The 288358-nt window shown below is 41.3% G+C and overlaps 1 protein-coding gene across 3 annotated transcripts; it reads left to right on the top strand.

The window, feature by feature from the left end:
* Window positions 1-87070: 87070 nt before the first annotated feature.
* AMPH (amphiphysin) lies at window positions 87071-277549 on the top strand (the record flags this gene model as incomplete). Of its 3 annotated transcripts, none has more annotated exons than XM_082662330.1 (21): window positions 87071-87139; window positions 174194-174278; window positions 194475-194525; window positions 196998-197092; window positions 200185-200280; window positions 208594-208701; window positions 210631-210716; window positions 217094-217169; window positions 217807-217889; window positions 220616-220754; window positions 221862-221990; window positions 234814-234930; window positions 238817-238840; window positions 240815-240838; window positions 243634-243666; window positions 247692-247748; window positions 252488-252613; window positions 268793-269002; window positions 270760-270993; window positions 273320-273421; window positions 277102-277549. In XM_082662330.1, the coding sequence occupies 21 exons, from the start codon at window positions 87071-87073 to the stop codon at window positions 277207-277209; spliced, it is 2052 nt and encodes a 683-aa protein (XP_082518456.1). In that variant the 3' UTR covers window positions 277210-277549. The 3 variants fall into 3 exon arrangements, with proteins under 3 accessions (XP_082518456.1, XP_082518455.1, XP_082518457.1); XM_082662329.1 differs by having other exon boundaries at window positions 270754-270993; XM_082662331.1 differs by lacking the exon at window positions 252488-252613 and having other exon boundaries at window positions 270754-270993.
* Window positions 277550-288358: the final 10809 nt, after the last annotated feature.

Below are 288358 nucleotides of genomic sequence, written 5' to 3'. Positions count from 1 at the left end.
AAGGGCAGGGAGATCAGCCTGGACAGAGGGGGAACTTCAGAGCCTCAAAGGAGAGTGCAGTAACCAGTCTTCAGAAGGCAAAATGGAGAGTGACCTGCACAGATTGTTGGTACCACCACCCTCTGCTTCCCAGCCTGAGGTGCTCATACACCAGTGCTGGTGGAGGCTTGGTGCCAAAGCTCAGGCTTTGGCAGTCACGGCCAGGGAGAGGACCAGGGTTGTCTGCATGGAGACAGCCTGAAGAGACTGGACTGTGGCAACTGAGGGTGCACTGGGAAAAAGTCTGGGCCTGTCAGAGAGACAAGGCACCATGGTTGGGGGCGGGGGCATAAGGAGAGGGGTGAGACCACCATAGGAGCTTCTTTCCCTGTGCACACTCTCAGGCAGCAGGACACTACCTACATGAGCTCCAGGGGCAGGTGCAAGCCACCGCCTCCATCGTGGGCTCCAGAGGCGGACATGGGCTGCTGCCAATGCTAAGAGACCCATGAGTGGGCTCTGCTCACTGCCCCCTTTGTTCTGGGAGTGTGGGGGCTGCTGCTGCCGCTGGGAAACATGGCAGCGGGCGCCAATCACTGCCCCTGCTAGCGTAGAAGTGCATGTGCAGTCGCCACTGCTGGGAGACACAGGAGCAGACACCAACCGCTGCCCCTGCTGCCCAGGGGTGTGCGGGTCACTGCTGCTGCTACGGGACCCATGCGTGGGCACCGAGTGCTGTCCCAGGAGTGCGTGGGCTGCTACTACTGCTGGGAGACCCGTGGGCAGTTGCCAGTTGCTGCCCCTGCCATACGAGGAGGGAGCACAGAGCGCTGCACCCACATATCCCATATAACGGGAGTAACAGCCAGCACACACTGAGGAAAGAGGCACCAAGCGTCTAAACTAAAAGCAGCCTCTCAATTCAGGACAAGATGGTGGAGTAGAAGGAGCTGAGCTCACCTCCTGTCACCAAAACACCAAAATCACAACTAACTGCTGAAGAACCATTGACAAAAAAGATCGGAACCTACCAAAAAGATATTTTAAATCCAAAGACAAGGAAGAAGCCACAACAAGACAGTAAGAGGGGTGCTTTCACGATACAATCAAATCTTATACCCACTGGATGGGTGACCCACAAACTGGAAAATAATTACATTGCAGAGGTTCTCCCACAGGAGTGAGAGTTCTGAGCCCCATGTCAGCCTCCCAAGTCTGAAGGTCTGGCATCAGGAAGAGGAGCCCCCAGAGCATTTGGTTTTGAAGGCGAGTGGGGCTTGAATGCAGGAGCTCTACGGGACTGAGGGAAACAGAGACTCCACTCTTTCAGGGCGCACAGAAGATTTCACATGCACTGGGACCCAACACAAAGCAGTGATTCCATAGGAGTCTGCGCTAGACTTGCCTGTGGGTTCTGGAGGGTCTCCTGGGGAGGTGGGGGTTGGCTGTGGCTCACTGTGGGGACAAGTACACAGGTGGCAAAGGCACTAGGGAATATTGACCAGTGTGAGTTCTCTTGGAGGTCGCCATTTTGGCACTGAGACCCGGCCCCAACCAAAGGCCTGCAGGCTCCAATGCTGGGACGCCTCAGGCCAAACAATGAGCAGATGGGGAGTACAGCCCTACCCATCAATGGACAGACTGCCTAATGTTGTACTGAGCTCACAACCACCTCTAAACACACCTCTTGACACAGCCCTGCCCACCAGAGGAAAAAGATGCAGCTCCACCCACCAGTGAGCAGGCACCAGTCCATTCCACCAGGAAGCCTGCACAAGCCCCTGGACCAACCTCACCCACCATGGGGCAGGCACCAGAAACAAGAGGACCTATAATCCTGCAGCCTGCAGAAAGGAGACCACAAACACAGCAAGTCAGAAAAAAATGAGATGGCAGAGAAATATGTTCCAAAGGAGCACGATAAAACCCCAAAAGAACCACTAAGTGAAGTGGAGATAAGCAATCTACCTGAAAAAGACATCAGGGGACTTCCCTGGTGGTCCAGTGGTAAAGGATCTGCCTTCCAAAGCAGGGTAGGTGGGTTCGATCCCTGATCGGGAACTAAGATCCCACATGCCGCAGAGCAACTAAGCCTGTGTGGCACACTACTGAACCTGCTCCCCTCAACTAGAGAGCCCGTGTGCCACAAACTACAGAGTCCATGCAGTCTGGAGCCCACACACTACAACTACAGAGCCCACCCACTCTGGAGCCAGTGCACCACAACTAGAGAGAGAAAACCCACATGCCACAACTAGAGAGAAGCCGATGTGCCACAACTAGAGAGAAGCCCACAAGCCACAACTAGATAGAAGCCCATGTGCCACAACAAAGAGCCTGCACACCACAACGAAGATCCTGCATACTGCAATGAAAATCCCATGTGCTGCAATGAAGACCCAATGCACCCAAAAATCATAACAAAAAAAAGAGATCAGAGTAATGGTACTAAAGATGATCCAAGATCTCAGAAAAAGAAAGGAGGCACAGACCGAGAAGATACAAGAAATGTTTAACAAAAAGATTTAAAGAACAAACAGGCAAACAATACAATAACTGAAATGAAAAATACACTAGAAGGAATCAATAGCAGAATAAATGTGACAGAAGAACAACTAAGTGAGCTGGAAGATAGAGTGGTGGAAATCACTGCCACCACTGTCCCCATTGTGGGACAGAATGAAAAACGAATGAAAAGAAATGAGGACAGTCTCAGAGACCTCTGGGACAATATTAAATGCACCAAAAGTCATATTAGAGATTCAAGAAGGAGAAGAAAAAGAGAAAGGGCTGAGAAAATATTTGAGAAGACAATAGCTGAAAATTTCCCTAACATGGGAAAGGAAACACTCAAATCTAGGAAGTGCAGAAAGTCCAATACAGGATAAATCAAGGAGGAACACACTGACACACATATTAATCAAACTGACAAAAATTAAAGACAAAGAGAAAATATTAAAAGCAAAAAGGGAAAAGCTAAAAATTAACATGCGAGGGAATATCCATGAGGTTATCAACTGATTTTTCAGCAGAAAATCTGCAGGACAGAAGGGAGTGGCACAATATATTTAAAGTGATAAAAGGGAAAAACCCATGACCAAGGATACTCTACCCAGCAAGGCTCTTGTTCAGATACAAGGGAGAAATCAAAAGCTTTACAGACAAGCAAAAGCTAAGAGAATTCAGCAACACCAAACCAGTTTTACAACAAATGCTAAAAGAACTTCTCCAGGCAGAAAAGGCCACAACTAGAAACAAGAAAATTAGGAATGGGAAAGCTCACTGGTAAAGGCAAACATACAGTAAAGGAAGGACATCATCCACACAAACATGATATCAAAACCATCAATCGTGAAAAGAGGAGAGTACAAATGAGGGATATTGGAAATGCATTTGAAATTAAGAGGCCAGCAACTTAAAACAATCTTGTATGTATATAGACTGCTATACCAAAACCTCATAGGAACGTCAAATCAAAAATCTACAGTAGATACACACACAAAAGAAAAAGCAATCCAAACACAACACTAAAGATAGTCATTAGGGACTTCCCTGGTGGTCCAGTGGTTAAGACTCTGTGCTCCCAGTGTGGGGGGCCCAAGTTTGATCCCTGGTCAGGGAACTAGATCCTGCATGCTGAAACTAAGAGCCTGCATGCCACAACTAAACATCCTGCATGCTACAACTTAAATATCCAGCACGTGGCAATGAAGACCCCACATGCTGCAAGTAAGATCCGGCACAGCCAAATAAATTAATGAAAAAATAAAAATAAAGATAGTCATCAAATTACAAGAAGAGAGAAAAAAGAGGAAGAAAAAACACCTACCAAAACAATGAACAAAATGGCAATAAGGACATATATACCAATAATTACCTTAAATTATTAAATGTAAATGGATTAAATGCTCCAACCAAAAGGCACAGACTGGCTGAATGGATACAAGAACAAGACCCGTATATATGCTGTCTACAGGAGACCCACTTCAGATCTAGGGACACATACAGACTGAAAGTGAGGGTATGAAAAAGGTATCCCATGAAAATAGAAATCAAAAGAAAGCTGGAGTAACAATACTCGGATCAGAAAAATAGACTTCAAAATAAAGACTGTTACAGCGACAAAGAAGGACACTACATAATGATCATGGGATCAATCCAAGAATAAGATGTAACAATTGTAAATATTTATGCACCCAACATAGGAGCACCTCAATATATAAGGCAAATGCTAACAGCCATAAAAAGACAAATTGACAGTAACACAATAATAGTGGGGGACTAACCACCTAGAGAGAAAATCAATAAGGAAACACAGACCTTAAATGACACATTAGACCAGATGGACTTACTGAAAATTTATAGAGCATAATCTGAAAGCAGCAGAATACACATTAGTTTCAAATGCACACAGAACATTCTCCATGATACATCACATGCTGGGCCATAAAGCAAGCCTAAATAAATTTAAGAAAATTGAAATCATATCAAGCATCTTTTCCAACCACAGTACTATGAGATTAGAAAGCAACTACAAGAAAAAAAAACTGTAAAAAAACACAAACACGTGGAGGCCAAACAATAAGCTACTAAACCGATGGATCACTGAAGAGATCAAAGAATAAATCAAAAAATACCTAGAGACAAATGAAAATGATAACATGATAACCCAAATCCAGTGGGATGCAGCAAAAGCAGTGCTAAGAGGAAAGTCTATAGCAATACTATCTTGCCTCAGGAAACAAGAAAAACCCCAAATAAACAACTAACCTTACACCTAAAGCAACTAGAGAAAAGAACAACAAAACCCAGAATTCGAAGAAAGAAATCATAAAGATCAGAGCAGAAACCAGTAAAATAGAGAGGAAGAAAATAATAGAAAAGATCAATGAAACTAATATCTGGTTCTTTGAAAAGATAAACAATATTGATAAACCTTCAGCCAGACTCATCAAAAAAAAAGGGAGTGGGCTCAAATCAATAAAATTAGAAGTGAAAAAGGGGAAATTACAACAAACACCACAGAAATACAAAGGATCATAAGAGACTACTACAAGCAACTGTATGCCAATAAAATGGACAACCTAGAAGAAATGGACAAATCCTCAGAAAGGTACAACATTCCAAAACTGAATCAGGAAGAAACAGAAAATAGGAACCGACCAATCACAAGTACTGAAATTGAAACTGTGATTTAAAAACTTCCAAACAAACAAAAAGTCCAGGACCAGACGGTTTCACAGGCAAATTCTATCAAACATTTAGAGAAGAGCTAACACCTATCCTCCTAAAGCTCTTCTAAAATACTGTAGAGGAAGAACACTCCCAAACTCATTCTACGAGGCCACCATCACCCTGATACAGAATCAAAGACACCACAAAAAAAGAAAATTACAGGCCAATGTCACTGATGAACATAGACACAAAAATCCTCAACAAAATACTAGCAAACCAAATCCAACAATACATTAAAAGGATCATACACCACGATGAAGTGGGATTTATACCAGGGATGCAGAGAATTTTCAATATCCGCAAATCAGTGTGATATGCCACATTAACAAATTAAAGAATAAAAACCATATGATCATCTCAATAGATGCAGAAAAACCTTTTGACAAAATCCAACACCTATTTATGATAAAAACTCTCCAGAATGTGGGCATAGAGGGAACCTACCTCAACATAATAAAGGCCATATATGTTATGACAAACTCACAGCCAACATCATACTCAACGGTGAAAAGCTGAAAGCATTTCCTCTAAGATCAGGAAAAAGACAAAAATGTCCACTCTTGCCACTTTTATTCAATATAGTTTTGGAAGTCCTAGCTATGGCAATCTAAGAAGAAAAAAGAAATAAAAGGAATACAAATTGGAAAAGAAGTAAAACTGGCACAGTTTGCAGATGACATGATACTAAACATAGAAAATCCTAAAGATGCTACCAGAAAACTACTAGAGCTCATCAATGAATTCAGTGAAGTTGCAGCATACAAAATTGATACACAGAAATCTCTTGCATTCCTATACACTGACAACAAAAGATCAGAAAGAGAAATCAAAGAAACAATCCCATTTACCATGGCATCAAAAAGAACAAAATACCTAGGAATAAGCCTACCTAAGGAGGCAAAAGACCTGTTCTCTGAAAACTACTGGGTTGCCCAAAAAGTTCATTCAGGTTTTTCCATATGATGTTACAAAATAACCCAAATGAATATTCTGGCCAACCCAATATAAGGTACTGATGAAAGAAATCAAAGATAACACAAACAGATGAAAAGATGTATCATGTTCTTGGACTGGGAATCAATATTGTCAAAATGACTATACTACCTAAGGCAATCTATAGACTCAATGTAATCCCTATCAAAATGCCAATGGCATTTTACACAGAACTAGAACAAGTTTTAATTTGTATGGAAACAAGGAAAACCCTGAATAACCAAAGCAATCCTAAGAAAGAAGACTGGAGCTGGAGGAATCAGACTCCCTGACTTCAGACTATACTACAAAGCTACAGTAGATCAAGACAGTATGGTACTGGCACAAAAACAGAAAGATAGATCAATGGAACAGGATAGAAAGCCCAGATATAAACCCATGCACCTATGGTCAATTAATCTATGAAAAGGGGGGCAAGGATATACAATGGAGAAAAGACAATCTCTTCAATAAGTGGTGCTGGGAAAACTGGACAGCTACATGTAAAAGAATACAATTAGGACATTCTCTAACACCATATACAGAAATGAACTTTCAGAAATTGTGTCAGGTGAAACATGTTATGAACTGGAACTTCTCTCCAATATGGTAATCTTCACAGTGAAACTTACCATACTTATTTTTTCTGATCACTATAAAAATCAAAACCTAATAGGAAGAGAAATGCAAATCAAAACTACAATAAGGACTGGGGTTGGCGGCGTCAACACAGCCTGCAGGGGTTAGTGCACCACAGCTGGCCGGGAGGGAGTCCGGGGAAAAGTCTGGACCTGCCGAAGAGGCAAGGGACTTTTTCTTCCCTCTTTGTTTCCTGGTGTTCGCAAGGAGAGGGGATTAAGAACACTGCTTAAAGGAGCTCCAGAGACGGACGCGAGCCGCGGCTAAGAGCGCGGACCCCAGAGACAGGCATGAGATGCTAAGGCTGCTGCTGCCGCCACCAAGAAACCTGTGTGCGTGCACAGGTCACTATCCACAACCCCCTTCCGGGGAGCCTGTGCAGCCCGCCATTGCCAGGTTCCCGGGATCCAGCAACAACTCCCCCTGGAGAACACACGGCGCGCCTCAGGCTGGTGAAACGTCACGCCGCCCTCTGCCGCTGCAGGCTAGCCCCGCACTCCGTGCCCCTCCCTCCCCCAGGCCTGAGTGAGCCAGAGGCCCAGAATCAGCGGCTCCTTTAACCCTGTCCTGTCTGAGCAAAGAACAGATGCCCTCCGGGGACCTACACGCAGAGGCGGGGCCAAATCCAAAGCTGAGACGCTGGGAGATGTGAGAACAAAGAAGAAAAAGGGAAATCTCTCCCAGCAGCCTCAGAAGCAGCGGATTAAAGCTCCACAATCAACTTGATGTACCTGCATCTGTGGAATACATGAATAGACAACCAATCATCCCAAATTAAGGAGGTGGACTTTGAGAGCAAGATTTATGATTTTTTCCCCTTTTCCTCTTTTTGTGAGTGTGTATGTGTATGCTTCTGTGTGAGATTTTCTCTGTATAGCTTTGCTTCCACCATTTGTCCTAGGGTTCTATCCATCCGTTTTTTCTCTTAATAATTATTCTTTTATTTTAATAACTTTATTATATTTTATCTTACTTTATTTTACTTTATTTTTTTTTTCCTTCCTTCCTCCCTCCCTCCCTTCTTTCTTTCTTTCTACTTCTAATTCTTTTTTTCTACTTTTTCTCCCTTTTATTCTGAGCCATGTGGATGAAAGGCTCTTGGTGATGCAGCCAGGAGTCAGTGCTGTGCCTCTGAGGTGGGAGAGCCAACTTCAGGACACTGGTCCACATCCACATAATATCAAACGGCAAAAATCTCCCAGAGATCTCCACCTCAACACCAGCACCCAGCTTCACTCAACGACCAGCAAGCTACAGTGCTGGACATCCTATGCCAAACAACTAGCAAGACAGGAACACAACCCCACCCATTAGCAGAGAGGCTGCCTAAAATCATAATAAGACCACAGACACCACAAAACACACCACCAGACGTGGACCTGCCCACCAGAAATACAAGATCCAGCCTCATCCACCAGAACACAGGCACTAGTCCCCTCCACCAGGAAGCCTACACAACACACTGAACCAACCTTAGCCACTGGGGACAGACACCAAAAACAACGGGAACTACAAACCTGCAGCCTCAAAAAGGAGACCCCAAACACAGTAAGATAAGCAAAATGAGAAGACAGAAAAACAACAGCAGATGAAGGAGCAAGATAAAAACCCACCAGACCTAACAAATGAAGAGGAAATAGGCAGTCTACCTGAAAAAGAATTCAGAATAATGATAGTAAAGATGATCCAAAATCTTGGAAATACAATAGACAAAATACAAGAAACATTTAACAAGGACCTAGAAGAACTAAAGATGAAACAAACAATGATGAACAACACAATAAATGAAATGAAAAATACTCTAGATGGGATCAATAGCAGAATAACTGAGGCAGAGAAATGGATAAGTGACCTGGAAGATAAAATAGTGGAAATAACTACTGCAGAGCAGAATAAAGAAAAAAGAATGAAAAGAACTGAGGACAGTCTCAGAGACCTCTGGGACAACATTAAACACACCAACATTCGAATTATAGGGGTTCCAGAAGAAGAAGAGAAAAAGAAAAGGACTGAGAAAATATTTGAAGAGATTATAGTTGAAAACTTCCCTAACATGGGAAACAAAATAGTTAATCAAGTCCAGGATAAAGTCCAGGATAAATCCAAGGAGAAATACGCCAAGACACATATTAATCAAACTGTCAAAAATTAAATACAAAGAAAACATATTAAAAGCAGCAAGGGAAAAACAACAAATAACACACAAGGGAATCCCCATAAGGTTAACAGCTGATCTTTCAGTAGAAACTCTGCAAGCCAGAAGGGACTGGCAGGACATATTTAAAGTGATGAAGGAGAAAAACCTGCAACCAAGATTACTCTACCCAGCAAGGATCTCATTCAGATTTGATGGAGAAATTCAAACCTTTACAGACAAGCAAAAGCTGAGAGAGTTCAGCACCACCAAACCAGCTCTACAACAACTGCTAAAGGAACTTCTCTAGGCAAGAAACACAAGAGAAGGAAAAGACCTACAATAACAAACCCAAAACAATTAAGAAAATGGGAATAGGAACATACATATCAATAATTACCTTACATGTAAATGGACTAAATGTTCCCACCAAAAGACACAGATTGGCTGAACAGATACAAAAACAAGACCCATATATCTGCTGTCTACAAGAGACCCACTTCAGACCTAGAGACACATACAGACTGAAAGTAAGGGGATGGAAAAAGATATTCCATGCAAATGGAAACCAAAAGAAAGCTGGAGTAGCAATTCTCATATCAGACAAAATAGACTATAAAATAAAGACTATTAGAAGAGACAAAGAAGGACACTACATAATGATCAAGGGATTGATCCAAGAAGATGTAACAATTGTAAATATTTATGCACCCAACATAGGAGCACCTCAATACATAAGGCAAATACTAACAGCCATAAAAGGGGAAATCGACAGTAACACATTCATAGTAGGGGACTTTAACACCCCACTTTCACCAATGGACAGATCATCCAAAATGAAAATAAATAAGGAAACACAAACTTTAAATGATACATTAAACAAGATGGACTTAATTGATATTTATAGGACATTCCATCCAAAAACAACAGAATACACATTTTTCTCAAGTGCTCATGGAATATTCTCCAGGATAGATCATATCTTGGGTCACAAATCAAGCCTTGGTAAATTTAAGAAAACTGAAATTGTATCAAGTATCTATTCCGACCACAACGCTATGAGACTAGATATCTGTTACAGAAAAAGATCTGTAAAAAATACAAACACATGGAGGCTAAACAATACACTACTTAATAACGAAGTGATCACTGAAGAAATCAAAGAGGAAATAAAAAAATACCTAGAAACAAATGACAATGGAGCCACGACGACCCAAAATCTATGGGATGCAGCAAAAGCAGTTCTAAGAGGGAAGTTTATAGCAATACTATCCTACCTTAAGAACAGGAAACATCTTGAATAAACAACCTAACCTTGCAGCTAAAGCAATTAGAGAAAGAAGAACAAAACAACCCCAAAGTTAGCAGAAGGAAAGAAATCATAAAAATCAGATCAGAAATAAATGAAAAAGAAATGAAGGAAACGATAGCAAACATCAATAAAACTAAAAGCTGGTTCTTTGAGAGATAAACAAAATTGATAAACCATTAGCCAGACTCATCAAGAAAAAAAGGGAGAAGACTCAAATCAATAGAATTAGAAATGGAAAAGGAGAAATAACTAACACTGCAGAAATACAAAAGATCATGAGAGATTACTACAAGCAACTCTATGCCAATAAAATGGACAACATGGAAGAAATGGACAAATTCTTAGAAATGCACAAACTGCTAAGACTGAATCAGGAAGAAATAGAAAATATGAACAGACCAATCACAGCACTGAAATTGAAACTGTGATTTAAAATCTTCCAACAAAGAAAAGCCCAGGACCAGATGGCTTCACAGGTGAATTCTATCAAACATTTAGAGAAGAGCTAACACCTATCCTTCTCAGACTCTTCCAAAACATAGCAGAGGGAGGAACACTCCCAAACTCATTCTACGAGGCCACCGTCATCACCCTGATACCAAAACCAGACAAGGATGTCACAAAGAAAGAAAACTACAGGCCAATATCACTGATGAACATAGATGCAAAAATCCTCAACAAAATACTAGCGAACAGAATCCAACAGCACATTAAACGGATCATACACCATGATCAAGTGGGGTTTATTCCAGGAATGCAAGGATTCTTCAATATATGCAAATCAATCAACGTGATACACCATATTAACAAATTGAAGGAGAAAAACCATATGATCATCTCAATAGATGCAGAGAAAGCTTTCAACAAAATTCAACACCCGTTTATGATAAAAACCCTCCAGAGAGTAGGCATAGAGGGAACTTTCCTCAACATAATAAAGGCCATATATGACAAACCCACAGCCAACATCGTCCTCAAGGGTGAAAAACTGAAAGCATTTCCACTAAGATTAGGAACAAGACAAGGTTGCCCACTCTCACCACTCTTATTCAACATAGTTTTGGAAGTTTTAGCCATAGCAATCAGAGAAGAAAAGGAAATAAAAGGAATCCAAAAAGGAAAAGAAGTAAAGCTGTCACTGTTTGCAGATGACATGATACTATACATAGAGAATCCTAAAGATGCTACCATAAAACTACTAGAGCTAATCAATGAATTTGGTAAAGTAGCAGGATACAAAATTAATGCACAGAAATCTCTGGCATTCCTATACACTAATGATGAAAAATCTGAAAGTGAAATCAAGAAAACACTCCCATTTACCATTGCAACAAACAGAGTAAAACATCTAGGAATAAACCTACCTAAGGAGACAAAAGACCTGTATGCAGAAAATTATAAGACACTGATGAAAGAAATTAAAGATGATACAGATAGATGGAGAGATATACCATGTTCTTGGATTGGAAGAATCAACATTGTGAAAATGACTCTATTATCCAAAACAATCTACAGATTCAGTGCAATCCCTATCAAACTACCACTGGCATTTTTCACAGAACTAGAACAAAAAATTTCACGATTTGTATGGAAACACAAAAGACCCCGAATAGCCAATGCAATCTTGAGAACGAAAAATGGAGCTGGAGGAATCAGGCTCCCTGACTTCAGAGTATACTACACAAAGCTACGTAATCAAGACAGTATGGTACTGGTACAAAAACAGAAATATAGATCAATGGAACAGGATAGAAAGCCCAGAGATAAACTCATGCACATATGGTCACATTATCTTTGATAAAGGAGGCAGGAATGTACACTGGAGAAAGGACAGCCTCTTCAATAAGTGGCACTGGGAAAACTGGACAGGTACATGTAAAAGTATGAGATTAGATCACTCCCTAACACCATACACAAAAATAAGCTGAAAATGGATTAAAGACCTAAATGTAAGGCCAGAAACTATAAAACTCTTAGAGGAAAACATAGGCAGGACACTCTATGACATAAATCACAGCAAGATCCTCTTTGACCCACCTCCTAGAGAAATGGAAATAAAAACAAAAATAAACAAATGGGACCTAATGAAACTTCAAAGCTTTTGCACAGCAAAGGAAACCATAAACAAGACCAAAAGACAACCCTCAGAATGGGAGAAAATATTTGCAAATGAAGCAACCGACAAAGGATTAATCTCCAAAATTTATAAGCAGCACATGCAGCTTAATAACAAAAAACAAACAACCCAATCCAAAAATGGGCAGGAGACCTAAACAGACATTTCTCCAAAGAAGATATACAGACTGCCAACAAACACATGAAAGAATGCTCAACATCACTAATCATTAGAGAAATGCAAATTAAAACTACAATGAGATATCATCTCACAACAGTCAGAATGGCCATCATCAAAAAATCTAGAAATAGTAAATGCTGGAGAGGGTGTGGAGAAAAGGGAACACTCTTGCACTGCTGGTGGGAATGTAAATTGATACAGCCACTGTGGAGAACAGTATGCAGGTTCCTTAAAAAACCACAAATAGAACTACCATATGACCCAGCAATCCCACTACTGGGCATATACCCTGAGAAAACCAAAATTCAAAAAGTGTCATGTACCAAAATGTTCATTGCAGCTCTATTTACAATAGCCCAGAGATGGAAACAACCTAAGTGTCCATCATCGGATGAATGGATAAAGAAGATGTGGCACATATATACAATGGAATATTACTCAGCCATAAAAAGGAACGAAATTGAGCTATGTGTAATGAGGTGGATAGACCTAGAGTCTGTCATACAGAGTGAAGTCAGTCAGAAAGAGAGAGATAAATACCGTATGCTAACACATATATATGGAATTTAAGAAAAAAAAGGTCATGAAGAACCTAGGGTTAAGACAGGAATAAAGACACAGACCTAGTAGAGAATGGACTTGAGGATATGGGGAGGGGGAAGGGTAAGCTGGGACAAAGCGAGAGAGAGGCATGGACGTATATATACTACCAAACGTAAGGTAGATAGCTAGTGGGAAGCAGCCGCATAGCACAGGGAGATCAGCTCGGTGCTTTGTGACCACCTGGAGGGGTGGGATAGGGAGGGTGGGAGGGAGGGAGACGCAAGAGGGAAGAGATATGGGAACATATGTATATATATATAACTGATTCATTTTGTTGTAAAGCAGAAACTAACACACGATTGTAAAGCAATTATACTCCAATAAAGATGTTAAAAAAAAAGATAAGAAGTTATCTGTTCCTGGAAAATTTAGTAAATATCAATTATAAAATCAAAAATAAATTAATTAAAAACAAACAAACAAACAAAACACTACAATGAGATATCACCTCACACCAGTCAGAGTGGCCATCATCAAAAAATCTACGAACAATAAATGCTGGAGAGGTTGTGGAGAAAAGGGAACCCTCTTGCACTGCTGGTGGCAGTGTAAATTGCTACTTTGGAGAACAGTATGTAGGTTCGTTAAAAAACTAAAAATAGAGCTACCATATGATCCAAAAATCCCACCCCTGACAGATATCTGGAGAAAACCATAATTCGAAAAGGTACATGCACTGCAATGTTCATTGCAGCACTATTTACAATAGCTAAGACATGGAAGCTACATAAATGTCCATTGACAGGAATGGATAAAGAAGATGTGGCACATATATACAATAGAATATAAATCAGCTATAAAAATAATGAAGTAATGCCATTTGTAGCAACATGGATGGACTCAGAGATTATTATACTAAGTGAAGGAAGTCAGACAGAGAAAGAGAAATACCATATGACATCACTTATATGTGGAATCTAAAAAGAAATGATACAAATGAACTTATTTACAGAACAGAAACAGACTCACAGACTTAGAAAACAAATGTATGATTACCAAAGGTGAAAGGTGGCGGGGAGGGGAGGGATAAATTAGGAGTTTGGGATTAACATATACACACTATTGTATGTAAAACAGATAATCAACAAGGATCTAGTGTATAGCACAGGAACTCTACTCAATGTTCTATAATAACCTGTATGGGAAAAGAATCTGAAAAAGAATGGATATATGTATATTTATAACTGAATTACTTTGCTGTACTCCTGAAACTATTACAACATCATAAATCAACTATACTCCAATATAAAATAAAAATTAAATTTAAAGAAAGATACCAATTCTTCCCACAATAATCTGTATATTTAGCACAACTTCCACTGAAATCCCAAAAGATTACTTATAAAACTTGATAAAAGTTAATTCTAAAATTAATATAGAAGAATGAGAGAATATTTAGAAAATATTTGAAAAATAAAGTAATGAAGGAAAAATGTCCCTAGCAGATATTAAAATGCACAATAAAGCTATAATAACAGTAATAGTTATATCACTGGAACAGACTAGATCCAAAAAGGACTAAGGATATAAGTGTACACAAGTCATAAAACACAAACCATAAAAGTAATGTGACATAATGTAGATCAATATGTATATATATTATGATTTCATTTTTTATAACACAAATTTTGAACCATTTTGAATATTTGTTTGCTTTAAGGACTGAGGTAGGAGTTAAGCTTTATTTTTCCCAAGTAGTTAGCCATTGACTGAATATCCACACTGATTACTAATGATCCTTATCACATACCAATTTCCTGCGATTCATTCGTTGTCTGGTCCTTTACCTGTACTATTTTAATTGCTACAGCTGCACGCATTTTCATGTGCAAGGGTCAAACTGACCTCATTTTTTTTTTTAGAATTTCTCCCAGCTATTCTACATATTCTTTTATATGACCTTTTAAATTATTTGATTTCACAAAGTTTTTTATTTGCAACTGCATTTAATTCACTGATAAATTTGGGAAGATGTGATATCTCTATCATGTTGATCTTTGGATCCAATCAGAAGGTATGTTTATAGTTTTCTTAAAGGAGATATATTTTCAAAATAAGGGAGAGAATAGATATATATTAATTATTCAGCTATAGTATAATTTTTGTCTATATAATCTATCTGACTAAAAGAGACTTGTCTCTTTCTATGATTATGTTTCTGTCACATTTTCTTTACATTTTCAGCAGTTTTGGTCTTAAAGGTAATTTTTGACTTTTTACCTTTGATTTTCATAAAAGTTGAACTGGTATACATTTGTAAATGCTACTGATTCCTCTCCATCAGCTCTGAGGTACTGAATTCAGAGTTGCCTACTTGAGTTGACCCCAAAGCTCTCTGAGTTATTTTTTCACAGTACTGGGGCCTGTCGGCCAGCCAGCAGTCCACTTTTGCTACTGTTACTATTTTGCCGAATATAAATTGTAATTTTCCCTTATTAATTTTATAAGATAATTGAAACATGGAAACATAAATGGGTTGGTGCTAGTGATAAGAATCAATTCTACTGCAAAAAGATGAAATTCATCAGATAAACCTAGTAGCAAATCCTCAGCTTCAACTAGGCATTTATCATGAAAATAAAGCAAAATTAAAGAAATTTTAGAAAACAAACTTATGGTTACCAAAGGGGATAGTGGGGGGTGGGGGAGATAAATTAGGAGTTTGGGATTAACATATACACATTAGTATATATAAAATAGATAACCAACAAGGATCTACTGTATAGCACAGGGAACTATATTCAATATCTTATAATAACCCAAAATGGAAAGGAATCTGAAAAATATATACATATGTATAACTGAATGACTTTGCTGTACACCTGAAATTAATGCAACATTGTAAGTTAACTATATTTCAATAAAAATGATTTTAAAAGAAATCAGATGAAATATATCAAAACTGTAGTAATAAAGATGGTTATATTGAAGGGCAGTATCCAATGGAATATAACACAAGCCACATGGGCAACTTAAAATTTTCCAGTAGCTACACTGAAAGGGCAAAAACCCCACAAATTAATTTACTTAACCCAACATATCCAAAAGGTTATGATTTCAACATACAGCATAAAAATTATTAACATGGTGATTTATATATTTTTTCATGCTAAGACTTAGAAAGCTGGTATTTATTTTATACTTGCAGTGTTGCACTCAGACCAGTGGCTATGGTAATAGATGATGCGGACCTAAAAGGTAAGGTATAACTAGGAATCTTACCACATTTTAGCTCTCTTGGAATGGAATTCCCTTTGTAACTTAATGGATTGTCTAGCTTCAACAAGTTACATTTTCATAAACTTTTCCATGAAAATATATTTTTTTAAGTTTTATTTTTTATTTATTTATTTTATTTGTTTATCTTTGGCTGTGTTGGGTCTTTGTTGCTGCACACAGTCTTTCTCTAGTTGCGGCGAGCGGGGGCTACTCTTTGTTGTGGCGAGCGGTCTTCTCATTGTGGTGGCTTCTCTTGCTATGGAGTACGGGCTCTAGGCGCACGGGCTTCAGTAGTTGTGGTGCATGGGCTCAGTAGTTGTGGCACACGGGCTAAGTTGCTCCACTGCATATGGGATCCTCCCGGACCAGGGCGCGAACCTGTGTACCCTGCATTGGCAGGCGGATTCTTAACCACTGCACCACCAGGGAAGCCCATCCATGAAAATATATATACATATTTTAACATTTTTATTGGAGTATAATTGCTTTACAATGGTGTGTTAGTTTCTGCTGTATAACGAAGTGAATCAGCTATACATAAACATATACCCCCATATCTCTTCCCTCTTGCGTCTCCCTCCCTCCCACCCTCCCTATCCCACCCCTCTAGGTGGTCACAAAGCACCGAGCTGATCTCCCTGTGCTATGCAGCTGCTTCCCACTAGCTATCTATTTTACGTTTGGTAGTATATATATGGCCATGCCACTCTCTCACTTTGTCCCAGCTTACCCTTCCCCCTCCCCATATCCTCAAGTCCATTCTCTAGTAGGTCTGTGTCTTTATTCCTGTAAAAGAGAATTGTTTGCATGATATTTTGATGCTGTGGGTTCAACAGCACTTATGAACTTCTTACGAATTTCTTTACCCATCATTTATATAAAGTGACACTCTTAGGCATGTCTTAATGCTCTTTGCTTGACTAACTTGACAGTAATGTCGTGACCCATATTTTATTTTGTTTGTTTTTGCCCACCATATTTCTCCCATCTCTTTATTTAAAATTTTGATTCCTCTTAAGAGTATCTTTTGTAGACATTAGTAACCGTAGACCTCCTGTTTTAATTATGTCACTTACAGACATTAATTCATTGGTTTAAATTTGTGATGCAATACTTGAGTAAATAGTATTCACATGTATTATAGACAGTTTCACTGTCACTTTTGTGTGACTGCGCTTTCCTATTTCCTATCTTTGCTATGTGGCCCCTATTTTCTTTGAGCTCATCTCACTCTCCCTTTGGTAACTTGAAAGTTATTAAGAATGACCTTATTTTAATGTTAAGTAACATATGGGAATGTGGATATTTCACGTCAACTTCATCCAACTTCATAAGCAAAACAAAATCCATTTACTTCCTCCTATGGAAGAAAAGGGAATTCACCCACTTAAAACTTCCTTCTGATATCAGCTCCAAGTTTTTGTTGGGATATACTAGGATTTTTGTCCATCACTTATTATTTTTAACATCATGGAGGCTTTTCTGTAAATAGGTATAGCATCTACACACTGTATTATGAATACAATGATTCTATATTTAAATAATTTAATGTTTACTGTCTAAAGGCCAGCTCCATAATTTGTAGGGCTGAGTGCAAAATGAAAATGGGCATCTCTTTGTTCAAAATTATCAAGAATTTTAAGATGGCAACGGCAGAATGCAAACCACGTGTTGCTCTTTGAAGCACGAGGCTCAGTGAGACCGCATAGGTCCTAAAGTCCGCTGCCCTCTTGTCATACCACTTTCCAGTCTGTTAGTTCTTTGGTTTATTTATCTCGGGTGGCCTTGGCCTGCAGTGGCTCAAAGCAGGATTTTGGTTCCCAGCCAGAGGTTGAAGTCGGGCCACGGCAGTGAGAGCACTGAATCCTTGCCACTAGAGAACCAGGGACCCGTGGCCAGTGACAAGGCCCTGGCCTGCCGGCTTTGTAGAAATGAATTCCCACAAAGAAACAGAAAGTAGTGAAACAAATGTCTATTAGGAGGAAAAAGAGTACATGTGAACAGGCACACACAGGCCGGCTCAGAGAAAAGGTCGCACCCTCATGGTAGTTTTAATCACTTACATGGGGCATTTCTTCTGGGTTTCCTTTGGCCAATCATCTTGCTTTTCCAGGCTCTGAGCCTGTTATTTGGTTTATCTCAGGGTCCTCCCTTGTGTGCGTGCATATCTCTTAGCCAAGATGGATTCTAACAAAGAGGCCTAGGGGTAGGCTGACATCACTACCTTTTTGACCTTCAAGGGGCATTTCTGTACATGTACAGTCGGGAAGGTCTCCTTGACTTCGAGAATGAGGAATATGCGGTCTCTTATCTGGGCAGGGCCCAGCCTCTCCTGTTATCCTCCTGCTACTGTCTTCATCCTGGAGCATCTGTCCACAGGGGACCAACTGCAGCTGCTCAGCCAGGGGCCCATCTATCTCCTGCCTCATTATCATTTAGTGGATTGAAGTAAGACCTTGCAACAGTCCTGGGCAAAGTCCTGCTGGCCCTCGGATTCCTTCCTCACTCTTCTACTTGTTCTGAGCCATAGAGGGACTTTCCTGTGAAAGACGTTTTCCCAGGTCCTTGAGTCAGCTGGTTTTCAGCAAGGTTTGGCCAATGGGAGATGAAGGAAGAAACTGGAAGGATGGAGGAAGGGAGAAGGAGAGTATTTCCCCCTTTCCCTGTGCATCTCATTCAGCATCCCAGACACCAACTCCCCATGAGTCTCAAGGAATACAGCAGTGCCCCCTTATCTACACTGGGTATGTTCCAAGACCTCCAGTGGGTGCCTGAAATTGGGCTAGTACAAAACCCTATATATACTATGTTTTTTCCTATACATACGTACCTGTGATAAAGTTTAATTTGTAAATTAGGCCCAGTAAGAGACTAACAACAACTAATAATAAAATAAAACAATTATAATAATATACTATAATAAAAGATACAAATGTGGTTTCTCTCTCTCAAAATATCTTACTGTACAAATTTAACACCTTTTCCGTTTTAACTAAGTACTTATCATTCACTGTGGCCATAACTTTTGCAGTTTGAGGTGGGACAGTAAAAGGAGCATGAATTTCTTTTTCCTTCTTCACAATTTCATGACTAGGACGTACATTCCTAACATAGATCTTAGCAGCCTCAGCATACAATTTCTTTTCTTTCCTTAAGTCCATACCTTTCAACTTTTCACTTAAAGGAAGCACTTACCGGCTTCTCTGTGGCATTTCCCAATTGTCAGCATCACTACTCTTATGCTTTGGGACCCTTATGAAGTAAAATAAGGGTCACTTGAACACAAGCACTACCATACTGTGGTAGTCGACTGATAACCCAGACGGCTGCAGAGTGACTGTCGGGAGGGATATCCTGCACAAAGGGATGTTTCAGGTCCTGGGTGGGACTGTGCTAAATGGCCTGAGATTTCATCATGCTACTCAGAATGGCAAGCAATTTAAAACTTATTAACTGTTAATATACAAACAGCTCATACAGTTCAGTACCAAAAAACCAATCCATTGAAAAAGTGGGTGGAAACAGATATTTCTCCAAAGAAGACATATAGATGGCCAACAGGCACATGAAAAGATGTTCAACATCACTAATTATTAGAGAAATGCAAATCAAAACTACAATGAGGTATCACCTCACACTGGTCAGAATGGCCATCATCAAAAAGTCTAAGAGGGACTTCCCTGGTGGCACAGTGGTTAAGGATCTGCCTGCCAATGCAGGGGACACAGGTTCGAGCCCTAGTCTGGGAAGATCCCACATGCCGCAGAGCAACGAAACCCATGTGCCACAAGTACTGAGCCTGAGTTCTAGAGCCTGTGAGCCACAAATACTGAGCCCACGTGCCACAACTACTGAAGCCCGCACACCTAGAGCCCGTGTTCCGCAACAAGAGAAACCACCACAATGAGAAGCTCACACACCGCAAGGAAGAGTAGCCCCCTCTCACCACAACTAGAGAAAGCTCACTTGCAACAAAGACCCAACGCAGCCAAAAATAAAATTTAAAAAAAGTCTACAAATAATAAATTCTGGAGAGGGTGTGGAAAAAAGGGAACCCTCCTACACTGTTGATGCGAATGTAAATTGGTACAACCCCTATGGAGAACAGTACGGAGGTTACTTAAAAAACTAAAAATAGAGTTACAATATGATTCAGCAATCACTTGTGGGCATATATCCAGAAAAGATGAAAACTGCCATTCAAAAAGATACATGCACTCCAATGTTCATAGCAGCACTTTTTACAATAGCCAAGACATAGAAGCAACCGAAATGTCCATCAACAGATAAACGGATAAAGAAGATGTGGTATATATACATACAATGGAATATCACTCAGCCATAAAAAAGAATGAAATAATGTCATTTGCAGCAACATGGATGGACCTAGAGATTATTATACTAAGTGAAGTCAAACAGAGAAAGACAAATATCACATGATATCACTTCTATGTGGAATCTAAAAAAATTATACAAATGAACTTACAAAACAGAAACAGATTCACAGACATGGAAAACAAACTGGTTACCAAAGAGGAAAGGCGGGATAAATTAAAAGCTTGGGGAAAAAAAAAAAAAAAGAGCTTGGGATTAACAGATATATCGTACTATATAAAAAATAAACAAGGACCTACTGTATAGCACAAGGAACTATATGCAATATCTTGTAATAGCCTATAATGGAAAAGAATCTGAAAAAGAATTCATATATATATAAAATATATGAATATATATTTGAATATATATATAAAATATATATAATATAAAATATATAATACATATTTATATATTTTATATTTATATATAAATATAAACATTTATACTTATATATTTATATATATTAAAAATATATATATATAAAATCTGAATCACTTTGCTGTACACCTGAAGCTAACACAATATTGTTAATCAACTCTACTTCAATTAAATAAAAATAAAACAATTCACAAATTGAAACTTCTCATTCATTATTTTCAGACTGCAGTTGACTGCAGGTAAATGAAACTGTGGAAAGTGAAACTGAGGATTTTGGGTGGTGATGGGGCTACTGTATCTCCCTTCCTGCTAGACAGGTCAGCCAGGATTAATTTCCTTCCGGTAACTCTGGCCTCTGGTCTCCTTTGTTCTGCCAGCAGAGAGCCTTGCTGTTGTTTCTTGCTATTGCTCATCTTGAAATGTCTCATTTCCCCTTAAAAGCTCTCACATCAACTGTGAAAGTGATTTTCTTCATTCACTTCTCCCTCTTTCAAATAATCATGACAAAATTATTTTCTGGGTCTATACGTACAAGAGATGGTTGTCTGTTACCTTTGCATGCAAATGACAACTTAGCATGGCACAGAATTCATGAGTTGCCCTGTGTTCATTATTTTTAAACTCTGGAGCAGTGCTTCTCAGACTTCAGCATGCCTCAGAATCACCTAGAGGACTTACTGCTGCACAGATTTCTGGGCCCCACCTGCAGAGAATCAGTGGCTATGGTAGGGCTCCCGAATTTGATATTCTAACAAGATTCAGGGAGCACTGAAGCTGCCAGTCTGCAGACCACACTTGAGCAGCAGTGTTCTGAGAGTTCAAAATTTCCTTCAAAAATTCCTGTGCTTCTTTTCCTTTCACTGCCTGCCACATGCTCTTAAATAGTGGCAATGTGTTCTGACTCCGCCTTCAACTTGCTCAAAAATAAATGACCTCTTAGCTATTTTTTTTTAAAATCTGTGACGGGTTGCTAGGGAAAATATTTGGTTTCTGAACAAAGTTTTTTAAACGATTAGTTAAAATTCTTGTTCATTTAGATGGGTTATAAGGAAGGTTTTACTTTTTAAAATGTTTTCAGGAACTTTTATTTCCTAGTTTAAAAATAACTCATGCATACTGGAGAAAATTAGGAGAGCAGAGAAAACAGAAAAACAGGAAATAGAAACTGCCCATTACTTTTGCACAGCAAAGGAAACCGTAAACAAAATGAAAAGACAACAGAACAGAGAAAGACTGGGAGAAGATATTTGCAAATGATGCAACCAGGGCTTAATTTCCAAAATATACAAACAGCTCATACAACTCAATATAAAAAAAAAAATAGACAATCCAATCAAAAAATTGGCAGAAGACCTAAATAGACATTTCTGCAAAGAAGACATACAGATGGCCAATAGGCACATGAAAAGATGCTCTTTATTGCTAATTATCAAAGAAATTCAAATCAAAACTACAGTGAGTACCACCTCACACCAGTCAGAATGGCCATCATTAAAAAGTCTACAAACTCAAAACTACAATGGGAAATCACCTCACACCAGTCAAAAGAATTCTCTCAAAAAATCCACAAACAGGGCTTCCCTGGTGGCACAGTGGTTGAGAGTCCGCCTGCTGATGCAGGGGACATGGGTTCATGTCCCGGTTCGGGAGGATCGCACGTGCCGCGGAGCAGCTGGGCCCGTGAGCCATGGCCGCTGAGCCTGCGCGTCTGGAGCCTGTGCTCCACAACGGGAGAGACCACAACAGTGAGAGGCCCACGTACCGCAAAAAAAAAAAAAAAAAAATCCACAAACAATAAATGCTGGGGAGGGTGTGGAGAGAAGGGAACCCTCCTAATACTGTTGGTGGGAATGTAAATTGGTACAGCCACTATGGAGAACAGTATGGAGATTCCTTAGAAAACTAAAAATAGAACTACCATATGATCTTGCAATCCCACTTCTGGGCATATATCCAGAGAAAAACATGGTCCGAAGGGATACATGCACCCCAACGTTCACTGCAGCACTGTTTACAACAGCCAAGACGTGGAAGCACCCACTGACAGAAGAGTGGATAAAGAAGATGTGGTACATATATACAATGGAATATGACTCAGCCATTTAAAATAATGAAATAACACTATTTGCAGCAACAAGGATTGCTAGAGATTGTCATACTGAGTGAAGTAAGTCAGAGAAAGAGAAATACCGTGTAACATTTGAGGCATCTAGAAAGAAATGATACAAATGAACTTATTTACAAAACAGAACTAGACTCACAGACTTAGAGAATGAACTTATGGTTACCAGAGCAGAAAGGTGGAGGGAAGGGATAGTTAGGGAGTTTGGGATTGACACGTCGTACACACTGCTATACTTAAAATAGATAACCAACAAGGACCTACTGTATAGCACAGGGAACTCTGCTCAATATTATGTAACAACCTAAATGGGAAAACAATTTTAAAAAGAATAGATATGTGTATATGAATAACTGAATCACTTTGCTGTACACCTGAAACCATCACAACACTGTTAATCAACTATACTCCAATATACAATAAAAAGTTTTTTAAAAGTCTACAAAAAATAAATATTGGAGAGGGTATGGAGAAAAGGGAACCCTCTTATACTGTTTATGGGAATATAAATTGGTACAGCCATTACAGAAAACAGTATGGAAGGTCTTCAATAAAACTGAAAATAGAGTTACCATATGATACAGCAATCCCACTCCTGGGCATATACTCAGAATTCATGCACCCCTATGTTCACAGCAGCACAATTTACAATAGTCAAGACATGGAAACAACCTAAATGTCCAACGACAGATGAATGGATAAAGAAGATGTGGTATAAATATATATATATGTATAAATAAAATGAAATATCACTCAGCCATAAAAAAGAATGAAATAATGCCATTTGCAGCAACATAGTGGACCTAGAGATTATCATACTAATCAAAGTTAAGTCAGAAAGAGAAAGACAAATACCATATGATATCACTTATATGTGGAATATAAAATACGACACAAATGAACATATCTGTGAAACAGAAACAGACTCACAGACATAAAGAACAGACTTGTGGTTGCCAAGGAGGAGAGGGCGTGGGGGAGGGAAGGGCTGGGAGGAGTTTGGGATTAGCAGATGCAAAGTAGTATTAATAGGATGGATATACAACAAAGTCCTACTGTATAGCACAGGGAATTATATTCAATGTCCTGTGATAAACCATAATGGAAAAGAATATATATTCTTTTATGTATATATATATATATACACACACATGCATATATTAACTGAGTCACTTTGCTGTACAGCAGAAATTAACACAACATTGTAAATCAACTATACTTCAGTTAAATTTTTTTTAAAAAGAAAAATAAATTGCCCATTGCTCACTATCTGGAAGTAAATAATCCTAACATTTTTGTCCACTTCCTTTCAATATTTTTCTTAACTTATTGAGAGAAAATTATACAATTCAATTTTGATATTACATTTTTCACAGAAAATTTTATTTTCCAAGTCAAGTGGAGAGATCTGGCAGGAATATAACTCTATTTACATGGCATGGCCAGAAGTTTATTTGATTATACCTATTGTTCAGTGTAATTACTAATAGCGTTTTTTTTTTTTTTTTTTTACACCCAAACATTTTTTACTGGGAGTACAGGGAAATAAAGTTGGAGGAAAGAGGAGTAGAGGTTAACTGGGGGTGGGGGGGGGGTTAAAGGAAGTCAAAAGAAATTTGATTAAACCAATAAAAGTAAAGCTTTCTGTATATTATTTAATGTTTGAAGATACCAAAAGAAAAGTGAAATGTAACTTAACTAGAAAATTTTGGAAGGAGTAAAGGGAGAGAAGAGAGAAGCGGTGAAGTGAGTTAAATCCTTATCTTGGATGTTACCCCACAGGAAACAATGGCACCAGATGAGTAATGCAAGCTATTCTATAAAACTGTTCTTGCAAAAACTCTATTGTCACCACACCCTCTCACTGGCACTTTGGGATCATTGTCTAATCTGCATCTAGACCGCAGAACCTCTGCCACAGTTACTGCAGAATAATCGGCATCTCCACCCACAGATGAGACAGAAATTATCACCTCGAATTGTGAATTTCTTCTATGTTTTATACAAGCAATATGCCGGCTTGGTGAAAACTAGGTCACATATGGGTCCCCTGCTGCAAGAGAGTCTGGAAAACGTAGGTTTGCTTTTCTTTTATAGACTTGTGGCTTCTATCATACAGGAAGGCAACAGAGGGTGGTGGCGCTCATGTTGAGTGAACTGATTTGCAGAGTTTGCCATAATCTGTCTGCTTAAATAACACCTGTAGACAGTACTTTTAAAAGTTTTCTGTACCCTGACATTGCACCACAGAGCCTTATAATAAACTCCCATCATCAAAACAAACAAAAAAAACCCAAAAGTACAAACAATGAATATATACAAATAGAAAATTCATAGTATAGAAAGGTAAAAACTGCTTATTATAACTCCTTTCCACCCCTCCCCCACTTCCTGGATGAGTTATCTACTGCCGAGTAACAAATTACCCCCAAAATATAGCAACTTAACAAAACATTTATTATCTCAGTTTCTGTAGGTCAGAAACCTAGGCGCTGCTTAGCTGGCTGTCTCTGGCTCTAAGTCTCTTGGGTTGTAGTCAAGCTGTTGACAGGACTTCATCTCATCTAGACACTCAGCTGGGGGAAGATCTTCCAACTCACTCACGTGATTGTTGGCAGCATTTAGCCCCTCATAGGCAATGGACTGAGGATCTCAGTTCCTCATGGCTGTTGGCTTCAGGCCGCCCTCAGTTCCTTGCCACCAGTTCCCATGCTTAGAGCAGCCCACATCATAGCCACCAGCTTCCCTCCTGGTGAGCAAACAAGAGAGAAAGCAAGAGAAAACAGCCAAGACGGAAGCCACCATCTTTCTATAACTTCATGCAAGTGACATCCGCCACTTCTGCTGAATCGTGGTTAAGTCACCACGTTCAGTCTACACTAGAAGTAAGTCAACACGTTCAGTCTACACTCAAGAGGAGGGGATAACACAAGGGTGTGAATCCCAGGAGGTACCTCACCTTAGAGGACACCTATCACAACTCATTTGCGCCCTGCCCACAACTCTCTCCCCCCAAAGTAACCACTGTTAACAGTTTCTTATGATTCCTTTCAGGGGAAAAAAGTAACAATTGGATTTCAATCAATTTTCCAAAATTAATCTGGAAGTGTTCTAACAGTTACTGCTAAGATTTAAATGTCAACCATTCCTCAGTGGCATAAAAGTCATCCTCTTAGCCAAAGAGACCAGATGAGCATTGAAACTCACAGCCTGTGTTCAGCAAAAAAGTAAACAGTACGGCGATGGTAACGTGGTGAAAGTGCCTGAACGTGTGTTTACATTTTCACAAATGAAGAAAAAAATCAACCACAGAACATATGGGCAATGCCTCAGAAGAAGTTTTTGAAAAGTAAATTTGTTCAGAAAATGCCTCCAGCTCTGTCTCCACAGAGCTGACAGAGAAGCAGGGTGATGCTCCCATGATACAGGTTAACCTAACATACAAATAACAATGACCGTGTGTGCTCCTCCCTGGTACCACCTCTGGCCTCACTCAGAACTCACGGCCAGCCCAGCAAAAGTGCTATTACTAACCCCCCCTTCATCTTCTTCACAGAGATGAAGAAACTGTGGCTCTGAAATGTAAGTGACTTGCCCAAGTTCCAACCCAAGGGTCTTTGGTTTCAATGCCTTTGCTCTTCCCACTTCGTTCAATGCCTGAAGTCTGTTTTAACCTCTCCCCAACTTTACTGATGCCCACACTATTCCACAGCTTAACTAAGCAGACCCAGCTACAAGCTTCCTTGTGGGTAGTTTCCCTCTATCAGAAGGACATCTTTCAGCTGTCACCTGCCATCCCCTCTCCTATGTGAATAAAGGACTCCGAAAATAGGAACATACGATTCTCATCTGGTTCCACTCTATCTAGATCAGTGATGCCTCACAAGGTCTTTTTTTCTTACAGAAGCCAGCCAATATTTAGAGATCATTCTCAAGCTGTGTACACTGCAGCAGGACACTGGATGCTGGCTTTTGTCCTATTTGAATTTAAATTAAGAAAACAACTAAAAATAGATATAAGTCTTAGCTATTTGGGGAAGAAAATTATACAACAAATAACACTTGTAGACAATGTCCAATATGATGAATAAAACATGTAATTATGTTAGAGAGACTGCTGAGAATTAGAAAGTACTAGATGCTATCTGATTTAGAAATTTGAGCTACAGCTATAGTCAAATCTGAAGTGTTAAATATCCCTTCGGGATTAAGCACTCGTCAAACAAATACTTATTGACCTTAGTACTAGGGACAAAAAAATGCAAAGATAAACAAAAGCATTTTGGGGATTCTTGAAGAGGCAGAATGAGAAATGATCATATAAAAATAATTACAGTACTATTAAGGGGGCATTTATTCCCCAGTTCATACATTTTCATGTGGAACTCCCATTAGACAACACTAGGCTTTTCTCCACCTCTCTCCTTCCCCCTTCACTGGTACCCAGGCTAAGGGCGAATTATCTGATGGAGAGTTTAGAAGAGGAAAATGGACTTGCCTCTCTGCTTCTCTCTCTCTCTCCCCTCACCCCACGGCTACTCTTAAGCTCTCTGACACTCTACTTAAAGGAAACATGGTAGGGTTTTTGCCCATATGGAAGTAGTTTCAGTCAGACAGGGAAGTGTACTCATAAGCCAATATGAGCACGCAACTTAAGTTTCACCTTCCAAGATACAGTTTTCTATCAGCAAATGGGGCTGAGATTATATATATATATCTTATATGTATATATTTACATATAAATTACATATATTTTTACAGTTTCATGAAATTTTATTTTTCTATACAATCAGGTAACGAGTCGTGTTAACATCACATTTCCAACATGAAGCTGCTATTTTGATCTTCATCTCACATCTCCTATGTGTCTCTCTTAGAACTAGGCAACAGAGAGAGAGGGTGCTTACTGTAACACTTCAAACTCCAAGAGAAACAGGATATGTGTATAGCATATTGTAAGTACAACAAGCGCTGTAGGACATGAGGAGATACCATCTCTTCCCATTGGATATCTAAGGACCTCACAGTGCAGTCACTGGGGCAAAATGTTGAAGTATCTCGACTTATTAAGGCAAAGAAGGCAGGAAAGAACATGCTAGAAAAGATAATTCAGAAAATTACTCTGCATGAAAATGTGTGTCACAGTAGGAAAATGGAAAAGAGTCTCTGTGGCCTCAGGGTATGAAGAGTTGTGGAGAGAGGGAAAGTGGAGCGGAGGTCACGCTATGTGGATGGAGAGCTCTCTACAGACTTCTGCACCCCAATCCCAGGATTCAGTGCCTCTGGGATGGAGACCACTATTCGCTGTTTTAAAAACTACTCCAGATACTTTAGATGCACAATCAGCTTCAGGAAGCACTGTCTTCCAGGCTAAAAAGTATGAACTTCATCCTATTAGTAATAAGAAGCCATTAGAGGATGCTGGCTTCAAACATCTGTAGCAAGATAACTCTGGTGGGCAGTGTGAAGGCAAAAATCAATGAGAGAAGCTACAACCACAGTGGTTGGAAAGAGAAAAGATAGGGTTGATTCTAGGTATATTTTGGAGGAAGGGGAGACAGGGCTGAGTGACCAGATAAGAGGGGAAAGGACGCACTTGCTGGAGAAGGGGGAAGAGGTAGAAATGACTGGAGGATTCTAATTTGTCTCAGCAGAAGTGGAGAGGTGCCTGCAGGGATTATTTGTCCCATACTTCTTATGTCTCTCTCCATCCTTCTACTCACCCATCCACATGAAAGGAAGAGTGGCTGATCGTATCGGTCAGAGTCTGATGCACTGGGTTAGGTCACTGCACTGAACAGCGCTGCGTGTTGCCCCTGTGCTCTCTGTTCCACTGTGCCTTGGTGAGTAAAGCAGACACACCCATTTCTCCAGGGGCTGTTTGGAGAATAGAGCCTTTTAGAGTCCGGAGAGAAAAACAGGTGGAAGAGGTCCTGCCTGATTTTCCCAATCTAAGCCATAGTCTCCAATTCAGTTTTAAGGATCTGAAGTGGGGAATCAGGGTAACTGCCCCCAGTTCATTTTGGAAAGACCTAAGTCATGTTGTATCCTGTCTAGTTTAGCCTTTGTCCTAAATATTTCTGTTTTGAAGTAGTAGTATGAGTAGTTACATTAAAGTAAGCTGGGGTGAATCTGGTAGACTCACACTTTGTACTTCTATCTGCTGCCATGGTTTCATCTAGGAATGAGTGATCTGTGGGAACAAGGAGCACAGTTTTCATATTAATGTAACAGGGGAAAACAAATCTGACTCCATATTGGATCTGTTTCTTTTACTTTAACCTTTGTATACTACTGCTTTGTCTACAAGTTAATCACTAAAGGGATGTTGCCTAGAGCTTAAAGTATGCATAATGGCCCTCTGGGAACCCTGCCTCCCATGACTGAGCTTAAGCTAAAATATCTTTGTTTAGCTCACAGGAAACATCCTGACCAGGCCCACCTGTAAATGACTTCAGGAAAGAAGAAATTAACACATCCTCTCTGGAGTCTGGCTGGAACCAGGAAATACTTGCAACCACTTACTGCCCTTTATACTTTACCCCCTCACCTTCCCCTCTTTGTCTTCCCCTCAGTGTCTGCTTCTGGGTGAATCCAACTAGGAAAGAAAATTTTTTCTGGACTAATGTAGATACGACACTTAATGCAACAGAGTCATGGTAAAAAATAACGTTCTTACTAAATTAAGAAACCTGTGCAGCATATAGTTCACAACTGCATTCAAACACCTTGCAATCAAAATCACAGCTGTACTCGTCAAATTTTTAAAATACTTTTATATTTATCACTACAACTGAACTGCATTTTTTTCTTTTTTTGGTGGACACTGAGCCTGGAAACTAAAAACACTGATGAAAGGCAATACAAGTTTTTGTCTACTGCCTATCATCACCTGAGTTTAGAGATGTTTGAGGCTTTGAAAAATTACTTTGTGAGTCAAATTCAGAGTCCTGCAAATGGTATTAAACTTTTGCGTAACTGAGTAATCTAAAGCTTGTTTGCATTGTATTCAAAATGTTAAACAATTGTAGTCCTCCAAACCTCAACATTCAACCTTTTTTTTTTCCTAATTGCAGTTTGAAAGCAACACTTGCATACAGGAAGCTGTTGACATGTATCCCTACTAAATAAAGCTACAGAGGAACTGAACAAATTAACAACGATAGAGCAAAGGAAATGTAAGATTTAATTTTCAGGTTCTGTAAATATACTTTGGAATATCTTATTTTGTAGGTAGAATCTATTAATTCTGCAGCATCTAAATTTGATTATCGGGAGACGCAAGAGGGAAGAGATATGGGAACATATGTATATGTATAACTGATTCACTTTGTTATAAATATAAAGCAGAAACTAGTACACCATTGTAAAGCAATTATACACCAATAAAGATGTTAAAAAACACCCCACACCAATTAAAGTAAATAAATAAATTTGATTATCATTTGAAAGAATCATAGATACAAATTACTGAGTTTTTCTGATGAAAATTAATTTTGATAGGTAGCAAAAGAAAAAACATTAATTGAACTACATCAAAATTTAAAACTTCAATGCATTGAAGGATACAAAGTAAAAAGGCCACTCAAGGAATGGGGGGAAATATTTGCAAATCATAGATCTGATAAGAGGTTAATATCCAGACTATATAAAACACTCCTACAACTCAACAACAAAAACAACCCAATATTAAAATGGGCAAAGCACTCAAATAGACATTTCTTAATATATACAAATGGCCAAAAAGCACATGAAAAGATGCTCAACATAATTTATCAATAGGGAAATGCAAACTCAAACCACAATAAGATACCACCTCATACCTATTAGGACAGCTACTTTCAAAAACAAAGTAACAAGTGTTGGTGAGGATATAGTCAGATTGGAACACTTATGTACTGTTTGTGGGAGTATAAAATGGTACAGCCTCTATGGAAAACAAAGTGGCGGTTCCTCAAAAAATTAAAAATGGAACTACTCTACGCAACTCCAATTCTGGGTATATACTTAAAAGAATTTAAATTAGGAACTTCAAGACATATTTGCACTCCTATGTTCATAACAGCATTAGTCCCAATAGTCAAAAGGTGGAAGCAAACCAAGTATCCATTAGTGGATGAATGGATAAACAAAATGTGGTATATACATAAAATGGAATATTATTCAGCCTTAAAAAACTAGGAAATTCTGACACATGCCACAACATGGATGAACGTTGAGGGCACTGTGCTAAGTGAAATAAGACCATCATAAAAGGATAAATATGATCCCACTTGTATGACTTATTTGTAGTCAAATTTATAGAGCCAGGAAGTAGGATGGGGTTACCAAAGTCTGGAGGGATGGGAGAGTGGGGAGCTATCATTTCATGGTACAGAATTTCAGTTTTGCAAGAGGAAATGAGCTCTACAGGTGGATGGTGGTAATGGTTACCTAACAACGTGAATGTACTTAATGCTACTGAACTTCACACTTAAAATGGTTAAGATGGTAAATTTTATGTATGTTTTACCACAATTTAAAAATGCCCAGGGGACTTCCCTGGTGGCGCAGTGGTTAAGAATCCACCTGCCAATGCAGGGAACATGGGTTCGAGCCCTGGTCTGGGAGGATCCCACATGCCATGGAGCAACTAAGTCCATGTACCACAACTACTGAGCCCGTGCTCTATAGCCTGTGAGCCACAACTACTGAACCCACGTACTGCAATCACTGAAGCCCGTGTGCCTAGAGCCCGTGCTCTGCAACAAGAGAAACCACCGCAATGAGAAGCCCACGCACCACAATGAAAGGTAGCCCCTACTCGCCACAGCTACAGAAAGCCCATGTGCAGCAACAAAGACCCAACACAGCCAAAAATAAAGACATTAAAGAAAAAAAATTTTAAATGCCCCCAAAATTCTGAAGGAAGCCTTGAATGGAAGCAAAAGATAAGACCTGCAAAAATATTTGGGCTGAAATATTTACAAATTTCAATATAAGGGAAATTAGAATTTAACATATTCTCCTTTTAGCAGAATTTGTTCTACAATTACTTGCACATTAGTACCTGTAAAGATAGCATTTTCTTAATTATAGATTATAACATGTAGAGAAGAGCCAAGTGAAGGTGTGAGCAATTTTAAATTTACTAACCATAAAATGCACATTTGAAGCTGATTACCGGCAATTTTTTGAAAAAAAATTTAAATCATTTAAAAAAGGTTTTCTCAGTCTCTTCTGGAAGTGGTGTTGGGTAAATTGGACAGCTGCAAGTAAATCAATGAAGTTAGAACACATCCTAACTCCATACACAAAAATAAACTCAAAATGGCTTACACACTTAAATGTAAGACATGACACCGTAAAACTCCCAGACGCGAACAGATGCATAACATCCTGACATAAATCATACCAATGTTTTCTTAGGTTAGTCTCCCAAGGCAACAAGAGATAAAAGCAAAAATAAACAAATGGGACCTAATCAAACTTAAAAGCTTTTGTACAGCAAAGGAAACCCCAAACAAAATGAAAAGTCAACCTATGGTCTGGGAGAAAATATTTGCAAATGATGTGACTGACAAGGGCTTGATTTCCAAAACTTATAAACAGCTCATACAACTCAATAACAAAACAAACAACCCACTCGAAAAATGGGCAGAAGACCTAAATAGACATTTCTCCAGAGAAAACATACAGATAGCCAACAGGCACATGAAAAGATGATCAACATCGCTAATTATTAGAGAAATACAATCAAAACTAAAAAGAGGGGACTTCCCTGGTGGCAGAGTGGTTAAGAATCCACCTGCCAATGCAGGGGACAAGGGTTCGAGCCCTGGTCCGGGAAGATCCCACATGCTGCAAAGCAACTAAGCTCTAGAGCCCGTGAGCCAGAACTACTGAGCCCACGTGCCACATCTACTGAAGCCCGTGTGCCTAGAACCTGTGCTTCGCAACAAGAGAAGCCCCTGCTCGCTGCAATTAGAGAAAGCCTTCGCAGAGCAATGAAGACCCAATGCAGCCAAAAATAATAAATAAAAATTAAAAAAAAACTACGAGATATCACCTCACACCAGTCAGAATGGCCATCATCAAGTCTACAAACAATAAATGCTGGAGAGGGTGTGGAAGAAAGGGAACCCTCCCCTACACTGTTTGTGGGAATGTAAATTGGTACAACTATGAAAAACAGTATGGAGGTTCCTCAGAAAACTAGAGTTGCCATATGATGCAGCAATCCCACCCCGGGCATATATCCAGAGAAAACCATAATTCAAAAAGATACATGCACTCAAGTATTCACAGCAGCACTATTCACAATAGTCAAGACATGGAAACAACCTAGATGTCCATCGACAGACGAATGGATAAAGAAGATGTGGTACATATATACAGTGCAATATTACTCAGCCATAAAAAAGAATGAAATAATGCCATTTGCAGCAACATGGATGGACCTGGAGATTATCATACTAAGTGAAGTCAGTCAGAAAGACAAATATCATATGGCATCACTTATATGTGGGTGTTAAAAAAGAGATACAAATGAACTTATTTCCAAAACAGAAATAGACACACAGATAAAGAAAACAAATTTATGATTACCAAGGGTGAAATTGGGGGGGTGGGAGGGTTAAATTAGAAATTTAAGATTAACAGATACACACTACTATACATAAAATAGATAGGGACTTCCCTGGTGGCACAGTGGTTAAGGATCTGCCTGCCAATGCAGGGGACACGGGTTCAAGCCCTGGTCCAGGAAAATCCCACATGCCACGGAGCAACTAAGCCTGTGCGCCACAGCTACTGAGCCTGCACTCTAGAGCCCGCAAGCCACAACTACTGAGCCCGTATGCCACAACTACTGAAGCCCGCACACCTAGAGCTCATGCCCTGCAACAAGAGAAGCCACCACAATGAGATGGCCACGCACCACAACAAAGAGTAGCCCCTGGTCGCCGCAACTAGGGAAACCCCGCATGCAGCAATGAAGATCCAATGCAGCCAAAAATAAATTAATTAAAAAGTAAATAAAATAAACAACAGGGACCTACTGTATAGCACAGGGAACTATATTCAATATCTTGTAATAACCTATAATGGAAAAGAATCTGAAAAAGAATATATATATGTATAACTGAATCACTTTGCTGTACACCTGAAACATTGTAAATCAACTATACTTCAATAAAAAATAAAAATAAAATTTTCAGAAAAGTATCAGTGACAGAGAAAGAGATATGGCTGAGAAGCAGATCAAAGTAAGTGAACAGGTACCAAGAATAACTTTTTTGTTTACCTTATTTCAAATGCTTAATATAAACAAGCTTTCATAAAATTTGCTTTAATGTACATGGAAACATTACTTTTATTTTGTAAAAAGCATTTTGTTTTTAAAAATAGTTTTTAAAAGGACTATATTATAAGCCTATCAACATCATAAGATCAGTTGAGGGCCAATTAATAAATATTTCAAATCATATGATTCATTCTTAGCAGTTTCTCGGTCTCAAAAATATTTAGGTTTAGATGATAAACGGTATACTCAGTTGTTTATAAAGTTGGTATGTTCCCCACCTGGTTGTCGATCCTCAGTCCCTCCACAGAGGGCACTGGAGGAAGGAAGGAGAAGCAGTGGGTCATGAACCGTGATTCACGGGTGCCCAGCCATGTGAGGACACCCTCAAAAGCAGCATTCGAAGACCAGCGTACTCCAGGGAAAGCCCAGGTCTCATTGTGCCGCTGTGCAAGCCGATGGCGTGGCTCAGGCTGGTATGAGATTATTGGAAAATGGGATTCTTCTAGTTCCATTTAAGGCTGACTTCAGAACAGCCAGTGCTTCCAACAGGCTTTTAGGCAGCTGTGGGGAGAATGCTGTTTTGCTCTCACAGCTTGTTTTCTCCTTTAATCTGTTTCTCAGCAAGGACAGCATAGAGGGACAGTATGTCTCTGAAGAAAGCACCTACACTCCACATATGCCTCTGGTTCACAACCTCTGAGCATAGGCAGGTGGCTCTGGATCCAGATTCCCAGACTATGTATCCAGAGCTAAGAAGGGAGCCATGGCGTGACTAACATCTTGGATTCATACAGTCTGTGAAGTTCCTTGGATTCACCACCTCCTCACCATGTATCAACGTAATTTTGGGTTGCTAATTATATACCTTTAATTCAGTTCAGCATTTCATGACCCAAACACTGGTTTCAATCTCAGTGGGTGATGGAATTTCTCTTACCAATAAACAGACAAAAATGCCTGAGGAACTTATTATACAAGACTACGTTACCTAAGTTAAGGCAGATTCTGATAGATTGTATTATTGTTGGCCACATATTCTAGCTTTCCTTCCTTAGATGCTTCTGCAAGAGTTATAAATTCTTACACAGCTGAATTCAGGAGTGGCCATGCGACTTGCATTAATCAATGAAATAAGGGCAGAAATAACGTGTTACTTCTAGGCAGAAGCTTTAAGAGCCAGTGTGTGGCTTCTCCACGTCTCTCTTCTCTCTGCCACAGCAACTGGCAATATTTCAGGTAGAGGCTACTCTGCTAGTCTGGTCCCAGAATGAAGATGACATGGAGCAAAACCATAGCAATGTGTCACAATAAGTAGATAATATGAGTGAAAATTAAAACTTTATCATTGGGGCTTCCCTGGTGGCGCAGTGGTTGAGAGTCTGCCTGCTAATGCAGGGGACACGGGTTCAAGACCTGGTCTGGGAAGATTCCACATGCCGCGGAGCAACTATGCCCGTGAGCCACAACTGCTGAGCCTGCGCATCTGGAGCCTGTGCTCCGCAACAAGAGAGGCCGCGATAGTGAGAGGCCCGCGCACCGCAATGAAGAGTGGCCCCTGCTTGCCACAACTAGAGAAAGCCCTTGCACAGAAACGAAGACCCAACACAGCAAAAATAAATTAATAACCTCCTACCCCCAACATCTTAAAAAAGAACTTTATCATTGTAAGTCACTAAGATTTGGAGTTGTTTGTTACTACAGCATAACTTAACCTATCCTGACTAATGCATAATTATCAAACTCAAAGGCTAGAAATAAAATCTAGGTGTGCCTGGACATTTTGCTTACGGGAATCCCAAGGAAGAACAGGATGAAAAACACAGTAAATGCAAGCCAGGCAGGACCTCAATAATGCAGTCCTGGCCTGCGTTCAACATTGGGGTAATGGGAGGATGCCTCCTGGCTAAAATTGCCTCATTTAGATAGACAGAAGAGTAAAGATGGGCATGATCTGTTTGAAAAATAGATGTTGTGATAGACTCAGAACTTGGTAATTTATATTTCTTATTGCAGAGAAACCCAGAAGATAGATTATAGATGACTGTGTTAGGAAAACATATGTTTAAGCTCAAAAGCAAAGAGAAAAGGAATGAAAAGCACTCTGGTCTAGTGCAGTTTTTGTCCTCCATGTGCTAGAGTGGAAACAGGACCACCATACAAGCTGGTTAGATTTTAAACTCGGCTGGGTTTGCTTGAAGAGAGTAGGAAATAGTAGAAGGAATCTGGGCTCTAGAGAGTTATCCCACTACTGTAAGAAAAGACACATCAAAAAAACAGCTTTCTACTGCTACAGAATGCACACAAGTTAATCTAAGACTAGAACTTAAGAATTTGATACCAACAGCTCATACAAACCAATATCAAATCAAAACAACCCAATCAAAAATTGGGCAGAAGAACTAAACAGACATTTCTCCAAAGAAGACACACACATGGCCAACAGGCACGAGATGCTCAACATCACTAATTATTAGAGAAACGCAAACCAAAACCATGATGAGGCATCACCTCACACCAGTCAGAACGGCCATCATCAAAAAGAACACAGACAATAAATGCTGGAGAAGGTGTGGAGAAAAGGAACCCTCCCACACTGTTGGTGGGAATGTAAGTTGGTGCAGCCGCTGTGGAGAACAGTATGGAGGTTCCTTAAAAAACTAAAAATATGATATGATCCAGCAATCCTACTCCTGAGCATATATCCAGAAAAGACGAAAACTCTAAAAGATACACGCGCCCCAATGTTCACTGCAGTACTATTCACAAGAGCCAAGACATGGAAGCAACCTAAGTGTCCATCGACAGATGAATGGATAAAGATGTGGTATATATACACAATAGAATACAACTCATGAAAAGAGTAAAAAGAATGAAATAATGCCATTTGCAGCAATGTGGATGGACCTACAGATTATCATACTGAGTGAAGTAAGTCAGAGAAAGAGGAATATTACATTTATATGTGGAATCTAAAAAATAATACAGATGGATTTATTTACAAAACAGAAAGAGACTCACAGACATAGAAAACAATCTTACGGTTACCAAAGGAGAAAAGGAGGTGAGGGAGGGATCAATTAGGGGTATGAGATTAACAGATACACATCACTCTATATAAAACAAATAAACAACAAGGATTTACTGTATAGTACAGAGAACTATATTCAATATCTTGTAATAGTCTATAATGGAAAAGAATCTGAAAAATATATATATATATAACTGAATCACTTTGCTGCACACCTGAAACTAATACAGTATTGTTCTGTTTTCATTGAAATATAGTTGATTTACAATGTTGTGTTAATTACTGCTGTACAACAAAGTGACTCAGTCACACATATATATACTTTTTTTATATTCTTTTCCATTATGGTTTATCACAGGATATTGAATATAATCCTCTGTGCTACACAGTAGGACCTTGTTGTGTTTCCATTCTCTATACAAAAGCTCACATCTGCTAACCCCGACCTCCCACTCCAACCCTCCCCCAACTTCCTCCCCCGTGGCAACCACCAGTCTCTTCTCTATGTTAGTGATTCTGTTTCAAAGATAGGTTCATTTGTTGCACAATACTGTAAGTCCACTATATTTTGATTAAAAAGTTGATGCCTTGCTTTGCTGTTTCTACAGTGATAACTCCTCATGGAGCAACGGGGGCCCCATCTGGTGCCCTGATAAGGCTCAGGTATGAGAGAACAGCGAGACAGAGGGAACACCTTAGCTAATGCTTTATAACCATCCCCTTCCCACATCTATTAACACAGTAGCACTTCCGTCATCCTCCTGCTATTCTACCTCGTCGGTACAGTTTCAGCACATGGAGGGGTGTGACTAGTAGGGCAGATTTGGGGAATCCTATGCCTGGTCGTCTAACTCACAACATGCACATAACTGAATATCCCTCAACCGACTAGAGTGGTGAGCATGAGTGACTGGTATTTCTACAGGCACTTTTCCAAGAAATAAGTACAGAACTAGAGAGACCCAGCATGCAGCCAGAAGGAACAGGGAGCTGGCAGGGGCAGTCTGTGACAGGCAGAATAGGATGTATGGACAGCAGAAGAAAAGGTCCAGTAGCCTAAGAGGAAGATGCCAGCTCCGCCTGAGGCCCTGCCCAGCCATCTGGACTAACATGATCTGACACCGGAGGAAGCAAGGGGAGCACTGGATGCACTTCAAATAGGCAACCCTGGACTTCCCTGGTGGCGCAGTGGTTAAGAATCCGCCTGCCAAGCCAGGGGACACGGGTTTGAGCCCCGGCCCGGGAAGATCCCACATGCCGCAGAGCAACTAAGCCCGTGCGCCAGAACTACTGAGCCTGCTTTCTAGAGCCCAAGAGCCACAACTACTGAGCCTATTTGCCACAACTACCGAAGCCTGCACGCCTAGAGCCCGTGCTCCACAACAGAAGCCACCGCAATGAGAAGCCCGCACACCGCAACAAAGACCCAACGCAGCCAAAAAATAAATTAATTAATAATAAAAAAGGCAACCCTCCTACTTTAAGACGTGAATAATTGATCATTTGGGACAAAAATGGTGAGTTCTGCTTCCCTTTTCCCCATGACTCGTGCTTTCGTACATATACGTGTGTGCACACAGACACATGTGGACACACATAGAAGCCCACAAAACCAAGGACTGATGTGACAAAAATGACAGGACTGGCAATGGTCAAATGGCCAGTTGTGAGATGAAAGGGTTGTGGGTGCTGCTGGGTATATGGACCCGAAGAGTTGCTCATCCAGCTCTGCCAGAGTGAACATGAAAGGCTGGAAGCAGAGGGACCGTCCGGGGAACAGGATTTGTGAGGCAGGGAGAAGCATCGTGTGTTGCCCCCTACCCTCTCTAGAGAATGCAGAAGGAACTAAGGAAATTCTTCCCTGAAGTCTCAAAGTGATTCTAAACACAGATGTAGCAGTCATCGTCTGAGCCCTGTGCATGCAGCCCGCTGGGATGGTCTTCTCTGCACCCTTCTCCCCTGCTTCCCTTTGCTTTTGCCTCCAGAGCTCTGCACCTGTGATTTTTCCAGAAGACTTCCTCAGCTTCCTGGAGCCGACTTTGCCTGCAGGAGTGCAGAGCCCCAGGTATTCCCAGCCTTGTGGCCCTTAACCAATGACTAGTGTAGATAGATAGATGGATAGATAGATAAAATAGATAAACAGGTAGATAGATAGATTGGATAGATGGATAAATGGATAGATAAATAAGATAAATAGATGATAGATAGATAGATAGATGGATGTGTGTGTGGGGTTATGTCTTGGGTGTGGGAGATGACTGCTTGGCCTCCCTGCTCAGGTCCCAACATCTCTGAAGCTCATTTACATTCCAGAACTCTGAGGAATCAGGCTGCAGCCACCCTCCCCTAAGAATCCCTTCTCCTCCTCTTCCCCCTAACAGTACCCCTACTCCCTTACTGGTCTTTTTCTGAAAGCATTTCCTTAACAACTCACTTTCACCCAAATCCTTAGCTCAGTCTTTCCCTGGGGAATTATTTTTTGGAAGTATAACAGACATACCACATTACATTAGTTGCAGGTGTACAACATAATGATTTGATATCTATATATACTGTGAAATGACCACCACAGTCAGTCTAGTTTCCGGGGAATTTGACTCAAGACAATAGAGGACTGGTGTTGGCTTTTTGCTGAAGTTTGCTGAGAGGAAAGATCTGCAGGTCACCCTTGCTGCTGAGCTAAAGTGACCTCAAAGCCCTTGGGTGAACCAGGCACCAGAAGCTGAGAGGAAGTGGTCATGTCTCCACAGGATCACCCAATGGCAAAGCTGCAGGAGGACCCACCTAGGTACCTGAAGATCATCTAAATGTCACAAGAAAAAGCCAGTATTGGATACATCTGGGATGATGGAGCTGACAGTAGCCATCAGCTGCAGTTGGGCACCGGAGCCAAGCAAATGTGATGAAAATAAAGACAAACGTGCCTCCCCCACATGTTCACCCAAGTGTGTTGCCCATGGAAACAGACACTCCTTTCTTCTCCCTGATGCTACCCAGAGATGCGAACACTGAAGCCTGTTGAATGAGAAGTAGAATTAATAGGAGGTGAGAAGAAGAACACAGGATATGCAAAAGAGTTCGGGAGAGGGAGCTATGCGCTTTGACTGAAGTAATACTTCACTTCAGCTGAGTATTTACCTGAATGAGATAAAGTATTAAAACAGGAGTGACTAGAAGGTTGCCCAAAGATGTCAGCCTGGTGGTAAATATCTTTGAAAACCTTTCCTTGAAATATTTCAAGTTTGGCAGCAGGAAAATGTTAAAACCTCAAATGAACCAGATCTTGATTGAGGACTACATTTAAAATTTATTTACCTTGGCGGAGATCAGCCAGGATGGAGGAGTAGAAAGACCGTGAGCTCACCTCCTCTCATGAGCACACCAAAATCACAACTATCTGCAGAACCATCGATGAGCCTACCAGAAAAACATGTTCTACAGATAAAGACATAAAGAAGGAGCCACAATGAGAGGGACAGGAGGGGTGTACTCGTGATATAATCAAGTCCCATACCCCCGGGTGGGCAACCCACAAACTGCAGGATGATTATATTGCAGAGGTCCTCCTACAGGAGTAAGAGTTCTGAGCCCCACGTTGGGCTCCCCAGCCCAGGGGTCCTGCACTGGGAAGATGAGCCCCCAGAGCATTTGGCTTCGAAGGCCAGTGGGGCTTAATTCTGGGAGCCCCACAGGACTGGGGGAAATAGACTTCACTCTTAAAGGGCGCTCACAAAGTCTCATGTGCGCTGGGGCCCAGGGAAAAAGCAGTAATTTGATAGGAGCCTAAGCCAGAGCTACCTGCTGGCCTTGGAGAGTTTCCTGGAGGAGGCAGGAGGCAGCTGCACCTCACCCTGTATAGACACTGGCAGCAGCCACACTTGGCAGCGTTCTACTGTGTGAACACTACTGCTGGTGGCCACCATCTCGGGACGCCTCCTCTAGCTCATTAGTGCCAAGACCTGGCCCCATCCAACAGCCTGTAGGCGCCAGGGCTGGGATGCCTCAGGCTGAAAACCTAACTGGCTGGGGACACAGCCCCACCCATCAGCAGACAGGCTGCCTAAAGACTTCCTGAGCCCGAAGCTGCATGCTTCTAGACAGGGCCCTGCTCACCAGAAGCCAAAACCCAGCTCCATGCACCAGTGGGCAGGGTAACAGGCCCTGCCCTCCAGAAAGCCTGCATTAGCCTCTAGACCAGCCCCATCCACCAGGGGCAGATACCAGATGCAAGAAAACCACAATCCCACAGCCTGTGGATCCAGCCCACCCACAGCAAGCCAGACCCTCCCTTGGGACCAGCTGGGCCCTGGCCCTGCCTGCTAGCAGGCCAACAGAAGCTTCAGGACACCCCAGACCACATACCCAACTGTGTCAGAAACTGGTACCACCCACCAGCGATCTGACCAGCTCTGTGACTCCTTGGCCCTGCAACCAGACTCTAAGACCCAGCTTTGCCTACCAGTAGTCTGGTACCAACCCCAGGACCTCGCTTCACCCACCACTGGGTGAGCAAAAGCCCTGAAGTCTTCTGAACGCTGACTCTGCCCACCAGTGAGCCAGCACTAACCAGGGCCCCCTAAGGCCCTGCAGCCAGCCGCCTCATGACCAGACCCCACCAAACATCAGCCAGCAGCATATACACAAGGTAGGGCCTGGTCAACAGGGCCAGGGGTCAACCAAGCCCACCAGACCACCCACACAGTCAGCCCTCTACAACAGAAGAACAGAACCCACAAAGCCCTTTTATGGGGAACTCACAGAGCATATACCTTGGGTGACGGTAGGCAGTGTGCCGCTGGGATGCACAGGACGTCTCCTACAGAGGGCCACTTATCCAAGGTTGAGAAACGTAACTCACCTCCCACATACTTAAAAATGCAAACAGCAACTTAGCCAAAATGAGGCGCAGAGGAACATGTTCCAGACAAAGGAACAAGATAAAACCCCAGAAGAACTCAGTGAAGTGGAGACAGGCAATCTACTTGAAAAAGATTTCAGAATAGTGATCGTAAAGATGATCAAAGAACTTGGGAGAAGAATGGATGCACACAGCTAGAAGTTAGAGGCTGAGGCTGGGGAGATCAGGAGAGGCAGGCGGGAGGAGCCATCTGGGAGCAGGGAGAGGAGAGGAGGGTGACTGCTCTGCCCACTTGGGCACGGGGAGCCTGCTGAGCTCCCTCCAAAACCCCATCCAGGCTGTGTGGGTCCTCGGGGCAGAGGAGGGAGGCCAGGGAGATCAGGATAGGCAGACGGGAGGAGCCATCCAGGTGGAGCAGGAGAGAAGCGGAAGGAGTTTGCCCCACCCACTCGAGCCCAGGAAACCTGTTGGGCTCCCAGGTGAGGTCCACTGCCCTCTGAGAGCAGGGGTGGGGGGCACGCCTGGGCCCCTTCTGTTCCTTGAGCCTAAGCCCCACCCCTCACAGCCCCTAGACCTTTCCCAGCCCTGTGGGTTCTGAGCATTGGCTCCGCCTACCACCCACACCTCACCCTTGCTTAGGCCCCATCCTCCACAGCCAAGGCCTTTCCCACTTTTTTTTCTCTCCACTTTACAACTGTGGTACTGATGTACCCTCCGGTTGTTGATTCATCTATATTTTTATCTTTATATTCTTTCTAACATATCGGTTAGTGTCCTAGTCTAATTTTATTTTTTACTTCGTTATTGGTTTTTTTTTTGCCCACCCCACACAGCTGGCGGGATCTTGGTTCACAAGTTGGGGGTCAGGCTGAAGCTCCTGTGGTGGGAGCTCCGAGCCTGAACCACGGGACTAAAAGAGAACCTCAGATCCCAGGGAATATTCACTGGAGTGAGGTCTCACGGAGTTCCTCACCTCAGCACCAAGACCCAGCTCTACCCAATAGCCAAGAAACTCCAGTGTTGGAAGCCTCAGGCCAAACAAGCAGTGAGACAGGAACACAATCCGACTCATACAAAAAAAAGTGGGGGCTTCCCTGGTGGCGCAGTGGTTAAGAATCTGCCTGCCAATGCAGTGGACACAGGTTCGAGCCCTGGCCCGGGAAGATCCCACATGCCATGGAGGAACTAAGCCCATGCACCACAACTACTAAGCTTGTGCTCTAGAGCTCATGTGCCACGACTACTGAGCCCACGTGCCACAACTACTGAAGCCTGTGTGCCTAGAGCCCGTGCTCTGCAACAAGAGAAGCCACTGCAATGAGAAGCCTGTGCACCACAATGAAGAGTAGCCCCTGCTCGCCGCAACCAGAGAAAGCCTGCAACAAAGACCCAACGCAACCAAAAATTTAAAAATTAAAAATAAATTTTAAAAAAATGAGACAATTAAAAAATATGGCACAGATGAAGGAGCAAGATAAAAACCTACAAGACCAAATAAATGAAGAGGAAATAGGTAATCTACCTGAAAAAGAACTCAGAGTTATGATAGTAAAGATGATCCAGAATCTCGGAAATAGAATAGAGGCATGGATTGAGGACATACAAAAAGTGTTTAACAAAATTCTAGAAGAACTAAAGAACAAACAAACAAATGAACAGCACAACAACTGAAAGGAAAAATACAACAGAAAGAATCAATAACAGAATAACTGAGGCATAAGAATGAATAAGTGAGCTGGAAGACAAAATGGTGGAAATAACAGCCAAGGAGCAGAATAAAGAAAAAAGAATGAAAAGAATTAAAGACAAGCTCAGGGACCTCTAGGACAACACTAAACACACCAATGTTCAAATTATAGTGGTCCCAGAAAAAGAAGAGAAAAAGAAAGGTCAGAGAAAATATTTGAAGAGATTATAGTCAAAAACTTCCCTAAACTGGAAAGGAAATAGTCACCCAAGACCAGGAAGCAGAGAGTCCAATACAGGATAAACCCTAGGAAAAACACACCAAGACACATATTAATCAAACTAACAAAAATTAAATTCAAAGAAAAAATATTAAAAGCAGCAAGGGAAAAACAAAAAATAACATACAAAAGAATCCCCATAAGGTTATCAGCTGACTTTTCAGTGGAAACTCTGCAGGCCAGAAGTGAGTGGCAGGATATACTTAAAATGATGAAAGAAAAACCTACAACCAAGATTACTCTACCCAGCAAGGATCTCATTCAGATTTGACGGAGAAGTCAAAAGTTTCCAGACAAGCAAAAGCTAAGAGAATTCAGCACCACCAAACCAGCTTTACAACAAATGTTAAAGAAACTTCTCTACATGGGAAACACAAGAGAAGGAAAAGACCCAGAAAAACAAACCCAAAACAATTAAGAAAATGGTAATAGGAACATACATATCAATAATAACCTTGAATGTAAATAGATTAAATGCCCCAACCAAAAGACATAGACTAGTTGAATGGATACAAAACAAGACCCATATATATCCAGCCTAAAAGAGACCCACGTCAGACCTAGGGACACATACAGACTGAAAGTGAAGGGATGGAAAAAGATATTCCATGCAAATGGAAATCAAAAGCAAGCTGAAGTAGCAATACTCGCATGAAATAAAATAGGCTTTAAAATAAAAACTGTTACAAGAGGTAAGGAGGGACACTACATAATGATCAAAGGATCAATTCAAGAAGAAGATATAACAATTATAAATGTTTATGAACCCAACATAAGAGCACCTAAATACATAAGGCAAATGCTAACAACCATGAAATGAGAAATCGACAGTAACACAATAATAGTAGGGGACTTTAACACCCAACTTACACCAATTGATAGATCATCCAAACAGAAATAAGGAAACACAAGCTTTAAATGACAAAATAGACCAGGTAGATTTAATTGATATTTATAGAACATCCCACCCAAAAGTGGATGAATACACTTCCTTCTCAAGTGCACACAGAACATTCTCCAGGAGAGATCACATCTTGGGTCACAAAAAAAGCCTCACAAATCAATTTTAAGAATATTGAAATTGTATCTAGCATCTTTTCTGACCACAGAGCTATGAGATTGGAACTCAATTACAGGAAAAAAACTGTAAAAAACAAAAATACGTAAAGGCTAAACAGTGCGCTACTAAATAACCAACAGATCACTGAAGAAATCAAAGAAGAAATTTAAAAATACATGGAAAAAAATAACAAAAACTTGACAACCCAAAACCTATGGGACACAGCAAAAGCAGTTCTAAGAGGGAAGTATATAGCAATTCAGAGGGAAGTATACAGCAATTCAATCTCGCCTCAAGAAACAAGAAAAATCTCAAATAAACAATCTAACCCTACACTTAAAACAACTAGAGAAAGAAGAACAAAGAAAACCCAAAGTCAGTAGAAGGAAAGAAATCATAAATATTAGAGCAGAAATAAATGAAATAGAAATGAAGAAAACAATAGCAAAGATGAATAAAACTGAAAGCTGGTTCCTTGAGAATATAAACAAAATGGATAAACCCTTAGCCAGACTCATCAAGAAAAAAGGGAGAGGACACAAATCAAAAAATTTGGAAATGAAAATGGAGAAATCACAAATGACACTGCAGAAATACAAAGGATTATAAGAGACTACTACAAACAACTATATGCCAATAAAATGAACAACGAAGAAATGGACAAATTCTTGGAAAGGTGCAATTTTCCAAGACTGAACTAGGAAGAGTTAGAAAATATAAACAGACCTATCACAAGCAACGAAATTGAAACCATAATTAAAAATCTTCCAACAAAAGTCCAGGACCAGACATCTTCACAGGTGAATTCTATCAAACATTTTGAGAAGAGCTAATACCAATCTTTCTCCAATTCTTCCAAAAAATTGCAGGAGAAACACTCCCAAATTCATTCTACGAAGCCACCATCACCCTGATACCAAAACTACAAAAAGGTATCACAAAAAGGAAAATTATAGACCAATATCACTGATGAACATACATGCAAAAATACTGGACAAAATACTAGAAACAGAATCCAACAGTACATTAAAAGGATCATACACCATGATCAAGTGGGGTTTATCCCAGGGATGCAAGGATTCCTCAATATATGGAAATCAATCAATCAAAGACCCCGAATAACCAAAGCAATCCTGAGAAAGAAAAACAGAGTTGGAGGAATCAGGCTCCCTGACTTCAAACTCTAACACAAAGCTATAGTAATCAAGATAGTATGGTACTGGCACAAAAACAGAAATATAGATCAATGGAACAGGATAGAAAGCCCAGAGATAAAATACCCACGCACATATGGGCACCTAATTTACGACAAAGGAGGCAAGAACATACAATGGAGAAAAGACAGCCTTTCTATAAGTGGCGCTGGGAAAACTGGACAGCGCCATGTAAAAGAATGAAATTAGAACACTCCCTAACACCATACACAAAAATAAACTCAAAATGGATTCGAGACCTAAAATGTAAGGCCAGACACTATAAAACTCTTAGAGGAAATCTTAGGAAAGACACTCTTTGACATAAATCACAGCAAGATCTTTTTTGACACACCTTCTGGAGTAATGGAAATAAAAACAAAAATAAACAAATGGGACTTAATTAAACTTAAAAGCTTTTGCACAGCAAAGGAAACAATAAACAAGACAAAAAGGCAACCCTCAGAATGGGAGAAAATATTTGCAAATGACACAGACAAAAGATTAATCTCCAAAATATACAAACAGCTCATGAAGCTCAATATCAAAAAAACCCCCAAACTATCCAGTTAAAAAATGGGTGGAAGACCTAAATAGACATTTCACCAAGGAAGACATACAGATAGCCACGAGGCACATGAAAAGATGCTCAACATCACTAATTATCAGAGAAATGCAAATCAAACTGAGGTATCACCTCACGCCGGTCAGAATGGCTATTATCAAAAAACCTGGAAACAATAAATACTGCAAAGAGTGTGGTGAAAAGGGAACCCTCCTGCACTGTTGGTGGGAATGAAAATGGATACAACCCCTATGGAAAGAGTATGGAGCTTCCTTAAAAAGCTAATAATAGAACTACCATATGACCCAGCAATCCCACTACTGGGCATATACTGAGAGAGAACCAAAATTCAAAAAGACACATGCACCCCAATGTTCACTGCAGCACTGTTTACAATAGCCAGGTCATGGAAGCAACCTAAATGCCTGTCATCAGACAAATGGATAAAGAAGAGCTCGCACATATACAACAGAATATTAATTAGCCATAAAAAGGAACGAAATTGGGTCATTTGTAGAGACGTGGATGGATCTAGAGACTGCCATACAGAGTGAAGTCAGAAAGAGAAAAACAAATACCGTATATTAACGCGTATATGTGGAACCTAGAAAAACGGTACAGATGAACCGGTTTGCAGGACAGAAATAGAGACACAGATATAGAGAACAAATATATGGACACCAAGGGGGGAAAGTGGCGGGGAGGGGTGGTGGTGTGATGAATTGGGAGATTGGGGTTGACATATATACACTAATATGTATAAAATGGATAACTAATAAGAACCTGCTGTATAAAAAAATAAATAAAATTCAAAAAAAAGAAGATATGAGATATATATACACACACAATGGAATCCTACTCAGCCATAAAAAAGAATAAAAATTTTGCCATTTGCAGCAACATGGATGGACTTGTAAGTCATTATGCTAGGTAAAATAAGTCAGACACAGAAAGACAAACACTGTGTGATATCACTTATATGTGGAATCTAAAAAATACACACTAGTGAATATAACAAAAAAGAAGTAGACTCAGTGATACAGAGAACAAACTAGTGGTTACCAGTGGGGAGAGGAAAGGGAGGAGAGGCAGTACAGATGTACAAACTATTAGGTATAAAATTAGCTACAAGGATACAACACGGGAATACACATGGGGAATACAGCCAATATTTTATAATAAAGTCAATATTTAATAAGCTACAAGGAAACAACACTGGGGATACAGACAGTAGTTTATAATAACCATAAATGGAGTATAACCTTTAAAAATCATGAATCACTGTACTGTACACCTGTAACTTACATAATATTGTAAAGCAACTATACTTCAATTAAAGATTTTTTTTAAGTAAAACAGGAGTGACTACAATAGCTGGAAGAGAGAAGATCAATATCCAGTTACGTACTGCTGAGAAGCCTGGGAGCCCATAAATGGAAATAAGATCTGTTAGGAAAATAATTTTATTTCTTTGCATACATCCCCCTTGTCGCACACCTGGCAGCATTCTCACTCCCCATTTAAAGTTAGAAGATACTAAACTTACAAGTGGCTTGCCTTCCTCAGCTCCTTTTATAACTTTGGGAGAAGCTCTTATGATGGAAAACCCATCCTATTGGGCATGATAGCCCTATCTAAGGCCCATTCAAAACAACACATGATGGATAACAGTCTTCTCAGATCTCTTTCAATTTCTTTATAAAAGATAAAGCTGGGACTTCCCTGGTGTGTGCAGTTGCTAGGAATATATCCTTTCATCTTCTCATTCTAGACTGAGGGATCTAAACTCATGACTGCTCAGAGGAACTGCTAAGTCCAAATCAACCCTGCCTGGAATCTCTGCTTTTGTCCTTCAGTGCCAAAATGTAAGCTCTCCCGGATGTCCATCTTTCTCTATGCCACCATCTCTCTACGGCTCCATGCGATTTTACTGTTAATCCATCTATGGGCCATGGAGATGGTTTCCTCTTGGCTCCCACTGCCATTTCCAGTATTAGACACCACCAGCTCTCAAAATAAACAAAGCCAAATGTGGCTCCTGGGAGACTCACACCATTGGATTTATCACTCTCGACCTGTCAGGCACTCGGCTAGCTCCATATTCAATCCCATGTATTAAGGATTTTGAAACCTGGTTGATAATTGTCAGCTCTGCTCCAAGTTCTGCATCCTGGATGACTTCAACATCTATTAGGACAACCCATCTAATAAATCAATTTCTTAGCTCTTCGACCACTTCATCTCTAATGACCATCTCCTCCACTCTTCTCCAGCTACCATCTACCAAAGTCATGGTATGGATTGAAGAGGGCAATCGATAGGCCCACTCCTCTCTTCTCATTAAGTTCTATACCAGTTGTAGTATAGAGGGGAGTAAGACAGATAGAAATGAATTTATCTTTACTACAGATGATAATAGCTAGATTCGAGAATGGAACTTAGCTGTGAAGCCAAGATTAAGCTTCTTGATAGTGGGCCCTAGAATGAGGGGCATCCACCCAGCGTGAATATGTACAGGTTCTTCATGAGGAGATCAGAATGTGCACTTCCTGGGTAGCAAAGGAGGTAAGGGAGAAAGAGCTGGGGACCTATGTTTAACTTCTCCTTCCCAAGCCCTCCAGAGTTGAATCAAAGCACAAGAGAGCCACTTTATATGAAAGGAAATGACAAGCATGGAGGGTAAGTATCCTTCCCAGCTGCAGCTTGGACCATATCATCATCCCAAACTGCTTCATCTCCCAAATCACTAATTCGAGCATCCTACTCCCTGGCCAATTACCGTGTACCCTCATTGGAAGTTTTGGTCCTATGAAGCTTTCTTGTTCATTTCCCTTCTATTACAGTGTAGATTTCTTTCTAAGCTCTTACTAATATTCTCTAATACCTCACTCCTCTGAATTTTCTTCATCTGTCTAGCAAAACTATAAGCCTATAAGATTCTGGGTTGTTTTGCACCTAGAGTCAAATGGCCAAATACTCCTGGAGAAAAACACAGCACATTGATATCATTTAAAATACACCGTCATCAGCCTCAATTACGCCCTCAACACAGACCAGCACTATTACATTTCTCTGATCAACTCATTCTCCTGCGCTCAACAATGGCTATTTAAAATCATGCCCCACCCTTCTTTGAAGCCTTTTGCTTTTTAGCAGATGAGATCATTTCCTATTTTACTGAGAACTGTGAAGCCATCAGTCAGGTGCTCCTTAACTTCCTGATACCAAACCTACATAACCACCCACATCTGTACCCATCATCAGAGCTGTCTGCCCTCCCCACCCCGCCAGCCCCGTCTACAGCACACACCTTCTCCTGTGCCTTGGACCCTGTTTGTTTGTGCTATCATGATCACTCCCCACCAGCAAATATCCCTTTTCCCTCTGCATATTCGGCCAGTCCTTACAAACTGGACCTTTTCCAACACCATTTAAATGTACTTAAGTCTCTTCTCTCTGAAGAATAACTTCCCTTCAGCTGGATGTGACTGGGGAAGAACCACAGGGACTTCTCAAATACTGGTCATATTCTTCACCTGAAGTTGAATACACACATATTACATAGACTCTTTTATATATGTGAATTTTTATATATATGAATTTTTCACACTTAAAAAGGAAAAACCAAACCAAACCTTCTCTCAATCTCAAATCATGTTGTAACCCATCACCATACTGTTGTGCCATATATCACTCTTTTCTTTCACAATCACACTTCTTGAAAGAGATACCTGTATTTTCTGTCTCCACTTTCTTAATTCCCAATCCTTCCTCAACCTATTCCAGGCTGAATGTTCTGGTCCCATGCTCTCCCCTCCCCCAGTCACTCCTCTGAACCAGCTCTGATAAGGGCAACAATGACTTCCCTGTCCTCAAACAGTGGACACTGTTCAGATCTTATCTTACGGCACAATTCAGCAGTCTTCTTGAATGCTATTAACCACTTGCAAATTCTTGCAACTCTTTTCCCCTTGCTGCAATGCTGCCACGTCCTCCTGCTTTCCCTTCCTGCTTCTTCTCAGCCTACTTTCTGGACTCATCTTCTATTCAGCCATTAGATCTGAAGCTTGCCAAGGCCCAGGGCCTTTTTTTCAATACACTCGTTCTGTCTAGGCATCTCCATCCAAGAGCATTAGTTTTAACTGCTATCTCTAAGCTATTTGTATCTTAGGCTCAGACACTTCCTTGAGGTCCAGATGCATATATCCAACAACCTATTTACATCATCCACTGGCACGTCACAAAGGCACTCCAGACACCTCACGTTCAAGACCAAACCCAGGCTCTTCCCCGAAACATCTGGTCTTCTGCCAGTGATCCCTGTTTCATGGATGCCTCACACATCTTTTACTGTCCAACTTCTGTCCCACCATAGAACCTTTGCACATCTCGACCTAGCTGCCTGCAATGCTCTTCCTTTTTCTCTTTCCTTTGGTAACTCCAGACATTCTTTATATGTCAAAGGTCTCTTCCTCAGAGAAATCTTCCATGTCCCATAAGTGTAGGTCAGCTTTCTATGATACATTCCTTTTCCTTGGAGCATTTGTCTAAATTTGAATGTTTGTGTTTATTAATTAGCATGGTTATTCAGTCAATCTCCAGGACTCCCACTGAACTCTTAAGTGTCTCCCCCACTGAACGACCCTTGTTATTGCTCCAGTGTGTCACTGGTGTCCAGTATAGTGAGCACACACTTGTGCAGCAGGCGCTCACTAATATTTGTTAAGACTCAGAGAACGGCCTTGTGGTTGCCAAGGGGGAGGGGAGGCATCTTTGCATCAGACTCCATTGTGGGAAGTCTATATACTTGCAAAAAATATACCACTATCCTTGCTCAGGTACCCCAAGCCATCTTAAAGCAGATCTTCTTGACTTTCACTCATGAAGGATCTCATTTCTTTTTCCCTAAAAGTAAGAACTCTGTGTACACCTAATCATCTTAGAAATGAATTCCTTTTATGTTTACTTGTAACATCAAAAAGCTACCGATTCATAAAAAGCAAAGTATGTCCCCCCCATTAAAAGCATCCTACTAAAATATGACACAAATGAATTTATCTATGAAACAGACTTATGAACATAGAGAACAGACTTGTGGTTGCCAAGGGGGAAGTGGGGGGAGGGTTGGACTGGGAGTTTGGGATTAGCAGATGCAAACTATTATATATGGAATGGATAAACAACAAGGTCCTACTGTATAGCACAGGGGACTATATTCAGTATCCTATGATAAACCATAATGGAAAAGAAAATGAAAAAGAATGTGTATCTATATATATATATGTATGTATAATGAATCACTTTGCTGCACAGCAGAAATTAACACAGCATTGTAAGTCAACTATACTCCTATAAATTTAATTAAAAAATAATATGTTTAAAGTATGTGTGTATAGTCATAAATAAATGAACGATTAGCATGTAGTGGGATATAATTTACTCTCAATATAAGAGTTAAGTAATTTGGATTCTTGTTTTATTTTGAGCCTCTTTGGTTGTGTGGTCAATGTCCAGAGAGCTGTGGATTTCAGTGCCATACTGGACACTCTGATGCACCTAGAACTGTCATAGCACTGCAGGCACTGGAGGATAAGATGCCAGGAGCCCACAGGAAGAATATTTAGAAAGTTGCTCCTGAAAAGGAACATCAAAAGCCTCTGTTGCCTTCCTCTCTTGCTAAAATCTGAAATTATATTATTGGATATGGGTTACTGTGGTAACAAGGAGACAGGGAGGTATTTGAGAAAAAGACATTACAATGCAGATAGGGGCTTCATCTGTATAAACTTTGGGTGAAAGTCCCTTCCTTTGAGATAAGCTTTAAATGTTATTATGTCTGCTCCTCTGAATATGGAGGACTTCATAAGGAACACAAGAATATTCTCACGTTTTTACAAGCAGGCTGATTTTTCTGTTTACCCATTCTCAGAGGAGCCCAGAAAGACCACAAAAGAGGCATCCTAGCAGTGGTAACAAAGGGGTATTAAAAGTCAAGGTCAGGAGGCTGCCAAAGTAAAGAATTCTACTTTGAGCAGAGAGAATAGGGAGCAAAACTCAGTGACAACCAAGGTAAGGGTAACAAACGTTTACATGGCACTGACCATGATCCCGGCACTTTTTTCCAAGGGTTTGATTTATATTAACTACTCTAACCCTCAACTCAATTTTAGGAAAGAAGTACTAATTTTATCCTAATTTTAGAGATGAGGAAACTAGAGCAGAATGGGCTGAGTACTTCCAAGATTATCAATGTCGTGCCATGGTTATGAACTTTTTCAACAGAAGATGCATTTAGACATGAAAAAAAGCATCCTGTACTCTATACAATGAATAAGTGATACTGGTGGGAGGAAACCTGCCACTAGGTCCAGAATTAAGATCAACTCGTAATGAGATGGTTGTTGACTTAGAACTGGGGGCCCGTAGTTTTTTGTAAATCTGCCTCCTTCGAAGGTTGCTTACTTCTTGGGTGAGTATATTCATCTGTCTATATCTTAACAATCTGCAGATTCTTCTGAATACATTGAAGACAAACCAAATCCTTGCTGGCCTGCAGAATGAGACTGATGGACCCTTGCGGGACTGAACTTTTTTATCTGCAAAAATTGGGGTAGGTTGGGATCGGGGAGCATGGAGAGATCGTGGTCATAGGTCCCTGATCCTGACCATGTTGCTTGGATTCAAGGACCATTTGGGTCATCAGCTATGTGCGTCTCAGAAAACATGATACTACAGAAGACCATTCTCCTCTTTGTAAAGAAAGAGGACACAGAAAAAAGACATCCTCAGTTTAATCTAAGTCACTTACCAAGTGATGGAGAGATCCAAAATTGAAGCAGCTTGACGAGAGGCCAAAGTTCTGTGTTAGTGATAAAAGATATATACTCAGAAAATAGTGCCTTAGGGTCTGAAAGTTGGGGGACAAATGCTCCAGCCCCTAGAATCAGTAAATGATGGCTGTAAGGGTCCTATGGCGGCTCAGTAAACAAGATTCCAGAGATCCAGGTAAGAAATTCCCATGAAAACACTGGGGGACAACAGCAGGAATAATGTGCAAGTGGGGGGTCCCTCTGGAGGTTTGCAGCGTCAGAGCCATTCCACTGTCCAAGCTTCCTGCGGAGCTGGGTCAGAGACCACTGGGAACAACTCACGAGGACAACGCTGGGGCTGCTGACTCACTTCCCTGGAATGCTGGATGCCTGAGCACCTGCAGGTCTTGCAACACACACTAGAGGGAGCTGTGAAGGTGGTGACCATGCCCAGGACAGATCCGAATGAGTTCTAAGGATTAGAACGTGCTAGAAAGGGAGACATACCCAAAGAAACCAGGAAAGATGAGAGTAGATAAAAGTGTCTTAAAAGTGGCAAGAGAATATGGGATGAGACAGCTAAAGTCAGCATTAGGGACATCATGTGGCAGGTGCAAAAATTATGTGAATTCCTCCTATTTCAGGGTGAACCCAGGTGAGAGAGTTCTCACAAGTCTTCATGGCTTCATGAGAGCACATGGAGGTTAGTCCACAGGAGGGCATAAAATAAAACATGAATTAAACAAAGTTGTACCACATCCCCAAATGAGGAAATTTAATAATCATGAAAATGTGAATGGTCCCATTAATATAGAAATGAGTTCAATCCAAATTAGAACCCTGGTGTGTGGGGTTTTTTCTTCTTTTGGATTAAATGAATTTAAAATTCATATGGAAGAATAAATGTTCAAGAATAGTCAAGAAAATTTTGAAAAGGAAGGCTTTATACAATATTAAATCATGTGAAACCTCTGTAATAAAACCAGTATGATGTTAGCATAGGAAAAGGCGAAAAGACAAGTGGAACTATGTAGAATAGCATCCCCTAAAATAGATTTCAGTGCCTTGGGGAATTTAATACAGGAAAATATTTTATAATTCAGCAGGGAACAGTGTTTTAATTTAATGAATAATACTGGCAAAACTGGCTATGCATTGGGAAAGAATAAATTTGATTCCCGTCTCTCATATAAGAATAAATTCCAGATGGAGTAAAATCTTAAAGGTAAAGAATAACACAACACATTTTAAACCAAAGTATAAGAGACCATACATGCAAGCTAGAGGTTGGCGAGACAGGAAAATCATGAGCTATCAATAATCAGTCTTATTTGATTTTACAAATGTTAAAACATTTTATAAGGTAAAATATAACAAATGTAAAACATTTATATTGTTTGTAGCATACAAACGATTGAGAAAAACATCTGTAACAGCTAAAGCATAGGTTACATACAAACAACTCTAACAAATTATAATCACACCAAAAAAAGACGATGGAATAGAAAAATGGACAGAGATAAGAGACAGGTCACAGAAAAGCAACTCCAAACGGCTTGTTATCAACAATAAAAGGCCTTTAAGCTTGCTAGTTGTCAGGGGAAAGCAGATAAAATTATGAAGGATTACTGTACACAAATGATATTGACAAAAATTAAAAAGGAGCTTCACTTACTGTTGGCGTTTACCATCAGGAAAAGGGGTTGCTCCTGCACTGCTGATCCACTTGTGAATTGTTCAAATTTTTGTGAAGACAATCTAGCACAATCTGTTAAAAAAAAAAACAATCTAACACCTGGAAAGCTAATCTTTAGGTATAAAAAGTAGCAATGCAAAAAGAAACATGTACTCATACTTGTTCCAGCATTCTTTGTAGTACTAAAACTCCTGGAAACAAAGTAAATACATATCAAGAAGGGAATGGTTATGTAGGTGGAGGCATAGCTGACCAAGGCATATCTTGTAGTTATGAAAGAATCAGGTAGAGCTACACTAGTTGACTTGGAGGAATTCCTGAAGCTGTTCAACTAGGAATGCAAGATGCAGAGGTGATATATATACATATAAATAAAATACAGTTCCATTTTTGTGAAAGTTAATGGCAAAAAAGGCCACTTGATTTTGTACATACGTATTATGTATTTGTGTGGTTTACTTATATAAAAATATGTGTATGTTCATAAATATATGCACAGAAATATCATGAAAGGATGATCACTGAAAGGTCACTGTGGTCACTGCAGGACATGTGGTTTCTAAGTAACCCTGAGACAGGCTGGGACCTGGGACCCTTTACTGCAGTCCTTGCACCTGGACAAACATCTCCTCGAGCAAAAGAATATAAAAAGAAACTATAAGGGACTAAAAATAACTGCATGCACAGGCAGATGGGGCAAATTATCAACAAGATACAAAAAGGCCAAAACCCAGCTGCCACTTCTGAGGCGCCAGGAGCAAAAGCAGAGTACTGGGCATGATGCCTGCACACAGCACCACCCAGGGGGTGGGCAGACCACCTAAGCCACCTTCCAGCCCAACTCACCTACACATCCCTACTCTCACCTCAATTAAGGGACCAGCTCACTGCTCCCGCCTCAGGGCGTGAGCAAGGGCACCTGTTACTTGTTCTAGCTCCTTCGGGCTGCAGCATAAGTCCCAATTAAGCCTTGCCTAAATTCTTCGTCCGGCCTCTTATCAATTTTTATTGATTAAAGAACCTAAAGACGCTAGTCAGTAACAACCCTAGCATCATTCAAATCTCAGGATGGGCCTCAGAACAGGGTGGCTAAGACGGGCTCCAGAACCAGATGGACTGGATCTGAAGTCCACCTCCACTGCCTTTTAACTATGAAATTTAAGTAATGTCCTTGTGCCTCAGTTTCCTTATTGGTAAAACAGGTTTTCAGTGCCTAACTCACAGACTTGTTCAGAGAATAAAATGAGAAGTTAAAATATTTAAAGCACCTAGAACAGAGTTTGGCACTCAGTAAGCAGTATATAAGTCCTTGCTAATGAAATATTCACACTGCTTTATTTTGTGGCAATGAGAAGGTATTATTTATGTAATCGGAAAAAATTTGAATGACATTAAAGGAACAAACCCAGGTAGAGTAGAATTTTCTGACTAAAAAAATTGTATGGTTTTCTAACTTCTTCCCTTCACTTTCTGTAAAAGAATGAGTGGAAAAAAAAAAATACCAGAACTTCTTTCTGGGTGGGAAGAAAGAAAGAGAAGAGAGGGTGGGAGAGAGGCAAGAAGGAAAGGAGGGAAAGAAGGAAAAGAGAAAGATGTATATGTGCCTCTGTGGAAGGGTCTCTGCAGTATAGTGATAGTGCCCAGTGTAGTGTATACAGTGGTCATCCGTGTAAGTCAAAATTAACATATGCGGAGAGTGATGTTGAGACAGGCTGGGACCTGGGACCCTTTAGTCCTTGCACCTGGACAAATCTCCTTGAACAACAGAATACAAAGAAGCTATAAGGGACTAAAATTAACTGCATGCATGCGCAGATGGAGGCAATTATGCGCAATAAGATACAAGAAGGCCATGAACCACTGCCACTTCTAGGATGCCGGAAGCAAAAGCAGGGTACTGCGCACGATCCCTGCACACAGCACCCCCAAGGGGACGGGCCGACCACCTAAGCTGCCCCTCTGGCCCGACCCACCCATCCACCCCATTTGAGGAAACAGCCCGCCCCCTCCCTCCCCCACCCTTCCACCCACGCCCACCGGGAGCGAGCAAGGGCACCTGTTACTTGTTTTCACTCCCTTGTGCTGCAGCATGAGTTCCACTAAAGCCTCGCCTGAATTTCTCATCTGGCCTTTTAGCAATTTCCATTGATTAAAGACTCCCAAGAAATCTGACTCCATAGGAGATGTTTCTTTCATGTTAATCTTTGTTTTCTTGGAGTTAAGAATGTTGCCTAGAGCCTGAAATATACAGGATAGCCTATTCTCAAGGCTCTGACCTTTAAGGGTGTAACACTTTTCCATTCTTATAGAGGTAAAAAGCTGCACAACAGAGAGTAACATTTGTTTTGTTTGAAGTTTACAGGAACATCTGACCTGACCTTTCTGGACAAAGGATTCCTGCACCAAGAAGTCTGCAGCAACCAACCTGACCCCTCCCTCAACTTGCCTTTAAAAATGCTTTGCTGGGCTTCCCTGGTGGCGCAGTGGTTGAGAGTCCGCCTGCCGATGCAGGGGACGCGGGTTCATGCCCTGGTCCCGGAAGATCCCACATGCCGCGGAGCGGCTGGGCCCGTGAGCCATGGCCGCTGAGCCTGCGCGTCCGGAGCCTGTGCTCCGCAACGGGAAAGGCCATAACAGTGAGAGGCCCGCGTACCGCAAAAACAAAAAAACAACAAAAAACCCCACAATGCTTTGCAGAGGGCTTCCCTGGTGGCGCAGTGGTTGAGAGTCCACCTGCCGATGCAGGGGACGCGGGTTCGTGCTCCGGACCGGGAAGATCCCACATGCCGCGGAGCGGCTGGGCCCGTGAGCCATGGCCGCTGAGCCTGCGCGTCCGGAGCCTGTGCTCAACGGGAGAGGCCCCAACAGTGAGAGGCCTCCGTACCACAAAAAAAAAAAAAAAGAAAAAAGAAAATGCTTTACTGAAACCCTTCAGGGATGGGGGCTTTGGGGGCACAAACCACTTGCCACCTTACTTGGTCCTGCAATAAACCTTTCTCCGCTCCAAACTCCAACGTTTCAGTCCAAACTCCAATGTTTCGGTACTGTTTGGCCTCACCATGTTTCGGGCACACAAACCTGCATTCGCTAACATTCCCACAAAAACAGTGATTTAGCAACTATCCACAGACTAAAAGAGCTCTGGGAAAGCTCTGGAATACAAGTAAGAAGTTGCAGCAGCCCAGTGGAGCCCCAAAACAGAAAATGGCCACATAAAAGAGGGTAGGAATAATTTTACCTGTTGTCACTCCATCCCCTAAGTCAGCAAATCCCCTTGGACGTGAGTTCACTCCATGGAAGAAACGGGGAGGAGAACGCCGGTAGCTTTCACCACTGAGGACCCCAAAAGTCCTCACTGCTGCTGTGGACTCCCGCAGCCTCTGCCATTGCAAATCCCCGAAATCTTCACCAACTTGGACCACGGCTACGGAACTTCTCACAGTCCACAACACTGAGCGCCTCTGACGCCAGGATTCACCGCTCCGAGCCCTTATATGGGCTCCACTGCGCACGCCCACCCTGTATTTGGTGCACCTGGAACTGGCATCCCCACGTGACCTTGGACCCAGCACCAGACTCGCTGTGAGAGTGCATCTCACTGAACCAGTGAAACCGTTAACAGAAGCTGATAATTAATAGAAATGCTTGAACTTGTCTTATAGAACAACAGATAAGGGAACGGCCTGTTAAAACCCTTTTGCTTGTAAACTGCCTTCACTGATTAAGTTCGCTTTAGTTGTCTTTTTTCTTAAAGAGAGGAAAAATATCTTTCCTTACGTACCTTCTCAGCTTCACACAGCTCAGCTGTTTTACAGGAACGCTGAGTCAGCTGCTCCCTAGTGCGAGCTGGCTGGGGGCTGGTTAGGACCAGCGACCCTAAAACTGGACCTGCGCACGTCCTGTGGATGTCCGAGGGCCAGAAAACCCCACCCTCAGATCAGGCTGAGCGCCTCCATCTTGAATCTGCACAAGCAGGTAACCTAGATGCACCTGCGCAGAACACCAATTGTCTCGCCTTTTTCCCTAACTCCAATCACCTTTCCCCACGCCTAAGACCATCCTACTTACCCCAACACTCTCGCCTTTGGGGGATGGATCTGAGACTTGTTCTCTTGTCTCTTCACTTTGTGAATGCTTTGTGAATAAACGTTTTCTTGGCAGTAAACTTCAGTGTATCAGCCTTTGGCTTGCTATGCTTTGGGTAAACAGACCTGGTTTGGTAACACTAGGGCCCTGACATCCACACACAAGTGAAGGTCTTTCCCTGCCAGTCAATAAAGTCTGGAAGAAGTGACTACTTCCAATGTGAAGACACCAATGCAAGGCTACAAGGAAAACAAAAAATCAGGTAAACATAATGCCGTGAAAGGAAGACAATACAGTTCCAGCAACTGACACAAGAGAAATGGAAATCTATGAGATCTTTGACAAAGAATTCAAAGAAATTGTTTTCAAGAAGTTCAGAGAGCTACAAGAGAACACAGACAATGCAATGAAATCAGAAAAATAATACATGTACCAAAAACAAATGACCCAAATAAAAATGGACTATGGACCCGAATAAACTTTTGTCCCAAGAAGACATACAAATGACCAACAGGTATATGAAAAGGTACTCAACATCACTAATCGTCAGGAAAATGCAAATCAAAACCACCAAGAGGTATCACCTGATACCTATTAGGAGGGCTATTATCAAAAAATCAAAAGATAGCAAGTGTTGGCAAAGATGTGAATTGTTGGGTGGCAATGTAAATTGCCACAGCCATTATGGAAAGCCGTATGAAGAGTCCTCAAAAAACGTTAGAAAATAGAACGATCATACTATAACAGCAGCCCCATTTTGGGGTTATAGCCAAAGGAAACAAAATCAGGACCTTAAAGATATGATCTGCACTCCCATGTCTACTGCAGCATCATTCACAATAGCCAAGATAGGGAAATAACCTAAATGTCCATTGATGAATAAATAGATAAAAAAAATGTGACACACACACACGCACTGAAATATTATTCGACCAGAGAAAAGAAGGAAATCCTGCCGTTTGTGACAACATGGATGAACCCTGAGGATACTATGCCAGGAGAAATGAACTAGACTCAGAAAGACGTGCTACCTGCTGTTTTTTGTTTTCTGGCCGGGCTGCACAGCTTCCAGAATCTTAGTTCCCTGAAACAGGGATGGAACCCAGGCCCATGGCAGTGAAAGCACAGAGACCTAACCATTGGACCTCCAGGGAATTCCCTACATGCTGCTTTTTATTTTAAAACAGGTTACTAAAAACATAAACTCGATAAAACCAGAGTTTGGAATTATGCTGTTAACAACGATGAACTCTCTTGCAGTAGACCAACCTGCTGAGAATGTGTAGGAAAGCTGAATAGAACTAAACATGCACATCCCCACACACCATTTGAAGGTATCAGAGAGCTACCAAGCCCATGAGGACTTGGGGAAGGTAAGAGTCCATAAATTGGGGAAGCGAGGTAGTTGAAACATATGGCGCCGTTTTTCACTCCCGGCTGCTAGCTGGGAGCTTTTACTGATTAAAAGGCAGCTGCAAGGCCAAGAAGTTGAGGAGAAAACCGTGGTTTACAGAGAGAGAGAGGTTGAATAGAACTTCTGGAAGTCTTGTGGAGTTTGATATAAAAATTGGAGTATAAGCCCACAAAGGAGGAAGTAATGTGGTAAACACCCTAAGCATTCAGTTGGGATCACAAAAGGATAGATACTCCAAATTAAATGAATCATAAATTGCCCAGCCTTCACATAAAAAAAGGTTTGAATGAGTTTAATCTCTGTTGGGGTTAAGGAGATCTTCATTCCTCTAACTGCTCACTAAAAGCAAAAATATATTTTACTTGGAGGAAGATATCATCAAGATCCTGAGTTTATCTTTTTTTTCTAATATTTATTTATTTATATTCGTTGCACTGGGTCATTGTGGCATGTGGGCTCCTTAGCTGCAGCTCAAGGGCTCCTTAGTTGTGGCATGTGAACTCTTAGTTGTGGCATGCATGTGGGATCTAGTTTCCTGACTGGGGATCAAACCCGGGCACCCTGCATTGGGAGCATGGCATCTTACTGCGCCACCAGGGAAGTCCCCTCAGCTTATCTTGATAATATATAACATACAACGTCTGATATTCAATCAAAAATAACTTGGTATGCAAAAAGGAAGGAAGGAAGGAGAGAGGGAGAGGAAAAGAAAGAAAAGATGAAGAAAAAAATTATTTGACTGAAAAGGAAGAGAAAAAGGCAAAAAACACTTAGATGAAAAATTCAAATATTAGAGCTATCAGGTAAGAACACTAAAATAGTTGTAACTAATATGCTCAAAGAAATTAAATGACAAGATGGTGAATTTCACCATATACTGGAATTTACCGAGAAGAATCAAATAGGAATTCCAAAACTGAAAGATATATAACTGAAATTAAGAGTTCATGGTTGGAGAAGTTTCACTTCTGATTAGGCTGTTGAAGTTATAAAACATCATTACTCCTGCTCAAACAACAACATATCAGCTAAACTAAAAAAAAAATCTTAATTTTAAAATGATATTAGAATGACATTGAAGAGCCGTGGAAACCATAAAGTCTAAGTGATCTGTACTGCAGAATATGGCAAGCTCTTGGCAAGGAGGGAATAACTGGCGGTCCGTTTTACATGTGGGCATAATTATCCTCTCTGATAACGTGGAGGTGCCACTCAAAAACGTCAAGAAAAAACTTGTTGGCACAGCTGTTGGGAATGTGCTAGAAGGCAGCCTTTGGTTGTTAAATTCAGTGAATGCCTCAACTACAGAAAGCCGACCCACCCAAAGCCACGCTTCTCTGAGGGTGGTCCGTATCTACTGCCTGATTGAGGCATTTTGCCTTAACACAGGAAAACTGTGACTGGCTATCTTATCCCGGGCCTCCTTGTGGGGCTGCCTGAGATTACTGGGTCTGTGTTGCAGCCTGACTGTCCTCTTTGCTTCTTTCCTCTCTCTTCCATAGATATGGATTCCTAATAAACATACTGTCCTTTAGACTCTGTCTCAGAGACTGCTGCCTGGAGAACTCCATCTGTAGACAGGTACTGCCAGGAATGGCCAAAAAAGTGAACACGGAAGTGGGGTTTTGGAGTTAGATTACTCTCTGCCCAGCTGCTACTGAAGACTTCATCACTGGTGAAAAGTGGAGCACACACAGTTGTTAAAAATTTCAGTAGTGATGAATGCACTAGCATGTAAAGAGAATGCACTAGACAAAGGTATCAGTCAGTATTTTAAAAGTATGGGGGAGGGAGGTACCTCAACCTATTAAAGGCCAAATAGGAAGATCCCATAGCTGGTATCATACTCAATGGTGAAAAACTGAAAGCTTTTCCTCTAAAATCAGGAACAAGTCAAGAATGCCCACTCTCACCACTTCTGTACAACATAGTACTGGAAGTCCCAGAGTAATTAGACAAGATAAAGAAATAAAAGACATCCAAATTGAAAGGGAAGAAGTAAAATTGTCTCTGTTTGCAAATGACATGATCTTATGTATAGAAAATCCAAAAGACTACATGAAAAATAGTATGGTACTGGCAAAAAGACTGTTAGAACTAATAAATGAACTCAGTAAAGTTGTATGATATAAGCTCAACATACAAAAATCAGTTGCATTTCTATGCACAATTAACTATCTGAAAAGGAAATAAGTAAAATAATCCCAATTACAATAGCACCAAAATGAATAAAATACTTAGGAATAAACTCAACCAAGGAGATGAAAGACTTGTACACGAAAAACTATATGACATTGATTAAAGAAATTAAAGAAGACACAAACAAATGGAAAGACATCCTACGCTCATGGATGAAAAGGCTTAATGTTATTAAAATGTCCATACCACCCCAAATGACCTATAGATTCAATGCAATCCTTATCAAAACCCCAAAGACATTTTTAACAGAAAGAGAAAAAAACTATGCTTCATATGGAACCACAAAAAACCCCAAACAGCCAAAACAATCCTAAGCAAGAAGAACAAAGTCAGAGGCATCACACTTCCTGATTTTGAAACATATTACAAAACTAGTAGTCAAAGCAGTATGGTACTGGCATTAAGACAGACATATTGACCAACAGAATAGAATAGAGAGCCCAGAAATAAATCCATGCATATACACTCAACTGATCTTAGGGTGCCAAGAGTACACAGTGTGGAAATCATAGTCCTTTCAACAAATGGTGTTGAGAAAACTGGATAGCCATATGCAAAAGAAAGAGATTGGACTCTTTTCTTATATCTCACACAAAAATCAACTCAAATGGATTAATAAGTTAAACATAAGACCTGAACCTATAAAAATCCTAGCAGAAAATATAGGGAAAAAATTCTTGATATTGATCTTGGCAATGATTTCACAGATATGACACCAAAAGCACAGGCAACACAAACAAAAATAAACAAGTAGGACTACATCAAACTAAACAACCTTCTGCACAGCAAAGAAAACAATCAACAGAGTCAAAGGCAAGCTAGGGGATGGGAGAAAATATTTGCAAACCATACATCTGTTAAGGGCTAAATCTCCAAAGTATATAATGAACCCCTACAACTCAACAGCCAAAAAACTAATAACCTGAATAAAAAATGAACTAAAGACTTAAAGAGGCATTTCTCCAAAGAAGACATATAAATGATCAACATACATATGAAAAAATGTTTAACGTCACTAATCATTGGGAAATGCAAATGAAAACCATAATATCACCTCACACCTGTCATGACAGCTATCATGAAAGACCAAAAGACAACAACTGTTGGCAAGCATGTGGAGAAAAGGGAACTCCTGTGCACTGTTGGCATATGATCCTCAAAAAATTAAAGCTAGAACTACCATATGATCCAGGAATCTCACTTCTGGGTATTTATCCAAAATAATTGAAATCAGGATCTCAAAGACACATAAGCACTCCCATGTTCACTGCAGCACTATTCACAATAGCTAAGATGTGGAAACACCCTAAATGTCCATCAACATAGAAACGGATAAATAAAATGTGGTATATACAGAGAACGGAATGCTAGTCAGCCTTACAAAAATAAGAAAATTCTGCAGTATGCATGACATAGATAAACCTTGAGGATATTATGCTAAGGGAAACAAGTCAGTTACAGAAAGATAAATCTGCATGATTCTGCTTACATGAAGTATCTAGAATTCATAGAATCGAAGAGTGAAATGGTGGTTGCCAGGCGTTGGGGGGCACGGGTGGGTGGGAAACGGGAAGTTACTAATCAATGGGTACAAAGTTTCAGTTAAGCAAGAAGAGTCAGTTCTAGAGATCTGCTGTACAACATTGCAGTCCATAATAATGTACTGCACACTGAAAAATTCGTTCAGCGGTAGATCTCATGTGAAGTATTCTTATCACAAAAACTGAAATTTTAAAAAAGACAAGTATGCAGGAATCAGTAACTAAAAAGATTATGGAGTTAGATGCCTAGTGCAAAACTCACTGACACTCTAGAAAAAGATAAGGAAAGGCTAAAAGCAACTAACTGGCAGTTGAAAGGCCAGCATGAATAGAGCACCTCTTGGGAGACTGCTAAGAGGCTCTGAAAAGTATCGGCAGTTGCGGCTGCAGGGAAATCTAAGCACGAGACCCAGGACTCAATCACAAGAGTAGCAGCGTTCCAGAGGTTAAACTCTCAGCCACGGTAGGTCTTAATGCCAAGATTAGAGCCTTGTTTGAGAAACAATAGGACACTGACACATGGGATGAGGATATCTGGGTTGAAAACCCCGAAACTCTTAAATCCACAAATTTTCCTAAAACTTCTGAGCCTTCAGAAGTGGCACATCCCTTTCCAAGAGCTAGTGCTCTGTTCCCCTGAAGACAATTCAAAAGCCTCTCCTCTGTAAGCAAGGATGTGCCCCAGGATATGTCCCCTCATTCGTCCTGGGTACCAGGCCTATAACTCGGGTGAAGTCACAGGATGCCCCAGCCAGCAACATGCAGGGCCAGAAAAGGGAGGAAAAGGCCTGTACCTCAAAGGAGCTGCCAGTCCCAGCCAGCGTGTACTGGCAGGACCAGCGGAGTCTGTGTGGGACTGGATCTGAGCATGTTGGGTAAAGGGGGCCTGGAACATAAGATTGGATAACAGAAAGTTTACAAATTAATTGCACTTTTCCAAGATAAAGTGTTTAACATGCTAGCAAAGACTCTAATCTGGCTCTAGGATGGCTCCTAGAAGCATGGAAAAAGTAATAGTCTGTACTAAGTGAGGAAAAATACCAGAACTACTGTGGCAGACAGCGGAAGAAGAGATTCAAGGACTCAGGGAAGTGGGCATGCAGGAGTGGACAGACTGTGTAAGGCCAGAAAACTCAGCAGATGGTCAGGTTTGATGATGGGAAAGCCTTCCTCAGTTTGTAGTAATTTGTTATGGCAGCCCCAGGAAATGAAACACTTCCCTCCACAGGTGCTGATCCAAGGGCACTCCCTGTAAACAGCCTGCACACTGAGCTCCATCTCAGAGTCTGCGCTTCCCTGAGAACCCAGTCTCACTGTACCTGTGTTACAGGTGGGAGGCGCCTGGCATCACCTCAAAACACTTGGAACTAGAAGATAACTGAAATTAACTAAATCTGAACCCCAGCTGCCACCAGCTCAGCTGATAAGATCATAGAGATCAGCCCCTCAATACTATAAGAAGGCGGAAAGCAGAGAGATCTCACAGTCTTTTTTATTTTGGCTGCCTTGGGTCTTCGTTGCTGCACATGGGCTTTCTCCAGTTGCGGCGAGCAGGGGCTACTCTTTGTTGCGGTGCGCGGGCTTCTCACTGTGGTGGCTTCTCTTGTTGCGGAGCACAGACTCTAGGTACGCGGGCTTCAGTAGTTGTGGCACGCAGGCTCAGTACTTGTGGCTTGCGGGCTCAGTACTTGTGTCTCGCGGGCTCTAGAGCGCAGGCCCAGTAGTTGTGGCGCACCGGCTTAGGTGCTCTGCGGCATGTGGGATCTTCCCGGGCCAGGGCTCGAACCCGTGTCCCCTGCCCTGGCAGGCGGATTCTTAACCACTGCGCCACCAGGGAAGCCCTCTCACAGTCTTATAGTATACTGGTGACTTGCTTGCAAAGTCTGGCTATTGGGAGGGGGCTGACTTCGTTCTCAAGCGGTCCAGATGTAAACTGAAACAAATTAAAGCTGCTATTGATCCCCCACTGAGGTTAACTCCTAGTGAGATCAAAGAAATCATCCCTTCACCTCAGCTGCCTGACAGAATCTACTTCACTGTCTACTGTTTTAAACACAATGCCTGTCATAAAATTGAAAATGTATATGACACACGAAGAAGACATGAATTTTATAATCGCTTTTCTTTACCTTAGAGAGATATTTGGGAAATAATCTCTCACTCATTTCAAGTTTACAGTTCCTTCAGTTTGTTTTTTTTTCACCCATCAGATTGACAAAAATCCAAAGGCTTGCCAAAATTAGCCAGATTGTGCAGAAACAGGCACGTTCATACACTGCTGATAAAAATGCAAAATAGTGCTATCCCCTGGAGTTGAATTTGACAATACTGAACAAACCTGCTTACACAGGTATTATTTGACCTACAGATTCATCAGGAATTTATCCCGAAGATATAGTTTTAACAACATGAAAATACACATGCAAAAATTATTCATACAGCATTATTTATAATTGTAAAATATTGTAATCTACTTAAATGTACAAATAGAAGATTGCTTTCACTGGCTCTATCTGGGATAATTTCAGCTTCAAGATAAATAAGAACGATGATTGTTGGTTGAATACACTATGATAAATATACACTCTGAAGTACTGGAAACTGGTAAAAAAAAAATAGGGAAATCTTTATAAACTGAAAGAGAGTAATTTCCAGAACATATTTTAAATAAAAAATGCAAAAGAATATACATAGTATGCTAGGGGTTTTTTTGTAAAAAAGAAGACAAAATAAGAAAACATGCACATATTTGTATAACTTTGCAAAAAGTAATACAAGACTGATAATACAAAAAGTAATAAAATTGGTTACCCACAAGGAATGGAGATGAAGGGATGGCTGAAGGGATAGGAGAAGGAGTGACACTTCCCTGAGTGTACATTTCTATACAGTTTTGACTTTTTGATTCATATTAATGTTCTACATATCCAATAAAATAAAGTTAATAAGGATGGGGAAAATCTTAAACTAAATGAAAACAGTAACAAACCTGTTTCCAGTGAATAAAGTGATCTGCCTCAGGAAGTTTCTCATTTTTTTTTATTATGGTAAAATATACATAACATACAATTGACCATTTTAACAATTTTTAAGTGTGTAGTTCTGTGGCATTAAGTACATTCATATTGCTGGGCAATCATCACCACCATCCATTTCCAGATGTCTCTTCATCTTGTAAAACTGAAACTCCAAACCCATTAAATAACAACTCCCCATTGCCACCAGTCCTGGGTTATCTACCATTCTACTTTCTGTCTCTATGACTTTGACTACTCCAGGTACTTCATATAAATGGAATCATACAATATTTGACCTTTTATGATTGGCTTGCTTTATATGGCATCATGTCCTCAAGGTTCTTCCATGTTGTAGCATGTGTCAAGATTTCCTTCCTTTTAAGGCTGTATGAATAGATCACATTTGTTTATCCATTAACCAGTCAACGGACACCAGAGTTGCTTCTACCTTTGACGATTATGAATAATGCTGCTATGACCGTAGGTGTACAAATATTTCTTTGAGACCTTGCTTTAATTTTTGGAGGGGTATATATCCAGAAATGGTACTGCTGTCATACGAAAGTTCTATCTTACTTTTTTCAGGAATTGCAATGTTGTTTTCCATAGTGGCTACACCATTTTATATTCCCACCAAGAGTGCACAGGTATTCCAATTTTACTACATCCTCACCAACATGTTATTTTCTGGGTTTGATAGTAGCTATTCTAATGAGTATAAGGTGGTATCTCATTGTGATTTTAATTTTGATTTTCCTGATGATGAGTGATGTTGAACATCTTTTCATGTGCTTATTCGCCATTTGATTATCTCGTTTGGAGAAATGTCTATTCAAGCCCTTTGTCCGTTTTTAAATCAGGTTGTTTGGTTTTTGTTGTTGAGTTTTAGGAGTTCTTTATATGTTCTGGATATTAACCCTTTATCAGATATATGGTGAGCAAATAGTTTCTCTGATTCCATGGTTTGTCTTTTCACTCTGCTGATTGTTTCCTTTGATAAACAAAAGCATTTAATTTTGATGTAGTCCAATTTATCTCTTTTTCTTTTGTTGTCCATGTTTTTGGTGAGATATCCAACAAATCATTGCCTAATGCAATATCATGCTTTCCTTTTATGTTTTCTTCTAAGAGTGTTATAATTTTAGGCCTTACATTTAGGTCTTTAATCCATTTTGAGTTAATTTTTGTACCTTGTATAAGTAAGAGTTCAACTTCATTTATCTACATATCAATACCCAGTTTTCCCAGCACCATTTGTTAAAAAGACTGTCCTTGGGCTTCCCTGGTGGCGCAGTGGTTGAGAGTCCGCCTGCCGATGCAGGGGACACGGGTTCGTGCCCAATCCGTGGAAGATCCCACATGCCGCGGAGCGGCTGGGCCCGTGAGCCATGGCCGCTGAGCCTGCGCGTCCGGAGCCTGTGCTCCGCAACGGGAGAGGCCACAACAGTGAGAGGCCCGCGTACTGCAAAAAAAAAAAAAAAAAAAAAGACTGTCCTTTCTTTTTGAAAGGCCTTGGCACTTTTGTTGAGAATCATTCAACCATATATGTGAAGGTTGATTTTGGGACCTCTCTATTCTATTCCATTGGTCTGTCTTTATGCCAGTACCGCAAGAAAATGTTGACGATAGTATTTTGACTTCAGTCCAAAGAAAAAAAAGGTTAACCTTGAACTCTTCTCAATAGGTTTGTTGCAGTGGTATCAGTATTATGAAACCATTTTGTGGGTATTGCAGAATTGCGCAAATAAGTGACTATAGTAAGGTTCTTGAGAGCCAGGGAAATATGTAAGATGAGAGATACAAGTATGGAATGGGGAAAAGCAAGCAAGAGCCTATGTCGGATTCTAATTAGAAGTATCCATGTAAGTTTATTATTTCAATGACACTCAGTCACTCATTTGCAACGAGCAAAGCCTGAACCCACACCTTCGTTTCTAAATACAATTCTCCACAAAAATGAACCAGGGGTTCATGGAGAAATGGCTTATTCAAAGGCTGGGGCAGAGAAAATCAAGATGAGCCTGGAATATGTTACTGTGCCAGAAAATAAGGAAGTGCTCAGAAAATGATGAGGATATATTAAAAAAAATGAAGGGGCTTTCACTGGCCAAGTCTGGGGTAATTTGAGCAGCAAGGTACATAAGAACAATAACAGAATGAATAAAATAAGAATCCATGAGTCCATATTGACAATAGATAATAAATTAGTAGATATATGGAAAGAAAGGGAAGGCTCTTGCATACAGTGGAGTTCTGATTAACAAACACAGTAGCACTGAGGGAAGTAGAAAATCGCCATTTAAAAAGCATCTTGGTAAAAACAGATTTAGGCAAGAACCATTACGCATGCCAAATCGGGGGAGGGAGATTTTGGCAAGAAACAGGGTATTTATGTAGTTTCAGAGTGTCCACCTACAAGTTTCTTATTTATTAAAAATGGTTGAGAATCCGCCTGCCAATGCAGGGGACACGGGTTCGAGCCCTGGTCTGGGAGGATCCCACATGCTGCGGAGCAACTGGGCCCGTGAGCCACAATTACTGAGCCTGAGCGTCTGGAGCCTGTGCTCCGCAGAGAACAAGAGAGGCAGCGATAGTGAGAGGCCCGCGCACCGCGATGAAGAGTGGCCCCCGCTTGCCACAACTGGGGAAGGCCCTCGCACAGAAACGAAGACCCAACACAGCCATAAATAAATAAATAATTTTTTAAAAAAATTAAAAAAAAAAAAAGGAAAAATAGTAGCTATAGAATGGAGAGCCCTGACAACACAGATGACTAAACTAACTTCATAAGGGGCAAATGGACCATGTTTAAATGTAAAAGTCTGCACCTTGTGGAGGATGATCAACTTAGTATTAATCTCAGAAACATCTCAGTGTAGGCAGGAGGCAGGATAACATGGGAGGGTGAAGAAACAGCAGATGTTTAGAGGGGACCAAAGAACACGTGTCTACCGTGTTCTAGGAGCTCTTCATCTGAACTACTGAGTAGGGGATGGCCTGGCCCACTGCCCAGATCCCCGTCCAAGAAGGGCTTGCTGGGACCTCCCTGGTGGTACAGTGGTTAAGACTCTGCGCTTCTAACGCAGGGGTCGTGGGTTCGATCCCTGGTCAGGGAACTAAGATCCCAGATGCTGCGCTGTGTGGCCAAAAGAAAAAAAAAGGGGCTTGCTGTTCACCTCTGAGGGAGTGCAGTCCCCAGGCAACTTCCTGCCAGGGCCTGCAGAGTGAACTCCCCTGGCAGAAAGCTGCCTGACCCCAGTTCACACGCCTCCTAGGGCCACCGGCCTCCAGTGGCTGGTGGGCAGAGGTGTAATGGTCCAGCTCCTGTGAGCTGGATGGGGACATTCTATGGGCACTGCTCCCTACAGAGCCCAGACCTGCCTGGGAGTCCAGCTTCCTCCTCTGCCAATCCTGCTTCCTCTCCCTGCCTTTCACAGGTTCAGCGATCTCTAATCAACCTCCCCCCCAAACTCAGCCTTTGCTTCCTTAGAACCCAACCTGCAAGAGGCTCGCTCAAAAGCTACTGCTTTTTTCATTAAATTAAGAAGGAAAAGAAGGGCAAATCATGCACTTACAAAAATACATTGTTTCAAAAGAAAGCAACAGATGAGCACGGGCTGTTCCAACTAATGAAAATCTTGTTTTCAGAAATGTTTGTCAGTTATTTGGATTGGGAGATAAATTTTTCCAAAATGCATGCTGTTCTGAAGAAGGAGGTTGGATTCTGCATCAGTTTCCTAGGCCTGCTATAAGAAAGTAACAAAAACTGGGTAGCTTAAAACAACAGAAATGTATAACCTCAGCTCTGGAGGCTGGAAGTCTGTAATCCAGGTGTCAGCGGGCCGTGCTCACTCTCCAAGCTTCCGCAGTTGCTGGAGGTGCTCCTGTGGCGCAGCTGAGTAGCTCCCATCCGTGCCTCCATCATTACACGGCCCTCTGCCCTCTGCATCTGTCTTCACATGCATTCTCCTCTGTGTGTGTGTTTCCAAGTCTCTTCTTTTTAAAAAAAAAAAAATAAAGAAACCAGTTCTATTGGATTAAGGACCTGCCCTACTGCACTGTGACCTCATCTTAATTTACATCTTAATTATATCTGTAAAGATCCTATTTCCAAATGAGATTAAATTCACAGGCACCAGGAGTTAGGACTTCAACGATCTCTTGTGGAGACTGTAAAGAAAAAACTCCTCCTAGGTGTTTCTTTTCTACTTGCAAAAATTCTGGCCACCAAATGCTGGGGGAGCTGCCGGGTTTCCCCACACCAAGCAATTCTGCAACACCAGCTGGGGGTCCTACAATTCAGTTCAGTCCTGACACTACCTGGAGTTAGTGTCAGATCCCATAGTTTAAGGGCTCAATCCCACCCTCCACTACAGATGCCAATGGCAAGTTCAGGTTGTCACCTGTGCTTCTTACCAACTGGCTGTAAATTGGAGGTTCGCGTGACCCCCTTCTAGGATTTAATTTACTGGAGTGGCTCACAGAACTCAGAGAAACATTTTACTTACTAGATTACTGGTTTATTATAAGGGTATAACTCAGGAATCGCCAGATGGAAGAGATGCATAGGGCAAGACATGTGTGGAGCTTCTAAGCCCCCTCCAGGCCCCATTCTCTCTGCACCACCACGTGTTTACCAACCCGGAAGCTCTCTGAATCTTACCCTTTTTGTTTTTATGGAGGCTTCATTACATAGGCATGGTTGATTCAATCATTGGCCTGTCTCCTCTCCCCAGAGGTCGGGGGTGGGAGAAGGTAGGGGGGTAGGGGGATGCAATGAGGGTGGGGCTGAAAGTTCCAACCCTCTAATCACCAGGTTGGTTCTCCCGGCAACAAGCCCCCATCGTTAGGACCTTTCTAAGAGTTACCTCATTAACATACACTCAGGTGTGATTGAAAGGGGCTTTTTTTCTTTTTTTTTAATAAATTTATTTATTTTTGGCTGTGCTGGGTCTTCGTTGCTGCACACGGACTTCCTTTAGTTGCGGCGAGTGGGCGCTACTCTTCGTTGCGGTGCACGGGCTTCTTATTGTGGTGGCTTCCCTTGTTGTGGAGCATGGACTCTAGCTGCATGGGCTTCAGTAGTTGTGGCATGTGGGTTCAGTAGTTGTGGTTCACGGGCTTTAGAGCGCAGGCTTAGTAGTTGTGGCGCACGGGCTTAGTTGCTCTGCGGCATGTGGGCTCTTCCCGGACCAGGGCTTGAACCCGTGTCCCCAGCATTGGCAGGCGGATTCTTAACCACTGTGCCACCAGGGAAGCCCAAAAGGGGCTTTCTTAAGAATAACAAAAAATACTTGTATTGCTCTAATCACTTGGGAAATTTCAAGGGTTTGGGGAGCTTTGTGCAAGAACAGGGACAAACACCAAGCATAATATTTCTTATTATAAATCACAATATCACAGGGACACAATTCAATCCATGACAGCTTCTGTCCTAGACGAGCTTACCACAGCCTCTCTAAGCCCCATAATGCTGAACTACAGCAGAAACACAGAAAGCAATACTAATAGGAAATATTACCACCATCACCACACAACTTGCTTGATTCCTTGGAGGTGGCTCTAGGCAGCAGCCTGTTGGGGGTCTTAGAGAAGAGAGGTGAAGAGAGTGAGGTAATTTTAGATGTGAGAATGTAATAGGGAGGAACAAATCTGACTCCATATTGGATCTACTTCTTTTACTTTGAAGTTTGTATTCTATTGCTTTGGCTAGAAGTTTATTACTAAAGGGAAAGTACACATAATGGCCCATCCCCAGGAACCCTGCCCCCCTACCTCAGTGTTAAGCTAAAATGCCTTTGTTTAACTCACAGGAAACATCCTGACCGGGCACACCTGTAAACGGCTTCCCGAAAGAAGTAATTAACACATTCCCTCTGGAGTCTGACCGGAACCAGGAAATATTTGCAACAACTTATTGTCTTTTTCACTTTACCTCCTCACCTACCCCTCTTTGTTCTATAAAAGAAACTAGCATCCAAACCTGCGCAAGATGGTTCTTTGGGACACTAGTCCGACACCTCAGTCTGCTGGCTTTCCAAATAAAGTCTCTATTCCTTGCCCAATGACTCGTGTCTTGATTTATTGGCCTGTCATACAGTGAGAAGTATGAACCTGGAGTAGGTAACAAGAACAGGTAGAAGGTTGTGTGGTCTCTGGAGAGGAAAAAGGCTATACTGCAGGGAAGTAGGCAGATGTTTGGGAGGACACAGTGCTTAGTCCAGACTTCTTGTACATAAAATCATACCAGGAACCTGGGTTGGCTTCATTAGCCAGGGGCTTTGGTTGAAGTGCAGGCTTGGAGTGGAGGAACACTGTCGTGGGGAATCTTATGGTCCAAGGTAATATACCTCTACTATGTCAGCGGCAGCCACAGTTCCAGGAGCAGTTTGGAGAGAGGTGTGTAGGGGTGGCAAAAGATGGGGTGAAGGTGGGGGAGCAGCCATGCAGCCAAAGGTAGGCACATGTGAATAGCTACATTTATGTAAAATATAAATATGGACATATTTAATCAAAAAAATAAGTTCCTTGAACCAAAAAAAATCTCGGGCCAACATATGCTAAAATTAAGCATTTGTTAAAAGGTTTTCAAGTAGATCACTGTTACAAAGCTGGGGTTTGTCCAAGCTGGAAAACTTCCCAATAAAATAGTCTAGATATATAAGCAAGTAAGAGGGTGCTCTCAGTAGCCCAGACAAATGTGCTGTTTCCCACACTGTACATGGAATTTTTATAGCTTATTTGTGGATAGAAAATAGCTTAAAATATTTGCAGGGACTTGTCCCTTTCTTCAGAAAGAGTTGTGGTTAATTAGAATTTCTATTTTGTTTTCCTCCCTGACCTCTCAGTTGGCTTATAAGCTATTAAGTGATGTTCAAGCATTTTGTTTTGAGGCATAGAAGTTGTTTTGCATTGTTCTGCACAAACACATCAAACACGGTGTTGAAGTACTTTAAAGTTATTAGGCAACTGAATACATTGTTATTGTTTTCCTTAGTGGCCAATGGCTCACGTATTAAAACAAAGCTCTTGCCTCCTATGCAGTATTTTGGGATACATTAGTGATACATTATTAATAGAGTTAGAAGTTTGTATTTTTAGACTTGGTTAAATTGGGAAAAGAAAAGGGTAGTTATGCAGGCGAAATTGAATAAAAATATATGTGGGACTAAAATGTAAATAGTTGGCATAATTTGAAGAAAGTTTTCACCTGAAATGCATAAGATAATCAGTCCAAAAAATATATTTTACAGCACATCCTCCTTTCACTGCTATTTTAACATTTGTGAGACAAAATAAAATTTTGTCTGAGTCTTTAAACAAAGAGGTAAGTGTAAGTACTAGTCATAATTTGGTTGGGACCAAAAGTCCAGTTAGGTTCAACCAAATGTATAAATGGAATGACTCCTTAATTATCTGTACAATGACATAAAGAAGATGTAGCTAATTAGAATATACAGCATAAATTTTAACTCTTGTGAGTGTCAGCAAAGAGCTAGACACATTAAACAATGGATCTAGAAATCTACCTTCCTAAGGGTCTAAATTGGACTTACAAGATATAAATATAGGCAAGGATAAGCTTCTGTACCATTAAAACATCTGGAAAATGAGTTTTGTGATAATACAGTAGTAATTCTGGGCCTATTCCAAATTATGAAAACCTGTCATAATTATACTTCTGATTTATCAAGCAATTTGAAGTGCAATTTAGAAGGAAGGAAGGTGAATTGGAAATTACAATTAATTCAGGAATTCTGCCCTGTTCAGATGAATACCTGGGGTTGGAGTTGTGATGCTTTTTCTGAACTTTACCTGAATAATCATTAAATATAATTTAACATTTTGTAAGCAGCTTTTGGGAGGAAAGAGCTCTTTGCAGGAAAGAGTTCCCTGCAGGAGGCCCCTTTTGTCTTGACACTAACGTTAAACCAGGCATCCCCCATGTTCTACTCACCTCTGGACCAAGCACCCCTTTCAAATCTTTTGATCACACAATACCTTGCCTAACGTGTTGGTTCTTTCCATAGATCAAAGAAGTAGAAATGAAGAATAAGGAATTAACAGATGACCAGATCTCTTCTCTAGCTTCCCCTTCCGTAAGCTCCCAAACTGTGTGAATAAGATTGCATCTAGAGAAAGACCACAAGAAGTCAACAAGCCTGCACATAAGCCTGCACACATTGTGGGATGGCAACAACTCTGACCCCCATCTCAGTGATTAACTGAGACTACTTCCCTTTTTCCTTTTAAAAGCTTTCGTGGCCGAGCAGTATCTTTGGAGATGGTTTTGGGGGACACTGATTGCTGGCAGATTGCCGGCATTCTGATTAAAAGCAGTTTTCCTTTCTATCAACATTTGTCTCTCTCTCGAGTACTGCTTTCTGAGTGGTGAACAGCCAGACCTGAGTTCGGTAACAATCTAAGCTTGTCCCTGAAATTAGTGAGGATTTGGGTTACTTTTCATTAATAGTGACATCTACGTGGAACTGCAAGGGTCACATTTTTCCTTGACTGACCAAGGAGAAAAATGTATGGTCATTATGAGGAACAGGCACAAACAATCAAGGAATACTGGTGGGAGGGCCCAGTGGTGCTGGGGATGAAGGAAACACACACAAAAGCATGGATCCTACAACTTCAGAGACAGAAGGTGTCGCTGAGGGTCGCTGGTACTGTGGACTTCTGCTGTGTTCTGTGGCTCTAAGGATCTTCCTTAAAGACAGTCACAGGGAATAAACGGGCCACCTAATGGGTGGAGCTCTGGGCACCCAACATTCTCTGCATCCAGAGAGGGTCCATCTGATTAATATATTTGAGTGCTGCATAAGGTTTTGTAAAAAAAAAAAAGACTCCACTGTATGACATAACCATGATAAAAATCATACTAGGTTTTTTTTTGAGTATAAGATGCTATTGAGGCAGGAAGCAAGATGGCGGAATAGAAGGACGTGCTCTCACTCCCTCTTGTGAGAACACCAGAATCACAACTAGCTGCTGGACAATCATCGAAAGGAAGACACTGGAACTCACCAAAAAAGATACCCCACATCCAAAGACAAAGGAGAAGCCACAATGAGATGGCAGAAGGGGCACAATCACAGTAAAATCAAATCCCATAACTGCTGGGTGGGTGATTCACAGACTGGAGAACACTTATACCACAGAAGCCCACCCACTGGAGTGAAGGTTCTGAGCCCCACGTCAGGCTTCCCAACGTGGGGGTCTGGCAATGGGAGGAGGAATTCCTAGAGAATCAGACTTTGAAGCCTAGTGGGATTTGATTGCAGGATTTCGACAGGACTGGGGGAAACAGAGACTTCACTCATGGAGGGCACACACAAAGTAGCGTGCACATTGGGACCCAGGGGAAGGAGAAATGACCCCAGGGGAGACTGAACCAGACCTACCTGCTAGTGTTGGAGGGTCTCCTGCAGAGGCGGGGGGTGGCTGTGGCTCACCGTGGGGACAAGAACCCTGGCAGCAGAAGTTCTGGGAAGTACTCCTAGGCGTCCCAGAGTCTGTCATTAGCCCCACCAAAGAGCCCAGGTAGGCTCCAGTGTTGGGTTGCCTCAGGCCAAACAATCAACAGGGAGGGAACGCAGACCCACCCATCAGCAGTCAGGCAGATTAAAGTTTTACTGAGCTCTGCCCACCAGAGCAACAGTCAGCTCTACCCACCACCAGTCCCTCCCATCAGGAAACTTACACAGGCCTCTTAGATAGCCTCATCCACCAGAGGGCACACATTAGAATCAAGAAGAACTACAATCCTGCAGCCTGTGGAACAAAAACCACTCACAGAAGGATAGACAAGATGAAAAGGCAGAGGGCTATGTACCAGATGAAGGAAGAAGATAAAACCTCAGAAAAACAACTAAATGAAGTGGAGATAGGCAACCTTCCAAAAACGAATTCAGAATAATGATAGTGAAGATGATCCAGGACCTCGGAAAAAGAATGGAGGCAAAGATCAAGAAGATGCAAGAAATGTTTAACAAAGACCTAGAAGAATTAAAGAACAAACAGAGATGAACAATACAATAACGGAAATAAAATCTACACTAGAAGGAATCAATAGCAGAATAACTGAGGCAGAAGAATGGATAAGTGACCTGGAAGACAGAATGGTGGAATTCACTGCTGCGGAACAGAATAAAGAAAAAAAAATGAAAAGGAATGCAGACAGCCTAAGAGACCTCTGGGACAACATTAAACGTAACAACATACGCATTATAGGGGACCCAGAAGGAGAAGAGAGAGAGAAAGGACCAGAGAAAATATTTGAAGAGATTATAGTGGAAAACTTCCCTAACATGGGAAAGGAAATAGCCACCCAAGCCCAGGAAGTGCATAGTCCCAGGCAGGATAAACCCAAGGAGAAACACACAGAGACACATAGTAATCAAACTGACATAAATTAAAGACAAAGAAAAATTATTGAAAGCAGCAAGGGAAAAATGACTTAACATGCATGAGTACTCCCATAAGGTTTACAGCTGATTTCTCAGCAGAAACTCTACAAGCCAGAAGGGAGTGGCATGATATACTTAAAGTGATGAAAGGGAAGAACCTACAACCAAGATTACTCTACCTGGCAAGGATCTCATTCAGATATGACAGAGAAATAAAAGCTTTACAGACAAGCAAAAGCTAAGAGAATTCAGCACCACCAAACCAGCTCTACAACAAATGCTAAAGGAACTTCTCTAAGTGGGAAACACAAGAGAAGAAAAGGACCTACAAAAACAAACCCAGAACAATTAAGAAAATGGTCATAGGAACATACATATAGATAATTACCTTAAACGTGAATGGATTAAATGCTCCAAACAAAAGACACAGGCTTGCTGAATGGATACAAAAAGAAGACCCACCTATATGCTGTCTAGAAGAGACACACTTCAGACCTAGGGACACATACAGACTGAAAGTGAGGGGATGGAAACAGATATTCCATGCAAATGGAAATCAAAAGAAAGCTGGAGTAGCTATACTCATATCAGACAAAATAGACTTTGACATAAAGAATGTTTCAAGAGACAAGGAAGGACACAACATAATGATCAAGGGATCAATCCAAGAAGAAGATAAAACAATTATAAATATATATGCACCCAACATAGGAGCACCTCAATACATAAGACAACTGCTAACAGCTATAAAAGAGGAAATCGACAGTAACACAATAATAGTAGGAGACTTTAACACCTCACTTACACCAATGGACAGATCATCCAAAATGAAAACAAATAAGGAAACACAAGCTTTAAATGACACAATAGACCAGATAGATTAAATTGATATTTATAGGACATTCCATCCAAAAACAGCAGATTACACTTTCTTCTCAAGTGCACATGGAACATTCTCCAGAATAGATCACATCTTGTGTCACAAATCAAGCCTCAGTAAATTTAGGAAAATTGAAATCACATCAAGCATCTTTTCTGACCAAAACGCTAAGAGATTAGAAATGAATTACAGGGAAAAAACCGTAAAAAACACAAACACATGGAAGCTAAACAATACGTTACTAAATAACCAAGAAATCACTGAAGAAATCGAAGAGGAAATAAAAAAATACCTAGAGACAAATGACAATGAAAACATGACGATCCAAAACCTATGGGATGCAGCAAAAGCAGTTCTAAGAGGGAAGTTTATAACTATACAAGCCTACCTCAAGAAACAAGAAAAACCTCAAATAAACAATCTAAACTTACACCTAAAGGAACTAGAGAAAGAAGAACAAACAAAACCCAAAGTTAGCAGAAGGAAAGAAATCATAAAGATCAGAGCAGAAATAAATGAAATAGAAAGAAAGAAAACAATAGCAAAGATCAATAAAACTAAAAGCTGGTTCTTTGAGAAGATAAGCAAAATTGATAAACCATTAGCCAAACTCATCAAGAAAGAGGGAGAGGACTCAAATCAATAACATTAGAAATGAAAAAGGAGAAGTTACAACAGACACCGCAGAAATACAAAGCATCCTAAGAGACTACTATAAGCAACTCTATGCCAATAAAATGGACAACCTAGAAGAAATGGACAAATTCTTAGAAAGGTATAACCTTCCAAGACTGAACCAGGAAGAAATAGAAAATATGAACAGACCAATCACAAGTAATGAAATTGAAACTGTGATTAAAAATCTTCCAACAAACCAGGACCAGATGGCTTCACAGGTGAATTCTATCAAACATTTAGAGAAGAGCTAACACCATCCTTCTCAAACTCTTTCAAAAAATTGCAGAGGAAGGAACACTCCCAAACTCATTCTATGAGGCTACCATAACCCTGATACCAAAACCAGACAAAGATACTACAAAAAAAGAAAATTACAGACCAATATCACTAATGAATATAGATGCCAAAATTCTCAACAAAATACTAGCAAACAGAATCCAACAACACATTAAAAGGATCATACACCATGATCAATTGGGATTTATCCCAGGGATGCAAGGATTCTTCAATATATGCAAATCAATCAATGTGATACACCATATTAACAAATTGAAGAATAAAAACCACATGATCATCTCAACAGATGCAGAAAAAGCTTTTGACAAAATTCAACACCCATTTATGATAAAAACTCTCCAGAAGGTGGGCATAGAGTGAACCTACCTCAACATAATAAAGGCCATATACGACAAACCCACAGCAAACATCATTCTCAATGGTGAAAAACTGAAAGCATTTCATCCAAGGTCAGGAACAAGACAAGGATGTCTACTTTCACCACTATTTTTCAACATAGTTTTGGAAGTCCTAGCCACGGCAATCAGAGAAGAAAAAGAAATAAAAGGACCACAAATTTGAAAAGAAGAAGTAAAACTGTCACTGTTTGCAGATGACATGATACTATACATAGAGAATCCTAAAAATGCCACCAGAAAACTACTGGAGCTAATGAATGAATTTGGTAAAGTTGCAAGATACAAAATTAATGCACAGAAATCTCTTGCATTCCTATACACTAATGATGAAAAAATCTGAAAGAGAAATTAAGGAAACACTCCCACTTACCACTGCAACAAAAAGAATGAAATACCTAGGAATAAACCTACTTAGGGAGACAAAAGACCTGTATGCAGAAAACTATAGGACAGTGATGAAAGAAACTAAAGATGATACCAACAGATGGAGAGATATACCATGTTCTTGGATTGGAAGAATAAATATTGTGAAAATGACTCTACTACCTAAAGCAATCTACAGTTTCAATGCAATCCCTATCAAATTACCAATGGCATTTTTTACAGAACTAGAACAAATAATCTTAAAATTTGTATGGAGAGGGCTTCCCTGGTGGCGCAGTGGTTGAGAGTCCGCCTGCCGATGCAGGGGACATGGGTTCGTGACCCGGTCCGGGAGGGTCCCACATGCCGCGGAGTGGCTGGGCCCATGAGCCATGGCCGCTGAGCCTACGCGTCCGGAGCCTGTGCTCCGCAGTAGGGGAGGCCACAGCAGTGAGAGGCCCGTGTACAGCAAAAAAACAAAAAACAACAACAACAACAAAATAAAATTTGTATGGAGACACAAAAGACCCCGAATAGCCAAAGCAGTCTTGAGGGGAAAAAGCGAAGCTGGAGGAATCAGAGTCCCTGACTTCAGACTATACTACAAAGCTACAGTAATCAAGATAATATGGTACTTGCACAAAAACAGAAATATAGATCAATGGAACAGGATAGAAAGCCCAGAGATAAACCCATGCACCAATGGTCAACTAATCTATGACAAAGGAGGCAAGGATATAAAATGGAGAAAAGACAGTCTCTTCAATAAGTGGTGCTGGGAAAACTGGACAGCTACATGTAAAAGAATGAAATTAGAACACTCCCTAACACCATACACAAAAATAAACTCAAAATGGATTCAAGACCTAAATGCAAGACCAGACACTATAAAACTCTTAGAGGAAAACATAGGAAGAACACTCTTTACATAAATCAGAGCAAGATCTTTTTCGATCCACCTCCTAGAGTAATGGAAATAAAAACAAAAATAAACAAATGGGACCTAATGAAACTTAAAAGCTTTTGCACAGCAAAGGAAACCACAAACAAGATGAAAAGACAACCCTCAGAATGGGAGAAAATATTTGCAAACGAATCAACAGACAAAGGATTAATCTCCAAAATATATAAACAGCTCATGCAGCTCAATATTAAAGAAATAAACAACCTAATCCAAAAATGTCCAGACCTAAATAGACATTTCTCCAAAGAAGACATACAGATGGCCAAGAAGCACATGAAAAGCTGCTCAAAATCACTAATCATTAGAGAAATGCAAATCAAAACTACAATGAGGTATCACCTCACACCAGTCTTCAGAATAGCCACCACCAAAAAATCTAGAAACAAATGCTGGAGAGGGTGTGGAGAAAAGGAAACCCTCTTGCACTGTTGGTGGGAATGTAAATTGATACAGCCACTATGGAGAACAGTATGGAGGTTCCTTAAGAAACTAAAAATAGAATTATCATATGATCCAGCAATCCCACTACTGGGATATACCCAGAGATAACCATATTTCAAAAAGACACATTCACCTCAATGTTCATTGCAGCACTATTTACAATAGCCAGGTCATGGAAGCAACTGAAATGCCCATCGACAGATGAATGGATAAAGATGTGGTACATACGTACAATTGAATATTACTCAGCTATGAAAAGGAACGAAATTGAGTCATTTGTTGAGACGTGGATGGATCTAGAGACTGTCATACAGAGTGAAGTAAGTCAGAAAGAGAAAAACAAATATTGTATATTAATGCATGTATGTGGAACCTAGAAAAATGGTACAGATGAACCAGTTTACAGGGCAGAAATTGAGACACAGATGTAGAGAACAAACGTATGGACACCAAGGGGGGAAAGTCACGGGGGGTGGGGATGGTGGTGTGATGAATTGGACGATTGGGATTGACATGTACACACTGATGTGTATAAAATTGATGACTAATAAGAACCTGCTGTATAAAAAAATAAATGAAATAAAATTCAAGAATTCAAAAGAAAATCATACTAAGTGAAGTAAGTCAGACAAAGACAAATACCATGTGATGCCACTTATATGTGGAATCTAAAACAATGATATAAATGAACTTATTTACAAGAAAGAAACAGACTCAGAGACATAGAAAATAAACTTATGGTTACCAAATGGGGAGGGAGGGATAAATTAGGAGCTTGGGATTAACAAATACAAACTACCACATATAAATAGGTAAACAACAAGGACCTACTGCATAGCATGGGGAACTATACTCAATATCTTACAATAACCTATAATGGAAAAAAATCTGAAAAAGAATATATATATATGTATAACTGAATCACTTTGCTGTTCACCTGAAACTAACACAGCACTGTAAATCAACTATGCTTCAATTTAAAAAAATTATCCTAAGGAAAAAAATCATTGTAGTAGTTGGGCTCCCCTTCCCCCCACCCATGTTCCAGTAGCATTACTGAAGAATTATGAGAAGAAATAGCTAAGAATGCATCCTCATGAGTTAGTCTCATGCATTCCTGCATTCGGTGCAGTTGTTAAGAATCCACCTGTCAAAGCAGGGGACACGGGTTCGAGCCCTGGTCCAGGAAGATCCCACATGTCGCGGCGCAACTAAGCCCATGCCCCACAACTACTGAGGCTGTGCTCTGGAGCCCATGAGCCACAACTACTGAGCCCACAAGCCACAACTACTGAAGCCTGCACACCTAGAGCCTGTGCTCCACAACAAGAGAAGCCACCGCAATGAGGAGCCCGCACACCGCAACGAAGAGTAGCCCCCAGTCACCGCAACTAGAAGAAATCCCGCGTGCAGAAATGAAGACCCAATGCAGCCAAAAAAAAAAAAAAAAAAATATATATATATATATATATTTACAGGGCACCTACTAAGTACCAGCTAAAGCGCTTCATCAATATTCCAGAGTGGCTAAAATGAGCCACATGGCAACCCAAAAATACTGGTTGATTTGTTAACAGTTTGCACACAATTTTTTAATATGCTCAGCATGTATTCCAAATGGAATTATCAAGAAATGACAAGCTTCCCTTTCCACCCACGCTACAGATCTAGATTTGGGCATCCGAATGATAAGAAAAGCGAACCATTTGCAATTTTATTTCAAAAGATATTCACTGTGTTCCAAAAACTGGTGGGGGAGTAATTGCCAGGAGAGACAAAGGCTGGGACAGTGGGATCTGATGGCTCGGGCCCTAAGTAAGCAGAGAAAAAGTAAACCCACTGCTTGGGACCCTGTCCCTTGCTTGTCAGAGAAAGGGCAGTGGTGACTGTAATGAGGGCTGTAGCCAGGCCCAGAGGGAGCAGAGGGGGCTCTGGGGCTCAGAGTATAAGAGTAACCATGGATTGATATGCTCCAGAACATTCTGGTATATTCCAACATTCTGAGGCTTGTATCCTCATGGCCAAGATCCCAAGGCAGAGCTAAGGTTCAGAAGCCCCCGACTCAAAATTCGTGGCTTCTGAATAGTCTGTTCTACTGAATGCTGACCAAGAGAAGAAACAAGTTTTTCTTACTTTGCTCTGAAGTAAACTCCTGTTTAGTTGAGATGTTGGAAAGAAGGTGACCAACTCTTGCAGGTTCCCCAGGACTTTCCTGGTTTTAGCACTGTAAGTCCTGTGTCCTGGAAACGCCTTCATTCCCAGGCAAATTGGGATGAATAGCCATCCTAAGGAAGTAAGAACCAAGTGAATAGACAGGGTATTTCAGTAAAACACCATCAGAAAAGTGGCTTAAAAAGCTGTGATAAGGTAGAGCAAATCTGACTCCATATTGGATCTGTTTCTTTAAATCTTTGTGTTCTATAGCTTTTGTTTAGGGTTAAGAATGTTGCCTATAGGCTGAAATGTACAGGATAGACCATTCTCAAGGCTCTGACCTTTAAGGGTATAACACCTTCCCATTCATATAGAGATAAAAAGTTGCAGAACAGGGCTTCCCTGGTGGCGCAGTGGTTGAGAGTCCACCTGCCGATGCAGGCGACACGGGTTCGTGCCCTGGTCCGGTAAGATACCACATGCCGCGGAGCGGCTGGGCCCGTGAGCCATGGCCGCTGAGCCTGCGCGTCCGGAGCCTGTGCTCCACAACGGGAGAGGCCACAACAGCGAGAGGCCCGCGTACCGCAAAAAAAAAAAAAAAAAAAAAAAAAGTTGCAGAACAGAGAATAACATTTATCTTGTTGGAGGTTTACAGGATCATCCTGACCTGACCTACCTGGACAGCTGCAAGAACAAAGGATTCTGACACGAAGAGGTCTCCAACAACCAACCATGCCCCTCCCTCACCTTGCCTTTAAAATGCTTCGCTGAAACTCCTCCCAGGAGTTTGGGATTTCGGGAGGCATAAGCTACCTGTCTCCTTCCATGGCCCTGCAATAAACCTTTCTCTGCTCCAAACTGACATTTGAGTTTGTTTGGCCTCAGTGTGCATCGCATAATAAAACCACTATCATTTTTTTTTTTTTTTTGCTCACCGTTCCACATTCTTGGCTAGGATTGTCTGGGCGGTTCTTCCGCTGGTCTTGCTGATGATTTTTTGTGCGGCTGTATTGGGCCAGTGTTTTTCCTGGAGGATGGTCTCAGCTGGGATGCAGGGACATCTGGGTTTTGCTCTCCCTGTCCAAGTAACCTCAGGGCTTCTCCCTTTACCATGTGGCCTCTCCAAGGGGCTTTTTACAGCAGGGTAGCTGAAACTCTACACGGCAGCACAGGAAGAACAGGTTTCGTTCCTCAGACTGCGAAACCTGCCTGGCTTCTCAAGGCGTTGGTCTGGAATTGGCACAGTGTACTTCCGCCATATCTTATTGGTAAAAGGCAGTCACAAGCCTTTTAGAATCAAGGTGAGGGGACTATACTAGGAGTGGATACCAAGCGGCAAAGCATGGGAGCTGCCCACGTGACAGTCTACTCCAGAGGTGGCGTGAGATGCTCTCCAGAACTCACGGGATTCCCAGGTGCCTGACTCACTTCTGACCTGTTTGCTGGGCCACCTGCCTTACCCTTCTCACATTCTCAGAGAGAACCCAATATGAATAGTTTGACCTTCGGTCAGAGGCTTCAAGAGCTCTAGGTAGGTATAGGACAAGTTTATCTCTATTATTCTTACTTCTGCAAAGTGTACTGACGATGGTGAATCCCTGTTAAGGTTACCAGAAGGTGGGTAAGAAGCAACAGGTTAGGAGGCCTGGGTCTTACACTGCTGGTGTGAGGCAATAAAGGACCTGCCTCTTCCATGCAATGGTTCTTGGAAAGTGAGTGCCTATGCTCAGGGCAGGGATTACAGAGATCACCAAAGCACAGTACCTGCCTTAAAGGAGTGGACCCTTCTCAGCAAGGAACCTCCCGCCCTCGCCCCAAGTCTTGTGTGAAAGTTTACACAAGTGTCACCATTGGTGCCTCCCTCCTTTCTACCTGTGTCTCTGGGGCAGCTCCAACGTCTGCCTTGACTCGGTTTCCCAGTCGGCTTCCCTCGTTGGGCTGCGAGCCTCCCGAGGGTGTGTTCTTGAACACACAGATAATCGAGGGTTGCATTCTCTGCCTGGGGTCGTCGAGCGGGTCCTCCAGGGAGCGCAGCCCAACCCCCTCCATTTCCACTTGCACCTTCCCGGTGTTCTCCTTCCAACTCCTCCGCCCACACCCGCCTTTTTTTTTTTTTTTTTGCTGGAGAGAATTGGGGCCCCTCTCACCCTCCCCCACCACAAACTCCGCCTTCAGAGAACCCCGGAGCTGCTGCGGGCCCTGCGGCTGCTGCTCGGCTCCCTTCCCTTTCTCCACCAGACCTCCTCTGCCATCACTGTGGGCGCTCTCTGGGCATTTCGACTCTTGGCTTCTTCTCTCTCTTTAGCTCGCCACCCGTGTCACCGACCGGGCCGGCGCGTCCCGCCTCCGCTCTGTCGCTTTAAGTGGGTCCCCGCCGCCGCGCCCCTCCCTCACCCCTCCTGGCGCTCGGCGGCTCCTCGCCGCCTCTCCTGCTCCTCCTTTCCCGCTCCTCCTCGCCGCCCGCTCCGCTCCTCTCAGCCTCCGCGGACCCGCAGCCATGGCCGACATCAAGACGGGCATCTTCGCCAAGAACGTCCAGAAGCGACTCAACCGCGCGCAGGAAAAGGTCAGAAGCGTGTGGCGGGGACGCGGCGGGCAGGGCCGAGCCGGCCGGGGCGGGGGTGGGATGTGGGGGAGCGCAGGAGGCCGGGCCGGGGTCGCGGGGACGCCTTGCCCTCCGCCGCAGCCACTGCAGCAAGGCGGCACCCGGCGCTGCGGGGAGCCGGCGGGAAGGCGGGAGTGCCGGGGACGCGCAGCCCCTGTCCCGGGAGGCGCGGGGTTGGCCCGGGTCTCCCGGCTGCCTCGCCGCTCCCCCGCGCGGCTGGCCGCGCTCCCCGCCCTCCTGGGCCGGCGCCCGGCACGAGCTGTGGCAGGTGCTGCGTGTCGCCCGCGGCTCCCGGAGCTGAGCGCATCTTCCTCCGGCGCCCGCTGGCCGTGCGCCCGCAGGCGGCTGGTGGGGACGCGGCCCGCAAGTCCCGGCGGGAGATTGCGGCGCTGTCCTTCCTCCGGCGGGATTTCCTGGCTACTTGGGTGCAGCAGGAACGAGCGATTTAGCACAGAAGCTACCTCCGAAGAAATATGTTTGGATTAAGAAGGCTGATCGCGAAGAGCCAAGGGCTTTAATACAGTACTGTGCAGTGAATCCCGAAGTTCAAAACCGAGATCTAGATGCACACTTCTTTCTTTCGATTTTTCTTCCTTTTTTTTTTTTTTTTTTGAGGGGTCTCTCTGTATGTGTATCCCTTTTGACGCCAGCGTCCTTCTCTGGAAGGTCAAAAATAAATATGACCTGAACCTAACAGTTCTCTGCATCTTTTTGCACAGAGGAGGGCGTTTTATTGCATGAAAAAAAAAAATCCATGCTGCACGGGTTGGGTTCCCTGGTGTTTCACAAGATTGGTCGCAGTAATTTATTTTTCTCCCCGAGAGGTGGGCACAAATGAACGCCATGTCCAAATCAAGCCCAGCCCCGAGCAGTTGGAGAGGTACAGTAGCAGGCAGTGGGTTTGCCTGGCTTCCCTGCCCACTGCTTGTCGTCAAGACCTTGCCAGCACTGAGGTCTTCACTTGTGTCCCGGGCAAAGGACATTCATATTGTAGATGAAGCATTGTACTTGAAAATGGACACCGGCTAATGAGCCCCGTGGTCCGTGTCACTTGAACTGTGTTCTTTCACGTGGAAGTATTTTCCATCCCTGGGATTCTGAATGTTTAGTGGTTTCCTGTTTTACTGGAAGTCAGATTTGCCGCGTTGCCCACTATGAAGGTGAATTTCCCTTTTCAGACTTGGGCTCAGGACGCCCCCCCAGTTCCCATTGACTCCCATGAACTCAGCTGAAGGGGGCACTGATTCCTTTGCCTGTCCGCATGCCCAGAGGCTGGGTAGCTGCCTCTCGTCCCTCCCTTCACACATGCATGCTCTCAATGCAGTAAGAGGATTGTATTTCTTTTAATATCTACCCAAGCTCATCCCGAACTGTGATCCTCCTGTCGCTCCTTTAGCAGCTGAAATAACAAGGCTTCCTGCCCCCTTCTAGTCCCTGGCTACTTGTGCAGAAAGTAGCCATGATCTGCTGGGATCCTGGCCAGGTTTTGTCATCATTTGTCCATACTTCCTTTTACCCACTGGTAGGTATTCCTCCCCACCCTCTCCCTCCTTCCAAGTAAGTACTTGAATTTTAGATCTGAAGCTTTTCATTGAATCCACTTCCCATCTGTGAGGGAATTTATTGATACAGTCTGCCTTTTGACATATTAAATTATTTCTTAATCTAGGTCATCAGCTGTTAATATGCCAGAAATAACTGAAAAGAAAATGTAATCTGACTTAGAGAGCATTCAAACCCTTATGAATTGTTGAAAACTCACTTTTTCACAATGGTGTGTATTATGATAGCAGTTATGGTTGGTGGTTAATCAAGGTGGCCTAGGGAAGCCTTGAGCAGGGCTTCAAGTGTCCTATTTCTTCCCTGGGGAAAGCTTCGGATGAAAACTGCCTGTTGTACTTAGTTTAGGGGGTTAAGACACCAAGAGGCTGAGAGTATGAGTTCTGTCCCTGGGTGAGTTCTGTCCCTGGGTAAGTTCTGAGCCCATGCAGCGCATGGGAAAAGGGCATGTGGGAATCCAGTTAAGGCAGCCCAGTCGATCCCAAACAGAAGCCGTGGGACAATGGAAAGCAGTGTGTTGCTGTTTGGGCTTGATAAGACATCTCCCCCAGTGATTCCTTCTTTTCGCATCTTCGGTCTCCTCCTCTTATCCAGATGCTCCATTGCAACAATGATATGCTACATATGTTTCTGAGACCCTTTGCTCCTTGTTTCTACCACCACATTTTCTCAAAAGAGTGTCCACTCCCTCGACTTTTCTATCACCTGTACTCCACCTAACAGCTTGCATGCACTTTGGCTCCAAATGCATGACTGAAACTACACTAAGAGGTAATTTATGGCTTTCTATGAATTTAAGGTACATTTTTTCTTATTGAAAGTCTGTAAAGGTTCATTGGAGAAAGAATGAAATACATATATAAGGGGAAAAAAAAACCCCACCAACAAATTAGGACACATAAATTCTACCACCCAGAGATTTCACAGTCATTTGATGTGTATCCCAGTACATTTGTTTTCTTACGTATGTGTATGTATTTATACAACTAAAACAGGCGCATCCTATATGGTTTTGTAACTTGTTTATTTCATTTAATAATCATGAACGTTCTTCAATAGATGTACGTATCTTCCATCACTATTATAAGTGACTGAACAGTATTAGAATGTATGAGTTATAATGGACCCGCTGTTTTTGGACACTCAGTTTCCAGTGTTTTCGAATATAAATACAATCAGTGAGAAAAGTTATAGGGAAAATGTTCCCACACACTCTTAAGTATCTTCTTAGATGAATTCCTAGGAGAAGAATTATGGTGTCAAAGGTGTGCTTCTTTTTATTATAGCTAGATTGCCTTTCAGAAAGGTTGTGTCAGTTTACATTCTCACTAGCGGTCCATGGGACATTTGCCAACACCAGATAATAAAATTTAGATTTAACATCGGAAAAAATTAGTTCCTGCTTATTTCATGTTTGATTTTTAAAACCCGAACGTGAGTTTCTTGCGTTCTTGTTTTGTTTCATTTGTGAATGGTGTGTTTATATTTGTGCCCATTTTGTGTAGCATCTCCATCTTGTTATTCGTAAGGGCAGAAACTTTATCAATCCAAGCATTATTTCTTCCTTTTCTATTTACCTCTTAATTTTTTGAGGATTTTTTCTCTGTTATAGAGCACATTTATGTTTATATTATGTGTATGTTTTATATATTTGCTTAAATCTATCGATTGATTTTGCATGGTTTCTCTTTGGGCTGTTGAATTAGGATCCTGCCACTTGTAAGTATCAGAAAACTCAATTCAAACTGGCTTAAGGAAAGAAGAGCATTTAATTAAAAGTAAAAATATGGTTCTTGCACACATAAATTTAAATGAGATTTTAATGAATATATGTTTGTATTAAGCTATGAACATATAATATATGTATATATAAAATATATGTGCATATGTGTGTGTGTTACATGTTAACTCATTTGATTCTGTGAGGTTGGTACCATTACTATTCCTATTTTATAGATTAGGAAGAGGTCAAGTGACAGGCCCAAGGTCACACAGTATGCAGTAAAGCTGAAGTTTGAAGCCACGCAGTCCAATACTTCCTCCTTACATGGTACTGCCTCTTATAATTATGAAAACGGCAGGGGAAGACAGACTTCAGACCTGCATGGAACCAGGGCTCAACCACAGGCATCAGGGCTCAGGTGTCTTTTCCTCATCTCTCATCTCTGCTGTCCATCCTGTCAGCCCCATTCTTGGGCACCTTCTTCTCTTTTGGTGGCAAGATGGCTGCCAGCCCCTCTAGGCTAGGCCACATTTACAGAGGACTCCTCAGTATAGCCCTCATCGGCCCAAATTTGGGCTTGTGCCTATCCCTGGAAAAGAAAATATATCTCTGGCCAAGGGCCAGGGCCATGGGTTAGATTGGGCCTGAGTCACAGGCTACTACGGAAGCTGGGGTGGAGAAATTTCCCCTAGACCATCTGTACTGCTGGTAGAGGAGGGAGAATCAGAGCACAGAAAAGGGAATGGGCACTGCGCTGGCAAAATGAAAGGTGTCCACCACGGTGCACTTCAAAGGCCTTCTCTGCCCCGTGGTTGTGTAAATAATCACATAGCTAATAGCTTATAACTTAATATTCACTTAAAAATTTCCTATCAAGTTAATATATGCACAATTTAAAAAAATCAAATATTAGTAAAAGACTTATTATGAAAAATAGCAGTCCCCTGTCTCTCCTTTCCTCAACGGCCAGTCTTGTTTCCCCAGAGGCAGCTATTACTAATCACAAATAAGCTTAAGATAGGAAAGGATCTATCCTTTCTTATTTGGTGAAGACCGGTAAAGATTTAGCTCTTACATTCATCCTTCTACTTCCATATCCCCTAATAATAGAGCAAAAATTGTTGATTGCTGAGGATTATATTTTTAAAAAGTTAAAGTATAGAAAAAGAATAGATACGTGAATATGTATAACAGAATAACTCTGCTGTACACCTAAAACTAACACAGCATTGTTGATCAACAATGCTCCAATATAAAATAAAAATTTTAAAAAAAGCTTGCTTGATAACATCAGAAAAAGTATAATGTTTGTTGACTAAAGTATACAAATCTTAATATTCAGCTCGGTGGATTTTTATGTGTATGGATTTCCATATAGCTACCACCCAGATCAAGTTATAGAACATTTCTATTATAAACCAGATATCTGTCATCCCTCATGTCTCTTTTGTTCTTTGTCTTGTTTATGTTCATACCTTTTTAATTCCTTTACCATCATTTCCCTGATGAACATCTTTTCTTGTATAATGCTTGTTGGTTATTTTGGTATCTTCTTTTGCAAAGTGTCTGTTAAAGTTTTTTGCCTATGTGTTTTATTTGGGTTGCTTGTTGTTTTCTTCTTGGTATGTAGTTCTTTTTATATTCAGGATATGAATCCTTTGTCAGATAGACAATTTGCAAATATTTTCTCCTAGAAGGTGGCTTGCCTTTTTACTTTCTTAATGGTGCCCTTTGTGTGTGTTTAAAATTTTAATGAAGTCTTATCTGAAGATTAGGTTTTCCATACAGCTTTTTGTTTCCCTAGAGTTAATAATAGCCTTTATTTCTGTTTGCTTATTTTTTTATGAACTATTTAGAATTGTTTGTTCTTGCTTCATCAGCTCTGTCAGATGCCTGTCAATATCATTATCAAAGGTTCAATATATCAGGTAATGCAATTATATTCTCCAGTGAGCGACACCACCCACAACTCCCCTCTGTTTGGAGCCTCTGCCCTTTTGCTGGGCTGACTTTTTTTTCTAGGCCTGCTACATAGCTGTCATCCTGGGTCTTTCCTTGCCAATGTTGGGGTCGAGGAAGGGACTTGAAGGCACATCTAATGACTGTCCCCCATTGTCATTGTTGTTCTTTATCCTCACTTTCTGTAGTACTTGGTAGAACCAGGTTTGAAGCTGGAGTGTGTTTGAGTGTGTGACTGTGCAGTGAGAATTGGCTGCTTTTTCATTGGTTGCCTGTACAGGCACTTTTTAAAAGTAGCTTTCTCTATTCTGCTGAATTGTTTCCATTCTTTTATCTACTTTTCGGCTTCTGTAAAATGTGTTGAACTCATCCACTAGTAGTGCCTCCCCTCTTTTTATCCATGTATGTTCATACCTTTTTATTCCTTTGCTGTTGTTTTTTGTTGGGTTTTGGGAGGAGACAGATATAAACACGTACAGTCAGTCTGCCTGTTTATCCAGAGGCCTTTTTTACTTAAATATTTTATCCCTTTGGGATTTTTTTGTCCATCTTTGTTCATTTGTGAAATCCAGTGACATTTATTTGGTCTTAACCCTCCTTGACCTCTATGCAATATTTAAATTGGTGGAGCACTTTAAACATTTTTTAAGATTTAAACATTTTTTTTTTCTCCTCCCTTTTTTGTGGTACGCGGGCCTCTCACCGCTGTGGCCTCTCCCGTTGCAGAGCACAGGCTCCAGACGCGCAGGCTCAGCGGCCATGGCTTACGGGCCCAGCCGCTCCGCGGCATGTGGGATCTTCCTGGACTGGGGCACGAACCCGTGTCCCCTGCATCGGCAGGCGGACTCTCAACCACTGCGCCACCAGGGAAGCCCTAAACATTTTTTTTTTAATGTGACTCTAGTGAGCAGGGAAGCCTTTGGTATAATACTAGCCTTTTTCAGCAGTAGGTTAGATAAGAGAGTTATGCTATTTAAACTCTAAAGACATGTCTAAAGACATGCACTGTTTGATATTCTTTGTGCCAGTTTATCTGCCCTGAGTAATTATTGTAAAATAATAGGTGCGATTTTTTTCTTGCATTATAACTTCCCAAGTAAATTGTAGGTGCTTGAGGACAAGGACCTAATGTCTTGTGAATTGTATGTACTCGGTGATGATGTATTATTTGACTTTGTATGTTCTTGCTAGTTTACTTCCCAACCCTGCAGACACATTGTCCGAAAGTATCCTTCCACATGATTCTTTCTCTCTGACTTTTGTGAAATTATCATAAAGGTGTCACTGTGTATCACTGTCATTTGAATTGTCATTTTGTGGAGGTAGTATATCAAATAAAATTAACCTTATGAGTTCTGAGGATGGTGGGAACTCCAATGTTAGGTTGAACTGTACTAAATTGTTATTTTTGTAAGTCAAACAGTCAAATATTGGTAGAGTCCTGTGGTTCAGCCCCACGCTGATTGTGTGATGTGGCAAGAAAAAGAGTGTAGTCTCCTTCTATGCCTAATTGTGTGACATTTGTGGGTTTTTTAAAAAAAATTGTTGCCTTGCTGGTGCCCACATCTTGGTTTGTTCTCAAAGGGAGACATGTGGATGGTGTTTGTGTGTGCATGTGCTGATGTGTACGTGCCTGTGTTTATTTACTTATGCAGATTGAATGGGAGAAGGAATACCCTGCTCTGACCAGGAGACACTTTCCATGGATCCCAGTGCCTTGTCTGTGGAAGAGTAGCTTGTATGACCATGTTTACATTTGAGGACACTTTGGAGACCGAGTCTCTGAGACACATCCAGGATTTCCCCTTTTAAGATCATCAGAAGACTTTGTTGTCCGCTTCTACATTGTACAAGCTTATACCTTCTCATCTACTAAGATAATTTTCTCTGGCTGTATTAGGAACTGACAAAACTAAAAATAATTCTGAGGACATTCTTGACAGTAAAGTTTCTTTCTTCATTTTTTTTTACACATAAACATGCATATACCCATGCATCCTTCTTTCTCCAGGAATAGGGAATTAGAACTGTAGGGATTGAGATTTTAATATTAGTAAGAGTTATCATTATCCTTTACAACATAGCATATTGTGTGTGTGTGTGTGTGTGTGTGTGTGTGTGTTCCATAAATCATACTTTAAAAGTCAGCTTGTCTATGGACCGATACAACTTAAAATACCTGAAACACTTGTGTAAATAATATGGTCCACTTTACTAGAGGTATAAAATTAGGTCCCATTTAAAAAAATACTCTAATTAAATGGTTTCAACATCGAATCCAGTGTATCATGAGAATCTCTTACTCCTCCCTGGGGTCCCCGTCTTGTGATAAGTTCAGAAATCCTATGGGGAGGGTCCCTTCTCTAAAGAAGTCTGTGGTTTTTACTATGGCCTTATGGAAAAGGGTTCTAAAAGGGAGTCCAGCATTCAGATGTCACTCTTGTCCCCCAGGGTGAGCACTGCAGTGTGTCAGGAACATGGTGTCCCCACTGATGGGTCTCACACTGAGGGCAGGGCCAGGAAGCCTTTCTCTCTGGGATTATACTCAACTATGGCCACTGTGTCACAGAATGCCTGAGCTCCAAATATGTGAGCTCTTTATCAGTGGGCTTATTATTTCCAAATATACTTTCACATATACACACAGCTTCTCGCTCCAAGATTTCCCATCATGCCAGGGTTTCTAAGTTAGGAAATTCATTATCAGCAAACACTGATTATCCCTTCCATTCTATGCCACTCCACTCTGTTCTGTTTTTAATAACATGCTAAGGGGACACACTAAACGGATTTCCAGCCTGCAGTTTGGGAATACTACCTTGGAGGACCTCCAGCATCCTTTCTTGTAAGCTGACTTTCTTTTGGGCCATCGGTCCATTTAAGGGTGTGTGTGTGTGTGTGTGTGTGATTAAGTTTCAAAAAAATGTTGTGAAGCACTTTGTGAGGGGATGAGATGAGAAGGCAAAGAGTATTTAAAAAAATATGTTCTGACTTTTTAAGGTCTGGGAATTTCCACTTGACTCTTCAAACACAATTTTTTAGTTTTCTAGCCATTTAAATTAGGGGCTGTCTGAGTAGAACTCCCGAGGAAATAACTGAGCCTGTGGGCTTGTATGAACGGATAACAGATATAAAGATTTCTTATGTTGCAGATATAATTTTCCAGATATTCTCTATAATGGCTAACATTTACATAATGAAGCTCCCATCATCACAGAGTTTGAGGAATTCACTGATGAACATATATAATAAGACTACATACACAGCATTGTGCAAAATTAACGTTTCCTGAGAACACATCCACAGGCCAACTTTTAATAAGTGAAGCTGAAACTTCATTCTTACCAATTCAAAGTAAGTCTAAATTTAAGTGTAGTGCTTTAGTAGATATATTTCCTGAATATATATTGAGTAAATCTCTTATTAGGAATAATGTTGGGTAAAGCCATGAAAAAGATCTTAGTTTTGAAATATTTGCTATGCATAATATACTTATATATAAATTTTGATTACCCTGAAGCTACTTAGTTGTACGAAAATCAGAAAACCATGATTTTGGTCATTTTCATCTTATTCTCATATAGTTCTTTAGTTGAAAGTTTAGCTCATAAGTGGGAAGAACCTGAAAAAAATATATATATGTGTACATATATATATGTACACACACACATATATACACATTTTTTCTATCTTAAAGTGCCCTTAATGATTTAATAAAATACACATGGACGTATGAATAAATGTACTTTTGTTACGGCACCTGGCACTTGTTGAGTAAAAGGATGCTAAATTTACATATTCTAATAGTTAATATATTCGATTGTGAAATCAACCTGGTAAAATTCAGTTATTCATTTAGAATCATTTACTAAGAATCTAAAAGACACATGCACCCAACGTTCATTGCAGCACTATTTACAATAGCCAGGACATGGAACCAACCTAAATGTCCATTAACAGAGGAATAGATACAGAAGATGTGATACATATGTTCAATGGAATATTACTCAGCCATAAAAAATGAAATAATGTCATTTGCAGCAACATGGATGGACCTAGAGGTTGTCATACTGAGTGAAGTAAGTCAGAGAAAGACAAATACCATATTATATCACTTATATGTGGAATGTAAAAATATGGTACAAATGAACTTCTTTACAAAACAAATAGAGTCACAGATGTAGAAAACAAACTTATGGTTACTGGGGGTGGGGGGAGGGAGAGATAAATTGGGAGATTGGGATTGACATGTACACATTATTATATATAAAATAGATAACTAATAAGGACCTACTCTATAGCCCAGGGAACTCTACTCAATACTCTGTAATGACCTATGTGGGAAAATAATCTAAAAAAAGAGTGGATACATGTATATGTACAATTGATTCACTTTGCTGAACGCCTGGAATTAACACAACATTGTGAATCAACTATACTCCAATAAAAATTAAAAAAAAAAAAGAATCTAAGGCCCAAAAGGCACTTGCTAGGCACTTGTAATATAGCATTCAACAAAGACCAGCAGGAGGTGGTAGAGAGAGAAATCTTTGAATATACTAATAACTAAATCGTTATTAATGAAAAATCATAATTAAAAATTCTGTGAGGAGAAAAAAACCATTAGTAAATGTAACTAGGGAACTCACCTAGAGTGAGAGGATTGCATATACCTATCTGAAGCAGGTAGATTTTAAGCTAAGATCCTAAGGATGGGTTGTAGCTGTCCAGGCAAGGGGAGTAGGGTAAGAGCGTGGGGATTTTAGGAGTCAGTAAGCATTCTAAACATCATACTCTTCGCCCTTATTCAACTAACTAAGATAAAAATAAGAGCTGTAAAAAAAAAAAGAAAAGAGCTGTAGAATATACAAGAGATAACGAGAATCGACTGTTAGCGTTGGCTTTATAAATGATCTCTTCTACCATTTGCATTGCATATTTATCAAAGTGGCAAAGTGGACCCTAACTGGGATGGTCCTTCTGTAGTCGCAGTCCCTCTTTTGTGTGATCAGATTTTTACTCTCACATGTTGAAGGGTCCTTCTATGTCCGAGTTCCCCCTTGATACAGAGGCAGGACGCTGGTTCCGAGCTGACTTGCTCTCTGAATTATCTGTCATACAAAGATCCCTTTGTATAACAGCAGTAAACTCCAGCCCAATCTGCTTTTATGGATTTGTAAGGTCTCTTATCGTAAACCATCAGAAACGCAAAATAAATATGAAAGCCCTTATAAAATTCTTAAATGCCACACATCTGGAAACATTGGTTTGTTTTTAAAAGGTTTGAATGCACTTGGATTCCCAACTTTTAATGAGAGAGAGAGAGAAGAGAGAGAACACACATGGTTAAGGCTGGCAGCAGCTTGACTTAATTATGTTGTAGACATTGACTAGATTATTTTGCAGGCTGTGGTCTTGAATTGAGGAGTAATCTGAGATGATTTGCAGCTTGGGAAGAATCTTAAATTTGGAAGAGAATCTTTTGTAGCAGGCAGTCTCTTCCTCTACCTAGTGATGTTTGCTAACAGTTGAGTAGCATAGATGGCCCAAGCCTTGGAAGGATCTCCCATTTTGTGGTAGCACAGCCTAGAACAGTGTGATGATACCTTTCACATGCCCTGTTATTCCTCAATATTTGAGGCATCTGTACAAGAAATCCTGCCTCTTTAACCTACGTGTTTCTATAGCAAAAAATCAACTTCCAACCTGCTCCCTGTTCAGTGGGTTCTTCTCTGAGTCTCTAGGAAAACGATTGTCCAGATTTTTCTTCCCACCCCTCTAGGAAATGCATGTGACCATGGGGACCACTAGCATTATGAAACATGGTCAGCAGAGGGTTCTCCTGGGTACCTGTATTGGCCTGTGGTTGCTCCTGTTAAGCATAGGGAGTGAATCTAGAAATCAGGTACCTCCAGGGTAGTGTTTTCTCAATAGTCAGGAACATTTGGGGAGTGGGTGAGTTAAGAATGCAGATTCCTGGGCCTATTTAAAAACTTACCAGAATCTCTTATTAAGACTTGGGAATATGCATTTTAATAAATTCCTCTGGTAATTCAAAGGTTTAATGAATCTGCAAAGCACACTGCTTTAGAGAAGGGCATTTGGTTGAGATTTTGTGGTGGGTATGAGCTCCTAGGTCCACTCCAGGGTTATAATTTGGAGAGTAAGGCTTTCTTCCACCCAGTGACTATAAATTTATCTCCAAAGTAGTAGAGAGAAGAGGGTGAAAAGCAGTGCCCTATTCTATGCTTAAAAATATCCTTATGCTTAACGTAGCCTACTTAGATTTCAAAGGAATCAGTTTTGTGGAGGCCAAATTGGAGATGTTTCATCAAGGGCCAAATGTCTTCCTTATGAGGAGTGTTGTATAGCATAGAAGATCGGAGTCTGTGAAATCTGGTTCTGTAAAAACCATTATAATTTTAGAATAATGCTGGCTAATGCATCAGTCACAAAATGTAGAAATATTTGTCTCAAAAAACTGCTGTGTATTTTTGGTGGGTGACAGAAGGAGATGGGCGAGTTTGGGAGATATGTTTATAATTACATTGATTTTTGTATGTTTTACTGTAGAGTGAATAGTAATGAGATTGCTTAATGTGCCTAGTAGAGATTGTGGTCAAAACTCAGAGGATGGTTTTGGTCTCTTGTGGAAGAAGCCCCATTTGATAGGACCTGGATTATTAGAGTATAAGTTTAATTTTTCTTAAGGTATTTGTTGAGAACTTGTGTCTTTATTCTTAATGGATATTGTTTTACACTTTTCATTTCTTGTGATGTTTTTGTCTGTTTTTTGTATCTGAGTAATAATCGCCTCAAACAATGAATTGGGAAGTGACCCATCTCCTATTTTTTGGAAGAGTTTGTGAAGAATTGGTGTTAGTTCTTCTCTTAATATTGGTAAAATTCATCAGTGAAGCAATCTAAGCTTGGGTTTTTTATTTGCGGGAAGTTTTGCGATTGCTAATCAAATCTCTTAACTTGTTTAGGTCCACACAGATTCTCTATGTCTTTTTGAGTCAGTTTTTGTAGATTGTGTCTTTCTAGAAATTTTCTGTTTCATCTAGTTTATTGATTTAATTTGTTGGCATGTACTTGTTCATAGTGTTCCTTTATGTAGTAGTATTCCTTTTTATTTCTATAAGGTTGGTAGTAATGTCACCTGTTTCATTCCTGATTTTAATAATTTCAGTCCTCTCTATTTCTTGGTCAGTCTAGCTAAAGTCTTGTCACTTTTGTTAATCTCTTCAAAGAACCAATTTTTTGTTTCATTGGTTTTCTCTTGCATTAGCTGTATTCCATAGGAGTTGGTATGTTGGGTTTTCATTTATCTAATATATATTCCAGTTTCCCTTTGATTTCTTTTTTTATCAGTTGGGTATTTAGGCGTGTGTTGTTTTGTTTGCACAGGTTTATTAATTTTCAAAATTTCCCGTGTTAATGATTTCTAATTTCATTCAATTGTAGTTGGGTAACATGCTTTATGTGATTTCAGTCCTTTAAACTTATTGCGGAATGGAGGGTGGGGGAATTGGGTGAATGTGGTCAAAGGTACAAACTTCCAGTTGTAAGATAAATAAGTTATGGGGATGTCATGTACAGTATGCTGACTATAGTTAACAAGACTGTACTCTATATTTGAAACTTGCTAAGAGAGTGGATCTTAAAAGTCCTCAAAACAAGAAAAAAATATTTAACTATGTGACACGATGAATGTTAACTAAACTTATTGTGGTAATCATTTTGAAGTACAGATCTTCCTTGACATATGATGGGGTTAAGTCCTGATAAAGCCATCATAAGTTAAAAATACCCTAAGTTGAAAAAATGTATTAAATACACCTAACCTACCAAACATCATAGCTTAGCCTAGGCTACTTTTTTTTTTTTTTTTTTTTTTGCAGTACGCGGGCCTCTCACTGTTGTGGCCTCTCCCGTTGCGGAGCACAGGCTCTGGACGCGCATGCTCAGCGGTCATGGCTCACGGGGCCCAGCCGCTCCGCAGCATGTGGGATCTTCCCGGACCGGGGCACGAACCCGTGTCCCCTGCATCGGCAGGCGGACTCTCAACCACTGCGCCACCAGGGAAGCCCCTCATCACACGTTTAAAACAATTATTATTTTTTTTAAATTGATGTATAGTTGATTTACAACGTTGTGGTAGCTTCAGGTGTACAGCACAAAAATTCATATATATATGTGTATATATATATGTGTATATATATATATATATATATACACATATATATATTCTCGTTTTCAGATTCTTTTCCCTTGTAGGTTATTACAAAATATTGAGTATAGCTCCCTGTGCTATACAGTAGGTCCTTGTTGGTTATCTATTTTATATACAGTAGTGTGTATATATTAATCCCAAACTCTTAATTTATATAAACAAATTCTTATAAAAAGAATCTGTTATTTAGGGCTAATAACATTTCTTACATGAATGTAGTCACTGTAGCCTACCTTTTCCCAGTTGCCCATCCCATAGTAACTAGAGATCTGTATGTAGAGATGGCCCAGGCAAACGAAGAGGGAGTCTTTATTAGAGGTGACCAGGGAGACATCTACATTTATCTCCAGAGTGCATTAGATGAGATCCTGTAGAGTTTGGGTATAGAGCAACCTGTTTGGAGTAACATAGTAACATTGCTGACCCTCCTCTCATCACTAAAGACTCTGTTTCCTCAAACTGAAATCGACAGATGCACATATCTGTGTGCATTATGTGTGTGTGTGTGTGTGTGTGTGTGCATGTGTGTTTTGGGGAAGCTTTTAGAGTGAGGTTTGACATGCATGTATTAACTTGCAAAAAATCTTAGGTGTACAGCTTGACAAAATTTTACAAATATACATGTATAACATATAATCTGTGTTACTGACACTCCGATGAAGTGAAGAGCGTTTCTGGAACCCAGTAGACTCCTTCAGACTTCTTCCAAGTTAATATTTCCTCTCTTCTGTTCGCTTCTTCCTTCCAGGTAGCCGCTATTCTGATTCTACCCCCATAGGTTAGTTTCACCTGTTCTTTAAATTTGTATAAACAGAGTCATACAGTGTGCGCTCTTTTGAATCTTACTTCTTTCACTCATCCCAGTATGTATGAGAGTGATCCCTGTTGCTGCGTATAGGAGTTCATTCCTTTCTTTCATGAATAGTATTACCCTGTACAATCTCCCACGATTTATTTATCCATCCTCCAGTTGATAGGCATTTGGCTTGTTTCTGGTCTTTGGCTGTTACGAATACAGCTGCTGTGCACATTCCTTATACATGTCTTCCGGTGGACAAAACCCACTCATTTCTTTTGGGTTAATACCTCGGAATACAATTTCTGATTCTTTAGGGTAAGCATTATCTAGCTTTAGGAGAAAGGGCTAAAGAGTCTTCCAAAGTGATATATCAAATTTACACTCCCATCAGCAAGTGTGAGAGTTTAGAGAGCCTGTATCTTCAAATGATAAGTTTGGTGTTGCAAACTGAGTTGTATTTGTCCCGTGCTGTATCAGCATAAGACTGCTTGTTTAATGAACAAATGACGTTATGTATTTTACACAGAATCATAGGAACATTCCTCTCTCAAGAACCCGTCAATATATTGTGTTTAAACTTGGGGAGTGGTGACCATTACACTACCACTCACATGTGCAGAGGAAGGGTACAGCTGGCGCCTGTGTGCATGGGGCGAGGGGTAGGAGGATTGTGGTGCAAAGAGTCTCAGGGTGGCAAGGGTTCTTTGATGTGCTGTATTCTACCTCCTGTCTTCTGGGATCAGGGTCTCTGGTCCACACAGGTGGCTTTCTCTGCAGGTGTATGTGGTTTAGTAAGTTAGGATCTGAGCACCTCTGGGCTTAAGCAAGGCTCAGTGGCATGGCGTGCTGCAACTGACTCAGCCCCACCTTGGTTTCTTCTGGCCCTGTATGTTCTTCTGCCATTTGGCTAGACTGACACTGGGCTCTGGTCCCCAGCCCTTCTACAGAGCCGCGTGTCTACTGCCTCAGTAGCCACATCCCTCTTCCAAACTGGCGGGTTTCTTGGCCAAACTTCCTAGTAACTATGTGTTCACCACATGAGTGTCAAGGCATTGAGGAATCTAAACTTCAGGCTCCCCTTGAGCTGGTTACCTAGCGCAGCCACAGAGATGTAGCTGTGCCCAAGGTTGGCAAGTAGGGCAGGCTGAAAAAGGAACTTTCTAGAGTGCTCCGTGGGGTGTAAGTGTCATAGCTCTCTTTTGCCGTTGACATTATCGTTACTTCAAAGGGAGGAGGGAGGAAAATGGGGATGCATTTTTATTCCACCTTTTTCTCTTGTCCGTGAAGGGGAAGGCTTTCCTTTGCATTCTGTTGTATCTTCCTGCCACAGAGCTTGCCAGGCCGTCACGGATGAAAGGGGCCTCTTCATTCCACTGTGGGAGCGAGGACTCTGCCCTGGGCTTCACTTGCCTCTTTAGCATTTGATATACTAAGGAGAGAAATGAAAGATGATGGAAAATTGTCATTTGAGGCATCTTCATTCTTGCGCCCCATCTAGTTTGCATTAAGAATTGGGTGTTTTCTGGGAAATACAGCCAACATTTTGTAATAACTGTAAATGGGAAGTAACCTTTAAAAATTGTATAAAACTAAAAACATTTAAAAAAGTGAAATTTGCCATTAAAAAAAGAAGAATTGGATGTTTTCTATCCATTAGGCATCATTATGAGCAATTCACCTATATTGGCTCATTTAACCCTCATCGTAAACCTATGAAGTAGGTGTTCTTATTATCCCTATTTTGCAGATGAGGAGACGGAAGCACAGAAAGGACAAGGTTGAGCAGTTTGCTTGAGGTTACTTAGCCAGTTAAGGGTGGCATTGGGATTTGATCTCGGAAGCCTGCTTCCAGAGAGCCCCCGTTTTCTGAAATGACTGAGAACTTGGCATGTTCTTTTCATCAGTTCTGATGATGTTCCTCTGCAGTGTTGAGTTGAGAAAATGTCAGGTCTCAAGTCATGACCCCGGGTTGGGGAGAAATTCCATGTAGTCTGGTCCCTGAAATGGTTTCATTCCTTTATGAGTCATTCATTGCTTTATGTGTCATCATATCTGTACCCCTGGGACCTCTCAGTTATCGTCTCAACTTTTGGATTTTACACACTGGCTTTTCTTAAACTGGGGCAAACCCATGTGACAATCACCTGTTTTTGGTTACATGGTAGTTTTATCTTAGCAGCTCAAACTACTTAAATAAACATGGTGCTCACAGGCTTATGGGATCTGGGAAGGAGGTACTAGTAACTCGGGGTCTTAGTGGCTCAAAAGATGGGTTTGGAAAAACCATAGAGAATTACCAGTTATCCAAGTTCATTTCGTTTCTTACAAGATGAACATCCTGTAAAATCTTTACCGCTCACCCCAAAGTTGAGCACCAGGAGAAGTAAGAGAAAGATGTGCCACTGAATATGACCTCACAGATGGGGAGGAGAGCGGGGCATGGATGTGTGTGCTCTACCATATTGACAAAGGTGGCTTTCTAAATACAAAGGGCAGATTTTCCCAAGCCATCCAGTGAACCGGCACGTGTTCTACATCTGCATCTTAGAAACTTGCATAGGCGAACAATGCTGATTTCCTCTTAATTTTAGCTCACTTGAATAACTCCATTTTCATCTCTCCAGATGCTTTTCCAAAGCCTCTCAAGTCCACAGATTTTTTATGATCCATCATAGAAACGCTCTAGCATTCACTGATGATTCCTCTTCTTTCTTTTGTCACGTGGTAGACAATTTCACGTTGCCCATAGTATCAGTTCTTCCTTTTTCACGGCTATCCAGCTAAAGATAGCATCTCCCAACCTCATTTGCAGCTAGATGTGGCCACGGCAGTTAGCTCTGACCAGAGGGAGGGGAGCAGAAGGGCTCATGTGTAAAACTTCTAGGTCTTGATTGTAAGCCTGGGGGTTTGGGTTCCACTGCCCCCTCTTAATCCCCACTGTCTGGAATGTGGATGTAATGGTGGGAGGTGGAGCTGAGACCTAGGACCGTGGATGTCACGCCATCTCAAGTGTTGAGAATGGCAAGACAATTTGGTGGCGGAGCCTGGGTCTACCACACTGTGGAGTTGTCACAGCCTCAGGGCTACAGGAGAACAGTGGCCGGACAGGGCAAGAGAATTCTGTCTGCAGAAGCTACTGTGTTTTCCGGCTTTCATTCCTACAGCTAAACCTCCGTCCTAAAGTTTAGTTTGAACTGTTTGAAACCGCCATTTTTTTGGGAATCAAAACTTGTCAAATATCATCCGTTTCCTACTGTTCAATAAGAACACACATTCATTTCATCATTTTTTTTTCATTAAGTTTTGCACCTACCATCTGAGGATGCATCCTGTGAAAGTAGACAGTGTTTTATGGAAGGTGCCTCAGACATGGTGGAGAAGTACTGTCAGTTCAGAACAGGAGGTAATGAGTAGGTGCTTGGTGACTCAGGAATTACCCAGATTCGATCTGTTGTAAACATTGTTCTCTTTAGTTAAGACCTCCCTGGAAGCCTCATAAGGTATTTTTATTCTCATTCGTTGGAAGGCAGCCACCTCAGCAGCTGACTATATCGATGGATGACTTTAAGGTTTGACCCCCTGAGTGGTACTTCCCTTTCAGCTGTGATGCAAATGGGCCACGTGTATTGGGTCGTTTGCCAAGGGTAGGTGCTTTGCTCTCAAGGGTATTTGGAGCTGGCCCTGATACTTTAGGAAGTGTGCCTTTGGTAGAAGGTAAGCTGGGCCGCTAGAACTACTGGAAGATTTTGTTAGGATTTGGAAGCAGTTCAGGATGATGGGAAGAGATGTGGGAATTCGTCAGGTGTGGGTTCGAATCCTGACTTTCTCACTTCCCACCTATGTGGTCTTGGGGCCAGTCTCTCTGAACCTATGCTTCCACTTCAGTCAAATGCAGATAATGATGCTGATTTTTCCGACCGCAGTTAGAATCTGAGCTAATATTGTAAACATTGGCACAGTATGTAGGAGTTCCACAGAATAGAAATGGTCGCTATTTTTATTTTCTTTGGATTTTAATGTCTTTCTCAAGGCGGCACATCAGCGCTCTGTTTATATGGCTTCTAATCCTTCTTTAGATGAGATGGAGAATCTCCATCCTTTCTGGATCTTAGATCCAAAAAGAGGATCTAAGTGTATACTCCACACATCTATTTGGGCCAAATTGGGAGGCTCCTTGTTTAAACTGAGAAAACCTGGTACATAACATATATTTCCTTTGGTCACGTGCATGTGTGCTAAAGACTGGGGCCAGAGCCACAGGTGAAGACAAACCATTTGCCATCATCTGTCTGCCCTTGGATACCTCACAGGCAGAGTGTGTGGCCTGCATCCTCAGCCATGGCGGAACAGACCCAGGGACACTTTTGAAAATCCTGATTCTTGTCCATGCAGAGAACCAACTTTTGGTAAGACCAAGATGGAAAGACGTTTTCTCTCTTTCTTTTCTCTCAAAGCTCTCTATATCTCAATGCTTGTGGGGCTCTTTGAGAAAACTATTCAGATGGCGGGGAGGAACTTGATCCCGTGGGTAAGATTTAATCCACCTTGCCCTCTGTTCAAGCTCTGAAGCCCCCTTTGAAACGCTAGTGATATTTTCATGGTGATAATGGTACAAAACAAAAACAGGCTTACTAGGGTCTCCATTGAGCTTAGACCCAAAACTTTAGACCTAGAAGGGAAGTGAGAAATCAGAGGTGTATCCTCAGACCCAAGTCATTGGCTTAGCTTACTGTCGAAGTTGTGTAGACAGACCTTGTTTTGGGTCTCCTACATTTACAGCAACCCAGACTTATCTGTTCCTGTCATTTGGCTCTCTCATCAGTATAATTAGTTTTAATAACTAACTGTTATTTTTAATTAATATTTTAATTAATTAGGCTGCATTGGGTCTTAGTTGTGGCACGCAGGATCTTCATCGTGGCATGTGGGATCTTTCGTTAAGGCACGTAGGCTTCTCTCTAGTTGCGGCTTGTGGGCTCCAGAGCACGCGGGCTCAGTAGTTGCGGCACGTGGGCTTAGCTGCCCCATGGCATGTGGGATCTTAGTTCCCTGACCAGGGATCGAACCCAGCTCCCGCACATTGGAAGGCGGATTGTCAAGCACTGTACCACCAGGGAAGTCCCTCTAACTGTTACTATTGACATTTATGAAATAAGGAATGAATTAAACCTCTGTTCCAGCCCAGTGCATAGGAAATATATTTGATACACCTATAGAAAAGATGAGCTAATCTAAGCGGGCAAATTTAGGTGAGACAACCCGTAGCAGGTGGGTAGAATTCAGCCACTGGTTTCATTTCTCTGAGCCGCTGCAAATAACAGTTGCAGAGTTACTGCACCAGGCAGCATACGGAAGTCGAAAGAATATTTCCTATTGTGGCTGTGTCTTCCACAGTGGAGACTAGAGGTTTAGGAATCAGAGCTGTATATAGGACTTAGATAATCCTAATTTTGTAGAACACATATGATCCTGGGGTTCAGATAAGAGATGTTCACCTCATTTAAACATTAAAAAATATTTTAGAACACAATATGAGATCTACCCTCTTAACAAATTTTTTTTTTGCGGTATGCTGGCCTCTCACTGTTGTGGCCTCTCCCGTTGCGGAGCACAGGCTCCGGACGCGCAGGCTCAGCGGCCATGGCTCACGGGCGCAGCCGCTCCACGGCATGTGGGATCTTCCCGGACCGGGACACGAACCCGTGTCCCCTGCATCGGCAGGCGGACTCTCAACCACTGTGCCACCAGGGAAGCCCTCTTAACAAATTTTTAAGTATACAGTACAGTACTGTTGACTACAGGTGCAGTGTTGTACAGGTGGATCTCTAGAATGTATTCATCTTGTTTAACTGAAACTTTATCCCTGTTGATTAGCAACTGCCTACTTCCCCCTCCCTGCCAGCCCCACGACCATTGCACTCTTTGATTCTATGCATCTCTTTAGATACCTCACAGGCAGCATTTTGTCCTTCTGTGACTAGCTTATTTCACTTAGCATCGTGTCCTTAAGGTTCATCCATGTTGATCATATGACAGTATTTCCTTCTTTTTCTAAGGCTAATATTCCACTGTATGGATGTACCACATTTTCTTTATCCTTTTCAGCCCTCCAGGGACATTTACGTTGTTTCCACATCTTGACTATTGTGAATAGTGCTTAAAATAATGAGCTGCTGAAGCATTTTTGTCACACATAGGAGAGAGGCAAGCACAGGACTTGAATCTCCTGATGACAGCCTCTGGTAACCCGGCCTTCCACCCTGATTTATCTCCCCATGAGGCCCTGGCCTCTGTTTCTTTGGATTGATGTCAGTATTGATCATAGGTGTCAGTAGTGACATTTAGTGACGTCAGTATATTGGAGGGATTGGGGAGATACATGACAAAGATTAAACTCTCAGCCTTTCTTCTTTTAAGTCTGGGGGCTCTTGGAGGTGCTGATCAGGATAAAAGCCTTTGCTAGAGAGCTGAAGAAGCCTAGACTGAGATCGGTGTATTAGGAAGGTGGGGAGCTACGCAGTGAAGAGCAGGTTGAAGAAGGGGGCAAGAGAGGGATTTTATCTCATTTAATTTTCACCACGGCTTTGGGAGACCCCTGTTCTTACAGATGAGGACGCCAAGGATTCTGAGAGAGAAAGTGGAGGATAGTCAGAACAGCTGGCAGAGACCGGGAGGCAGCATAGAGGAGAGCTGGCCCACAGATTCATGGTCAGATGCCTCCACAGTCCTGAACTCCATCAAAGCATGTGCCTTATGCAAGCGAACCCCGCATAGAAGCTCAGACCGCAGGGATTTGATGAATAAACACACACAAAAAATCCCTGACTTATATCGGAGTTTTCACCAACATGGGATAAAAAAGAAAGTTCTATGTTTTAAGTCATCTTCATAATGCTTTATAAATGGATTTTTGGGGTAATTTTATTTATTTATTTATTTTCGGCTGCGTTGGGTCCTCGTTGCTGTGCACGGGCTTTTCTCTAGTTGCGGTGAGCAGAAGCTACTCTGTTGTGGTGCGAGGGCTTCTCATTGCGGTGGCTTCTCGTTTCGGGGCACAGGCTCTAGGCACACGGGCTGAGTAGTTGTGGCTCATGGACTCTAGAGTGCAGGCTCAGTAGTTGTGACACATGGGCTTAGCTGCTCTGTGGCATGTGGGGTCTTCCCGGACCAGGGCTCGAACCTGTGTCCCCTGCATTGGCAGGCGGATTCTTAACCCCTATGCCACCAGGGAAGTCCCTGGAACTTTTAATAAAGTCAGTGTTTGTAACATCAGGAATTAGTCCCACAAGGACTGGATATTGGAAGCCTTAGATCCTATTTTTAGTAACTTCAGTGGTTTATGCAATTAAAATTAAATCCATTACCAGGAAAATTGTGTGAGTTCCTTGTGTTCCTCCTTGAGCATCCAGACCCCCTTTGCTTTCATTTGATTGTGCAGTCATGGAAACGGATGACTTGGCAGACGTTAGACCATTCCCCAATAACGGAAACAAACCCTCCCGGTTTCTCTCTATTGCCTCCTTTCCTCTATCTGTCTGTAACTCTTTGTTTCCCTGGAGGCCCCGATGTCTTCTGGAAGGGCTTTCTCACACTCCTGCTTTGGACCACAGTAGCCTCTTTGATGTTAGCCTGAAACATTGTATAAAAACACTCTGCTTTCAAAAATTGGATCTGTATCATTAGTATGTAACCCAATGTACATTTAACTATTTTAGTGTCTTGGATGTTCTGCTTTGGATATTTAGTTACAGGGGAGTTTTAAGTGGAGAAAATGAGGTGACTTTCTCCATCCCACACCCAGAATGCTCCCTTGTACACAGTCGTAGCTGGTACACAGACATGGTGGGTGCGCAGAAGCAGCAGAGGCTTTGGGTCTTTGGAATTGGAGGGTTTATACCTCATCCTTTGCTCTTGTTGCAATTTCTGTCTTGCCATCATTTGTCTCAGATTCTACCGTCTTCTTGAGGCTTCTTGGCGCCTCAAGGAGGAGGGCTGATTCCTGGGGACATTTGCTACAGACCACCTGGGAGGGTGCCCAGCCTCACCAACGGAAGACCCTGTTTCTCTAGGACTTCTCGGGGCACGCACACCCTGGTGCTTCTGTGTGGGGTCTGTCCATTGCTCTCCACCTTTGCCTCTCAGGCCTTGAGAGTTCAAATTCAGCTGCACCGGAGGTGTGCTTATTCTTTGTTTTGTAGGTCTGTTTACTGTAGGTTGTTTCAGTGTGTTGGGGACAGTGCAAATATCTCCCCTCTGTTTAGAAAGGTTTCACTGCACCGGTGAATGAGGTCCAACACTTGAAGTTTCATCTACCAGCCATGGTCTTCATAAATGACACGTTGGCTCATTCTGGACAGGTGCAATTGCACTTATTTGCCTAGTTTTGAAGTTCTCTGGAAATTCCCTCAAGTCATCTTAATTCCTCTGATCCTCTTAATCAACACAGGATGTAATTCTCACATGGAGCTAATTTTTCCCCGCCATATAACCTAAGTCCCGTATGCTCTGTCCTTTGTCCACTGAAAAGATATGACTTTTCATGCATTGCACACTCACATATGTTGTGAAATTCGTCAAAACCGGTATCTTTTTTCTTGTTTTCGTTTTCCAGGATGAGAGCAGGGCTTGAGTACAACTCAGCTGGATTTGGATTTGGTAGCACTCTCCACTGTGGAGCCTAGAAATAGTCTGGAGGCCTCAGGGTGGTGTCACATAAGTGACCGGGTTCTTCTCCTGGTGGCTTTTTATTTTTTCGGCTGTGCCTCGTGGCATTTGGAACTTCCCCGACCTGGGGGACCAGGGATGGAACCTGTGCCCCCTGCAGTGGAAGCGCAGAGTCTTAACCACTGGACCACCAGGGAAGTCCTCTTCCCCTGGTGGCTTTAAGTCAAGGGGCTTAACCACTGTACTTGTTTTAGGTTACCATGAAGACATGTACATTTGTAGCTGTAACTTGTGCCTAGCATATTGCCAAAATGGTTTAGGCACTGAAAGAATCTGACTCCCATGGTGAAGTACAAAGAAGTTTGGGAAAATAGAAAAGAATTTCAAAACTAGTTTGAGTAGCTTTTCTTTTGCTTTGGAATTCTGAGAAATGAGAATTATGTTTTTTAACGTGATTTTTTTAAAGATTGTTTTTGACATGGATCATTTTTAAGTCTCTATTGAATTTGCTACAGTGTTTCTTCTGTTTTATGTTTTGGCTTTCTTGGCCACGAGGCATGTGGGAATCTTAGCTCCCCGACCAGGTATCGAACCTGCAACCCCTGCATTGGAAGGCAAAGTCTTAACCGCTGGACCGCCAGGAAAGTCCCGTGATTTTTTTTTAAACGTCATATTTTTCTGCCTTATTTTAACTTTTTATTTTGACATTATATCAGATTTATGGACAAGTTGCAAAGTGAGGCAATATTCAAAATCAGGAGATTGATACGGTGCTATTATCTAATCTATAGACCTGATTCAGTTTTCACCAGTTGTGTCCTTATAGCAGCACATCTTTTTAGTCTCCTTTGGTCTAAAGCAGTCCTCAGCCTTTCTTTCTTTGTATCAGGATATTGGCAGTTTTGAAGAATCCAGGCCATTTATTTTGTAGAATGTCTCTCAGTTTTGGCATGCCTGTTTCCTTGTGATTCAGTGAATTTGGCAGGAATACTGTAGAAGTGATGCAGTGTTCTCAGTGTCATAGTACATCACATCAATGTCTTGGAGATTGTAGTAAGCAGAGTAATATGTCCTCAAGATGTTCACATCCTAAGTTCTGGAACCTGTAAATATCTTACCTAGCCTGGCAAAAGGAGCTTCATGGATGTGATTAAGTGAAGGATCTTGAGATGGGAAGATTATCTTGGACTATCCGGGTGGGTCCAGCGTAATCAGGGGTCCTGATAAAGGAAGGAGAGAGCCAGGGGAGTCAGAGAGGGAAACGTGATGAAGGAAACAGGTTGGATGCTGTATCTTTGGCTCAGTGCCCGCTTGGGTGATGTTTGTCTGTGGTGGTACTTGTCACTTCATAATAGTGTCTTAATATATCATTCGAATTGTCTTGTAACAAGGTTGAATCAAGAACGTTTATTTAGCCCAAGTTCACTGATGAGTGTAGATACAAAAGCCCCATATAAAATCGTGGACAAACTGAATTTCGAAGTGCATTAAAGGAATTATCCTCCAACCAGGTAAGATTTGTCTCTTAAGGGCAGGCATGGTTTAATGTTTAGCATATCTTTCGGTATGTTAGGTTGAACCATAGGAAACTACCATGTTTTCCAGTTTAAAAATGTTGGAACGGGCTTCCCTGGTGGCGCAGTGGTTGAGAGTCCGCCTGCCGATGCAGGGGACACGGGTTCGTGCCCCGGTCCGGGAAGATCCCACATGCCGCGGAGCGGCTGGGCCCGTGAGCCATGGCCGCTGAGCCTGCACGTCCAGAGCCTGTGCTCCGCAACGGGAGAGGCCACAACAGTAAGAGGCCCGCGTACCGCAAAAAAAAAAAAAAAATGTTGGAAGATTTGCATTTTCCTGTGGTTCAACCTAAAAATGTAGCCAATCAATAGGTAGTAATTTCAATAGATGTATAAAAGTATATGATAAAACTCACCACCCATTCCTGATTAAAACCTCCTTTTTGGGGCTTCCCTGGTGGCGCAGTGGTTGGGAGTCCACCTGCTGATGCAGGGGACGCGGGTTCGTGCCCCGGTCCGGGAGGATCCACATGCCGCGGAGCGGCTGGGCCCGTGAGCCATGGCCGCTGAGCCTGCGCGTCCGGAGCCTGTGCTCCGCAACGGGAGAAGCCACAGCAGTGAGAGGCCCGCCTACCGCAAAGAAAAAAAAATAAAACAAAAACCTCCTTTTTTCTCATGACGAAAAATATTAATATTAATCTTATGGTGAGCATCATAGTTGTTCTATTTAAAATCAGGAATATTAGAAAGATCTCCAATTGACAATATTATTTGATGTTGATTTGGAATTTCTGGCTAATTCAAAGAGTCATGAAATGGAAGTAATATTATAACATGAGCGTGACATGACTAACAGATACAAAGAAAAATTTAAATATTCATCTAAAACTCATGCAGTTATTTAAATCATTTAGTAATAAATTTAGTACATTAGTACATAAGAGACAAAGAAAAATTACTGTTTTCTTAAATATCATCAATATTTACAAGATATGATAAGAAAAAATTATTCCATGACAACAACACAATATAAACTCTGGTCAACCCTACTAAGCAAACAGTGGTACCTATTTAAAAGGATATTGTATACTGAGGGCCGTAGCTGTAAGTTATGGTGTAAAAATGGCTGAATGCATGGAGAGATGTACTCTGTTCTTTTAGAAAGACTGAATATTTTAAGGATGGCAGCACTTCCCGACTTAATCTCAATTTTAAAATATTCTAAATTGTACTTCAATAAAGATGTTAAAAAAATAAAAATATTCTAGCAACAGGTAATCAGATGAAAGTACATATGAGTATTTTTGATTATTTTGTGCCACCAGAGGACTTACCCTCTTCATATATAATGTACTATAAAGGTAAAATAATTAAAACAATGGGGCTCTTGTTCAAGAATCTCTACACAGATTAGATTAGAACACAAACCTCAGAAGAAGGCAGACCCATCAAGGAAGCATCAGTTTGACAAAGGGAAGCTCTCACTCCAAAAATATATGAAAGGAATATTCATCAATAATCGGTCATAAAAAAAGTGGCTAATTGGGGAAATCATGAATTGTATGAGTTTTCACCTTATGCCATAAATAAAAACATTTTTCAGATGGATTGATTAAAAAAATATCAGATAAGACTATAAAAATTAAAGGTAAATATAAAATTGAATCTGTGATGAGAATCAATTTTCTAAGCATAAAAGCAACAGAACACTAACATGGTTTTTATTGCGTACAGGTTTAAAGTGTAAGTTTGTTTGAAATATATTAAGCAATATTAAAAAGCAAAGAACTAAAATACATCATTTGGAACATATATGAGTTATTTTCCTACTATATCAAAAGGTCTCATAAGTCAATTAAAGTGTTCATAGTCTAGCAGGGGAATGGACCAATGGCTGGCTTAGATAGTTCTTAAAAGAAGCAATAAAAATAATTTTGAAAGATATGAGAAAGGTCAGATTAGTTGGTAATAAAAGAAATGCAGTTAAATTGCAGTTTTATCTCTTATGTTATTAGACTCTCAAAGAAAAAAAAAAAAATACAAGCAACTCATTACCTCTTAATGAGGTCCCAGTCACTCTTCTGAGTTACTGGTTGGGAGTGCGGTCCTTAAAAATGTCTATGATCTTCGATTCAGTAATTCTATTAGCAGGAATATACAATAAGAAAATTAAAAGCTATAAAGATATATATATATTTAAAGATATTTTTTATAATAATGCTTTGGATGGGGAATTTTTTTTATTTGGATGGGGAAATGTTTTATAATAGTAAAATACGGGAATAAATAGTGTTGGAGAATAGGAGTTTTATTAACTAATTTATGTGAGATCCATTTATTATGGATTAAATTAAAATACCATTAAAATAATATTTACAAAGCTTATTTAAAGAAATATTTAAAATATTTCAAATCTATTTAATATTAATGATAAAATATTAAGTAAAAGTGCGTGCTGCAGACTATATAATTTTATATGTATGATCATATCAATTTGTAGAGCGATATATTCATATGTAAACGGGAGGGCACGGGTGATTTATTGTGTCCTATAAATTAAGAATATATGTCCTTTTCCAGTACTTCAAGAATATTTACACTGATAATACTATACAGTAAGCTATAAAGATCATCTTACTACATTGCTAAAAGCAGGAATCACACAGACCACATTCTCTCTACAACTCAAAGAATCAGAGAATAATTGAAAAGTTTTATCACAATTCAACTACTTGAAGAATTACAAAGGTTTCTGTTAAGTAATTTAAAGCAAATAGAGGAAATCAAAACTACATGTAGAAATGTAGAAATCACTATGTAGAAATCAATTGACCATGACACATTGCACTCTAAAAGTCATGAGATAAAGCAATTGCTTTAAATGCTTTTGTATTAAATAGGAAAGGATAAAATTAAATAAAATGAGCTTCTACTCAAGAAGCCAGGAAATATAATTTAAGGACAGAAAGAGAAAGGAATAATAAGGTTAAAAACAGAAATCCAGGAATAAGGCAATGAAATATACAATAAAATTGATATATTAAAATGAGATAATTCTTGGAAAATACTAATAAAATAAATGTAACTCTGGGATGACCAATCAAGAAAAAATGCTGGAATACACATCAAGAAAATAAAGAGAAAGGGGGTGGAACCACAGATATAGGGCTGATAAAATGTAAAGTACTAACCTATAACTCAGAAAATTTTGGGGAAAAGAACTGGGGCTTATCTTATCAGATATTAAAATATTGCATTGCAAACACAAATAACTACTTGAACACCGACAAAATTTTAGTGAAAGGAAATGGACTTTGTCTTATCAGGATTAAGATGTTACAAACATAATTAGACAAATCAGTGGAAAATTATAGAAAGTTGAGATACAAAGCCAAAGATATGTTAAGAATCATTCAACAAGTCTATTTGAGCCAACAGCTCATCATTTTGGAAAAAAAACCCATGATATTTATTTTATGCACTATATACAAAAATAAGTTCACCGCTAGAATGAGGATTAATGTACAGAAGAGAAAAATGAAACAGGTGTTTTAAGAGACCACAGATAAATACATAGGGAGACTGAGGGTAGGGGAGTCTTTCTGAGCCAGGTGCAAAGGCAGACACCATACCAGAAAAGATAGACAGATTTCACTCTATTGAAAACAAACCAAGAATAAAATTTACCATAAATAAGATTAAGACATAAAGATATTTTCAAATCATATGACAGCTCACAGCATGTTCTATTGTGTTCTGTTGAGTTTTGGTAGGTGGATGTCATTAAGACGAGTTTAGCTTATCAGACATTAATGTTGCCTTTTGTTGGTATTCTGAGTGTTTGGTAGGAGTAATTTCTGCCTCTGCTTGTGAAAGGTTATAAAAATCTATTTTAATTGTGGAAAAAAATTTTAAAAGATAATTAACGTCAGCAGGAGAAATGTATATTTAATTCTGTTTAAGAAATCCTAGACAACGAATTACTCCAAAGTGTCTCTCTTGAATTAGAATATTCATAAATGACTAGATATTTGTATATATTTTTTACCTTGAACTCCTAACTGTAGAGCTGATTCAAACCCATTCAAACCCATCTAGGTCACACGCATGATCTGCTGAACTTCGTGATTCATTATAGCTTTTCTCCTATTCCTTTTATGTGGCAAATACTCAGTAATAATAGCCCTCTTACTTAACATAATATAACTTTCATGATGATGAACTCCTCTTAAATGGAAATGCAATAATATACATCAATCTTTGAATTCCTGTGATTGCATATGTCATACAGTTTCACAAATAAGCAAAAGATTGACTATGAATCCGAAGCTTTTATTAAGTAATTATGGTATCAAAACTCTCATGAAATAGATATTATTTATTCTGCCTTTTCATTTTATAGTAATGACAACAAAGAACTATATATGCTTTTTAATATTCAGCTCAGAGGTTTATACCAAGACTAAAAATGGAGTAGCATAGATAGAGGTGATCTAAAATCGACTTTTTCACTTAGTCAATGACTATACGTTGCACTCTTGCCCTGGGTCAGGTGGCATTGGACTTTATCCTAAAGACAGTGGGAAGCTGTTGAAACAGCAGAGAAGTGTGATTGCATCTGAGGGGTTAGAGGGTCATTTGACTGTGGTGTAGAGAATGGGTTGGAGGGGTAAGAAGGACTTGAAGCAGAGAGATGCACAGGTGAGGGGATGGGGGATGGAGGCCATCTGCCCAGCGGGAATGGCAGGGGGCTGGAGGGGGGTGGACAGGATTGAGGGGTCATTGGGAGGGAGGTGGTTGGGATTTGGTATGTGGGAGTGGGTAAGAGGGATGGTCAAGGGCAATTTTAGGTTTCTGATTTGAGAAAGTAAATGTAGAAGGAGGACGATTGGACTCCCATCCTTTTTCACCTTTCCCTTCCCATCAGCGGTTTTATTTGATCATGCTTGACTGCAGCGTGAAAGTTGAAAGTCACAACAGAGGGCACACTTCTGAGCGTGTTTATAATGTCGTGTCCCAACTTCAGATCTGGTGTGAGTGGTGACCCTCTTCACTCTTCTCGGCGTGTCCCCCCACCTCTTGGTAGTGTCTCGACACGTCCCCCTCCTGCTGCCCACACTTCCTGCCTGGAGTCTCTTTTTCTGACGGTCCCTGGGCTCTTTCCTTGTGTCTAAAGGGCCAGGCCTGGGTGCTGCCACCTGGAGCTGGAATAGAGGCAACAGGCTGCACGAGGCCCTCACTGACAGCTCGGGGAAGGCTGTGGCTTGTGGCAAGCTCTGGCCTTTCTACACTCTTTCCTTCTCTCACACAGGCAAACAGCCCCTCCTCCTTCCCAGCAGTTTTCAGACCTTGCACATGTCTCTTGTACTTACTCATGTCCAAGTTCAAGTTGGGCTTTTCTGGATGCCCTGATTTTTATGGGGGAGGATTCTTGCTCTTCTCCTTAGCCTCTGCTCTGTATTTGGGCTTCACTGGCCATTCTCATATCCTTTCCATCTGCAAGAGAACCGCATCGGGGACTGCTCTATTGGCTGCTGAGTTCGCCAGCACAGACCCCAGACACCCTCTTTTGGTACAACCCGTTTTTTAAAAAAATTTTTATTGGAGTATTGTTGATTTACAATGTGTGTTAATTTCTACTGTACAGCAAAGTGATTCAGTTGTACATATGTATGCACTCTTTTTCATATTTTCCATTATGGTTTATCACAGGATATTGAATATAGTTTCCTGTGCTATACAGTTGGACCTTCTTGTTTATCCATTCTATATATAATAGTGCATCTGCTAATCCCAACCTTCCCATGCATCCCTCCCCCACCCCTCTCCCCCTTGGCAACCACAAGTCTGTTCTCTATGTCTGTGAGTCAGTTTCTGTTTCATAGGTAAGTTCATTCATGTCATATTTTAGATTCCACATATAAGTGACATCATATGGTAATTATTTGTCTTTCTCTTTTTGATTTTCTTCACTTAGATGATAAATCTCTAGGTCCATCCATGTTGCTGCAAATGGCATTATTTCATTTTTTTCTATGGCTGAGTGGTATTCCATTGTATATATGTCGTACAACCCATTTTTAACGTGACCTTGATCTTTCCTAGCACTTCCCACCCTGGACCCCAGCACAGACCATATGCATGTTCCCACCTCTCTGCCTGCTTCTGAGGGGAAAGCAGGAAGCAGAGGCGATGCATGGAGGGGAGGGGAGGAAGACGCGTGTTGGGGAGCCCTGGGGAGTGCTCTGCTTCCACTAGAGTGTGGAGTTCAGAGTTAACAGGTCAAAGGCATAACTGGAGACCAGCTCCCGCATCCCTCTGTGGTCACAGAGCACTGGCTGCTAGCAGACACCTTGCCCCAGTTTCACTTGGCAAATGTCTCTCCTGGAGAGCAAAGGCCATCTGTGTCCTTCCTCTCTTGTACATTTGGTGTGTAACCTACTCCAATACGGTGGGCCTGTAGTCAGTCTTAAAATTCTTTCTTTTTTTTTTTTTAACTTATGTCTCATCACTGCCTTATATTTCTTTGAAGCGTTTTTAGATTCTTTCATTTTCTCTACATCACCTAGGATGATCATTTCAAAAAATATTGCTGATAAAAAAAATCTAGGAATAATTTAGAATTAGGAACATTGCCTTTTCCATCGTGCTAGGATGGACTGCCCTTAGGTGAAATTTGGTATGAAGGTGTGTTTATTTAGCCCGTGTAAGTGTTGGTTTTTTGGTTTTTTGTTTTGTTTTGTTTGCTTGTTTTTAGAATGCTATAGACACAAAGTCTTAGACATACGTTTGGTAATTATTTCTTCTATCTGTTATTAAAGTTTGAGTTGAGTAGGGTTATGTGGGAGCAATATAAGTTTTTGGAGGTCACAAAATATAGTTTTACAAGTGCTGGTTTTTTAAAAACTATACATTTAAATATCAGGAGAACCCACATAATAATCGGGATTTCAGATTTCCCTAGAGAAATATGAAGATGTAGCAATACTGGGATGGCATGTCCTCCAGGCAGCAAACTCCTGGAGTGGAGTAGATGTCCCCCTTCCCCCTTTAGACATGCTCTCTCTTTTCTGGGTCCAGCTTTAGGTAGATCACCTACCTCTGCTGAGCCTCAGGTCTCTAACATGAGATGGGATATGACCAAAGAATGGATAAAGAAGCTGTGGTACATACATACGATGGAATACTACTTAGCCATAAAAAAGAACGAAATAATGCCATTTGCAGCAACATGAATGGACCTAGAAATTATACTACGTGAAGTAAGTCAGAAAGAGAAAGACAGATACCATGTGAGATCACTTATATGTGGAATCTAAAATATGACACAAATGAACCTATCTGTGAAACAGAAACAGAATCACGGGCATATAAAACAGACTGGTGGTTGCCAAGGGGGAGGGGATTGGGGGAGGGATGGAGCGGGAGGTTGAGGTTAGCAGACGTAAGCTTTTATATATAGAATGGATAAACAACAAGGCCCTACTGTATAGCACAGGGAACTATGCTCAATATTCTATGACAAACCATAATGGAAAAGAGTATAAAAAAAGAATATATATATATGGATAACTGAATCACTTTGCTGTAAGCAGTAATTAACACAACATTGTAAATCAACTATATTTCAATAAAAAAATAATAAAAGAAAAGAAAACAAAAACATAAGATGGGATTAATAATCACCACTGCACAAGTTTTTAGTGTGGATTTTGTGTACACAGAGCACAATGTCTGATATGAAGTAGACAAGCAGGATACATGGGTTACTGTCCCCCAGGGAGCTAGTTCACGGGCTTAAGAGGAGATGGTGTGTTGGGGAAGGTGTTTTGGGGACATGGGGGAAGAGGTATTGGAAGGAGCTTGGAATTCACTGGGATCATACATGTATCTTGTGTACAGACCTGGCAGAAACTTTGTCATCCTAGACTCCGCTCTTTCGTGCCCCACATCCAGTCCATCAATAAATCATGTCAGCTCTGCTTTCAGAACGAACCTGGAATTGGGGAGTCCTCACTTCTCTCTCTGATCCAGACCGCCATCATCTGTCACCTGGTGATGGGACTGGCCTCCCCACTTGGCTTCCTGCTTCTGACCGAGACCCCTGCCACCTGTTCTCCTCAAGACCACCAGAGTGCTAAGGTCAGAGCGAGGCAGGCCTCTGCTCGGAACCTTCCAGTGGCACTCACGTCACTGTGGTCAAAGCCACCGCTCTCTCCGTGTCCCACAGGCCCTCCTGATCTGGCTCCTTCCTCCTTGTCTCTCTGACATTATTTATTACCCCCCCGCCCCCGCTCTCTCCACTCCATTTCTCTCCTCTTCGTTTGCTTATTGCATCTCTTTTTATGCCTATGTGTTTTACTTATTTATTTTCTGCAAATATGTTTTATTTTTTCTTTTATTTACTTTTTAACTTTATTGCATCTTAAGCATTCCAACTGTCCAACGCACTCCCTACTTTACTTACTCACCTTATTATTATTTCTTTTCCCAGTTCCATGTAAGCTTTGGGCAGGGACTTTGGACTGTGTGTTCACATCTGTATCCCCAGTGTCAAGGTCAGTACTTGGCATTTAGCGGGTGCCCCACACTTGTTTGTTGACCAAGGAACAAAAGCTAATGAAGGGGCTTCCCTGGTGGCGCAGTGGTTGAGAATCTGCCTGCTAATGCAGGGGACACGGGTTCGAGCCCTGGTCTGGGAGGATCCCACACACCGCGGAGCAGCTAGGCCCGTGAGCCACAAGTACTGAGCCTGCGTGTCTGGAGCCTGTGCTCCGCAACAAGAGAGGCCGCGATAGTGAGAGGCCCGCGCACCGCGATGAAGAGTGGCCCCCGCTTGCCGCAACTGGAGAAAGCCCTCGCACAGAAACGAAGACCCAACACAGCAAAAATAAATAAATTAATTAATTAACTCCTACCCCCAACATCTTCTAAAAAAAAAAGCTAATGAAAACATGTTACCAAAAAGGAGCACCTGTCCTCCTCTTCTTTCCAAAGCCAAGCTATGGAGTAAAGCAGCAAATTAACACCTGCTATTTTTAGAGAGGCAGTTAGCTCCTATGACAGAACGGAAAGCAATAGAGGGAAAATTATAGGTCCTTTAACATTTGTATTTGATTAAAAGTAGGAGCCACCCAGGAGCACTATCTGTATCCCTTGGTGCTGTGAATGTAGCCTTGGTTAATTCTACAGGGTTTGTTCCCTCAGAACACACATTCCTTCAGAGTGTCCTGGCAGCTCCTGGAGCTTTTTTTTTTTTAAAGAATGTCAAAGCAATTTATTGAATATGTCCTACACTGAAAGAAGAGATTCTGTTTCACTAGAGTGAAACAGATCCTTAAGTACAAAAATAATTAAATGTTTGACTGATCGTTAAGCTGTTTTATGGTTTCTTTCCTCTCGAAAGTCTTTCATTTATATCATTTAGCCGTCATATTTCTTGTGTCCCTACTGTGTGCCAAGTGTTTTATAAGATACAAAGAGAAGTGTTAAAATGATGTCTGCACTTCAATAACTTGCAATTCAGTTGGAGAGGCAGCATGCAGATTCATAAGCAGCTATAAGAGAAGTTAAGTAAGTACAAGAAAAGAGATGCTGCTTTAACAGTCATCGGGGACCTAGAATATGCCAGACACCATCCTTAGGGTAAGTCAAAGCACATGCCCTTATTTATTCAGCTGTGATGTAGAGATTACTGGTCTCACTTCATGGATGAGCGTAGTGAGATGCAGGGAGCTTAAGTAACTGGGCATCCTGCAGTGGGAGAAACTGAGTTTGAATCAAGGTTGTTAGACCCCAAGGTCATTAGACCTCAAGGTCATTTCTCTTTCCACTCAAACACGGCTGAGAAGGTGCTGTAGTTCATGAGGGGGGAAGGATCATGTCTGCAGGGAGAGACGTCAGAGAAAGTTGAACGGAGGGAGAGGCTTCAGAAGGACGTCGGTGTCAGAGCTGTGAACAGGAGGTGGTGGTGGAGGCACACTGAGTACAACGGTGGGGTTGCCAACAGTTTGGCTGTGAGCTTGTTGTGGGCAGAGAAGGGGGGATGATGAAGATTCAGGGATCTCTGCAGTATTTTCCCACTTTGGGGACCCTTTCAAACTTAGGAAAGCAGAGTTGACAGAGGGAGGTTTGGGGCTTTCAAGATTTGTATGTTATTCTCTTTGTTGGCTGGGATTATTTTTACTTGGAAACTGCCTTAGCTTTAGGGAACTAGAGGGCGTGGTGGAAGTCAGAGGAGACCTGATAACTTAGCTGTACGTACATCTCAACAGAGAAAAAAATCATGGGACTTCTTTTTGGAAGAGCTCTTGTGGTTGGTGGAAAGACCACCCTGGGCTTTGGATACAGATCAACCTGGGTGTTGGCCCCCCTTCTATCAGTAGATAGCTTTGTGGTATGTTTTACCCTCCCTAAAACGTAATAATGATATTTATCATGTTCTCCTGAATATAAGGCAACCAGTGAGAAGGTTCACTCTCAAAAATTGTTTTCGCTCTGTAGGAACTTATAAGGCTGTAGTTGAAATTGTTGAATGTCAACTTATAAAATTAATGTATTATTATTATTTTAAAAATTTATTTAAATTTATTTTTTTAGATTCCATATATATGTGTTAGCATAGGGTATCTATTTTTCTCTGACTTACTTCACTCTGTATAACAGTCTCTAGGTCCTAAAAAAGAAAACGGCTCTGAAGAACCTAGGGGCATGACAGGAACAAAGACGCAGACATAGAGAATGAACTTAAGGACACGGGGAGTGGGAAGGGTAAGCTGGGACGAAGTGAGAGAGCAGCATGGACTTATATACACTACCAAATGTCAAATAGATAGCTAGTGGGAAGCAGCCGCATAGCACAGGGAGATCAGCTTGGTGCTTTGTGACCACCTAGAGGGGTGATATAGGGAGGGTGGGAGGGAGACGCAAGAGGGAGGAGATATGGGGATATGTGTATACATATAGCTGATTCACTTTGTTATACAGCAGAAACTAACACACCATTGTAAAGCAGTTATACTCCAATAAAGATGTTAAAATATAAAATAAAATTAATGTATTAATTTAGTAGCATATATTTAGAAATCTCATATAAAATCATATCCTACCTTAGAGATATAGCTTTTTCTACTCCTATTTTATGAAACAGTCTTTTAGTTTTTCACATGCATCTTTGACCTCAGTATCTTTGTTCCCAGTGGAGCCCCCTTTTGAATTCTCTGACACAGTTTCCCAGAGCATTTCAACACTCTGTCAGAGTTGTTTGCAACTGGTATTTGAACTCCAGATGCCCATGAAAGTCTTCAATTACATTTTAACAATGACAGCCATATCTCAGTAAAATATATCTTGAATATAGTATCACAAGAGTTCTTTATATTGATGGTTTGGTGGTAAAGAAATGATGGTCTTTAGAATTAAAGCCACTTCCAGGTTTTCTGAATATGTATCTGGTTTTCTTTTCTGATTATAAAAATAATAAATACCCATAACAATCCAATATAAACCCCCATTATTGGAGAGTTGATTAGGCACAGAATTAAGTCAGGAATGTGAGTTAGGCATACTAATTGGCAAAGAAAATGAGTGTTACATTTTGACAGGTCTATTTTGATGTGGTGGCATTACATATGTGTAACATACAGTAGACATTTAGAAAATCATAAATCGTACTGCCCTTTGCTTACCCAGATCAGTTCATCAAGGGAGGTACAGCAGGGTAATGATTAAACATATACTGGAGTTGTTTTGCTTTTTTTATATCTAGAGAAATTAAATTCAATAGAAAAGATTCAAGATAATAAGGAACTCCATTATGTATAAGTGATTGAGAGAGGAGTGCAGACCTAAAGTTGGGGAAAGGACTATTTGAAATAAGATGGAAAGTAGTATGGACAATGATAATTTACAATATTTAATAAGCTGTTTTGAAGTTCAGAATTTTGAAGCTGAGAAGCCTAGCTGATTACTCAGGACTATATAGGGGCTTAATACTGAGTAAGTATTACAATTTAGGGCTTAGAGAATGAGCACAGTTGGCAGTCACAATAATTAGGAAGATTTTCTTCTGGAATGGACCAAAGGCATTGACACATATATATGATCCGATGTTTCAGTACATCAAAGCAGGGTCATCCCTGTACCACTTTTTGGTGCCATTTGAAGGTTTCATTCACTGTTTAAGAAAATTGTTAATTAAATACTTTGTTCAAAGAATTAAGCTCAGAGGACTTTGCGTTTGACAGCCCCCGGTGACTATCTCGGGTCATAACATAGTGCTCTTTTGCAAACATTCATTAGTTAACTGTCAGAGTCTCCCCAAATCCCTTTTCAGTTGGTTTCAGTACAAAATATTATTTAAGTATCAGAAGGTCTTTTATTACCTGGACTTAAACACCACTGATAACTCAGGAAGTTTAAGCTGACAGTTGCCCTTGGAAACACCTCCTCGGGGTAAGCACTTCCAGGTTGATGTCAACATTGTTCTTTGGTAGCACTAAACAGTCACAACGGCCAAACCTCGTGGCCCACCTGCTTTAGGAAACATAGGCACCCAGAGTTGTTTCCTAAAAGGTAAGGTGGTCTGAAGTGGGATGAAGCCTGGTGAACAGACTGCTGTGGTTTCAGCTCCTTGATTTATTCAGTCCCTTAAGAAGTCATAAAAAAGGTAGAAAGTTGGTAAAGGGCCTCCTCATAGACTTAGATATTAACCAGATATTACGCGGGTACTGATCATTCCATCCATTAACGTGCCGGAGATTCAGAATAGGTGGGGATTTTATTTGTGTATGTGTGTGTGTTTGTTTATATTAATTGATGATATTTGGGTCAGTATTTGGCACCAAAGTATGTTACAGGAAAAGAATGCAGACTTTGAAGTCAGGAGGCCCTGGTTTATAATCGAGACTCTGCTGAAAAAGAAATCTAGTCTCTCTAAGCCTTCATGTCTCCATCTGCAAATTGATGATTGAAGTGCTTATTTTGGACATTAAAGAGATGCTGAAGTGCTTAGCACAGGATGTAGGGTGGAGTAGGTCGGCAGTAAATGATAATGGCAAGGATAATGACGGTGATAAGCAAAATTGGGGACCCGTGGTGTTCACTCTGGTGTGGTAGAACGTAGGCTGTCTGTTTTCCTGGTTTGGGTCGCGTGCTTTCCTCTTGTACACGGCATTGGCTCTAGACCACTCCTTCCATCTCGGGCTGTGCATTTTCACATGAATGTGGTAAGTGTACAAGAAAAGATCCATCTGTATTCCTTAGAGCTGACTCACTAGCAATTAGCACTTTCATATCTTGATTTGTTGCAAGCATGAGTTACTACCTAGAGTAGTTTTGAAATTGAGCAGATGCTCTTGATTTGAGATACCCCGTGATTGGTACCACAAGACTGAAGTCAGATACTATCACTTCAGTTCAGTCCCCACTGGTTTTTTTGGGGGGTTCCGCACCACACAGCTTGTGGGATCTTAGTTCCCCGACCAGGGATTGAACCTGGCCCTTGGCAGTGAAAGCGCAGAATCCTAATCACTGGACGGCCAGGGAATTCCCCCCACTGGTATTCTAATGTAAGGTTTGTTTTGCTCAAAGAATGCCCTTTTAAAAAATTGTGGTGAGAATGGGATGGACACATGACCCAAGAATGGCAGAGCTGGGTGGTGGGTATGTGAGGGCTTATTATACTGTTATGTCTACTTATGTGTATGTTAGAAATTTTCCATAATAAAAAAGTTCCACATTTTGAAAATTCTGGGATAGTTGTCTTCCTGTATTTGGAAGTAATAGGCATGTTTTAGTCCCATGTCTGGATTTCGTACAGCTGTCTTTTAGGTGTTGTTTAATGTATTATGTCATTATTTGTAGGATGAGATGATTTAATAGGGCAAAAAAAGATGAAAGCTAATTTCAAAAGAAACATGGAAGGACCAGGAGATTATCATGTTAAGTGAAGTAATTCAGGCAGAGGAAGACAAATATCATATGATATCACTTATATGTGCAATCTAAAATATGACACAAATGAACTTATTTACATAATGGAAAAAGACTGACGTAGAAACCAAACTTATTGTTACCAGAAGGGAAGGTGCGGGGGAGGGATAAGTTAGGAGTTTGGGATTAACATATACAGATTACTGTATATAAAATAGATAAACAACAAGGACCTATTGTATAGCACAGGAAACTCTACTCAGTATCTTATAATAACCTATAATGGAAAAGAATCTGAAAAAGAATATATATATATATATATATATACACACACATATATATGTGTGTGTGTGTATAACAATTTACTGTACACTTGAAGCTAACACAACATTGTAAATTAACTACACTTCAATTTTAAAAAAATGTGAGAATGTTATCTCAGTGCAAGTAGAGGAAGCTTAGGAAAAAATCTCTCAGGACAACTGCAGTCTCACTGTCCTCTGGTTTAAGGGTTATGTAAGTGAAATTCTCTGGGTGGCTAGATTCCACAGTTAAGCATACATTTATATTTAATTTTCCCATCAGGAGAAATAATCAGTACTGAAGCATTATTGAGATTTAGACATTCTGCTGTATGTGGCACTTAAACGATGAAGGATGTTCAGAAATAGCCCTCACTGTATTTAAATAGCCTGTTAGAGTAGACAGGAAAATTCCACTGACACAGTGGATGCTGGGGCTCTTTTAATATACCCATGTGTTAAAAGCTTGGGCTGAATTTGAGTTTGTGATGTATAAAACAACATCAAAACCTAGTATACAGTGCATTTGTCACCCTGTTTCTTCAAGTATTCTTATGTGTCAAAAGAATGTATTTTTCTTAAGCCAGGTGTGTGTCTGCAGGACCTGGTACCACAGATGGCCTCAGGGCTTGCTTCACCATCAGGCTGCATCCTCATCTTTGTAAGAGCTCCATGAGTTCTCTGCTGTAGTCAGCAAGGCTTATTCGTCTCTCCTCCCCTCCAGCTAAAAGCTAGCAGTCAACTTATATCCCCTACCCTCTTGTCATGCCAACCGGAAGCAAGATGTTTGTTCACTCTTTCCCAGAGAGTAATGGTTTAGGGCCTGGAGGTTGGAGTCAGACAGCCCTGGGTTTAAATCTCCGGACTACCTCTTATTAGCTGTGAGCCACGTGGCCTCACACATTCTCAGATTCCTCATTATAAAATGGGAATAACAGTGGTATCTATCCCATAGCCCTGTTGTGAAAGGAAATAAAATACAGCTCCTTACCTAAACTGGCACCCAATAAATAATTGTGTGAATTGTTATTATTGTGATTATGAATCGTTCACTTAGGAGTCTTGAGTGTTTGATCATGTAGCTAGCTTGCTGCTTCCCAGAGTTGGAAATTGCCGTCTTCCCTGGTTGTCATGGAGAATTCCAAGATGAATATTTTGTGATTCTTACCTGGAAAGGAGAGGAAATGTCCGTCTCAAACCTGAGGCACGTGAGGCAAAATGTAGACCTGGGGGCTATTTGGCAAAAAATGCACATATGCCCTTGCACACTGGATTCAAGCCCAGATCTTTACGTAATGGCCACTTTATTTAGGTAGAAGTCGTGAGGACGTAGCTTCATTCGCTCTGGTCTCTGCTGAAGCAACAGTGGAATCAGACCGTGCACCCAAGAGTGTTCAGAGAGGAAATTTCCAGGAAGCTTCCTGCCCATAAATGTCAATTTCCCAGTTCTCTCATCACAAACCTGGCCTTCCAAATCCCTAGGGGGTACTTTCCCTCTTGTACCCCACAGCATAGTTCATGGTTGAATACCAAGAATTACCCACCAGAGAAGGAGGAACTGTAATTTTTGGCAGAATAACTGCCTCCAGGGGAGAGTCCCTCACGGATGGTGTTGTCTGAAAAGGAAGGTACTAGGTATTAGTACACGACTCACCTGCCTGCAGAGACATCTCGTGAGTATGACCACATCGGGAGGGATCTACTGCTGTGTAATGGAGAGGCTCAGAAGCAGTGACATCCATGCCATAGTGACCCATATCTTCCTAAAAGGAACCATTTCCTACTGAAATTTCTTACTGCCAGGGCTCCTTGGAGAAATAGCTGATTCCAGTGTGGGCAGGAAATGTACAAGATGAGTCTGGAATATCTTGTCATCCTCTAAAGGAAGGAAGCTATCTAAGACTTTGGGTCACTTTCAAAGGAAACAGATGCCAACTCAAAAGAGCTCCCTCAGGTCAAAAGAGTGACCTGAGGGCTTCCCTGGTGGCGCAGTGGTTGAGAGTCCGCCTGCCGATGCAGGGGACACGGGTTCGTGCCCCGGTCCGGGAAGATCCCACATGCCGCGGAGCGACTGGGCCCGTGAGCCATGGCCGCTGAGCCTGCGCGTCCGGAGCCTGTGCTCTGCAGTGGGAAAGGCCACAACAGTGAGAGGCCCGCGTACTGCAAAAAAAAAAAAAAAAAAGGAGTGACCTGAGACATCACAATAAGAACTTGGAAAGGATAATGACTACAGTGGGTTGAAACACACCAAATAAATAAAGCCGAACGGGCCTTTAATGATCCTAAAAATGTTTGAAAACAAATGCACATATGAAAATAAATTGGTCGTAACCAAATCATTCATATTTCATGGATTCCAGGCAGATGAGGCTCAAATCCTAAACCCTCAAAACACAATGACAATCCCTTACTTTGTCATGATAGAGCAGGACTTAGCGAGCTGAGATGTGTGGCAGTGGTGATGGTGGGAGAGGGAGTGCTTTAGGGACAACTTTCAAGAGTTGTTACTCGTTTAAAGAAGACTGCAGGACCTAGTGGGCAGCAGGTGTTACCGAGTCCAAGTTTGTACTGCTCACTGCACAACAGGCCAGTAAATCAAGAGACGAGTTATTGGGGCAAGGAATAGTGACTTTATTTGGAAAGTCAGCAGACCGAGAAGATGGTGGACTAGTGTCCCAAAGAGCCATCTTAGCAGAGTTAGAATTCAGGTTTCTTTTCAAGCTAAAAGGGGACAGGGTGTGGTTGGTTGTTGCCAACTTCTTGGTGTCAGAATCCTTTGTTCTTGCAGCTGTCCATGTAGGTCAGGTCACTATGATCCTATAAACCTCCAGCAAGACAAATGTTATTCTCTGTTCTGCAACTTTTTAACCTCTATATGAATGGAAAAGCGTCATACCCTTTAAAGGTCAGAGCCTTGAGAATGAGCTATCCTGTGTATTTCACGCTATAGGCAACATTCTTAACTTGAAGCCAAAGTAATAGAATAGAAAGGTTAAAGTATGGAGAAAAGAAACAGATCCAATATGGAGTCAGGGTTGTTCTTCCCTATTACAGTTCCTCATTTAGAGAAGGCTGCAGGACTTAGTGGGCAGCACGGAGCGCGGGCACCCCTGGCTCCGCCGTCTCTGCCTCTGTGGCGCCTGGTGCATGGCCCTCAAAGCCATATCCCTCTTGTACTGCAGTTGTGTTAAGGTTGTTTCCCTATTAGACCATGAGCTTCCCAGGGCGCAGGGGCTCTGATTTATCCTGTTCAGTACTCCCAGTGTCTACCCCAGTGCCTGGCATATCATAGGACTCAATAAATGTGTATTGAATGAGTAAGGACCCAATAGTATATAGCCTCATCCTCAAAGAATACAGGAAGCTTCACTATGAATATTCACATACGTGTTTCCCCTTAAATCCTTGATTGCATATTTCTTTGCTTATAAGTGTGTCCTGATATTATAATTTCAGCTGTTTTAAAGGTACATCTTGTGCTCTTTACTGACATGCTAAAACAAAAATCTACCATTTACTTAATATCTACCGTTTGCTAGTCTCTATATTAGGTACTTTGTAAAACTTGCTTCTTTTGACCTTCATGAACTTCTGAAATCTCTGTTTTATAGAAGGGGAATTAAATCTCAGAGAAGTTAAGTAACTTGCCAGAGTCATTCAGCTAGGACGTGGTGGAGCCCAGGTCTGTGGCACTCCCAAGTCTGTATTCTTTTTACTCTGCTGGGGATACAGAAATGTCATCTTGGGCTCTTGGATGCTTTGAGTGAAGGGGAGCTCTGATGAATATCATCTTTAAGAATGAAGAAATAGGGCTTCCCTGGTGGCGCAGTGGTTGAGAGTCTGCTTGCCAGTGCAGGGGACACAGTTCGAGCCCTCGTCTGGGAAGATCCCACATGCCGCGGAGCAACTAGCCCCGTGAGCCACAATTACTGAGCCTGCGTGTCTGGAGCCTGTGCTCCGCAACAAGAGAGGCCGCGATAGTGGGAGGCCCCGCGCACCGCCATGAGGAGTGGCCCCCACTTGCCGCAACTGGAGAAAGCCCTTGCACAGAAACGAAGAGCCATACACAGCCATAAATAAACGGATAAATAAATAAAATGGAAAAAAAAGAATGAAGAAATAGGACAGTGGTGATTCTTTTAACTTCGACATTTTATGAAAAGAATTCCCTATTCCCATCAGTAATAAACCACGAGATTGCCAATGCACTGTTTACTATTATGTATGCAGGATCATTCTAAGCTAAGTTTCCCCTTAGACAAAAATATAACGAAGATAAAGAGAAATTTGAATCCGTGTGCCAAATTGTGCTTGAGTGTGGGATAATCATTTGCATTTTAATACCAGATCCTGAATAAATAAGATTGTTTTCAGAACAGAGCCTTTCAGACAGTCACAGATTGCACCGAGTCTGCTTTTGACTATGCCCTGTGTCTCCTTCAACATGTCCCTTTGGGCTAAAGCTTGGCCATGTGCCGCCTCCTGGGGCCACTATGTCCTCTCAAGCTGATGGCTGATTAGTTGTTTAAGAATCGCATGTGGGTGACTTATAATGTCAGACAGTGGAACTAGGAGAAAATGCAGCATGGGATACCCATTCATTCCCACTTTCAGTATATATCTATCTGTGTGTCTACCATCTGTCCATGTATTTATCTGTCTATCCCTCTATCTATCAATATACCTATTTATATCTGTGGTTCTCAAACTCTTTAGTCTCAGTACCATTTTGTGCTCTTAAAAACAATTGATGACCCCAAAGAGTTGTGGTTTATTTGAATTATATTCATTGATATTTCCCATATTAGAAATTGAAGCAGAAAAATTAAACGCATAAGAATACACAGGCACACATTCCTTTAGCTGTCAGAGCACAGATGTCATCACACTTCATGGCGTGTCTGGCAAACTTGAATATACCCTCATGAGAGAATAAGAGTGAAGATATTTTTGATTCTGCAGACCCATAGAAAGGTGTGGAGGACCCCCACCAGGAGTGTGTGGACCACACATTGGTAGCTGCTGGTTTGTGTGTTTTTCATTTCTCTTCGTCTTTCTTGAACCCACTCCAGTCAGGCTTTCTACCTGACCATACCACCTACACTGCTCTTGTCAAGGTCATCCGTTACCTCCACATGTTTAATTCAGTGGTCAGTTCTCAGTCATCACCTTACTCGACCTCTCAGAACCATGTGACACAGTTTATCATTCCCATATCCTTGAAATATTTTCTTCATTTGGCTTTCCCAGTGACTCAGTCCTTGAGGACTTTTTTTTTTTTTTTTTTTTTGCGGTACGAGGGCCTCTCACTGTTGTGGCCTCTCCCGTTGTGGAGCACAGGCTCCGGACGCGCAGGCTCAGCAGCCATGGCTCACGGGCCCAGCCGCTCCACGGCATGTGGCGGACCGGGGCACGAACCCGTGACTCCTGCATCAGCAGGCAGACTCTCAACCACTGCGCCACCAGGGAAGCCCGAGGACTTCTTTTTTTTAAAATCTACATTATTCACTTGGTGTGGACATCATCCAGTCTCATATTTTAAAATACCATTTATGTGCAGATACTCCCAAGTATTATTTCCAGCCTTGACCTCTCTCCTGAACTCGAGATCTGTGTATCCCACTGCCCCCTTGACCTGTCTCCTCGGGTGTCTGGTCGCATCTCAAACATAATGTGTGCATAATGGGGCTCCCCAGCTCCTTCCCTAAGCCTTCTTCTCCCATAGTCTTCCTCATTGCGGCAAACTCCCATCTTTCGAGTTGCTCAGTCATAAAACTTGGAGTCATTCTTGACTCTTCTCCTTCACACTCCTCACCCAATCCCTCAGCCAGTGTAGTCTGGCTCAAATTCTAAAATAGATCTGGAGTCCTGCTACTTTCCACCACCTCTTCTGCTACTGCCACCCTACTGCCTTGGCCTGAGTTACCGCAGAGCCTCTCAATTGTCCCCGGTCCCTCCCTTGCTTCACTACAACCACTTCTTCGCACAGCGATCTGGTTGTTCCTGCTAAAAGGTGAATCAGATCATGGCTCTCCTGTGTTCCAGAAGATCCATTTTCTCTTCGTCTCATTCAGAAAGAAAGCCAAAGTCTTTAGAAAAGGCTCCCAAAGCCCCGTAGGACTTGTCCCCTAGGTCCACTGTCTCTTTGCTCTTCCCCTGGCTCGCTCCCATCCCCCCACGCTGTATCCTTGTGGCACCTCCGGGCTTTTGCCCTACAGCATCGTCCTTCTAGAAAGCCCTTCCCATTTGTCTGCAGGGTTCACTCTTTACATATCAAAACGAAACAGAATAGAAAACAAAGAGATGCGAGAGAACTTTGGGAGGGGTTGGGAACATCAGTTCCCTTGATTGTGGCGATGGTGTCAGGAGTGTTTGCATATGTCCAAACCCATCAAACTGTACACATGAACTACGTCAAGTTCTTTGTATCAATATATCAACTATACCTCAAAAGAGCTCTTACAAAACAACTTTGGACATTATTCAAATATCACATGCTCAAGTGAGGCCTTTGTCAACACTGCTTCCTGCTATATTTTTCCCCATGGCATGTTCCAACATTAATTATATATTTTACTTATTGTTTTAAAAACATTATCTCTCTTCTCTCCAACCACGGCTGAAAGATCTCTTAAGGCAGTGGTTAAGTTTGTCTGTTTCTTCTCTTGCAGTTCAGTGCCTAGAGGGTGCATGGCAAACCCTAGACTCTGATTAAACATTTGTTAAATGAATGAATGAGTGGGAATGAAACTGTCAATTTCATCTCCTTAGGTTGAGAAAGAATTCATTAAAAACATCAAAGAAGTAGAGTAGGATTAGCTAATTCCAAACTCCACATTTTCACAGAGTATTTAACATAATGTGTAGTTCAAAAAAATGTCTTTTAGGGTAAGTCATGACTTTGATCATAGGAAGACCCCAATTTTTTGAAAATTAATTTTTTTGGCGTATAGTTGCTTTACAATGTTGTGTTAGTTTCTGCTGTACAGCAAAGTGAATCAGCTATACATATACACATACCCCCTCTTTTGTGGATTTCCATATAGGTCACCACAGAGGATTGAGTAGAGTTCCCTGTGCTATACAGTAGGTTCCCATTAGTTATCTGTTTTATACATTATATGTCAATCCCAATCTCCCAGTTCATCCCACCTTCCTTTCCCCCCTTGGTATCCATAAGTTTGTTCTCTACATCTGTGTCTCTATTTCTGCTTTGCAAGTAAGTTCATCTGTACCATTTTTCTAGATTCCACATATAAGTGATATTATACGGCATTTGTTTTTCTCTTTCTGACTTACTTCACTCTGTATGACAGTCTCCAGGTCTATCCACATCTCTGCAAATGACACTATTTCGTTCTTTCATGGCTGAGTAATATACCATTGTATATATGTACCACATCTTCTTTATCCATTCCTCTGTTGATGGACATTTAGCCTGCTTCCATGTCCTGGCTATTGTAAATAGTGCTGCAATGAATATTGGGGTGCCAGTATCTTTTTGAATTATGGTTTTCTCCCAGAATATGCCCAGGAGTGGGATTGCTGAGTCATATGGTAGTTCTGTTTTTAGTTTTTTGAGGTACAGGAAGGCCCAAATTTTATGTTGAGGTTCAAGTGTAGACTCATACCTACCTGGTGAGGTACCTTTGCATAAACTGATTTTGCGGCGGAGGACCTTTGGTGTGGGACTCCCCTTTGAGAACAAGTGCAACTATTCCAGAGTTCTCAGAGCCTTCTCAGCATCATCATTACTGCATTTATCTTGCAGCTTCTCATACTCAGATAATAGCATAGGTAATAATAGATAATATTGGGAGGGTGACTATCTCAGGCTCCTTAGGCCACTGGCTGAGGGAAAACAAACCCAGGTGCAGGTCTGGTCCATCCACTCAGGGCATCACACAGGACACCCCTGGGATTTGGCAGCTCAGGTTTGATACTGAAGGATATATAGTACAGACAGCTATGTGGTTTTTGCAAAAAGCGGGGAGGTCCAAGATAAAATAGTCTGGGAAATAACCCGTTAAAGTTTCTGCTTTTTCTAGGGCCTTTATTTCAGAATTGTATATAGTAAGCCTCTAAGAAGGAGTCGTTTTGTGATTACCAAGGGGGGGGTGGCGGTGGGATGAATTGGGAGATTGGGTCTGACATATATACCCTACTAGGTATAAAATAGATAACTAATGATCACCTACTGTATAGCACAGGGAACTCTACTCAGTGCTCTGTGGTGACCGAAATGGGAAGGAAATCTAAAAAAGAGTTGATACACGTATACGTATGACTGATTCACTTTGCTGTACAGCAAGAAACTAACACAACATTGTAAAGCAACTATACTCCAATAAAAATTAATTTAGCAAAAAAAGAAGGAATTATAGGAGGCAGTGTTTCACACAGTTATTGGAATACAAACCCTTTTGTTTTTGCAACATCTCCCTGGGGGGAATTCATGAACATAGTAGTGAGCCTTTACTGTTTATATGTGTTACATTCTTTTCATCTTTCCTCTGGCCTCCAACACTAGGAAGAGAAAGACATAAACATTAAGTAGAAAGGTCTTATAATGAATTCTTTCTTCCAAAATGAGAACAAAGTCTAGGAGGGTATTTTATTTACATAGAATTGGAGCAGCGCTCTGATGAGAATCTGCAAAGGGTATGGGCAAAAAAAGTCAGCTGAACTTTTTGGAGGTTCACATTAGGCTCGTTTTTTGCATAAACTTTTTTGTCATTGAGGGAGCGGGCTTACATTGTGTACATTTTTTTGGTCCCTTGCGCTTCTTTTTCTTTATGCGTATTTTACTTAAAGGGTTTGGTGACAGAGGAATCCAAAGTTAAATTTAGGTGTAGGTATTAACGTCATTACTTCAGATTCGACTATCAATATAAAACATGTCTTCCCTCATTGATTTTGATTATTTCTTTATCCCTTAAAGAAATATTCAGGGAGTATAACCATTGACAAATGTTATTGCACTCATCACGCAGTGTTTGCTCCTTTGGTAGGAAGAGTTCTGGAGCAGGCATTTCTTTTCTTTTTTTTTTTTTTTTGCGGTGCGCGGGCCTCTCACTGTTGTGGCCTCTCCCGTTGCGGAGCACAGGCTCCGGACGCGCAGGCTCAGCGGCCATGGCTCACTGGCCCAGCCGCTCCGCGGCATGTGGGATCTTCCCGGACCGGGGCATGAACCCGTGTCCCCTGCATCGGCAGGCGGACTCTCAACCACTGCGCCACCAGGGAAGCCCCAGGCATTTCTTAAACTGTAGGCTATTACGTTATCTTCTAAGATCTCAGCACCTACCAACTGTTCACTGAACGTAAGTCAAGACAGTACACCCCCACAATTGTAGCCACCGCTACAATTAGGAGAAGACAGCCTACACTTGATGTATATTATATTAAGAAACAACTTAGGAGTTGGTGGCTTGGGAGTGAAGCTGCCCCCCATTCCTACTTTGAGGCTGAAGAACACGATTCTCTGAAGAATGGTGCTGGAAGGGAAAGCAAAGCCCACAGGTGGTGAAGAGGATCTGGCTGTGTTTCTGTGGGAACCAGCGTTCCAGGGGAGAAAGGGCATTTCTGTCTGTCCTGTCACAGACACTGACTCGTGAGTCACTGCACACCGTAGACCAGCTAGACAGAGCAGCGGACACCAACACAGCCTCTGCTGGGTGTTGCATAGTTTCCATTTGTCCTTGGGTATCTTGGAGTTCTCAAAGCGCGTGGTCCAGGGACTTTGGCAGAACCTAAGACTTTCTCAGGGGCTTTGTGAGACCAACATTATTTTCGAAATAACGCTAAGCTGTTGTTTTTGCTTTTATCACTCTCATTCTCTTACAAGCGTACCGTAGAGTTTTCCAGAGGCTAATATCTCTACAGATTGAATGCCGCAGTAGATGTGAGAATCCAACTGTCTTCTGTTAAGCCAGACAGTAAAGAAATTTGGAAGCATATTTTTTAAAAATCCATAAAATGTCATAAAATATTTTATATACGATGACACATAATGGGCTTATTATGTGAAATAGCTTGATAAATATTTAAAGTATTTTTTGCTTAAAATTTGGATTGGGTAAATCATTGGTAAGATATAACTTCAGTAAACTAAAGATGTTTATGAACATTTTTTGTGTACGTATGCCCCAAATATTGCAGGTGTTTTTATTTGCTAAATCTGGCAACCCTAACTGCTCAGCCCTTGTTTTTTGTGGGAAGGGCTTGTTTTAGCATCTATTCTTTGTTTGGGGAGACGGTGGAAAAACCACAAGCTCTTCTTGCTTATTTATTGACTGCCAGTTCAGCAGACAGTGGAGCCAGCTCTAATAAGTACAGGCACACTGGGTTATTCTTTTAAAAAATTTAAAAAATGTATTTTATTTATTCTTATTTTTTTTTTACTGAGATAACATTGGTTTATATCATAATACAAATTTCACGTGTACAGCATTGCATTTCTACTTCTGTATGTATTACAGCGTGCTCACCACCAAAAGTTTATTTTCCATCTGTCACCATACAGTTGACCTGTTTACGCATCTCACCACACCTATCTCCTCCTGTAATTTCTATTGCTACTGTGTTCTTTGTATCTATTCAATACACGTTTGCTTTGTTCACTTATTTTGTTTTTTGTTTGTTTGCTCGTTTTTTATATTCCTCATATCAGGGAAATCATACAACATTTGTCTTTCTCCGTCTGACTTATTTCACTTAGCATAATGCCCTCAAGGTCCATCCATGTTGTCTCAAATAGCAAGATTTCATCTTTTTCATGGTTGAGTAATATTCCATTGTCTCTATACACCACATCTTCTTTATCCATTCATCCACCAATGGGCACTTAGGTTGCTTTTATATCTTGACTGTTTTAAATAATGCTGTGACGAACATAGGAGTGTATATATCTTTTTGAAACAGTGTTTTCATATTCTTTGGCTAAATGTCCAGAAGTGGACTAGCTGGGTCATTTGATAGTTCCATTCTTAATTTTTTGAGGAATCTTCATACCGTTCTCCATAGTGGCTACACCAGTTACATTCCCACCAGCAGCATAGGAGGGTTCCTGTTTTTCCACATCTTCTCCAACACTTGTGATTTCTTGCCTTTTTGGCAATAGCCATTCTAACGGGCATGCGGTGATACCTCATGGTGGTTTTGATTTTCATTTCCCTAATAATTCGCACTGGGTTATTCTTGATGTCTTTCTGACTTTGCAGTGGTAGATGTGATTTTCTCCAGGAAAGAGTTGAGGGTTAATTGAAAGGCATCACCTAAAAAAATGCAGGCTTCCCTGGTTCCACATGGCAGTGTCAGCAACTGATCTCAGCTCAATCTCTGCCATTTATTTCTGGATATAGTTGTATCTCTTGTCACTCATAGCAGAGCCTGCAGAGCTGGCACAGTTACTGTGCCTGTTTCTAATGTTAAGCCCTTGGAATTTGTCAAGAGAGGGCTCTAGGGCCAGTTGCCAAGAGGATTCACTGGCATTGCTCGATTGATTGATTCATTATTTCTCCTTCTTCCATTCCTCTCTTCTTCCTTCCCTTCATCCCTTCTTTTTCCTTTATCTCTCTCTCTCTCTCTATCTCTCCCTTTCCTTTTTCCTCTCTTCTGTTCAACAGCTGTTCACTGCATTCTGCAGTGTATGTGGCACTGTGCTAAATTCTGGTTTTCAGGAAAAAACCAAAAAAGTGATGTTCCTGGCTTCGGGGACCTTGGTCAGTATCTCAGAATTCTTTGCCGCTGACTTGTACTAATCAAGCTCACAAGGGAATGAGGCATAGAAGTCAGAATGTCAGTGGGTTAGTTTACAGCAGAGGACTGTCCTGTCCAGTGGATTCCATGCTTAGCATCCGCACAAGGAGGAGAGGGCACTGGTAGGCAAACCTGTAACTGATGGGGCTGGGACTACGGTCCTGCGAGGAAGGGGGCAGCCCAAGAGTGAGGTGATTCATCTCCACGCAGTTTGGAAACTTGGAAATTTGGAAATTCATCTGCCATGCGGCTCCTTCCTCTCCTTCCTTTTGATTTTTTAAAATAAGTCTGTGGATGTCATCTGTTTAATAGCATTTTTTTTTTAGCTATAATAAAGTTTTGTGTTGGAAGCAGCATATCTTCTGCCTATTTCTGCTACATAAAAATCTATTTCCAAATTTTCTCACACCCTGGTAAAGATGATTTGTACGTAGACTAGAAGAGAATAAGATGGTAAGCCAGAACCCCACGCAGATCTTCTTTAAGAAATAATAACTACTGGTTACTGAGAGCATATTGTGAACCCTCTATATGTTATTTCATTTGATTCCTCAAAGCAATCCTATCAGGTAGAGTTTATCATTTCCATTTTATAGGTAAGAAACGGATTCCAGAAAGGGTAAGTGTCTTGCCTCAGGTCACTGTTACATGGCAGGATCCAGATTCTGTCTCCAAGTACACATTCATATCCACATGCTGTGCTATGCCCCTTACTTTCCTTGTGCTAGACACAGAAGGAGTAAGTGAAGATCTCTCAGGCAGGAGGCCGGGGCTTCTGTCCAATCCTTAAACCTTTTCTTTAGAAATAGACATAGAAAAAAACAACGAGCCACCGTCTCTGCCCCATTCTTTTGCCTTTTTTCTTATGTACTCTGAGTTGATAAATAAGACAAGATTGGCATTGTCTGGGCATCTAATTCTCATAACCAGATTTCCTGGAAGACCCCAGATGGTTCATTCTGTTGTATCCTCAGGTCAATAAGTATGAAAACAAGAAAAAATAATGAAGATAGAGCTGCAACACATTATAAGGAAAATTGCCGTAATTTAATATCTGAGGATATTAAATCAAACATTTCAAGGGCTGTCATGTGGAGAAGGGATTAGTTCTGCCCTAAAGCAATGAACTGGGAGAACCAATAAAGAGAAATTTTGAGCATGAGTTGTGGAGCTCAGTGTTAGGAAGTTTTTTGTTTTGTTTTCTCCCTTCTACTCACCCTCCCTACCTTCCTACCTTCCCGCCTTCCCGCCCTCCCGCCCTCCCTCCTTCCCTTCCTTCCATGAGACTTTTCCAAAGTGGTATGGGCTTCTTTAGAAGGTTTTGAGTTCTCCAGCATTGGATGGCCACTTCGAAGGCTTTCTGTGAAGGTGTTTTCGTTATTGGTTTAGAACTGTGATCTTACACGCTGCCACATCTCAAGAAATTCTAGTGGCAGCCAGGACCAGAATGTTTATCAATGGAGACGTTCCCCTGTAAGAGTTACTTAGGGAATGTGAATAAAAGCTACAACGGCCACTGGAGGAGGTGGTCCCTTCGTTACTGCGTCCCTGTCAGGCTCAGAGAGGACAGGCAGGGCAGCCACCTCCCCTCTTTGGCTCTGACCCCAGGTGGATAAGAACAGATGGAGTGTGGGTAGCAGAGGCTGAGCAGTGGAGGAGGGAGGGCCAGGAAGGTGGAAAGAGCGTCAAGCTGCCCTTCGATGACTTCCCCTTGAAATCCTGGCTGTGACACATCATGTTCACTCTCCATTTTGTACACGTATAAACATTAAAAAACTTAACATTTAATCACAAAATATTCATGACTATATTTTCCAGCTTAAAAAATCAAATTACTACAGAGGAGACTAAACATTTTTTTGTCCTCTATCCCCATGCCCAGCAGAGGGTACACGCAGAGTAGAGCCAAAAGCACATTTGTTTACAGAGGAAGGATGCAACAGAATACCCGGGATCTGGATTTACTAGCACTATTCAGTCCTTGTGGCGTGTTTTAATAATGATTTTTTACTTAAGTAATAGTAATGAGTGCTAATTATAGAAACTTGGACAGCCTAGAAAAAATAGAATAAAAAATTTACCCATAGACTTACCACAAAAGATAATGTTGGTAATCATTGCTATCTTTCTTTTATTTGTCCCGTTAATATTTATTCTTGTAATAAGTGGGCCTTTATGGCTTGTTTGGCACCATTTTCAGGCCAGCCACTTCTCAGTTAGAAGTGGTATCAGCTGCTGATTGTGATTGTCTTTTCAGTTCCCTGAATCTTATAATTAGAGGAATCCTAATGAGAGAGTGATAGTTGGCTGGAATTCTAATCTTCAGTGTTGTTAGGAGTGTTCGCTTGTGTCTTGAGGATCCTGCTGTCTGAGTGGACCTCACCAAGGGCCGATGGAGCAGAAGTCTCCAGTTGTGGGACTTTGATAGATTACCTGCTCATTTGTCCTCCGTACCGAATCTGGAAGTGCATGATGGGAATAACAAGGCCCTGAGTCGTCTCGTGCGTGGTGAAGTCAAGGAAAAGAAGAATATATGTGATAAAGTTGACGTCACTAACTGTGGAAAATGAGGATGTTCAATAATGTTGTTAGGATTGTTAGCTGGCTACTCAGGAAAGAAAAAAAAAGTACTTTTTAGATCTTTGTCTTGCACTGTACATCAAAATCCATCCAGAGGCAGCATGGCATTGTGTTTGAGCACCGAGAGTCTAGAGCCAGCCTACATGCGTTCAGATCCTGGCTCTGCCACTTCCTGGCTCTGTGACTTTGCTCAAGTTACCTCACTTCTCTCTGAGAAAATATGTCTCTACTTTCTCACCTGTAAAATGGGATGGTAATAGTAGCTATTTAGGATAGTTGGGAGAATTAAGTGTTATTGCATTATTTACTGTTTAGAATTATAATTTAGAACAGTATCTGCCACAAACCAGGTTACATATAATTGTTTAGTATTATGATGATGATGATGTTTGCTAGTGTGTTGGTAATTATTCTTATTATCTACTACTACTACTATTATTATTATGCTTTACATGCTTTTTTTTATTTACTCAGCCATAAAAAGAAACAAAATTGAGTTATTTGTAGTGAGGTGGATGGACCTAGAGTCTGTCATACAGAGTGAAGTAAGTCAGAAAGAGAAAAACAAATACTGTACACTAATGCATATATATGGAATCTTAAAAAAATGGTTCTGAAGCACTTAGGGGCAGGACAGGAATAAAGACGCAGACATAGAGAATGGACTTGAGGACACGGGGAGGGGGAAGGGTAAGCTGGGATGAAGTGAGAGTGGCATGGACATATATACACTACCAAATGTCAAATAGATAGCTAGTGGGAAGCAGCCGCATAGCACAGGGAGATCAGCTTGGTGCTTTGTGACCACCTAGAGGAGTGGGATAGGGAGAGTGGGAGGGAGACACAAGAGGGAGGAGATATGGGAACATATGTATATGTATAACTGATTCACTTTGTTATAAAGCAGAAAGTAACACACCATTGTAAAGCAATTATACTCCAATAAAGATATATAAAAAAAAACCCCACAAAACAACCAGGAGGAAATAGAAATTGATATTTATCTGATCTTAAGGTTAGAAAAGTCTCTCTAAGCATGCAATCAGAGACAGAAACCACAAACAACTGATAGATTTAACTACATAAACATTAATGTCTATATTGGCTAGGTCAACAAAGTAAAGCATAAATATTTACAATATTAAAAATGAATGAAAACACAGAATAAATAGTTGCAACACACCTGACAGATGAAGAGGTGATAGTTAGCCTTCCGACACAATTTGGCAGGAGACCAAAGCTCATCCCTTGGATTTGTTATATATGGTTGTCATTAGCCCGTGCTCAAAATTATGCACCTACACTTCTACGAGTGTATGTATGTGTGTGTATATATGTATATATTTCTTTCCTGCTTGTTCTGTAAATGATTTGTCAGCTTACAGTGATGCAAAATAGCAAATATTAAAAATAAGAGAAAAGAAAATGGAGAAACAGTGGAGGAGGACTTGAGGTGGAGTCACAGTGCAGCTGTGATTGACAGGGCAACGTAAGAAGACGAGCAGTTTTACCATCCAGTGTCCCTAAGCCCAAACCTACCTAATTACTAAAGGACGTACAAGTCATTTTGATAACTGAGCACAGTGGAAAAAATTCTCTTCGGAGTCATCAAGAGAGGGTACTTACTGGTTATGTAATGATGGGCAATCTTAAGACCATTTTGTCGTTACTGCTACTATTACTAACGATGATGGTGCGTTTCATTCTCTTGGTATTGGCTGATGGCCCCACACACCAAAGCAGATTACGGGAAAGCAATTTCTCAGGCTTGAGAATGGTGATGCAGTGCAAGGGTCCTGGGCCTGCTTGCCCTCAGATGCCCCTCTCTGGGGCACATGCTGTCCCTCCTCTGCTCTCTGTGTTGGAGGGCCCGGACCCTGCAGGCTCCATTTCCCAGGCTCTTTCAGTTGGCTTCCAGCTGACATTGGCCTTTGGGAGGCACTGCCGGGAGGTTGGAGGGTAGGTGGAAGGGAGAGACCAGAGTAATTCTCTGTCTTCCACTTTACCTGGGGTGGTTCCTTTAGCTGCAGCTGTGTGTCCTTCCTGGGTCCAGCTTCTCATGGGCTGGCCGACGATGGTGCCACCTTCTGTCAGTTGACCTTGGTCCCTGGGCTCTCCCCAGCTCAGGTGTGGGAGTGGCTTTCCCCACTGGCTGGTCTTTGGAACTCCTCATGTGCCCCTTTGGCTTCTCAGCACCTCCATCCCCTGAATGGTAAGTAAGTGGTTTCTGACTTCTGACTTATACAGACATCAGATCTCAACTGACCTGGCTGGATTCTGGATGATGATATATTGTCTCACTAATTAGCATCATAGGGACTTCCCTGGTGGTCCAGTGGTTAAGACTCTGCGCTTCCATCGCAGGGGGCGCAGGTTCGATCCCTGGTGGGGGAACTAAGATCCCCGCATGCCACGTGTCACAGCCAAAAATAAAATAAAAAATTAACTAATTAGCATCACAAAGCAAATGAGAAAATGAGAAGGCTGAAGAGTGGCCTCACCAGCTAGTCTCCATGGCTAATGTGGAACGCATTACTTATTATAATGTCTTCTTTGTAAAGTTACGCCTGTGGGTATGTTTTCCCCACTAAAGGGCTGCTTTGGTTTGATTGAGTTTTGCGAACAAGCCCAGAGTCAGGGCCTCCAATTTTCAGGACTCCTTAGGGCAATTTCCAGGCAGGCTGCTGTGTTAGAATCTGCTTGGACATCCACTTGCACTGGGTACGGTGTTATGTAGAATTTGTGCTGTCATGGAGAATTACCATTTAGATTGAAGAAATGTATTTCATTTGTTTCCATAATTTATTTCCAAGAAACCTATGGCCTTACAAATGGAACATAATTGGGACATTTTGCTTTTCTGTTTTAGTGAAATTGCTTCCATCTCTATATTAATGAAAAAAGAACAAAGAAAGAATACCTCAAAAGACATACACAGGCAACTTTTCTATCACCTTTAGTGCTGTGGTCCCCACTCAGATGGGCACTCACAACCAGCCTCGCACAACCCTGCTGGGCCTGACTGGCTTTTTATCCCAAGCCTTTCCATATTCTGATTTCCTTGTAAATTAAAAAAAAAAAAAAAAAGCTTTTCCATATTCTTACATATGAGCAGCACCAATCTTTCAGAAAGTGGAAGAAGCTCTTTCCCAGGCATTGTGATTCTTCAGGTTACTTGCCCCCCACCCCTGCCTCCACCCCCCAATTTCTGTCCAACTGTGCTTTGTGCAAATGACAGGTACTTCTGTCAGGCAATTCTGCTTTTCATATAATGTTACCTGGTATTTATTTTCTTTAGGACAAATGTATAAGAGCAGAAATACAGTATTTGCAGTACAAATAGATACAAGTACACATAAACATAAGCCACTTACACGTAAATGTTAACTAGCATTAGAAATTGTTTCAGTGTATGGTGACTTAAAAGAATTACTTTATATGATAATACAATGCCTAATGTTGCATTGTATTGATACTTTATTTTGCAGCTCCCCGTTTTGGGGGCATTTCTTTTTCTTTTTACAGATAGCATGATGATGAGGATATTTGTGCATAAAGTCTTTGCTGGGTTTTAGACCGTTACCTTAGGTGCCATAAATTATTTCTCAGTTATCATATTATGCAGATTATATTTATCAGCCAAAATAGATGGGGGTTGGATTATTAAACTATATTGCCATTTTAATTGAAAAAATATATGATTTCAGGGCTTCCCTGGTGGCGCAGTGGTTGCGAGTCCGCCTGCCGATGCAGGGGACACGGGTTCGTGCCCCGGTCCAGGAAGATCCCACATGCCGCGGAGCCCGTGAGCCATGGCCGCTGAGCCTGCGTGCCCGGAGCCTGTGCTCAGCAACAGGAGAGGCCACAGCAGTGAGAGGCCCGCGTACAGCAAAAAAAAAAAAAAAAAAAAAAAAAAAAATGATTTCAGTAATGTAAAAAAATAAACAAGCAGTTGCAGTGGAAAAAGAAGAAAGAGATATGCCAAGTGCTAATAGTGCTTTTTGCTGGTTATTGAGACTATCAGAGATTTTTGTTTTCTTTAGACTTTCCATGTTTTCTGTAACAGAGCATTTATAGGTAAATCAGAATTATTCTTAATTATTTGAGGATTCTTTTTATTGTTTTCAAATAATGATTCATTTAAAAATACATGTATTATTTCTCTCCTCAAGGTGTTTTAAAGTCTCAGATCATGTATTCATGTAAATCTTTTGTTCAATAGATATTTACTGAGTGCCTCTAAGAGAGAGACTGCATAGGAAGCTCAGGTCCTGGGAATCAGATTCCTGTATTCAAATCTCACCTGTATTACCATTTGGTTGTATGATTTTGGGAAAGTTACTTAACTCAGGCCTGTTCTTTTGTGGAGCTCATAGCCTCCTGGGAATAGTGTGGTGTGGTTACTTATCAGATGTCATGAAATGAAACAATTTGATCATGATGTGCTTATTATTGGTGTTTGGCATACTGATTTCTCAAACAGGATTTGAGAATGAATGATTGAAATAAATGAATGAAAAAGGATTGACTTAGAAACTCTTTTCCCCTAGAGTAAAAATCTTTTGGTTCTTCTGGGGCATTTATGTGTGCAATTAACAAGCTGCCCGTGGACGAACCATGGAACCCATTCATTCATTCACTCACTACTCATTCATCCATTTATCATTCATATAATCAATACATTCATATAATCATTCATTCAGTACTTAGTGAGCATCTAATAAATAAAAGGATAAGCATGAAAAAAAATCTCTTTCTAATGCCTTCTCCTCAGAAAATACGTTTTAATTCAAATAGGAAAACATAAAATGCTTAGCAGTTGATTTCCCAACTGGGTGCAAATGTAGTTGACCTCAAGTTACCGCTATGGAATTCAGATATAGGTGGTGATGCTTAGTAAGAACTTACAGAAATGTTCAAGGAAGATGCCTCTGAGACTAATGATGACTTTAAATTCTGTTTCAAGTGAAGCTTTTTCCCTTAAAAGAAGGTGAAGAGTAAGTGTGACGACACACCCCTCGCATTGTTGTTTTTTCTTTGTTTATTCTTTTTGCTGCTGTATTTTTACAATAGCAAATTACAAATAGAAGATGCTTCTATGTTGCCCACCCCTTTCTCTTACCCTTCTGCTCCCCTTTATCTCCATGCCCCTCTCTACTTCTTTCCCTCCTCTTCTCTCACTCTGTGTAATCAAATCATGGTTGCTTTGAATATTTTCAATGCTGCCGCAGAAGTAGAGGCTGTGAGTTTCAACACCCCCGACACCCCTTCGTGTATTTGAGAATCCATACCTTTGCCTTGCTTCTGTCACTTTCATGATGCGGGAAGCTTTTAAGTGTTTCTTCAGTTTCCCCTTCTTCTCTTCTGCTTTGCCAGTAGGTGATAATAAATATTTATGAACTAGTGATTCTGTCTCGATGCTGTCACAGTACTATAAATGACATCACCCCAATTTGAGGCGTGTTTTAAAATTAATTGATTTAAAGAGAAAAGAAAACCATGGAGCAGTTAGCATGTCCTCACCCTGTCAGACAGCTGCCTGGTGCTGCCGGGGAATGAGGGCTTTCTCTTTTGACCATCAGGGTTTGTTGGAAAGAATTGAAATTGTCGATGTGTTTTGCTTAGGGTTGAACAGGCTTTTTTTTTCCTCCTGTATTGTGAGGTTGCCCCTTGCTTGCCTTCCTGACTTTTTCATTTTTCTCTTCCTGTCTTTCCATCTGTGGAATGGCTTCCTTCTTTTCTCCCCACCTCGGTTTCCATCCATTTAACTTTCTCATGTTATTTTCTACTTGGCCCTTCAGCTGAAGTCCTGTCTCTTCTGGAAAGCCTTCTGTCTTGGTCATCTCGGCCTGCTATAACAAAATACCATGGAATGGGGGGCTTAAACAACAGACATTTATTCCTCTCAGTTCTGGAGTCTGGAAGTGCAGGGTCAAGGTGCTGACAGATTTGCTGTCTGGTGAGGGCTCTCTTCCTGGCTTGTAGGCAGCAGCCTTCTCTCCGTGTGTTCACATGGCCTTTCCTCGGGCAGGTGCATGGAGAGAGAGGGGGTTACAGTCTCTTCCTCTTCGTATAAGGATACTAAGTCCATCAGGGGGGCTCTACTCTCATAACCTCATCTAAACGTAATTACCTCCCAAAGACTCCCCCTCCAAATACCATTATTTTGAGGGTTAGGGCTTTAACATATGCATTTTAGGGAACATGGACATTCAGTCTGTCAACTGAAAAAATAACACACAACCTAAAAGTTGAGAATTATGCTTTATTTGGAGGACAAAACTGAGAACTTAAGCCTGGGACGCTGCCTCTCAGATAGCTCTGAGGGATTGCTGCAAAGAGGTAAGGGAGGAACCAGGATACACAGGGGGGTTTGCAACAAAGACCAGGTAGTCGAAACATCAAAAAGATTACTGTTAAATAAATAAAACCAGATCTTTCAAGTTAAGGAATTTAGCGCTTTTCTGTGTATGGGAAAATGCAAGAGACTGGGCTCATTGAAATAATATCTTGGATATGCACCTTAGCTGTCTGGGGCCAGTATCCTGTGCTTTCCCATCCTGAATCCCCTCAGGGTGCATCGTTGGGAGTGGCTGCACTGGCTGAGAGCTTGGCAGCTGGCAGCCCATTTGTCTTCATCCTGAGTTCCCTCAGGGCTCACCATCGGAGTGGCTGTAGTGGCTTGGTGGCTGCAGCATCCTTTGTTTACTGATATGACAGCAACATTTTTCATTCACAAGTCCGTAGCCCCTTGAGCCAGAGGAATTCTGCCTTCCTTCTTCCTTTAGGGCTACTCATGGGCCAGTCACGTGGCTCTGGAGGTTTCTCTTCTCTCTTTTGCTTCCCTGTAAACATGATTAACTCAGGAACCCTGCATTTTGCCCCCCTCCTCTGTTGCGCAGTGCCTAGTACGATACTTGGCCCTGGCTTGAGACTCAGCATTTCTTGACCGAGTCAATGATGGATCATGACCCATGTGCTGGCCCCTCCCTGGGCTGGAAGCACGATACTTTACAGAGGGTGAGACAGGCCCTGCTGTCCAACTTCATGAGAGGAACCAAGTGTTGGCTGTTTAGCTTGAATGTTGGTAACTACTATACAATCACACGTTCAAAGCTGGAAGGGAACTTAGTGCTCATCATTCAACACCTATGAGAAATGGAATACTGCCCGCCGTATCCGTAAACAAAGGATGTCACAGTCATCAGCAGTTGTAGCCCCCAGCCTGCGGTGACATCTAGCAGCCATCAGACTGCAGCCACTCCCCACGGTGAGCCCTGAGGAAACTCAGGATGGAAAATACAGGATACTGGACCCAGATAGCTGAGGTGCCTATCAAAGGAATGATTTCAGTGAGCGCAGACTCTTGCGTCTTCCCATAGGTATTAAAGCTCTAAATTTCTTAACTTTTAGATTTCTAGTTTTCTTTAATTCACAGTAATCTTTTGTTCCTACTACCTGCCCTTTGTTGCAAAACTCCTATATATCCTGGCACCCCTCTTGCCTCCTGGGAGCAGTTCTCTCAGGGTTACTTGAAATGCTGCCTCCCGGGCTTGAAGTCCTAAAGATTTCTGCTGAATAAAACATAACTCTCAACGTTTAGGTTGTGCATTTATTTTTTAGTCGACACCTATTTCCGTATGGCAAAGATGACTGCAGGAGAGCTTAAATGACTTGTCTGCAATCTCACATAAAAATAACCATGCACCTGCCCTGTGAGCCTAACGAGTGGACTTAACAATAAAGCAAGGCCTTGCTAAGAGAGCCTGGCCCCCTGTCCATATGCACAGATACCGTAGATGGCAGCGGTGCAAGGAACGTGTGGTCTCTTGACTTGAAATAATCTCACAAGCTCAGCATCATGAAAACAGGTTATTAAAAGCACAGACCAGGGTTTCTGGTACTAGCTCTATCACTTTCTAGCTATGTGACACGGGGCCATTTCATACCTGTAAGCCTCCGTTTTCTCATTTGTAAATTGGGGATAATAATGGTACCTACATCACAGGCTATTCAGGAGGGTTACATGAAATAAAGCTTGTAGCACAGTTCTTGACACAGCAGAAGCATTCAGTGCATGAAGTTGTTGGAATTAGACATCCCCACTTGTCAGAGGGACAAGATGGAACGCCCCTTACTTCCTGTTTAATGTGACTCAGGGCTCCAGCTGGGCATCGAGCCTGTTGTCAGTGATGGTTCACTGAGCATCTCCCTGGGAATCCCTGGCTCCCCCTCCTGTCGGGAAACCCAGTGCAGCTGAAACCACAGGTCTGGCTTTCTTCTAGAATACTGTGTAGAAGCCACTGTCCCCTGTTCCTCAGCCTGAAAATTAGAGTTGCATCTCTTTGTCCATCTGTATTCACCTTGCGTGGGTGAGCTGTCAATTCGGCTGGGTTTTGACTGCTCTGTCACTTTCTGTTGTCACAATCAAGACAGGAGCTGAGGAAATATGGTTGGGTACCTGATCGTGATTTCAGTAGTACGCCCGCTGGGTTTGCCGGATCACAAAATGCTGGCAGCCTGCGAGCTGCATGTACCGTGCCTGCTAGGAACTTGAGGAGGCTGGAAAACACATGAATTATACATTTTGACAATGTGAACACGCAAAGGGCATGTCCTCTGTGACTTTAGTTTTTCATGAAACGAACTGTTCTTGGATTCCGAAATCTATATACTTCCCTTACATCTCGCTGTTTCCTAGTCAGTGTGTGGCTGCCAGGATAAATCAAGTGGAGTGACTACAAGTGGAAGAATGCAAAATCAGCTTCTTAACGCAGAGGTCTGTTTGTCCCATAGGTGCCAATTACAAAAGCAGTGAGCATTGTTGTTTTCTTTCATCTTTTCCTCCCAGGTTGAACCACCGGGGTCACTGGAGCCCAGCGTGGCTGTGGAGCGTCCCAGGATTAACACCCATCGCTCACCAATACCTTTTTTAAAACAATTTTTTTTGGGGCTGCATTGGGTCTTCGTTGCTGCACGCGGGCTTTCTCTAGTTGTGGTGAGCGGGGGCTACTCTCCTCCTTGCAGTGTGTGGGCTTCTCATTGCGGTGGCTTCTCTTGTTGCGGAGCATGGGCTCTAGGCACACGGACTTCAGTACTTGTAGCATGTGGGCTCAGTAGTTGCGGCTCGTGGGCTCTAGAGCGCGGGCTTCAGTAGTTGTGGTGCAGGGGCTTAGTTGCTCCGTGGCATGTGGGATCTTCCAGGACCAGGGCTTGAACTCGTGTCCCCTGCATTGGCAGGCGGATTCTTAACCACTGTGCCACCAGGGAAGCCCACCAATAGCTTTTTAAGGCAACTTTCTTGACATGTGAAAATTGTTATATAGCATGTTGTTCGGCATCTCTTAACCTACAAACATTCCTTTAAAAGAAAATGCTTTACATCTTTCTCACCCTGATGGTTACTAACCAGCTTGCCACCTCCGTCGTGGCATTGTGCCTTTCTTGCCACCCCGAGGACTAAAAATAACATTAATCAAAGTGTTTTAAATGGTTTCTCGGATTTAATCTGAGGAGTGTTTAGGGATGGAGACCACTTTTTAGGTCCCGAAAAGTTTTAGTTCTCTGAATAAGCCAAGATGCAAATTTAAAATGAGGCTCTAATTGCAGGACTACATTGTCAAATGCTGGAATCTGTCTTTTGAGTCCTAATCAGCGTTTTATGACCAGATGTACTCCACCTGCATTTATCACTTTTGGGTGGTGCAAAGTCCTTGGTATCGTTTGGCAGCCCAAACCATCAATACCGATACCTGTCTGCTCACTGGCCTTGAGCTGTGTGTTGTGGAAGCCTTTCTCTGGGCCATCTGTCAGATGAATTCTTTTGGATGGACTTTCTCTAGGACCTATGCTTAGAAAGGCTTCAAGAAATACATTATTTGCTTCTTCAGCAATTACGTCAATAATGAGCATTCTGAATGTCCCTAGGCAACCTAGTGGTCACCTTGTGTTGAAGTTTTGACTCAAATGTTTCATGAATCTTTCTCTTTTCTCCTGTTAACTAATAAAAATGTAACTGAGTAAGTTTAAAGATCAAATTGGCTTTATTGAATGAATGAATCAGGTGGCATCCCATCTAGCAAAAAGAAAGGAGCTCTATTTGGAGAATGACGACCCTTTTCAAAAAGCTGGTGCTTTATAGGAATTGTTTTCTTGAGTACTGCCAGCCCTGTAAAGTGTTATAAGCCCTCTGATATTGTATCATCATCCTCATTTTACAGAAAAGAAATAGAAAAAACATAGACAAGATAAATAACATACTTTTTTAAAAAAATTAATTTATTTATTTATTTATTGGCTGCGTTGGGTCTTCGTTGCTGTGCGCTGGATTTCTCTAGTCGCAGCGAGTGGGTGCTACTCTTTGTTGTAGTGTGCGGGCTTCTCACTGTGGTGGCTTCTCTTGTTGCAGAGTACGGGGTTCTAGGCACACAGGGTTCTAGGCGCACAGGCTTCAGTAGTTGTGGCTCGCAGGCTCTAGAGTGCAGGCTCAGTAGTTGTGGCGCACGGGCTTAGCTGCTCCACAGCATGTGAGATCTTCCCGGACCAGGGCTCGAACCCATGTCCCCTGCATTGGCAGGCAGACTCTTAACCACAGTGTCATCAAAGAAGCCCTAACATACTTTAAGTCACACCACTTGGGGCAGACTCAGACTCCTCCTCTTTAGTAAAGCCAAACTTCGTGTCTGACGCTGAAATATTTTTAATGCTGTCAAACTGGAAGAAAAAGTTACCTATGTGTATACAAACATTCTTTTGTTCTGGGTATATTTTTCTTTACTAACAGTTTATCAACATAAGAAATACATCATATATAATTCAAGGGCAAGTATTGAAAATATATTTTAGTTGGGCCTGGATAAAATTCACAATGTTAAACTAGAAAAACAGGGCTTCCCTGGTGGCGCAGTGGTTGAGAGTCCGCCTGCTGATGCAGGGGACACAGGTTCGTGCCCCGGTCTAGGAAGATCCCACATGCCGCGGAGCGGCTGGGCCCGTGAGCCATGGCCGCTGAGCCTGCGCGTCCGGAGCCTGTGCTCCGCAACGGGAGAGGCCACAACAGTGAGAGGCCCGCGTACCGCAAAAAAAAGAAAAAAAACCCCTAGAAAAACAGGTTGAAATACATGAAAGTAATGTGTAAATTATTTTGGGCAACAGTTGACAGTTAAAAGCAATAGTATACAGATACCAGGGGAATGTTCAAATAACAGGAAACAACTTAAATTTATTAGGCCTTGAAAAAATCAGATCTTATCCTGACACTGAACTTGTGCAGACCTATGTGTCAATATATCAGTTATCTGGGCTATGGATACATGACTGAATTTGAATTTGACAAGTTGAAAAAAACTGTGATTACTGAAGAGACCACTTCATTGTTGCTTCATGTGCAAGTCAGATTTGAAAAGTAATAAACATTGGAGATTGAGGAAAAATAAAATTTCTAAAGTCCCTACACAGGGCGTAGTACTTGTTATTAAGGTACTTCCTACTATGCACTTTCATAGTATTGGCAATTCATGTTGGCTTCTAAAGTAAGGTGCAGTTGAATTTTGTTCACTCCAGATTCACTTTTCAAAAAGTATGGAAATTGAATGTCCCCAGTCGTTAATATTACATAAAGTACATTATATCTACACACAAAAGCAATTGATTAGCAGTGTTTCTCTCTAATTGGTGGGATTATTTGTCTTTGCTTACCTGTATTTTCCAGTTTTTATACAGGGAACAACTGTAGTTTATATATATATATATATATATATATATATATATATATATAGTTTAATGTAAATATTCTAATTGTCAATAAATTTGTTTTTGAACACACTTAATTTTTCATAAATGCAATCCAGTTTAAGAATTCAAAGGGTCTCACATAGACATCAGACTTGTGGTTACCAAGGGGGAGGGGGGAGAGAGAGGGATGGACTGGGAATTTGGCGTTGGTAGGTGCAAACTATTACATTTAGAATGGATAAACAGCAAGGTCCTACTGCATAGCACAGAGAACTATATCCAACCTCCTGGGATAAACCATAATGAAAAAGAATATTAAAAAAAGAATGTCTATATGTGTAAAACTGAGTCACTTTGTACAGCAGAGACTGGCACATTGTAAATCAACTATACTTCAATAAAAAAAAAAAGAGAGAGAAAAACACATCCACGGGCCTTTTAAGATATCTACTCAATATACTCTGTTTCAGGGATTTATCAATAAACATTTTTTCTCAAATCAAAAAACAGAAAGAAGAAAGGAGCTCTGCTGAGCTATAGAAAAGGAAAGGTTTTTAAAGATGGAGAGGGGGCAGAAAAAGTAAATTACTCACAAAGAATGCATTGTGTCAAGGAACCTCACTCTGCGAAGGGAGGCAGAAGGGTTCTGTGAGACAGATGACTTCGCTAATGTTGACCAGTTGAGATTACATTCTTGTGGGTGATTGAAGCTGCATTTAGGTTAGGTATGAGGTCTCGGTTTGCTGCTGTGGAGCTTAGCACAAGTGACTCCGTGTTGGGCTTGTTGTCTCAATTCCCCCTTTGGATCAGACGTTCAGCCTAACTGAGGGATGTGGTCAAAATTTACCCACTTCAGACCCACTTCAGAAGCAGCCTTCATGCCAGAGATCTGTGGTTATTCGAACTTTTATTACTAGTGATTTCATGACAGGTGTACCTGCAACCCCTGGCAATGAGACCCCTGTAGAGGTGGTGTTAAAGATGGTCACTGAGATTAAGAAGATTCCTGGTATTTCTTGAGTTATGTATGACTTAACATCAAAGCCCCCAGGAATGACTGAGTGGGAGTAATAAACTTCTTGTTCTACTAAAAAAAGAAAAGAAAAGAAAAGAAAAAGTGCATTAGCAGCATTCTCAGCTACTGCTGTATAGTTCTTGAGGCTTCTGATGATGCTTTGTGTGATAGTCATAGGTCAGGACTTTGTTGCTTAATCTCTCTGATATTCATGGGCCATGACTTCAGGTTCACAGTTTTCAAGTTGGCCATTCTCTTTGTTCCTTTTCTGATGTTCCGGTCTTAGGGAGATTATTTGCTTGGTGGTTAGTGGCTGCAAACATCCACTTAAAGCTTTTGAGAGAATAGAGTGCACCAGGGAGACTATTACAATGACTATTATAAACGGGAGTACACTTCAGACACCTCTTTGCTCAGCTAAAAGAGAAATCGAGGGCTTTCCTATTATCAAGAACAACTTTGGCCAGAGAGTCTAAGAATGCTTTGTCAGGCAACTATTGCTTGAACAGTCGATTGTGCAATACTTTCAAGAGTTACGGAGAGGTTATTGATTGTATTCTCATTTACATTTACTCCTAACCAGGGAAGTATGGCCCTCGATGATGTAAACCCAGGGGAGTCAACCAATGAGGTGTCTTAGTTTGTTTGTGGAAAGTTAGGGGCACAGTTAGATAATTTAAGAGGCATTGCCTGGCTATGTGCCAGCCATCTAAGCATTCTTAAGCCCAAGGAGAACGATTAAAACCACAAACACAAACCTGATTGGGGCCCAAACCATTTCCTTGAAGATGGTACTATTCATGGTGCCTGTTCAAGTCAGCAGTTGTTAGTTTTCTCCCAGCCTAAACTAAAGAGTTGTCCTGATTACCTTGCAAAGATGGGTGCTGTTGGTGAGATCTTTTAGTGAAAAAGGGCAGATCTTATGTAGATAGTCATGAGAACGTGAGGATGCAAGTATACTAAGACATACATAGGTATCTAATTGTCCCGTGCAGCTGTAATTGGAGAAAGGTAAGAAAAATGCACGGAATGTTCTGGCTGTAAAAGCTAAACTCTATAAGAGACTTCTGGGGGGAGGGGCCAGTCGTAGTTTGCAGGGACACTGGGAATAAAAGAGAAATTGGTCACAGGGGGGGCCAGAGGGTCTCTAGGATCATGAACAGATAAGAGTTTTTTTTGGTTTTTTGGGTTTTTTTGTGGTACGCGGGCCTCTCACTGTTGTGGCCTCTCCCGTTGCAGAGCACAGGCCCGGACGCGCAGGCTCAGCGGCCATGGCTCACGGGCCCAGCCGCTCCGCGGCATGTGGGATCTTCCCGGACCGGGGCACGAACCCATGTCCCCTGCATCGGCAGGCGGACTGTCAACCACTGCGCCACCAGGGAAGCCCCAGATAAGAGTTTTTGATGACAAATCCAGTGGTTTGAAAGGTTAACAATGTCCTGAAGGATATGGATGATAGTATTATTTTTCCAGGCCATGCCAGAGTAAAGGGAGAAGGAGAAGATAAAAGGTTTCATGTTTAGTTAAAGTATGAAGTCTCAATCCAACATCTAGGGAGGAAGCAGTCTACCTTTACCTTGATGTTGGCTTCTTCCTTCCTAGTCCATTTGATTGGAGGGTTCCAGCATCTGTCGGGTGGAGCCTTCTTCGGGTGGGAGATGTGTATCCACAGTTCAAGTCCTTAAAATTTGTCTGCGTCTTGAGAAGGACCTGGTATATAACCTTCCAAGGAGATTCAAGGGCAGTGTTTGTTCTTAGTGATTGCAAATCAGAAGGGTGGGAGAAAATTGGAAATGTTAGTTTGGAAAGTTGTAGCCAGATACTTGAGGAAACTAGAAGAACTCAGGATCTAGTTCAGTTTACAGGTATATATAGCAAAAACCTCAAAGACAATTAACAGAATTAGACTCTAATGTAGACAAAGGTGCAAACATAATTTTTCTTTCTACAATTACTCCCATTTTTCTTTAAAGAATAATCACAGTAAAACTAATTTGTTTACATTGTACTTGGCCTGATTACTTACATAAATGTAGCAAGAATAGTGATTAACCTTATAAGCCTTTTTTAAGACTGGAACGTTTTAAGCAATGTACCAGGTCAGTTTTCCTAAGGCCTGTTGCAAGGAGAACAGATTCTTACTAAATTTTTGCAAATAGCTAACCGTATTGCTACATGAAAAGAGTACTCCAGATTTCTGAATGTTTTATAAGAATCATAATCATTCTCCTCACTTCATTCAGTCCTACGTAATAATACTTGTTCTCCTTGAATGCAGTTTTTCTGGTAGTTCTGGAAATTTTTATGCAGTTTAATTTTGTGATCTTAAAGTTATCAGAAACCTGTATTCCAGAGTCCTTGTCAGAGTTCTTTCTGTGAATCTCTCTGCTGAAACAGTTTTGCAAAACCATTAGAGTAAAGCAATAACTGTCTGTAAATGATAAAAGACTAAAAAAATGGCATAGTTAAAGATGTGATCAGCATTTATTAAAGTGCAGTTGACAAGGAAATTGGTTATTTCTGTGACATACACCATTTTAAGATAATAATCATAATTATGACTGATAGCATTATACCAGGACATTTCAGAATTTTAGGAATTTTATATAATTTCTAGACCACTTATATCAATAACATGCACCCATACAATATAACCTAAGAAGGTTTATCATCACTTATTTGACAATGCTTCCCATGTAATTCAACATATAAAATAAGCCTTTATAAGGAGAGAGAACAAATCTTTTGAGATGTTCCAGGGACCCTCTGTAAGATCCCCAAGTTAGTTCAAAGTCAAAAAGACTTCATTTAGAATTTGACTTTGGGGAAGTTTGTCAAAAATATCAAAAGCTTTCAAAACACTTGGTCAAATAGGATCATAGGTCACAGTGAAACAATAGTTAGTTAGTTATTTAACCATAGTGACAGTTAGAGACTTTGAAAGATAAATGATTGTAAAAAAAAGAAAAATTTAATTCTTCTAATGGAGAAGACTAGTTTTACTTAAGTAATCAAAGACCTTATAAAGACAGCATACACAGAAAATGATTTTGATAAAACTCAGTGTTTGTTTTCTAGGCAGATCACTCAAAAGGTGGAGAAAAACCTCTATTTACAATTTCTCATTAAGAGCAGATCAACAATCCAAGAAAACTTGTCTTGTTAGCAGATGAAAGAAAAGTAAGTTTTAGTTTTACATAAGTACATTACTGATTTTAAAGCTTAATTTTATAACCCTTATAATAAGTTTATTTGATTTTGGCCAACTTGACCACACAAGGTAAGAATCTATCTTTTCCCAGCTTTTTATTTAAATTCTCTTTTCCTCCATTCTGAAATAACCAGTTTAGGACAAAATAACTTTCATTTCCCTTAAAAAAAAAGGTGTCTCTATTCCTCATAACATCTCTTACTGAAAACACATATTCTACTTCCCTTGTTGACAGAGATGTTTTTCTTATTATTTGTAGTAGCTTTAGTTACATATATTATAAATTTTAACCCTAAAAACCCAAATTTTTAGTGAAAATATAAAGGTAAACAACTGTGAACTCTTCTTTACATTAGTATTCCGTGGCTTGACAAATATTTTTTGTAAGTTCTAGAAACATATGCTTTCTCATAGTAAATTTTTTAGGGTGGCACAAAATATGTTTGCTAATAAACCCAAATATCTTTTAGTTTCTCTGTAAAAGCAAGCCAAAGTGGATAAACCTGTGTTCAGTAATTAATTTTTCAGTGTTCCATGTTACTTGGAAATGATCTAGATGTTTAATGATTATCCGTCATTTAATTTAATTTAGCAAACTTTAAGGTTTTAGGTTACTGAAGAGATTTGAAAAGTTCACCTAAAAACTGTTTATCCTACTTACATCAATTTACTTTATTTGTTCTTAACAGTTATGTTTACATTACCCATTAAAAACTTTATGAGTCATTAAACAAAGTCAGTCATCAACCCAAACAGTTTTTCTTCCTGGCAGATTTTATAAGAGATTACATGAACTTATTTGACCTTTAGTAAGCCTAGGTAGAATAAAAGTTGTATGTCTGCATCATTTTTAATGTTGATAATCCTAGAGACATGTCTGCTTTAATTAAACTAACACATTTAGACTAGATTTATTTACTAAAGATTATCTCAGATGGTGTGAACCTGAAAAGCATTTGAGTTAGTTTTTCTTACATTTTTAAGAACTTTAGAATACATGACTTATGTAAGAGCTTAATTTTCTTCAGGCCAATTAAATAGAGCACATATACAAATTAATTCTAACAATATCATCTAGAGGTAGAAAATACCAGACATCTACAACACATACATATAGATGCATGTGAACAGACAGACACAGAGAATAGCTTCCATACACTTAAGATTTCTCATTTGTCCAAGTTCCAAATGACCTTTCTCCATTGTTTTTCTTTTGATCAAAATTACCTCCCTGAAAATTGTATTTTCACATTGACAACTCAGAGGAACAGGGAAAGCATGCAAGTTTCTCCAAGAAGGACTTGGGTTGCCCAAGACCCGCATTTTACAAGCCTTGTGGACTAAATAGGGGAGGTTTGGGGATTGATCAAAAAGAATAGGTGAACTTTGAATTGCCTCCAGACTCACATTTCTAGTTTTGCAAAGATTTGTAAGATAAGGACAGTTGCTCTTAATTCCTCAGAGAATCGGGTTGCAGCCTAAATGACATCATAGGTTGATCCGCCCAATAAATCCTTTTACAAGGGCCTTAGAGGTTTTTTCCTTTCTTCTGGGTACATCATTTTATTTTAACTTAGGGAAGAAGGCCTAAACATTTTTTTCTATCAGGCTCTGCAATATGGCCAATTTCTGACCACAGAGCTACTTCGTAGTTTTTAGCAGGGACAAACAGTAAATATTTTGGGCAGTATTGAACAATCCCTTTGACTCAAGAGACGCCCTTCCTCCCTGCAAAAGGATGCAAAAGATATTTTATTTTCCTCTTTCTACGGGTATTGCAGAGGTCTGGAAGAGCTGACCCTGGTAAGAATTCTTACCGTCAGCTGTCTTCTGACCTGTCGTGTCTTCTGCAGTGAGAGCAAACCCCTTCCCAGGCTGCAGAGATGGAGGGTGGGTATCCGAGCATGTGTTTCTGGCCCTCCTAGAAGGCCTTGCCTTTGAAAACCACCAGGCTCCTTTTATATCAGTTTGAGTTTTGAAATTTTTTTTTTTTTTTTTTTTGCGGTACGCGGGCCTCTCACTGTTGTGGCCTCTCCCGTTGCGGAGCACAGGCTCCAGACGCCATGGCTCACGGGCCCAGCCGCTCTGCGTCATGTGGGATCTTCCCGGACCGGGGCACGAACCCGTGTCCCCTGCATCGGCAGGCGGACTCTCAACCACTGCGCCACCAGGGAAGCCCTGAAATTTTATTTTATAGGAATCAAATTCTGGCAGCACTCAAGGCCAATTTTTAAGGGCCTTAATCTATGTAAATACATATTACCCTTCCTAGGGCACAGGCTTGTTTTGCAATTACGGCTTTAGAACTTGGACTCAATGTAATATATATTTAAATACACGCTACTTGATGTATATTAAAATGGTTTATTTGGACCCTCAGCAATCTATTCTGAGAGACCAGGTTTTTTTGTGACCGTGTATATGTGCATGTGTGCTTTAAAACTGCAACTATGCCCTCCAACCCCTTGCTCAGTGGATTCAGGATGGGCACAGTGATTGCCAGGGCCAGAGACGGTCTTGGGCTATCAGCCAGGGCCTGGCAGGAGGCAGAATTCAGCTCAGATGGTTCAAGATGCTTTAGTGGGGACTTCCCTGGCGGTCCAGTGGATAAGATTCTGTGCTCCCAGTGCAGGGGGCGTGGGTTCAATCCCTGGGCGGGGAACTAGATCCCACATGCCGTAACTAAAAGATCCTGCATGCCGTAAGTAAGACCCAGCACAGCCAAATAAATGAATAATTAAATAAATAAATTTTTTTTTTAAAGATGCTTTAGTGAATAGAGCATAGAAGGGCAGAAGTGTTAACGGAATCACCAAAGACTAGTAACAACAGCAAGAAACTGTAGCCACTGCTAGGACTCAAGGGGCAAGAGGAGAAAATGGTGCAGCTAGACCCAGTGACAGTCATAAAGGAGGGGTTTCCGGATGGGAGCCGTAGGGGTGAAGGGAACATAAGTATTGCCAGAAACAGCTCAAAGCCGAGACAGAGCGGGACCTGACCTTTCTTTCCCCACACTTTCATTTCCTGCTGGTGCCTCCATTGGTCCAGGAAGCTAGAGTCAAGGGAGCTTGGGCAAGTCCGTCCACTGGTTCAGTCCTGCAGGGCGCAGAGACCTGTAGAAAATGAATTTGGGGCCGGCGTATGTTGAGGTCATGATGTATATTACACAGATGGTTTTCTTTCATTAGTTGTCACCTAAATGGTGAAAGAATGGTGGAGAAGAAGAGGAAGAAGTGAGAAAGCTTTCGCTTACACGTGGCAGAGCTGGGTCATGAACCAGATCCCCTCCCCACCAATTATACGAGCCTGGTTTATATTGAATTATTTATGCAGGGCAATTAATGATGCTGCCCGTATGTATCCCAGTAACCTGAGCTGCACTTGGCAGGAGTTACAATGCAGGGATTCTGTTTGTTTTTCAGGATCCTGTGTGGGTGCCTTGGGGCGGCAGAAACGAGGAAGGGAGACCCTTGGGGCCTCAGCGGCTTATCCAGGGCGATGGAGCCTACACCTGGCTGAACCAGGACATCTCATGATTTGTTTTTGTTGCTGAGAGATGGCTCACTTCTGAGTGTTATATAAACTTGGTATTAAATTAAAATAATTACTCCTGAGGAATAAGCGTAAGGCTTTGCCCACAGCTAACAGATCAGAGCAAATCTGTGGTCATCAGAATGATATTTGCAGACCTGCTTCAACAGACGCCTGCCAGGTGATCCTGATGCCACAGCCAGGTGGAGGAGCTCTGTTTTAGAGGTGCAGGGCTTCCCAGGTCTAGATCCCTGGTAGGGATGGTGTAGCTCAGGGCTTTCCCAGGTGTGTTTGGTAGCACATCAGTCTCGCAAGATACTCCTTAGACCAAAAGGTTCTCTGGTCAAAAAATTTTTGGACGACACTGCATTCTGCGTCATCTTCGTGGTGATTCGAAATGCACTTAGCATATTAAGACCATGTGAAGTCATCTAGTTTCCTGGCTAATTTTTGTTTAAGCGTGAGTTATTATTTAAATTTACATTTATTTAAGTTTTTGTCTTTTGTCTTTCCAGCTGGTTATATAACCCTTTCATTTGGTCCTTAACACCTAGGAGAGTGCAACTGTACAGCCCATATTCAGAAGGAAGGCTCATTTTAGATGCTTCTGTTCATACTTTGAGACCCAAGTACAGTACAGATGTTTCTTTACTTTTCCCATTTCCTAACTTTGCAGCTTAACATTTCAGAAGCAGCCTACCTGGGATGTGCAGCTATGCATCTCTATCTCAGGATGCCTTTGGCCCTTTCCGCAGGGTCCTGGACTTATTGAGGAGGAGGAGGAATTCGAATTTTTGAGGCCTGGGCATTTGTGGAAGTGAATAAGGTTTTTCACATTCTTTGGAGAGACAGTTCTACAAAATGAAACTTTCTCTCACTAATATTGGACACATTTCACAGCTAATTTAAGTATATTTTATGCCGAAAGAGTCTGTCACGAAGCTTCCAGTAAGAGGTGAGGAGGGAAAAGGAAAAGAGAAAGAAGCGATGATAGGAGAAGATCCCATTTGCCTCAATTATGTTCAAAGGAGGAGGTGACTGTTGTGTTTGCGGATACTGCATAGGGCTAAGGGTAAGCCTGGTGTCTTGTTCACAGCCGGGTGCTGGCTGGGCATTAGGTCCCTGATGTTTGTTAGATTTTAGAGGAAGAAGCAAAGATTGGTTCAGTATAAATGATTATGGCCTGCAGACTTCTGGGTTAAAGCCTCTTTCTTATTTTATATGGAAAACCATCATAGGACATTTGCCAAAGAAACAGATTTGCTCTTATTTGCAGCCATGATTGTCTGATGTTAAAGTCCCCCGTTTGTAGTCCAGGTTGCTTGGAACATTCATGCCGAGGTCCATGTGATTTCAGTTGTTTCCACATGAAAGGGCAGGAGTGCCTTACTCACCATTTGGGGGGATGGCCAGAAAAACCGTCACAGATGTTCCTGTTTCATTTATCTGACGTTGTTTACTGTCGCTGAGCCAGAAACTCACGTTTAATTCACAGATTGTGGACAAAAACGTGACTGATTGGAATGATTCCGCTTCCTATGGAGTAGTCTGCAGAATCATGTTTTTATAAAAACCTGATGGTGATGACATCATTAAAATGCAAATTAAACTGCAAACAACCAGAACCCACTCACCTGTCCAGAGCATTTAACCATTTGGAAATTTTTCAGTCCTTTGCTTTAAGAGAATGAAGGAAACGCTGAATAGAGATTGTGCATTCATTTTAATATCCAATGTTCAAGGTGTATCCTGTGATCATTGCAGTTTCAGTGTGAAAAGCTTGATTTTTCCTACATTGACAGCAAATGCCCAGAAAAATGACTATTTTTTTTTTATTTACCTGTGGGGTGTGACACTGAGTTTGTAATTTTTGGAGCAGGGTTCCCAAACTTGAACGTACAGATGGATTGCCTGGGGATACTGTTGAACAGCAGATTCTAATTCAGTGGGTCTGGGATAGACGTGAAATTCTGCATATCTAGCAAGCTGCCGGGTGAAAGCTGTACAGTAAGAAGATTTCAAAGTGTTCATGGGTTACTCCTCTCTATGACCCTGGACATCATGTTGATTGGACTGCAGTATTCCTTCCACTTGCTGACTAATCAAATATTAGATATTATAGATTATGGCTTTACTAGCGACATTGAAGCAGAAGGGAAAGGACCAACTTTTTAAAAAGTGATCTCAGCGGGGAGGGATAGATTGGGAGTTAGGGATTGACATGTACACACTGCTGTATTTAAAATAGATAACCAACAAGGACCTACTGTAAAAAATAAATAAATAAAGTGATCTCACATCCGGATCTTCTTAAACAAAAGGCAGAGAAATACTACTGCAGTGTTGCCTACAATAAGGTGCAGAACTGGTGTAGCCAGTGAAATCTACAGTAATGATCTCATGAGAATGCAGGCTGTGGAGAGAGGTTTGGCCTTAGAATCATGGTCAGTTATTTTTCTAAAAACACAGCCCTAGCTTTTTAAACATTTTGATTTTTACACCAGAGACCCTGCGTGGGATTTGATTTCCCCATAAACATGGAATAAGACATATAGAAGCTAGTTGTTTGTAGGTGTTGCTTCCTTTTTACTCTGCTCAGGATTTACTAGGTGCCAAGGTCAAAGATTTTGCAGGAGACTACCCTTTCAGTAGGACAAAAGTAAGTCATGCCATTTTTAGTTTTCTATTCTGCAAGTTCGACTTTATGGCTCTAAAGAGCTTTGGTGTGGGATATAGCATCCTTCTTTATTCTCCTTTTTTTCAAAATTGTTTTGACTATTCTGTGTCTTTCACATTTCCATATTAACTGTAGAATTATCTTGTCAATTTCCTCAGTGAGCCTACTAGGATTTTGGTTGTGATTCCCTTGAATTCTCAACGGAGGAACATCAACATCTAAAGAACATTCATGAAAAGATGTCGTTCAAATGCCAGGGATAAAAGTCCCACAAGCTTTCAAAAGGAAAAACAATCTCTCTTTGAGATGTCTTCAAATGAAGGCTGAAAACATCCTACTAAACACTTTTTAATGAGAATTATCCTTTGCCAACTGCAGGCAGGGCTTATGTTCCTGAAAAGCGTCCTCGTTGGCAAAACCCCATTGTTGTGGGATCAGTATCTTTAGACTTGCTTATCTTGCAAATTGTTTCTGGTAGGATGGATTGTGCTGGTTTGTTTTTATCCCATTCGTACACTGTGACACAACAGTGGTACTTTTTTAGAAGTGTGTTGGGTTGCTTTAGTTCATTATTGCTCATGGTTGGAAGGTGAAAAGGGCGGTGGGAGATTTTGAGCTAGGAATTTTGAGACCCCAATTGTATTCCAGGATGGCCTGTGGAAAGCGTTACGGGAAACCAGCAAGGGATGGAGACGCTGCTGGGTCTAGCAGCAGAGGAGGGTGCTGGGGGTCTTTGATCTCCAGGCCTATAGGGGAAGGGGAGGAAGCTGTTATCAGAACTTAGGGAGAGGAGATGTAGTTGTTGGAGGGGCCACCAGAGGATTGAGGCTACTGTGATGGTGGATGCAAGGAGGGGACCAGGGGAACCACTGTCCCCACGTCTCTGCTCCTGCCTTTCCATCTTCTGCTGGCTTGAGTTCTCATGATCAACTCTAGACAGAAGCCAGAGGGGCAGGGCCGGGTGCAGTCCCTAGAGGTGCTGAACCAGGTGAGGAGGGGGGAGTGTGGATCTGTAGGCGTCAGTGCAGAGTATGACCCGCAGAAGTGTCTGCATGTGTTTACAGATGGTCCGAATAGCCAGTAAAAGGCTGTTCCAGAAGCGTGTTTCCCTTATGCAAGTATCATGTAAGTATCACTCAGGGTGCCCAGAAAACAGCTGTGTTCTTCCTACACCTTCTATCACGTGGTAATTCTTACACACCAAACTGTGCTTCTTAAAAAAAAAACCCTTAAAGTATTCCCCTGTCCAGACAAGAGTCTGGTGATATAGCCCAAAGCAGCATACTGTTAGGCTCGATATTTTAAAAATCCATACAAAGTTTGCGTTTAACTTTATAAAATATTCCATATTAACCATATGAAAGTGGCGAATCCAGCTCCAGAAGCTCCAATTAAATCTGAAAAGTGGGCCTCATCCAAACTATATTTCATAGTTTCTTTTCTTTAGTAATTCACTTCATGCAGATCAGACTTTAAAAATAGCTGCAGAAAATTGAAAATCAAGGCGTAAAAGCAGAATACAGAAATGTGTGCAGGAATAATTAGTGCTGCAGGATTTGCTTGTTTCTTCGCTCCTTTATTTATTTGTTTGTTTGTGGCGATTGCATGTTTGTTGGTGAGAAGTATTTTCAGCCCTGAGTGCCCAGGAGCAGAAGGCTATGTGCTCTGACAGGCAGCCCTCACAGCCGTAACGAGCATCCTATATCTCACCTACGTCTCCCAGGACCTTATGTTGCCCCTCTGCTCCAGTGTTCTTTAAATAAAGGTCACGAAGGCACTCAGAGTTCCTTCTTGTGCACGGATCTTTAGAAAACTGCCACGGGAACAAACTGAATGGAAAATACCATGTCCAGCTCTATATCAGGACTCATTTCCAGAGGAAGTACCATTTGGTTTTCAACCTATTAGCAATCTCCTTTTTTTTTTTTTTGACTTCCATTCAAACCTGCAATTCGTATAAAAATTTTTACATCAGATGACTCTTAGTTTGGGATCAATAACCATTCAAGATAGAAACCACTAGTGAAATGGCCTTTGAGTCACATCCTGTTGGGTCTGTCTGAAATCCTTGGTGACGGTGAACCCTGGCAACTGGAGTCTGTTGCACATTTAGGAACCTGTGGAATTGGGGTCCTGCTTCAATATGAGGTTACCCAGAATGCGATTTCAAACGTTCTTTAAGCACCCTGTGTCTTTCTCTTTGTGTTTATTCACGAAGTGTTTGTGAGGCAGGAAGGGTCAAGTTACCAAAGGCATCATTAATAAAAAAAGGAGTCTGAAGAGGGACAGTGTCCTTTCTGATATCACTCAGTGGCCCCAGGCAGGACTGCGGTGGGGACTTTGTTGCCAGGATCTGTTCATGCCATTCTTTCCACCAAAAGTTTGGGAAACAGTGCAGTGCTTGCCCATAGGACATTATAGAACAAGCAGCTACATTGTACTGACGTGCACCTAAGGTTTTTCGTTTTGTTTTTCTGAACTACTTGTTGCTGAGGCACTCTTTGTGGCCTGATCTCTAAGGTTCTTATAATGAGGTGATGTCCTCCTAGGCCTTTTGCCAGTCTGAAGCTAGTTGGAGGTCTTCTTTCTAAGTAAGGGTAGAGTGGGGAGAATGCGTATTTTGTGTAACCCACGTCCACTCACCCAGGGTACTTGAATGAATATAATGACCTATTTTGGATGGAGGTGGTGTCAGATGGTTCCATTTAACAGAAGTATGGATCCAGTAGTTGCTATATTGGCATCCCTGGCCATGTGATACAGACAGTGAGAGTGAATGTAGAATGGACGAAAATGACTTCGTTGTCTAGGGAAAAGCTACCAGCCATGTTTCTTTCCCTGCTGCTGTCTTCAGGGCATTATAGCCTTGTAGTTAGAAGCTGACTCTGGAATCATACTGTTTGCTTTGAATCCCAGCTCAGTTACATACTAGTTTGTGACTGTGGTCAATCGTTTAACCTCACCAATTTTCAGTGTTCTCATCAGTAAAATGAGGGTAGTCATTATAACCTAACTCACAAGATTGTTGGAAGGATTAAATTCACTTTTAGGTATAATGCATTTGGAACTGTGCTTGATGTATTTTAAATTTCCATAGATGAGAGCTCATAAATTAAGGAATATGGAGTTATTAAGATGGGGCATTTTCCCTAGAGGAAGAAAAGCAAAAACGTGTCTTTACTCTCTTCTCTGGACTCTCCTTTTCATCTGATTCCTGTCCATCAACTCCCTCTTGTCTTAGGGAATTTACAGTTCCCAATTGAAATCCTGAGTCGGGTTTTGTGGACCCACCTAAGTCAACATCTTCCTTCCTATTTGTACTGCAGTTCTGTGTGTTCAAATTGCTGATTCATCTTCTGCTGGTACTGTGGGTAACTGAGGTCACAAAGGTGGCTTGAGGAGTCTGTAGGAAGAAATCAGGCACAGGACTGATCCCCAGTGAAATGTCTGGGTACAGAGCCCTCCCTGGTTGCTATGGCCACATGCCTTTCTAACAGCTCCTCTGTAGGTAGATTGCCACCAGTTTAGCAGACAACTTTTCTCTTGTGGTATATGGAGGAATATCTTCCCCTAGCTAAGCAGCGTGAGGATTAATTTGAATGATTTAATGAGGTTGGAGGATCACTGTGCAATATTGGCATGAGATAGCGCCCCGTCCTTGAAGGGGGGGGCACTGGAGAAGGAAAATATGGTCCCTCTCAGAGCCTTAGGATGACTCAAAGGTTTTAGCCGACTGTGTCCCTGAATTTTGCTGTAAATGTTGTATTCTGGGTTGGATACTGGAAGTATCAGTTTTCATAGAAAAGTAGTCTTGAGACGAGGTGACCCAAGCAAGAGGAAGAGACGGGGCACCCAGCTTCCTGGAGAAGAAGAAGGGGTCAGATAGATGCCAGGGCTCACAATTCATCTTTCCTACATCAGTATTCCTCAAGCTATCTTTTCCAACAAGATATTTTTTAAGTCAGAGGAGTAAGATGCCCTCAACTTTAAAGGGTTGGGGAAGGTAGAAGAGAGCAGAATTCTGCAGCAGGATACCTCACCAGGTAGACCCGTGACTGAAAGCAGCTTTGGCTGGTGCTTTACTGTATCTGCATTTTGGGGACCCACCTCACTTCTCTTTCCTTTCCAGGCCCCTGAACTTTCTTTCCTCCACTGCTTTCTAATACCCAGTTGCTTCTGTCCCACTTAGGATAAACCTGCTCATGTCTGAGACTTGTACTTTCTCTCTACCATGCGTTATTCTCAAACTTTTAAAGTCTGAAGACCACCCAAATGGGATGGAAGCCTGTGAACCTTCCCTCTCTCATTTGTTCTCGTGTACCTCCCTGAAAGTGTTTCCCAGAATTAGCAAGAAGGCTCATGTCAACCTCCGAGAGGCTTTGATGATGTGATGCCTAATGTACTGTTGAGATCTGCCAGGGCAAGAAGTGAATGTCATAGCGGTGCAGAAATAGGTCCCACAGAGGACCAGATGGAAGGCAAAGTGCAGGACCTTGATGGGCACCTGAGCCACACCAAAGGATGACTCATCTTATTCTTCTCAAATCAGGCTGCATTAAAGCCACTTCTTTAAGTCTTGAAACATATCCAGAAAGAGGTTAAGGGACTAGTACCCTGAAGTTGGAGAAACAGTGCAGTGTGTACCCATAGGACACTTCAGAAGAGCAGCTACCCTGCACTCGTGGGCACCCAATGGTCTCCCTCCAGTCCGAGGTTTTGGATCTTTGCACAGCATCAGAGTGAGCACTTGATAAATGGATAGGTGGGTGTCCAGACAGACAAGTGAATGAATCATTTGGGTGTGGGCAGTGGTAGAAGACTATCTGTCTGTGTCCTCCTGTCCAGAAAAGGCCATGGTCATCCCATGTACTTGATTCCTGGATTCAGTGAATCATGTTTACATAATTTGATGTGCTCTTCTTTCTTTATAAAGACAGCAAGTATGAAGAGAGGGGCACCTCCTTGTTTAGAGAAAACTAATTAGATTGTAGGATTCTTTCTTTGACTTTTAGAGTCTGGCTTAAGGAAGGATGAATTAAGGAAGGAATGAATCACCCAGAGTTAGAACTTTGTCTAGTCTGAGCCGTCATGTAATGTGTGAATCTCTCTAGGGCATCCAGTGGCCAATGCTGCAGAATTCTTTTAACCATCACCCTTGTCCCAGCATCAAGCAGTATATAAAAACATGTCTCAGACACCCCCAGTGGCCTTCATCTAGAATTACCTTGTCTGCATCCCCGCCTCTTATCAGTTTCCCACTTCGGATCATAGGACTTTTTTTCGTGCTTGGGGTCATACCTCACTATTTTTTGACCTTGCTTTGATCTTTCCCCTAATTAACAGAAGTCCTCTCAATGTGGAATGGAAGATTGTGAATTTTTTTCTTTGACTTCAAATGCCAACTACTTCTTTTGAGAGCTGTGAACATAGTGTTCCATTCCTAATTTTAACATATGGAGAGAAGGCAATTATTCTCTCACTGCTACAATAGTCAGCATTTAATTTGCACTGGACTCCGAGGATTTGAAATTGGATCGGAATTTTGGCTTTACAGTGTGGGGAAACTGCCCAAATTAAAACGAGTTCTAAATTTTTAGGGACTTGACTTGGACACTTTGTACACGAACAATTGCTCTAGAAAAGTATGTGAGATTCACATCATTGGAGCAGCCTTTGTAAACCAAGCTGAGAAACTTAACTGCTTTAGGAGACACTGAAAAAATATTTATTAGCTTAAATATTCCAAGTTACCGTATTCCTGCTTTAAATTTTTTTAATTTTTTGCCTATGTCATGACGTCTTTTAGGATCAGATCAGAACTTACTGAACTCAGGGCTGAGAGTGAGAAGATGAATACCCAGCCAGCTCTAGAGGAATATTTCAGAATCTCACTGAAAGGAAAAGCAGTTTGAAAAAGCTTCTTCAGTTGAGAATATTATTTTGCATTTGAAAACTGACAGCAACAAAAGTAACAACAGAAATCTTCTTGTAAAGTGTCGGGCTTCCCTGCTGGCGCAGTGGTTGAGAGTCTGCCTGTCGATGCAGGGGACACGGGTTTGTGCCCCGGTCCAGGAAGATCCCACATGCCGCGGAGCGGCTGGGCTCCTGGGTCATGGCCGCTGGGCCCGCGCGTCCGGAGACTGTGCTCCTCAACGGGAGAGGCCACAGCAGTGAGAGGCCCACGTACCGCAAAAAAACCCAAAAAAACAGGAAAGTGTCAATGTACATGAAATTATCTTTGAAGTAAAAGACCTAAATCCTAAGCCAATATGCACCAGGCGCAGATTTTTCTTCCTTTTGCCTGGGGAGGAGGAAGATGTGTCATGTCAAAATCTGAGTGTCAGATGCATGAATATATTAGTAATCCTCCTGTAATATCAGTGGGGCCAAACTGTTCAGGCTTAATTGGTATTGTCAACATAGCCAGTAGAGAGGTGAATGAGAGAGGCCACCTAAATTATAAACTCACTGTTAAATATTGTACTATTAGAACAAGGTAGAAGATACATTTTTTTGTCATCTCAGTTCTAGGTTTCAGTGTCCTCGATGCCTTAAGATACTGTCTTTCTATGTAGCAGATGAATCTTATCACCTGTATCAAGGCTGCTGGAGAAAAGTCACAAAACTGCTTAAATGTGGGTACCTGCACTTTGGTGGTTTCTGCCTCAGCTGGGCCTTTGGTTCCACCCACGATTCCTGCTTTGTGTTTCTGGTTCTTAACCTTTTCCAATTCCACATCTAAACCATTCCCATCTCCCTGGAGACTTTGCAACAACTCAGCACCCTGATTGTCACCAGATGACCCATTCAGCCACCACAGAAGAAATGATGTCACCCTTGACTCATTCTGTCCTCACCATTTTTGTCTCATAAGCTGTGAAATTCTGTATGTTTACTTCTTGAGGGTTGGTTTTATCTGTTCCTTAGCTGCGGCTGTCATTTATTGCCTGGACTATTTAAATAATCTCTTAACTGGTCTCCCTTTTCCACTCATTCTCTCTTCTAACCTGTCCTTAACACTGTCACCAGGGAGCACAGATTTAATCACGTAGCTGTCTCCAGGGAAGGGAAACTCTTCATTGCCTTCCCGTGGTCTCTACAAGCAGATTGAAGTCTTTAGTCTTGCAGACGAAGCCTTTCCGTAATCTGCCCTCTGCCTAGCACGCTAGCCGCATCTACCCTAGTTCCACAGCTTGCACCCGTGCTCAGACCGGTCACGTGACCACAGTCCCTGGAACGCAGTTTGCACTACTGCGGCCCCTAGCACAGGGTTTGGCAAGCAGTCTTCAGCAAGTCAATATCAGCTGGAGATAGAAACGAACAGACGTTCTTCTCTGCCTTCTATTCATTGAGATTTGCATTCTTGTCTAGGGAAAATGTCTAACATGATACATTGATTATGGATTCAAGAATGAGAAGATATTTGAAATATGACTCATTCCACTCACCAGTGTGATGAATAAATCTCTTCTCTAGCACCTCTAACTTTGGGTTAAACTTAAATAACTCCTAGGACAGTGAGCTCATTACCTCTACCAACAAACTATTTAATTTCCAGAAAACCATGATAGAAACTTCTGGCACAAACATTCTCTTGATAAAGCTTTTACCTGCCCGTGCTGGTTCTTGATCTTGGTTTCTGATGGGAAAAGTCCAGTCCTTCTTCCTGATGTTGGTCCTTCACATATTTGAAGACAGATGTACTCTTTTCCCTTTGGTCTCCTCTTCTCCCCGTTACTATACCGATTATATCATTTGTGCCTCTTACCTCATGGTATCAACTCTCTCCGCTTCAGCTGACTCCAGGTTGTCTATGTATCTATGTGGTTATCAACTTGTTCACCACATAGAATCATTCAGGACTGCTCCCCGGGTGCCTTTCATGCTTGTTCGTGTAGCCTGAGATTACATTAGATGCTTTGGCAGCAATATCACTTTGTCAGCTCATACTGACTGTCGGCGAAAATGGTTCCTTAGTTCTACTTAAGGGCAGGAACCATGTATTCTTTTTTTTTTTTTTTTTTTGCAGTACGCGGGCCTCTCACTGTTGTGGCCTCTCCCGTTGCGGAGCACAGGCTCCGGACGCTCAGGCTCAGCGGCCATGGCTCACGGGCCCAGCCGCTCTGCGGCATATGGGATCTTCCCAGACCGGGGCGCGAACCCATGTCCCCTGCATCGGCAGGCGGACTCTCAACCACTGCGCCACCAGGGAAGCCCCAGGAACCATGTATTCTTAACATCCATCCTGTCTCATTGTAGTTGAAAGTTGAATACATAAATCTGGCACTTGGACAATTATATTTTGACCTACATTTTATCCCTGTTGAATTTCAACTTGTTAGGGAAGCTTTCTTTTGTGAATCCTCATTCTCATCATATAACATATCCAATATCCTCCCCAACTTTTTGTCAGTGTAAGTTTAGGCCATTGATAAATTATTCGATAGTGTTAGATAATAATATCTATAATAATAGTAGATATTTATTGAGCATTAATTATATGCTAGGCATCAAAGCTCAGCCTTTCCATGTGTATCCTTGGTAGTTTCACACAATACTGTGAAGTAAGTACCATTGATACCCTCTCCTTACACATGAATCACTGAATCAGGTACAGGTCCCCAAGGGCTGCCTCTGGAAACCTTTCTTCCGGTTGATATTAATTCACTCATCTATATCTTTTGAGGAGAGTCTTTCAACTAGTTACTAACAATCTACTTGCTTGTACTAGAATCTAATACATAAATCTCTTATATACCAGATATCAGTATGATAAACTCCTGTTACGTATCTTTATGATTTTTCCTGATTAGTAACATATAACCATAGAGGAAATTATGGGAAATGTAGCAAATTATAAAGAAAAAAATAATAATCACTCTGAATCTTACCATCCAGGAATAAGCTCTGTTAACTTTAAAATAGTTCATATATATATTTGATCATGTTTCTTACGCTTATCAACTTATTCCCTAGTTACAATGCCCAGTTCTTTCAAAAATTAGTGTTTTCTCTTCTGTCTTTCACAGAGACTCTTGAGAAAAGATTATTAGTTAATAGAGTGATTATTTGTCCTTTGAATAGTTATGTTACTGGATACATCCAGCTTTGTTTAAATAATAATTTTGCAATGAGAAATAATATATCTTTCCTATTATTCATATATGATGTTGGTTTGGGACATGAAATTGAATGAAGTTGAGTAATTGGTAATATATGTGAGTCTGTATACAGTTTTATTGTTTTAAAAAACCTTTGTTGGGTTTCCCTGGTGGTGCAGTGGTTGAGAGTCCGCCTGCCGATGCAGGGGACATGGGTTCGTGCCCCGGTCTGGGAAGATCCCATATGCTGCGGAGCAGCTAGGCCCATGAGCCATGGCTGCTGAGCCTGCGCGTCCGGAGCCTGTGCTCTGCAACGGGAGAGGCCACAACAGTGAGAGGCCCACATACAGCAAAAAAAAAAAAAAAAAAAAAAAAAAATCTTTGTTTAGTAATGCCAAAGGAAGGAATACTAGCATATATTATAAACAGTTAGTTTTAGAATAGAATAAAATAATCATTTTTTACTTATATACTTAGAATATTTACTATTTACCTCCAAAGAAAATTTATTTCTTGAAGGAATCTGCATGGACTCTGACTTGTTGGGTAAATACTTTGATACTTGGGTTTAGTTAAAACATTCTAAACTGAGTCTAAGGAAGTTATCAATTTGTACAAGATTATATCTTTAAGGAAACAAATTAGCATAAGCTGATGTACAACCTAGCCATAGAAAGTGCTTTGTATGAGTGTATGTTTTAATGCCCAAATGGTTATGTTTTGGAAAAACATATTTGGTAATGCCATAGGGTGTACGTATTCTGAGAAGGCAACATTTATGGAGTTTTTATAAATTCTTAAATAAGTTGGTGTTTTAGATACTAGATATGGGAATCTTGAATAGTGTACCCGATCATGACTCTCAGGGTCCTTTTGCTCCGTCCCAAGTAACTTTCTGCTGTATCGCTAAGAACTACTTCTTCTGATACCCAGTCCTGTGCTCTAGGAAAACAGAGCCACTCATGTCCAGTTCACAGTCCATCATGATTCTTCCAGTGGTCTTTGCTTAGGCTGCTTCCTTAACTGGAATGTACTCTGCCACGTTCCTGTCTGCAGGAATTGCCAGCATAGTTTTAAATTCGAAGTATGGTTGATTTACAACATTGTGTTAGTTTCTGGTGTACAGGAAGGTGATTCAGTTATATACGTGTGTGTGTATATATATGTGTGTGTGTGTGTATGTATATATATACGTATTCTTTTCCATTGTGATTTATTACAGGGTATTGAATATAGTTCCCGTGCTATACAGTAGGACCTTGTTATTTATCACTTTTATATAGTAGTTTGTATCTGCTAATTCCAAACTCCTAATTTATCCCTCCCCCACCCCCTTTCCCCTTTAGTAACCATAAGTTTGTTTTCTATGTCTGAGTCTGTTTCGTAAATAACTTCGTACTTGTGTCGTATTTTAGATTCCCCATATAAGTGATATCATATGGTGTTTGTCTTTCTCTGTCTGACTGACTTCATTTAGTATGATAGTCTCTAGATTCATCCATGTTGCTGCAAATGGCATTATTTCATTCTTTTTTATGGCTGAGTAGTATTCCACTGTATGTATGTACCACATCTTTTTTTTTTTCTTTTTTACTATTATTATCTTCATTTTACTGATGAAGAAATATACTCAGAGAGGTTAAGTGAGCTGCTAGTATGTTGTACCACATCTTTTTATCCATCCATCTGTCGATGGACATTGAGGTTGCTTCCACGTCTTGGCTATTGGAAATAGTGCTGCTATGAACATTGGGGTGCATGTATCCTTTCAGATTATAATTTTCTCTGAATATATGCCCAGGAGTGGGATTGCTGGATTCCAGCATGTTTTGAAGAATCCCCACCAGGATTCCCTGAAGAGCTCAGCTCTAAGGGGATATTGCTTCTAACGTCTTGCAATCCACTCATCTTGCTTATTACAGATTGTCTTTGATTTGTTATTTGTGAACTTGCCTTGTCTACCCCATTAGATCATAAGCTTAAGATTAAGTCCTGGGGCCTTATTTTATTCATATATCTATTTCTGGATGACCAGTTCTTAGCATGGGCTTTGTGTATCCCAGGGCCTCTTTGAACATTTAGTGAATTGAAGAGAGTGTCAGGAGATGGTGGGGGAGAATTTACCGTGTGCCTGTGGCTCCAGTAATTCTAAATCCATCCCTATGAAGTAGGCTAGTACTTTCCTCAAATAACTTTGATTCACCGTTTAACAAAAAATTGAGCAACTGTTATGCATCAAGCATTGTGCCAGATGCTTTGGACAAAAGGACAAGGCATAGCTTTTGTCTTTAAGTCTTACAGCCTACTGGAGAAAAAATATGTGAATAAATGAATGCTATAGCGTGACACCTCCTCAAGGTCATGCAGCCTGCGTGTGGTAGGACTGTGATTAAAAGCCAGGTCTGTTCAACTCCAAAGCCACTAGGCCAAGATGCTTACAGAACAGAAAACTAGCTGTGCTAAGAGAGACGTCTCCTCAGAAGAGCGAAACAACAGCCTTGCTCTGCTTTTTGTTTGAAAACATTATTATTTTTTTAACATCTTTATTGGAGTATAATTGCTTTACATTGGTGTGTTAGTTTCTGCTTTATAACAAAGTGAATCAGCTATACCTATACATATATCCCCATATCTCCTCCCTCTTATGTCTCCCTCCCACCGTCCCTATCCCACCCTGAAAACATTATTAAATTGAACCATTTTGTTTTATCCACAAACTAGGTCCTTCAGAAGCTTGGGAAAGCTGATGAGACAAAAGATGAACAGTTTGAAGAATATGTGCAGAACTTCAAACGGCAAGAGGCAAGTATATTTATCTCATTTCTGGAGTGGGAAATGGGTTGGCTTTGTGTTTTAGTGCGTAAATAAAATACCTTGAGATTGAAGAAAGATCGTCTTCATTGGGCTTGGCATTAACTTGAGGGGAACAATGGTTAATTCTGTAGACTTTTTCTGTGCGAGGCAAAGAGGTAGTAGGCACTGCGGGAAGATTTGTGTTTTAGAATCCCAGGAGATGAAGACTTTGCTCCTCTGGAGCTCTTCAATACAGATTACTGATCTAAAGGAAAGGCGATCTTTTCGGTGATTTACCTTCCACTGAGTATTAGCAGTAATTAAATACTTCTGACAAAATAATTTCAATTGCTGCATGCTTTAAGATCACGCATTTTCAATAGAGAGTATATCTCCCAAGAGGGAGAAAATTGGTTATTGGTGGATGAAAAATATCATACTCTTTTTATGGGAATACTTCACATAAGTAGACATGGTGTATCTATGGTATTAACATTTCATGGGGGTATAATTAGGAAAAGAACGTCTAAAAAGTTTCCTCAGGGGAGGCAATGAAAAAAAAGGTTGAAAAACACAGTTTGTGGTATTTGTTCCTTTAATAGGGTGCTACGTGTTTAACAGACATATGAATAAAGAAACAAACTTTTTAAAATTATTTGTTTATATTTCTAAGCCTTGATGAATGGCTGGCATATCATCTTTAGAGACCATGCGTGAGGGTCAGGGAGAGGGAAGATAAACGTCGGGGTCTCTTAGATTAGAAGCTTCAAATCTGGAGATCATTCTAGAGGTAGGCTGGGCCAGTAAACTCTGGAAAATAAGGTTTGGACACAGGGAAAATGTAAGGACATGGGTTTATTTTCCTGTTGTCATTGGAGCCACAAGTGTCCACAGAGGAAATTGTGGCCTCAGGGATGACAGCCAGCAATAGAAGATCAACGTAGGTTTTCACAATTTTTTTTTTTTTTTTTTTTTTGCGGTATGCGGGCCTCTCACTGTTGTGGCCTCTCCCGTTGTGGAGCACAGGCTCCGGACGCGCAGGCTCAGCGGCCATGGCTCACGGGCCCAGCCGCTCCGCGGCATGTGGGATCTTCCCGGGCCGGGGCACGAACCCGTGTCCCCTGCATCGGCAGGCGGACTCTCAACCACTGCGCCACCAGGGAAGCCCCCAACGTAGGTGTTATGTCACTGCCTTTGCTTCTGTTTGCAGATCCCTGATCCTGGAGGTTTCTTGTTTCCATTTGTGTATCAGCGTTCTGGCTGTTTTGTAACATGCTGTTTCTTTTCCTTACCAACAGGGGATATAAAATCCAGCAGTTAGAGCCCGGTAGACTAGTCTCCACCAAAACACATTGCTGAATGTCTCCAATTTCATCCCAAGACTAAGGGTCGGACACATAGGAACTCAATTTATTATGAATAACAGTGATCTCGTTCTATCTGAAAATGAGAAAAGAGAGAGGGGAGTTGGAGAAGAAACCGGTGATAGATGGAAAACTAGATCATGTCCAGATCACTGAGTATTATAGAGAGATTTGGATTTATGACGGTAGAAAAGAGAATTCCTAGAGAAATGTTGGACGTCGGCTCATAGACTAAGTTGCCCCCCAGTCTCCTCCGGGAGAACAGATTCTCCACATCTCCTGATGTTCTCGTTTGGTGAGTTCTCTTGCACTTTCTCATACACTAGGATAGCACTCGTGCAGATCATTGACTTGGATGGCAGCAACTTCCCACAGAGAAACTTGTCAATGAGGGCCCTTGTTACTTTGCCGAGCAGTCCCCAGTGTCTGCTTGAAGGGATCGGCTTTGGGTAGAAGAAGTGACTCACGTTTACAGATTTCCCTCCTTGAGGATTTACCCTCTATCCTTTGAAACCTAGTCTTCCTGTCCGGTGTGTCCCTGTGGAGCTAATTAGTTCTTTGCTGTTAGATTGTTTTTCTCAGTCACTTTTACGGCATTATGATATTTTAGCACCCCAGAAGGCTAACCTTGGGAAGCATCAAGTTCAGGAATGCATTCATGATAAGGTAGTACTTTGCATTTTCCAATTATGGGGAATTTTTTTTAAATATAAATTTATTTATTTTATTTATTTATTTTTGGCTGTGTTGGGTCTTGGTTGCTGTGCGTGGGCTTTCTCTAGTTGTGGCGAGTGGGGGCTACTTTTTGTTGTGGTGCATGGGCTTCCCATTGCTGTAGCTACTCTTGTTGTGAAGCACGGGCTCTAGGTGTGTGAGCTTCATTAGTTGTGGTACCCGACCTTCAGTAGTTGTGGCTCGCGGGCTCTAGAGCGCAGGCTCAGTAGCTGTGGCGCACGGGCTTAGTTGCTCCGCGGCATGTGGGATCTTCCCGCACCAGGGCTCGAAACTGTGTCCCCTGCGTTGGCAGGCGGATTCTTAACCACTGCGCCACCAGAGATGCCCCTTATGGGGAATTTTTATTGTTCTTTTTTGGACTTCGTTGACTGAACAAGGTGAGGATTGTTTTTTGTCTAAGGTATTAGAGAGAAGTGCAGTTGGCTAAATCATCATCAGTTAAATGCTCTGCTGCTTATTCCTTTCACTATATACATTTTCAAATGTTATGGAGCCAATAGTATACTGTCATTCTTGAAGCTCAACACCTTAGCTCTGTCAAGATCATTAGCAAATTTCATAACGCAGGTAAAACTTAAACATTTGGGAAACTTGCACAAGCAATTCTACTTGATGAGAGTAAAACAAATAGAACGGAAATGTAAAAATAGTATTTCTCAGGGAGTCTCCTGACCCTCTTTGGTTCCCTATGAAAATATTCTCACATGAAAATCATCTTGCATTTGCACATGCTCATTTTGATATTTTTTTGTTTTAATCAGAAAGAGTAAATTTATAGTCATTTTACTGCCATGAGGAGGGAGGGAACTTTAACCTTGTCTGTATATTAAAGGGAGAGAAGGAAAAAAGGAGGGGGTGGGAGGAAGGTGAGGAGAGAGGTTTACTAATCTTCTATAGAAACAGATTAAAGGTTGGGAAGAATAGCTGAAGACTGAATTTATTAATACTCTGTAGAAGGAAAACTGTGTCTTTTTAACCCCCAGTATGTATTGGTGACCAATTCCCATCTGTTGCATATGCTTTTATGCTATGTAGAAACATTAACCAAGGATGAAGGATCTACCAAGATTGTGGTGACCTCTACAAGGCTTATTATTTTTTGTATTAATGTGAATCATTACTCTAAAGGCAGAAGGCATTCTCTTAAGGTGACATACGCTAAAGACATTGACCTGGGAAATCTAGATTTCATGTTTTTTTCTGTGTATATGTATTTCAAATCCAACAAAAATACTATTTATAGTATAAAATGAACTTTATTTGGATTTGTGCAGTATATTAGAGTCACCTGACCATACTAAATTAGTACTTAATCAAAAGATTCTAAAAGTAGACCACTAGGACTTCCCTGGCAGTCCATTGGTTAAGACTCCATGCTCCCAATGCAGGGGGCATGGGTTCGATCCGTGGTCAGGGAACTAAGATCCTGCATGCTGCACAGTGCGGCCAAAAAAAAAAAAAGAATGTTAAGAAAAGTAGACCATTAGAATGTTCTAGAAAGTATTCAAGCATCTGGGGCTCTGATGATCTTGCTTTTAAATTTTCTTTAAGAAAATCAGAAGAGTCCTTATAGTAATTGATATATTCCCTGCTTCTTTGTGGTGGAAACAGAGGTAGCAGACGGGTCTATGTTTGCACTTGAGCTTGAGGATTAGCTTTTATCTTGTTCCAACCCCAAATTCTCTTTTTGATCCCAGACCTCTTTTCCTAAAAGTTATTTGATTTGCATTAGCCGGAGAGCATGGATGCAGGGTCTGTGCATATGCTTTCACATTGTCCACTGCACTCCCCGTTGCTGTGGATTTTGTGGTCCATGAACACCCAGTCAGGACAGGGAGGAAGGGGAGAGGAGTGTCCAGAAGGAGAGTAGAGTGACCCCTTCCCCAAGAGCTCAGGGTTTTCCATGGTGACGAGTGGTAAGGAAAGCAAGGGTGGGAGACATCCAGCCAGGAGAATGAGACCTGACTTCACCGTTTCCTCCCCAGAGGGTTTGTTTTTTTCCTTTCTATATTTCCTCTTTTACCAGAGCTGCTAACAAGTAGCAGAAGTGACTGGTGTGAACATTGGCTGCTTTCACTTCAGTTCACCTGGGTGCTTGCTGACGGGTCTATTAATGAGCCCAGAGAAGGTGGCTTCTCTCTCTCCTTCCTGCTCATAAACTTGTCCACGAAGATGCCATGCTTATGGCCAGTGTGCAGATTACAACAGGATAACCCAGGGGCTGGTGGGGCTCAGATAACCAGCTTTGATCACATTTCAGCAAGTACAGATATGGGCGCCCTAATGGAGGTGTGGTCTGAGAACTTCTCATATGAAGGAGAAGGGAGCCTCACTTCTGCTCACGTCTCCACGGCTTTTCAGTCCCCCCTTGAAATACCATACAGTGTAGCTCTGCTGCTTCTCTCCATGCCCACCACCAGGTAACGGCCTAATTGGTATAACACAGATGAAGAAGGAAAGAAATATCGGGACCTTGAAATGCTCTCCAGTGGAGAGGATCCAGAGCCATTGATTCTCATTATTAGGATAATCCAATGTCTGAAAGGTGGAGTCATGTCTTCATACCGATCTCTCCTCTGCACAGGGGTCCCGTGTGGCCGCTTTCATCTTTTTCTCTGCACAGAATCTAGTGCTTTGAACATAAACTTTAAAACATTTGTTAAACATGAAGCTGAACTAGTGGCAGAAACGATCATTTGGAGTATGTTCCTAGAGCACGTTTTTATTTCTGGGATGGAAGAGGTGTTGAATAGTGCTTGAATTTTTGTAAGCAGTTTCACGACACTTTTTAGGACATACCTGTATAAATAATTAAAAATTACAGAATAGAAGTTTGAAAAAACAACATAAATACAGGATATATTCCCACGGTGTGTTAATGTGTGGATAAAATTTTTATTTATGGCAAATCGCATTTACATTCTGAAAAGTTTGTAATTTCCTTGAGCAGATAGTCCTAACAGATATCCTAGAACTATTTCTTTTTAACACAGATAACCATGATGTGAAAGGGGCTGGCTGATTGTTCCTATGCCTGGTGGTGGTATTTAGGGACTGGACTGCTCGCTTCCAATTTCTTCTTCCACTTTCTCCACTGCGGGTGCTTCCTTATGATTGAACTATCCTTGCCTGACCTGCCGTCTCCCTCTGTTGAAGTCCTACCTTTGCTTAAGGTCAACTTACAAGATATTTCTTACCTGACGGCTTTCCAGTGCCCTCAGCCAGGCTCTCTCTTTCTCTGTGTCCTCCAGTGTACATTTTTTTGTAATTCACCCAAAAGCTCTTGTTCCAGTTTTCTTATATGACAGTTATTTTAGATGTGCATCTCTGTCCTCATTAGGTTATAAAATATTTAAAGGAAGGCATCCTTTCCCAGCCATTAAAAAAATCCGCCTGCCAATGCAGGGGACACGGGTTTGACTGGGAAGATCCCACGTGCCATGGAGCAACTAAGCACGTGCGCCACAACTACTGAAGCTCGCGTGCCTAGAGCCTGTGCTCCACAACAAGAGAAGCCACTGCAGTGTGAAGCCTGCAAACTGCAACGAAGAGTAGCCCCCGCTCGCTGCAACTAGAGAAAGCCCGTGCACAGCAGCGAAGACCCAGCACAGCCAAAAAAAAAAAATCTCTGCCCTCTGCACCTGACAGGTGCTTATTAGTAAATATATCCCTCCTTGTCACACTTAGCTCTGTACTCACTCTTTGTCTTGGATTTTCCATGCCTCCTCACTCATTCATTGTCAGTGTTTCTCTTCATTGTCATTTACTTTCTCATTTTCATCCTAATTTTTGGCAGCAAAATAACCTTTGGAGAATGTCTCACATGGCCTGGATTTGATTCTAACCTGGGTTATCGAGACTAGAGCAAGGCTCTGGTCCCCTCTCTGGGTTCTGAAGCTGCCCTAGTTCCATGCTACTCCATATGTGTCAACTGGCATGTACGGTATTTTCCATCTTCTGAGAGCTTTACATACTTTTACTCACAATGTAATAAGTAATTTTAATTAATGCAGAAGAATGTTTTTCAGTCCTTGAACCCCAGTTACATTCTTCAATTTGTAGGGTTTTTTTTCATAAATTGTGTTTTAGAGTAAGCTTACTCTTCTCTGATCGGATAATATTTTGACCATACAGCACTAATATATTTATACAGTTATACAGTATCAATATATTGATACAGTTAATTTCTTCTGAGCAACTTCTGAGAGAATTGTTGAGTCTTGTTGCTTGCATTTATACTTGGTTTCCATTAAAGTTTGAACTCAATAATTGCACAGTATACTACAAGAGAATTCATATATGTCTGCATCTCTGGAAATAAAGTTTACTCCTGTTTCTGGCTAGCTATACGTTTCTGTGAGAATACCGTAATACTGAAAACCATCTTAGTGTGCCAGTGTTTTCCAAAATTTAAAGTATTTCTTCTTGGTATCAACTTTTAAGGAAGTTTCACGGTTATTTGATTGATGGTAGCATGTGGGTGCATGTTTAGAACAATAGTATGTAACCATTTCAATATTCATTTTCTTTATATTTATTGAGTGTCTTCTATGTTCCAGGAATGGTTCTAGGTCTTTGGGAAACTTCAGAGAACAAGCAGACAAAGGTTCCTACCATTGTGGATCTTACATTCCAGAACAGGGGGACAGACAATAAATAAAACACTTTAATAAAAATAAGCAGATTATACTGTTTGCTAGAAATGATGAGCGCTATGGGGGACAAAACCGAATAGATAGAGAATATATAGAGTGAGGTAAAATATATCAGGAGGCTTGGAGACAGTAAGTTTCAAGTTTGGCTTCAAAGGGGAGCAAATAAATAGGACTGTAGCTGGGGAAGGAAGTGACGTCAAAAGAGCATTTTCCTAAGGTGGCAGAAATATGTGTATACTAATGGGACTCATTCAGTACAGAAGGAAAATATGATGAATCACCAGAGAAGGGAGAGAACAGCTGACTTGTGTCCTTGAGTAGAAAGAGGAGTTGGGATCCGGTACACAACTGGAGACATTGGCTTGAGCTAGGAGCTGGATACTTCATCGAAGGTAACAGGTCAATATATATATAACAAGCCAAATAATAAGTGTCTGTTAAAAGCATTTCTTGGCTGACTCAACACCTAATTAAATGTCTACTAAGCATAAGGCATTGCAAACAGAGTGATAAATCGTTCAGACAGAATAGTTTCTGTCTTTGTCAAGCTTGTGGTCTAGTGTGCAAAAATCTTCTTTCTTTTAAAAAATAAAGTAGTAGAAAAAAGACACAGGATCTTGAGATAATGTTACTATATTTCCATCATTAGAATGCATTTTGGTATCCTAGTTTCACCTTTAACATTAGCGTATGAGTATACTCTCACTCCAGTTGGTATTCTTACAAAAAATGGTCTAAGCCCCTAGTTAAGACTTTCAGTCTTCTTTGTACCATTGTTCTGGTGGAAAAGATGTGGTTTGCATATATAGTCTTGACTTAAGAGTCCTTTTTTGGGTAAGTATCACCCATTGATTGCCAATACAATTGACTTCTGTGGAAGGGAGCAGAGAGAAGAAACCTGCAGGTGTCAAAAGAATGTATTGGCCCTTGCCCTTCAAATGTGCCTGCATTTCTCTATAGTCTTCTGTTTATTCATTTCTGACACACCCATTAAACCTCTCTTTTGCTCACTGGCTTTCAAGGAGAGAAATGAGTCTGCCTACTTCTTGTGACTATTCAGGTGTTGCTGTCCATGGTGCCGGATGGGAGAAAGAAAAAAATATTCGTTGGAGAACTTGTCCATCTTTTATCCTCTTTGTTCTTATTTCTTTCATTCCAACCACAAGAATATCTTTTCATTTATGGCCTATATAAATCAAAAGCTTAACCTAACTAAAATTTGATCCAGTCAAACTACAGATGTTCTAGGCATCACTGTTTGGGCCACTTCCTATAGAGCCTGTTCCCCACTTAAGAAATCACTTTTAGAGGAATCTCGTCATGTTATTGCTCAAAAGGTTTCCTTTCATCTGTCTTATTCTGTTGCCTATTTTAATTGTATTTTACCTTACTACATTAATTAACTATGCCAATTGGAGAAGATTTAGTATCTCATTTCCCAGCATTCATTTAGAGACCAATTCCATGTATCTCCTACTTCTCCTTGTGAAGTCAACTTATTATCTAGTTTGGATGCCCCTCCCTAAATGATCCCCAGGTTGACTGTACTGTTCTGAGAATGTGATGCAGAGAATTAGGCATCTCTCTCATCCAAGCCTAAGGAGGCTGTGGAATGGTTGTAAACATTGGCACAGATGAGCTGCCGTTGATTTTCAGATTTGCGTCAGTATTACTGATTCCCTGCAGTTGCCTGCAATTCTCTGTCATAAGTCACCCTGTAAGCCCCTTTCTAACTTTGCGCTGAAGATATAGTCTAAGTGATGGAAATGCATTAGAAGGCATGTCTGATGGTGACTGAATGAAACCTGGAGCCGGACGTATTTTTAAGGGCCTTTTGGGCTATCTCATACTAGAGCCACATACGAGAGTGTCCATTCACACACTGTGTCAATTAAATGATAGACCCACTGAGAAATTAAAGCAGAAGTTCCCAAATAACCAGTAGAATATCTGAATGCCTTTCAAAATTTTGATTCCTGGGTCCCATTCCAGACTTCTGAATCGGGTCACCCGTTTGACTTGTATCTCTAAAGAACCATCATAAGGTAGTAACAACTTGGATGCAAGCCTTAGATTTCACTGATATAGTGAAGATAATACATATATTTCCATGTATGTGGAATAGTAATACACATTATTCCTTAATTGTACCTTCTTTTGACTGTGTTCCTAAACCCAGATAATTGTAAGACTCTTCTATGGAGCTTAAAAAATCTACAAATTTCCAAGCCATACCTGACTGGCTTAGGCAAAAGCACTGATGAAGAATTTTTATTATTATTATTTTTATTATATTTTTATTATAATTTATTATTTTATTATATTTATATTTTTTATATAATTTATATATATAAATTTATAAATTTATAAAATTTATAAAATATATAAATTTATATATTTTATAAATATAAAATTTATAAAATATATAAATTTATATATTATATTTATTATATTTATTTATTATATTTATTTTATTATATTATTTTTATTATTATTATTATTCCACAAGTAGGGCTTTAACACTTATTACTCTGTTGGTCATGGGTATTCATGCTTTCTTGTTTCCTCACAGTAATTTATCATGTCAGTTTGATTTTTTTCTCATATCCATGATTCAGTGGTTCTTACACATCTGCATAAATTACTGCCACGGGTTCTAGGATCCTCTGTTGCTGAAACACTTAAAGGTACAAAAAAACTTTCTGAAAAACATAAATGTGTGTTTGAGACTTAGAAATACAAATTAAAACGAAGGAAGCAGTCACAATTCCCCAGTGGCTTGTTTGGGGGAGGTTTTGTATATTCCTCATGAAGATACTCCTTCGTACTATGACAAGTAGCAGAACTTGGTTCAGTCAAGCATTTATGAAACACCTGCTCTTTGCACAGTTTATCATTGAAAAGGTATCAGGTAAAATAATAATAGTGCATCCAACATTTATTGAATGCATACTGTGTGCCTGGTTCTCTGCTGATAAGTTACGTGGACTGTCTCCTTTGACGCTGGTGATAGCCCTAGTAAGTGAATACCATTATCACTTCATTTTACCAACGATGAATCAGAGGCCTAAGTGACTTGCCCAAGGTTCCACAGTTAAAAGTGGCAGAGCTCAGATTTTAAAGCCAGGCAGTGTGATCCCAGAGCCCACCGACTTAACCCCTATGCTCTATGAATCCAATGGAGTATACTCAGGAATCATGAGCTTTTGAGAAAAACAAGTAAACAGCCAGTATCTTTATTTACAGATTAGAACTACATCATGAGAGCACAGAAAAAATGATTCCTTTAGTTAAATCATTCTCATTGGTTAACAGTTGATTTCTCTTACGTAGCCACATCCATCATTTGCTGGCGTCTGTGCCTTTACAGTTTGAGGGCATAGAGTGGGAGAGGGCAGCGAAACGTGGGCTTTTGAGGCAGTTTGCGGAGCCTAAATAATCCAGACCACCTCAGCTCCAGAACCGGCTTGCCGTCTGTTAGCTCTGTGACCTCTGGCCAAGCTTTTCAGCCTCTGTTCCTCAGTCTTCTCATTTGTAAATGTGTGCTGACCTCAGAGGTATTGTGAGGATTATGAGTTAATAGGACAGTGTCTGGAGCAAAGGGAGCCTTCAGTAAGTGTTTGACTTTGTTACTTATTGCTATATTAAAGGCTTGCTTTGAGGACACTGTTATGGTCTGAAGTTATGTACCTCCTAAGTTTGTATGTTAAAGTCCTAACCCTGGTACACATTAGAATGTGACTTTTTTTTTTTTTTTTTTTTTTTTGTGGTACGTGGGCCTCTCACTGCTGTGGCCTCTCCCGTTGCGGAGCACTGGCTCCGGACGCGCAGGCTCAGCGGCCATGGCTCACGGGCCCAGCCGCTCCGCGGCATGTGGGATCTTCCCAGACCGGGGCACAAACCCGTGTCCCCTGCATCGGCAGGCGGACTCTCAACCACTGCGCCACCAGGGAAGCCCAATGTGACTGTTTTTGAAGATAGGGCCATTAAAGAGGTAATTAAGGTCAAGTGAAGTCATATTGGTGAGTCCTAATCCAGCATGACTGTTGTCCTTCTAAGAAAAGAGAAAGACACTGGGATGCACACATATACAGAAAAAAGGCCATGTGAGGACACGAGAAAGCAGCTGTTTGTTTGCAAGGCAAGGAGAGAGGCCTCAGGGGAAACCAAACCTGCCAACACCTTGATCTTGGACTTGTAGCCTCCACAACTGTGAGGAAATACATTTCTGTTGTGTAAGACACCCAGTCTCTGGTAGTTTGTTACGGTGGCCCTAACGAACTAACACAGACATCATAAATGGCAGTTTCAGAAGCATCCTGGATGTTATTTTATGTCTGGAAAAATGATAGACAAGGTACGTACTTCATTCCTACTCATCAATGCACCTCTGTAACTTGACATAGCAGTTGTTTCTCTAATACTTTTAAGTCCTGTCCAATTTGGCCATGATAGAATATTGTAAATGGAGTGGTATCCATACCCACAGAAAGGGACACTGAACAGTAAGTCACAGGAAGAGTCATTGTTGAGGGGGGGCTCCTGTGGCATTTCTCTTAATTTTTGGGTCATTTCCCCCCTCCCCGCTGTATTCATTACTGTGCTCTAGGAATTAAAGCAAAGCTTGGAAAGATATGTATATAATGTCTCTGGTGCAGCTTGTAAGTCAAGCCTCTTCGTACACACACACGAAATGAAAAACAAATGGGATGGCTTTTCAAGGCTTACAAACTCAGTTGCCTAAAGGCCATAAAGCATGTCTGTAAGTCATATCCAGCCTGCCTGTGGTGGTGAGTTTAACAGTTCTAATTAGGTAGTTCTATCCCCTCGCACGCACAATGGGTTAGCTTTTCCAAAAGATCAGAATAGACACCTATAAACACGTTAGTTGGCTTAAGGGAAATACATGGAAAAATGGTACATGTAATTACTAGCTAGCTTTCTAATTTTGTTTTGTTGAAAGGCAGAAGGTATTTGATTTGGTTTTCAGATCGTAGGTATGCTTGGAGTTGCTGACAAGGATAGTTGGAAATTGGGCCATGAATCTTGGATAAAACTGTGGAAGCTGAGATGTTCTCTTTGATGTCTATCTCCCTTCCATGTTCCACTCCCTGCCGCCATCAGCCCAGAAATGTGATTTCAAAATACACTCCAGTCTCCTCTCTATCTTATATCTTTTGCACGAAGATATGCCAAAAGAAAATTTTAAAAATAAAGAAATGGTGCTATGAAATCAGTGCTAGGTTCTTAATGACGGCTCCTATTACGACAAAGAGCTCAAAGCAAGGAAGCAAAAAATGTACGTGCCTAAGACCCTGCTGCTTTTACCTTTGAAAAACTCTCATCTTCCAATTGAACAGCACCCGAGCTTATCAGAGGGAGAGCTCTATTTCTTAGTAAACCAAGAGTGCCTGGAGCGTTGAGCAGCCTAAGGTTGTCTTTGATCATAAGTGGATTCAGACGTTATGACTTACTAGTCATCTGTTCATCAAGTTGCTGATAATAACTCCATTAAATCTAATCTTCTTGATAATCTGATTTTCTCCTCAGCTTCAAAAATGATCACAAAATATACTAACATCAAGATTGAGTTAACCTGTCCGAACTCTGAGAAATTGAGCCAATTTTAATTTTGATGTGTTACTTAGCCTTTTCAAGAGAAGAAGGTCAGTAAAGGCCAAAAATAATAATGTAACTCTGGAAACTTCTATAGGTTCATGATCACAGGCAAGCTGATAGGACTTACCTTTGTGAAATCACAGTTTTTGAAGTTACATCTCTTCAGATCCAAGTTTCATATGTCCGTTAATACTGTTGGCCTTCTATCTCGGCTCCTTTTAAAACATCAACCCAGTTTCTTAGTTAAAGAGGATATTTAATAAAAAAATTTTCTGTCTTGTGGGTATTGCTTTTATTTTTTAAAAACAAAGTTACCTATAAATATAAATCAGTTACCTATAAATATAAATTACATTCACCATATTTTAACAAGTCAATTCAACAAGCCATTGCTTGTTTACTAGGTATTAAATACATATTGCCTTAAGGTGTTTGGCTAGACCTGCATAGCCTTGCAAATAAAATGCACTGGATTTGGTTTTGCCAGTACAGTCAGGGCCACCGTGGTATATGCCCCTGACCGCGGGTGTCATGCACATGGTAGTATGGGGCATGGTGCTTCTGAATTTGCAGTGGTTGCTGTGCTGAGTTTAGTTCCTTAGAAATTTATCAATTCATTCTATGCGTTGTATCTCAAATTCAAATCAATGCTTCAAGTACAGTTTCTTTCTTTTGGGCAGGCGTAACTGGGTCTAAGGTAAGCTAACAAAATCGTACCTCTGTATTGGCTCCTGCAGTCCTAGACATAAGTATTTACCAATATTAATATCTTTTTAGTGTTTCAGAATTCAGTGTACCTAAACAATAAACGACTTGACTCTTTAATCTTCAAGTGTTATTCATCATAGTTTGGTGCAACCCTGTTTTTAAGCCCAATGCCCAGATACAGTTTGCCATAGCTGTAGGACTTTGAGACACTCTTCTTGTGTGTCAGTCTGTGGTAGCTCTTATCAGGAACCAGGCTTACCTTGAAGGAAATCTGTCTGTAACTCTTCCTTGCACTTATTACTAGAGTGCAGTAGGAAACCTTGATGTGGTAGCATTTATAGCTAGTCCTTTGACACTACATAGATTAAATCTTTAAATGTTCAAGAACCAAAGATGTGTCTGGGAGCTGTCCTAGGTGCTGAAGAGAGACAAGCAGCGAGAGCTGCCCAGGAGCCAGGCCTATCTGGGAACCGACCCCCTCCTCTGCCCCACCCTCCCCCCAAGACATATAAACAAATAATTAAGTAATTGGTGTTCCTGAGGACCAATCTGATGTAGAACAATTTGGAAACACATTTAATTAGGTATGGAATGTGATTTCTTCCTATTGGGTAACAAAGATATTTGAAACTTTCCATGGTGGTGTGCCTGTTTCACTCTCTCTCCAGCTATTTAATTAGATTTTAAACTTCAGTCTAGTCCTTAGAGGCAGGTATCATGGAGAGGTGCTCACAGCACTAGGGGAAGAAAGCAACAGCTTCAAGAGACCACTCTGCAAGAGAATAAAGGGATTCTTTGACTAGAGGCAGTGAGTCTCAGACCTTTGTAAGGTTTTAAAACCATGAAGACTTTTTGCTTGCCTATTAATTTAAAAATTTTTTAAATTTCATATTGGAGTATAGCCAGTTAACAATGTTGCAGTAGTTTCAGGTGCACAGCAGAGAGACTCAGCCATACATATACATGTATCCATTCTCCCCCAGGGCTCCCCTCCCATCTAAGCTGCCACATAACGTTGAGAAGAATTCCCTGTGCTATACAGTAGGTCCTTGTTGATTATCCTTTTTAAATATAGCAGTGTGTACATGTCAATCCCAAACTCCCTAACTATCCCTTCCCTTCACCCTTTCCCCACTGGTAACCATAAGTTCATTCACTAAGTCTGTGGGTCCATTTCTGTTTTGTAAATACGTTCATTTGTATCATTTCTCCATTTGTATCATTTCTTTTAGATTCCGCATACGGTATTTCTCTTTGTCTGACTTACTTCACTCAGTATGACAATCTCTAGGTCCAGCTTGCCTATTCATTTTGGATATCTTCATGATGAAACCCAAAATGACCCTGGCTTGTTTTCCAGAACATCCAGGAAACAGAAGACTGGGGAGACGGTTTCCTTCTCCCCAGCCCTGTGAGGGCGTGACACGTAAGGGAGGGGTGTTTGGGGGTAGCTTTAATGAGGAAGGAGAAGGAAGCCACTCCCTTGGGCTGTGTGGAAAGAAAGCCAGGTCTGGGGGACCGTCTAGGCTTGAGAGGCAGCGGCTCCTGACACTGATAAATGATGCAATTGAAAAAATAAAGAACCTCTGACTAACACCAGGGGCATGTTATTATACTATATGCCAGGGCAAGGGATATTGTGGGCAGTGAATCCTTCTTAGATATTTTCCAAAGAGGCGTATTAGTAGGCAATTAGTAGGCAATGCACTTGCCCATAAGTCCTGAGGAGAGTGTGACCAAGAGTTGGAATAATAATTTTATACTGTAGAGAATGACATTAAGAAATTGAAGGGAAAATTCACAAGGTTGTGGAATTTTCAGTCTTTTTTCTGCACACACGCATGCACAATACACAATTCAAGGCTGAAGGACTGAAATGGTAACTTTCAGAGGAATTTGGAACGAACTTTAGATTCAGTGAAATGCGAGCAGTGCTATAAGAAGTTATTTCTCATTTAAAACTTACTTGTGATTCACATAGAGTAATGATGTTAAGTAAATTTTATTAGGCAATAGGTTTTGTGCAGAGCTACTGTGTGGCATATTATAGGTGAAAAATTTCTTTCCAGAGGCTTTTGCTTGAGTCAGGCAGAATTTTATACGAAATTCAATATGGTCATTACCGAATGCTTTGTGAACCTTAATACTCACGGGGAAAATTAAGAATTTTAATAATTGGAAAAGAATAAAGTTACTTAAGTTAGCCTCCAGTTTATCTGGCTAAATTGAACTCATGAATTTAAGCCATTATTATATCATTTGAATTTTCTGTCACTCTTATAATATCTAAACATTTCTTCTGGGATGCTTATTTTATTTTTTAAAATGTTTATTGTTCCCCTTGGGCTAGATGAATGCAGTGTATAGATTGGAGCCTGAATATTTCCTTCTCTTTCTTGTACTTTTCTTGAAAGAAAAGGCAATGACTTAATTGTGGGCTTAATTTGACATGCTTTATTTCGTAAGTATTTGGGAAAAGAATGCCTTTCCACCCTACTCTTCTGCTGTTTCCAGGTACTCTGAGCAGTCGGGGTAACTCAAAACCATCACTTACTGTGGTTGGCTCTGTATTACTTCCTGAGGGGAAAGCATCCCTCTGGGTGAGATGTGAGTCCTGCCTGAGCTAAGTGCTTCTTGCACTTTTCCAGGGAAGGGGCAGGAGCAGTAGTAGAGCAGAGTCTTAAGCAGACATCTGAAAACAGGAGACATCTGTGAAGTTCTGTTTCATCTCTATGCAGCTTTTCACTTTACATCCTAACAGGTGGCTTAGTGGTGGTGAAATAATGGTTTCTCCATTTGTCCCCCTCCAATCTCAATAAATTGATATTCCAGCGAGATGTTTTAGGTTTATTTTGTGGCTGTAAGTGTGCTAGACAAATCATTAAGTGCCTCTAAGGTCTACACTTACCTATTTTGAAAAACGTGGCCTTAGGGGAGTCAAACCCTCCTCATTACCCCTTTCAGGGCTGTAGGCTTTAGATCGGTCTGGATCTAGATCTGTCTGGGTAAATCACATGTCTGATTTCACATATTATTCTCTCTCAATGATCTGCCGTCTGTTGGGACAAATGATTGTGGCCTGCTGTCCTCTCTCAGTACCATCCTACCTCTTTCAATCGCTTGGCCACCACTCAGGCTCCCATTTGCTAAATCACCCACTTTGTCCTTCATCTTTCCAATTTGATTTCCTTTCTGAAATGTTTCTGTAAGTGCCTTGAATGCTCTTCTGCTCAGTAGCTCCATTGGCTGCTTGTTGTTAGATTTCAGGCTACTCTGTCTTTCTGCATTTCTACTCTTGATGGTGAACCATTGTATCAGGCTGTTTAGGGTAGGTCACCAATACCTTGGTGGCTTTTAAGAACAGGTTTGTTTCTCACTTATGAAAATGTGCACGGTAGCTGCCCATTTCATCTTCCCTTCTCTCTGAGATCCAGGCTGGAGAAGCAACCCCTATCTGGAACATTATGGGGCGCATGGTAGAGGGAAAGGAAATGGTCGGAGTGTGTGATGGCTCTTACATCTTCTGCTCAGAAGCAGCACATGGCTCTTCCACTCACATTTCATTAGCCAAGTCCCACAACCAAGCTTGGTGTTGATGGGGCAGGAAGCATAATCCTCCCCCCAAAACAGATCTGGTAGGGAGATGCAGTGTAGATGTGACAATAATTAAATCTCCCCAAACAATGTCTTTTCAGCTTTTTATATACTCAGAATCTTACACAGTATCTGTCCCAAAATAGATAATCAATAGGGGAAAGACTGACTTCTTTTTTCCCCAAATTCTTTTCCTGTTCGTGTTGGGGACCCTGGCCTGATTCTACCTGTTTCTTCTCTGGATCCTTCATATCTTCTACCTGTGCCCAAGTGTTTATCATTAGCATTTTTCTTCATTCTCCTCATTCTTGGCCTACAGTTTTACACTATACTTTGATGTTTTGGAAATCCACTATGGTTAGTTTTTTTTTTTAATCTAGCTTGTAGTAGTTTGCTTTCACACTGCATTTCTGAATGGCTCAGCAAGGCAAAGGAAACTTAGTTTTGATTTTAAGCCATGCTGAGCCACAAGAAAGGGAGTCAGTTGTTTAGAACTTTGATGATTTCTGTTTTGCCTTTCTGTATAGCACCATTCTGGTTGAAGTTCATATGTGCCAACAAATGAATTAACCCTAAGCTTTCATCTGGTGGTACCTGGATTTACAGAGTTGGGAAAACAGCCTGAGCTTAAGGCAGGTAAAGAAAACCTCACCTGAGCTTTACATAGACTTTATAGAAATAATGTCACTATACCTGCACTATAAGATATAGGAAAATATTCTCTTCCAGAATTTACTTTGGAGTCCAGCATGGTCTTAAACACTTCTTTTCAAAGTTTGTTTGTATTTTTTTTAATATTTATTTTTATTTATTTGACTGTGCCGGGTCTTAGTTGAGGCATTTGGGATCTGTAGTTGTGGCATGCAGACTCTTCTCAGTTGCGGCATGCGCACTCTTTAGTTGCAGCATGTGGAATCTAGGTCCCTGGCGAGGGATCGAACTTGGGCCCCCTGCATTGGGAGCACGGAACCTTAGCCACTGGACCACCAGGGAAGTCCCCAGAGTTTATTTATATTAATCACTATCTATTTTTAAATGTGCTGGGCATTTTGGCCTTGCATTGTGTTTGGATGGTGTTTCAGAGTTAAGTATAATCTGCTTGGCAATGCAATTTTTCGTATAGATATTTTAGTTCCTCTACTAGATTATAATTTATTGAAAGGCTTTTTTTTTTAAGAGTTTAGTTTTCTTTTTTTTTTAATTAATTTATTTATTTTTGGCTGCATCGGGTCTTAGTTGGAGCACGCGGGATCTTTCATTGTGGCGTGCAGGCTTCTTTCTAGTTGTGGCCTGCGGGTTTTCCCTTCTCTAGTTGTGGCACACAGGCTCCAGGGCACGTGGGCTCTGTAGTTTGTGGCACGCAGGCTCTCTAGTTGAGGCGCGCAAGCTCAGTAGTTGTGGCGTGCAGGCTTAGTTGCCCCGCAGCATGTGAGATCTTAGTTCCCTGACCAGGGATCGAACCTGCATCCCCTGCATTACAGGGTGGATTCTTTACCACTGGACCACCAGGGAAGTCCCTGAAGGACGTAAGTGTTTTTTTGCCTTCATCCCCTCTCCCTTTTTGGTAAATACTAACAAATGCTCCTTGAATGTGACTATTATAGTTGCTATATTAGTGGGTGTATTATTAACTATCAAGTTAGAGTTATAAAACAGTTGCTATAGTATTAATCTTCAAGGTGGAGTCATTCTGTATGCTAGCTCTCTTCACTTTTGTTAAATGATTATGCAATTAAAATGCATATATTTTTAATGTGTTCAGTTGCAGTATCATAGGCAACACTGTAGGTGCCAGCTGTATGCCCCTAGCACCTACCTTTTCTGAGCCCACTAAACGGACTTGCAGCTTCCAGCATCAGAGCTCTTTGCCTGAGGGCTTTCTGTGGTTCCTGAGACCTATCTGTCCCTACATGGACATAATGGGGAATTAATGTCCCCCAGAAGCAGCCCTCAGCCAATGATTGGCAGGAGTTGATGCATAAATGCCCCAGCTCCCTTGCCCCTCGGTTAGGATGTCTATAGGGTGTTTGAGTCTGTCTCCCAGAGTTCCCCAGCAGGGTTAAGGCGGGGCTGCCCACTGCAGAAGCTTGCTTGCTAATGCACCCTGCGTTGGCTCTCTTTCCTTACCTGCTTCACTTCTCCACGCTACCATCAACATTTCCTGGGGGAACTCCGGACTAAAATCTAATCCTACTCTCAGAGTCTTAGAGTTTCTAAGTGCGATCCAAACCAAAACAAATGTTCATGGGCCAACATTTACAATTGAACAATTTCTCTAATTTGATGATGTCCAATAGAAACACAATGCAAACCACATTCATAATTTAAAATTTTCTAATGTATTTTAAAAAGTGAAAGATGCTGTACACCTGAAACTAACACAGTATTATAAATCAACTATACTTTAATTTTTTTTATTTTTTTCGGTACGCGGGCCTCTCACTGTTGTGGCCTCTCCCGTTGCGGAGAACAGGCTCCGGACACGCAGGCTCAGCGGCCATGGCTCACGGGCCCAGCCGCTCCGCGGCATGTGGGATCTTCCCAGACCGGGGCACGAACCCGCGTCCCCTGCATCAGCAGGCGGACTCTCAACCACTGCACCACCAGGGAAGCCCTATACTTTAATTTTTAAAAAACGAAAAGAAAGAGATGAAATGAGTCAATATAGTTTATCTAACTCAGTATATCCAAAATATTGTATTAATATACAGTCAGTGTAGAATATATTAATGAGATATATATGTTTTTGGGCACTAAATCTCTGTCCACTTGGGGCTAGTAGCTACCGTATTAAACAGTGAACAGTGGTGATCAGTTTCCAACCATTGTAACCTACATGTCAAAATTTAGAGACTTAGTAGCTCTTGAATGTATTGAACTGCTGTATGGTGGGTCACAGTTTCTAAGCAAAGTCTTACTTACCTTCTCCTTTTCTTTTCTTTCTTGAAAAAATATTTAATTTTTTTGGCTGTGCCGGGTCTTAGTTGCGGCATGCATGCGGGATCTAGTTACCCAACCAGGGATCGAACCCGGGCCCCCTACATTGGGAGTGTGGAGTCTTACCCACTGGATCACCAGGGAAGTCCCTCTCCTTTTCCTTTTTAGGCTGAGTAAAATCTTTGTAAATATCTTGTTTAGTCTTGGGCATCTTGTTTAGTCTGTGTCCACATATTTATGTTCTTTTAAGAATGAGCTCCTGGGGCTTCCCTGGTGGCGCAGTGGTTGAGAGTCCGCCTGCCGATGCAGGGGACACGGGTTCATGTCCCGGTCTGGGAAGATCCCACATGCCGCAAAGCGGCTGGGCCCATGAGCCATGGCCCATGAGCCATGGCCGCTGAGCCTGCGCGTCCGGAACCTGTGCTCCGCAATGGGAGAGGCCACAACAGTGAGAGGCCCGCGTACGGCAAAAAAAAAAAAAAAAAAAAAGAATGAGCTCCTGGCGAAAATAACTCGAGACTTATTGCTTTGTACATGTTTGCATGCAAGATACAGACAAGATGCTTAGCATCTCTGTGTTTGTGTGTTTTCAGGCAGAGGGTACCAGACTTCAGCGAGAACTCCGAGGATATTTAGCAGCTATCAAAGGTAATGTGTATGAGTTGTTTACTGCATGTTACCAAGCACGGGTTGTTCTGGGAATTCAAGAGTAACAAGATTGAGTGTTAATTATACAGCCATTTGGTTTTCTGGCAGGATGGGTACTCGAGCACAGGTGTTCCATTCCACCCACTCCCCAATTCCCATTGAAATGATAATCAGAATATACAAGGAACAAATGTGTCTGCCCTTATGCTGGAAACTAGGAATAAGCGCCTCCCACGTCCTACAGCTTTCTAGGAAGAGTTGTTAGATAGAGTGAGCTTGAGACCTTGCAGCTGATTTCATCCCAGGGGAGAGTATGTCCCAAGAGCTGGATGCTCACAGACTTACACACAAGCCTTCTAGCTGGAGGGGGCGAGGGATGGTAGCAGGGTTAGCAGGAAGCATGGCCCTGGACTGCATGTGACTTGTGGGGACCGGCTGCACCTGCAGCCCTGCCACTGTAGGGGGACAGAGAGGCTCTGGCGTTGGTTTCTAGTCTCGGGATATTCAAGGCAAAGAAATGAGGCTGGTGACGGAGGGCAGGGAGAGTGCTCGGGGTGTGTGCTCCATCTCTGCCGGCCGGCCGCTCTCCAGCCCCCTGCACTGAGTCCGATCCAAGTGCAGCCACAGATGTGGTGGATGATAAGGCAGATTTTGAGATTAGTGGGGAGAGATTTGTGGGGTAGGACTAGTATTTTTTTTATTTTTTTTAAATTGGTATTGATATATAGTTGATTTACAATGTGTTAGTTTCAGGGGTACAGCAAAGCGATATATATATAAATATATATATACTTTATATATATAATATATATAAAGTATATATATATTTATATATAATATATATAAATATACTTTTTTATATTCTTTTCCATTATAGATTATTATAAGATATTGAGTATAGTTCCCTGTGCTATACAGTAGGTCCTATTTTATATATAGTAGTGTGTGTATTTTAATCCCAAACTCCTAATTTATCCCTCCCCGACCCTTTTCCCCTTTGGTAACCATAAGTTTGTTTTCTATGTCTATGAGTCTATTTCTGTTTTGTAAATAAATTCATCGGTATCATTTTATAAGCGATATCATATGAAATTCTCTGTCTGACTTATTACTTCACTTAGTATGATAATCTCTAAGTCCATCCATGTTGCTGCAAATGGTGTTATTTCATTCTTTTTTGTGGCTGAGTAATATTCCATTGTGTGCCTCTTTGAGCGAATACTTTGATCATTTCAGACATCTTCTTTTCATTTTTTATTTTATTTTGTAGAGCAGAGAAAGGTTTATTTCAAGGGCCAAGCAAGGAGAACAGGCATCTTGTGCTCAAAAACCTCAAACTCCTCAGCCATCTTCTTTTATTTTGTCCTTTTCTCTCATTGTTGAACCCAGAACTGACTGTCTTAAATTCAGCAAGCATGTGGGTGAGTCTAGAGTGTTGCAGCTTTCAGTTTAACAAAAAAATTTCCCTCTTTGATTCATTGGCATTAAGTTTATGTGTCTTTTATTTTTAATGGCAGCGCTATGGTTTTTCTCTCCTCTCCTTCTATCCAGCCCCTTTTCATATCCCCTAGTGACAAAGACCAGGACACCAACTCGGTCAGGTCTCACCTTCCAGCTGTGAGGGAGAGTCTGGTGCCAAAGAGGCGCTTCTCCAAGTCGCCAGCCAAAGACTCCACCTTGTTCTGTCCCCAACCCTGAGCTGTCTCCACAGCAATCCACACTTTACCCTCCATGTTTTGAAGGAGGGGCAGAGGGAGTCTGGAAAAGACTTTGTGATACTTTGTATCACCATGTTGCACTGGGGAACTTTTTATCTTTCCTATTATTAATAACCATATTTTTGTAACATACCAAATTGTACCTTAACGAAAATTCTGAAAATACCCATAGACTTAAGAACGCTAAGCTTTCTGAGAGTTCTGACTTAAAACTGTATGTATAAGCTTTTAGTAATATTAGAAAAAGAACAACTTCTTGTTTCTTTTGAAAATTTTTAGGCCACTTAAAGCCCTTTCAGTGATGCCTGAAAATCCTATAGATTTTGCTTCTATCTGCTTTCCCCCCGCCAGATGCTTTATTTCTAATATTTAAAGTCATTTGCTATTAGTTGTTTTAGAACTCTTTAGTTTTATAGGTAAGTATTCTAGGTGTCCCATACATTTACGGTTTCATGCCATTTAGCAAGTGACAGCACACATAATAGGACATATTATTATTGGTGTTTTTAGACTAGAACACCTTGTTGATTTTTTTCACGACCCAGCATGTATCTTTATCCTGAAAATACTAGAAAATGCACACTGTAATCAGAATCAGGACTACAGGTGCAAAGAGCAATTGTGCCTGCCCAGGTTTTCCTTAAACAATTAGCAAGTATTCAAGATTTTTCCTCTCACTTTGAAAAGTAGGGAAAGGAGGAAGAGACTCCTCACCTACCTCTCTCTAACAGGAGTTGTTTTTCTCCAATGCTAGGCATGCAAGAGGCTTCCATGAAGCTCACCGAGTCGCTGCATGAAGTCTATGAGCCCGACTGGTACGGGCGCGAAGACGTGAAAATGGTTGGCGAGGTGAGAGCTGGTCACAGCACGTGAGAGGCCCCAGGGTGACTTCTGTGAGGTTCCCACCATGTCCTGCTCACTCAGCCTATCCCCTGACCCCCTCTCACCGCTTCATGGCCCTAATATGAAGGGGCACCGTGTACCCAGAAGGCACTGTGCAGTTCCACCATCCAGATCAACCCAAACTTGCAGTGAGGAGTGAACATGACAATAAAGCCACTTGGGTAGAAAGCTGTGGCTTAAAGATTGGTTTTGTTCAACATAAGAGTAGCACTTGTCTGTCCTTTACTACACTTCTTAGCCCATTCCAGTAGGAGAACTGGCTCATGGCCTGATTTTATGTACTGCACCTTCTTCCCCATCCCTCCTTGAAAGCAGGCACGGGATCTGGGAAGAGCATCCCATTCACTTTACCACTAGATGGTCCCTTCGCTGGTCTGCAGGGCTGAGGACAGGGCCTGCTAATAGGAATTTAAGTAATGAAAGGCTTCGTCCTTAGACATGTCTTAACACCTGAAATGCACCGTCTAGCTCAGGGCTGTCTGGCTCTGGGAAGTGAGAAAGTGGTCATTGTTGCTTTGAAGAAAGCGGAATGGGATGTGACATCAGATGAGTTCTTTAATCTTCTTGGGCTTTAGTTTGCTTATCGGCGAAGTGAGAATAATAATTGTATCTCCTAAAAACACACTTAAAGTCGAGTGTATTCACATCCTCGACCTAGTGCACAGTGTGTGTGATTATTACTGACTTTAGGAAGCCTGCAGTAGGGTTTTCTCATGTCCAAGCTCTTTGTTAAAACAAAGAATGGTTGGTCATCATGCCCACTTCATGGGAGCTCATTGCTTCTCATGAGGCACAGGAGAGTTAAGAAATATGGCTGCCACAACTCAGGGAAGGGTCTGGTACATGACATGCCGATCATCTATGCAGCTTTTGGAAAGATGGGTTAACATCTTTCCTGGGCTGCTTCACCAAAATTCTGACATCCCCACAGTTATGACTATGATAGAAACTGAGATCTATTTATGAAGAAAGCTCATTGTGAGCTCTGTTACCTCTTTCGAAAAGTTTCAGTATGTGACTTAGGCAAAACTAGCCTCCACACACCATTTTCTAATGCAGTTTTGAGGAATGGCATCTTCTCACATTTCTTAAATATAAAGACACTGTGTTTCAACAGCGTGTTGTTAAAGGCTTAACTCATTTTGTAAATTTCCAATTAGAGGTGTATAATTAAAAATTCATTGTGAAAAGAAGAATTTTTAAGGGAATGGTTAGAAACTTGTGTGAATGGCTTTTCAGAACACCACATTACAATTCTGTGTGTGGCAAATGCCACTGTTGACCTTGATTCCTAAGGAAACAGCTGCTGTCCTACCTTGATCCTTGTGGCTGCCAGGATTTGGGGAATCTTTCAATGGTGAAGCACCTGACACTGCATGTCCAGGGAGTCTGCTCAGATCATAAGATAAGCCTCTTTGTACGGTGGACTTAAATTTTTTTGTTTGCATAAAATTCTTTTTTTAAAATTAATTAATTAATTAATTCAGTTGCGCCGGGTCTTAGATACAGCAGGCGGGCTCCTTAGTTGCAGCACATGGGCTCCTTAGTTGTGACATGCGAACTCTCAGTCGTGGCTTGCATGTGAGATCTAGTTCCCCGACCTGGGATCGAACCCGGGGCCCCTGCATTGGGAGCATGGAGTCTTATCCACTGCACCACCAGGGAAGTCCCTGTTTGCATAAAATTCTTAATAAGGATCTATGACAATTAGAATTGGGTTTTAACGTGTGAAAAAGAGAAGCAAATCAACCATTAAAAAGTGGTTTTCAACAAGAGAGAAGCTTCTCTCCCATAACCGACCTTGGAGGTTGGCAGCCCAGGTGTGGTATGGGGGACCCACGAGCATCAGGGGCGTGTCTTTGCATCCCTGCTGCCACCTCCACATTCAAGATGACTCTGAGCTCTGGCTATCAGCTCTCATTTTTGTCGTCCAGTCAGCAAGAAGGAGGAGGCTTGGAGGACAAGCCTCCTTTTAGGGCCACTTCCTGAAAGTCCATCCCATTGGCAGAATTTAGTCTCATGGCTACACTTGGCTGCAGTGGAGGCTGGGAAGTATGGTCTGTATCCTAGGCAGCCGTGTGCCCGGCTAAAACTGGACGTTCTATTGCTAAGAAAAAAGAAAGGGTAGACATTGTCAGGAGATGCCAGATGTAGTAATGGGAGGAATATGGAATGACGTTCTTGCGCATGTGCCTGGGATTCTGTGAAGCAAGTTTATGTTGTCAACTCACATACTTGGAGAAATTGAAACTCAGGAACGTTCAGTTTTCCAAAGTCACACAGCTAGGATATGAACTCTGTTCTGGTGAGGCAGCCTGGTGTCATCGACAGATCATGGGCTTCAAATTCAAGGGTTGAAACCAGAGTCTGTCACATACCAGCTGCATGACCTTAGCCAAACTATGTAACATCTCTGGATTTCAGCATCATCTTCTGTATAACGGCAACAATGAGACTTTCTTCATAAGGCTATTGTGAGAATTAAATCACACACACACACAGAGACACATCCAGCTTTTAACCCAATGCCTTGACAGTAATAGGAGTAACAATAATATCTAATACTCATTGTGTTCATGACAATTGATATTCCATAAATGGTAGGGCCCTTCCCAGTATGACTAAATTTTCTGCTGTCCGTGTGGAGGCTTCAGCTGCGGTTTGTTGTTTGTCTGGAGTGGTTTCTAATTTCATGGATTGCTTCAGAAGCAAACTGTCTTGGTGGAATTCTTCACAGACTCCTAGCCCCAAAGTCCATTTATAGGAATCGGGGGACCTTTTGAAGTTCCTACATTCTTTAGTAATTCGGAATCAGAAACACATTTTTAAATGAGCTGAGCCCTTAGGTAGCCTATGTTATAAATTAGAACTGGTAGCCAAATTACTGTATTCTTAAATAATCCACACTTTTCTAGCATTTACTAGCCAGGGAAGTAGAACTTATTTAATTTTATAGTTTCAGCTTTTTTAGAAGTTGGTGAAAGTTATCCAATTAAAATAATTCTGCAGTTGTCTCTTTATTTCTCTTTTTCTCTCAGAAATGTGATGTGCTGTGGGAAGACTTCCATCAAAAACTAGTGGATGGGTCCTTGCTGACACTGGACACCTATCTGGGCCAATTTCCTGACATAAAGGTATTTTATTCTGTGTCTATAAAGGGAAGAATTGAATGGTCCCATGTTCTTATTAAAACATGGGCAAGAGATAAGTAGAATTAAAAGTCCTCAAGCTGACATCAAAAACAGTTGGTAACTTTTCATGTATTTAAGCATGAGATTTTTATCCTGTTCCTAACAGTTTAAAATGAAATATAGTTCCAGAAATCACATTTCCTCCTTTAATGAACTGCTTCAGCTTTTATTTCTCTACAGAAGTCTTTTTAATCCTATAGATATAAAATCATAAATCAGAGATACCAAAAAATTCCAGTCTTCTTTATGTTCAAACCTTTTGGTAATATGGCATTTGGCAAAAATTTCCGTTAGAATAAACAAAGGTCATGAGGAAAGGAGAAACTTCATTGCACATGTGAGAGCAAAATCTGATCTTTTCCTTACTGTTTATTTTGTGTATGTTCATAGTACACCTGCGTATTTTTTCTCTCCTTGAAATTTTCAGGTTCACATTGAATTCTTAAGATGTAAGCATTTCAAATACATTTGCATCTGGATCTAAAAATATCTTGTCTAAAACATTTGTCTTATTCGACACTTGGATTCATTGAAAGGAAAATATACAAGTGAAGGATTGAATATCACAGATTTGAAATTGACTCTTAAGGTATAGATGGTCTTTAAACCATCAGGGCTGTATATAGCAAATGGTAGCATTAATAGATCTGCTCCCTAGTTGTTCTCCCAGCTCAAAGAGGACTGCTAGGTAAGACAGCCATGTGCTGCCCTTCCTGTAGAGCAAGGAGGCCATGAACCAGTGTCCACGGGCATTTTCAGTATCTTGCTAGGTGACCTCTGATGTGAAGTTCCATTTTTACCTGGCCTTCTTTATAGCCATTGCCAGACACCAGGAAACTATCTGCAGTAATGTGCACCGCCCTTGGCCATGAAACATAGTGAAGCTTCTTGGCCAAAACTATACTCCTATCAATGACGTTAGTTTCCTCAGTCCCACACAGAATGCCTAACGCTAGATGGCCAACACCTGAAGTGTGTTTTGGGACACCAGAGGCACCAGACAAAAACCTAAGTGGATCAGACTGGACATACTAGCCTTGTTGGCAAGATGTCCCAGAGAACAAATCCAAATGATGAATTCTAGGTGATGTTATCATAATAGGCAGCAGAATGCTTTACCGGGTCATTGTATAGCTCCATCTTAATTTGGAAAGGTATTAAGTCAGTTTTAAAAATTTTCTGAGAAATTAAAACAATTTTTTAAAAAGTTAAAATTCTGTACACAGGTAATGTGTTTTGAGGTATCTTCAGATAATTTGATAGGCATTGACATTTTGCCTTGGAATTTGCAGCATTTGTGGAGCAAACAGTCTCAGAATTATTATCACGCTTTAGAATACTGTTTATTGCATGGTAATTCAGTCTCCATAAAAATCAATTCCTAATAAATTACGTAAAAGAAACGTTTGTCTTCCTACTTGAAAATTTCAAAGAACGTCGCAACTTGTCTAAATTAGTCATATAATATTTGATAGTACAACTTCGATAAGCAAATAAAGGCTGTGATTGACTACAGAAGAATACATTTGAAAAGTTGTTGAGCTTCAGGAACAAAAACTTAGTATCACCAAAAATGTGTGAAGGATCTGTTTGTTATCTGTTATTTGTTATGATACTGCCCAGCAATAGCTATTTGGAAATTGACCATTCTCTCTAGGAGCGTAAAATTTCAGAAGACATACAGAAGTACCTTTGTTGAAACAGAGAGATTAAAATAAACTCATGATGGATTATGTTGGTTAGTCTTTTCAGTTTGTTGAAACACTCAGTGGAACTTTTATTCTATTTTTTAATTAATTAATTAATTAAATTTTGGCTGCATTGGGTCTGCGTTGCTGAGTGCGGGCTTCTCGTTGCAGTAGCTTCTCTTTGTTGCGGAGCACAGGCTCTAGGCACATGGGCTTCAGTAGTTGTGGCAGATGGGCTTAGTAGTTGTTGTGAAAGGGCTTAGCTGCTCCGCGGCATATGGGATCTTCCCGGACCAGGGCTCGAACCCGTGCCCCCTGCATTGGCAGGTGGATTCTTAACCATTGCGCCACCAGGGAAGTCCTTTTATTCTGTTTAAGCAGTTCTTTTCCTGTGGTCCATGGTGTCCATGGTTGAGGTCACACACAATAATGATCCTCCAGTTACTGAAACATCTTACATGAGAGATTTGGAATCATGTTATCTAGCTGGATTCCCTGAAGATAAATGAAATATGGTTTTACCTGCATCATGGAAAGAGCCTACATAATCTCTCTCTCTGTTTCTCTGAAGTAACATTTCGAATATTAGAGCATACACATAGGGTTTCAACCAAGATAGACAATTGTGAAACCATTTCATATCGTGAACAGTGAAGGAAATAGCAGTGTTTAACTTGGAAAGGAAACAACCTGAGGTTGGAGAGCAGTTGGGATAGCTGTTTCTAATAGTTGAAAGACTTCTTCTGTGAACATACACAGATGTTGTGCCTTTTACTCAATGGACGGAAGTTAGACGTGGATACAGACTCTGTCACTTCATAAAGTGAGTGCTGAGAGATTATGTAGTGAATGGGTTATTGATGAAAAGGAGGATTAATGATTAAAAATACAGTGGAGCATTTTCAAAGCCTGGAACACAGTTGACTTCCTTAACTCATTCACATCAACAGGGTGTGCATGGTGAGGCAAATTTCCAAATATTTACTGCAGCCCATCAGCAAGGGCTATGCAGTACCATTCATGAGGGAATGGTGTTTGACTTTTCCAGCTGTGATTGGCAGGGCACCTGGTGTTACAGTTTTTGTTGTGCAGCGCTGATATCTAAAATCAATGTTGGAATAAGAGCCAGCTTGTCCCCAACCTGCACAGGCTTACAGCTGTTAGCAGTTATTGTAAAATGAAGTTTAGATTTTATCTTAGCAGCTGTGCATGAGCCATTAAGCATATATTTACAGCGGTGGGCCAAAATGAATTCCACATTGGGGTTATTGTTGAAATTTTTTAAAAATTTAGTAAATTATTTTCTTTACTGCATACGGTCAATGAATAGTGGGGAATCTGAAGAACTTTTAATTGAACCATTTAATTGAGACTTCCCTTGTGGTCCAGTGGTAAAGAATCCACCTCCCAATGCAGGGAACCCAAGTTCAATCCCTGGTCAGGGAACTAAGATCCCACAGCTCCAGAGCCACGTGCCCGAGCACCACAACTAGAGAGAGAAAACCCACACGCCACAACTAGAGAGAAGCCCAAGCTCTACAACCAAGACCCAACACAGCCAAAAATAATAAAAATAAATAAATAACTAAAATAAGTAAATATTTAAAAGCCATTTAATTAAACGATTTACGATTAAGCTAGTAAATTTATTTAATAAAATTTACTATTGGATGATTAAATAAGAAGTGTATCATTTTCCATGTGAAAGCTATAGTGTATTAACTCTACCCTTTCTTAGGAGATGTGGTTCTTTTTTCAGGTTTCCCAAATATCAGGTAGGTAAGGCAATAAGATTGATATGTTTTGCCAACACAAAAATATATGCATCAAAATAAGTGATGGCCTTCAAAATGTCACTTCTACCATGGTAAGCTGTACTCCGTAATTAACTTGTCAGTTACACAAGAAAATGACTCACATCATTTACTTCACTTCTTGTTTTTGAACAAAAAATAAGATGATCCAGTGCACTGTTCCCAGGCTTGGAAGTAATTGAATTTTGCCTCTTTTCGAAAATCAAGTTTATCTTCAAAGCATCAAGATTTGCTTTTTAGGAAGATACTAAAGGACAACCTCCCCACCCCCGACCAAGTCCACAAAGCAGAGCTTTGTAAAAGTTTCCACAAAGTTACACAAGGCCACTACCTCAAGGGGCGGTGCTCCTTGGAAGGTAACAGATGTCTGCTGAAAGTAATGAGCTTTGTCACCTTGTTAGCACCTTTCTCTCTACCCTGCTGGGCTAATTCATCATATATTTTGAGTGAACGTGGTATGTCAGCCATCCTTCCACTGACGCCAGTCGGAAGTGGTCGGTGCAGAGGATAAAGTGAAAGGGATTGGAAGCAGCTAAATGAGTGTAACTGCCCCGCCCTACCTGTCATCACCCCTGAAGGGGGTGTAGAGGAGTAGCACAGAGTGACAGATGGTAGCTGGATGACAGAGTCTGTCAGAGACACCTGGGAAGTGCTAGAAAGAGTACTAACCAAGCATCAGGGGCAGGGACTGAGTGAGACAGGTGAGGGCACGAGGGTTCAAAGTCCTACGTGGACTGCTGACCCTGCACTAACATTACCCCAAGAGTGAGAGCCTCCTTAAACATTGTGCCCTAGGTGTCTCACTGGAGTCACCCTACTCTTGGCACTGGTCCCGGGGCTGACACCTAATTCATCTTTCGCCACAGACTTTCTGAGTAATTCTGGACAAGTTAGAGGTTAATCTCATGCAACTTCAAATTCCCTACCTGTAAAATGGGAAAATCCCTGAAACACCCATACTGGGCATTGCTGTGAGGACCCAGAGGACTATGTTTTGTAAACGATAAACATTTATATTATTGTTGTTTTTCTTCTTCCTACCCTATGAAATTTAAAGTTTTTTAAGGATCCTCTTCTGCAGTTCTCAGTATTAGACTAGCTGGGCACAACTAGACCCCTGGGGACTTTTTTAAAAAGGACAGATGCCTGGACTTTGCCTCAGACTAACTAAATCAGAATCTCTTAGTCTGGGGCTCAGGAATCAGTATATTTTACACTACTTGCTTATTAGTTGTTCCTCTTTAACTTAATTTTTAGTGGTTGCCCTACAGTTTGCAATGTACATCTTTAACTTGTCTAACTTCAGGTAACGTTGCAGCACTTTATGTACAGTCTAAGAACCTTATAGCAGTGTATTTCCAGCTCCTCCCTCCATTCCCTGTGCTCTTATTGTCATATATTTTCCCTATACATAGGTTATAAAGCCCACGATCTATTGTTTGTGCTTTTCTCTAGTTCAGTGACCTTTTCAAGCAATTCAAAGTAAAAAACCAAAATCTTGTCTATTTCCCTTAATTTTTACCATTTCTGGTACTCATTTCTTTGTACAGCTCCTGTTGGTATTAAAATTCGTATATGGCAATGAGTTCCCCCAGCTTTTGTTTGTCTTTTAAAAAACGTGTATTTCACCTTTACTTTTGGAAGGTATTTTCACTGGGAATAGAATTCTGAAAATCTCTCTTGATTTTTTATTTTTCAGTGCTTAAGGGATGCTACTCCATTGTATTCTGGCCTGCACAGTTTCTGAAGACTGTGCAATTCTTACCTTTGTACTTATTTTTTTTCTTTATTCTTGATTTGAAGCAGTTTGGTTTTGGTGTAGCTGTCTGTGTCTTGTTTGGTATTTATCCCTCTTGGGATTCTATGAAGGTCTTGGATGTGTACTTTGATGTCTTCCTTATTTTACAAAATTCCCAGCCATTATCACTTCAAATATTTCTCTGCCTCTCCCTCTCCTCTCTTTGAGACTCCAGTTGCACGATGTTAGACTGTTTGATATTGTATTGGTCTTGTATGCTTGATTCTGTTTTTTTTTAAACTTTTGCTCACTTTGTGGCAGTTTCTTTAGTGATTTTTAAAAATTAATTAATTTTTAGTTTTGGCTTCATTGGGTCTTCATTGCTGGGCGTGGGCTTTCTCTACTTGCGGCGAGCAGGGCTACTCTTCGTTGTGGTGCGTGGGCTTCTCATTGCGGTCACTTCTCTTGTTGTGGAGCACAGGCTCTAGGTGTGCAGGCTTCAGTAGTAGTGGCACGCAGCATCAGTAGTTGTGGCTCGCGGGCTCTAGAGCGCAGGCTCAGTAGTTGTGGCACACGGGCTTAGTTGCTTCACGGCATGTGGGATCCTCCCGGACCAGGGCTGGAACACGTGTCCCCTGCATTGGCAGGAGGATTCTTAACCACTGTGCCACCAGGGAAGTCCCTCTCTTTGTGTTTTAATGAGAAAATTTTCTCTTCATTTCATTTATCTTGAACTGTACTGTTTCTTTCCTCAGCTGTTTTAAGTCTAATGAAGAAATTTGTCCTCTGATAAATTTTATTATTTCCATTTGATTTCCATTTAGCTGAATTTCCATGTATCTGTTGACATTCCCTATCTGTTTATGTATTTTGTCTACCTTTTCCAGCTAGATACTTTAACATATTAGTCATAGTTACTTTAAAATTACTGACTGGGGACTTCTGGTGGTCCAGTGGTTAAGACTCTGTACTTCCACTGCAGGGGGCACAGGTTCAATCCCTGGTTGGGGAGCTAAGATCCCGCATGCTGCATGGGTGCAGCCCCCCCCCAAAAAAAATACTAAGACTTCCAACATTTGGGTCATGTCTGGTTCTGTTGCTTGCTCTCTTTTCTCATGGGCCATTTTTCTTTTTTTTAAGGTGTGTGTTTCAGAATTTTTGATTGAATGCCAGACATCGTGTATAGAATAGTGAAGACTGGAGTACTGTTTATGCCTGGAAATGGGCGTGCCTTTTTGTCAAGCCAGTAGTGGGACAGTTCAAATTACTCTGCTTGCACCTTGAGCTGGACTTGTGTTTTGTTGTTGCTATTGTTACTTTCGGTGCACTGTTGCTTTCAAATTCCTCTAGAATTGGGCTGCTAATACCTTGCACGTATAGTCTAACATCTATAAAATTTTCAGGATCTTGGGTTGAAGTCTAGTTTTTGCCTCTACTTTGACCCACATTGGTTGGGCCCTTGGATGCCAGAGAGTTTTTCTCCGTGTTCCTGCCTCCCTCAGATTTCAGGTGTCCTTGTGTGCCAGTGTTTCAGAGGGAGTCTCTCTCCATACACTTGGCCTTTCTCCAGTGGTAGGCAGCTGTTTCTTGTTATTCAGTGCTGGGCTTGGAGTTGAGGCAAGGCTGTTTTATGTTATACTTTCCTGGCCTGTCTTAGGCAAAGTCGGCCTCGTATCTGTGGTTGAGCTTGAACAGGAGTTTTCTGACCCTGCCAAAGTGGGATCAGACCTCTTCTTGTTATAGGAATCAGATCTTGGGCCCAAGAGGGTTTTATGTTCCTCCCCTATGGATTGAGATTTTTTTCTCCCACTCTTCTGTGTGTTACAATTATTTTTGAATATATCTAGGGGCCCAGGGGATTCCTATCCATCACTGGGGCCAGATTGATTTTGCTTCTACCTTTCCCCCAGAATCAGTGGATCTCTGCCTGGTGTCTATGGACCAGAGGATCTGTTGTTTCTTCCTCAAGTGGCTTAAGGCTTTTGCTTTGTAAAGAGAAAAATGTCCAAGGGAATGGGCAGAGCTTTGTCTTTCTACCCCCATAGCCATCAGAGATCATCTCATTCTCACTTGCACTGCAAGGAAGTGTCTTGTCCCCAGTCTTTCTCATAGCATACAGTGGAGGCCCAAGGAAAGAACTTGCCCATAAGTGCAACTTCCCTTTGTGTCTTGGACACCCAGCTATCCCAAACTGACATGTTAGCCCACAATAGACCTTAAACAATGTGTTAAAATTTTAGCTGACTACTTCTTGTCCACCTGTATGGTGGCCACAGCTTTTACCTGCCAAAGGTGAAAGAGTTGGTGTGTCTCGTCTCTCCTTGAAGAGACTCATCCCTCTTTGGAATTGAGATTCCTTTATTGCCATATGACTTCATGTGTGTGACACAATCAAGACAATTTATGCTTTTATAAATTATCCAGATTTTTTTCTTGCTAGTGTGACCGTAACATTGTTTGCAGCTCTCTATATCCTAACTGGAAACAGAAGTCTCTAGAAATCAATATATTTTAAAATCTCCTCAGATGATTTGAATGAACAAAAGGGTTGACAAACACTTCTAGGCAGAAGGGTTTCTTAGGAAGTAAATCTGATTTATAGAACTGCTGTTAGTGTGAGTGCTATGAGAATTATAAAACCAAATCCTAATATAGTCTTGTACTATCTTCAGAATGGAACATTTAAAGATCTAGAATAGAGACTAACAGAGAGTATAGGTTTAGGTGCTTCCCTCAACCAGTTCTGGAATTTCTCTGGTCTTTGCAAATTCTGCCTTCACCTCCTTACGATTGTCCTAATTATTTTCAGAAGGGAGGCCTTTACCTAATGGTTTTCACACAAAGGAGCGGAGGCTGTAGTCTGTTTTCCAGGGATCATTTGTCTAGTGAAATTCTGGTTCACCTCGATCTCCGGTCAAGGTCCCCAGCTACTGCGGACAAGGAAGGCATTTCGGCAGTCAAGAAGAGAGTCTGGGACCGCGTCTCTTTCTTAGCGCATATGTTTCCCTGTTGGCAGAACCGCATCGCAAAGCGCAGCAGGAAGCTGGTGGACTACGACAGTGCCCGCCACCACCTGGAGGCTTTGCAGAGCTCCAAGAGGAAGGACGAGAGTCGCATCTCTAAGGTAGGGGCCGATCCCACTGTTATCACCACTCTCCATGTTCTGTGACCTATCGCAACTTTGCTTTTGAAAATGAAATCTTCCCTTTCTCATGGAGATGGGAATCAGGACAGAATTGAAACTGAAGCACGGTGCTTGTGGGCTGCTGTTCATAATTTTCAAGTAACATTAAGGGTTTTCAGGTCACAGTAGAGTTCACATGGGTGACACTGACTCACATTTTCATCATCATAAACGTTCGCCCCCAACAGTACTGCCTGATCGAAGAAAGTAACGTGTCCTTACATTCTTTCTGTGGTCGTGCTCCATACTTGATGCCAGAAAGCAGATTCAACTAGGAAATCGAGTGTGAAATTCTCAGACATAAATTGTGCTTGAGTGTACAGATGTGTACTACAATTGCATGACGTTCTTTTTCTTTTAGAAAACCCATTTCCGGAGCGTTTACCATGTATGTCAGTCATCGGCTGACAGCTCATGGGAGACGCCTGCTGACTTCTCACTTGGCCTCCAGTCTTGCCTTCCCCCATCTGCACACACACAGCTGCCTGGATGGCCTTTCTGCAGCACATATCTAGATAGAGTTTCTCCACTGCTTAAGTCTTTTAACGGCTCCCATTGCCTGTAGAAAAAAAATTCTAGATTCCTTACCATGGCCCATGCGACCTTCGCAACTTGGTTCTGACTCACCTCTCCGTCCTTGTCAACTTTCAAGTCTTCTTTCCCCTCCTTTCCTCCCTCTACACATGTCCTAAGCTGGAGCCTCTGTGACCTACAATACCAGCTGCTGAGTGGCTGTGATAAGAGCTGCCCTTCACGCGAGGCCCCTGAGGTGCCAGGCACCATGTTCAACACTTCATTTACATCCTCTTTCTTCAATACTCACAACACCTGTGAGGTGGGCATTGCTATGTGCATTTTACGGATTTGAGGTGCACAGAGGTGGAGCAGTCTGATAAGTCCACGTGGTTAGTGAGCTCGCATCCCCAGTCCAGCAACCCCACCTTTTATGTATTGCAGTCCATTCTCCATCCCCTTTGTTAGCAAACATTTGCTCATTCTTCAAGATTTGATATCAAGTTAAAACATCACCTGCCCTATGGAACCTTCTCGATTCCCTGCACCATCTTCCTTAATAGCATGCTCCGTAACAGCTTATAAGCCCTTTCTTGTAGTGTAATTACTTAGACTTCCCACTAGACAGGGAATTTCTTGGAGAAGCATCCGTGTCCAGCATCTCGAGCAGAGCGGTGTATGTGACAGGCTGTTAATGCATTTTTGTAGCGTGAATGACTCTGTAAGAGATGCAAGAGCAACCATTGTAATGAATCACGTTTTCCTTTTGAAATAAGATTCAGTATTTCACTTTTTTTAAAAGTAATTAATTAATTTATTTTTGGCTGCATTGGGTCTTCGTTGCTGCACGCGGGCTTTCTCTAGTTGCGGCGAGCAGGGGCTACTCTTTGCTGCAGTGCGTGAGCTTCTCATTGTGGTGGCTTCTCTTGTTGCAGAGCACGGACTTGGGCACTCAGGCTTCAGTAGCTGTGGCACGTGGGCTCAGTAGTTGTGGCTCGTGGGCTCTAGAGCACAGGCTCAGTAGTTGTGGCTCGCGGGCTCTACAGCGCAGGCTCAGTAGTTGTGGCGCACGGGCTTAGTTGCTCCGCAGCATGTGGGATCTTCCCGGGCCAGGAATCAAACCCGTGTCCTCTACATTGGCAGGTGGATTCTTTACCACTGCGCCACCAGGGAAGTCCCCAGTATTTCACTTCTATTGAAAAATATCTTGTGGATTTTTACCAGATTCTCTGCTTCCCAAAATGTTTCCGGGATGCCATAAAGCTATTCCTATTTTATATTAAGCGATGTTGTGTCTAGAAATGGCTGTGTCTATGTGATATTTTTTAGTGTAAACATGTTATGTGTCACTTCTAGGCAGAAGAGGAATTTCAGAAAGCACAGAAAGTGTTTGAAGAGTTTAACGTTGACTTACAAGAAGAGTTACCATCATTATGGTCAAGGTAAAGATGTTTCTGTACAGGTTGTAGAAGTTCACGAACAGAAAATATTCCTTATCTTGTCTTATTCTGTGTGATGCTTCCGCACTGTGCAATAGAAGTGTTCAGTAATCTGTAATTTCTAATATGGTAGCTACTTGCCACACGTGGCTAGCTGTTGAGCACTTGGAATATGGCTAGTGTGACCGGGGAACTGAATTTTAAATTAAAATGATTTCTCTTTAACCCTTTTAAATTTAAGTAACCTGATGTAGCCAGCAGCTGCTCCATTGGATGGCACAGTCTTAGACCTTGGTATATTTCTCAGGTGGAGACCCAAATCTCAGCTAAGAAGCATTAGGAGAACTGCCCTTAACCTTGAAATTTACAAGGATACTCTTTTAGCTTTTGGAAGAACTTCCTTTATTCCAATAGCTCATCTAGTCTTCAGTCTTTGATACGAAGCCTCTGCTTTCAGCCCTTACCTGTTAACCCGAACTTCATTCCTATTTTAGATGTTAACCATTCTTCTCATTTATAGGTATTCTGCATTTCTCATGCCATTAAGTGCAGTTTTCCCCACTCAGTGGTTGAACAAGAAGCTGTTGGGTGAAGTGGGGCCTTATATCTCTGAATTCCCATCAGCACCCCCATGCTACCACCCTGAATAAACAGAATTGTGCTTGTCATTGCAACACTGCTTTAAGTCAAATCCTAAATCTTGGCGAGGATATGGAGAAAAGGGAACCCTCGTAGACTGTTGGTGAGACTGTAAATTGGCGTGGCCACTATGGAAAACAGTATGCAGGTTCCTCAGAAAACTAAAAATAGAATTACCATATGATCCAGCAATCCTACTCCTGGGCATATATCCGAAAAAGATGAAAACTCTAATTGAAAAAGATACATGCGCCCCTCTATTCATAACAGCACTATTCACAATAGCCAAAACATGGAAGCAACCTAAATGTCCATTGACAGATGAATGAATAAAGAAGATATGGTACGTATATACAATGGAATACTACTCAGCCATAAAAAAGAACAAAATAATGCCGTTTGCGGCAACATGGATGCAGCTAGACATGATCATAAGTGAGGTTAAGTCAGAAAGAGAAAGACAAATACCATATGGCACAAATGAACCTATCTATGACACAGAAACAGACTTATAGGCAGAGTATTATTCTTCCATTGTAGGGGGCTCTGGGGGAAACAGTGACCAGCTCCCGGGGGGACAGGCTTCCCTCAGGGCAGTGCTGAGGAGCGAGCATCCTGGCTGGCAAGCTGGGACTGCGGTAAGCTGAGCTTTTAATCCTTTCCACCATTTCCGAGAACAAAGAAACATCTTAATAAAGAAATTAAGTTGGCCTTGACAGCTGACCAGGAGGGACCTGAGAAGGCCTCAGACAAGTCCTTTGGGGAAATGGTAATGTCTCAGAGTCTCTTGTTTATGAAGAACTTGTGAAATGAAACCTCCCAAGAAGATGATATCAGAATTCAGAGCCTGGTACTCTTTGTGGGTGTATATCTTACTGCTGGTGACGCTAGTGTTTTAGAAGCCAAGGTTATAGTCAGAAAGTGCCCTTCCAGTGGAATGAGTGCCACATTTGTTCATTCATTGGTTTGTTCATTTGCTTATTCATTCATTCATTTATTCATGGACTTTTTTTTTTTTTTTTTTTTTTTTTTGTGTTCCCGGGCCTCTCACTGCTGTGGCCTCTCCCGTTGCGGAGCACAGGCTCCAGACGCGCAGGCTCAGTGACCATGGCTCACGGGCCCAGCCGCTCCGCGGCATGTGGGATCTTCCCAGACCGGGGCACGAACCCGTGTCCCCTGCATCGGCAGGCAGACTCTCAACCACCGTGCCACCAGGGAAGCCCTATTCATGGACTATTTACTGCATGCCTGTTCTGTCCTGTTCTGCTATATTAGGTGCTGGGCCTATACTCACGAACTAGACCAAGGCAGTGCCTACTTTGAAAGAATCTCTGATTTCATAAATTGGAGAGAATCACTATATGATAAGTTGCATTAAAAATATTGAACTTTTTTCTCAATTGAATACATCTAGTTGATTTAATTTCTCAGTTCTAAAAGGAAACAATAAACGTATTAGAAAATTGTGGATGTTTGTTTAGTCATTCTAAATAAGGTATTTCTTTCTAGTGCCAGTTATTTCTCTAAATAATCATTGCTATAAAAAAGATATGCTGTGTATCAGGAAACAGAATTTAAAGATAGAAGAAAGGGGATTCTTGTTTTTGCTCAATGTATTCAAAGTTCAATATGTTTAATAGAAAATTCCTTATAAATAAATAACAATAAAACAACACCAAGAAATAAGCAAACTAGGAATAGATGACTCACAAAAGGAGAAATTCAAATGGGCGATAAATAAATGAACAGAAAAATGTTAACTCACCTTTCATTAAAGGAACATACATAATTAAATAGTTGGTGAGATGCTAACTCTTTCTCATCATATTTACAAAGGTTTTGTGTGAAGTCACATTCAAAGTTGAGGGAACAGAAGGGGGAGCAGGTCAGCAGTGCCCATCGAAGCTTCTGTTTTCTGTGCCTTTCACCCAGCATTTACAGTCAAGAAGCTTATTCAAAGGAACTAGTAAAGCTGGACCCAGAGTTCAAGTCATAGGTCTTCATTAGGGTTTTGTTTATTATAGTGAAAAATCGATGCAAAGAAAACGATACCCACCATCAACTTCAACTTCATCCCACTCCCCCATCTCTATTTAAATCTGACCCTTCTTCAGGGCAGCCTCTTTGTCGTCTCAAGCAGATGTTTGCAGCTGGCACAGGGCTCATCACTCTCCTCTCCTCTTGGTTCCTTCAGCTGTTTCTGGCATATCTGCTAATTTTTGCTATTTAACCACGTATGGCCTTTTGTGGTACCTTTAACACTCGCACTCTGTTCTGAAATCTGCTTCTTTCTCTCACCAGTATGAATGGAGCATATGTTCATCAGTCAGCCCTCACGTGCCCCTCCAACTGGACTGTTAGTGTCTAGAGCCACCTTAGCCCACCACCAGGTGTGCAGCCAGAGTTAGATAGTCTCTTTGTCTAGTAATTGAATGAGGAACTACTGTCTGCATGATTGGGGTCCTAGGCTGCCAGTTCAAGTGCCCCAGGAAGATTCCTTTGCAAACCATGCAAGAGCTGGGTCCCTCTGCACGATGTTGTCAGGACACGTGCAGTCTCTCCTCTCCCATCCAGCCTCTGCCTTAGTTAGCTTCCTCAAATATAGGTCCAAGTCCTCTCCTTCCCCCAGGTCCAACAGGGCCATGGGTTGTAAGTAACTGTTGCCTGCGAATAAATGCGTGCTTCCTGGTCTGGAAGGTCCTCTGTCTCCCCAGGCTGTCACCTCCCAGGCTTCTGATCTGACCCTCTGCGTACTAACTATTTCCCAAACACACTGTGCCAGGATTTTCTTTGTTAATGTGTGTGTGTGTATACAGACATATACATGATTATGTATATTACAGTTGACTCTTGAACAACGCAGGGTTGCTGACCCCCATACGGTCTAAAATCCGAGTACTGCTAGCTCTGCCTCAAAAACAAAAGAACTGATAAATGACTCGTCCAAGGGCAGGAAACTGAAACAGTTCAGCTAGAATCAGAACTCAAACCCTAGTTCTTTTGACTCCACATATTATGATCTCTTATTGAACACAAGCTTTTCCCTACAGTTAGTTCATTTAAAGATCTGTCAAATGAAAATACAGGTACTATCTTTATTGAAAAACATCCATATGTAAGTGGATCTGCACAGTTCAAACCTGTGTTGTTCAAGGGTCAACTGTACTTTAAATCAATGAAAAGAAAAAGGTGAATTCAGGACCACATGATCACTGTAGATAAAGAATATTAAGATTGAGCGAAACATTCATGTGTCTTTCTCTGTCTGGCTTATTTCACTTAGCATAATACCCTCAAGGTCTATACGTCTTGTCACAAATGGCAGGATTTCCTTCCTTCTCATGGCTGAATAATGTTTCATTGTGTCTATATATCACATCTTCTTTAACCACTCATCAGTTGATGGACACTCGGATTGTTTCTATATCTTGGCTATTGTGAATAACGCTGCAATGAACATGGAAGTGTGATACCTCTTTGAGATTCTGTCTCCATTCCCTCATGTATATATATATCCAGAAGTGGAATTGCTGGATCGTATGATAGTTCTATTTTTAATTTTTTGAGGAATCTCCATACTGTTTCCCATAGCAGCTGCACCAATTTACATTCCCACCAACAGTGCACAAGGGCTCCGTTTTCTCCACATCCTTGCCAACATTTGTTTTCTCTTGTCATTCTGATGATACCCATTCTGATAGGTGTGAGGTTATACTGCATGGTATCGCTTATATGTGGTATCTTTTTTTAAAAAAGGCAAACTCATAGCAACAGTGTAGAAAAGTGCTTGCCAGGTGCTGGTGGTGGGGGAAGTAGGGAGAGGTTGGTAAAAGGTACAAACTTTCAGCTCTAATGAATAAGGACTGAGGACCTAATGTAAAATATGGTGACTGTAGTTGATAACACTGTGTTATATAGTTGAAATTTGCTAATAGAACTTAAAATGTTCTACAAGAAAAAGATAAATATGTGAGGTGCTGGGTGTGTTCATTAACTAGTTGGGGGAATCCTTTCACAGTGTATATATCAAGTCACCATCATGTCGCTTTAAATATCGTACAATTTTATTTGTCGATTAGACCTTAATGAAGCTGGAAAAAAGGATGAAGAAAACCCAAATAAACTAATCTTATAAAGAAAAAAAAAGATTAAGTGAAACATGGTAGGAATCTAAGGTACAGGTTAAGCCATAGGAGAAGTAAGTCTTATTGGTAGAATGGATTTTAGCACTCAACTACTGTTTCATTTCCGAACCTCTAAATTGAACTTCCAGCTTTTATTTTATTAAAATTCCAAACCATGTAATTCATGAGAAAGCATGGAAATAATATTCACGCTTCAGCAGAATTTCTTGGCAAACATGCCATGCTTTTCTATTGCGTTTTCCTCCTTTTGCAACCAAATACTGGTTCTCTGCTTGTTAACTGCATGGCCTGGGACAGTAAAACTCTTGTGCCTCAGTTTTTTTGGATATAAAATGAGCATCACTGCCTAGGGGGTTGTTATGAGGGTTAAGTGAGGGAATATAAGAAAGTGCTTAGATGACTCTCCCTTTTATTGGCTTTAATGATGATGCAACATTCATCCACCTCTACTGTTTGGAATTTGACTCACCACAAGGCACAGCTAAGCCGCTAGAAGCCCCCTTTTCTCTACCCTTTCAACTCTTTGTTTAACTAAAAGGGGTGCCTACTGTGTATGGGCACATTCTTATTCCCCAGTAAGTATTCTTATTATAAACTCTCTGAATATATGTTTACTCCATATATTGGACCTATTTAGTATTTCTGGTCCTTTCTTGCTCTTGATTGGCATTTGGAATCTAATTAACCAATCAGGATTCTGGGATGATTTTTGAGAATGTCACTGAAAAAAGAACATGAATTAAATCAAAGTAGTGATTTACTCAGATGGAGTCAGAAGGACTGAATTAAATATAGAGTCCAAAGAGCCCTCATTTAGAGCAGAGGGAGCTTATACTGGGGATACTGGGCTGAATCCACTGGGCTGACTGGTGTGCTTACTATTAGGGACCTAAACATGAAGACTGAGGGGACCTTGCTCATTTCACAGAAGCCCCCCCACCATGACTTTACTTCACAAATGTGTTTGAGGTATTGCGAATGAATAGCTTGTGTTTTTAATTTGTTCAATGAAAGTACACTCTCACTTCCGCTGAAAAATTGTAATTAATTTGTAGGTTTTTTTATTTCTCTCTATCAAACAAATTTCAGAATCCAAATATATGATACCAAAACTAGACCATTTATATTTTGTAAAAATTAATAAACTTCTCTATCTGAAAACTTTTACAAGATACAAATCTAAACTACAAATGCTTAGGGCAGTGGTTCCAAAAGTGTTATCTCTGAGCCAGCAGCATCAGTATTACCTAGAGCTTGTTAGAAATTCAAATTCTTAGTCCCCACCTCAGACCTGCTGAATCAGAAACAAACCTCCAAGTGACCCTGGTGCACATTGAAGTGTGAGAACCATTTGTTGGGGTTATTACCGACACTCTAGGAAAGGTTGTGCTGTATACCAAAAGAAGCTATTTTTTTTCATTAACAAATCAGGAAAGGTTGGGCCTACTCTGGGTTAGGCATTTTTATTTAATCCAACGTTATTCAAAATTTCGTGAAGAAAATCTGTCTTTAATATATGTCATTGCCATTGAAAATACAGTTTTGCTGACCGGTCTTTCCCATCTCTTCTTTCCTCTTTGTATCTCTACATGGTAGACGAGTTGGATTTTATGTCAATACTTTCAAAAATGTCTCTAGCCTAGAGGCCAAGTTTCATAAGGAAATTGCGGTGGTGAGTAATGAAGATTGTTTTTCCTTATGGAATATAAAGTAAATGAATGTTTGTTCTGGAAGCAGATGAAATGGCACAGCATTATGCAAAGAATTCACTCTCTTTCGTGTTTCTTTTAATAGTGTGTCATGACCCTCAATAATATTTCTACATTTTTTTTGTAGTGACCACATGGTTCTGTATAGCTGGTAAAGATTTTAGTTTGTGCTTTCATGAATCCCTGCCTGCTTGTTACAGTCTTACAGTCTTTTTTTTTTCTTTCAGTCAGTTTTTAAAGTTGGATTTCCAAGTCTTTAGGCTCAGGAGAAATTGGTTTCCAGATATTCACATAGTCAGCAGCTCTGTCATCGACTAATATTTTCTTAGTTCAGCAGGGAGGTTGTATGACTTTATCTCTAATGGAATCAATGTAAACAATAAGTTTTCCTGCTCTGGTTTGCATATATATTTGTTTATTTGTGTTTGTGGCCTGACAGTTTTGACATGAATTTTAAGTTGAACCCTGTTCAGAGGTTAACTTATCCTGGGACCATCCGTACTATCATAAGATTCTTAGTTTTTCAATAAACAATTCCTTTCTGGGGTCAGTAGCCTGAATTTGCAGCAGAATGACTTACAGTGGCCTCTGTCCCCTTAGCTTTGCCACAAACTATATGAAGTGATGACGAAATTGGGTGACCAGCACGCTGACAAGGCCTTCACCATTCAAGGAGCTCCCAGGTAGGCCATGTTCATCAGAGCCAAGTTCATGTGTGTACACCTTGAAAGCAAGGATTGTTGCAAATTCTGCAGTCTGTATCAGCCTATGGTCTTTTACTCATCCTCCAACGATCTAAAACCAAGGAGCCCTTCCATCTGGAGGCTGATGCCAGCCTTAGTTCTGTGCTTTTATGTTGACTTTTAGCCTTCAGATGTATCTCTATGGACTTTTGTCATTGTCACAATAGAGTTGATATCTACCTCTCTCTGCTTTCCAGCAGTGGTGCCAGCTTTTTACATATAATTTCTTTTTTTTAAATAAATTTATTTATTTTTATTTATTTATTTTTGGCTGTGTTGGGTCTTCGTTGCTGTGCACCGGCTTTTCTCTAGTTGCGGCGAGCGGGGAGCTACTCTTCGTTGCAGTGTGCGGGCTTCTCATTGCGGTGGCTTCTCTTGTTGTGGAGCACGGGCTCTAGGCGCGCGGGCTTCAGTAGTTGTGGCACGTGGGCTCAGTAGTTGTGGCTCCCGGGCTCTAGAGCTCAGGGTCAGTAGTTGTGGCGCACGGGCTTAGTTGCTCCGCAGCATGTGGGATCTTCCTGGAGCAGGGCTTGAACCCGTGTCCCCTGCATTGACAGGCGGATTCTTAACCACTGTGCCACCAGGGACGTCCCTTACATATAATTTCTAGTTGTGCACTTGTTACTTTAGTTGGAGAAGAAGGGAATTCCCCAAACTCACAACAGTTAGTCCTGATACTTATTATTGGTGCTTATACCTTTAATGAATCCATTTTGGGAAAGGAGAAAGGAAGTAGGTGAGACCTCATCTTACCTCCAAAGTTGACCTTGCAAGCACTGCATTGTTTTGTTGAACGTTGGTTTGGTTTTATTTTGAGTACGCCAGTCAGTTATACCAAAGCCTCAGTGATCCGTAAGTAAATGGTCTACGCTGCCAGGGTTTGGATTCACAGCAGCCTTCTCCTGTGATTTGGGAATCCCTTTTATCCATCCTTCTCAGACATTATGTACTCAAGTAGTGTAGGCTAGTGAGGCTTGGGTTGGAAGTCAGAAGGCTCGGCTTTCAAGTTTCTGACTCTGCAGTTAAGTTGCTGTGCCTTCCTTGAGTAGGTTCAATAACCTCTCTGGTTTAAGAGCTCTTTTTTAATCAACAGAAATAAAAATGTGCTATTGAACTAAACAGCTTCTAAGGTAATATGCAGTCCTGACATTCTGTACTTACGATCTTAACGTCAGTCGATGTATATATGATACACTTGCATTTATAAAAACACACATACTCTTAACACAGGCACCACCACTTCCATATATCCACCTCCGTATATCAGTGTTTGGAACTCCCCGGAAATAGGTAATTTTCTTAGTTGATGCCCCTTGGTTTAGCTGTACTTGTAGTCCCTACTCTGGCTGCTATTCTAAGTGAGCATTAAGTATATTTTCTTTGTCTAAGAGAAAGAATGTTGCCTAAAAGAATACAGGAAAGGGATAGAGCTGCTGTTTCCAATACAATTATTTCAATATGAGGTTAGAAACCAAGAAAGAATTGTAATAAGAGTATCACAGTGACATTTGGGTGATTTAGAGATGCAGTGCATGGGAAAAGGTTGTTCCCTTACACGGAGAGGAAAGGGACAAAGGCATCTGGAAGTTGCAATGTTGCTGAATCAGATACAATGAAGAAAAAGCGGGGCCACGACCACTTGACAAACGTTCTTCATTTTTTTCCATGTTCCTCCGCAGAACAAGGTGGTGAGTGAGCTCAGCGGGGTCTCCATTTGGCATAGCTTTGGGGGCTGTGCTTCCCAGCAGAGGCCATGATTGCTGGCACGGCCCCAATCATGCATGCGTCCACGTCTTGTCCACGGGACCTATTCCCTCAGCCCCTTGAATACGTAGACCCTGCTGCTGTGTACGTGCTCATTTATTTGGGGGTGCAGACCTTGTTCCCTCAATCTGTAGCGTTTAGAAATTCTTAGAGAGTAGGATGGATCCCGAGTCGTGTCTTAGCCGTTGCATTTGGGCTGACGACAGGCATCTGGGCTGGTGCCAGGAATGTAGTGGGCTCTCAGGAAACAGTACAGACTCTCATCTATCACATAATATGTTTGCAGTTTCAGGCTGTCTGAGTTGAGTCACTGTGCCATAAGGTGTAGAAAGAGAAATAATGAATTAATTTCTAAATGTCATCAGAAAGCACTCCTACAAAATCTTAATGAGCGCTATCCTTTTTTTAATACCCCGTGAATCATTTGGGGGGTAGGTTTTGCTATAGATTATGCCATAGCAAGATTCTCTTAAAAATCAAAAGTAAAATTAGTTCAATTAATTCAGCTTATGTTTGGAAGATCCTTGCAGAGTCTGTCTGGCCCAGTGGAAAGAACAGGGGTTCGCATTACCAAGGCCAGAATTCAGGTCCACTAAATTGCCCAGTGACTGCAGGGATCTTTATCCTCTCCGTGCCCTACTTTACTGACCTGTAAAGTGGGGACAGTCGTGCCTGGGTCTTGTGATGATTAGAGATAATATATGAACGGGATCTGGCACACAGTGGACAATACATAGTACCAGTTACCGCATCACCGTCGCTAATAAGCAGAATTAACAGGAAGAGGGAGTAGATAACCAGCAGTACCTGGAGTGCCTCAGTTTTTCTGTGGGAAGGAGGGCCCCTGAGAAATAAGTACTGTTCCTTAGAAGGAGCCCTGCTTACCCTCTGTGTTCATCCAGCGACTCGGGTCCTCTCCGTATTGCAAAGACGCCATCGCCGCCCGAGGAACCTTCACCCATCCCGAGCCCGACAGCTAGTCCAAATCACACGCTGGCACCTGCGTCGCCTGCACCAGCCCGGCCTCGGTCACCCTCGCAGGTAGGAAGAGATCACGTGTATAATATTAAGGGGACTGGGAAAACTGGTGCTCAGTTGACCACACCTGGGGTAATTCTATGGGGCGGGGACATTGACAAGAGTTTCCAGTCAGGCAGGTTTTGAGGTGGGAGCCTTGGGCATTGTGACCGTCACCAAGGAATCAGCTTCCTTCTCTTACTTGGATTTTTATGTTTCCTCACATACCCTCTGCTTGAGTGTGTTGACACGTCTTTCCACAATCTCAGCTTCCTCAGGCTCGCATGCTCTCCTTTTCTCAGAGTCCTGTCCTTTAAGGTTCTGTTAAATCCTACCTTTTCCAGGAAGCCTCCCTCCTGTTAGTGCTTTAGGTAACATCTGGAGCAAGAAAGGCCACGACATGTATGTCATTTCACGTTTTTTGCATCACCCGCGGTATATTGCGCGTGCGCTCAACAAAAATGATGGAACAAGTGTTTGAAAGAAGCAGAAAGGGCCAAGCAAAGATAAATACAGGGAAAAGTGGCCACCCTTATCTTCCCTGCTTTTGGCAAAAATGAAATTCCTATGGGGAAACTTGAAGTCTCCAATCCAGTTCAAGCTTTCTTGTGTATGGTTGAAACTAAGGAACGTTGTACGAAGATACGAATCATGGATAGATCTCTAAAACGCTTATTTTCCAAAATACTGGAGTGCCGAGTGAGATGTAGGCTGCTTATGGTGGTCTCACTAACTCCAGTGAAAAGCTTGCTGGATGTTAGTTCTAGAATGCTAAGGCACTGTTGAAGTGAGAAATCATTTTCAGTTGACTTCAGAGAAGGAACTGCCTTAGTTTAACTTGAGAGGCACAGGTACACGTGGCACTGCAGCCCTGTGTATAGCCCTTGGGTTGAGATGGATGGAGCCTCATAGCCTGAATTTTTCTCATTGGGCCACTGGTTGTCAGAGCTCTGAGGGCCACCCAGGAAGGCGTTCTTTGCCCGAATCAGGTAGGCTTATTTCTCTAAGCAGACCTACGTTTCAATCAGCAATCAGTCTGTTCCCCTAGCTCTGTTTACGTGACATTTCTGCATGTCTCCCGTGCCATCTTTGCCTGAATTAACCCCTGTTGGTTTGTGTGATGCTTCTTAGACAAGGAAAGGGCCTCCTGTCCCACCTCTCCCTAAAGTCACCCCAACAAAGGAGCTGCAGCAGGAGAACATCATCAGTTTCTTCGAGGACAACTTTGTTCCGGAAATCAGTGTGACGACGCCTTCTCAGGTGGGTGCCTGATACAGAGCTGGGATGTTCACTAAAGCACCACAGCAGAAGGACCCTCAGAGCTCATCTCTAAAGAAGGTGGCAGATGTTCAAGCCAACAATGTAATTTCAGTTGTCATTCGGGTTTGCTTTATCAATACTTGGTGTGTCTAAAGGGTTCCCAAATGGGAGATGTGCGGTATTTGAAAAGACTCATTTTTCCCGCTGTTAAGAGTTGTACATCCTTCCTATAGAAAGTTGGGAAAAATACTAAGTGTAAAGTGAAGAATGTTAATAATCCCTTAAATCATAACCCTAATATAACCACGGATGCATTTTGGTTTACTTTCTTTTAGTTATTTTTTCTTTTAGTTTTTTTGTTTTATCAGTTTTGCAGCACAGAATTCGGATTGTATTGTTAGGTATTCCTGAATTTTCTGCGTCATCTTACTGAGCATTTTTTCGTGTCATAATATTGTCTTTTCCAAAAAAAAGTTTGACCGGGGTATTCTATCAGATGGATGTAACCAACCGCCGATGGTGGTCACAGGTTACTTCCGCTTTTTCTGTTACATCACCAGCACCTTGGTGATATCAATATATATTAATACACGTTTGTGCCTTTTATCATTTCTTCCATATTGCTCCCTAGCAGAGAATAGGAAAATGAAATTCAAAGAGGTGAATGTTAAGTCTTTTGACCTTTAGCAGGAGTAAATGTATTCATTTCCATGACTTGGCACCAGCGTTCCCCCTGCTTTTCAAGATACCTGATTGTGTGTGTGTTCCACCTACAGCTGCTCTCAATGTTATACCTACACCTGTCCCAGTTTGGTTGTCCCATTGCCTCAAGGACTTAGTTGCTCCTAATGCCCTCAAAGCCATCTCTTTGTTGAGGGTGAATGCCCAGAGAAGTCATGCCAATATCATTTCCTCCTGGTGTTCTCAGGGTCAGAAATAATTTTAACATTTTGCAAGGGGTGCAAACACAGCATTGTAATTACTGAGTACATCCATAACAACACTACATATTGTATCCCAATTACAATTGCATCCTGTCGCTAATAATGGAAATAATGTGCTAAAAACAGGGAGTTCAGAAAATGAAAACTCAGAAGCAGTGCAGTGGCACATCATAATTTCTCATCTCTTTCGAGGGCATTTATGGATCAGCACGATGCTTTTAGCTGTTGTTTTCCTTCTCCTGTTGTTTGTATGAGGTGCTGAATTTGGTAAGCTAATTAGAACTTGAAATGTGATTTAGTAGCTCCTTTGAGGAGGGGGAGTTGCACTTTTATCAGTGCGTGGACCAGTTATATCTGTGGATACACAGATGCCACCAGGGATAGCGGTCTTAGAGCCAAATGATCTTACCCAGCATCCGCCACGGCCCTGGCACCAAACTGGAGCAGTTTTCACTTCCAAGTTGTGCTGTCCCTTTGTATTTCTAACAGCTCATTCTGTTTTTAGCTACATCACTTTAAAAGCAACAGTGTTTTAGGGTGATAATACCCTTACTCAAGTTGCTTTCACCTGGACCCCGCGAGAGCATCCTCTCAATTCCATCATCAATAGAGAATGTGGCCACCTAGAAGCCGTGTGTATTTAGCTGAGGACATGTAGCAGCTGAGGCCACTGAAGTAGAGAAAACGTGACACGTAGACTGGTTCTGAAATAAAGATGGGGTTTAAAAGAGTTCTTTCTTCAAAAATGTTTTTTTTATTTGCAGTTTGCTGGCTCATATAAGGGTCCTTTACAGTGGGGGGGGAAAAAAAAGAATCAAAGCACTTCTAAAAATTACAGATGCCGAAGAGGTGCCTAAGTCCTCCTAAGAGTGTTAACGTGTGCTGGTGTTGTTGACTGAGAGTGATGGGCAAAGCCAAGAGTTAGGGAGAGGAGAGGGAGAGGAAGCACCTTTCAAAGCAGAAACGTCTCCAGCTGTGGCTGTAGCAGTGTGGCTACTGCAGTGACACAGATAGCTGATGGAGCCCCCTTGCCCCAGCATCGATAGTCTGTATGCATGACTCCAAGGCTGTTGGAAAGGGAAGGAAAAATATCTCCCATTTTGCAATATATATTAATACACGTTTGCGCCTTTTATCATTTCTTTTTTTTAGAACTTTGCGACACGTTTTTATTTTTGCTTTATATCTATTACAGTGTCTGAAACCTAAAGAAATACAATTTCTCTTCCAATTTGGATGTGTGTGTAAATATCATTTGTCTGGACTCAGCACACTCAATGCCATGGTTTCCTGGCCTGTATCTGCTCTGAAATCATCAAGCTCTGTCTGTCTACCACTTATAACTTACCGGCTGGGTCACGTCCATCAGTGTGCCAGGTGACTCTGAAAGAAGTAACCCCCAGAGACATTACGGGGGTGCATTTGGGGGGGGGGCTCAACTTCATATAGGTTGTTTTCTTTTACTCTGGGAAGGAGGCAGAAAGGATTTTCTGTCATTTTCTTCTGGATATAAGTGGCAACATGGTTCTAGCAGGTGGACCCCAGTATATAACTTGAAGCATTTCCATCGATTCAATGGCTGTGAGTCTCATGTCGCAATAAGAGCAGGGGTGAATCAAGGATTTATAGTTCAGTCTGCTTTCTCCCTTATTGAGTGGTATAATCTAGCTTTATTTAATTTCACTTATTTTTTCTTTATTGACGTATAGTTGATTTACAATGTTGTGTTAGCTTCTGGCGTACAGCAAAGTGATTCATATATATATATTTATATATAAATTTTATTTTACTGTTTTCAAAATGTTTAATGGGTCATTTTACATTTAACAAATAGATTTATGCCCCCAGTTTGCTATTTTTATCATTTGCATAACGGGGAAGAAAAGCGTTTGTATTAATCCCACCTGGAAGCTCAAGATGTGATGAATGAAATATTCCTCATCTCTGATGGATTTGTATGTTTCATACACCAGGCTTCGTCACAGCGATAATTCTCCCTTGAGAACGTCCTGGGATTGGAAACAGAAATCCATCAGGTCTACAGAGCCCTCTAATGGCCCAGACCTTAAATGTAGCCTGTGTATTTGGGAAATAGATATTTCCCAGAATCTTCTCTGGAAATATCCTTATCTGCTCATAGGGAGATGCCTGCTTATCAAGACCACAGGGCTGACTTTGCTTCTCTGGTTCTGTGTCTACAAATATGGACCCGATAAGGGACAAATCCATCCCTCCATGTTTTTAACTCCCAGGAACTTAAATAGGAACAAATCCTGTGTGTGTGTGTGTGTGTGTGTGCGCGTGCGTGCGTGCACGCACCGCATTATTCTTTCAAAACAGCATTTTCCATCTAGTCCCGTGAGATGCTGTGAAAAGCGCATCTTTGATCATAGAAGGGTGGGGGCTGCATCTCCTTTTGCATTTTTCATAGTCCCTTTCAGCATGTATGGGGCTCTGAGGACTTCTGCAACAAAATCTCTGTGTACTCTCTTTAAATAAGAGCTTCTCAAATAATCTCCCATTCCCCTCAAAATACTCTATTCTTAGGAAATGGATTTTTGGTAAACATTTTTAAAAAGTATTACATCCCTGGAAACCAAATATATGGGAAATAAATAAGATTTTTACCAGAGATCAAGACCAAAAAAAAAAATCATGTGTATAAATACACATAGATATATGTGTACATACAAGGTTGTCTCCTTTTTTCTTCAGAAAATGTCCTGGAGTGTTTTCTATGCTGACTTGGTTACTTAACTTTAATTCAGATATTCACCGTCCCCTCCCACCAGGTCTTTCCTTAGGGATTGTGGTCCTGGGCAAATACTTTTTTTGGCGCAGGGGCTGTCCATATAAGCAGTCTGAGTCACTTGATGTGAACGTGCCAGCAGCATCCTGGTGGCCAGTCTCATGGGACCCCATAAGTGAAATGCCAGCCAGTGGGACAGGTCTGCTTGTCAGCCAGCCTCTTCGCGGCAGGCCTGGCCACCAAGTTCCAGGGCAACCTGGTGATTCATGAGTCCCAGACTCCTGGGGTATGAGATGGACCCTCCCTGTGGAGTTAGGGTGGGAGAATGCTCCAAAGTGGAAAGATGGGGGCCGGGCCCATGCAGCTCCTGGTCCAGGGGTGTCCTGCTTGGATGGCATTGCTAGCGGTAGCTGGTTCCCACAACCAGAGGGTGATCTAAAAAATTCCAAGAAAGGTGCTCAAAAGCGTGGGGACCCCTTGAGAGGCAGGGCTAGGGGCAGGGACCCTTCTTGCCTATCTTCCTGTCAAATAGCAGTGAGGAAGAAAAGATGGCTTGTTTTTGGATTTTTTTTTTCATAGCAGATACCCCAACTATTTGGTCTAAATCTTTTCCCGACAATGACGTCACATATTTTCTCTCTTTGATACAGCTTTCTTGTTTACGAATCCAAAGGGATTATCTTCTGAACAGCCCAGCTTGTTTCTCGAAGGCCTCCTGTCACCCTGATGTGCGGGAAGGCAAGACATCAGCACAGCCTTTAAATCGTGTGACCGTCGGGATCACATCAGCACTATTTACTTTGCTACTCGTAGATCTCCGTTCTCCAGCCTAAAGCTGCATCTTACGTTTTAAGTTCGTGAAATCAACCTCTTTTTCCTAGCCAATCAAACTGAAATAGATTTTTCAACTTGCAAAACACGTTCACGAGACAGCCCTTTTTCATCTCCTCAATCCTGATGGGGCCAGACTGCGATTATTTACATGCGCGTCACTGGCTTCCTGGGTGTCTGTAACCTGCTTTTAAATACCGCCCTGGCTTTTCTTTTCAATGTAGCATATTTCTGGACCAGCTGCTTCTACTTTCAGTTGATATTTTTTTCAAAGTAAACATGTTGACATTCTTTGAAGACAGAAAGAATTAATAAGATGAAAATCGGAAAGAGGAAAAAATAGTGCTTTTCAAGCCCAGAGTCAGTCAGTATGGGTTGAAATTTATTTCTTTACATATGGATATACAATAGTTGAAAAGTCTAGCATTATTCTCCTTAATTGCCTTTGTACCTTGGTGGAAAATTAGTTGTCCATATGTGTATAGTTCTATTTCTGGACTGGTTTTCTATTGATCTTTTTGCTTAGGTTTATGCCAGTACCACACTATCTTGATGACTGTCCCTTTATACTGTCTTGAAACTAGATAGGGTTAGTCCTTCAACTTTGTTATTCTTTTTCAGAGTTGTTTCCGCTAGTCTAGGTTCTTTGAGTTTCCATATGAATTTTAGAATCAATTTGTAAGTTTCTACAAACTTTTGGGACATTGTATTAGATTTCTAGGGCTGTTGTAATAAAGCACCACAAATAGCGTGGCTTAAAGTAACAGGCGTTTATTCTCTCACAGTTCTGCGGCTAGAGGTCCAAGATCAAGGTGTCAGCAGGGCCGTGTTCCCTCTGAAAGGCTCTGGGGGAGGATTCTTTCTTGCACCTCTAATTTCTGTTGGTTGCTGGCAATCCTTGGTGTTCATTGGTGTGTAGACCCATCATTCCACTCTCTGCCTCTGTCATCACACTGCATTTTCCCTGTGTGCCTGTGTGCTCTGTATCTTCACATGGCATTGTCTTTGTGTCTTTATATCCAGAATTCCCTTTTCTTATAAGGACACCAGCTATTGCATTAAGGCCCATCCTAATCCAATACGATCTCATGTTATTTTTATTACATCTGCAAAGAACCTATTGCCAAATAAGGTCACATTCAAAGGTTTCTGATGGACATGAATTTTACAGGGGACTGGATGGGCACAGTATTCAACCCAATACAGATGATTGGAATTGCATTGATTCTGTAGATCAATTTGGGGAGCATTAACATCTTAATAATATTGAGTTGTCTGACCCATAAACACAGTATATCTCTCCCTTTATTAAGATCTTTAACTTATCTTTGCTTTGTTTTGTAGTATTCAGTATACAAGCATTTCACATCTTTTGTTGGGTGGTTTACCCCTAAGTATTTCGTATTTTTAGTGTGACTGTAAATCATATTTAAAAAATTTCAGTTTCTGGGTTTTTATACTGTTATATGTAAATATAACTGATTTTTGTATATTGATGCTGTATCCTGCAGCCTTGTTAAACTCAATATTAGTTCCTTAGCTTTTTTGCAGATTTCACTGGATTTTCTATATAGGTGATTGTATCTTATGTGAATAAAGATAGTAGTATTTCTTCCTTTCTAAATTGGATGCCCTTTATTTCTTTTTCCTGCCTTATTTCACTGTCTAGTACTGCTAGTATAATGTCAAAAAGAAGTGGTGAAGAAGTTGTCCTTGCCTTGATCTTAGGGGAAAAGCGTCCAGTCTTTTGTTATTAAGCATGATGATAGCTGTAGGTTTTTGTAGATACCCTTTATCAGGTTGAGGAAGTTGACTTTTTTACCTACCTTGTTCAGAGTTTTGGACAGGACTGGAGGTGGATTTTTTCAAATACTTTCTCTACACTATTAAGATGATCATATGAGTTTTCTTTTGTAATTTGTTAATATGATGAATTATATTCATTGGTTTTCACATGGTAAATCAATCATGCATTCCTCAGGTAAATTCCATTTGGTCGTGATGCATTATACTTGTATACATATTTTTATTCAATTTGCCAAAACTTTTTCTAGAGTTTTTCTGTCTATATTCATGAGGTTTATTAGTCCGCAGGGTGTTTTTTTAAAACAACATCTTTGTCTGATTTTAGTACCAGGGTAATGCTTGCCTCATAGAATGACTTGGGAAGTATTCCCTCATCTTCAATTTTCCAGGAAAGATTATATGGGACTGGTATTTTTTCTTCCGTAAATATGTGGTTGAATTCACCAGAGAAGCCATCTGGGCCTGAAGGGTTGTTATTACTATTATTATTATTATTAATGGACAAATGTCTTAAACTACAAATGTAATTCCTTTAATCGATATAGAGCAATTCAAGTCATTTCTTTTTGAGTAAGCCTTGGGAGTTTGTGTTTCTTAAGAAATTTGTCTGTTTCTTCTAAGTTGTCAAATGTATTGGAATAAAGTGGTTCATAATATTTCCTTAATATTCTTCCTAATGTCTGTGGCTCTGCCCCCACTCTCATTTCTTTTTCTTTTTTAAAAATTTATTTATTTATTTTTGGCTGCCTTGGGTCTTCGTTGCTGTGTGCGGGCTTTCTCTAGTTGTGGTGAGCGGGGGCTACTCTTCGTTGCGGTGCGTGGGCTTCTCATTGCGGTGGCTTTGCTTGTTGTGGAGCCTGTGCTGTAGGCGCACAGGCTTCAGTGATTGTGGCTCGCAGGCTCTAGAATGTAGGCTCAGTAGTTGTGGCGCACAGGCTTAGTTGCTCCACGGCATGTGGGATCTTCCTGGACCAGGGCTCCAGCCCATGTCTTGTGCATTGGCAGGCGGATTCTTAACCACTATGCCACCAGGGAAGCCCCGTCATTTCTGGTATCGATAATTTGTGCACTTTCTCTATCTTCTTTTTACCCTTGATCAGTCTGGCTAGAGAATTTTATTAGTCTTCTCAAAGATTAAAACTATCTTTTTGACTTTGTTGATATTCATATTTTCTGTCTCTTTCTTGTCTTCTATTTCATTAATTTCCACTTTGATCTGTATAATTTTCCCCATTTTTATTTAGGGTTTTATTTGCTGTGTGTATTTTTTTCACCCGAGTAGAGGCTGAGGTTTACTAATTTGAGACCTTTCTTCTTTTCTTAAATAGGGGTTTAGTGCTATAAATTTTCCCCAAATACTGCTTTAGTAGCATCTCACAAATTTTGTTGTGCTGTTTTTATTTTTGTTCAGTTCAAAGTATTTTCTAATTTCCACTATGATTTCTTCAACTCATCAGGCTATTAATAAAGTGTTAATTTTGTCCAAATATTGGAGGATTTTCCAGAGATAATTATGTTACTGATTTCTAACTTAATTCCAATGAACTCAGAGAACATACTTTATATGACTTGAATATTTTTAAGTATATTGAGACCTGTTTTATGCCTCTGGAATATTGTCTACCATGTTCCATGTTTCACGTGTACACAGAAAGAAAATGTACTCTGTTATTGTGTGGAATGCTAAGTGTGAATTAGGTCATATTGGGTCATAGTGTTACCTATGTCTTCTGTAACCTTGTTTATTTTCTCTCTACTTGTTCTACTATTAAAAATTAACTATTGAAACTTCTTCTACAAAATTATGCATTTTTCTCTTTCATTTTGCTGCTTTCTTGGTTCTTGCTTCCTGTATTTTGAAGCTCTATAATTGAATGTACAAATGTTTGGGAATTGACTCCTTTTTATATCGGGAAATTACCTTCTTTATCCCTGATAATACTTTTTGATATGAAATATACTTTGTTTGATGTTAATATAACTATTCTAGCTTTCTTTTTGTTAAGTTGGCATCCTATATCTTTTTCCATCCTTTTACTTTTAACTGTTTGTGTCTCTATATTTAAAGTTAGTTTCTTGTAGGCAGTATCTAGTTGAGTCTTGCTCTTTTTAAATCCAACCTGACAATCTCTGCCTTTCATTATATTATATAGACCATTTTCATTCAAGGTGATTATCATATAGTGAAGTCTAAATCTAGCACCTTGATTTTTTTTTCTATTATCCCATCTGTTTTAACCCTTCCACCTCATTTTTCTTTTGGATTAATCCATCATTTTTATTATTCTCCTTTATTTCTTTTGTTTATTAGCTTTAACTTATTATTTTGTTACTTTAGTGGTTGCTTTAGGGCTTAAATAACTTATCACAGTCTACCTCCAAACAGTAGTATACCGTTTCAGGTATAGTGTAAAAACCTCACAATAGTATACTTACATTTCTTCCCTTCTGGTTTTTGTGCTATTTTGTCATGGAGTTTACTTTTTAATGTGAAGTAACTTCACATTACTTTATTATTTTTTTAAGCAATCAATTAGCTTTTAAGGAGATTTAATAATAACTAAAGTCATATGTTCTTACCTATGTAGTTACCATTTCTGATGCTTTTCACTCCTTTTTGTGGATCCATCTTTCCATGTGATAGCATTTCTTCTGCCTGAAAACTGTTCTTTCACATTAGTTCTAGGGCAGATCTGATGGTGATAAATTCTCTCTGTTTTTGTATGTCTGAAAAAACTCTCCATCTCATTTTTGTGTTTTAAAAATAGTTTCAAGAGGCACAGAATTCTAGGTTGGCAGTTTCTTCCTCTCGGTACTTCAAAGATATTGATTCTCTGTCTTTTTGCTTGCATTATTTCTGGTGGTAAATCTGCTGTTATTCTTATGTCATTCCTTGTAAGTGACATGTCTTTTTTTGCCTGGCCACTTTTAAGAATTTCTTTTTAATGCTAGTGTCGAGAAATTAGTTACGATGGGCCCAGGTGTGCTCCATGTGTCTCCCACCCTCTTTGGCCAGTGGCTGCACAAAGCTTGTACTTTTCATGGTGAATGGCAGGAATCCAAAGAAAACAAGTCAACCATGCAAGCACATTTCAAGCCTTTGCTTGCATTATGTTCACTGACATCCCTTGGCCAAAGCATGACGCATGGTCACCCCCAAGTCAAGGCATAAGGAAGTGAACTCCATCTGTCATGAGGCCAGGGCAGGGCTAGGCATAAGGATTATGCTCAATTGTACACTGTATTGGAGGAAGTCCGGTACCTTAATTGTAAACTTAAGGTGTCCTTAGCAGAAGACACTTCATGAAATACAGCATAGAAGGTTATTATAATTGGTAGTTATTTCCCATTGGATATTTCTCCTCTGTGGTTTCACATCTAGTCTCCTTTCTTAGGTACACATCCCAGGTCATCTCTTCTAGACTTTGGATGGTAAAACAGTAGTTGGGATCAAGCTTCCAAAAAGCTCAAGAATGTTGGGACCTCATCAGATCTACTCCAGTGGTGATGCAGGTGTGAGGAATGAGAAAAGATTCGTTTTCTTTTGTTATGTTAAGGGAAATTACATGTCACTATGTTTAGACATGGAATGACAGCACTGTGAGTACTTCCGTGCCCTTTTATAAAGGAATACTGCATAAACAGGCAACCCTTTTTTGCTCTTTTTGTAGCTCTATTAAATTACTCTTTGATTATGAGTGCCTTAAGGGATAACTGTCAAGTTTAAGGGAGAAAAACCAAATAGAGATTGAGCCTGAAGAAGCCAGTTACACATTTTGAAGGCAGGCAAACTGGTATGATGGATATTTGATGACAGTAATTTTACGCAGACATCATTACTAAGAGTAGTAACAATATGGCTTCCATTTCCATTTTGAGTGTCTCTAATATATTATATTCAGTGCATTTCTTGTCTTTATTACTCATGGTAGTCTTACTAGGTATTATTATTCTCATTTTATGCGTGAAGAAATGGGGGCTCCAAGAAGCTGAATTAGCTGCCCAGTGAGAGACAGCAAGCAAGTGGCAAAATTGGGGTGCAAACCCAGATTTATTTCAATCAAAGTCAAAGCATAATTGACTAATTTTTTTAATCCTTGATCTCTAAATTCCCATTTGAGCTTCATTAATGGGATCTGTTTGGCTCCTAAGGGACCAATGGACATGTTTGTGTGGCCTCAGTTTTTCTGGAGAACAAGCAGAATGTCAAGAATTCCTTTGCACATCTCAGGGGTCCCTAAGATGTGGGACGGGGTCTCTGCAGCAGCCTGGAATAGCATTGGAGTCACAGGACGGTAGATAACCTGGTTCAGCCCATTCTCTTCATCTCCAAATGGGAAAATGATGCCTCTTGAAATGATCTACCTCTTGATTTTTTTTTTAAGGATTCGCAGCACAGGTTAAATGCAGTTTGGGGAATACAGTAAAGTAATTCTTTAAAGACAACAAAGTGCATTCCTGTGAGTTAATGTTCATATGTGTCAAGTTGTTAGAGCAGTGTGCATCCTAAATGTAATTTAAGTGTTTGCAAAATCTTAAAAATATAACTTGTACCAGTATACAAGTTGATGAAAAACAAAACTCATGCAGATTTTGAATAGAGGCTGAGGGAATCTGTTGACAGTTTTGTGATTGAAATTGTTAAAGAAAGAGGGATCTCAGAAGAGCATTATCCATGTCAAATTTAAAAGTATATGTGAGGAATAATTGTGCTGCAAAATAGATAATTCAAGACTAACAGCAGGATATATAAGCAGATTTCCTCCTACAAGGAGTGTGGATATACTAAAAAAAAATGTATTATCTGTTCTGCCCCCAGGCTTTTCATACATTTCTGAATTTTTAAGTTTTATCTCTATGATCAACATTAATTAAAATAACTCCTGTTTAAATTTTTTCTCTAAACATTTCTATTTTTATATAATACTTTATCCATTGTGCCCTTTCAATTTCTAGGCAACAGATGGTCAGAATTGAAGCTTATATCAAATACCAAACATATGTAACTCGAATTGTGTGAAAACTGACCCCAATTCTCTCCACTGTGGTACAGTTTCTGAGGACTTATTTCAGCTTTGACCTTTACTGTGTAACCTGAGTCTGGGTTAGACCAACCTCAAGGCCATGCTATGTCATGATCTCACAGTAAATGTGCGTTGCTGGTATAGTGGTAAGCATAGCTGCCTTCCACAGTAAATGAACTAATGTTAGTGCTCAGTATTATAATTTTTTTTTTGCGGTACGCGGGCCTCTCACTGTTGCGGCCTCTCCCGTTGCGGAGCGCAGGCTCCGGACTCACAGGCTCAGCGGCCATGGCCCACGGGCCCAGCCGCTCCGCGGCACGTGGCATCCTCCCGGACCGGCGCGCAAACCTGCGTCCCCTGCATCGGCAGGCGGACTCCCAACCACTGCACCACCAGGGAAGCCCTATAATTATTTTTGCTATTGTTATAACAGTACTTTCATTCTCTATTTGGTTTTCTTTCTAATCTAAAAATGTTCTTGGGGTAGGAGCTCATTTTGCATTGAAAACTGGGGGACGTGTTTTTCTCTCTTTCGCTCCCTCATAAACACAGTTGGGACAAACAGCATCATGGATGAAGAGTGGATCACATGATAACTGAAACCAGGGTTGGGGCACCTCTGAGGGGAAGAGGCAGGTGGGGTGAGATCACAGTAGACAACAATACCTGCCTTTTTTTTTTTTAAATAAATTTATTTATTTATTGGCTGCGTTGGGTCTTTGTTGCTGCACGTGGGCTTTCTCTAGTTGTGGCCAGCGGGGGCTACTCTTTGTTGCGGTGCACAGGCTTCTCATTGCGGTGGCTTCTCTTGTTGCGGAGCACGGGCTCTAGGCACACGGGCTTCAGTCGTTGTGGCTCGCAGGCTCTAGAGCACAGGCTCAGTAGTTGTGGCTCACAGGCTTAGTTGCTCTGCGGCATGTGGCGTCGTCCCGGACCAGGGCTCGAACCTGTGTCCCTTGCATTGGCGGGCAGATTCTAAACCATTCTAAACCATTGCGCCACCAGGGAAGTCCCCCTTACTTTTTAAATCTTAGCTTCCTAGGGGGCATCACAGCAGTGGGTAACTGTAACGGGACCAAGCCTTAGCCCATCTTATCTACTTGTTCCTCTGTAAATCTTGACCTGAGTTTTCTGAGCTGGCAGAGAAGGAGATTCCTTGGATCTTGGTGGCTTTAGGATACATTTCTCAGACATTCTCTTTGTTGCCTGGACTTGGAGCTGAACAAAGGATAAGAACTGGAGCCTGGACCATGTACCTGAGCATCTTAGGTGGTACTTGGCTGGAGGTGGTTATTTCGCCTCTCATCATACATAAGTAGTGACTCTGGGAGCCCATGGATGAGCCAGCTAAGTGGTAAATGATCAAAGCGTGCTTTGGGGTATCAGCTGAAATTGGAGGGTTACACATGGAATAGATCATGAAGTCTGATCAGATTCAAGCTCGTGCATGTTTTGTTTTGTTTTAACAGAATGAAGTCCCTGAGGTGAAGAAAGAGGAGACCTTGTTGGATCTGGACTTTGATCCTTTCAAGCCCGACATGCCCTCTGCGGGTTCTGCTGGAGTAACCCACTCACCGATGTCACAGGTACCAAGTGGATTTTTGGATGTTTGGGGCTGATATTTCATAAACTTTAACAAGCTCAGTAAGGCATTCCGCTGACCCCTCTCCCTTTCACGTGACTATTGACTTTTCTTTTCAGTTGACGAATATTTCCTAATGGGAAGGGAGGGTAGAAAGAGGACTTGATCACTGTCAATTATTCTCAACCTCCCCTACCATTAGCTTTCTCTACCCGCAGAGCTGGGATAACATACATTCCAGTTTGCCAGGAATCCTCCGTCTCAGAATGGTAATCCACAGAACCACATTTGTACTCGGAAGTGTCCAGGGTTGGATGATACATTTTATGGCTTCCTGAAATAAGACTGTTTCTTTGGGCTTGGGGTTTAATCTTCTTACTGTTTTCTCTACTTTCCTTCCTCATACTTTGCAAATTAAGGCATGTTTCAAATCACCATGAGATTTTGCCCCAAAAGGAATTTGTTTTCAGTATTGATAGTTCTGAACTTGATGATGGTGATGACGGCCTGTGTGTTCTTGATCATGGCTTGATGCAGAGCTGGCCTTGCTTATCCAAGCTTACCCCTGCTCACGACTTCCTCCTCCTCAACATTTTCCCCATTTCAGTAGTTATTATGATCTCATTGTCTATCAGAGGGATACTGGTGGTGGATGCTGTCATGACCTGTGGGTGATTCCTCTGGAATATAGCTACTTCACAGTTGTCTCTGCTCATGGATGGAAGTTAACTCAGAATTTTTGCTACCCGGAAATTGTTTATGTCAGTAGTTTTGATGTGGTCGGGGCCTCACATTTGAGTTTGGGAAAAATCCAAGGATGCTACCATGTACTTCAAATCAATGAATCACGGTGTATTGCAAAACTCAGCTTAGGAAGTGAGACCCAGCTCAACTTCCTGGTCATGAAGCCTTCTTGATACAGTACACCTGGGGCACGGACAGCTCACTGTGACCCTCAATAAATAAAACTCCTCTTTAATCCACATTTTGTTCCAGAATGTGATTGGATTTCTGCGGGCCTCCAGGTTGTGATATTGGAATAAAATAAAAATAAAAATCTGAGACATCAACAAAGCAGGCAGTTAAGTAGGTTAGACACTAGTCGGAAAGGTACTTGGCAAACAAAAATAAAAATGGGTCTCTTAGATGAACGTTTCAGGAAGTTCTATTAATTCCCTTTTAAGATATTCGTGATGTGCCTTAGAATGTTAAGGGCTCCAAGAAGTCCTACAATTTAAAAAAACTGTTTAGATTTGTTTAACTTAGAGTTTCCCAAATTTGTTTGACCCCAGAAATCTGTTTTAATGAAACGGTCTTAACATTCATGAGAATGGCCTGTAAAACTCACTTTGGAAAATGCTGATGTAGTCATTGTCAGCAAGTTTGACGATTCTATCCTGGTGGCCAAGCAAAGCAGAAAATGAATGTACGTATCATTCAGAACATCTCCTTTCCAGAGCTTTCCCATTGTATAGAAAGCCAGCAGAATTCAAGGGACTTCTTCTGCCTTCCCCTCCAACATTTATTACTTCAGTGGCAGGAAGAGAGTTTCCACAGTGGCTGCTGTGATGATCAGGGGGTGAGATACCACAGCATTTCTGTCTGCAAGTCTGACTCAGGAGAGAAACCTCTTCTCTATCAATTCATGATTAAAAGAAGCCATGAATCATAGAAATTAAGACTAAGAGATTCTTTCAGAATTCAACAAACAAACAAAAAATACCCTTGATGATATCTTCAAAGGTCTCAGTTTCTGGAGGAAATGTATTATTGCCATCAGGGCAAGCTGTGTGTGCCCCTCTATCCTTCCCTCGGGCCAGGTGATTAACTGCTCTGACTTCCCAGTGGCTGTAATTGAGTCACCTCACCGCAGAGTTGTCCTGTGATCCAGCGCTCACCACATCTCTCCTCTTTGGCTAAGAAGAAACGTGTAGGCTGAGATAACAAGAGGCACAGAGCTGTTAGAATCTGCTACCTTCTCTCCCCTTCACTCAAAATGCTCTCCCTTCCCCATCGCCTGACCCCGTGTTTTATTTTATTTTATTTATTTTGAGATCCAGAGTTTTGCTTTATTAGACATCTGTGAAGACAGTTTGCAGATACAGTCAGATTGTGAATTGCTGCCACGTTCTGTGAAGTTTGAGTTTACAGTGAACAAGACCCCAGTGGCTGTTATTTTAGAATATATTTCCATATTCCAAGCAGGTGAGACATGTGATGTTTATGGCCAACAGCTTTCATACTAGTCATCCACTTCAGCCATTTCCCAGCATAAATATGCAGCTTAATCACGGCTACTTCATCTCTACAATGTGGGATTCGATCTTCAACTAATAATGCATTCTGACTCCTGTTTATATAGGTGCATGCAGTTAAGCAGACCTGGACTCTAACAGCTAAACTTGATCTAAATAGCATTCTAGGGGTAGGGCAGGCTCTGTAATCCGGACTCATCTTAGCCATCTGACCCCATGTTTTAATTTGCGTTCTTGCTGCTCACAGAACACCTCACCTTGTGATGTCTGCAGTGTCCACACGAGCTAACACATCCTTTCATGATCGGAAGGAGTGATAAACACGTTTCCCGTTGCTGCCTTCCTTTGGAGAAAATACCTGTTCTGTCTGCATTATGCAGGGATGTGTAGGAGCTTCTAGGAGCTGTGATTCTTAAGGGGCTGTGAAGCAAGAAAGCATCAGCCATTTGGAGAATCAGAAAATGCATATAAGGTGGAGAAGGAGTCCAAGTACCAATAACTGGCTTTCAGTGGAGCTGTTCTACACTTAGTCGTTCTACAAGTGGGTGCTTACCCAGAGACCGACCAGGCTGCCCAGAGCTGCAGGGTGGGACCATTAGAGGAGGTCTGGACCAACTGCGGTGGGGGGAGGTTTCAGCTGGAACCACAGGGCCCATCTTCTGTGTAGTACAGAACCCAAACCAGACATCCATAATCCCGTCTGGAAAGTGTCCTATTCTTCAGATGTGAGTACCAGGCTCTCTTAATTTTCTGTTCACATTTAGAGATTCAAAATAAGTGGTCAAACATGGATCTATTCTAGTCATGAGCAGAAAAGGAGGTAGTCTTAGCTGTAATTCTGAGTCACAAAAGAAATAAGAAAGTGTCCCCCACTTTCCCCACACAGTGGAAGTTATTTAAACCATCTGGATTCATTCCCCAGGATCAATAAGCTTCATAATTAAAATGCCAGTAGTAAGTGTAATTCACCCATGTCTTAGGGGGCACCCTGCTAATTTGCACGATTGCCAGTTAATCGAGCTGTGTGTTATCGTCTAATTCAACATACTGAAGAACTATTTTTCTGGAATTCATTTACCATTATCAGGTCATCGTCTTGAATTTGGTAAGGCGGGGTGGGGAGAGGAAAGAGCATTAGCAATGGTTAGGACCTGCATTTCCTCAAAGATGTGATCAACTCTAATTTCTGGACATCTTGTTTACTTCATTTTAATTGTGTGTGTGTCTGTGTGTGTGTGTGTGTTAATGTAAACCCAGTCATCACAGTTCAGATATAGTTTTCACTCACAGAGCAAAAAGCAGATTGACTAGACCTATGCTATCCAATATGGTAGCCACTAGCCACATGTGGACATTTTAAATCTAAATTAAATATAAGAATGTAAAATTAAAATTTGGTTCTGTTCCAGTTGCACATTTCAAGTGTTCAGTAGCACATGTGACTAGTGGCTGCTGTATTGGACAGCACAGATATGGAACATTTTCATCACCAAAGAAAGTTCTGTTGGACAGTGCCGTACTAAGTGTTTCTGAAATGTTTATGATTTTATTTCAAGAATTTTTGTCATCTCCGTGTTTTTTACATGCTGGGGATTTGTCTGTTAATGATATTTTTGTTTCTCTGTTTGCTTTCAGACATTGCCCTGGGACCTATGGACGGTAAGAGAACTAAGAATCCTGTATTTTGGTGTATCTGGATTGCTAGACATTTGGGAACCTTGTTATATTTTATTTCATCTGTGATGGAAAGAAGACCCAGATGTTTTTTGATGACAACGTAGTCCCCTAGAACGATCATCAGCTCCCTCATGATTTCTAAGCATTTACCTGCACATGGAAACAAAGGTGAGGAAAAGAATGTCAGTGCCAGACTCCTGGGTGAGCAGGAATTCAGTGTTTTGCCTTTTATGCATCCTCCTGTGATTATCGGTGGCCAGAGGAAATTTTGTAGCGAAGGCGTGCTTATTTGTTATTGCTTACAGAATACACAAAGAGTACGGATGAGAAAATGTGAAGGACGAGCTACTCTACACAGGGAACCATTTTTTCATTCTTATTTTCAATGAAGCTTATCAGTCAATGAGGATTTGAACCTCAGAGTCACACAGTCCTGGATTTGAGTCTAGACTCTAGTTCTTCCAACAATATGACTTTGAGCAACTTCTACTAAAACTCTTTAAGCCTCAGTTATTCTCATCTGTAAAATAAGGGTAATGACGCCGACCTCAGAGGGTTGTGTGAGGATTAGAGATAGTATTTGTAGAATATTTAGCCCAATGTCTAGCATGTGTCAATACAAGGTAGATATTACTGTTCATGTTATGTATTCAGCTACTCTGATGTACAAGGATGAATACTTCCAGAATTTAGACTTCAGAATAAAACACAAACAGGCTGTTGTGGTGGTGACATCTGTGCAATTAAGAAAATGACTGCACCCACATAGAGCCTCACATCCCTTGGGGTAGGGCCGTGGTCTACCCCTTTCTTAGAGAAGCCCTTGGTCACGTGGTCTTAAGAAATCAACTTGAGTTCACATTTTCTTCTTTTTTAGTGAGACAGCAACAGGAAAGTTGGGTAGATTTAACTATTCATGAGCCTGATCTTTTGAGGCGACATTGCTACTTTCTTCCCTTAAAACAGAAAGATGACTATCCCCTTCCCTTCCACAGGAGCTTAAAGCATCGTGGAAAGCTCTCAAGAGAAGAGCTAAAAAATGTTGAACGAAAACATCTTTTCTAGGGAGCTGGTTTTACTTGGATATTCGCAAAAAGGGATACATGGATTGACATTCAGAACACTGGAAAATTCTAGCCTCAACTTTGTGTTAATTTTTTTTAAAGATTAAGAGGACAACGCTAATTTTGGTTATTCCAATATTTCATATGTTTAGTTGGAGCTATTACACACCTTACGTTCCCTAGCTGGGAAGGGTGTAGAGAGGCTAAAAGTACCATCTAGAAGGAACGCTGACTAATTCAGAGGACAGACCTGCTAGGAATGGTAATGATGACAATATTGTAAGACGGAAGCTCCCTGGGCATAATAGCTGACATTTCTTGATCTTATCTCCTCAGTGTTATTTCTTTGTGTGCAGACAAGTCTTCTAGGTTGCGGGGAGAACAAGAGGAAAATCCTCCAGGCAGGCAGAGGGGTTAGTCTGTCGGATCATCTTCCATGCAAACACCACTTCAAAGGCAGAACCAAGGGCAGGATGAGTTTGGGAAAGATTTTATTCTGACACTGTATCAGAGCACATGATGCTGTGTGATTCTGTGGCTGCTAATGCTTGATCTTATCCTGGTCTCCTCAGGCTTGCTTCTTTATTTGAAACTTTTCATTTCACAGTCTGCTAAAGCAAAAGTCATGTAATAGCCGTAAAACGTCCTTGTTGGTATTAGTAAATGACAGAGGCATTTTTCATGTTTCAATTGTGTAGTCTTAGCAATAGTGGAACAAAACTCATTCCTATTATAAAACAAGTTGCAAAACTTAATATCAAACCAATAAAAGCCAAAGTCTTCAGCAGTGTGTTGACTTTGGACAGCCTGGGATTTTACTGTGCTACAGAATTTTCTTCTCTTGCCTTACGATTATGCTTATTTCTTCTTCTTCTTTTTTTTACTCATATAGACAAGCACTGATTTGGTACAACCGGTAGGTAAATATCCAGAAAATTCTGGATTTTTTCGGTACTTAATATGCATTGTATATGTGGTATATTATCTAGAATGAGCTCTTTTTTTTTTCTCATGGCATTGTTAGTCACAGATTTAGCCTTAAACCATTTAATTTAAATACTTTCTAGCTTTGTGTAACTGGTGCTACCCTACTGAAGAGCTTTGTGTTTTTCATCAAATCTTACCATGATCTATTTCATCTTATGTTTTTTTTTTTTCCTTTGCTTTTCTGCACACTCTAAAGACTGATTCTTCAAAAAGTCTTTCCCTGTGTAACCTGATCATGGAGGAACCTCCAGACAGTGGGTTGACCGAAGAAATTCAAAGATCTCAGATTGATTTAGGTGCAATTATTTGGGGCCCTGATGCTAGTACAGACAGTGTCAGCCAGGAAATTACCCAAGGTGGGTCGCAGGAAGACTCTGCATGTCTCTCCAAAGCAGAGCAGGAACTGGGATTTTCCACCGGGATACTTCCTGCTGCTGGCTGGCACACTGTAGCTGGACAGGGTGAGCATGGTCTGGGGGCAGCTGCTCCACGTGGAGAAGAACAAATGCCCCCAAATCCCATGCCTGGTGCTGCTTGTTTGGAGATGGCGCATCCTTGCGATCTACCTGACTCAGAGATACCAGCCGTGGAAACTGGTGGCCTGGTCAAAGAAAGTCAAGAAGATGTTAAAAAGTCAGAAGAAGAAGAAGGAAAACAGAAGATAGAAGATTCTGTCTGGGCAGGTGTGGAGACATATGAAAAGGTAGAGGCTGGAGCTCTTGGTGTCAAGGCCCTAGGCGGGACAGAGGAATTTGAAGAGAGAGGATGTACAGGAAACAGAGTAGTAGATCTTTTTAAGACAGTAGGAAAGCAAGACCAGGAGACCTTAAAAAGCAATGAAGAGGAAACTAAGAAAGATCTAAGTGCTGGGTATAAGGAAAGTGTAAAGACCAATGAAAAGTATCTTGAGAAAATTGACATATTTGAAAAAGACGTGGAAAGTGTAGACAGAGCAGATGAGTTGAGTGACAGAGACCAAGGGCTAGATGAAGGGATTCAAGTAGTAACAAATAATTGTGAAATTATAGAGGGATCTGGAGCTAACCCTGCCAATCACACAGATATTTTGAATCCGCCTCTCCATACTGACTCTGTATCTAATCCTGAAGATGCCAGCACAGAGGAATGGTTCTTAGCTGGAAAAAACATAAAGAAAAATGTAATTGACCCTCCTAACCATGATAAAATGTATCACTCAGCACAGGGCAGTGCAGATGCTGAAGAGATGCAGTGTGAGGCTGTGTTACATGCGCCTGGAAGTAACAGAGATGGAAATCAGTCTGTTGTTTTATCGATAAAACATGAAGCAGCAGCTCAGTCTAGGACAGATCTTAATTATGCTCTGGGAACTAATGCAAACAGAAGAGATTGGTGTTTGTGTAAGGCCGAAGATTCATTAATAGAGGAACCTGAAAGTACAGTGACTGGGAACTGTAGCCATACCATTAACTTGCCAAAAATTGCAAAACCAGACTCTTGGGGGACAGATCCAGGCCAAATCTGGCAGCCAAGCTTGGATTCAGCAGTGAATAATACGGATATATTGGAATTCTCTGGTATACCAGATGGCCAAGCAAGTGGATTTGGCAGTTGCCTTGATTCTATTAGTCACTGGCCTATCAGAGATACGGGAGGCTTAGATAATTGCTGGGAACATTTAGACACAGTTGGGAGCAAGAAAGGGCTGGAGGTGGACTTACTAGCAGAGGTATGTGGGGAACAAGCCATTGCTAGCCGTGGGGAACAGAGTCAAGAGATAGCTAGACCATTGGTTATGGGAACCTCCCAGAATGTTAGCACCGAGAGTTCCACTAGTCCCCAAGACAATGACACCAACAACTCAGATTTATCTGAAGATGAAATTGCTAACCAGAGATATGGATTGTTGTACCAAGAAATAGAGGCTGATAAAGAAGAGGTACTTACCCCAGTATGTAGTATAGACTAGCCAAAGACTTTTGTAGGTTCTGTTTTTCCTAATGTTTCTCACCGACTTCATCATCCATCACTATCTTCTCCAAGATCTGCTTCATCTCCTTGACAGATTGTCATGTACCTCTTGAAATCTGTGCAAACCAAACACAAAATAGGTTGACAAAACAAACAAACAAAAATCCCCCGGAACAACAACACAAAAAGCAGAATGATGGTGTTGGAAACTAATGAGTGTCTACTTTACCATCCTATTTACTGTATTTATTCTCTCTACTTTCACTTTTATTGTTCAAGCACTAAATATATATATAAAACAGACAGATTTACTGTTCCTAAAGTGGTTCCACCCCAGTAAAAACACATGAAATGTTTCTACCCAGGCCCATGGAAGCTATAAAATCTCATAATAGCTGTTCATCAAAATGATGTATTTAGAGAAATACTGGAAATGCTTCCAGATTCTATGGATGGCTAAAAAAACGAGCTATTTAACCACTCATGGCTCTTGTCTGGAATCATGTTCTCATTATTGAGAAAGTGGGCTTTGGTTAGCCCTGAGCCACATACCAGCAATAATTGTAAAAATAATGTTGTTCTTTTTTTTGTCAGCCTATTTAAAATAATACAGTATGGCCTTTTCCATTTCCTAAGCATTTTCATGCACAGCAGCCTTTTGTATTATTTTAAAATTTGCAGTGGTTTTTACTTTCCCACTTGTCTAGTAGACATTTACCAATCCTACAAAAGTAATGAAAAAAATAACGTACTCTGATTCCCATTTCTGTTTAGGCTTCTGGAGGTCCATTTAATGGATTCACCCAGGTAAGAAATCAATTTGCTGGCAAAATCCATCTGTTGAGAATGATGCAAATCTGAAAAATGTGGACCTCTGCTTGCTGGGATAGCATAATGTTTAAGTACGTCAGCAAAAAATTTGAGCCCACTTCTTGTGAATTCAGTAATGGAAACAGTAATAGGAGCAATGTTGCAGCGTTGTTGTGAAGATTAAATGAAATGTGAACGTAGAGATTTAGCCCAGCAGCCTAGCACATACTAAGTGCTCCTTGACTCTAGTTAGCTCTTGTTAATATTATTAGCTCTACCATGGAATTCTGATGATGCCTCCGCTAGAAATGAGAAGTTGTCTTTATCTGAGAGATCTCCTAGGTTCAGCTGTTGGAAAAGAGGAGATAGGATTGTTTTGAACTAATGAGATGGCTCTTTAGACAATATAAGAGATTTTTAGGAGTCTCCTTCTAAATATTTATCTAAGAGTCATACTACGCGGAACCTTATTTCTTCAGTGGTTCTTCAGGAAGGAGCCACTGGAAGATCAGAAACTGTAGGTTGGCTCTGACCAATAAGACGTGCCACACAGTGGACTGTCCCATTCACTGTATATGTCCCAACAGATGGACGGTGTAACCCATGTGAAAGGCAGGCCACGTGGCTGTCAAGTTCATGGAATAAGTTCTGAAAACCTCTTCAAGGGAGACTTCAAATATCTGCTTGTCTGTGATGAGTGCTTTTTCTCAGAATATTAGACATGAACAATTTTGAATTTTAACATTCAGAATTTCTCCATTTAAAAGTTTGACTACTTTCCCCCATGTTACCTATAAACAGAGAAGACCCACTGACTCACACACCTACACCCAAATACAGATAACACACAAACGCACAGAGAGATGATAACATGTCTCTTCCATAGAAGAGAACTCCTTTGAAAGATCGGGTCATGAGAATTCATTTCTTATTTTTTAGATTTGTATTTATCACTTATAAATGCACATAGTTTAAAGAGTAACAACATTTTATAAGGTTTTTTTTTTAATTTAAAAACTTCAGACCATCTTACATCCCCTGATTTCCTGCTTCTTAGAGGAAAATACTTTCACGCCTTGTAGCAGATTCTCTGATTCCACCCCCATATGTGTGCATGACTTTCTTCTAATGCTCCTTCTTGATTTCCGAAGCATTAGCTATGGACTTATCTCTCTGGAAGATGAGGACTTAAAGCTCTTTCAACCTGCTGTGGCCGCAGTTCACATCTCTCTCTGCTTCCTGTCCTTCCACTGATGTCATAGCCAGCCAGCCAATCATTGGTGGTATCATCAGGATGCTATAGACGCTCTTAGCGCTCAAGTCATGAAGTTTACATTTCCTTTTATGCCAACGTTTTTTTTCCTTTGAGGAAATAATTGTAGGGTCTTGTTTGTTAGCATGGTGGTTTGTTTGCTTAGTTTTCTAGGTACTTATTACTAATTCAACCCCATACTCTGTGGTTATAGAAATCTCCTCTCGTTTTGTTTAAAACATTAAACATTCTTTAAGTTTCATCCTCCTGAAGGTTGAAGCTATCCTTCTGGATGGCTCCAGTCTGACCTGGGGATTCCATGGCTACAACTTGCTGCTACGGCTATTGTCACAGGGTCTCCCATCACGTCTACTGTGGGGATTGCCTCACCTGTCTTCTGTCCATCCACTCTTTTCAGGACACAGATTGTCCTCATTTGGGGCTAAATTCCTCATTTGGGTAGAGCACATCCTCCAGTAGCTTGCTGAGAAAGCTGTGCGCAAGAAGCATGTATTTGTGACCTTCTCTGTTTGAAAATATTTGTGTTCCCATGTACATAATGGACTGTAAGTTTGGATATTATATTACAAGTTGTAAACTGTTTTCCTTTAGAATTTTGGAGCCATTGCTCCACCCGATTCTACCTCCTAGCCTTGCCACTGAGAAATTGTCATTTTGATTCTTGATCTTTTGTAAGAAACCCTCTCTCTTTCTCTCTCTCTCTGCTCCCTTATGTACCCCTCCCACCTTCTTTTTCTCTTTCTTTCTGGAAGTCTGTGTAATCTTTATACCCCAGTGATTCTAGGATTTTACAGTGATGTACTGTGGTCGGAGTCTATTTTCATACATTGTACTGGGCCCTTTTAATCTAAGGCTGTGTCTTTCAGTTTGGGGCACTTTTTCTTCCTGATGATTTCTTTTGCTTTCTTTTGTTTTCTCATTCTGTAACCCTTCTCTTTTTCATATGCTGGCTTCTTGAGCTTGTCTTCTAATTAATTCTTTTTCTTTGCTTTTCCCTTTTCTCTTTCTCTGCTTTCCAACTCTTCCAACAGATTTTTCACTTCTATATATTTTTTTAATTTCCAAGAGCTCTTTTTGTTTACTGACTATTTGGTTTTTAATAACATCCTCTTCTTGTGTCATGAATACAGCATCTTCCATTCTATTTCCAAGGGTATTAATAATAATTATTTTCAAAGGTCTTTTCCCCCCTGTAAAGTCTTTGTTTCTTCCACTTTTTTAAACCTATTCGGTCTCCCTTTAATATTTGAAACTTTTCTTAAATGTTTGTTAATCTTGGCTGTCTCCTCGTATTTAATAAGAGGGGGACACTGAAAAGCTGAGAGACTTGTACAAGTAGGTAGAGCTCATTGACTATGGGTATTGTTGTAGAATTCTGTTGTAGGATTATCTTTCCTGTTGAGGAATTCCTAGTGTCAGATTCTTTAGGCTTTTTTTTTTTTTCTTGAGCTGGTCATATTTCCCTGGGAAGACTCTTCTGGTCTCCTGTCTGGGTGTGTGCAGGGGTGCAGGGGTACAAGCCTGGCTGCCAGTGTAATGGGAGTTGAATGGGGAAGAAGTTGGGAGAGGAGGAGCCCATGTCTAAATATTTATTATGTAAATTTTCATTTAATCCTGCTGCTTTCCTAACATGCCTGTGTGTCCCCCAGTCCAGAGACCCTCTGTTTCAGCCTCTGAAAATAATCTCAAGTCGGGGGTGGAAAGGGTATTGCTTGGTTTTCAGGTAGATGACAGTATCTCCAGGTCTAAGTACTTTTTAATAGACTTCCAACCAGTTCCTCTGTCTTTAGCAGCATCCTAATTTCCATTTCCTGTGGTCCCCATCTTTCTAATTCTTGATCCATTGGGATTTATGAGTAATAAATTGGCTTGCTTTTTGACATTTCTTACATCAACTCAAGGTACAGATGTTTTTGGTTCCCCAAGTTACCTACTGTTCGTTCATTTGCTTTTCAGTTTCAGAATTTTGTTAATGTTGTTTTTGTTCCCATTCTTTTTACCCTTATGGGTTTATGCCTTTAAAAATTAATTTTCTTATTGTTATTTAGTTTGGATTCTGGAGGTAATTGCCTGTGTTCAATCCACCATCTTTAACCAGATGTCACTGGCTCATCTTTTCTGTTGGGGAACCGTTGATGTTTAATTCTTTGGGGATTTCTTTGGTCAGATTACCCAGGAAAGATTCTTTCAGTCTCCTGTTTGGAGAGTATAAGTCTGGCTACCTGATGAAGATTCTCCTAGAGATCACTGTTCCCTGAGATTTCCTCCACCTTGATTTTTTTAGGATTCGTATCCTGAATGAATATATTGTATACAGTTTTTAAGTTATGGTTCATAATTAACTCATAGAAGTCACACTTCAGTGATATAGTAAGATTAAGGTTCCAACATTTTAAAACGTTTAAATTTGTAGCTTAGATCCATTAAATTCTAACTGGATGTTGATGTCCAGAGGAGCAGCTGCAGACCAAAGATGCCTCTGAAGACACTGCCCTTTACATAATGTCTCTCATCAGATCATTGAATTCTGCTAGCTCAGGTTTCTATGTAGAATAACTGCTGGCAAAAAATTATCTCTGCATGTTTTGCTTTTCTGATTTAAATAAAAAGAGACTAAAAGAACTTTATAATGTATTTATTGACACAATTCATGTGAGCTAATTTATATGATACCTTTGTTGTTGCTTTTTTGGCAAATTACCTGAAACCCTAATAATTTTGAATATTCTACTTTATTCCCAATTTTCAGCCGCAGGACACTACATTATTCACGATGCAGACAGACCAGGATATGATCTGTAACTTGGTAAGCTGATTTTGGTTTGTGTTTTGGGGATGTTGTTAGTTACCACCAAATGATACAAGGTTGATCTTTGTAGGTTATTTAGAGCCTGAAATCCAGCGTGTGGTTTCTGTAGCCCCCTCTTTTCTAGAAAATGAGAAGGAGAGCTTCCGAAAGATCTCAGTGTGACTTTGAATGTGGCTGCTTCTGTTTATAAAGGCACAGTGATCCCGGCAAAAATCAGTCTCTTAATTACGGGCTTCAGTGGAACACAGTCTATCCATCAAGGACATGGGTGTTTCTTTTTTTTTTTTAATTAAAAAATAAATAAATTTATTTATTTATCTGGCTGCGTTGGGTCTTCGTTGCTGCGCGTGGGCTTTCTCTAGTTGCAGTGAGCGGGTGCTACTCTTCGTTGCGGTGTGCAGGCTTCTCATTGCGGTGGCTTCTCTTGTTGTGGAGCACGGGCTCTAGGCGCGCGGGCTCAGTAGTTGTGGCTCGCGGGCTCTAGAGCGCAGGCTCAGTAGTTGTGGCGCACGGGCTTAGTTGCTCCCCGGCATGTGGGATCTTCCCGGACCAGGGAACGAACCTGTACATGGGTGTTTCTGAGTGACTGTACCTTATGCTACGGGACTGACGATGAAGTTGCCTCGAGAATTCATGCTTGAAAGTAGATCCTTGCTTTTCCTTGAACCGGAAGCTACCTCATTTCTCATGTCCTCCCTTCATTTTGTGAGTTGTAGAAGGAAGTAATGCACAGTAGAGGTAGGATTCCTACTTTACTGTCAAATGAGATGAGAGAAAAGCTTAGCTGGGGAGTGAGGAGGCAGAAGGGTTACTCTGGGGGTTAGAGGAGATTCTTACAAACTCAATTATCATGGGAAACGTTTTTAGCAGCAGCTTACTCGTCAAGTTGAATGAAGAGACCTTGAGTGACATCACTGAGAGCTTCCCAGTGCTATACTACAGGGGTTTGGGCTCTTTGAGGATTAGTTCATGGTTATGTGTAGCACACTGGTTTTCCCGTGGGAATGGCATAGGATTATCCCAGCTTCCGGCTTTCGTTTTGGAAACTTAGAATTGGGTTTAAGGAGAAGGACTTTTTCCTTTCAGGTGATTTCACTTCTAAGAAAGGATTTCTGCTCCGGGAAGTTTGTCTTCAAGGCTAATTTGATATTTTTCAAAGGCAAGTGTTTCTCTAGCACCTTGTCTGGAGGTGGTTGTATTTTTGCCTTTTGGGTAACCAGATAAAAAGGTGGAGCCTGTGAGGCCTGCAAGTAAAGATTTCAATGTTTAAAATTCAGATTATATTGATGTTAATAATGGAGCCAGAGAGACCTCCATTTCATGGTCATTGGTGGTTTTCAGTCTGGGGTGCTGATGGAGTAAAGGTTATACTGGTGCTGGAGGATGAGATTTTTAATTACCAGTTGAGAATGGGTTAAGAAAAACGGAGGGACCCTGGTATAAACGAAAAGGCAATGGGTCATCATTAAATTCACACCTATTACTGTTGCAAATTCCTGGCATAGAATCCAGTGGTTTTTAAGTTTCTCTGAACATCTCTCTACCCCCTACAGCTGGTTCTAGGAGCTTCCATTGCCTGCCCGCCCCTTCTCTTTTTATGTGTTCTCTGAAGCAGACTTCTTGCACCTTCTTTCCATTGGGGAACTTAGCTTCGTCATTCCCAGCATTGTAGATGCTGCTAGGGTTGCCCTGTGGGGAACTGGGAATCGCAGTGACCCTCTCCCACTGAGCTGTGATTATATGGGATCTTCCCGGGAGCAGGGCAGTGTCCCGACATGGGTTCATTGACTGGTCTGAGCAAGGTGGAGGCTGCAGTTGGTAGTCAACTGCACATCTCCCCAGTCTGCATCTTATGGCCCCACGGGACATCCCTTGTGTACAAGTTTAAACCTTTTTGAATCTGCAAACCCTGCCCTGGGCTCAGGGTTGCCTCCATGGCCCTTTGAAGTTCTCAATAAATTAGCTCTCCCCAGTTTGGAGAAGCAGGATCATAAGGTAGTCGCCATATTGGAATGTGACTAGACCCTTAACTCCATTCTCCCAACCCATCTCTTCTTCCTTTGCATTGACCTTCTTTCTAGCTTATCACAGAGGATGCCGGAACATGTGCACCAAAGTTACACTACTCGTTTTGTTCTAAAACAATTCCATTTCTGAGTCTCAGAGTTAAACCATTGTGGCATCCTGCTGTCAGTAATAAATATAGAGTATACGTCTCCTCTGAATGTATAATGGTCTCTACTCCAGCAAACAACAGCAAGTCCTTACCAGCACTCCCAGATGGGTGTGGCATGGTATCAACCCACTTGCAATGCTTGTCAAGGGAGGCTTCTCATAGAAAAAAAAAGTGGTTGAAACAGGGCACGATTCCTACAGGACTACTCTGAGATCTTTCTACAAGATGTTGTTCACAATTTACCTTTGTTTTTCTTTCTATCTTGACAAAACATTTTCAATTTTACATTATCTTAGAAGAATTAGGAAAGTGGTTTCTATTTCCAGAGTTAAGTAGCTGATTTTATGTGCAAACATGCTGTCACGCTTCAGCCTTACTCATCATTCAGTGAGTTCTATTTGTCCCCCTAGAATTTAAGTTGTTAAGTGTGTAATGCTATATTATAATATTCGGTGTGATATTATAAATAGAGAAAAATGTTGTGACTCGTAGGACATAACCCGTCTCTCCTCCCCTTCATACTTTGCTTCCATTGAGTCATTGTCTGACCTCAGCAAGGAGACGCCATTGGACTTATTCATGAAATCACCCTAGTTATTCTCGCCGTATGTAAAACTTCAGAATTTCCTCGCACTTCCAAGAAACCCAGCCTCTGATGCAAATACGATTTCATTTTAAGTTATCTCTGTGTTTGGTTTTCTGGGTTTTTTCTTAATGTGCACAGATATATTTATTTGATACACGTTTTGAAACTTCTCTTGACCCCTCATCCTCCATTGCAGACTCAGCTCGCCAGGGGACAGCCATCAGCCTATGGGTTTCTTGCTCTTCATCAAATTACCCTTCCTATCCTTGTTGTGTAGGTCATCTGATACCATTCTCTCATAGCAAATCACCTCGACTTCCAAAATGGTTAGATCATACTCTGAGAGCTTACAGTAGCTCTTTGCTGCAAGGAAGACTCAGTCCATTATGAAGATAATTCCTTTTGAACAATACAAGTGAAATCTTTCCCCATAAAGGACTCCTGAGAGTAGATGAGAGTGAATTTTATCTCATTCTTTCTTAAAAATTGTGTCTGATCACCCCTTAAAGGTTATAAAAGCCCATAAAAATATCAAACCTCTGTACATTTATCTCCCTAAGTGTCCTTTCATTTTATGAAGCCCTTTCAAGAGAAGGGTGGTATGACCTTGGTATGCGTCACAGTGGAGGTTTTGGTGGAGGGCACAAGACAAATATTTTGCGTATTTATCCAACAGCAGGCTATCGTTATTTTCTATAATCTCAGCATAACTTCTCCATCACTTCCCCATGCAGCTTGCCATGTGCACCAGCTTCAGTGGACATATGGGAGAGCTAGAGATGGCTTTTGATTGCGTATGGCGAATGTCTGACGGAAGTTACTGATTCCTCCAAAGGAAGTATTTATTGGAGACTCCGTACTCCTCTAGGAAAACGCTTTTCAACTTTCTTATGGTTTAAATGCCCTAATAGAAAATGATCTTAAAGTGCCCTACAGTGGCCATCCATTTAGTGAAATAGTCATGCTAAGTAGTGTGTTTACATTCATCTATAAATCAAAAGAGAGGAAACAATTTCAGTAGCCGTGGTAACTTGCATCGGCTGTGCTGTTTTTCATAGCCTGTTGTTATTTAATCATGCTAATTTTAAAACTCAAAAAATCTGGAGGTAAGAGATGCCAGAGGCTTGATTCAGCATATAATTGGAATCAGGAGGGTGTCTGTGTGTAGGGGTCACAGTGGGAAGAAAAGACCTCACTCTTATCCACACAAGTAGAAGAGTTTAATTGGTACCACAGAGAATACTGCCTGTGGTTCCCTGAAGAATTAGTTTATTATATGAAAAAAAAACACAAAAAACTGATGGCTAAGGATTTTGTTGGAGGGAAAAGTGGAATAAGGGAACGAACAAAATGTAAGGCAGCCAAGTATCTATGACTGTGGTGTCTCCTTGCCAGGTGGTTGGATCTACTCCTCCCAGCTGGGGCAGTTGCGCAGTAACTTCATAGTGACCTTTTCATGCACCTTAATGCGTTTTGATCTGAATATTGGGATGGCCCCTCATTTTTTTGGTTGCATTGCATATCAACAGAGGGGGGTGGTTCCAGAATTGTGTTTCCGTGAGCTCTTCCCTACTCCTTCCAATTTCCAAAGGTGGGAGCTCCTAGGATCTCTCCTCTCTCTGCTCAGTAGTGGAAAGTACCGTTTCAGGATCTCTTGTAGATGACCTAAGGAAGTGAATACTCAGAATGTTGAAAGTAAGTAAAATGAGTAGCCAAAATGGTAAGTCTTTTTGCCCCACTTCAAGGGATATAACAGTGCTTGGTGCTGGTAATGTGAAGCTTAATAAGAGTTTATTCCTAGACTTTTCAGTTGTGTAAAGACCCATCATGCCTAATGTGCGGGTTTTTTCCAGCACAGATTTAATGAAGCTAATTGCCTGTAGGATGACGAAGAAAATCGTAACTGTCCAGTATTCCGTCATGTTATCTGTTCACTTGTTGAATCTTCTTCCTCTAATCCTCAAACCATCAAAGGCTGAACCTGAACAGGCTCCGCCCACAGAGCCGAAAGCAGAGGAGCCCCCAGCTGCTGTACCACCTGCTGCCGGGCTGGACCTTGGACTTGACACCCAGGCTGAGGAGCCAGTGGAGGGGGCAGAGGTGAGCGCCACCTCCCTTCCACCCTCCCCCCGCCTCCCCTGCCATTAGCTGTGCTCATCTCATCATCCTATTTCTCCCTTCTCATTCATGCTTCACTTGGACCAAATCACCTGCATATCTGTCATGGCTCCCCAGGTTCAAATGGCCTTTACTCCTTTGACAGGGAAACTGCATATTGTTCTTTTTTTAAGGAAGATATCCAGAGACCTGCTCTTACACTGTCATGTAGCCACAGGCTTGGTTCTCAAAAAAGGGTGCCTTGATTCTTTCTGATAACTCTCCCATTCATGGTCAATAGGTTGTAATAACTCACAGATAACCAGACTTGTTAATGCTCCGCCCCACCTGTGATGGCTGGAGATGGGCCTTCCATTAGGGACTAACCTGCAGATGATAGACAGAAGGGTAATCACCTTGTTGGTTGTGTCTACACGTTGATTTCTTACAATATTAGTTTTGTAGGTTGGTGAAGGCCCCAGGAGGGACTGAAATCCTATATTAGAAATCCTTGAATGTATAAAGACTTCTATGGGAACAACTATTTGCTCAAAGTCAAGTCTGGTGCTGGCTGTTATAGCACAAGAGAGCTTGAGGATGTATTTTGTGCAAGAGTGGAGACTCATTTGTCTGCCTGGAACCCTTCTCTAACCTGCTCCTTTCAGCCACACACCACACCACATCGAAAACTGGGATGGGCTCTATATGCACCCTATTGAATTGGATAAGTTAACACATGTGAAAGTGTAGAATGATACCAAGGAAAATGTACCAGGGAAGTGTACCAAAGTTTCCCAGGGAGAGTGAACAATAGTTTACTTATGAAATGCAGTTAAAATATCTCCCAAGAATTTCAATCAGGGTACCCTACAGCCTTCCCAGAATCTGTACAAAGAGAGAGACCAGGCTTCCCTGGTGGCGCAGTGGTTGAGAGTCTGCCTGCCGATGCAGGGTACGCGGGTTCGTGCCCCGGTCCAGGAAGATCCCACATGCTGCGGAGCGGCTGGGCCCGTGAGCCATGGCCGCTGAGCCTGTGCGTCCGGAGCCTGTGCTCCGCAGCGGGAGAGGCCACAACAGTGAGAGGCCCGCGTAACGCAAAAAAAAAAAAAAAAAGAAGAGGTAGACCAATCTCCCTATTCCCAAAATAACATTGCCTAGGTGAGATAACTAGAGAAATAAAAGCTATATTTTTGCTGTCCGTGCCCTAGGTTGTTTTACTGGGAAAAGGGTAGGTCATCTGTCAAATGTATTATTTATTAACAGAGTAGAAAAAATAAATAATAGGGCAAGATAGTGACGCAAAATACAAATTAAGAATTACTCAAGAAAAATGATCGTATTTTCCATGTAAAGGTACACAGTTGGACCAAGTTTTGTAAGGAAAACAAGACTGTGTTCTGCTAGACTGAGTCCCTCCTAAAAAGGCTGTTTGCACAGATTGTAGACTGGGAAGTGCTGAGGTGCTGGGCTCCAGTGTCCGGGATTTTTCTTCTTAACTCTCATTCCCAGATTCGCAGGTGATCTTAGTAACTCAGTGCAGACGGAGCATTTTCATTTGGTGTCAGATCTCTCCACTCAGCTTAGGATGATTTAAATAACAAAGGAAGGGAAGGAGACAATTGATTGTTCGAATGCTGTTACAATTAAGAAGAAAATTGATTTTAAAAAGAATATGGACCATGCCAGGGAGTTAGAAAGATATTGATTAGGTTCAGATATTGATTTAGAAATGGCTTCAGTTCTGAAAGGTTGTCATCAAATTTCTATTTTGAAGAGCAGCACAGACTCCATCTTTACCAGTGCTTTTTTTAAAATTAATTTTTATTGGAGTAGAGTTGATTTACAATGTGTGTGTGTGTTACTTTCTGCTGTACAGCAAAGTGAATCAGTTATACATACACATGTATCCACTCTTTTTTAGATTCTGTTCCCATATGGGTCATTACAGAGTATTGAGTAGAGTTACCTATGCTATATAGCAGTTATCTATTTTATATATAGTAGTGTATACCAGTGTTTTTAAACCCAGTTGATTCAGTGCCCCAGACTATTCAGTGTAAGGCTTAATGACGTCAACGCCCATGGTTTTGAGCAAAGGTATTCTGGGTTTGACAGTAGGGTGGAGATGTGAAATAGACAAGCTCATGTGTTAAATACAGGCTCGAATATTGATCCTCTAATGGCCGTGACCACATAACCTCTCATACCCATCCTTACTTTAACAAACTTATATAAGTAGGTTTTGTTTTCTCAAAGTCTAAGTTCATTGGTTTTCCAATGAAGAATCTGAGTAGCTACCAATTATCAAGTACCTATTGTGTCATACCTACTACATATATAAAGATTTATAAAAGAATTATAATCTTTTAAATCAAGGGTGGTGTTAAAAATATTTAGCAAACTGTATGGTATAAGCATCAACCATTACTAGAACGGGCTTCCCTCATGTTGGGTAAGGAGATGTTTGGAAGAATTCTTTTTTTAAAAAAGATATTTATTCATTTGGCTGCGTTGGGTCTTAGTTGTGGCACATGGGATCTTTGTTGCGGCACGCGGGCTTTTCTCTAGCTGTGGTGCGTGGGCTCCAGAGCACACAGGCTCAGTAGTTGCCCCGCCGCATGTGGGATCTTAGGTCACTGACCAGGGATCAAACCCGCTTCCCTTGCATTGGAAGGCAGATTCTTAACCACTGGACCACCAGGGAAGTCCCTGGAAGAATTCTTCATTCTGAAAATGCTTGTCTCCTAAAGCTTATGTGAACTTTAGAGAATAGAAAATTTAGATTCCTTGTGAAATGCAAGGCAGTTTGGAGGATCTTATGAAGGATTCAGGCACCTGCTGAGAGGCAGAGATGATTAAGAACAGCAGGTCCTGAGCTGACCATGTGAGTCATCCTCTCTGAGAAGAAAAAGTTAAAGCAGTTGATTTCTCCACCCTCAAATGGACTAAAAAATAATAGTAAGAGAAGGCAGTTTCCAGCAGTTTGATTTGCCTAATACTCATCCGAAGTGGCTACTTTTCATGTTTTAAAATGGACACACTTGGATAAAGTCAGTTCTCCCCCCAAGTCCACCCTTCTACTTAAGAAAATAATCTCAGATAAAATGTGTTTTTGTTCTCTTAATGTAGGTTTATAGCTTCTTTTTTCTGGTCATAATTGAGATAATATTAGGGTTATTTTTTCTAAAGAAATGTCTCTTCTGTTGCTAGATGTGTGATATTTAGTTGTAAAGAGATGGAAATCCACACCGTGTCCCGAGCATTAATTAGAAGGTTGGCTGTGGCTGTCATCGGTCACGATGGGGTTGATGTGACCTTTTGAGGTCATCATTTTTGCTGCCGAAATGTCACCACACGGTTATTATTTCCAGTCTTGACAGAATGCATTTCGTATGAGGTGAAATTTGTGGTGTTTTGTTAAAAAAAAAAAAAAAGAGGCAAGTGTAATTTCGAAAACAGGAAATTTGAGCAGCAGTTCACAAAGAAACCTCGGGCTCCCAAGAAAAGTTTAATTATTACATTTTTGTTTGTTGTCTCATTCCCCACCTAGCTTATATTGTTTTTAGTTTTTCCCTACAGCACCAAATTTTACCAGTATATCTGCAGGGTACGTTTTAAAAACCAACACTTGCTACCTCTTCTCCAGACGTTTCCATGTTATATAAGTACTGAAATTTTTCTTTAGAAAAAAAATCAATATTTGTTTAGAAATATATCAGAGAATTAGGTCAAAACCAGATAAAGATGATTTTTACCTACATTTATTTTATTTTCTTGCAGAGAATCCCTTCTAACTTTCTCTAAATTTCTGTCTGCTCCTATATTTTGCTCCAATGATGTGAAGTGGACCAATGTCTTTTTTCCCTATTATTTTTAAAGAAATAATGCCGTGTAATTAAATTTAGGGTTAACATTGTTTCCAAAACAAATAAATGGGGAAAAGATCGAGGTAGATATTTTTAGGATTTTAGAATTTTTAGAATAATTTTAGAATCCTGGAAGGTGAAACACTGACCCATTATTTGAGGAACTACTATTGTGTTTCGTTTTTTGAACATTTCACCAAACTTAAGTTGACTTGTCAGGACCAGTTTAAACCAACAACTATAGATAGATTGATGATAGATAGTTAGATACATAGATACATAGATGATAGCTGATAGGTAAACAGATAGATGATGATAGATAGATAGATAGACAAATGATAGATGGTTAACTGATAGGTAAACAGATATAGATAGATTAGATAGATAGATGATAGATAAACAGATAGATGATGATAGATAGGTAGACAGATGATAGATAACTGATAGGTAAACAGATATAGAGAGATAGATGATAGATAATAGGTAAACAGATGATTTATAGATGATAGATAGATAGGTAGATGGATAGGTAAACAGATACATGATAGATAGATACATAGATAGAGATATACACTGTGGTCTGTGAACTTCATCTTTCCAGGAGTATTTCTATCTGTGTGTGTAGAGTGCATGTACTAGTTTCCTCCTTCATTCAGCTGGTAGATATAGCTGAGTCCTCGCTAGATGTCTGGCTCTGTTCTGGGTCTGGGGGATACGATGATGCAGGCAGTAGATATGGCTCCTGCCGTCCTGGTTCACACAGACTGGTGCTGGGTGAGGCGTACATTACACAGTAGTCCAGGCATCCTTCTGTGATGGGCCTGTGTGTGGGCAACAGCATTGAGTTTTCTCCTTGTGCAGAGTGAACATGGGAGCTCAGGCTTCCACTGTGCCTCTAGATGTGAGCTCGGATCTGTCAGAGGAAGACCTGAGGAACAGAGGAAGCCAGTAATTTCTTGTCTGCCCTTCATTATCACAGAATTATGTCCACACGCAAAGTGCTCACTCTGAAGCATGCTTCACATTATAATGTATATAATTATATATGGATATGGATATATATGGCGATAGATAGATAGACAGACAGACAGATATGCATGTCTTGGAGATAGATGTACCTTTTTTACCTTTCTCAGAAAAAAAATCACAGGAATGGTTATTTTCTCTGCGTTTGACTGTATTCCTATTAGCAGCTAATTACATTCTCAGTGCCCTGCAGGCCAAACAAATAGCTGTTTCTTTTGTGTTCCATGGCACCCAGCAGAGAACTGGGTGAATAATACAATACATGCCCAGTAAATTCTGAGTCATTGATTTGTTGACTGATGGACACTGTAATCTACTGATCCTGAAAGAGACTACAGCCAAAGCTGTTAAAATACCGATATTACATGGTCATTTTCTCTCTTTCAGTTTCCATTCAGATAATTGAATTTTTATACTTAGGAAAAGGAAGCTGCTTATTGTGATCAAAAACAGGGCCACCTTCCTCCTTATGCTGCACAGTGGCCTTGTGACATCTGAGCCCCAGTTGCCATAAATGTAAAATGGGATTAATGATAATTACCTTCAAAGTTTCTGGCAAGGGCTTGGAAATAATCCAGGTCACTAGTTTAGCACCTGACACGTAGATGTTCCTCCAACAGTGAGAGTTGGATAATATCATTATTGTCGTCATCTTCACGATAAGTGGTTTCCTCCAAGATAAGCAGATGTAGGTGAAAACTGTACTCTGGGAAGGAGCTGGCCACAGATGTGGAAGATAACAGCACCCCTTTCCCTTTTGTTGCACGTTGATATTAAGGGACTTGATCTTATTTAGGTCCCCATCAGCGCAAATTTCCTCTTGGTTCCTAAAGAAGCTGCATCCCATCAAAATTCTTTGCCTTTTCTGAGAAGACTTCTTCTCTTCTAGGGACCTTCATATTGGGTCCATTGATAGGGAATATTCCAACCTTCACTTCCAGGAAGATGTGGGCATTCAGAGGCATGCAGCCTCCTTCAGGGGGGTGATAGAAGGAGCACACAGGCAGATGAGCTCCAGAGATGTATTCAGAGTTGACCCAAGTGGCCGGGCCGAGACCTTTCTTTCTCTCTACCACTGCAGCACATCACGGGGAAGAGATGGAGTTAGCCAGGGCTAAGATGAAGGTAGATGGTGGAAACTCCCCACGCCTCACACCTCACAGAGCAGGTTGACCTGGGGTTGTCAGTTTCTATCTCTGGAAAATGGGGCCGTGGTTGTTTCCATATGTGGCTGATATTAAGTATTCATTAACCACCTGCCAGCTGTTAGGCAGCACACGCAAACCATCTTCCCTGCTTTCTGGGGTCTCATATTCCAAAGCCCCTTCTTGCACAGACCCATGTGATGATTGTGGAATGTTATTATTTCTTCAGTGTTCTAACTACATGTGAACATGATCGTGAGGTTTCAGATTGTTCTTCCACTTTCGAGCAGCCATTTGTCGATGATGGGTGCCTAGTGATTTTTTGTTACTTTCGGCATGTGGTTTTTTTTCTTATTGAGGTGCAATTCACATAACATGAAATTAATCGGTTTAAAGTGAAAAATTCGGTGGCTTTTGTACATTCCTAATGTACAACCACCACCTCTATCTCGTTCTGAAACACTTTCATCTCCCCAGGTTAAAACCCCATACCCCTGGTCCCCCCCTCCTGCCCCTGGGAACTGCCAATCTGCTTTCTGTCTCTATGGCTTTATCTACCTTGGAGATTTCATATACATAGAACCATACAATACGTGACCTTTTGTGTCCGGCTTGGTGTATACTTTTTGGCACATGCTAAATCTAGTGCTTGAACTTGCTGTTTTTAACATGGCTTTGGTTGTAATTAACTTCCGGATAAAAACTCCCTTATTCTCTCTCAGTATTTACTGAGCTCAATGCATAAGCCCACGTTGATACCTTTCCTGGCCATCAGCCCGGTTGGGTAAGACCAACCCCCACCCTCCATCAATCTTGTCTATAAAAAGACAACTCTTTATAACACCCACCCCCACCCTGCATCAATCCTAGTCTTACCCCAAACAGGATTTTGACTGGCAGAGCCTTGTAGATGTGTCTACGGGCTCAGGTCTCTCACTCCGTGGGTCCCAGTATCAAGGTTCATTTGGTCCATGGATAATATGGAACTGAACATTCAGACCAGTGTGTCTTATAGTTCTGCACCAGTTCTTACCCTTTCTTGTTCTGTTCATCCTCTCAACACCTCCAGGGTAGAAGGTCCTTTCCATGGACCTCTCCTCATTAGTGGACATGAGCTGAAACCGTAAGCGTGATCAGGAAAAAGTGCTTGATTTTGGATCAGAGATCCCTTCCTTTTCTCTTGCAAATTGAGTCTCAATGTTGCCAATATTGAGTCTCAACCAACCCAGGGGCTGCCTTAGAGAATTACTGTGTTTGGCCTGCAGTGAAAGGCAGTATGACTGAAACACCAAGAGAGTTAAGGCGCAGGCAACAGGACCATATTGTATGCTAATATTTGATATACATTATCTCACAGCAATCCTGTGAAGGAAGCATTTTTTTTTTTTTTTTTTTTTGCGGTACACGGGCCTCCCACTGTTGTGGCCTCTCCCGCTGCGGAGCACAGGCTCCGGACGTGCAGGCTCAGCGACCGTGGCTCACGGGCCCAGCCGCTCCGCGGCATGTGGGATCTTCCCGGACCGGGGCACGAACCCGTGTCCGCTGCATCGGCAGGTGGACTCTCAACCACTGCGCCACCGGGGAAGCCCCGTGAAGGAAGCATTCTTTAGGTATCATTACCGCATTTTGCAGATTAAGGAAACAGACACAGAGAGTTTATGCGGTTTAAACCAAGATCACACACCCATAAAGTGATGACATGGAATGCAAATCCTGACATTTTTAATCCATAGGTATTCATCTCATAACTACTCCAGATGCTGTATTTTTCAAAAGAGCAGGTTTTTATAAAAGTACATTTACAGACCAATCTAAAGCCAACAGGGTCACAGCTGGGCTCAAATCCCTCCACGCTGACACCAGGACTTTCTCCAACCAATGCTTCGGCTTGGTGCGTATTCCTGATGTGGAGCTGAAGGGTCAAAAAGAAATAGAAACGCTTGTAGAGCCCAACCTTGAGTTTCGCAGAGACAATGGGTATCCTAATCCTCCACTTTGGCTGCAAAGCAAGGGTCTAAGGGGATGTATTGGAAAGATCCCTGAATCAAGAGGCTGGAGACTCTTAGCTCCATGGCTCACCAGTGAGGCGGCCTTGGGAAATCATTTTCCCGTTCTCTACCAGTTTTCTCATCTCTCCTTTACAAGTTGTGTTTGATACACAATATGTCCTCTTCCTACTCTCAACAGTCTACAACTTACTACATTAAACAGTTAAGGATTTCCAAATCCTTTGTAATGAGAGCACCCTCGAATCATGGCTTATTCTCCAGCTTCTATTTGCTAGGCAAATGGGGCGACAGATCAGCATGGAGTGTTTTACTTACCAAGTCCAGGGACTAGTCAAAGCCTGTCATATCAGAGGGTAGGCAGTTGGGTCTTCCACATGTGACAGTCAGCTGCTTACCGTTCCTCAAGATTCAGGCCTCCGACGGCCATCTGGCTGAGTCACAGGTTGCCCAAGGACATGCCTGTGGTTCTTGGCAGGGTCAGGGTTGGGAGTTTTGCCAACAGAGCATGATGACATTTAGGTGATTTGCAGATCTCCGTTTTTTGGTTTAGTCTCTGGGTGTGTCTGGCAGCCCTGCCTCTGCCTTCTGCTAACCCCAGCCTGAGCCTGCTCACTAGAAGGCAGTTTGAGTAGTGGCAGCAAATGCTCAAAGATACCATAGCCAGGCAGGGTGAAATGTTTACTGTGGGGTAAAGGCATTTTCTAAAGAGCCTCTCTAACACGTTCTTTGCAACCCCCATTGAAGCTGTGTTTTGTGGCTACTTCTGAAACTAATACTTGCTCACGTCCCAGTCTCTGAGAGCGTACAACGCACAATATTTACCTTTGCTTATAAAGATAAATCCACCTTTCCTGTGCATTTCTCCCATACACTTTGCAAATGAATCTCTAATTAAAACTTTAAGAATTTAATGTGTATGGTTATTCGATATTCTGCTATGACCTTAAAGGCCAAATTAACCCCAAATTCCTTAACTTTGGCATTTCAGCCAAAGGAAAGTGTGGAGCTAAATTGGACAGATGTTGCCATGGCAACCCTGCTGCCAGCAGCTGAGTTGCCCTGGGACCAGGCTGCTTAAGGCTTACGATGGGACTGCAGGCAATACTAGGAGAGTAGATTGAAAAAGATGATTGAGCTGAAGGTCAGGGGGAGAAAAACCCACTAAATTCCTTTATTAGAAAGGAAACGTATAGATTATCAAATGAAGTTTGTAATACCAGGAGCAACCTGTGAAGGGAACAGCATTGGAGGCACGGTGTTCCATGGGAGAGCTCACAGTACAGTCTTGCTGAAGGGGAATTATGACCTGCCATGTTTTAAGTGTAGTTTGTGAGAGAAGGAGTACCGTCCACCAGACTGTGTCTTAGTGTAGGAACCTTCTCTTCTCTAGCTGCCTCTTAAGATTTTCTTTAAAATGGATCCTGAAGAGAATCCTGTGTTTTCATACAAATGCTTGGATCTTTGGACAAGTCAAGAGCTCATGCTGGATCCAGAACAAGGGCTGGGCAGGAAAAGGCCAGGATGGCCTGGAGCCAGGATTCACACTGTGAGATTCAGCTCCCTTCATTCCTTCCCAGAGGGACTCAGGGGTCACTCCAGCTCCAATGCTTGTTAGTGGGAGAGTCAGAACTAAAACCCAGGTCGCCAGCTCCATCTCTAGGATTACTGCCACTCCACCTTATTTCCTCCCTTGTAAAATGAGAACCCTGGGTTAGATGAGGCCTCCGGTCCTTCCAGCTGTGGAATCATAGCAATCTCTAACTTGGGAACATAGCTAGGACTGCCCAAGTGCCCAGTTTCTAAGTGTTTTCAGTTGTAACTCTGCAGTGCACTGGATAACACCAGGAGATGGATTCATCTTCTTTTCCACTTTCCCATTCTGTACATATCTTTCTAAACAATGGAATTTACAGGACTACTGACAAAAATAATGGGGAGAAATTCTATTCAACCAATCTCTTCTTGATAACTTTCGATTATATAATTTGTATCAAGTCAGAGGGATTTTACAACATGTTTGCTTAGGTGCCCAGAGACATCATGTCTACAAATAAAAATTTTATTTATAATCTACTATTCTCAACTTTAAAAAAATCTCAGCTTAAAAATTTTATTTATAATCTACAAATCTCAAAAAAAAATTTATTTATAATCTACAAATCCAAGAGTGTGAGTGAATGCATTGGCTGTAAGAACATGCTTGAATTCTTCAGCAAACACTGCTCGCTTGGGAGTTGTCAGTAGGACGTGGCAGGTCTGTGGAGGTGCCGGGTCTCAGGATCGCTGTGGAACTCTGATTTAGAGGTGCGTTGCTTTCTTGGTTGCCGTTTGGTGTGAAAAAACACAGAATTTAGAGTTAGACTGTTCCAATCCTGGTTTACGGACTGGGCAAGTCCCTAAGTATGAGTTGACTTGTGTAGAAAGCGGGACTATATCTAATAGGGCTGTTGGGTGGATAACATGCAATAAGTGTAAAAGACCTGGGATAGCACCTGGAAAATTGTAGCGCCACAGTAAAGGTCAGTTTCCCCGACAGGCTACAGAATGTGCATATATTGAAACTGTCAAGCAGAAACCTGTCTGTGGATCAGAATTATTACTCTCCATGTTTGGGATAAATTGGAAAGCCTAGAATTCAGTGATCTTTTAGCCCAGTGCCTCCTGCCAAGAGCAAATGTCAGGAAGATGGCTACTCTCTGACGCAAGGGTAACCAAATTAAAAATATGTATTTCTTACATTCTTTACTTATCATTTGTGTCATTTACCCCAGGAATATTTTAATGAAAATCAAATGCATCCGGTGAGCACATAACTGAAGATTGTAAGACTGAAACAGAAAAAAAATAAATCACAAAATTTTACTAGAGTCACTGTTACCAGTGTATTTTTTCATGTTAATGCTCTTTACGCTTAAATATACAAAGTGAGTCAAAGCATGAATAGTACTCAAAGTATTAGCCAAGCTCTGGAGAATTTTCCACAAACCAAGGCATGAACAAATCCTAAAAGCACAGTAACTGAGCCTGGCGTAGAAAAATATGTGTCATCCATCCCACCCCAGATAGAAGACACTGGTACTCAGCCCACCATGAGTGCGGGCACATCTCTCTGAGGCATCCAGGCCACCTGGGACCTACTGTCACTCTCACACCAACACATCCTTTGACACATGCACTTGGGGGATTTAAGACAGATGGCTGTGAAATGCTTACAATGTAATGCAGAGTGCAAAAGGCAGGGCTACCTTGACTACATACGTGAATTCCCTGGACTTCATTAAGATGCAGATTCCAATTCAGTAGGTTTGGGGTGGGGCCTGAGACCCTGCATTTCTGACAAGCTCCTAGGTGATGCCTCTGCTACTAGCTGGGACCAAGGGTGCAACCGTAGATAGATAATCCCAGTTAAGTTCAAGCACGTGTGTCCGTAGCAAAAAGATGTGTGGGAGGAAACACATCAAAATGTTAACGTTGGTCATAAAATGATGAGTACTTTGTTTTCTTTTTTTACGCTCCCATGTTTTCCAAATTTTCTCTAATGACCACCATTTAATAAAAATACTAATATTTTAAAAAGAAACTATATTGTATTAACACACATACAAACTAGAAACCAGCTAGTGTTCAATTATAGGAGAACTGTTAAATAAATTGTTAAATAGAAAAAACAAAGTGTTATATATCCACTAATATAATTTTTCCAAGAAACACAATCCATGTGTTCTAAAATAAACAAAGTCCCTATATGCACAGAAAATTAATAAAAATATATCAAAATGGTACCATAAGTTATTTACTTTATTATTTTGAAAACCATGGTATCTATTATTTTTTTATGCAGAAAAATACCTATTTTCAGATGGCCTACCCTATAGGAATTTCATACTAGGGCATCTCTTCACTTTTCCTCATCCAGGTCAGTTACACAGTTGGCAAGCTGCTTTTCAGGCATTGTTCAGAGCTAATATTGCCAAGAAAACAAACCATGAATGAATAAAGTAAATCAATAAATTACACAAAGCCTGCAGATTACAAATTCTCCTGCAGCCACTCACAGCTCTTATCTGGGGTCTCAGCCCTTGTTGACCTGCTTCTAGGGCACCATCGCCCAGAGGGACCGGTTAGTTTCTGTCACCCACTGTGTTCCCCTGCTGTGCAGGATACGGGGGCCATTGTTGCATTGCATTCATTTCATTCCGCTTGCAGGAAATCTTGCTAAGGCACGTAGGTGTTTGAAAAGACTCTGCCATGCATGCCATGACCATATTGCTTTCCACCAAGGGGATTGTTGAGGCAGAAGATTAAAAGGCAGTAAGAGCTATACACTGTGATAAAGTGAGAACCGCTCACCTTCTCAAAGAAGGTCCCCTGCAGATTCCTGTGATTTCTGTGTGATTAATGTGCAAATTGGCAATAGGGTGCATGTGATTCAGGGACCTTGTGGATACGGTAAACAACCTGAGGGTAGGGAGAACTGTTTTTAGTCTTTTTTTGCATCAGATGATTTCCCACCATAAATCTATTTGGCGAACAGATAGTACAGTTTTGGAAGAAGATAATAGTGTTTCTCTTTAAATGGGTAGTGAAGAGAAAAATTTAGTAACGTTGAATATCAAAGGCTTGAAATACTTTCAGTAGTTTCAGTACTCTGGTCTCCCTTTAAAAAAAAAACAAAAAATACAGTCATTAGTCATTGTGGTTGCAGGTGTCTAGAGTCTAGGAAAGACTAAATTTAGAGTCTAAGTCTACATTAGCTAACAGATTGGAATGCATAAAAATAATCATAGAGGGATAACTCTGTCACTGAAAACCTTTTTAATCTGTTCTTGATTTATCTAGAGCTAACGCCTGATCTGGGCAAATGGATTCTATTTTCCATTGTATTATTATGTTGTTCTATTATTGCAGTCAGTAAATATGCACTGGAAATATTTTGGTAAGAGAAGAAAATATGGCACAGATTCCAGACATAAGGCGAGGGTCAGGGCATCCTTGATTTTTCAGAGGAGTGTCGGACAGAGGCCGAAAGATACAAGGGAGTACAGGTGGCGACGTCCTTCTCTGTTTCTATAATGTTCTTAAGGTCTGTAAAACCACAGTGTTAATTTCAGCTAGAAAAATAGGAATTCATTTCTAATGGACTCAGAGAAGGATGGAGGAGTGATCATTTCTTCCCTTTCCCAAGCAGGTCATTCAAAGTGTTTGGCTTTTCCTGTCTGTAGTCAGTGCCATTTCCTTAGCACCTTGTCTTTATTAGCATTGTTACTTTCAATATTTTGGTGATTTATATCTGCCGTCATTCTTATCAACGATATTCCACCTGCTCCATCCCTTTTTTTGTGTGTGACAGGGATCAGGTAAATTGCTGATATGCTAAAGCTGGGTTATTTGTTCCTTTGAGGTCAGCGAACCTCAGAGCAGACAGACAAGGGCCCTTGGTCTCCACCTGCTGGTGGCCGGCATCGCTGCAACCACCCTGTCAGGTGTAAATCAGATCCAGCCAATGAGGATGCCTATTAAAATTATTTAACAAAGGAGAGGTGATAACATGTATATCTTGCACTAGTAAAATCGGATACAACCAAACTGATGGTTCTAGAGAGCCATAGAGATAAATCGGGGACTCATTATTAACATTCTATTTGTATCGAGTTAAAAAATTACTTTCGGTAACCCCATCGATACTTCACAAAAGTATATTCTCTTCGGGAGATACATCAATCCAGTTGAGAGTAAAATCCAATTACTAATAGTATGTGCTTGGAACGTGTATGTAAGGAAGGGTCTATGTATGATAACTTGGAGGAGTAGCCTGTCAATACGATAATGCCTGCTTTTCGATCTGTAACACTGTGTCTGCGTGTATGTGTGTATGTAATGGTATTTCACTGCTTGCCCATGCTGTCTGCATAGTATAGAGCCCGTCTGGTTCGAAGCTGTTGAAACCAGGGGGATGTTCACTCCATAGGTGTGATTTTTCCAGACAGATAGAAAGCATACATAACTTAGAATGATGACAATACAACTTGTTTTCTACATTTGAGCTCATAAGTTCATTGCATGCACATGGTCTTTATGTATAGTTTCCGATGAGGAAGAAAATTCATTAGGTCCTTAGGATTCTGGAGAGAGCTTGTTGGTTTCTCCAACAGTAAAGCTAAGAGCAGTTGTTCATTACTCTTCTTAGAATTAAGATGCCCTCCTAATATATATTCCGAGTATTACTCTTTTAACAATGGTAACAAACATATACATAAAAAGACCCGTTTATGTAAAACAAGAGATGCAGTTCTCTTAAATTTTTAAATTAACTTTTTATTATAGGAATTTTCAGTTATTCACCTAAATATAAATCCCCCTGTACCTGTTACCCCACTTCAGTAGTTATCAACGTGTATAATTCATCATAAATAAGTATATTACAATTCAGGTAGAAGGATTACTTTTCTGAAGTCACGTGCTTTAATGCCAGAGTAGAAAAAATAAATAAATGCCGTGTCATGGCCAGTGGCTGCATTTTGGATCGTTGCATACCGTGTGGAGAGCCAAATTCTCATAATAGGAAATTCTCCTAAGAGAGGGAAGTAAATTTCTAAGAATATGAGTAATACTTATAACAGATACTCCACTGTTAGCATTATTTTTCATTTCTAAAGTAAAATGTGGCAGAAAAATGTATTCTGCAACAGGTTATTTATTTCTTTTTCTTTTTTTAATTGAAGTATAGTTTGTTTACAATGTTGTGTTCGTTTCCAGTGTACAGCAAAGTGGTTCAATTATACATATATATATGTGTGTATTCTTTTTCAGATTCTTTTCCTTTATAGATTATTACAAGATACTGAGTATAGTTCCCTGTGCTATACAGTAGGTCCTTGTTGGTTATCTAATTTCTGTTTAGTAGTGTGTATACTGCAATGGGTTATTTTTATAAATAAAAGTAAATTGGAGTCAGAAGAAAGTTGTTATTTTAAAAAATGCCCGGCTGTGACTGGAGGTGTGTAGCTCAGAATCTCCACGTCCCATTTCTGAGGCCCGATTGGCAGGCACTCTCCATCACCCTTTTCAGTATTCTGGGTTTGACAGTTAATATCTGCAACATCAGAGCTTTCCTAACTTAGTAGGACAGACTGGGTAGAATTTATTCAATAAAGAAAAGGAAAGGCTAATGCTAATCACATCAGCTATCAAGATCAGTTTTTGAAAGATGCGTCCTGAGTGTATTATATAAGATCAAGCTACAATTCTCCTTCTGTCTCAGTCTTTCCGATTTGAAGCTCTCAAATCACGTCTGCCAAACTGATGTGAGAGTCTGGTTCAAGACTTGGACTCCATAGCCAATCTGTGCAAAACTAAAACTTCTGATGGCACTCTATTTCATTATTACAAGTTTTAAATACTATTCATAGCTCTTCTGACTGCGTTCCAACCTTAGAAACAAAATTCTCTTTTTTTCTGTCTTGCTTTTCTCAGTAAAGGACCCAGAGTCTGATTTGATTTTTGGATTATATTGCATATTTGATGACAAAAATGATTTTCCCTTCATTCTCAAGAGGTCTCATTGAGAAAGTTCCTACTTTTTTTTTTTTTTTCATGACTGTGATTTAGCTTCTGGGACCTTTCCCCATGAAGATTTGAAAGTTCATACTAAAATACAGTTTTTCTAAATTCTGACTTTGTGCGATGAGGGTAATTTTAAGTGGCTTTCTTCCATGACCCAGGTAGTATCGGGCCCGGGCCCCTTCCATTTCATCACTCAGATAGCCTCTACAGCCTTGCTGCCCTCTGCTTTCAGCCAGCAGAGCTAGAAAGAGCTTGAGGAGGGGACCACGCACACCTCAAAAGCCATGTCTCAGGAGTGGCGTGTGTCACTTCCATTCAAATTCCATGTGCTACACCCAACTGCAAGGAAAGCTGAGGAATGCAGCGTTGTTGGGGGCCGGGAGGGAGAGGAGTCGGGGTTTTGTGGAGCAAATGGCAGACTCTGGTGTATCTGCATCTGGGGCTTCAGGACATGACAAAAAAAGCCTGGAAGTCTGATGGCCTCAGAGGAGGGGACAGACGTGAAAGGGCTGAGTCTGACTCTTACTGAGGCCCCTGGAGACAGACACAGCCTGTTTGGTTTCTGGCTTACAGCTCATCCCTGCAACGGATGCTGATGTGACGGCTGGGACCTTGTTGCCGGCAGCCGAGGGGGGCCCCGTGGGGGAAGCAGAGACAGAGAAGGTGACTCTTCCTGCTGGAGAAGGAGCGAGTTCAGAGGAGGCCAAGATTGACACCGAAGCCACAGAGGCTGTAGATGGTGACAGACCTCAACCGGTAGAAACAGAAGCAGCAGCAACTCAGGTACATGTCCTAGTAAATGGAGGTTCTAGGGAGGTAACGCCCATTGAAATCCTCTGTCTGTTGGTTAATGGTGGTACCTCTTTTGAATGTGGAGTTGTGGACAGTTGGTAGCCATTCTGTGGCATTGCATTCCACCAAAACGAAATACTCGATTCTCAGGAAGAGTGGCCTCAGCATTCTCTCTGTATCAGCATCGTGAGGCTCCACATGGGCCCCTATTGCTCTGGCGGACTGGGCTTAAGCACAGGTAGGGGCAAAGGAAACCGTGGAATAACGTGATGGAGAAAAGGAGTGAAGCACGGTGAAAAGGACGAGAATGGGGGAAGGAGGAAGAGAATATGATAGAACAAATACAGGGTTGTTGGATGCAGTGAGAAAACAGCCAGAAAGTGCTTAGCCGGGTACCAGGCACATGGTGAGAAGCCCGTATGAGGAGTTACATTACTGTAATTACTGTTTTGTGGTCATTATTTTTATTAGAGTGCCCCAAACTCACCATTAGGCTCCTTTCACCAAAAGCCCACCCCTGTGTTGCACTTTCAAAAGAAAATGGGTCATCGATACGTACATGAAGTTGGAGTTACCCAAGCTCTTCCTTTCTTTTGAGAAACATTCAAAGGCAGCAAATGCAGACATTCCTAATGGGGAGCCTCAAACCCAGGAGCCAAAGCAGGACAGCTCTTCTCAAGCCCGTGTTCTTTGCTCTTCTAAGTAGAAACAGAGAAGAGTTGGTTTCATGTGAGGCTTTGCTTTTTCCTGATTATTTTACTCATAATAAATTTCCAGTAACCTCTCCAGAGTTATTTAAAGCTTGAAATTGAATGAGCCCTTCAAACAGCAGGTAGCAGTACTACTTAGAGAAACAACTCAAACATATATGCCGTTTTGTCCGTAGATTTTCTTTGTCACAATGCCAGGCATATTCCTGTACGTATTGCTGTGCTTGTTGAAAGAGTGTATTGTTTTCTCCAAATTGAAGAACGGAGGTGCCTGTGTCCGCTGATACCTGAGGATGTAGCGAACTTGATGTCCAGGCTTCCATTACGCTAGCGGAGTTCCCCTCAGTGCTTATCTTTGTTAAAAAATGAAAGAGAGATCCTGATCCTTTGGTTCTGCTTTTCCCCCAGACAACACAGTACTTAGAGTGCTTGGCGGGACTTGTCATCCCTCAAGTTGTCACTGCAGCGTGGGCTCTGATGATAATCAACAAGCAAAGGACAGGCAGATTATCTCCAAACACGGGTCACCAGCTCTTTATCGACAATAGGATTTCAAGGAGAAAAGCAGTCACAGGAGGTGAAATGTCAGTTTCAAGCGAGGGTTACTGTCCAGTGGGACAAGAACGGACCACTGCGAAAATGAGAGCATCCTTCGAGTCCTACTACATTCCCTTTCAGGATCGGCCCCCCACTCCCGTGGTGACTCGCCCTCTCTCCCCGAAGCCTCCTATCCCACTTCCCAGTTTCCCTAGTAACCTCACTCTTACCAAACTGCCTGGTTGTTCAAGGATCCAGAAATTAGTCCTACAAAGGGCTTCTGTCTCAGGAGAGATAGAAAGGAAGCCATGTCGGGAGGAAGGTGCCGCAAGGTGGAAGGGCCAAAGGCCAGAATAAGGGAACAGCAGGCATTTAGCTGGATGGGGGAGGTGGGGACGGTGGAGCCAGGCAGCGTGGGGTGGGGTAGTGGCCACTCTTGGAGGGTATAGAAGTCTTCTTTCCCAGTCGCTGCCAACCACATTTTTCTTCCTTTAGGAGAAGGTCATTCCTTCGGTGGTCATAGAGCCCGCCTCCAACAATGAAGGGGAGGGAGAACACGAAGACACCATGGGTGCAGAGTCCAAGGAGGCAACTGTTGACGCGGCTCTCCCGGGCTCCACCGGCGAGACACCAGCACTGGCCTCGGAGGAGCAGGAGGCGGGCAAGGCCTCCCAGCCGGCCGCCCCCTCCGCAAGCGAGGCCTTCCAGGAAGGGCCTCCCGGTTTCCTCTACAAGGTCTTAACATTTCTTCTTTTTATTTTGCTTTCTTTTTCTTATTTTATTCAATGTCAGGAAAATGTAATAGAAAAATCTGTCACTTTGGATGGAGAACAGAGTGTAATTAAATTTAGCCCTACTTGAGAACTGTGTTGCATTTGATTTGCAGTTAACTAAGGTTCATTGGGTAAATGATATGCCCCTTGGTAGTGAATGGGTGGATTTCTTCTTGGTAGTGAATGGGTGTGTCCTCCCGAGCGCCCCCTAGAGCCCAGGGCTTGAAATCACCCGTGTGCTCATCTGGTCCCCCATGGAGAGCAGGGTACATGAATTGTTCAGTCAGCTCTGGCACCTTGTCGTAGTGCATGGCACAAAGTAGGGAGTCAATAACTATTTTGAAAGTTAATAACTATCTTAATGGGCTTCCACGATAAGGATAAAAAATAATGGCAAAGGGGCTTCCCTGGTGGCGCAGTGGTTGAGAGTCTGCCTGCCGATGCAGGGGACACAGGTTCGTGCCCCGGTCCGGGAAGATCCCACATGCTGCGGAGCGGCTGGGCCCGTGAGCCATGGCCACTGAGCCTGCGCGTCCGGAGCCTGTGCTCCGCAACAGGAGAAGCCACAACAGTGAGAGGCCCGCGTACCGCAAAAAATAAATAAATAATTAATAATAATGGCAAGAAGGTTTTGCTCAGAGAGGCCATCAAATGGCTACTAAAGTCTTCATAAATGGAAGGGTGCATACCAGAAACCCAGTAAATACCTAATACTTAAGCCTAATACCCTAGTTTAAGCCAGGGGTTAAAGGCAGATAATCCTACCTAACAGAATATAGTTGGAATGTTAATTTGCATGTTTGATTTTGCATTTCCTAATTCAGCTCTTTGTCTTTTACCAAGTGTTAACTCCATGTGCGTTTGCCGTAGTGGGATTGAGTAGAATCCTCTTCTTCTCTCTCTGCTCATTAGAAAGTAACTGCTACCTTGTCACCTCCAGTGGGTCCAGGTGGGATTGATGAATGAATTAATGTGGAGAAAAAAGCTAGACTTGTGGCCAGTGAGGACATGTGTCCCACTGGGTTCTGTTTTAAGAAGAGGACATGAAATCAAGGGGGCAGGTGCCCTGCAAAGCCAGGCCTGGCTGGGTCCCTCCCTGGCTTTGCCCACTAGCTGCAGTGTGGGCTGGGGAATTGCACTTACCCTCTCTCTGGGCTTCAGTTTTCTCATCAGAAAAATGAATTTCATAGTCATTTCCAGCTCTGACATGTTGTGATTCTGTATGCAAAATACACAACTTAAAAGCCAGGTGTTTAATCTTGGCAGTGGGGTTGAGGCGAGGGATATGGGAGAGAGAAAACTGGCCATGACTAAATCATTATCCAAGCTGGGTGATGAGTCCATGGGGGTTCATTATAGTACTCTTTCTCCTTTGCTTTTAAAAAATTTTCTATAATCAAATTTTAAAGAAATCTTTCCAAAAAAATGGGAAAGAAGGATGGTGGGTTAAGACAGATGTTGTTAAAAGATGCAAACTTGCAGCAAGTAGTAAAGTAGACCTAGAGATCTAATCCATGCTGAATATAGATGACACTGTTGTAGTATAGTCATCAAACCTGCTAAGAGACTAGAACTTAATTAACCCAACCACTAAAAAGAAATGATAATTATGTAACCTGATCAGGAGCTAGCTAGGCTACAGTGGCAATCATATTACCATATATAAAGGTATCAAATTAACACGGTGTATACCTTAAATTATACAATGTCACATGTCAAATACATTTCAGTTAAAAACCAGAAAAAGAGAGAAGGGAAAGAAACAGATTGTCATGGTAAGGTAAGATAGGGAAGGAAGTTTGCTTATAAAGAAATTGATCACAGGCTTAATTAGTAATTCCTATATAACATGCAGGCTCTCAATTATTATTTTACAGAAGCTGGGGTTAGAGGAACTTTTCACTAGGTATCTTTACTTCAGGTTAAAAAACAAACAGTAACAAAACATTGATGATAATACAATGCAAATCTCTAACAAAAATATGATGTATTAAAATTTCATTAATGCGCTACATTTTAGTTCTTGCAGAAGGCATTGCTTTACTAAATATACATTCCAGTGGCCTCAGTATCAGTCTGTAAGACTCGGATATTTTAAGTAAACAGAGATTAGGATTTCTTTTCTGTCTTCAGCGGCCTTCTTCCTTGGGGTGTGACTCATCTTCATCCTATTTTATCCAGCTTGGAGATGCTTCTTAGAGAGCCTGCTGATAATCTGGCTGAGACACTTTAATTTTACATCTCCTTTTCTTTCTAAAATGAATCGGTTCTCTTACAATCTCTTGCAGGTGGAAACACTGCATGATTTCGAGGCAGCAAATTCTGATGAGCTTACCTTACAAAGGGGTGACGTGGTGTTGGTGGTGCCCTCAGATTCGGAAGCTGACCAGGTAAAGGATGAGAGTGGAAAGTACTGCAGGCTGTATTGGTTTTTCCTGAGAGTCAGTTGGGCACAGTGACTTCCTAAAGACGTTTCTACCTTCTGAGATGCTGTGTGACAGCTCTGAAAAGGGCTTAAGGTCACAGCATCACTAACTAGATTTTTAGGACACTTCTTTTGGGATGCCACTGGGATGCTATTATATATATATTTTTTTAATACAAATAGATGACAAAGCATAAATTACCAATATCAGGCAAAAGTGTCTAGGTATCTGAAAATCATTAAACACCTCATTATAAACTTAGGAAAATATGTAAAATATATATCAAATATATTTTATACTTGTAAAATATATTATAAAATATAAATTTATATATATATTTGCATTAACCATAAGTTATCTTTTAAAGAAATAAAGAGAAAAAAAGCTAGTCTTTTATATTTACCAACATGTTTGCCATTTTCAGTGCTCTGATTTCTTCCTATAGATCTGAGTCCTAGAGTGCTGATCTAGCAGTAAATCCTCTCAGCATTTGTTTACATGATGTTTATTTGTTGCCTTTATTCATGTTCATTTTTAAAGATTTTTCACTAGAGGAAGAATTCTGAGTTGGGTTTTTTTTTCTTTCAACTCTTTAAAGATGTTACTCCATTGTTTTCTGCTCTCTCCGATTTATATTAGAAGTCAGCTGTAATTTGTTTAACCTTGTCTCTCAGGATACACTGTGTACTCAGTATACACTGTGTATACTCAGTATACACCTGAGTACTTTTTAGAATTTCTCTGTATCTTTGGTTTTCATCAGTTCAGCTCTAATGTGCTTAGGTGTTATTTTTTTATAGGTTTCATGCTTGGGGTTCATGAGCTCCTTAGACTTGTATCTTGATTTTTTTTTTTATTACATTCGGAAGATTTTTGGCTATTATTTCCTAATTTTTCGCTCTCTTTCACCTCTTTTTCCTCTGTCTCCAACTATATATATGTTGGACTTCTTGATGTCTAAGACTCTGGGTTTTTTGTTCAGTATTTACTCCTCTTTGTACTCACATTGGATAATTTCCATTGATCTCCTTTGAGTACAGTGAGCCTTCTGCTGTGTTGAATTTGTTGTTAATCTGATCTTGGGAATTTTTAATTTCAGATATTACTTACACAGGTCTACAATTTCTATGTTTTCTTTTATATAGTTTCTGTTTTTTGCTGAGGTTTTCCCATCTATTCTCATTATTACCATCTTTCAGTTTAAGTACTTGAACCGAGTTACAATAGCTGCTTTAAATTTCTTAGTAGTTCTCTCTTTCAAGATAGTAGTTCTGGGCTTCCCTGGTGGCGCAGTGGTTGAGAGTCCGCCTCCCGATGCAGGGAACGTGGGTTCGTGCCCCGGTCCGGGAGGATCCCCCATGCCGTGGAGCGGCTGGGCCCGTGAGTCATGGCCGCTGCGCCTGCACGTCCGGAGCCTGTGCTCTGCAACAGGAGAGGCCACAGCAGTGAGAGGCCCGCGTACCGAAGATAGTAATTCTCTCTTTCAAGATATTCTCCATAAAAGTGCTCCTCTGAATGCCCTGCGTCACCCAGACTGAGGCTGATCCTCAGGGAGAAAGCTCATTAACAGATCTCACCCAATGCAGTTTCAAGGGTCAAATATCCCCCAATTTCTACCTGCTTTTGGTCATTCTCAGTGCCTTCACATAGTTGTTATACATACACAACTCCGTTATTTGTCAGATTCTAATATATAAACTTATATTTTATAGCTGTCTTTTCTAAGTATAAATAGTTGCATTTCTGTATGCATATGTATATATAACTACATATAAATATATAGTTGTTCTAGTGTTCATAACTGTTCTATGCAAAAGCATTTGTCTGATACCAGCTATTTTGCCACTACCAAAACTGTAAATCTTTAGTCTACCCCATGTTTTAAGCAGTTAAAGTTTAATTTTCTATATTTTCCTCGCTAAAGATTGATATTAACTATGATTCTTCACTTGATAAGTTGCATTTTGAATGTATGTGTTGGAATATATCTTGATTATGGCTTTGTGCCAGCCCTTTATTTTTATTTTTATTGCAACTATTTTAAAATGCGTGACTCCACTCGGCTGCATTAGATTTTTCACCTGCTGTAAATAAAGTCAAATATAGACACTTGAGGGGAAAATATGACCTTTTATATGTCTACTAGAGGTTTAGAAAATATTTAGTTATCATCTTTTGCTCTAAGTATAACTTTGTCCTTCGCATACATAACATCATAATTTTCTAGAGGACACTTTTCCTCGTCAGCTAGGATTTTATCAGTTATTTTATTGAATCATTTTTTTTCTCAGTGTTATTTTTTTCTGCCTTCAGATATTGGCCTGTCTAAATGCTTATATTTCTTGTCTATATAGCAGCATCAGTTTATGGTCTCAGATTATATCAAAGGGAATGTATTCAGCTTCTTTATTTAATTTTTGAGACCTTGTTTTATCTGATGTACTTGAACTATATTGGGGATTGGTTCAGATTAAATCCGGCTATCCCTCATTTTAAGTGAGATCTCTTTCCTGCATTGGTTAACATAATAAAGGCAGTCATTTCCTTCTCATTTCACTTCATACGGTCTGTGTGTTTAAAATAGATCCTTCAACTCAGCTTTTCCCAGCTAGACTCTGCTTATCTGCAGAAGGCCAAGGGCAGATGGCAACCTCTGTCTCTCAGTTTTACGTTTGGTCTCCCGTGCTGTATGACCGTGCACGGATGGGTTCTTTAAACTTTCCGTGGTTAACTATCTTCACTTTTGTGAGGGCACGCCTATATGATAGAGAAATGTTTCTGAGGAGTAATTTACAAAGACTCTACAAATGTTGCCAGCGAGAATGTCATGACATCAAACAGCTTTGTAGTTTATATAAACTTGAAAAACAACAAACACGATAGTGATATCAGGCGACACATATCGAGCTGTTAGTATTTGGTAAGCCTTGTATATGGTGGTTTATTTCAGTAACATGATACGAGCTGGCAGACAGAGTTCCTTCTTATAAGCAAGTGGTTGAGGATGAAATAAAAGACCTTCCATGGCCTTGTCAGCACTATATTCCAGCCCACTGGTCCTCAAGCCTTTTTTTCACTGTGATCCACAGGACAGGAAATGGTCCTGTGTGTGATGTTTTCACCCGGTGTTCCTCTCTTTGCACTGGCTATAACCCTTCCTTCCTCCCTCCCTCCCTCCCTCCCTCCCTCCCTCCCACACTGCTCGGCTTGTGGGATCTTAGTTCCCTGACCAGGGTTTGAACCCCGGCCCTCGGCAGTGAGAGCACGCAGTCCTAACCACTGGACTGCCAGGGAATTCCCTGCACTGGCTATAATTCTAATTCTTTCCTCTTCCTTAAGGACTTACGTCATAATCCAGTTAGCATCAATTAACTATACTTTATACAAAATTATAATATTAATATTAACCTTCAATTAACAATATACATAAAACAATTTCAAATGTTTACTCCTTTTTTTTTTTTTAACTAACAACTTACTTGGGACAAGCCTTCCCCCTGAGCTCAGCACACCTGTTTACATGTAATGCATCATCCTCGTGCAGGACCACAATGCTCATTAAACCCATTATTTTATTAATCTTTGGCAATGCAGATTTTTCCAGTAGTTTGTTGGACTCTGAAAGCGCTGTCTTTGTCTTGCAGGATGCAGGCTGGCTGGTAGGCGTGAAGGAATCAGACTGGCTTCAGTACAGAGACCTCGCCACATACAAAGGCCTCTTTCCAGAGAACTTCACCCGGCGCCTGGATTAGGGCCAAAAGTATTGTAGAAAGAGCCTGATTACTGGGTTTTTAAACCTTTGTGAAAACCTGAAGAGTTCACTTTTGCTATGACACTCAGTGATTTGCAGACCAATGCCAGACAAAGTTTGGGAGGCTATGTCAATGAAGCATGTGTGCAAACAAATGTTTAGAGGGAAAAAAAGCAAGTAAATTAAGGAAAAAGTCTTCACTGGTTCCCACGTTCTTGCTAACAGGTTTGTCTGTGCTTTGTCCAAGCTGTGGAGACTTGTATACTCGACCCCCTCCCACCAGTTCTAAAGTAGCTTTCTCCAGACCAGAACCTTAATTGCTCTGCACCAAGTGTATGGTATTGAGTGGCTTCCCTGCAGAAGACGTGATGAATTGTCCTGTAATACGAGATTATCTATTCCCCTGTGCAGGTGTGAGCACGTGCTCTCTCTCTCTCTCCCTGTCACGTTTACTGTGTTTAAAACGAAACTGCTGCAAAAGTTGTCACTGTTCTTTACCAGCACCTCTCTCTATATATATATGGACACACAGTCACACGAGCTGTTTCTCATCACTCCTGGATCTATGTGTATGCACAAGGCTACAGATACATAGTTGCGCTCTCTCCTTTCCATTGTAGCTTTTAGCCTCTTGTGTGTCATTGATACATGCGTTGCTCTCATTCCGTCTGGAATCACAGTTGCAGTTTTGCCTCTGGGCAAAAGCAGCCATCCCATTGCCAAAACGGTGGACAGTATCTGTGTTCGGAATGTGCATTCTTCAGGATGGGATGACTAACGGCACGTCGGAGCTGCTGCCCCTTTGGAGAAAGCAGAGTCTGATGATCTGGATGTCCGGCCACCAGGACTGGAGGTGGGCGAGTGGGGATTAGCAGCTAAATTGTCTTAATTTCTGCCTTTCTGAGACTGGCTGGCTGATGATCGGGGCATTTCAATCCACCCCCAAAGAACACGATTTCAAAAAGCTCCTATATATTTCCACCTCTTTTTATTGATGCAACTCATCTTCACCGATCGTCCGAAAATAAGATATAGATGATGTATGCTGTATCCACAAATCATCTGTAACGAGTCTGTTTTCAGTGCTGTGTCATTCCAAATAAACCTTGGGTAATCTCCAGCAATGACCTTGACTCCTTCTGATGAGTCATTTGTTATGGAAAGCTTGTTTCATTCGGGTACACTGCTTGAAACAGTCTACATTGGAGTTGTTATTTGTGCAGAAATATGCTTGTTCCTCCGGGTTGTGCTCCACAGCCCGCCTCCCTTCCGCAAACCCCTGCATCCCAGTCATTGCTGGTCACTTGGTGGTCCCTGCTGCCTGGCCATCACTACAGCACAAATAACAGCTTTCAGTGGAGGCCCCTCCGAGGTGCCGACTGTCGCTGCCCTAGTCTGTGTATCACAGAAATCTGACGACGTCCGTAATCAGCAGTTTCTTCTCACACCAGCCTCATTTTTTTTGGTTACTTTTCTTTCTGACATGTTTATGTTTGGAGGTACCTACAAAAAAATAGATTAGATGACATAGAAGAGTCAGTTCACTGGACCATTGTCTATAGAAGAGAATTCTTAAAACCCTTTCAGTTGATTTAGACCCTTTTCTGCTAGTATAATTGTACTCAATATAAGCTGATCTAGAATGGGTGTTATTAGAATTTTAAATTTGGTATGTATTCGTGATTCATGATTTCATTTCTCCTGGTGGATTACTCACTTGGACGCTTAGTGGGTGGTTAAGTGTTGATAGAGAAACAGCTATTGTCGACCCAAGATTTTTCCAGGGGCTGATTTCCAGGGAAACTGGATCCTCATGAAAGGCCTTGACCCAGGAAGCCCTATCCTAGCCTCCTCTTCATCTTTTAAGATTTCTCTTACAAATCGAGTAGGACTCAGACCTTCAGACAGATCAGAGGACCTTCACAAAGTCAGATATGGAAGCCTATACAACCTACTTGGCATTCCTGCCAATTCCACATATAGACTGAGTGACGTATATAGTTTCAGGGCAAAGCCCTCAGACAATTTGGATTTTTAATAATATCTCAGTGTGACCATGCTGTCACACTGCTTCCACCTGGGCCAGCTCTTTCTGACCAAGCCAGGACAGCTTTTGAGTGAGCCAGAACCCCACATCCATGGGCTTCCGTGGAAAGAGTATGCAGGTTCAGAATTCTGAGCCCTCTCATTACCTAAAAAAGCCCAAACTCAATCTACTAGAAAAACCCAGCATGGCCCCATGGTCCATTCTGATGGCCCATTCAAGAAAAAACCTTGGGAAACTTTAAGAAGTCAATGAGTTTAAAGATGACTGAAACTCAGTGCTTTATTTCACACAAAAATGCATGAACACCTCAAAGCCTGAGAAATAACTGATTTGCCTTGCTAGGACTCTCCTGCTCTTTTCAAAGGAGCCCAAGCTGCTTTCTGGTTTTTACTTGGAACCCAACTAAAGACTTTATGAACGCTGTGTACCAGACCTCGGACATGAGCTGGTCACACAGTTGTCTTGGGTGGTGGTGTAGCTGCTGTCTTCCCAGCATGATACATAATAGCATCCAAGTCCTAGGACTTGGATTAATGGCATCAGACATTGGTAGCTGCGTGGAGGAGATGTTGACCAGTATCCTCTTCGCAAACTTAGAGATCTGAGAGCCGTGCACTTCTACTCATCCTCGACTCCACAGCAGGACCACGACTGGACAAACCTTAGCTGTTCAGGGCAGCCTTCCTCGAGGTATAGAGGGTTTGATACTTTTTCATAATAACCAATAAAATATGCTAAAATAAGCTTAATAGTCCATCCAAATATTGGGTGGGTCAAAAAGTTCGTTTTACGGAAAACCCGAGTGAACTTTTCAGCCAACCCAAGAGTTAGTGGCTCATTGGCTATCCTTTGTTAGGATTGCGTACTGGGAACACATACTGACTTTTTCCATTGAAGGGGTAATTGAGACACACCCCTTAATTCTATGCAGATTGAGAGGCAGGCTAGGTACCTTGAAACTCTTTCAAAGGCTATCTAAACTCACTTTCTTAAAATCCAGTTAATTCCCAGTCCCCTGTGGTCTCAGGTCCAACACTGAGGTTGCCTCATTTTTATAGGTTGGATCAAGGTCACGTGCTTATTCCTACTCCTCTGTACCCACCAGGGTGCGTCTGCCATTTGCTCTGGGAAAACACCTCCTGATACCTTTTAGTGCCATGAAAGCCAGTGCAGGAGCGCCTGGCCTACGGCACGTTGCCACACGGCTGACACCCTTACACCCTCTCCCTGTTAATAGATAGCATCAGACTCAGTGTCCTTACGCTCTGCTCTCCAAAAACCGGCCAGTGACCACCAGGTGATTTCTGCGACATCTGATGATGCCGCCAGACTTCTCCAAACTCTCTGTAAGGTTCCAAGGGACTCATTTTCCTTGTTTTCTTGCTTCTTCCAATGGCTGCTGGAGTGGGGCGGCGGGGCAGGGCAGCATCAGTCTCCCTCTCTCTAGGTCTGTACACCCGCTGTCCAGAGCATGTTTCCCTGGAGGGTCCCATTACTGCTTCCAAGTCTGCATGGTCATTCATTAAACATCTGTAAGGCTCATGCTAAGTGTCAGGTCCTGTGCACTGGACCACATGGACTGAGACCTTGCGCTCAAGGAACTGCTCTCAAAACCCCACTGCAGCCCACCACTGAGGGGTCCCCCTCTTCAGAGCTCTGGGCCTGGAAATGTGAGGTCTCGCCTCTGCCATTCCTTTTCCAGATTCCAAGCACCTGCCTTTGTTTCTTTTCTCAAAGTGTCATGCAGTCTTGCGCCTTAATCCCTGCTACCGCATCTGGGAGTGGTCCTTAGCCCTGCCAAGGAAGACTTTTGGTGCTTGTCGTCCCACTATCTCCCTGCTTCCCTTCTTCCTAGTTTATCCTCCACTCCCCAGACCATTTACCTACACTGATGTCAAAGGGTTAGCACTCCCCTCTTGGTCTCCCTCCCTCCCTCTCTCTCTCTCTCTCTCTCTCTCTCTCTCTCTCTCTCACACACACACACACACACACACACACACACACACACACACACACTAATGAGGAACACTGTTGTATGACACGCGGAATCCCCATGCCTCTGCTTGGCTTTCAAAGCCCTGCACGTCTTTACCGATGCTTGTCTTCTGCTTCCATCAGAGGACCTTCCTCACTGGTACATCCTGCCCTCCCGCTGCACCTCTACCCTTTGCTCACTGCACTGCAACCTCCTCCTGAAATGCCCGCCCCTCCTGTCTGCCTCTGCAATGCTCCCTCCCTCCAGGCACAGATTAAGTCCCATCTCCTGGACAAAGCTTTCTCGCCAGTTCACTCCTCTGCCCACACCTGTTCGGCTCATTGAATTTAGTGTAAAAAGGATATCAGTTAGCCCTTTGTTTCCCCCACTAACTGAAAACTCTCTACCAACCTTCTCAGTATTCCGAGTCTGCTCCAGGACCTTATACACAAATGCACCAAGCAAAGGAACAAGGTACTGAGTGATGGATTAATTCAGGGAAGCCCAGAAACTCCAATCCCCAATCTGAAATTCACTATAAGAAAGTACCCAAAGTATATGGCCAAAAAATGGTTTGACTACAAAATTGAGAATTTCTATCTAATGAATGATGCTTGAGACAAAATCAGTAGAGAGATGATAGATTTGCTGAGAATATTCATGACAGCCGAAAGTCACAAAAGGTAAGTATCTTATAAGTTTAAGATACTTATATCTTTAAGATAAATATCTTAAACTTATTCAAGTCAACAAAAAACTAATAATTAGTATTATCTTAATACAATTTTAATAATTCACTTATGTTTGTTATTTATCTTTGTATTTATAATATTAATAAATTACTTGTAATAGTAAGTATAATATACATATTATGTAATAATATACAGTATTATTATATATTATAGTATATTATTATATAATATATAGTATATAATAACTAACATTTATCGCATGTCTATTATTTACCAGACACCCACCTAAGTGTTCTGCAAGTATTAATCTTCATTTCTGTGAGGTAGTTGCTGTTTTTCCCTTTTGTAAATGAGGCTAAGGTACAGTGAGTGACATGAAGGAACTTCCTCCAGGTCACACAGCCAATAAACAGCAGGGCCAGGCTATAGCCTAGGCATCCTGGCTCTAACATAGGTTTGCCCCTCTGCTGTCCACCCTTCTTTTTGCTCTGTATTAAGGACTTGAATAGGCAAGGCTCTGGAGGAGACACTTGAGTGGATACCAGGCATAAAAGGAAACCTTCAGCTTCCTAATAATCAGACCAGTGCCAATAATCTCATAGACTAGTGAGATGCTGCTTGGTAGCCAGCAGGTTGGTGAAAATTAAAATGTCAGCTAACATAGCACTGACGGTATTTAGTGAACATGTGTATGTGTAGTCCCTGTGACCTACAACCCTGGGGTTACATTCCCAGGGAATTGCTTACTCTGAGCATGAAGAGATCCTCTGAGGTGTCAGTCACTGCATAGCTGGGGATGGCCAGGAGCGGGCAGCAGGTGAGATGCTGGTCCCTGGGGGATGGATGCAGCGAGCTGTGAAGAGCTGTAAACCAGGTGAGCAGACAGATGTACAGACACAGGCAGGTAAGGTTGCTGTGCCATTTATATCAATGCAAAAATACATTCTTCACAAATGATACCCTAGTTTCCCCAGATACATAAGCTTGAAGGGCATAACAGATCAAGCATCTATGGAGGAACTGGAATAGGGAAAGAAGGGGAAAAAAGAATAAAATAAATAACAAATACGTAAAACTATGTAACATGACTGGTACAGATTAATGGTGATAGTGTGCTCTACACTGAGAAATATGACACACACAAAAATGAGAATGAAGGTTAAAAAATACACAAAACCCAAAAAGCAATCAGAAAATATATACCATGGAGAAACTCAGAGAATGCTAATTCCAGGACAAGCCATCAAAACCTCATATTTGAGCTTTGAGACTTAATTGTCGACAACCTATCTCCCCTCAATCTCAAGAATGGTTTCAAATGGTAAATTAAGATCAGGTTAACCCAAGGGGAATTGGTTCATTTTCTTCGGTGGTTGTGGACAACCCAACTTTTTCCTTCTTCAGGGAAAATTCAGGTACACTGGCTACCAACAGATGTCTAGCTGGACCTGGCCATGGTGCACTAGTCATGGAGTTGACCTCACCTTCAAGGCAATGTTCTCCTCCAAGACAATTAAAGCAAACCCAGAATGAGAATGCTCCTGCATTTAAAAACTGGAGTCAGCTATTGACACAAGCCTTTGGGGGTCTCTGTGAAATGAAAATGAAAGAAGTGAGAATCTAGTTTTTAGCCAAGATGTTTTCCAAACCATAGTCAACTACCATGTCCCTCAGAGACAGGCATACTGAGTATGTTGTTGATAATCCTTTTGGTTTTTAAAAACCATGAAACATTACAACACTTTAAAATTATAAATAAACTTGAAGCATGAGGGTGGTACAGACAGATGGCAAATTCTAAATATCTCCAAGAGAATTCTATTTTGTAGGCATATTTAGATTTACTGAAGGTCTTCTCTCTTAGTTTCTCAACAGAGCCAGAACCAATTACCTATGATAATCAGCATAATTCAGCTCTGGGTATGTACTGTAGTCATGTGTGTGTGTGCACCTGTGTGTGCACGTGTGTGTGTGCGTGCACGTGAGCACGTTGGGCTCTCTCCATGCCTCAACGTTTGCATCTTTTCTAGGTGCCATATTTGAGCATTTCCTTTGCACTGGCTTGGGACAAGTTTGCTGGAGGAAGTACTTTCTGTAGTGGTCAGGCTGGGTAACAAAGCCAGTGACTATATATACCCTCACAATACACTTAGGAATTAATGGGGTTTTGCAAAGGAACTTACTCAGAATAAAAGTTTTCTAGAGCAGTTATTGTCAAGAGGAAGCAAACAACATGCATTATTATTACATCAAAGCCAACATGATAAGATTTCATCTTTTGCATCCTGCCACACCTGTTATTTCAACAACTGGAGTGTCAATTCAGTTCAGAATCACAAATTATTGGAATTGGAAGAGACCAAAAACATCACCCTCTCCTCTCATTTTGAGGCTGGGGAAATGGGGGCCTTGCAAGGAGGAGTCGCTTGCTTAAAAATACCAAGCATATTAGGAATACAATTGGAAAAACAAGTTTTCTGCCTTGCATTCCAGGGCACTTTCATTCATCATGCTGAGTCTTTGCTGTTAACAGACATCACTTACTGGGGCTCTGATGCAGGGGAATATAACATGTGTGACATATCTCCTATGGCCAAAAGGGGGCGCTAGAAGTTAGCGTAAGTGAATGCATCCAAATACTACTGCACTTTGTAAGCAGGAAGCACGAATTGAGAACAGATCCGATGTACAGTAACCCCACAATTTGCATTAAAGTGAAACAGTCCAGTGAGGAGACAAATTAATTCCTGAATCATAAACAGCCAAGCATGTTACTTAGGGCACAGGCTCTGGAGACTGGCTGACTTGGCTCAAATTCTTGGTGTGTCTTTATTCCCTAGGCAACCTCGAGTAAGTTACCTAACCTCTCTAAGCCTCTGTTTCATCTGTAAAATGGGCATAAGTATGCTTTTATGCTTGCAAAGGAGGGACAAGTATGTACAATGTTTCACATTCAATAAAGGGTATTTGTTATCATTTAATGGATCAATGATTTCTGTTACAACCTCAAGAAAATTAGGCTTTTTAAAAGGCCATCAACTATTAACTCAGAAGTGTTAGAAGAAATTTCTTTTACTTTTTGAGGTCAACCACGTCAATGAATATAGGTTCTTCAAGAATATCTTATAGTCTTTGTGTGTTGGTGTGTGAGAGTTATTCTTGAGTTTCCGTAATATTTCTGAAATTTTCTTCATGGTCCCTTGCATATTATAATTTAAAAAGACATCATATATACATATGTGTGTGTGTATATATATATATATATATATACATATATATATCACCTTTATGTATTGAACAGATGTTGGCACAGGCTTTGTAATTTGTTAGACTTGGGTTTGAATCCAGGCTCCATTACCTACTTCTTAAATGACCCTGAGCAGAATGGCCATCATTAAAAAAATCTAAAAATAATAAATGCAGGAGAGGGTATGGAGAAAAGGGAACCCTCTTGCACTGTTGGTGGGAATGTAAATTGATACAGCCACTATGGAGGACAATATGGAGGTTCCTTAAAAGACTAAAAATAGAACTACTATATGACCCAGCAATCCCACTACTGGGCATATACCCTGAGAAAACCATAATTCAAAAGGATACATGTACCCCAATGTTCATTGCAGCACTATTTACAATAGCCAGGACATGGAAGCAACCTAAGTGTCCATCAACAGATGAATGGATAAAGAAGATATGGTACATATATACAATGGAATATTACTCAGCCATAAAAAGAAACGAAATTGAGTTATCTGTAGTGAGGTGGATGGACCCAGAGACTGTCATACAGAGTGAAGTAAGTCAGGAAGAGAAAAACAAATACCATATGCTGACACATATATATGGAATCTAAAAAAAAATAAAAAGGTTCCAAAGAACCTAGGGGCAAGACAGGAATAAAGACACAGACATAGAGAATGGACTTGAGGACACGGGGAGGGGGAAGTGTAAGCTGGGGTGAAGTGAGAGAGTGGCATGGACATATATACACTACCAAATGTAAAATAGATAGCTAGTGGGAAGCAGCTGCATAGCACAGGGAGATCAGCTCGGTGCTTTGTGACCACCTAGAGGGGTGGGATAGGGAGGGAGGGTGGGAGGGAGACGCAAGAGGGAGGGGATATGGGGATATATGTATACGTATAGCTGATTCACTTTGTTATAAAGCAGAAACTAACACACCACTGTAAAGCAGTTATACTCCAATAAAGATGTAAAAAAAAAAAAGATCCCGAGCAGATGAAATGTTTTAAGATTCTGATTCTCTCATCTGTCAAATGTGGTTGAATATAAGTACTTTGAAGTATTATTACAAGGATTAAAATGTTATAAGAATTAAATGGTACTTAAGATCAACTTAGATAGTATTTATTTAAAAAACAACTTGACACAATCCCTGGCACAGGGTGGACAGCATAACCAGAGTAAACACCATTGTTCCCATTTACAGTGACTTGCCCAAGGACACACATCCTTCAAGCGGCAGTTCTTGGATTCCAGCTGTCATTCTATCTTTTCCAAAGCAATATAGCCTCACAGAATTACAAGGTCTCATGTCGGACTCCGCAAATGTCCCTATTTGGTGACTCTGTCCTGAGAAGGACCATCTCCCCTCAGCCCACTGTTGATGGGGTTACGTTGCTGTCTGTCCAGAGAGCCGGGGACCCCAGGCAGAGCCCCAGGACGGGACCATTCACCTGACAAGGAAGTCTGGAAGGCTGGCAGCCATGTGGAGTTTATCTGAGCCAGCAGTGTCCCCTCCTTTCGTCTGAACATATCAGAACCTGTCACTTTCAAATGAAACCTTCTGATGAACCAGAGACTAAACCCTTAATTCCTTAAAAATACCCTAAACAGGTGAAATATCTTGGGGTTAGAGAAAGAAAACCAGACTGAAAGGAAACTCAGGAATCCAGAAAGAGGAAATCCTGTTTCACAGACGAGAAACTGGGATTTGGTATATCATCCAGGTAGCCAAGGGGGAAGACATAAACCTGAAATTTAAATGGAAGCAACCAAACTGGAATGGAGTCTCCAGACCCTGAAGGTGGTCAGTAGCACCCTATGCTGTAGGTGTGTGTGGGTAACTGAGCAGATGTAAGCAGGCTGATGAACCGAAGTCTCTCCAGCTGGTTACAGAAGTTCTCTGTGGGCCCAATGATGCATAACCCAGCCCAGATCACCCTCCTTCTTTCCTCACCAGCTCTGGCCTGCCACCTCTCTGGAGTTATGGAAGATTTCTTTTCTTTTTTTTAAACATCTTTATTGGGGTATAATTGCTTTACAATGGTGTGTTAGTCTCTGCTTTATAACAAAGTGAATCAGTTATACATACACATATGTTCCCATATCTCTTCCCTCTTGCATCTCCCTCCCTCCCACCCTCTCTATCCCACCCCTCCAGGCGGTCACAAAGCACTGAGCTGATATCCCTCTGCTATGCGGCTGATTTCTTCTGTGAAAGGCAGTGGGAGAAAAGAGAGAATAAATACCACGATCACGGCATTGTCACCCCATCTCCCCATTAGACAGCTCTCCACGGTTAGATGCCCTATCTTTGCATCTTTATTACATCCAAAGAACTTAGCATAATGCCTTGCATGTCATGGCAGATTCATGAATACCGTTTGGAAAAATGAGTCCCGTCAGAGTTCTAAGGTGGCCGTCTGTGTGGTCTATAGTAAGCTGGAGGAGCTTGAACTACTGACTTGGAGAGGGTGTAATAGCAGGTGGTGAGAAACACTCCTTCACAATGAGGAAAGAGCCATGTCACTGTCACCAATAGGAAGTTCGACTTGATTGACTCAGCCAAGCCCCACTGGTCTGAAACTATTCTCAGCAGCGCTTCCAGGCTGTCCTGGAGGAGAGCACAGTTCCTGCAGACATGCCGTCACTGTTCCACGTGCTCGCTCTGACAGTCCTTGGGGCTTGTAAGTTGTTTTCTTCCCCTAATAGCCTTTGACCAATATTCTCTAATTTTGTCATTTTACAAAATTCCAAGGTTCTGGTTTATTTACTCTCCTCCTTTTTTTTTTTTTTTCCAGTATGTGTGTATGGTGCAGGTCATCTAGAGCAACCTCAACTCTCCACTACCAAAAAGCTGTCAAAAACAGCCCGCCTGGAATGCGTGGTATCTGGTGTAACCATTTCTAAAATGTCTGTATATTGGTATCAAGAAAGACCTGGCGAAGCCATGCAGCATCTGCTACATATTTTACCTAACAACACCGTCAGAAGAGACTCAGACGTTACACTGGGCAAGTTTGAGGCAGACAAGAAACCCGAAACTTCTACGTCGACCCTCACCATTCACAATGTACAGGAACAAGACGCGGCCACCTACTATTGTGCCCTCTGGGAAGTGCACAGTAGCAGACATTAGAGTCACGTCATTCAATAAATGATCCTTGGGTTTTTTTTTTTTAACATCTTTATT

Source organism: Grampus griseus, assembly GCF_964374135.1.
Source record: "Grampus griseus genome assembly, chromosome: 9".
Lineage (NCBI taxonomy): Eukaryota > Metazoa > Chordata > Mammalia > Artiodactyla > Delphinidae > Grampus > Grampus griseus.
Note: the sequence above shows the minus strand (reverse complement) of the source record. Positions and strands in the feature narration are given on the sequence as shown.